General features: G+C 38.5%; 1 protein-coding gene and 2 pseudogenes across 1 annotated transcript; 1 reads left to right on the top strand and 2 right to left on the bottom strand.

The window, feature by feature from the left end:
* Positions 1 to 64,436: 64,436 nt before the first annotated feature.
* Positions 64,437 to 202,901, bottom strand: PTH2R (parathyroid hormone 2 receptor). Its single transcript, XM_062196966.1, has 14 exons — positions 202,683 to 202,901; positions 201,438 to 202,373; positions 163,975 to 164,077; positions 147,009 to 147,119; positions 146,772 to 146,893; positions 132,820 to 132,917; positions 112,875 to 113,064; positions 111,521 to 111,674; positions 106,364 to 106,424; positions 93,898 to 93,961; positions 75,689 to 75,783; positions 68,859 to 68,997; positions 67,226 to 67,267; positions 64,437 to 64,832 (listed from the first exon to the last, which is right to left on the bottom strand). The coding sequence occupies exons 1-14, from the start codon at positions 202,899 to 202,901 to the stop codon at positions 64,437 to 64,439; spliced, it is 2,730 nt and encodes a 909-aa protein (XP_062052950.1).
* Positions 95,894 to 96,499, bottom strand: LOC133767280 (nuclear transcription factor Y subunit beta-like; annotated as a pseudogene).
* A 33,914-nt stretch (positions 202,902 to 236,815) lies between the features above and the next one.
* LOC133763384 (large ribosomal subunit protein eL21-like) lies at positions 236,816 to 237,305 on the top strand (annotated as a pseudogene).
* The last annotated feature ends 6,615 nt before the right edge of the window (positions 237,306 to 243,920 follow it).

The following is a 243,920-nucleotide window of genomic DNA, read 5'->3' as shown; positions in this document are numbered from 1 at the left end:
GCTGTGGGATAACTAATGTGTGCTGTTTTAGGCCACTAATTGTATATGACTTGTTATGAAGAAGCAAAAATCTAATATACTTGTCGCTTTAAATGTTAAACTTGGTAATTGCAGCAGCTTAAAGATCAAGATGAAAGTTTAAAGGTTATGGTTCTATAAAGGAAATATAATTAATATTGTAGGCAAAACAAAATGTAATGTTTAGGTAAGCTATTGAATATCATTTTGTATATTTTATGACAATTCAATAGGCAAAATTAAAAATATTGGCATATTTCTATTTTAAAATTATACTAATTTTTTAAATGTTTAAAAATGGGTGAAATATTTAAAATTTACTAAATCATGGGGACAACATTGTGGTGCAGCAAGTTGTGCCATGCTGTGACACCTAAATCCTATATGGGAGTACCAGTCAAATCATGGCTACTCTGCTTCTGATTCAGCTCCATGTTAGTGTGTCTGGGAAGCATTGATTTGTAGACAAGTGCTTATGCCCCAGCCACCCATGTGGAAGAGCCATATGGAGGTCCTGTTTCCTGGCCTAGGATCCTGCCCAGCTCTGGCTGCTGTTTTGGGGAGTGAGTAAGGAAGTGAAAGATGCCTTTTTCCTCTCCTTCTCTTCTTCTCCCTTGTCCTTCTCTCTCTCTCTTGAACTCTCAAATAAATATTTTATTAAAAGTTAATAATTCATACTTAAGTCCTCTAATGAATCAGTATGCTAATGAACTCATTTCTAATAAATTCAAAAGCATTATATATTTGAGTTTAATATATAATAACTTTTTGTTAATTTTAATCCACTCTATATTCACAGGCTTAATTCACCAGTAATCATAATTTTCAACAAGTAAAGGTAGAAAGACATAATTCCAAAGGGATATAAACAAGAGCTAAAAATGATAATCCCAAAGTGACAATTTCATTCCCATATATTTTTATACTCTATATTAACTGCCACAGAGAAAACATATAATAGTGGTCTTACTTAGACTGGGTTATTTCACTAAGCATAACAGCTTCCAGCTGTATCCATTTTGTTGCAAAATACAGGATTTCATCCTTTTTTATTGCTGAGTAGTACTCCATAGTGTATACCACATTTTCTTTAACCAGTCATCACTTTATGGACATCTTGATTCCTTCCATAACTTAACTATTGTGAATTGAGCTGAAATAAACATGGGGATATAAAACTCTTTCAATTTTCATACTGTCTTCCAAAATGGTTTTCATAGTTTACATTCCCATCAACAGTGGATTGGTGTACCTTTCTCCATACATCCTCACCAGCATTTATTGTTTTTTGATTTTCATATGATAGCAATTCCATCTGGGGTAAGGTAAAAACTCATTGTGCTATTTATTTGCATTTCCCTGTTAGCTAGAAATCCTGATCATTTTTTTCATGTATCTGTTGGCTATTTAAATTTCATCCTTTGAAAAATTCTTGTTCATGTTCTTTTTCTCATTTCTTCAGTTATTGTTGTTTTTGTTGTTGTTGAATTTCTTCAGCTTTTTAGAGTTTCTAGATTTTAACCTTTTATCAGTTGCATAATTTGCAAATATTTCTCCCATTCTGTCAGTTGCCTCTTCACTTTGCTGAGTGTTTCTTTTGCAGTGCAGAAGCTTCTCAGCTTGATGTAATCTCATTTGTTAATTTTGACTTTGATTGCCTGTGCATATAGGGTCTTTTCCAAGAAGTCATTGCATATGCCAATGTCTTGCAGAGTTTCCCCAATGTTCTCTAGTAATTTGATAGTATTGGGTTGTGTATTTAAATCTTTGATCCATTTTGAGTAGATTTTTGTAAGGTGTAAGTAAGATAGGGATCTTGTTTATACTTTAGCACACAAAGATCTAATTTTCCCAGAACCATTTGTTGAAAAGACTGCCCTTACTCCAGGGAATTAATTCGGCTCATTTGCCAAAGGTTAATTGGTTGTACATGCATGGATTAGTTATGGGGGTTTCTATTCAGTTCTATTTGGTCTACATGTCTATTTTTGTTCCAGGCTGTCTTTATTATATCTACCCTGTAGTATGTCTTGAAATATGGTACTGTGATGCCTCAGGTTTTGTTATATTTTTTTTGACCGGCAGAGTTATACAGTGAGAGAGAGAGACAGAGAGAAAGGTCTTCCTTCCGTTGGTTCACACCCCAAATAGCTGCTACGGCTGGCGCGCTGTGCCGATCTGAAGCCAGGAGCCAGGTGCTTCCTCCTGGTCTCCCATGCAGGTGCAGGCATCCAAGCACTTGGGCCATCCTCCACTGCCTTCTCAGGCCACAGCAGAGAACTGGACTGGAAGAGGAGCAACCGGGACAGAATCTGGCCCCCCAACCAGGACTAGAACCTGGGGTGCCGGCGCCGCAGGCAAAGGATTATCCTAGTGAGCTGCAGCACCAGCCAAGGTTTTGTTATTGTTGTTTAAGACTGCTTTATCTATTCAGGGTCTATTTTGTTTCCATATGAATTTTGTCATCATTTTTCCAGATATGAAAACAATGTCATTGGGATTTTGATCAGGATCTCCTTGAATACATAAATTGTTTTGGGTAGTGTGGACATTTTGATGAAAAATAATTTTCCCAATCCACAAATATGGATGATTTCTCCATTTTGTGTGTGTGTCTTCTTCTATTTCTTTTTTAATGTTTTGTAAATGGGATTGATCCTAGAAGTTCTTTCTCAGTCATTGAATTTTCTGTGTATACAAAAGCTATTGATTTTCATGTATTGATTTTATCTCCTGCAAAGTTATCAAACTCTGTTATTATTTCCAACAATCTCTTAGTTAAGTCTTTTGGTTCCTCTACATATAGAATTATATAATTTTCAGAGATAATTTCACTTCCTCCTTTCCAATTTGTATCCCTTTGATTTCATTTTATTGCCTAATGGCTCTGACCAAAAATTTCAGGACCATATTCAATAGCAAAGTTTAGAGTGGGCAGCCTTGTCTGGTTCTGGATCTTAGTGGAAATGCTTCCAACTTTTTCCACTCAATAATGTGCTGGCTGCATGTTTGTCATAAACCAGTGTTGAGGAATGTCCCTTCAATACCCAATTTGCTTAACATTTTTATCATGAAAGGATGTTGTATTTCATCAAATGAGATAATCACATGATTTCTACTCTTCAATTTGTCAATGTGATCTATCACATTTATTGATTTGCAAATTTTGAACCATTCCTTCATAAAAGGGATAAATCCCACTTGATATGGGTGAATTATCTTTGTGATGTGTTGTTGGATTCAGTTAGTTAGTATTTTCTTGAGGATTTTTGCATCTATGTGCATCAGTGATATTGGTCCTACAGTTCTCTTTCTTTGTTGAATCTTTTTTCTGCTTTTGGAATTAAGGTGACACTGGCCTCATAGAAAAGCAGTTTGAAATCCTCCGCCTTGTGGCGCTGGCACACCGGGTTCTAGTCCCGGTTGGGGTGCCTGATTCTATCCCGGTTGCCCCTCTTCCAGGCCAGCTCTCTGCTATGGCCCGGGAGTGCAGTGGAGGATGGCCCAAGTGCTTGGGCCCTGCACCTGCATGGGAGACCAGGAGAAGCACCTGGCTCCTGCCTTCGGATCAGTGTGATGCCCAGCCGCAGCGGCCATTGGAGGGTGAACCAACGGCAAAAGGAAGACCTTTCTCTCTGTCTCTCTCTCATTATCCACTCTGCCTGTCAAAAATAAATAAATAAATAAATAAAAATTTTAAAAAAAGAAAAGCAGTTTGAGAGGATTCACTCCCTTTGAATTGTTTTGAAGAGCTTGAGAAGAATTGGAATTAGGTCTTCTTTAAAAGTCTGATAAAGGGGCCAGCACTGTAGCATACCAGGTAAAGCTTCTGCCTGCAGTGCTGGCATCCCATATGAGCCAGTTTGAGTCCTGGCTGCTTCACTTCCAATCCAGCTCTCTGCTATGGCATGGAAAAATAGTGGAAGATGGCCCAAGTCCTCGGGCTCCTTCAGCCATGCAGGAGACAAGGAAGAAGCTCCTGGCTCCAATTTAGTGCAGTTCCAGCCATTGAGCCCATCTGGGAGTGAACCAGCAGATGGAACTCTTTTTCTCTCTCACAGGCGCTCTGTCTCTTTGCCTCTACCTCTCTGTAATTCTGCCTTTCAAATAAATAAATAATCTATAAAAAAAAGTCTGGTAGAATAATTACAAGTAAAATTAGTATAATAGCTTTGTAAAAGAGGTTCTAATGGGAGATAGGTTACATAAGGGCTTTAAAAAAACAATTATTTTTGCTGGCAATAATTTTCTTTTGATGGAATTTGTATTAGAATTCTCACCAGGTAGAGAGTCAACCAAAAATGTGAGACTTGTAAAACTTGATAGATTATGTTTCTAATTCTAATTTAAAGATTATAACTGTTAACAGGACTCCCTTCCATCAGAGTCAGTTTTAGAATCATTTATGCATATAGCAATGCAATGCATGTTACAGATATCCACATAAAATCTTTTATACTCTAGAGCAATAGAGTCAATTAGGTTTACAAGGAAGTTAAATTTGACAGATTACTCAGGTTCCAGCTTTTGACCTAATCACAGGTGTTAGTAACTGTCCAGCTTTCTCATTTCCTAAAATGGTTCTAAGAAATGATGCCTGCTATATCAATTACATTTGAAACAGTTTGATTTAGTAGTGAGACAAAAATTTCAAGGAGAAATACTGGTTACAAAATATAACTGTGGGGCCAGTGCTGTGGCATAGCGGGTAAATATACCATCTGCACTGCTGGAATCCCATATGAGTGCCGGCTCAAGTCCAGTCTGCTCCACTTCTGATCCAGCTCTCTGCTATGTTCTGGGAAAGCAGTAGAAGATTGCCCAAGTCCTTGGGTCCCTACACCCATGTAGGAGACATGGAAGAAGCTCCTGGCTCCTGGTTCTGGGCTCTGGATGGGCCCAGCTCTGGCCATTGTGGCCATTTGGAGAGTGAACCAGAAGATGGAAGAAGACCTCTCTCTCTCTCTCTCTCTCTCTCTCTCTCTCTCTGCCTCTGCCTCTCTGTAACTCTGCCTTTCAAATAAATAAATAAAAATTTTAAAAAATGTGTGGCTCCGAATTTTCCATTTAAAATTTCCCTTCTTAAATTTGCCACCTTTTCGTCTTCATATTCTCTATGGATGCATTTGGATTTTCATATGAAAATAGGTCTCTATTATTTGATCTCATAGCAATTGGTTCTTGCATTTTGCAGCACTATGCTTCCCTATAATATTTAATTAATCATTTCTAAATATCTATTTATCACCCATCTTTCTGAAGGACTCAGTCAGTTTTACATCTCTAGTGTCTGCTACAATTTCCCCATGCCAAACACCCAGGAGAGAAGAGATGCTCTATAAAGACTTTTTATGGATTAAGTAGACCTTAAGGTTTACTTTTCCATGATTTGGCCCTAGGAAACTGTGTGATTTATAAACAACAGAGATTTAATTGACTCATGGTTTTTGAGGCTGAGAACCCAGGAATACAGCACCAGTAAGTGGTGAAGGCCTTTGTACTAAGTCACCTCCATGGCAAAAGATGGAGGGCAAGAGAATGCAAGAAGAAGCAAACTAGAGAGGGTTGAACTCAAATGTACTACCATACTCACTCTTACTCCTGAGAAACTCATTAATCCCACTCCTAAAATAATAACAGCTCCCTCATGACCTGTTAAATTCTCATTAGGCCCCACCTCCCAATGCTGTTGCCATGAAGATAAAGTTTCCAACAATGAATTTCAGGGGACACATTCAAATTACAGCACTTTGGAACCCATATTTTTCTAGGACAGTGGTTCTTAACTAGGAATCATTTTATTTAAAATACTAATCCCTAGGCTTCCAATAAATCAAAATGCCTAGGGAGTTGGAGTTTGGTTTTAGGATTTTTTTAAGCCCCAGATTATTCTATTAGCACTGAGAAGCATAATTATTGCTTGTAAGCCTCAAATTTTAGGTGCTTAGAATTATGTAGGGTAATCATTTAAAAGTCATTTGTCCTAGTTTCATTGTGTAGTGGCAGACTAGATAAGTATTTCAACTCTCCTCTCCCTCTTCACCTTTTTCTATAGGTATGTGATATCTTCTTACAGGTATGTGATATCTTCCCATTATGGGTGAGCCAACCTCCCCATATCCTGATTTCTGTTGAGTCACATGTCTTGTTTTGGCCAACAGGGTTTCACCTGATGTGACTGAGCAGAGGTTTGCAAAGTGATTGTGTCATCAGGCTTGTACTCTGGCATCTCTGTCATGGCCATGTGGACATGCTCAGCTTAGCCACATGGTCTCAATAAGAGGATGAGAGACATGTATATAGTCTAGGTAATCTATCAAAACCATACCTTGATCAGCTAACCCCCAGTCAACTCCCTGATGAGTGAAAAAGCCCAGCCAAGATCAGCACAGCTAGAAGAGCCAAGATCACCCAATTGTGCTTTAGGTCAGACAACTCCTGCCAACCTTCAAATATGTGAGAAAAATGCTCATTGAAATGTTGTGATTGTGGGGCCAGCACTGTGTCATAGCAGGTAAATATACTACCTACAGTGCCAGCATCCCAAATGGGCGCCGGTTCAAGTCCCAGCTGCTCTACTTCCAATCCAGCTCTCTGCTATGGCCTAGGAAAGCAGTGGATGATATATCAAGTTCTTAAGCCCCTGCACCCGCTTGGGAGACCCAGAAGAGGCTCCTGGCTCGTAGCTTCAGATTGGGGTGTTCCAAATGTTGCAGCCAATTGAGGAGTGGACCAGCGGATGGAAGACCTCTCTCTCTCTCTCTCTCTTTCTCTCTCTCTCTCTCTCTGCCTCTCCTTCTCTCTCTGTGTAACTCTGACTTTCAAATAAATCTTTAAAAAACAAAAAAGAAATGTTGTGGTTGTAATGTACCTAATATAATCTACATAAAAATTATGTTGCAACCATTTTGGCCAGAATTCATAGAACCAACAAGAAGCTTGCTCAAATAAGCAACACAGAAGTCAACACAGCTGCAAGTATGACAGAATACAAGAATGCAAATGGTACTTTCAGGAATGTGTCTTTCTGTGCCCCTCTGTAGTGCTTTCCTTCCCAAGTATAGTCTACATGTGATGGGAGAGGTGGTCACTAGCAGTTCCAGATGTGAATTCTACCAGCTGCACCATGTTAGTGAAAAGAAAACACCAGTTTTTAAAATTCTTATTAATATAAAGATAACATATTTCATGTCTTTAATAGATACAATTCTAAGAAGATAACTGTACTATCATCTCTTCCTCCCTGTCTCAGCCATGGCATTGTGTATACAAAAGCTATTGATTTTAGTGTGTTGATTTTATATCATGCAACTTTACCAAACTCTCTTGTTTTCCAATACTCTCTTAGTGGTATCTTTTGGTTCGGCTATGTATAGGATCATATCATCTATAAACAGGGATAATTTGATTTCCTCCTTTCCCATAAGTATTCCTTTTTCTTCTCTAATGACTCTGGCTAAAACTTTCAGAACTATATTAAACAGTAATGGTGAAAGTGGGCATCTTCGTTTGGTCGCAGATCTTAGTGGAAATGTTTCCAGCTTTTCCTCTTTGGTTCAGCACATGCAAATCAATAAATGGTGATACATCACATTAGCAAACTAAGAATAAAAACCAGACGATTATGTCAACAGGTGCATACAAAGCATCTGATAAAATACAACATCTTTTCATGATTAAAAAAAAAAACCTTAAGCAAATTGGGTATAGAAAGAACATACACAATCAAACAATATATGAAAATATCACTTTTAAGATAGTTTTGAGATAAATCAAAATGCAATTATTTTCATTGCTTTAATTGGATACTTGCCAATTTCAAAAATAATTATTAGAACTCTGATTTTACCAGACCAGGCAGTCTATCTATTCCTTAAGCTGGAGAAGTATTCTTCCAAACAAGTCACTTGGACTGAGACTATATGAGGGCTAATTCCACAAGGAATCACCTGGGTGCTGTCACTGAAAGGAGAAAAGAATACCGAACAGCACATATAGGGGTCCATAATAGTACATCTGTGCTGGGTGCAGACAATCAGGTGGTTCTCTTTGGTGGAGCCTCAGGACCACACTTTAAAACAATTTTATTACGTATAGAGTACCTTTATCTAAGAGAGATCCACAAATGAATAAAGCTTTCAAAATATCACAACCCGTTTTATATGTAGACTGGTGAAGAAATCCTAGTCAGTAATTATTAATTTGAAGGCAACCCCTGGGGTTTCACTTTGTTATGCAGGTTTTGGACTACTCTGTTGTCGTGTTTCTTGGTTACTCCTTGGGCTTTGGAGACAGTTTATGTTTTTGGTGTTTTTTGTTTGTTTGTTTGTTTGTTTTTGGGGGGGGGGCCTAGGCATTTGGGTAGAGAAAGGTTATTTTTCTGGTTCTGATTAGTTCTCTTGGACCATGGGAAGATGGAAGCCTTTATCATTATTTACCAATATGTATGGCCATCTTCATCAGGAATGCTTATTTTTTCTAGTTGACTTTGAAGAACCAAAAACAAATATCCACCACTGTCTTTCCTAATGGAATTTCTAGTGTGAGACCCTTCCTTACAACTCTGAAGCCCTAGGCCTAACACATTAGAAGGTCATTTTGTCAATCACCAGAGAAACTAGCTCTTCTGCTTCAATAAAAGAGCGGAAAAAACAAGAAAAAATAAACACAGCCCCTAGATTAAATTAAATCAAATAATGCATGACTCCTCAGCAGCATACTCATTTTTCCCAGCAGCACGCCTCACTTCCTTTCAGTTATTTTTGTCATTTCAGACTCAGAGTCAAACCATTCTTGAAGCTAATTTTCTTTCTACAAAACATCATCCAATCAATCCTTCTCTTGAATTCTACTTTTATATAGACAATATCTCATTTAAGCCTCAGTAAAAATCAAAAATATTTTAAAATTTTACAATGCTTTTAAAAACTAAAATAAATGGATCTATAAATATCAACAATTCACATAAAGTTACTATTCTTTAGAACAGTGGCACATAATGTTTCATCAAAAGTCCTTGCAATAGCTGAGTGGAGCTAATCAACATTGTATTCATTGACGAAACTGATAAAGAGCCAGGTAATGATACAGGTAGAAGCTCCAAGACTTCATTACTTGTCACGACTGCTGTATCTGTTTAGTCAAAAGAAAATCATGAAATCAATCAATATCTTAAGCAGGTGGTTATACCAGGACCTAATTTACAGGAGTTAGTGCATAATCATGTTTTAAAGTGGAAAGGTCACACTTATAGCAGTTATTGTTCCATTACAATTCTGAAATCCAGATAGGCATACATCACTAACTACTCCAACTGATTCCAGTTCTGCTTCCTAAGAGTGATTTCCCATGGCTCTTTGTTTGAACCTTTACTCTTGGCTCTGCACACTGAATGATTCTTCATGTGGCCACCAAAGATCTGATTGTTTTTCCTTTTCAAAAATGTCATGCATAAATAGAAGTATTTACAACCTATTTGAGATCAACTTTAACTTTCACATAGAAGTAAAAACATACTTTTCTTTCTATACCTGATTTCCTTCTTTTAAATGATGTTCTATTCATGTGGTTTCAAGTGACATTATTTCACTCTTTTATAGCTGAATATTACATTGCATAACACCACACACACACACACACACATCCCTCACACATATTACATAATTCATCAATCAATAGACACAAACTTTAATTCCATTTCTTAGATTTTTAAATAATGCTGCAATAAACACAGAAGTGCAGATGTTTCTTTATCATACTCAGTTAAATTCTTCTGGATATACGTGGCGTCTTCAAAAACTTAACTGAAAAATGTAATGGAAAGATAAGTTTATTTTTGTATAAACTTTTTGAAAACCATCACAGTGTTTTCATTATATGCACCTGCTACAAACTATTCGAAGAACCAATAGAGAGATACAGAATCCAATGATAGCTTTATGTCTAGTTTTTTGACTGTACCATTTTTCATAATGGCTGTGCTAATTTACATTCCTAACAACAGTGTATGAGAGTTCCCCTTTATCTACATCCTCACCAGCAGTTGTAACTTTTTGTAATTTTGACAACAGCCATTCTAACTGGGGTGAGATGATTTTGTGAATTCAGTCTGAATTTGCTTGATAGTGATGTTGAGCAGCTTTGCATATACTTACTGGTCCTTTGTACATCCTCTTTTGGGGAACATCTATTTAAATTATTTACTCATTTCATAATCTGTTTTTGCTGCTGTATTGGCTTGAATTTCTTATGTATTCTGAAAATTAATTCCTTATCAGATGAGCACCTTAAAATATTTTCTTTTATTCTGTAAAAAGTTGTCTTCTCACTCTGTCAATAGTTTCCTTTGCAATGCCACAGCTTTTCAATTTGATGTAATACTCTCCTTTTTGTTTTTGCTGCCTGTCCTTTTGGAGTAATATTTTTTAAAAAAAATCCATGCCCAGATTAATTGTGTGAAGTATTTACCTTATACTTTCTTCTAGTTGTTTCATAGTTTTGAGTCTTGTGCTAAATGTTTATTCATTTTGAGTTTATTTTGAATATGGTGAGAGAGGTTTGTTTTCCCAGCTCTTCTGAAAATGGTTTCTTTCTCCAGGGCACATATTTGCTATCTTTTAAAAATCAGTTGGCTCTAAATATGTTGATTAATTTCTGGGTTCTTTATTTTGTTCCAGTGAACTATGTGTCTGTTTTTATGTTGGTTCAACACTATTTTGGTCACTATCAATTTGCAGAATGTCTGGAAGTCAGGTGTAGTAATTGCTCCCAGCTTTGTTCTTGCCCAAGATTGCTTAGGCTATTCAAGATCTTTTCCGGTTCCATATAAATTTTGTGATCGCTTTTCTAGTTCTGTGAAAAAATGTCATTAGTATTTTGATAAGAACTGCTTTGGATCTGTATATGTGCAGGAGTGGGGGAGGTAGTAGAGATATTTTAACAATATTAATTAATTCATGAAAATGTGGTGTTTTTCCATTTGTTGGCATGCTCTTCAACTTCTTTTATCAGTCTTTGGAAATTTTCACTGTAGCTATCATTCATTTTCTTGGTTAAATTTACTCCTAAATATTTTATAGTACTATAGTGAATATGAGTTGAGAAAATGGACATTCTTATCTTGTTCTTTATCTAACAGTAAGTGATTTCAGCTTTTTCCCATTCAATGTGAGGTTGGGTATAATTTTGGAATATGTAATCTTTATTATGTTGAGACATATTCCTTCTATGTATAATGTAAGGTTATTATGAAAGGATATTCAATTTTATCAACTGTTTTCTGCATCTATTGAAATGATCACACACTTTTTGTCTTTTTCTGTTGATGTGGCATACTGCGTTATCAATTTTTGTATTTTTTAAATCATCCCTGCATCCATTGGATAAATCTCACTTTATCATGATTTATAAACTTTTTACTGTTCTGTAACTTATTTTGCTATTATTTTATTGAGAAATTTTTAATTTACGTTCATCCAGGTATAGGTCTCTAGCCTTCTTTTTGTTGTTGTATTTTTGTCTTGTTTTAGTGTTAAAATAATGCTGGCCTTATAGAATAAGTTTGAAAGTGTTCCCTTTCAGTATTTCAAAATAGTTTGAGAATAATGGTGATGGCTTTTGTTGTTGTTGAACAAGAAATTTTTATTCTACATTTAAATATTCACAGAACATATTCAGTAACCTATGATGAACATACTTGCCACATGATACTCTTGCCTTGATGATCAAGCAAACTTAGAGTCTTCACCTAAACTAGTGCATTTTGTCTTTAAAGTTCCATAAAATTCCAGTGACGTTATCTAGTCCTGGGGTTTCCTTTGTTAAGAAACCTCACTGATTCAATCTCCTTACTCCTTATTGATCTGTTCAGGTTTTCCATGTCTTCATGGTTCAATTTTGATACATTATATGCATTCATAAATGCATAACATTTGGTTTTCCAATTTTGGGTAGGACGATTATTCATAATAGTCTTTAATGATCCTTAGTATTTATGTGGTATCAGTTGTCTAACTAAAAGTTTATGACTATTGTATATATTCTCAACAGTGAAGTTTTCATGTCATTGATCAAGTTTTTATGAAAAGTCACTATTTCATTTATTTCTGCTCCAGTCTTTCTTATTTTTCTTCTTCTACTAATTTTTAGAGTGTTTTTATTTTATGGTTCCTTAAGTTGCTTCACTAGGCTTTTTTACTTGCAATATTCCCCCCCCCCTTTTTTGACACAACTGGAAGGCATCATGTTGAATGAAATAAATTAGACATGCAAAGACAAATTCTGTATGTTCTCCCTTACATGTAGAGCTAAACTTTTTAATAGGAAAATTTAAAAATAAGCAAAACCTGTGTGTATCCATATTGTGCAAATACATTTTTGTCAAACTAATGGTTAAGAAAGCTAAACTACTATAGTCTTAATGACCTGTGATTACTTTGAAATTTATTGTATGTGGATGAAATGGTCCTCTTTTCATTTGACTACTATTTATAGCCCTTGCTTACATTGCTATTACAAACCCTGCACATCACTGGCATAGGAAAAGACTCCAGAAGCAAAGGCAATCAAAGCCAAAATTGACAAATGAGATTACATCAAACTGGGAAGCTTTGCACTACAAAAGAAACATTTAGCAAAGTGAAGAGAGAACTGACAGAATGAGAGAAAATTTTTGCAAACTATGCAACTGATAAAGGAATAAAGTCCAGAATATATAAAGAGTTCAAGAAATTCAACAGCAATAAAACAAACAATCCACTTAAGAAATGGGCAAAGGACTTGAACAGACATTTTTCAAAAGAGGAAATCCAAATGGCCAAAATACACATGAAAAAAATGCTCAGGATCACTAGCCATTGTGAAAATGCAAATCAAAATCACACTGAGGTTTCACCTCACCCTAGAATGAAACTCATACAGAAATCAACAAACAACAAATGGCAGTGACGATGTGGGGAAAAGAGTACCCTATTCACTGTTGGTTGGGATGTAAACTGGCACAGCCACTTGGGAAGATAGTATGGAGATACCTTAGAAATCTGAATATAGACCAAATTTATGACCCACCAATTCCATTCCTGGGAATTTGCCCAAAGGAAATAAAATCAGCATATGAAAGAGTTATCTGTACTCCTATGTTCATTGCAGCTCAATTCACAATAGCTAAGATATGGAATCAACCCAAATTTCCATCAACTAATTGCTGGATAAATAAATTATGTTATATATACACTATAAAATACTACTCTACTCCATGGTAAAAAAAAAGAAAGAAAAGAAAAGAAAAATCCTATCTTTTGCAACAAAATGGATGCAACTGTAAGCCATTATATTTGGTGAAATTAGTCAGTCCCCAAAAAGACAAATTCATGTGTTTTCTGTGTTATGTGGTAACTAATCGAGTACCAAAAAGTATAATGTACTGTAGTGAAATGGACATTTTCAGATTCAATGATTATTTACAGCCTTTGTCTCTACTGTTCAGGAACAGTGTTTTCTCCTCATACTACTTTTTGAACTCTTTACTTACTGTTCATTTAACCTGAAAATAGATCTTTGTAAAAATTAAGAGTGGAATAGGAAAGAGAGGAAGAAGGATGGGGGGTGCAGATGAGAGGGATGGTATCATGGGAACAATCAATATTTTCCAAAATCTGTGTAAATGAAATGCCCAGTCACATTGACACATAAAATGAAGTATCAAAAGCTTGGATTTACCTTCATATAAAACAAAAATAGAACTACTCTGCTACTTGTCAATAATTCCTCAGTAAGTCATCTGATGCTTCCTACTGGAAAGCAATGCTTTAAGGGATATTTCTACACAGCTTGCAAACAGATGCACTAAAGCTTTTATTATGGTCTAACTTTTCAAATATTTTTGTATGTCAAAATGCTTTGAAAAAGACAATATCTGCATTTGAAGCAAAGAGCTATTATGAGTAATGCACATTTAAAAAAAAAAATTTGAGTTCCCTCAGCCCATAGTTCCTCTCCTGAAAATAAGCACACGGACTCTGCAGGAAATCACCTGAGCCTACCCACATCACCTCAGTGGGACTTAGAGGCAAGCGGTTGATGTAAATTGCTGATTCCATAGGTAATATAGTTCTTTGTCTTTGACTCAGGAGTCTCTTGTTTATAACAGCAAACATGAAGTTATGGCTGGATAACTTGTTTGCATGCAAATAGGATAAAAGCTCATATCCTTCACAGTTCTTGATACATCCTTAAAATTCATTTTCTCATTCTTTTCCATTATCTAGTTAGCCATGGAATATGACTTCCATGAAAAGACAAATTATCGATTTCTTAAGCTATATACTTCCACTGGCACCAATTTCTCCCCTCTGATATCATCAATGACCTCTGTATAAAAACATTGCTATGCAGGTCCTGAGCCAATTCCAGATTTGAATAGAAAAGTATAGAAACTTCAAAGTGTTACATAAACATCTGTTTAAATTATATTTAACTATTTAAATATTTAGAGGAAAAAGAACATTTCACTTTTTAGAAACCACTAACCCTTCCAAAAAGTAGGTAGATGCTATAAAAACGATGTATTTTATTGTACATGAAAGACAAAAAGTAGTCAAAATGTAATTATTAGTTATTTAATCGTAAAGAATAAGTACCAAAAAGGAGAAAACAGTCATGGGGACTCAGTATTTTGCAATGATGGCTACAATTCTTGAAGTCCTCTCCCCATCATATTCATTGCATTTGCCATCTAATTTTGCAGTTCTTAGTAGGTTGTCTATTCTTCAGTCTTTGAATCTGATCTGAAATTATGACTTTCTGTTACCAATAGAATGTCACAGAAGAGACATTACTAACTGTGAGCCCATTCTCGAAAAAGATATTTCATATTTCACTAATTACATCACCAATGATCCTTTTTCCAAATAAGGTTAAATTTGGAGCTACTTGGGGCTAGGACTTCATCATCTAAAACTTGGCAAGACACGATCTGATCCATAACAACCAGCATAAACAAATCAATAGCCAGCCCAATCCTAGGCATGTGAGCCAGCTCAGCTAAGGTCAGCAGAGCTAAGCTGACTGGCCACCTACAATGTCAGCAGTAGCCACTTAGTGATGGTATTTGGTGTGCAGCACCATTATAACAATAAAGTACTGATACATGGACCTGTAGATGTGATCTTAATTTACGAAGGTTTTTTTCCATTTCTTAACAAGACCAAAATGTCTCCAAACACTAAAGTTCCTCTAATAAATGTAAAACTCACTTCATGGGTTCCTGCTAAGTAGTCAGAATAAGCAGCAGGTTAATAAAGGTCTCTTTGGATCGATCCAACATGGGAAGCAGGACACACAGCAGACTCATAGGATGGCAGATGTCCTAAATAGCACTCTGGCCTCAGAATCAGCCCTTAAGGCATTCGGATCTGGCTGAAGAGCCCATGAGAGTATTGTAGTCATGGAAAGCCAAGACACTCTGGAAAAAAAAAAAAAAGACCTAAATAAAAGATCTCTGCGAGTGAGATCCAGTGGAAAGAACGGGGCCATCAAAGAAGGAGGTAGCTTTCTCTGGAGGGAGAAGAGAACTTCCACTTTGACTATGACCCTGTCAGAATAAGATCGAAGTTGGCCAACCCTAAAGGCTTCCATAGCCTTGGCAACTCATGACTAGAGCCTAGGGAGATTACTGACAACATAAACAAGAGTGTCAAATTTTTAAATCAACAACAGTAGTCACTGTGTACTTATGTCTCATGTGGGATCTGTCCTTAATGTGTTGTCCAATGTGAAGTAATGCTATAACTAGTACTGAAACAGTATTTTTACACTTTGTGTTTCTGTGTGGGTGTAAACTGATGAAATCTTTACTTAGTATATACTGAATCGATCTTCTGTATATAAAGATAATTGAAAATGAATCTTGATGTGAATGGAATGGGAGAGGGAGCGGGAGATGGGAGGGGTGCGAATGGGAGGGAAATTATGGGGGGGAGCCAATGTAATCCATAAACTGTACTTTGGAAATTTATATTTACTAAATAAAAAAAATTATAAAAAATAAAAAAGGTCTCTTTGAGAATGACAAGAATACTATAACAAATTTTTACTTACTATGCTACACTACAGTGTGTGACTGAAATCAATACCAAAGCTTCAATTTACAGTTTCAGTGTGACCCAATCAAAATACCAAGGGCATTCTTCTCAAATCTAGAAAAAACAATGCTGAAATTCATATGGAAACACAAGAGATCCCAAATAGCTAAAGCAATCTTATACAAAAAAACAAAGCCAGAGGCATCACAATGCCAGATTTCAAGACATACTACAGGGAAAAGGCTGGTACTAGCCAAAAAAAAAAAAAACCAGCAAATAAAAGAGATATCTGTACCCCATGTTCATTGCAGCTCAATTCGCAATAGCTAAGATATGGAATGAATTCAGATGTCCGTCAACTGAAATGGGAATAGGAAAGAGAGGAGGAAGGAAGGTGGTAGTGCAGGTGGAAGGGAGGATAGGATGGGAAGAATCACACTGCTCCTAATTTGTATATATGAAATGGATGAAGTTTTACTACCTCAAATAAAAAGTTTCTAGGATATATATATATATATATATATATATACATATATATATATAAAACTATAAAAAAATTGATCCAAAAAATACTAAAGCTTCTCATGAGCATCAGACAATATTCATCTAACCTATATTCAGGGAAAGAAGATTCCTTAGAAAGAAAAAAAAGACCAAGATTTGGCTAAGCAATGAATGATACCTGTGGTACCTTCTTACATAGTATGCTAAAAGGTATTTGTTCTGTTCTCTGTTTTCTTCTTTATCCATTTTTATATTGAAAGCTTTTTTAATAATTATTTTTTCCAGAAAAATGTTCTGCCTTTTTTCTGTGCTGCTGAGCATAGACCCTACCCAATAATAGATATCCTCTCTTTCCAGGGATTATGTACTAAAACTGTGGGCATGGTGCTTTTGAAGGGACTTAATCTACATCTTTGGTAGAAATTCTGTATCTACTTACAACAGAGACTGACTTCATAAACGTGAATCAGTGCTCACAATAAAACTCAAAATGCTGAGGATATAACAACAATCCAGCCAAAGCATAAATTGATACATAAGCCTTACAATGCTTTGGTTACCCTACCAGAGAAACCATACTTCCCTGCAGAAATAACCACATTCAATGAAAGCCTGGAAAGATAAATTTAGGTTCTGGCACAATCTGTTCCCAGATACAAAATTCACCTTTTAAAAATGTTTTGTTGACTGAAACACATTTCACTGCATTTGTCAGGCAAAGTAAACAATGGGCTTGTTTGTTGAAACCATATTTGCTGATGAAGGATTAGTCACACATTGCAAGACTCTGTTTGCCTCCACAATTAGTAACAGCTACTCTCTGGGGCCAGGACAAAAATCTAACCATTGCAGAACACCAAAGCCAACTGTAAATAATGTGATTCATTTTGTTTTTCAGGGAGGTGTACAAAACATGTTGTTATATTGAAAACATGCAACATATTTGTCACAGTACTGTTTCAACTTAAACTCTTATTTTTAAAATTTTTTATTAAAAGTTGGAAAAGGCTAAGAGGAACCTGGCAAGTACAATTAGGGAAATTTAAAATTGTCTCTCCACATAAAACATTATAAATTTGATTTAGAGAATCCAAAGGAAAAGACAATGTCAGCTATAATGCAAGGAATAAAGAGTTTGAGTTATGAACAGAATCGAGTCACTCAAGACCCTGGAAGTGTGGCCAGTGCTGTGGCACAGTGGGTTAAAGCCCTGGCCTGAAACACCAGCATCCCATATGGGCACCAGTTTGAGTCCTTGCTGCTCCTCTTCTGATCCAACTCTCTGCTATAGCCTTGGATAGCAGTAGAAGATGGCCCAAGTCCTTGGGCCTCTGCACCTGTGTGGGAGACCTGGAATAAGCTCCTGGCTTCAGATCAGTGGAACTCTGGCCATTGCAGCCAACTGGGGAGTGAACCAACAGATGGAAGACCTCTCTCTCTCTGCCTCTCCTCTCTCTGTGTAGCTCTGACTTTCAAATAAATAATAAAAATAAATCTAAAAAAAATACCCAGGACAGTAAAAGAACTCTTTCAAGTCTATGATGATAGAAAAGGGAAAGAAAATTTGAAATACTGGCAAACAGAAAAGTAATCTGTATCCCACTTGGCAGAGAAAATGAGACTTAGTAAAGTCATAATCACAGGAGATCAGAGCTATACAATTCAAAACTTTTTTGACAACTGGTTTTCTTCTTGGCCAGAGGAACTGTATCTCACCACCACCTCAGTTGCCTCATTTGTCAGTTTCTCCACTGTGGTCTGAGTCCTTGCCACTGTGAAAGAATGGGCTTTCTAAGGTGACCTCAGGATTTAAGTTTGCTCAGCAGAATGTCATCCTATCACCCTTAGGAGACTTCGCACTTTCCCCTTACCAGAGAAAGGGACCTAGTTCCTCTTTTAGAACTGGATATTCTGAATTCTCAGTAGCATAAATTAATAAAAAATCAAATTGAAAATATTAATTTTTGAAAATTGTTAGTAATCCCAACATACCTAACAGGACTACAATGAAAAAAATCATAATGAATTCTAAGTTGTCAATATGGATCTGACCCATATTATGTAGTTATAAAACCATTTCTTCTCTGTCTTTCATTCGCATAGGACTTTTTATTTATACATTAATTTATATATATATATGTATAGATATATGTGTATATGTATATATGCAGCCCTTTCTCTTGAGAAAAAACATTATTTTAACACATGCTTTGGGAGGAGGAGGAGAAGAGAGAAGATTCATTGATAGATTTCAGGGCCCCTCATCAACATTTCCATAGTTTAGCATATGAGGGAGAACATTCAGTATTTGTTTTTGTTTTTAACTGCTTTATTTCCTTTAACATATTTTTCAGTCCCACCTATTTTTCTGCAAATGACAGAAATCCATGCCTTTAATGGCTGAGTTGTAGCTCATTGACTAACATTTTCTTTATCCATTCATCTGGTGATGGTGCAGACTTAGGCTGATTCAACATCTTGGCAATTGCGAAGGGTGCTGAGTGAACATGGTGGGGTACCTATCCCTTTTGATAGAATGATTTCATGTCTTTTGATAAATACCTAGTATGGGATTGCCAGATCTTATGGAATTTCTATTTCTAGCCTTTTTAAGAAATCTCCATATTGTTTTCCACAATGGCTACACTAATTTACATTCCCACCTATAGAGTTCCCCTTATGCTGGCCAGCATTTATTATTTTGTGTCTCTTTTACAATGGCCATTCTAATCAGTGTGAGGTGATATCTCATGGTGGTTTTGATTTGCATTTCCCTGTAGCTAGTGATATGAAGGTTGTTTTCATATATTGGATGGCCTTGTGTATTTCTTCTTTCAGAACTGCTTATTCGGGTCCTTTTCTCATTGCTTAATTTGATCCATTGTTTTTTGTTGTTGTTGAATATTTTGAGTTTCTGATATATTCCGCATATTAATTCTTTGTCAGATAAGTAGCTAGCAAATATTTTCCCCAATTCTATCAGATGTCTCTTTACTCTTTCCTTTGCTCTGCAGAAGCTTCTGAGTTTGATATAATATCATCTTGTTTTGTTTTTGTTGCCAGCATTTTGAGGTCTTACAAAAAAAATCATTTTCCTTGAAGTACTTTCCCTATATTTTCTTCTAGGAATTTCATAGTTTCAAGTCTCACATTTAGGTTTTTGAGCCATCTTGAGTCTTTTTGTAAGTGATATAAAGGACTTAATTTCATTCTTCTGCAAGTGTATATCCATTTTTACCAGAACCACTTATTGAAAAGACTACTCTTTAACCAATGTATATTCTTGACACATTTGTCAAAAATCAGTTGTCAAGAAGCTGGAATTAGGAGTGGCTCTGAGAATCAAATCCAAGCAGTTCAATGTGGGATGCAGGCAGCTTAACAAGTGTCTTAATTGCTAAGCTAAATACCTGCCCCCTGTATGAGTGTAATTAATCCAAAACTTATTCCAATTCCTTTTACTCTTCTTTTGTTAGTCTTCCAGTTTTCATGTAGTCTTTAAAATATTCATAATGTCAACTAATAAGAAATGACAAAATAAAGCACGTGAAATCTAATCATTTTTGTTTCCTGGGATTTTCTTTTTGCTCTCATAAATTCAACTAAGTATTTAAAGAATGTCATCTATATCATTAGTATTTATGGGTTTCTTATAGATTATCTAATCCATACCACCACCATGAAAAGAAGCCATTAGATTCTATGTCTATGTGGGGCAACTTGCATTCCAAGTCTTCTATTTCTGAGTTCCTACTCCTTTTTCATTTATGTCACATATTTTTCAACCTTGTGAGACTCAAAAATGTTTTCTAAAATTGTTCATTGTTAGAAAGAAACTCTTTCTTGGCCAGTGCCGCACCTCACTAGGTTAAACCTCCACCGCAGCGCCAGCACCTCGGGTTCTAGTCCCGGTCAGGGTGCCAGTTTTGTCCTAGTTGCTCCTCTTACAATCCAGCTCTCTGCTGTGGCCCAGGAAGGCAGTGGAGGATGGCCCAAGTGCTTGGGCCCTGCACCTGCATGGGAGACCAGGAGGAAGCACCTGGCTCCTGGTTTCAGATGGGTGCAGCGCGCCGGCCGCAGTGGCCATTTTGGGGGTGAACCAACGAAAGGAAGACCTTTCTCTCTGTCTCTCTCTCTCACTGTCTAACTCTGCCTGTCCAAAAAAAAAGAAACTCTCAAAAGTCCTCTACATCGCCACAAAATGTTTCCTTTACATTTTGTTTTATGCGAAAGATTTTATTTGTCTGTTCTATCCAGAGTCTGTCTATCCAGAGTCAGTGTCTAGGAATAGAATAGCTAAGTGTGGTCTCCCACATGAGCAGCAGGGGCCATTTTCTTGTGCTTTTCCAGGCACTTTAGCAGAGTGCTGCATCAGAAACACAGCAGCCAGGACTCAAATTGGCACTCTGATATGTGATGCTGGCAATGCAGGTGGTGGCTTAACCTGCTGTGACACAGTCCTGGACCCTATACTATATAGTTCTTATATTCTTTATTTTTCATAATTTCTTAAATTAAAAAAAATCTTCTCATAACACCTGGCTTACTTTTCCCATTTATTTCTTGTTCTTTTTCTCTGCTTCCTATGTATAAGCTAGTTCAGGTCCTAATTGTAGAGTTCTTTGACATAAATGATCTTGAGGCAAATATTATTGACATTTTCCAGATGGAAAAACAAAGCCCATCAAGTTTAAGAAACTGCCCAGGGTCATGGAGTAACTGAAAGAAAGGGCAATGCCCAGTACTCATATCATGTCACCATGCTGTCACTCCAAAGGAGCAAAATAGCATTTAAACCCATGTTATTTGCAGTCTGTCAAGGAGGAAAAAATGTTGATGTTTTAGGCTCATGTTAGGTAAATTTGACACTTTGTTTTAAAGCTAGATATCTTAGACACCAATTAAATTTCCTATCCCATTACCTGGTTTTACTTAGAGCAGATACTTTCTACTTTTGTTTGGGTAAGGAGTTAGAATATAGCCTAATACATACATCAGCACCTTTTCCTGCTCTCTCTTCTTATTATCCAGTCTACTTTAATCTGTGGCCCAATTCTGTTCCAATATCCCTAAATATGATTAATCATAGAGGATTTGAAGTTGATGACATATTTCATCTATAAGTAGTTTTGAACCAAGTGTTATGTCAGCACAATAAGGTTAATGTGTCAGAGGGTATGTCTGTGAACAAGTTCAAAAGTTTCTCTTTTCTGATATCCATAATTATAATTCCATCCTCAGTTTCCTTGGAGAGATGCAAATGTATCAGATAAAGTAATTTCTAAAAATTCACTAACGGAGGAGAAGTCCAAGATGGCCAAATAGAAATGCCCATCAATCACCTCCTCCACAGAGAAGGATCAACCAATCAATCGATTCACCCAATGCTTATTGGGTGAATGTCCAAGGAAGAATACCAGAACTTAGTAAAAAATTAACAGAGATTGACAGAGATCACAAAAGGATACATAGAGAAAGAACAAAGACAACCAGCAACCACGATCCTGGCCCTGTGGCCCATGGGAATCCCAGTTGCAGGGGAAAATGTAATCAAGAGAGCAGAATCCTTGTGCATGAATGTGTTACATGGGAAATCCTAGCTGTGAGAGTAATGCACCATCGCCACAGACCAGGAGCACAGTAAGGAGAGCTACCTGGAGAAGTCAGTCACTTTGCTTCAGGGAAGGAAGTCGTGCATTGTGTTCTCCTTAACTCTCAGAGCACAGGCTGCAGTTGTGTGGCAACATCTTAATAAAGGAGTGACAGTTAAAATCCATACTGCTACTCCCAAAAGACTGGATTGCAACCTCAGGGATTCAATCAGATGCAGCAGAACAACATGGATCCTAGTGCCCTAGCCCACACAGCACTCCACACAACAAAGGCTTGGGGATTCAAAACAGCAGGGAGATCTGGTGCCTTGGATCCTTGAAATAAAGACATCTTCCCCCAGACTTGGGACTCATCCTGCCTTCCTACTCCATACTGTCCTTCCACCCAGGGAACTGCATGCTGCAGCTAGGACCAGGCACACTGGGACTCCCGGTGAGGGTTCCCATGACCACATCCAGTTTGTCCACCACTGCTCAGCACACTGAGCAGTGCTCAGTACTTTGTGTGCAGTACTGGGGTCAGGCAGTGGCTGGGCATCTGTGAACCCGGTCTGTTCCCAGTGCCTCTTCACTGCCCCAGCGTGACCGCTGCTCTCATAGCTCTGGCTCCCGATTTAGGTGGTGGCTCTAGGTTTGTAAGCCTGCCTAGTCAGATACAACCAGAGCCTGCACCCAGCATCAAGTGCAGCTTCTGTGACCCCGGATCCTTACTCAGGAGGCAGCCGGGGGAACATGTGATACAAGCAACCCCATTGAACATGAAAAGAACCCCAGAACCCCACCTCTTCTACCTCCAACTACAGCAAAACATATATAGAGACTACACTATGGCACCTAACTAAAACTTGAGCCAAATTAGCTTTCCAAACCAATTCCCAAACACCCATCTTCAGGAAAAAGCCTTCAATCCTTGACATAGTATAATCAATCTCCCAAAAGCACAACACAAAGACAGATAATTGAAAATGAATCATGACGAAGAATGGGATAGGAGAGGGAGTGGGAGATGGGATATCTTGCGAGTGGGAGGGAGGTTATGGGGGGAAAAGCCACTATAATTCAAGTGTTGTGCTTTGGAAATTTATATTTATTAAATAAAGTTGAAAAAAAAAGAATTCTAAAACTTGCAAGAGAATAGTACCAGGACTGGGAAACTTTTAAGGAACCCTCGCACCATTATATTAATAGCAGATTCCTCAGCAGAACGCTTACAGGCCAGAAGAGAAAGGAATTACATACTTCAAGTTCACGGTCAGCCCACCATACTTGACTCAGTGATGCTATTTTTCAAATACAAAGGAGTAATACTTTTCAAAACAAGCAAAAACTCAAGGATTTCATTGCCACCAGACTAGATTTACAAAAGATACTTAAGAGTGTCCTACATTCAGAACAAAGAAAGATAACCTCCATCAAGAAAATAAGTGAAATAATAAAACTCACTAGAAAAAGACAAAGGAACTGCAAAATAAACAAAGAAATTTGAAAGGTAAAAGGATAAGACTGAGCCATTTCTTATAATTAATAACTTTGAATAACTTAATTTCCAAGCTAAAAGATATAGAACAGGCCAGCATCGTGGCAAGGTTGGTCCAGTGAGCTAAGCTGCCACCTGCAATGCCAGCATCCCACATCAGAGTACCAGTTCTCGTCACAGTTGCTGTGCTTCCAATCCAGCTCCTTGATGCTGTGACAGGGAAAGCATCAGAAGATGGGTCAAGTACATGGACCCCTGCCACCCACGTGGAAGACCAGCATGGGGCTCCTAGCTCCTGGTTTCAGCCTGGTCCAGCATTCGGGGGAATGAACAAGCAGATGGAGGACTCATTCATTTATTCATTCCTATTCATTCTCTCTCCTCTCCTCTCCTCTCCCCCCCCTTCCTTTTCCTCCTCCTCCTCCTCTTCCCTCCACCTCAGCCTATTAAATGATTTTAAAAATATACATAGGCTGGATGAACAGATTTAAATGAGACCCAATGATATTCTGCTTGCAAGAAATGCACTTCAAGGGCCAGCATTGTGTCATAAAAGGTACAGCCTCCACTACAATGTCAATGTCCTATACAGGTACTGGTTTGTGTCCCAGCTGCTCCAAGGCCAATCTTGCTCCCTGTTAATGGACTGGGGAAACAACCAAGGAAAGGCCCAAGTGGTTGGGCCCTTGCCACCCACATGGGAGGCCTGGAGGAAGCTCCTAGATCCTAGATTTGGCCTGTTCCAGACCATGAACACTGTGGTCATCTTGGAATGAACCAGCAAATGGAAGATATATTCTCGCTGAAGAGCCCATGAGAGTATTGTAGGCATGGAAAGCCAAGACACCCTGGGGGGGAAAAAAAAAGAAGACCTAAACGAAAGATCTCTGCGAGTGATATCCAGTGGAAAGAACGGGGCCATCGAAAAAGGAGGTACCTTTCTCTGAAGGGAGGAGAGAACTTCCACTTTGACTATGACCCTATCGGAACAAGATCAAAGTCAGCGAACTCTAAAGGCTTCCATAGCCTTGGCAACTCATGACTAGAGCCTAGGGAGATTACTGACGCCATAAACAAGAGTGTCAAATTGTTAAATCAACAACAGGAGTCACTGTGTACTTACATCTCATGTGGGATCTGTCCTTAATGTGTTGTCCAATGTGAAGTGATGCTATAACTAGTACTAAAACAGTATTTTTACACTTTGTGTTTCTGTGTGGGTGCAAACTGATGAAATCTTTACTTAGTATATACTGAATCGATCTTCTGTATATAAAGATAATTGAAAATGAAAAAAAGAAAAAAAAAACCCTGGTGTTAAATTGGAAATTGCATAGAAAATTAATTAATTTTTTAAAAATATCATGTAGGATCTCTGTCTTTAATGTACTGTACACTGTTATTTAATGCTATAACTAGTACTCAAACAGTATTTTTTCACTTTGTGTTGCTATATGGGGGAAACTGTTGAAATCTTTACTTAATATATACTAAACTGATCTTCTGTATATAAGGAGAATTGAAAATGAATCTTGATGTGAATGGAAGGGGAGAGGGAGCGGGAAAGAGGAGGGTTGCGGGAGTGAAGTTATGGGGGGGGGGGGGGGGAGCCATTGTAATCCATAAGCTGTACTTTGGAAATTTAAACTCATTAAATAAAAGTTTAAAAAAAGATATATTCTCATTCTCTCTCTCTCTCTTCATCCCTCCATCCCTCCCTCTGTCTCTCTCTCTCTCTCTCTCTACATATATATATATATATATATATATATATATATATAAAACTTTCAAATTAATAAATCTTAAAAAAAAAGAAAGAAACTCACTTCATCAAAAAAGATGCACACAAAATGAAAGGACAGAAGAAGATATTATAGGGGCTGGTATAATGGTGGCATAATGGATAAAGCTGCAACCTGTAACACCTGCACTCCATATGGGTGCCATTTCAAATCCTGGTTGCTCCAATTTTGATCCAGTTCCCTGCTAATAACCTGAGAAAAGTAGCAGAAGATGGGTCAAATGTTTCTGCCCCTGTCACACACATGGGAGACCCAGATGAAGATCATGCTTTCAGCCTGGCACAGCCATGGCTATTGTGGCCATCTGGAAGGTTAAGCAGAAGATGGAGGAGCTTTCTCTTTGTCTCTCCCTCTCTCTCTGTAACAATAGCTTTCAATTAAATAAACAAGTCTCTTAAAAAAAAAAGATATTGTATACAAACAGAAACCAAAAGTGAGCAGGACTAGATATACTTACATCAGAGAAAATAGATTTTAAGATAAAAACAATAAAAAGAGACAAAGAAAGCTCAGATATAATGGTCAAGAGATCGATTCAACAAGAAGATATGACAATTATAAATATATATGCACCCAATGCCAGATCGCCCAATGTTATAAAACATTACTAGAGAATGATCATAGGATTACTCAGAAGCAATTAGAAGCAAATTTTTTAGTTAAAGAAATCCATACATGACATGGCGGAAAAAAATTCCATGAGATTGAGTTTTGAAAAGAAATCAAAATGAAATATTAGAAATGAAGAATTCAATATGTCAAATAAAAAATAGAGTGGAAAGCCGTAACAACAGACTTGGTGAGGCAGAAGAAAGAATATTCGAGCTAAAGAAAAATCTTTGGAAATATCAGAGTCAAACCAAAAACGAGAAGAAATTAGAAAACTAAAAACAATGCTACAGAGTCATGGGATACCATCAAATGACCCAACATATAGGTCTTAGGAGTTCCTGAAGTTGTGGGAAGAAGGAATGGACTAGAAGGCCTATTCAGTGAAATAATCTCCCTAATTTAGAGAAAGAAAGGGACATCCAATACACAAGGCACATAGAACTCCTAATAGACATGACCAGAAAAGATCTTCACCATGACACACAGTAGTCAAACTTTCCACAGTAAGACATAAGAAAGGATTCTAAAATATGCACAAAAGAAACGCCAGGTTACTTTCAGAGAATTTCCAATTAGGCTCACAGCTGACTTCTCATCAGAAATCCCACAGACTAGAAGGAAATGGCGAGACATAGTTCAAGTATTAAAATAACTCTCAACCCATAATATTGTACCCAACAAAGCTCACATTTATGAATGAAGGTGAAATAAAGACTTTCCATAACAAACAGAAATTGAAAGAATTTGTCAGCACTCATCCAGTCTTACAAAAGATGCTTAGAGAAGTACTACACACAGAAACACAGAAACATGTTCATCACTATGAAATAAGGTAAAGGCAGAAAATCTCCCAGTGAAAGTACAAAGGAAACTCAAAGTAAACAATAGGAATATTTGTGGGAAAATGCCAGGGCCAAGTCGTTACTTACTAATATTCACCTTGAATGCAAATGGCCTCAAATCTCCAGCCAACAGATACAGACTGGCCAAACAGATTAAAAAACAATACCCATATATTTGTTGCCCTCCAAAAACACATCTCACAAACAAAGATACATGCGGACTGAAAGTGAATGGATAGAAAAAGATATTCTGTGCTAATGGAAAGCACAAAAGGGCAGGTGTTACCATCCTAATATCAGACAAAACAGACTTTAACACAAAAACTGTTAAAAGAGATGAAGAAGGGCACTATGTAATGATTAAGGAATCAATTCATCAGGAAAATGTGACAATAAAAAATGTATATACACCCAATGCCAGGGCACCTGGCTATTTAAAAGAAATGTTAATGGATCTAAAGAGAGACATAGACTCCCTTTAGAGTTGTAATGGGGCACTTAAACACCCCACTTTCATCAAGAGACAAAACAAATAGAAAATCAACAACAACAAAGTTAATCTACACTATGGACCAAATGGACCTGATATCTATAGTACCTTTTATCACACAGTTGCAGAATACACATTCTTTTCATCAGTGCATAGAACTTTCTTTAGGACAGACCATATGCTAGGTCATAAAGCATGTCTCAGCAAATTCAAAAAAATCAAAATCATACCATGTATCTATGCATCTTTTCTAACCATAATAAAGCTGGAAATTAATAACTCAAGAATCTCTGGAAAATATGTAAATACATATTGACTGAATAACATGCTCCTAAAGGAACAGTGGGTCATGGAGGATATCCAAGAGGAATAAAATAATTAGGAGTTTATTAAATTTAAAGAGGGTTGGGGTCATGGTTCAGCAAGTTACTCTGCTGCCTGCATCGCTAGCTCCTGGTTCCTGGCTCTGGCCTGGCCCAGCCCAAACTATTCACTATTTGGGGAATGAACCAGTGGATAGCAGGTTTTGTGGTGCAACAACTCTGCTTTTTTTTAAGGTTATTTATTTGAAAAGCAGAGTTAGAGAAAGGAAGAGGTAGAGACAGAGACAGGGAGAGAGCTTACATTCTCCAGTTCACTCCCCAAATGGCCTCAACAACCAAGAATGGGCCAGGCTGATGCCAGGAGCCAGGAGTTTCTTCCCTGCCTCCCATATGGGTATAGGGGCCCAAGCACATGGACCAACTTCCTCTGCTTTCCCAGGTGCAAGCTGCAAAAGCTGTGGAAACTGGATAGGAAGTGTAGCAACCAGGACTTGAACTGGCACCTATATGGGATGCTGGCATCACAGCCAGCAGCTTAACTTGATATGCCAGGACACGGGCCCTAGTAACTCCACTACTGAGCCAGCTCCCTGCTAATGTGCCTGGAAAGGTAGCATATGGTGGCTCAAGTGCTTGGGTTTCTGATACTCACGTATGAAACCTGAGTGAAGCTCCTGGCTCCTGGCTTTGACTTGGCCAAGCTATTGTACCCATTTAGGAGGTGAACCAGTGGATGAAAGATTCTACCTCTCTCTCTCTCTCTGTCCCCCTCCGTCCTCTCTCCCTCCCTCCCTTCCTAAGTCACTCTGCCTTTCAAATAAATAAATAAATAAATAAATAAATAAATAAATAAATAAATCTTTTAAAAAACCTTAGTTGTGGGACCAGCACTGTGGTACAGTGGGTTAAAGCTCCAGTCTGTAGTACCGGCATCCCATATGGGCGCTGGTTTGAGACCCAGCTGCCCCTCTTCCGATCCAGCTCTCTGCTTATGGCCTGGGAAAGCAACAGAAGATGGCGCAAGTCACTGGGCCCCTGCACCCACATGGGAGACCCAGAAGAAGCTCCTGGCTCCTGGCTTCAGATCAGCTCAGCTCTGGCTGTTGCAGTCATTTGGGGAATGAAGCAGAGGAATGGAAGACCTCTCTCTCTCTCTGCCTCTCCTTCTTTCTCTGTGTAACTCTTTTTAAATAAATAAAAATAACTCCTAAAAAAAATTTTAGTTGTACCAATCACGTTTTCCAGTACCTTATTTACTTGATAAGCATTTTTTTGTGCCATTAATACATTACCTGCAATACATAACTATGCTTTGTGATTTAGGGACTACAAATCTGAACCTAACTACTTCCTCAATGTATAAACAATTTTTCAATGGAGTACAGATTGACATGTAATAAGTAAAAGAAAGATAACTTAACTCAGAAAATAATATTTATGTCTAATGCAATGAAGAAATAAGAAATGATGTTTGCAAATGTCAAAGTTTTCCTTCAATGATTTTACATACTCATGGCATCTCATAGTGTAATTTGCATAACAAAATGAAATTGTTTGGTCAGGAATCCTATGGAAGTTGCAGAAAACCAAGATGAAAAACACTTTGGTGCTAAATATTTTCACTTTTATTCTTTTAGGTACATTCTCATTCCCTCATGATAGAGAATTCCATAAAGACTACCTGAAATATATGTTTCAGACAACATATCTAGAATAACATTCCTCAGATTCTAATTTTAAGGACAAAGATACATTTCCTTCTGCTTTAGTTGGTACAAGGTATGCTCAAAGCATCAGATCTCAAATGTTTTGGTCTCAAGACCCTTTTTCACTTCAAAAATTAAGACTTCAAGAGAGATTTTGTATTTGTGTCAAATATATCCATATAAATTTCTATATTAGAAATGAATACTGTGGCATTAAGAAATATTTATAGAGGCCGGCACTGTGGCACAGTAGATTAATCCCCCACCTGCGGCGCCAGCATCCCATATGGGCGCTGGTCCAAATCCTGGCTGCTCCTCTTCCAATACAGCTCTCTGCTTTGACCCAAGAAAGCAGTGGAAGATGGCTCAAGTCCTTGGGCCCCTGCACACATGTGTGAGACCTGAAGCTCCTGTCCTGGCTTCAGATCAGCACAGCTTCAGTGGTTGCGGCCATTTGGGGAGTGAACCAGCAGACAGAAGATCTTTCTCTCTGTCTCTCCCTCTCAAATAAATTTTAAATAAAGAAATATTTATACATCATTGAAAATGTGTGATCAAATATTTAATATACATATTAATTTTATGAAAATGTTATTCAAAAATAGTGAGACCAGCATTCTTCCATTTTTGAAAGGCTATTTTATGTTTTCCTGACCAATAGACAGTTGGATTTGCACAGTTGCTTTTGTATCCAATTTGTTATGATGTGTTATATTCCACTGAAGTACTAAAGAAACTGACCTCATCCAGACACTTCATTGGAAAAAAGAAGAACACATGAGTCCTGAAAAAGGGACTTGGGGACACCCCAGCGCTTTTGAGGACACACTGAGAACAGCCAGACTAGCTAAAATGTAAAAATCATTTTAGCTCTACAAAATAAAAGAATGCACACATTGTAATTCTGAATAGCCATTTAAAATCCTTGCAAGAAGAGCAAATTGAGTTACTAACGCAAAATTGAAGGCCCTGTTTTGTTCACTTTGTGGTGTTAGTTGAGATCAATTTTGCACAATTCTTTCCCTTTTAGTAAAATGCCTACTGCAAAGTGGAATAACTGACAGCCAATGCAGTTTCAAGTTTCAACAGCTTTCACAGGAATGGGAAGCAATGCTTGTGCACCTATATAAAGAAAACCTGCAGCGGAGAAAAGTGCACAGAAACAAAATAGCTTCAGAAAATGAAACTTATAAATTGAGTTATTGCACAACTTTATATGTTACGGAAAGTGCAGTTAGGAGGATGATGAAATATTGTAGCAGGTTTATGCTGAAACATAGATATTTTAGGCCTTCATAAAATCATAATATTCTCTTTGCAATATGATTTCTGCTGAGAGTAATATAATGAATAACATCATGCCTAAAGTGTTCTTTAGCTGATTTGGAGTAAGAGAAAAATCAAAATATTGACATCTGCTGACAAAAATAAGAGCTTTCACTTTGCTCACACTTTTAAATCATTTCCCTCCTTGATTTGAAAACATTTTCAATAGTCATTTCAATTTCAAATGTGAGACTTTTAAAAGATGGAGAATGCATTCGATCTTTAGCTTTAAAATCAAATATTACTGACAAGACATACTTCTAATTTATTTTATAATTTTTCCCCTTTATATAAATAAATCTTAAAAATACTACTGAGAAAAACATCAAAATACAAGTGGATTTAGTTGTAATATAGAATATATACAGTTATGAATTCAATACATACAGTTATGACATTCTAGTCAACAAAGGAACACATATGCAATTGTGGGCCCATAGATTAAAATGATGCTGAAAAATTCCTGTCACCTAGTGACTTTATAGCCATATTTCCATCTTCTTTAATTGGTACATCTAAATGTTGTAGCATAACATGTTACTCATGTGTTTGGAGTGATGCTGGTGTAAGCCAACCTCTGGTGCCACCATTCATAAAACTATCACATGTACAATATATAACATCTGATAATGATAATAAGTGACTATGTTAATGTTTAAGTGTCTGTTATACTATTAATAAGTTCTCCTACTTATAAAAACAAAAGGTTTACTGTACAACAATATCCATGTTACATCAGTAGCAGCCTCGTATAGCCCGTGTTTATCATATCCCTTAATTGCATCAAGAGACCATGTTCGGGACTAAACCTAAACCATCTAGGTTCACCAGCTACTCTCTGTGATGTTCATACAACAAAAAAACTACCTAATGGTGACATTTTCAGTCTCTATTCTCATCGTTAAGTAATGTATGACAGCATTTATTTATACACACATACTCACCACCCCCCCCAGCATGATCTTATTCAGCTACAAAATATAAGGGCAGTCCAGAAATCATGGGAAAATGATATTAAAAAGTTTATTTTGGTACAAAATATTCTGGAATCCCTGTGGTTTTTTTCTTTCCATGAATTTTCCATGAGATTTTGAAGACCCCTCATATATATGCTTTCAGAACTTACTTGCACCAAAGTAAGGTTATATTTTAATTCAATTTTCTACAAAAATTTTTGAAATACCCTTGTGCTAAGTCCTCATTGACCAAAGGTTGGGATGTTAAATTGACAACAGTGAAAGATAAGGGAAACCAATCTTATCTTCATCCCTCTGAACCTAATATTAAATAGGACCACTTCATTTCAAAATGGAATTTTAATGGCCTCATACTCTATGAAGTGGTGTCAAAAGGTTTATCAATTTTTACAAGGAAAATTGTTTTTTCTATATATAGTGTCAAAAAATAGATTCATGGCCTCAATTAAAAATGCATATGCTATATGTGATAATATCAAATTCATACTTTAATACCTGCCTTTGATCTTTTCATTAATGAATGTTCTAATTGTTTATATTTTATAAATTCTTTTCAATGTGTGTTTGTTTACTTGAAAGTCAGAGATAGAGAGAGAGAGGTCTTCCACCTGCTGGTTCACTCTCCAAGTGGCCACAACAGCCAGGGGAGAGCCAGCCCAAAACCAGGAGCTTTTCTGGGTCTTCCATGTAGGTGCCAAGGGTCCAAGCACTTGAATTGGATCAGAAGTGGAAAAGCTAGGATTCTTAATGGTGCCCATATGAGATGCCAGCATTGCAGGCAGTGCCTATACCCACTACACCACAACACCAACACCATTTATAAATTCTTAAGAAAACCAATTATTCAACATGTTCAATTATTACACATCTATGGAGCAGTGAGAGAATCTAAAAACATAGGAGCAAACCAAATGTTTCAAACTTCAGTACTGTTGTGCAGTCTCTTAGTGCCTGGCAAAGTACCCTTGATTGCTGCCAGGGAGTACCAGACTGTGCTACATGGAGATTCTTATCTTTGCTCTTAAAAGACTCTTTTTATTCTGTCCAGCAGCTCCTCACCGGGGAGACAGTTAGTGAAGTCAGAGAAGGAAATGGGAAAAATCACCCACATGCCTAACATGATGCCAAACCTTAATTAGGAAACAAACATCAAAGTTTGGTGAGTTCTCAGATTGTTTTCCAAATGAGAAGATTTAGTATTATATAGATGAAGCATTTTTAGACATGAAGATTTTGGACAGAAAGCTTTAATGTGGGTCCATCTATTCTAGAACAGAGGACGATACAGCCTCACTCCAGAGTGGGATTAGAAAAAGTCCTCTGGCCCCTAAATCGGTATACCTTCCATTTAAATTAGGTCAATTCCCTTCCCTTCTAGTTTACTTCCAAATAAACAAGAAATTAGCAATTATAACAAATCAATTATCAATGTAAACATTATTTATCAATAACTTTAACTTTAAACCCTGCCTGTTATATTACAGGCATCAAGGGATGGCGTAGCGAGTTAATGCCCTGGCCTGAAGCACCAGCATCCCATATGGGCACCAGTTTGAGACCTGGCTGCTCCACTTCTAATCCAACTCTCTGCTATGGCCTGAGAAAGCAGTGGAAGATGACCCAAGTCCTTGGACCCCTGCACCCACGTGGGAGACCTGGAAGAAGCTCCTGGCTCCTGGCTCCTGGCTCCTGGCTTCTGATTGGTGCAGCTCCTGGGGTGCAGCCAACTGGGAAGTGAACCAGCAGATGGAAGATCTCTCTCTTTCTCTCTCTCTCTGCCTCTCCTCCCTCTGTGTAACTCTCTCAAATAAATAAATAAATCTTTAAAAAATAAATAAAAAATAAAAAACATAGGCATCAAATTTATTATTATAAATTAGGGCTATGGTGAGAATTTACATGTGTAAAGCAGCTAACACAATAAATTATCTCAACAAGTAGTACTGTTGTTTACTAAAGAGACACTCATTTGATCTATACATAGGATCCAATGCTATTCTTACTAGTAGTGATATAAAAGAAGGCAATATCTTCTGTCTCAGGAGAAATCTTTTAAGCCAGGAGTTTTTACATCTGGCATAACATTCTGAACCTAGTGAGAAACCAGTAGGACTTACTAATGCAAGATGAGGAAAACATTATTTTCCCCCTCAGTATTATAGGCTATCTGACTGAGGAACTGTCTGCAGTGCACACCCACTGGCCTTATTCCTTTCATTTAGATGGATTTCATACTTTATTCCCCATTCATCCTAGGCCTTCATTTAACCAAGGCTTGATCATTTTCTTGAATGAAGGGGCTTCATGAAAAGTGGTAACCAGCCAGTTCTCATTATATCCTCAAGACTGAAATGTCCTGATTAAATCTCATGTCTCTGATTCAAGGGAAATAACTATTTTTTGAATATTCTGAATACAATTGCATATGAACATGTACATATCTTCCAGTTTTCTGCTTTAATATCCTTTCTACATTTAATATATTTCAAAAAGAAATTAATTTTAATTTATTCACATTTATCTAATAAGGACATATCTTTTGCTGATATAATATCATTGTAACACACTTCAAGTACTACACATTTTAAGTCTACATATGAATAAATTTTTGAACTAATCTCAATTACTAGATAAATATTAAGACTAGATGTGACAGCTCTTATTTCTGTATAAGCTTTCTGATTCAATTTTCTATTATAGTATTACATATGTTTATCTCTTTAACACTGAATTTTATAAATTATGTACATCATTATCCAGATCCATAACTGCTATCAAACTCATTGACCTGCATGCAAACACATGCCCACACAGCTATATCTACACACATACGTATGCTCATATATATGAAAACACAGGAAAAATGAGGAAGAAAATGGCTTGTACTTGTTTCCTTTGTATCAGTGTTTAGTTCTTACTAATTTGGGGTAATACCTTCTTACCATTACTATAATAATTATACATTATTTTCATATTATTCACAAATAAATAAATGGACTTCACATGAGCTATTACTGTATAAAGAGTTAAGTAATGTTCCTTGACAATTCCCAAAACCTCGTAGATACCCACGTTCTTGACATCGAAATTTTCATTCTTTTAACACATTATATACCTATTCCAATGTGAATTATACCCATATATCATTGTTCATCCTCAAATTCTAAAACATAAGTACAAAGTTCAATTCTTCACTTGATAGCTTAATAAGCCATCTAAGTTACTAATCAGTGATAACATCTTTAAAAGAAAAACAAAATGTGCCTCTTCTTTCCTGTTATTCCTGAGTAAAGGCTGTGGGAGAAATTACCACCAACATGTGGAAATATATTTTCTTGAATTGCAATTCTATGCCTCAATATATATTCAATTCTTCTTTTCAACCAGTTTTCATCTTGATGTTAGAAAATATGTATTATTGTATTGTTTGTATAGCCATTTTTACTATTTCAAGAAAATTGTGATTTTAAAAATGTTACTATGGTTACACCTAAGCTAGCCAGTAGCACTTTTTTTTTTACTTACTATATACCAAATAGTGATAGGACTGAGACGTGCAAAATGGATAGATCCTTGCATCTCTGGATTTTCAGACAATGAATATTCCTCTACAAAATGGATCCAGTTGCTTGCTTTTTATTTAACATTGGCAGAAGCTTCCTATTCTACAATTCCTATCCTAAGTTCTACTTCATTCAGAAAGCCCTTCCCAATGACCAGAAACCTGACATCTCTCTTCCTGATCCCCTCCCTGGAATTTCTTCTGCTTGTATGTCTCAAGTATGAGCCATTGAACTATTTTCAAAAAAAGCATTGGAACAGTCATTCAGCATGTCAATGCCAGGGTTTCACGCCTGGCCTCAACAATCAGAATTTCTCTGTGGAAAAGAGCAACCTAAATATTTGGCAAACATCCCAGTTAGTCCACAAGTTTTAAGGAAACATACTTTCTAACCATTTTATAGTTATTTTCTGAAGCAAAATTCTACAAATGTGTTCAATCTCATCACATATTATCTTTTGCTTTGAGTAGGACTTATGCACGCAGTTTTGACAAATGTATACACCAGGATAACCTACACCTGTATTGTGAAATGAAACATCTTCCATGTCCCCAGAGAATTCTCTTATATTTAATTCCTTTCCGTCTCCCCTCACTCAGGGTTCTGGTTCTATGTTTTTCTTTTTTTTTTATTAAAAACTTTTATTTAATTAATATAAATTTCCAAAGTACAGCTTATGAATTACATTGGCTTCCCCCCTCCCACAACTTCCCTCCCACCCGCAACCCTCCCCTTTCCCGCTCCCTCTCCCCTTCCATTCACATCAAGATTCATTTCAATTCTCTTTATATAAAAAAGATCAGTTCAGTATATATTAAGTAAATATTTCAACAGTTTGCCCCCACATAGAAACACAAAGTGAAAAAATACTGTTGGAATACTAGTTATAGCATTAAATAACAGTGTACAGCACAATAAAGACAGAGATCCTACATATTTTTTAAAAAATTAATTTTAATAAGTTTTTTGTTTTTTTATTTTTTTTTATTTTTTGATAGGCAGAGTGGACAGTGAGAGAGAGAGACAAAGAGAAAGGTCTTCCTTTGCCATTGGTTCACTCTCCAATGGCCGCCGCGCTGCAGCCAGCGCACCGCGCTGATCCGATGGCAGGAGCCAAGTGCTTCTCCTGGTCTCCCATGGGGTGCAGGGCCCAAGGACTTGGGCCATCCTCCACTGCACTCCCTGGCCACAGCAGAGAGCTGGCCTGGAAGAGGGGCAACCAGGACAGAATCCGGCACCCCGACCGGGACTAGAATCCGGTGTGCCGGCACTGCAAGGCGGAGGATTAGCCTAGTGAGCTGCAGCGCATTTCCAATTTAACACCAGCTTTTTTTTTTTTCATTTCCAATTATCTTTATATACAGAAGATCGATTCTGCATATACTTAGTAAAGATTTCATCAGTTTGCACCCACACAGAAACACAAAGTGTAAAAATACTGTTTCAGTACTAGTTATAGCATCACTTCACATTGGACAAGACATTAAGGACAGATCCCACATGAGACATAAGTACACAATGACTCCTGTTGTTGACTTAACAATTTGACACTCTTGTTTATGGCATCAGTAATCTCCCTAGGCTCTAGTCATGAGTTGCCAAGGCTATGGAAGCCTTTAGAGTTCGCCGACTTTGATCTTATTCCAATAGGGTCATAGTCAAAGTGGAAGTTCCCTCCTCCCTTCAGAGAAAAGTACCTCCATCTTCGATGGCCCCATTCTTCCCACTGGGATCTTACTCGCAGAGATCTTTCATTTAGGTCTTCTTTTTTTTCTTTTCCATGGTGTCTTGGCTTTCCATGCCTACAATACTCTCATGGGCTCTTCAGCCAGATCCGAATGCCTTAAGGGCTGATTCTGAGGCCAGAGTGCTGTTTAGGACATCTGCCATTCTATGAGTCTGCTTGTAGCTGGCTTCCCATGTTGGATCGTTCTCTCCCTTTTTGATTCTATCAGTTAGTATTAGCAGACACTAGTCTTGTTTGTGTGATTCCTTTAACTCTTAGACCTATCAGAGTCATCAATTGTGAACTGAAATTGATCACTTGGACGTGTGAGATGGCATTGGTACATGCCACCAAATATTTTCCGTGTTTCTACTAGTTCATGTACCACCTGAGGACATTTCTCCCACTGATACCTAAAATGAGGGTCACTCTCACTATTTCCAAGAACATGGCTCTGGCTTTTCCATGATTGATAGGAAAAGCTGTTTTCATTCAAAATAAAACTTTAATTAAGAATTAAACCTATTTTTAGGCCAGTGCCGTGGCTTAACAGGCTAATCCTCCACCTCGCGGCGCCGGCACACCGGGTTCTAGTCCCAGTCAGGGCGCCGGATTCTGTCCCGGTTGCTCCTCTTCCAGGCCAGCTCTCTGCTGTGGCCAGGGAGTGCAGTGGAGGATGGCCCAAGTCCTTGGGCCCTGCACCCCATGGGAGACCAGGAGAAGCACCTGGCTCCTGCCTTGGGATCAGCGCAGTGTGCTGGCCGCAGCGCGCCAGCTGCAGCGGCCATTGGAGGGTGAACCAACGGCTAAGGAAGACCTTTCTCTCTCTGTCTCTCTCTCTCACTGTCCACTCTGCCTATCAAAAAAAAAAAAAAAAAGAATTAAACCTATTTTTAGCAGAGGTGGTAGATTTGGGCACAAAATGAGTGACTATACTACCCTTCAAAAACTCCTACTGCAACTGCTTCCTTGATTATTTCTAGCTGAAAATTCAAGGAACATTGAATAAAGGATGGATGTATTTTAACGTGAAAAAACCCAAAACTTTCATCAGTGGTGTTAAGAATGTGTGCTTCAATGATTGACACTACAGTGATGTATTGTTAGCCATACAAATACTGATATAACACAATATTAACTATAATTAAGTCTTTTACATTTAGTAGACATTGCCTTAACGTGAATGTGGAATATTGACCAAAATAGACCATACAGTGTTCCAGAAAACCAAGTCTCAATAAATACAAAATGACTGCAGTAGTTCAGAGCATGTTCACAGATCACAATGGAATTAAATTTGAAAAATATATCTGAAAAATTCCCATGTATCTAAATATTAAGTTGTATACGTTTTAGTAAATCATTGGTCAATGAACTCACAAGACAAATCAAAATATTTTGAAAAGAATAAACATACAAATGCATGCAGTACTAATAAGCAGTGTTTAAAAATAAATTTTAGAAAAGGAGAAAATTCTAAAATTTATAATTTACATTACTACTTCATGAAGCTATATGAGGGGGAAAATTAAGTCCAAAATAAAAGAAAATAATAAAGGGCAGAAATGAAAAACTGTCAAACAGCAGAGGAAACCAAGCAAATTAAAAGCTGTTTCTTTGAAAAGCCTGAAAATGTTGATAAAGCTCTAGCTGGAATGATTAAGAAATAAAGGAAGAAAATACAAATTAGCAATATATGGAATGAAAGATTAACCATAACTGCAGACATGAAAAGGATAATTAAGAATTATTTTCATAACCTCATGCCACTAAACTGGCCATCTTAGATAAAATTAACACAAACAGGAAAAACTGAAAGACCAAAAAACCCATACTAAAATTTTAATTATCTAGATTCATAATTTAAAACATTTCCTTAAAAAACTCCATGTACAGAGGCTTCAGTAGTGAATCTTGTCAAATATTTTAAAAGAAATAATACCAAACTACATAAATTATTAAAAAAGAAAGATGCCATATTCATTTAATTGTCCCAACATCAAAAATTTTAAAAAAATACTATAAGAAATTAAAATAACAGGAAAATAATCCTCATGATTTTAGATATAAAACCCTTAAGAGCAAGATATAAAAGTGCTAATATACTTTCCTAAAAGAATTTTTCCCAGGTTTGCAAGATTATTTTAACAAGATGAAATTAATTAATGTAATTAAGCATTTTATTGAATAATGAAATATTCTATAGAATAATGAAATATGTGTGTATGTACATATCTCATTAGATTTTTTTAAAGATTATTTATTTGAAAGTCAGAGTTACACAGAGAGAGAAGAGGCAGAGGCAGAAAGAGAGAGAGAGAGGTCTTCCATCCGATGGTTCACTCCCCAATTGGCCACAATGGCTGGAACTGTGCCAATCCGAAGCCAGGAGCCAGGAGCTTCCTCCAGGTCTCCCACGTGGGTGCAGGGGCCCAGGGACCTGGGCCATCCTCTACTGCTTTCCCAGGCCATAGCAGAGAGCTGGATTGGGAGTGGAGCAGCTGAGTCTCGAATCGGTGTCCAAATGGGATGCCGGCGCTTCAGGCCAGGGCGTTAACCTGCTGCACCATATCGCCAGCCCCATCTCATTAGATCTTTAAAAAAAATTGACAACTTGAAATACTCCTTCATGATGAAACTTTTACCAAACTAAAATGGAAGGAATTTTCCTAATTCTACTAAAAGACATCCATGAAAAACCTGCATTTTATACCATGTTCAATATGTTCAATGGTGAAAGAACGAGAATGCGTTGTAAGATTGGAGAAAAGGCAAGACATCTGCTCTCATCACAGTTAATCAGCATTGTTCCAGAAATCCTAGCTACTGCAATTAGATTATAAGAGAGAACCAAAGGAAAACATACTAGAAAGAAGGAAGTGGCAGGCACTTGGTCTAGCAAAATGTCAGAGTTTGAGTCTCAGCTCTGCTCCAGATTCCAGTTTCTTGATAATGCAGACCCTAGAAGGAGGCAGGTGATAGCCCCACTAGTGTCTGAAACCCATGTGGGAGACCTGGATTGAGTTTTTGGACCCTGATTTTGACCTGGTCCAGCCTCAACCATTGTAGTCATTGAGGGTATGAACCAGCAAATAGAAACTCTCTGACTCTCAAATACCAAAAAAAAAAAAAAGGGGGGGGGGGCTAAAAAATAAATAATGAAGTGAAACTGTTACTATTTATAGCTGATATGATTATATAGCAGCCATTTTTTATTTTTAAATAAAGCTGATGAAAATTATGAAAAATATAATTTTCAATGTATATAGTGAGATCTTAGCATACTAAATTAATGTTTCAAAATCATAATAAAATATCTCTACATTTGAACATTTGGAAACTCAATTTTGAAATGCCATTTACAATAGTATCAGAAAGTATGAGGGTCAGCATTGTGGTATAGCAGGTTAAGCCACCACCTTTCATTGGCATCCCATTTGGACACTGGTTCATGTCTCAGTTACTCCACTAGAGATTCAGTTCTCTGCTAATAGCCTGGGAAAAGTAGCAGAGGACGGCCCAAGTGCTTAGGCCCCTGCAGCCACATGGAAGACCCAGATGAGGATACTGGCTTCAGGCATTGACCTGTCCCAGTGTTAGCCATTGCAGCCATCTGGGGAGTGAACAAGCAGATGGAAAATCTCTCAGTCTCTCCCTCTCTCTGTAATTCTGACTTTCAAATAAAATAAATAAACCTTTTTTAAAAAGCATGAAACGTTTAGGGATTAATTTGAATGTATATGCCAACTCAATGCACAGAAAATGACAAAATGTTACAGAGTGAAAGCCAGTATTTAAATAGATTATCATACATTGCTGGATTAAAAAACCCAGTATCGGCCAGTGTTGTGGCATAGTGGGTAAAGCTGCCACCTGAGACACAAGCACCCCATAGGGGCCCTTGTTCGATTTCCAGCTGTTCCACTTCTGATCCAGCTCCCTGCTAATGGCCTGGAAAAGCAGTAAAAGACAGCCCAAGTGCTTTAGACCCCACCACACCTGTGGAAGACCTAAAAGAAACTCCTGACCCCTGGCTTCAGCCTGGTCCAGCCCCAGCCATTGCATCAGTTCTGGGAGTGAAGCAGCTGATGAAAGATTCTCATTTTCATTGTCTGTCTGTCTGTCGCTTTCTCTCTCTGCCTTTCAAATAAATAAAAATAAATCTCAAAAAAAAAGGCTCAGTGTTGTTAAGATGTCAGTCCTACTCAAATAATATATAGATTTAATACTGTTCCAGAAAAATCTTAGCAGACTTTTGAATTGGGAGGTAATCCTAAAATTCACATGGAAATGCAAAGGACTTAAAAGAGCCAAAACAATTTTGAAAAAGAACAAAATTGGAAGAATAATATTACTTTGTTTGTAAGACTTACTATAAAGCTCATAATAAAACCTATTGTTGCATAAAGATGGATATATAAATTCATGAAACACAACAGATAGCCCAGAAATAGACATATACTAACATGGTCAATTGATTTTAAACAACATTGTGCAGGCAATTTCAGTAGAAAAAAGGATGGTCTTTTTTGATAAACAGCATTATAACAATTGGATAGCTAAATCACAAAAAAATAAACACTGGATATTTCCTTACACTATACACAAATACAAACTCTAAATGGATCATCATGCTAAATATAAACCCTAATAGTCCTAGAAAGAATGAGAGAAAATCCTTATGACCTTAGGATAGAAAAATATTTCTTAAGCCATAAAAATAATTATTCAAAAATAGAGACTGTAGTTCTTCAAAATTTTAAACTTCTGATCTTTAAAAGACATCACTTAGTAATTTAAAAAGCAAAAATATACCAACTGAGAACAATATTCACAAAATTATAAGTCTTGCGGGTATATCTGAATATGAGCTATATCCAGAATGTATTAAGGACTATTACAGTTCAATAATAAAAGAAAATCTAATACAAATAGAAAAAAATATATAAGAAAAGGTATTTCATAAATGAAGACATACGAATGGCCAATAAGCACAAGTAAAGGCATTTAGCATTACTAGTCAATGTGAAAATTCTAAATAAAACCACACTGATGCATCACTATCCTGATAGTCAATTAGAATGGATAAAATTAAAATGAAGTATTAACTTAATAGACAATTGCTCACACAAAGATGTAGAGCAACCAAAATTTCATGTATTGTACTAGTATGAGTGTAAAATAATACAATCAACATAGTTAAGTAGGTTCTTATAAAAAACATACAGCTAACATGCCACCTAGTCATTCCACTCCAAGGTATTTACTCAAGAGAAATAAAAACACATACTTACACAAAGACTTGCTTATAACGTTTATAACAGCTTTATTCCTAATGGCCTCAAACTGTAAACCACTTGCGCCCAGAAATACGTGAGAAGTTCACAGAACAGAAGTAACAACACATGGGGTAGGAATGACAGGCCTTGGCTGAACTGTTGATGACTGTGAGGACTCGGACTTTAAGCATAGAGCCCTTTGAATCAACTCTGAACTAGAGAAGTTTCTGACATTCTAGAAGTTGTGAGTGAAAAGAATTCTCAGGGATGGTGACATCTTCCAGAATAGGACTTCTGAGTGAGTCACTCCCGTTCTGCTGTATCTATCAGAGTCTGGCACATAAAATACGCCAATGTTGGTGAAATGAAAAATGTGGGAATGAAGTGGGAATCCATCGGGGTTAAAACAGGGGGTAGGATTTGTTCACAGGAAAGATATATCAAGCTCACCTCTCCACGCACATTTCTCTTCATTTTTCTTGCTTAGTATCCTCAAAATTACTGATTTTCATTATGTTTTTAGAACGCCTGAAGCTTTTTCCTGCTGAAAATTTTTACCCTTCCTGTGCCATCCACCTTAACCATGTTTCCACAGCAGGCTATCTTCCCATCATTTGTTTCTCGACACAAAAGGACATCCTCTGAAAAAAGCCTTTCCTGAACTGCGGAATCATGGGCTCTTCCTACAGTTTTACCTGCCATTGTGTCGATCTACCAGCTTTCTTCTCAATCTGAAATTATGGCATCGCTGCAAGACTTCATCTCTACTATCTGCACTTCCTTCTCCCAAAGAATACAACCATCTTGAGAATAAATACCTTGTCTTGTCCACTTCTTTAATCCACGCTCCTTGAAAATAGCCTGACATATGATACATTTGTTGAATGAGTAAAATAAACTTCAAGTGTGACTGATTAAAATCAAGATCCTGGGGCCAGCCTCATGGTGCAGCAGGTTAAGCTGCTTCCTGTGATGCCAGCACCCAAGAGCAGGTGCAAGTCCCCGATGTTCCACTTCTGATCCAGCTCCATGCTAATGCACCTGGGACAGCAATGGAAGATGGCTCAATTACCTGGGCCCCTGCCACCCATGTATTAAACCTAGACGGAGTGTCAGGATCCGGGCTGCAGCCTGGCCCAGTCTCAGCTGTTGTGGCCATCTGAAGCATGAACCAGCAGAGGGAAGGTCTCTCTTTTCCTTCCCCCACCTCCCACTTTGTCCTCGTCCTCCCTCTCTTTCCCCTCTGTAACTCTGCCTTTCAAGTAAATAATGTTTAAAATTTTTTTTAAAAAATTTCAAGATCATTTTTCTTTAATATGATATGAAAACTTCAAATAGCAAAGAAAAGCAAGTTCATTAGTTTCATCATTAAAATATTTGCATGAGGATCCTTCAAAAAGTACATGGAAAATGGAATTAAAAGATGAGCTTATTTTGTTGCAAAAAAAGTTTTAAATCCACACCTATTTTGTTTGTACTATGTGTTTTATATGAAACTTTTGCAACACTCTTATGAGGTGGAAAAATTCATGCCTTCAACGACGTCACTAGGAGGCATGCATGAGCTTTGCCTGTTCAGAGCTGGCTCTGTTGGGGAGCTCTCTGTGATGACAGCTTCAGGCACACAGCGTAACAATCCATCCAGCAGGGGAGACAATGTCTCTTCCCCAGAAGCCCAATCTATTTCTCCTTGGTCTGCCTTCATCACCATCCCAGTAACTGGCCAGAGCGGGAGGGCCAAAGGGATACACCTGATTAAAATCTAACAAGTACTACCCGGGAGTTACCGGTGGAGCCAATCTTACCCAAATAGCATGCCTGAGAAGAGCAGTCTTTTCCCAAAGGAAATTTGGAGTATTTTTCTGAATTTTTATTCATTTTATTTATCCAATGGCAGAGAGATACAGAGACAGACACTTGTTCACTCCCCCAAATGCCTGCAATACCCAGGGCTAAGCCAGGCTGATGCCAGGAGTGTGGAATTCCACACGGGCCTTCCACATGACTGAAAAGAATCTGAGTACTTAAGCCATCATGTGCTGCCTCTCAGGGTAGGAAGCTGGAATGGAGAGCAGAGCCAGGACTCAAACCCAAATACTCTGATATGTGATGCAGGTGTCCCAAATGGTAGCATAACCTTGTACTTCACCGAATGCCCACCCCAGTATGTAGTATTATCACCAGAATAAAGAAGATCTCTGGGCAGCAAATCCAAGATGTCTTCTATATTACCTTCTAAGCCTTTCATTGCCATTAATCACAGCTTGATTCAAACCTTGCTTTATCTGAATATTATTTGGCTTAATACAGTGCTGATATTTCTGATCAGAATAAGGAAAATAAAAAGGAGCACAGAGGTTGTGATACTCAATACTCTTTTCTTGTTTGATTATTTCAACAACTCCTCACACCTGGTTGCCACTCTACCTGAAAGTCTCCACAATCAGAGCACCAGCCCCACAAAGCCTTAGCCCATCCTTTAACAGCCTTAAATTATTAAACTTTGACCCTCATCTTTGAATAAAACCTGACAGATAATATTTAAGAAAGTCTTGGTAGAGGAGCCAGGAGAGCACTAGAGAGTGGTTGCTCAGTGCTTCCATCTACTTTAATTTAAATAGTTTTTAATGCCCAGGTTTTTTTAAATTTTATCAAATACATGAAAATTGCACATTTGAACCATCTTTTGCTATTTTCCCAGGCACATTAGCAGGGAGCTGGATGACAAGTGCAGCAGCCAGGACTTGAACTGGCACTCATATGGGATACTGGCAGTGCAGGGAGTGGTTTAACCTGCTTTGTCACTTTCTGTACTTGGTAAAGAATATCAACAAACATAAAACTACAAGCTAACTTCATACTTAAAAGTGAGAAACTTGAATCTTCCCTACTAATATCAAAAAAAGGCAAGGATTTATACCTTTCACCATTGCTTTGCCACACTCTACTGGAAGTTTTAAGTAATGCAATAAAACTTAAAGGACAAAAAAGTATCTTGACAGGTAGACAGGCAGGAAGGAAGAAGGAAAGAAAAAAGAGAGGAAGGTAAAAAGGAAGAAAGGAATAAATCTCTTTGTTCACAGATGATCTGTATAGACTATTCTAAAAGACTGACCAAAAAAAATAACTCCTAGAACTAATAAGTGGTTATAATAAGGTGGCATGATGGTACAAGGCCAACTGTACAAAAGCAATAGCATTCCTATTCAACAGTAACGAACAAGTGGGATTTGAAATTAAATGTACAATAACTTTTACATTAACACCCCCAAAATGAATACTTAGACTCGAATACAACAAAATGCATACATCTGTGAGGAAAACTACACAATTTTGTTGAAAGAAATGAAAGAACTAATTAGATGAGAAAATATTCAGTTGTCATGGGTAAGAAGACACAATGTTGTTATCAATACTTCTGAACTTGATCTATAGTTTCAATGCAATCTCAATTAAATTTTAGTAAATTTTTGCAGATATCAACAAATTCATTCTAAAGTTTATAAAGAGAGAGAAAAAAACACATATCAACCAACACAATATTGACAAAGAACCAGTGAGCTCACATTACTTCAAGACTCACTATAAAGCTACAGTAATCAAGACAGTACAGCACTGCTGAAAGAACACGCAAATGGAAAAATAGGAAAAAGATAGCCCAGAAACAGATCCACATCTATACAGTCAACTAATCCTTGGTAAAAAACCAAAGGCAGGCCGGCGCCGCAGCTCACTAGGCTAATCCTCTGCCTTGCAGCACCAGCACACCGGGTTCTAGTCCCGGTCGGGGCACCGATCCTGTCCCGGTTGCCCCTCTTCCAGGCCAGCTCTCTGCTGTGGCCAGGGAGTGCAGTGGAGGATGGCCCAAGTCCTTGGGCCCTGCACCCCATGGGAGACCAGGAGAAGCACCTGGCTCCTGCCATCAGATCAGCGCGGTGCGCAGGCCGCAGCGCGCCTACCGCGGCAGCCATTAGAGGGTGAACCAACGCCAAAAGGAAGACCTTTCTCTCTGTCTCTCTCTCACTGTCCACTCTGCCTGAAAAAAAAAAAAAAAAGATGAAAACAAAAAAAAAAAAAAAACAACAAAGGCAATAAAATCAAGATAAGATAGTCTTTTCAACAAATAGTACTGGACATCCACATGCAAAAAACTGAATCAAGATACAGCTATTACAGCCTTCATAAAAATTAACTAAAACTGGATCACAGACCTAAATATAAAATGCAAAATGGTAAAATTCACAGAAGATAATGAAAATAAAGTCAATGTATGAAAGAGATACCTGAACTCCCATATTTATTGTGGCCCAATTAACAATAGCGAAGATATGGAATCAACTTAGATAACCATCAGTTGACCCCTGGATAAAGAAAATGTGGTGTATATGTACACTGGAGTATTACTCAGCATCAAAATGATGGCTACTGGAGATCATTATGCAAAATAAGTCAAATTCCACATTTTCTCTCATAATATGGAAGTCAGCATATAGAATACAAAAATGTGTAGGTGCTGGCCGGCGCTGTGGCTCACTAGGCTAATCCTCTGACTGCGGCGCTGGCACTCCGGGTTCTAGTCCCAGTTGGGGCGCTGGTTCTGTCCCGGTTGCTCCTCCTCCAGTCCAGCTCTCTGCTGTGGCCCAGAAAGGCAGTGGAGGATGGCCCAAGTGCTTGGGCCCTGCACCTGCATGGGAGACCAGAAGGAAGCACCTGGCTCCTGGCTTTGGATCTGCACAGCGTGCCAGCTGTGACAGCCATTAGGGGGTGAACCAATGGAAGGAAGACCTTTCTCTCTGTCTCTCTCTCACTGTCTAACTCTGCCTGTCAAAAAAATTTTTTTAAATGTGTAGGTGTCATATTATTTGGTATATAGATATTTATAAATGCTATCCTTCCACCTATATAATATGCCCTTTTTCTCCCACTTTATACTCCTTGTTGAATCCTACTTATAAAATATTAATATCCATGCTTTCAAGAAAAATTGATGTATGTGTATGGATATAATATTTATATGTGTAGTGAATATGGCAAACTGTTCAATGATAAATCTTTAAAAAGATTTTGGTTCAAAGCTTAAATTATAGTGAACTCAACTAAATTTTTTAAATTAGCTGAAAAATAAAGAAGATAACATATAAAAAGAATCCTAGATTATCTTGAATATGGTGATGACATTTTGGATATGACACCAAAGGCATGATCAGTGGAATGCAGGAATCGATCAGCTGAATGTCACTGAAATTGAAAAATTCATATTTTTTGAATGGCAAAGAAGCATATGAAAAGCATACAAGATATTCCATTGCACATGTCTTCTCACTTTCCTTTGTATATATTCTGCTTTACTTCCCTCAGGAAGTCTATTTTTTATTTTGGTTGTATATCAACTGCACCCTCTTTGTGCATTCATATTTATCCTCTCTCATAACAATTTTTAAATGCAACTATGAGTTTCTTGAGAGAAGTAATTGTATCTGTTATTGTTGGTATCTTGTAACTAAAGTACTAAAATTTTTAGTGGGAGCTCAATAGTTGTCATATTCAACAATAAGTAGTTAACATATCAGTATCACTTAAATGGCAAATTCAAAGATTGTAAGCATCTTGGTTAAAATGCTACAATAAAATTCTACATTATCCTTCTCTTCAACCTGGCACAATGAATGCACATATGTAAGAAAATGATGGGAACACAATGGGATTATAGTGACTATGTCATTTACAAAAAGAATTATAAAATGTAGATTATAGCATAAAGACAGATAACTTCACACAAGGGAAGTTAAGTTGTCAAATTGGATATATGCAGAGGAGTGCATATTACATGCTTATTGATGTTACAGCCAATACAGTAAAACAACAGGAGCTGAGCTTCAGATCTAACACTTCATCAACTACTCCATAATGTAAAATAAATTCAAGTAGACTAAAAATAGCATTCAAAAGATTTGGGGGTGAGTGGAAGGATGGTGATGAAGATTTACCAAAAACATAATAATAAAGTAATGACTCAAAGCTAAGGTCCCAGACATCATTTTCGGGACTTACTGCTTTCACCAAGAGTTTTTGAAATATTGAGATTAAGTAAGCATTATAAAATTGATCTAAGATACAATATTGAGTAGATCAATTATAAATAGAAAATTGTCATGTGATTCCTGAATTTGAAAGAGGCAGAAGGGTAGCCATCCTAAAATCAAACAAAATAGCCTTTAACATAAAAACTCTTAAAAGAGACAAAGAACAATATGTAATGATTAAGAAATCAATTCAACGGGAAGATGTGATTGTTACAAATGTATATGCACCTAATTAAAGGGCACCTGGCTATTTAAAAGAAATGTTAAGGGATCTTAAAAGAGATATAGACTCAAATACAATAGTAATGGAATTTCAATACCCCATTTTCAGCAATAGACAGATTAGCCAGACAGAAAATCAGCAAGGAAATGGCAGAGTTAATCAAAACTATAAACAAAATAGACATAACAGATATCTACAGAAATTTTGATCCTTCAGTTGCAGAATAAGCATTCTTCTCACCAGTGTATGGAACCTTCTCTAGGATTGACCGCATGCTAGGCCATAAGACAAGTCTCAGCAAATTCAAAAGAATTAAAATCATACCATGCAACTTCTCAGACTACAATGCAATGAAGCTAGAAGTCAGCAACTCAGGAATCTCTAGAACATATACAAACAGATGGAAAATGAACAACGTATTCCTGAATGAACAATGGGTCATAGGAGAAATTGAAAAATTTCTGGAAACAAATGAAGATGAGAATACAACATAACAAAACTTATGGGATACAGCAAAAGTAGTGTTAAGAGGAAAGTTTATAGCAATAGGTGTCTATATCAAGAAATTGGAAATGCACCAAATAAATGAGGTTTAAATGCATCTCAAACAAAACAGCAAACCAAACCCAAAATTAGTAAGAGAAAAGAAATAATTAAAAGTAGAGAAGAAATAACCAAAATTGAAACCAAAAATAAAACTATATGAGCAGTGAAACAAAAGCTAGTTTTTGGAAAATAAAAAATTGACACACCATTGTCCCAACTAATCACAAAAAAAGACAAAGACCCAAGTCAATAAAATTAGAGATGAAAATGGAAATATAACGATAGATACTACAGAAATAAAAAGAATCATCAGGAATTACTACAAGGAGCTGCACATCAACAAATCGGGAAACCTAGAATAAATGGATAGATTCCTAGACACATACAATCTACCAAAATTGAGCTATGAAGACATAGAAAACCTAGAAAGACAAACCGAGATGGAAATTGAATCAGTTAAAGACCCTCCCAACAAAGAAAAGCCCAGGACCAAACACCTTCACTGCTGATTTCTACCAGACATTTAAATAAGAACTAACTCCAGAGGCTCGGCTCTTCATACTTCTCATCACAGCTCTGGGAAGGTTGGTCTGGTCTGACTCAGCTTCTTTTTGTGGGGATCAGCCCATTGCACAGGACTGGGAAATTCAGGCCAGGGCTACTCTCTGGCATTTTGCAAGGACTCTTTGACTAGACACCAGACTCTGACAGCCCATTAAGATGCCTGGCCAAAAACTGTGTTCAGTTCTTCCTTCCTCAGAGATTAATTTGTCAGCGAGACTGGACACAGCTTGGAGTGATGCCATAGGCTCTGGGTTCTATGCCTCAGTAAGTTTTTCCTTTACCCCAGATCCCAACAAGATCTCTGTCTCTCTCTGTTCCTCTAAATGCTGTTCATACCTGGCCAGGTCTCCTCAATTCCTACAAATTCAAAAGTACTTCCTAGATGTTGGTAACTATTTTGTAATAGTCTTAAAAATCTTATTAAAAACTGCAGCATCTCCTTTTATTAGTTTTTGTTTAACTGGTGACTCTCCGTCAGTTTTCTAGCCAGCTCCAGTAAGCTATTTCTCTTCCCTCATTCTGATTCCGTTAAAATTCTAAGTTATGGGATGATTCCATGCATTCTTAAGGTTTTATTTCCAATTTCTGGGATGACCAAAGAAACAGAATTTGCTTTCTGTCAAAGTAATCTATTGTGTTCTCTTAATGTCTCTGTTAAGTCAATTGTTTAAAAGCAGCTCAGTTTTTTTTAACAGTTATAGCTTGTTTGAATATATACTCATTCTGAAGCATTTGAGTAATTGCTTTGTAACAATGATCAAATCTGGTCTATATTATGTCATGATGTTAAGGGATCCTATTTCAAATAGATATTTTAAGCCTTCTTGGCATCTTTGAAAGGTATTCAAAAAATCAAAGTTCCAACTTCTTTGGACATTGATATTTCTAGTTGGGCCCCTGGAAATGTCAAAGGATATTACAAAGGATCTTACAAAGACACCAACTAATAAGGCTGTTTGGATTATATTAAATATACTGTCAAGATGTGAAGTGCTGCTAAATTTTAAGTTATAATTATGTAAAATGCTGATACAAATGTCCAAAAGTTACAAAAGTCTAATGACCTTGTTATGTTATCAGACATGATTGTTTTCTTAATGAGAAAAGCCCAGAGGCCTAAAAGGGTTAAATGTTTTATAAAATCTTACAGGTGCTGTCCAAAATACTGTGTGGAGTATGCAAGTGCCTCTTCTTGTTGGTTAATGAGTTTATAATTTTAAACATGGCTATTTAAAGTCTTTTGTCGCCGGCACCGCGGCTCACTAGGCTAATCCTCCGCCTTGCGGCGCCGGCACACCAGGTTCTAGTCCCGGTCGGGGCACCGATCCTGTCCCGGTTGCCCCTCTTCCAGGCCAGCTCTCTGCTGTGGCCAGGGAGTGCAGTGGAGGATGGCCCAAGTCCTTGGGCCCTGCACCCCATGGGAGACCAGGAGAAGCACCTGGCTCCTGCCATCGGATCAGCGTGGTGCGCTGGCCGCATCACACCTACCGCGGCAGCCATTGGAGGGTGAACCAACGGCAAAGGAAGACCTTTCTCTCTGTCTCTCTCTCACTGTCCACTCTGCCTGTCAAAAATAAATAAATAAATAAATTTTAAAAAATAAATAAAATAAAGTCTTTCATCATCCACAGTTTTGAATTCTCCAAACACTAAAAATCAGATTTACTGCTCATGAAGTTAAAACATTGTTGGTTCTGTGTTTAAATGTGTCCTCTTTTAGGTTCCAAAGGACTTCTTTTTCTCTAGCCTCTATTGTCTTTAGTACTTTATGGACAGTTCTGTAACCACATAAAGACAATAATTGACTATAGGTTTGAACTGAAAAAAGCAAGGTAAATTCAGGTTACTAAGAGCAAGAAGTAATTCTAATCAATTGATGGTAATTTATAAAAAAAAAAGTTAAAGATTTTTTTAAATTTATTTGACAAGTAGAGTTATAGACAATGAGAGAGAGAGAGAGAGAGAGAGAGAGAGATCTTCCTTCTGTTGGTTCACTCCCCAGATGGCCTCTATGGCTGGCGCTGTGCCAATCTGAAGCCAGGAGCCAGGTGCTTCTTCCTGGTCTCCCATGCGGGTGCAGAGGCCCAAGCACTTAAGCCATCCTCCACTGCCCTCCTGGGCCACAGCAGAGAACTGGACTGGAAGAGGAGCAACCAGGGCTAGAACCTGGCACCCATATGGGATGCCGGCGCCACAGGCGGAGGATTAACCAAGTGAGCCACGAAGCCGGCCTTAAAAAAAAGTTAAAGATTTTAAGAAGCTGTTACTGAAACTGCTTTATTGTTCTACATTGTATGTTATGTTATACTTGTGCACATATTTATGTCTACATAAGACAATTTATTAAGAGCTCTGTTTTAATTGGCTTATAGATAAAAGATTGCTCATAAAAATAAACTGATGAATTAATCAAAGACACCATTTTTGGTTCATTTGACTGAAATAAATCTCTGTATCAGATGTTTTAAATTTCTTAGTAGAAAGAAACTAAAAATATTTAAGTCACTGATATATTTGTACTTGAGTTTGCTGGCCAAACAAGTTATACTTGTGTTAGATTTTTAAGTGATGATTCCAAATACATCTACTCTTGTCTTGAAATTTATGGAAAGGATTGGACATTTTGGTAGATGTTTTCATTAATTGTTATTCAAGAGTTAAAATTTTTGCGAAGTTTTTACCTGTTATTAAGTTACTAAGAATAAACAATCTGGGAAGCCTGGTTGTTCCCTCATTTCTCTATTCTCTTCAGTATGGGAACCTGATTCTATTCTGAAGGGCTCTCCATCTGGATGTACAGTTTTATGTTTAGAACTTACAAAAGGAATGGCTAACATTTTTCTGTAATAGAGGCCTGGCCACATAGAAGAACAAATAACATAGGTAGCTGTAGATGGTCATATAAGCAGAGAAATTGTTGATACAAGCTTCAACCAAATACAACAGCACGTTGATTTAATTCGAAAAGAAAGTATAAACTATAAAAAAAAAATCACACTTTTGGATTAAGTTTAAACTATTGCCTAGTTCTAAGTGCATCATATAAATCAGGGAACACAAATCAAACATGTCCAGAGCTCAGGCTGATATTGGAACTAGATGGGTACAGACAGGTGAGCCCTGAGCACTTCTGAGACCTTGTTCTTTGGCCAGCCACAGTCAGTTCTAGCTGAATGTTATCTCATGTGATCGCCTTATATTTCCATAATTTTTCAGAAGTATAATTTTAAAGTGCTATTGTTCAAATTTTAAATGTTGGCAGCCAAATAAATATTTTCCAAACCCCTTAGCTGATCAAAGAAAACAAAGGTATGGAGCAAAGTTAGCTCATGAGCCAGTAGTTTTGCATCTGCAAAACTAGATCAGCCAATCCTTGAAAATTGCCCACAATTTTCCTGGGTAAAGCAACAAACTACTATAATATATGTTCTAGCTATCTAATTGAATCCAACATTATCTAAACCTAGAAGAAAAATATGCACATACTTGAATGAAACAAAGAGCCCTAGCAACTAAGTGGTTCTTTGTTACATGCTCTTTGTTGTAGCTTCAGCCTGTAGTATGATTTCCTCACATCACAGGTTCCAAGTAAATGCTTGTTGAGTAAATGAATCAATAAACTCTTTTTAAAAAATTTGCACTTTGCATTAACTTTTTAAAGTCCCCTTCTATATCGGTGAGAGAATATTCTAACAGTTAAGAACTCGAGACTGGAAATCAATAGACCTGAGCCTGAAGTCACTCAGTCAACCACTGGGTGCACAACTTTGGTTGAGTTATTCCACCTCTGTGAGTGATCTATAAAAAGAATAGCAGTAATAGGACATTCCTAAATGTATAGTGAAGATTAAGCAGGTAAATGCTTATAAAACCTAGAGGGATGTCTGATATGTGACATGCACTCAATAAATGGTTCCTTAACTGCAACATGATTGAAAGTTTCATCTAAATACTAATAACTATAAATTTTCTTACAATATCTATATATTTTCTTTCTTTTTTAAAGAAATTATTTTTTGAAAGGTAGAGTAAAAAGAGAGAGAGACACACAGAGAGGGAGCCATCCATCTTCCATCCACTGGTTCACTCCCCAAATACCTGCAATAGCCAGGGCAAGGCCAGGAATAAGCCAGGAGCCAGGAAATCCATTGAGATAGAAGAACTCAAGCACTTAGGCGATGATCTAATGTCTTACAGGGACATGTGTAAGAAGTTGGATCAGAAGTGCAGAGCAGACCAGACTAGAACAAAGCACTCCAATGTGGGATGAGGATACCCCAAGCAGTAGTCTAACTTGCTGTACCACAACACCTATCTCTCTTCATATTTTTAAGGAAATGTATCTTATAATAAGAACTATATTTAAACATTTTTATACTTAAATACTGTTTAACTAAAAAAAAAGTTTGCTAAAAGTTTTAACCAAATTTGAAATAAAAATTTTTAACTGAAAAAATTTAAAGCTAATAGTTCCAACATTGCAGAATTGCAACAGGGAGTTCTGATTTAGGCTGGGCAAAATTAACATAAAAAAGTGGAGAAAGTACACTCTCAGGGTAAAGCTGCAGGGGAAATTGCAGTGGGAGATCCCGAGAAAGCAGTAGAAACAGTCCAGACCTGTATGGAAGGTGCAGACATACAGCAAGGTACAACAAGACAACAAAAGAACCAGCAGCTTGGATCTAGAGAAGAAGGCTCCCACCCTGGCAAACCAGGTGAGATCAGACTACACGGGCCCACGTTGATGTTAATACAGCAGGAGAGAAAGCTTAGTGAACTGCACATTTTTGTGTCTGGCCTGGATCCTCAGGACAGCAGGGCAACTTCTCACCCAAGGAGATGGGGAGGGAAACAGCACATCTCTCCCGCTCCTCACTCCTACAACAGTGACCTGTAGCCAGCAGTGGGAGGGATGGAGCCATTTTTGGACATAGGCAGGTAGCTGTGGCTCCAGTTCATGAGTGCTCAGCCAGCAATTATTGGGATTGCCCTCCACCCAGTCGGTGGGGGAGGTGCAATCGCAGCAGTTTAGGAGCAACAGACAATAGACAGGATGGTCTCCACCATGCCAGCTGCACCCTCCCAGCAACAGGAAGAGAGGGGGAGCCATCCCAAGGAAGGGGAGTGCCACCTACAGGACGCTCTACATGCCCAGCACAATTTTGAAGGGAGCAGGGCTGCAGTTGGTGGGTAATGTGGCTGCCTGTGATCCAGAGCTCTTATCCGAGAGAAAAACCTGCATGACCCACTGACATAGAATCTGGTGGGAAGGACCTGACTCAATCCAGTGGGCTGGAACACACACAGACAGCAGTGGCACATGGAGCACCTCAGTCTCCCTGCAGACAGGGCAGGCTAGCAGGGCAGAGTGACCCCACTTGCACTCCTTGACCCTGAGAGTCCTGGGGGCTGAGACTGAGAAAATACTGACTGTTTGAAAGGAGGCAGGGTGTAGCTGGGGTCTGGGCACTGCCCGGAGCTCCCTGGCCACACCTCCACCCACACACCTCTTGGTATTCACTGAAAGTGCAGACATTGCACTAAGCCACAGAGGCATGGCCACCAGAGGAGAAAAAAAAAATTCTACAAATGCCTCCAAACAAATACAGAAATTCAAGAAATAAGATTAAGGAAGACACCATGATTCCCCTCAAAGGAACACAACATTTCAATATTAAAATGTGAAGATGAAGAGATTGAGAAATGCGAAGATGAAGAGATTGAGAAATGCGAAGATGAAGAGATTGAGAAATGCTGGAAATGGATTTCAAAAAATTAAACACAGGATCACTCAAAAGCAATCAGAAGAAAATCCATAAACTAAAGAAAACCATATATGATTTGAGTGAAAATTTTTTCCATAAAATTGAGATTTTTAAAGACAAACCAAAATGAATATAAATTTCCAGTGTACAGCTTATGGATTACAATGGCTTCCCCCTCCCATAACTTCCCTCCCACCCACAACCCTCCCCTCTCCCGCACCCTCTCCCCTTCCATTTGCATCAAGATTCATTTTCAATTCTCTTTATATAAAGAAGATCAATTTAGTATAAAGATTTCAACAGTTTGCACCCACATAGAAACACAAAGTGAAACATACTGTATGTGTACTAGTTATAGCATTAAATCAAAATGTACAGCACATTAAGGACAGAGATCCCACATGAGGAGCAAGTGCACAGTGGCTCCTGTTGTTGACCCAACAAATTGACACTCTAGTTTATGGCGTCAGTAACCACCCTAGGCTGTCATCATGAGTTGCCAAGGCTATGGAAGCCTTCCAAGTTTGCTGACTCTGATCATATTTAGACAAGGTCATAAAAGACAGAGTGAGGATAGTAACCAATGATCCTAAGAGTGGCATTTACCAGGTTTGAACAATCATACAGCATTAAGTGGGGAAGAGGACCATCAGTACACACAGGTTGGGAGTAGAGCCATTGGTGGTAGAGTAGAGGTTATGATTACAAAGGAATGAGGCCCAAGTACGTTAGACAGGGTCTAGAACAAAGGACAGAGTCATTATTAGAGGAGCTAAGAAAGGTGCTGTCTAAGCTACAATTAATACTAGAAATGAAGAATTCAATAGATTAAATAAAAATGCAGTGGAAAGCCTTAACAACAGAGTTGGTGAAGTAGAAGAAAGAATATTAAAGTGAAAAGCCAAATCTCCAGAAATTTTACAGTCAGACCAAAAGCAAAAAAATGAAATAAGAAAATTAAGGACACTGTTGGAGATATATGGGATACTGTCAAACAACCCAACATATGGAGTTGCCTGAAGGTATGGAAAGAGAGAAGGGACTTTAAGGCCCAGTTAGTGAAATAATTACAGAAAACTTCCCTAATTTGGAGAAAGAAAGGAAGGTTCAAGTACAAGAAGCATATAGCTGAATGTGAAGACAGAAAATCCACCAGTAAAACTAAAAAGTAAATAATAGGAATATGCATGGAAAAATGGCAGATTCAAGTAGTTATCAATAGTTACCTTAAATGTAAATGGTCTCAACTGTCTTGTTGAAAGATACAGAATTGGGGGCCGGCACCCTGGCTCACTTGGTTAATCCTCCGCCTTGCAGCCCTGGCATCCCAAATGGGTGCCGGGTTCTAGTTCCGGTTGCTCCTCTTCCAGTCCAGCTCTCTGCTGTGGCCCAGAAGGGCGTGGAGGATGGCCCAAGTACTTGGGCCCCTACACCCGCATGGGAGACTAGGAGGAAGTACCTGGTTCCTGGCTTCGGATCGGCACAGCGCCAGCCATGGTAGCCATTTGGGGAGTGAACCAACAGAAGGAAGACCTTTCTCTCTGTCTCTTTCTCTCACTGTCTATAACTCTACCTGTAAAAGGAAGGTAGGAATGGGAGGGAAGGAGGGAAAGAGGGAAGGAGGGAGGGAAAGAAAAAATAAAGAAAGAAAGAATCAGAATTACCAAATGGATTAGAAAACAAAGCTTGGGGCCAGCATTGTGGTGTAGCAGGTAAGGCTGCTGCCTGCAGTGCTGGCATCCTATATGGGCACTGATTCAAGTCCCAGCTGCTCCACTTCCAATCCAGCTCTCTGCCATGACCTGGGAAAGTAGTAGAAGACAGCCCAAGTCCTTGAAACCCTGCACCTGCAAGGGAAATCCAGAAGAAACTCCTGGCTCCTGGCTTCAGATTGAAATAGCTCCAGCCATTGTGGCCATCTGAGGAGTGAACCAGCAGATGGAAGACTCTCTCTCTCTATTTCTCTCTCTCTCTCTCTCCCTCTCTCTCTCTCTCTCTCTTTCTGCCTCACTATAACTCTGCCTTTCAAATAAATAAATACATCTTTTTTAAAAAAAGAAAATAAAAAGGAAAAAAAGGTCAATCTTCAACTGCACCCCCACCGTTCTTCTTCCTCTTTCCTATTCCACACTTAATACAACAATAAAACAAAGATCTATTTTCAGTTTACTTTATACTCATAAGATTAAACGAACAGTAAGTAGAGTTCAAGAAGTAGTATGAGGAAAAAACACAGTTCCTGAACAGTAGAAACAAAGGCTGTAAATAATCATTGAATCTCAAAATGTCCATTTCACTACAATACATTATACTTTTTGGTACTTGATTAGTTACCACGTATTATACAAAACACATGAATTTGTCTTTTTGGGGACTGACTTATTTCACCAAATATAATGGCTTACAGTTGCATCCATTTTGTTGCAAAAGACAGGATTTTTCTTTTCTTTTTTTTTTTTTTACCAAGGAGTAGAGTAGTATTTTATAGTGTATACATAACATAATTTATTTATCCAGCAATTAGTTGATGGAAATTTGGGTTGATTCCATATCTTAGCTATTGTGAATTGAGCTGCAATGAACATAGGAGTACAGATAACTCTTTCATATGCTGATTTTATTTCCTTTGGGCAAATTCCCAGGAATGGAATTGGTGGGTTATATATTTGGTCTATATTCAGATTTCTAAGGTATCTCCATACTGTCTTCCACAGTGGCTGTACCAGTTTATATCCCCACCAACAGTGAATAGGGTACTCTTTTCCCCACATCATCACTGGCATTTTTTGTTTGTTGATTTCTGTATGAGATTCATTCTGGGGTGAGGTAAAACATCAGTGTGATTTTGATTTTCATTTCCATGATGGCTAGTGATCCTGAGCATTTTTTTCATGTGTATTTTGGCCATTTGGATTTCCTCTTTTGTAAAATGTCTGTTCAAGTCCTTTGCCCATTTCTTAAGTGGATTGTTTGTTTTATTGCTGTTGAATTTCTTGAACTCTTCATATATTCTGGACTTTATTCCTTTATCAGTTGCATAGTTGGCAAAAATTTTCTCTCATTCTGTCTTCACTTTGCTAAATGTTTATTTTGTAGTGCAAAGCTTCCCAGTTTGATGTAATCTCATTTTGGCTTTGATTACCTTTGCTTCTGGGGTCTTTTCCTATGCCAGTGATGTGCAGGGTTTGTAATGGCAATGTAAGCAAGGGCTATAAATAGTAGTCAAATGAAAAGAGGACCATTTCATCCACATACAATAAATTTCAAAGTAATCACAGATCATTAAGACTATAGTAGTTTAGCTTTCTTAACCATTAGTTTGACAAAGCTGTATTTGCACAATACGGATACACACAGGTTTTCTTTTTTAAAAAATTTTTACTTTTAAAAAGTTTAGCTCTACATGTAAGGGAGAACATACAGAATTTGCCTTTCTGTGTCCAATTTATTTCATTCAACATGATGCCTTCCAGTTGTGTCAAAAAGGGGGGGGGGAATATTGCAAGTAAAAAAGCCTAGTGAAGCAACTTAAGGAACCATAAAATAAAAACACTCTAAAAATTAGTAGAAGAAGAGAAATAAGAAAGACTGGAGCAGAAATAAATGAAATAGAGACTTTTGATAAAAACTTGATCAATGACATGAAAACGTCACTGTTGAGAATATATACAATAGTCATAAACTTTTAGTTAGACAACTGATACCACATAAATACTAAGGATCATTAAAGACTATTATGAATAATCATCCTACCCCGAATTGGAAAACCAAATGTTGTGCATTTCTGAATGCATATAATGTAACAAAATTGAACCATGAAGACATGGAAAACCTGAACAGGTCAATAATGAGTAAGGAGATTGGATCAGTGATAAGTTTTGGAAGGGGAGAGGGAGCGGGAAAGGGGAGGGTTGCGGGTGGGAGGGAAGTTGTGGGAGGGGGGAAGCCATTGTAATCCATAAGCTGTACCTTGGAAATTTATATTCATTAAATAAAAGTTTAATAAATGACTTAAAAAAAGTTTCTTAACAAAGGAAACCCCAGGACTAGATAACGTCACTGGAATTTTATGGAACTTTAAAGACAAAATGCACTAGTTTAGGTGAAGACTCTAAGTTTGCTTGATCATCAAGGCAAGAGTATCATGTGGCAAGTATGTTAATCATAGGTTACTGAATATGTTCTGTGAATATTTAAATGTAGAATAAAAATTTCTTGTTCAACAACAACAAAAGCCATCACCATTATTCTCAAACTATTTTGAAATACTGAAAGGGAACACTTTCAAACTTTTCTACAAGGCCAGCATTATTTTAATATTAAAACAAGACAAAAATACAACAACAAAAAGAAGGCTAGAGACCTATACCTGGATGAACATAAATTCAAAATTTCTCAATAAAACAATAGCAAAATAAATTCAACAGCACAGTAAAAAGTTTATAAATCATGATAAAGTGAGATTTATCCAGTGGATGCAGGGATGATTTAAAATACACAAATTGATAACGCAGTATGACACATCAACAGAAAAAGACAAAAAGTGTGTGATCATTTCAATAGATGCAGAAAACAGTTAATAAAATTGAATATCCTTTCATAATAGCATTACATTATACATAGAAGGAATATGTCTCAACATAATAAAGATTACATATTCCAAAATTATACCCAACCTCACATTGAATGGGAAAAAGCTGAAATCACTTACTGTTAGATAAAGAACAAGATAAGAATGTCCATTTTTTCCACTCATATTCACTATAGTACTATAAAATACTTAGGAGTAAATTTAACCAAGAAAATGAATGATAGCTACAGTGAAAATTTCCAAAGACTGATAAAAGAAATTGAAGAGCATGCCAACAAATGGAAAAACACCACATGTTCATGAATTAATTAATATTATTAAAATATCTCTACTACCTCCCCCACTCCTGCACATATACAGATCCAAAGCAGTTCTTATCAAAATACTAATGACATTTTTTCACAGAACTAGAAAAGCAATCACAAAATTTATATGGAACCAGAAAAGATCTTGAATAGCCTAAGCAATCTTGGGCAAGAACAAAGCTGGAAGCATTACTATACCTGACTTCCAGATATTCTGCAAATTGATAGTGACCAAAATAGTGTGGAACCAACATAAAAACAGACACATAGTTCACTGGAACAAAATAAAGAACCCAGAAATTGATCAACATGTTTAGAACCAACTGATTTTTAAAGGACAGCAAATATGTGCACTGGAGGATGAAAACATTTTCAGTAGAGCTGGGAAAACAAACCTCTCTCACCATATTCAAAATAAACTCAAAAAGGAATAAACACTTAGCACAAGACTCAAAACTATGAAACAACTAGAAGAAAGTATAAGGTAAATACTTCACCCAATTAATCTGAGCATGGATTTTTTTAAAAAAAAATATTACTCCAAAAGGACAGGCAGCAAAAACAAAAAGGAGAGTATTACATCAAATTGAAAAGCTGTGGCATTGCAAAGGAAACCATTGACAGAGTGAGAAGACAACTTTTTACAGAATAAAAGAAAATATTTTAAGATGCTCATCTGATAAGGAATTAATTTTCAGAATACATAAGAAATTCAAGCAATACAGCAGCAAAAACAGATTATGAAATGAGTAAATAATTTAAATAGATGTTCCCCAAAAGAGGATGTACAAAGGACCAGTAAGTATATGCAAAGCTGCTCAACATCACTATCAAGCAAATTCAAATTGAATTCACAAAATCATCTCACCCCAGTTAGAATGGCTGTTATCAAAATTACAAAAAGTAACAAATGCTGGTGAGGATGTAGATAAAGGGGAACTCTCATTCACTGTTGTTAGGAATGTAAATTAGCACAGCCATTACGAAAAACAGTACAAACAGTCAAAAACTAGACATAAAGCTATCATTGGATTCTGTATCTCTCTATTGGTTCTTCGAATAGTTTGTAGCAGGTGCATAAAATGAAAACACTGTGCATGGTTTTCAAAAGTTTATACAAAATAAACTTATCTTTCCATTACATTTTTCAGTTAAATTTTTGAAGACACCACGTATATCCAGAAGAATTTAACTGAGTATGATAAAGAAACATCTGCACTTCTGTGTTTATTGCAGCATTATTTAAGAATCTAAGAAATGGAATTAAAGTTTGTGTCTATTGATTGATGAATTATGTAATATGTGTGAGGGGTGTGTGTGTGTGTGTGTGGTGTTATGCAATGGAATATTCAGCTATAAAAGAGTGAAATAATGTCACTTGAAACCACATGAATAGAACATCATTTAAAAGAAGGAAATCAGGTATAGAAAGAAAAGTATGTTTTTACTTCTATGTGAAAGTTAAAGTTGATCTCAAAGAGGTAGTAAATACTTCTATTTATGTATGACATTTTTGAAAAGGAAAAACTAGAGACAATAATCAGATCTTTGGTGGCCACATGAAGAATCATTCAGTGTTCAGAGCCAGGAGCAAAGGTTCAAACAAAAAGCCATGGAAAATCACTCTTAGGAAGCAGAACTGGAATCAGTTGGAGTAGTTAGTGATGTATGCCTATCTGGATTTCAGAATTGTAATGGAACAATAACTGCTATAAGTGTGACCTTTCCACTTTAAAACATGATTATGCACTAACTCCTGTAAATTAGGTCCTGGTATAACCACCTGCTTAAGATATTGATTGATTCCATGATTTTCTTTTGACTAAACAGATACAGCAGTCGTGACAAGTGATGAAGTCTTGGAGCTTCTACCTGTATCATTACCTGGCTCTTTATCAGTTTCGACAATGAATACAATGTTGATTAGCTCCACTCAGCTATTGCAAGGACTTTTGATGAAACATTATGTGCCACTGTTCTAAAGAATATTAACTTTATGTGAATTGTTGATATTTATAGATCCATTTATTTTAGTTTTTAAAAGCATTGTAGGGTCAGCGCTGTGGCTCACTTAGCTAATCCTCTGCCTGTGGCGCCAGCACCCCAGGTTCTAGTCCCGTTTGAGGTTCCAGATTCTGTCCCAGTTGCTCCTCTTCCAGTCCAGCTCTCTGCTGTGGCTCTGGAGGGCAGTGGAGGATGGCCCAAGTGCTTGGGCCCTGCACCCACTCTAAAAATATAATTGCCAACCTATAAGTAATTCACCCCCCACTTTTCAGGCCTAGGCAATGTTGGCTCACTATATACTGAAAAGTGAAAATTTACGGTCATGAAATATATAAATTCTGAGTAGAATTTGGATACTTGGGACGTTTCTAAAGACTCATTCAGAGTTTTTGGGTTTGGGCCTGCACTGTGGCACAGTGAGTCAGGCCACTGTCTGCAGTGCCGCCATCTCATATGGGCACCGATTCAAGTCCTGACGGCTCCACTTCCTATCCAGCTCCCACATAATGCACCTGGGAAAGCAGTAGAAGATAGTCCAAGTACCTCGGCCCCACATGGGAGATCAAAATAGGTTCCTGGCCCCTTTCTTTGGCCTGGCACAGCCCTGACCACTGCAGGCACCCAGGGAGTGAACTAGTGGATGAAATTTCTTTCTTTCTGTCTCTCTCTCTTCCCTTTTATTTTAAACCTAGAAACCTTTCATTTAAGTTACACAAACTTCATGCATCTCATAAGTACAAACTTAGGAACACAGAGGGAAATTTGATTGTTCTCAAAATAATGTGGTACATTGAAAAGGAAACTTTAGAAAACTTACCCAAATTGTATTTTTTTAATTTTTTTAAATTCATTTATTTATTTGAGAGGTAGTGTTACAGACAGAGAGAGGGAGAAAGATAGAGAGGTGTCTTCCATCTGCTGGTTCACTCCCCAGATGGCCGCAGCAGTTGGAAACAAATTCAAATACAGAGCCAGGAGCTCATTCTGGGTCTCCCATATAGGTACAGGGTCTCCCATGTTGGGCCATCTTCCACTGCTTTCCCAGGCCATCATCAGGGAGCTGGATTGGAAGTGGAGCAACCGGGACTCAAACTGGTGCCCATATCAGATATTGGTGCCACAGATGGAGGCTTAAACAACTATACCATAGCACCAGCCCCCCAAATTGAACTTTTAAACAAACTTTTAATTTATTCCCCTGCCATTTGTAACAGAACAAAAAACAGAAGAGGGAAGAAAAATATAGATGCCGTGTGATTTACTATCAATTTTAACAATTACAAACAAATTCAGTTTGTGGACACAAGCTCACTGAAAGAAAACATTTTGACATTCACCATTTACCAAGAGGTAGTTCTGGATACCTAGGGATTGGCCTGTCATAAGGGAGCATTCATAAAGGATAGATAAGTGAAATGTTCTTCTTGACAATTTTCCTTGTTCCTAGAAAGAATCGACATTAATTGTCACAGATTTATTATTTTAACAATGTCCAGCCAACTAACTTTCCAGTGTGTATTTGTTCTTAGATCTTTAATCTTTCAACATACATTTTTCAGTTCCTAAATGCCTTTATGCACAAGTAAAATGAATGCAACAATAGTACATTAAAGTGGGAAAGAGAAAAACAGAGTGCTGAATTCTTAAAAGGAAAATTACACATACCAAATTCTAACATATTCAGGGTGGTAATCATGAGAGAAAGCTACAGCCAAGCAACAGAAACTTTTTCTACCCAATAGATATGTTTTCTATCCAAAAGTAACAGAAAAACTGATCACAAATCAAATATTACACCTCAATTTGGAAAATAAATTGCTGCCAAAAAACATAAGAAACCACTTCACTAACACTTCTTTCATTTTGTTAGTATCTATTAAGAGTAAATTAGTGGAACCTGAAAACTTATGTCAACGAACATCTTCACTCTGGATTTGCAGTCATCAGGCTCAAGCAGATGAGTGCCAGTCAACCTTCACACACCCGGATCCACCAGCCATCAAAGCCACAAATGATGACTCACAGAACATCCTCAGTCACTCTTTTGCATCCGTCCGCGTCTGCATTAACTTCCAGTGCCCTGGAAGATGCATCTACTGGGATATTCAATCCCTGGTTCCCATTACCTTCCTTGGTCTCTTCTTGGACTGAGTGTGGCAGGCAGTCTTGCTCAGAGTTACTCCAGACATAGCCAGGCAAAGTCACGTGGCTGTCAGGCTGTCTGGGGGCAGGCTTGGTCGTTTTGCCGGCGATGAACACCATGTGAGTGCTGGCTGCCATCTGAGACTGGCTGCTCATGCTGTGAGTCACAGTAGTGAGGACTGAGCCGTATCTGTGACTGCCACAGGGCGGCATCCTTTTCCAGTCGAGGGACACATTCCACCGACTCCACAGCTTCTTCACCTCAGCTTGAACCTAAACCACAGGAAACATGTTGTGCCTCTGACATAATGGAGACTCTGCAACCTTGTGACAAGGGCGTCTGTCTTGTGTTCAATGACAGTAATAGTCATTGAGGATGCTTTTCTAAGTGCTGGGGACTTTTCAACTACATTTTCCCTCTCACCCTCAATCAAACTTCAAGATAGTTGTTATTTTTGGAGATGAGCAAACTGAGAGGTAAAAAGACTTTTCCAAGGTTCAAGTATTTAAGCAGAAGTAGAAATTACTCAAATATACATATATATGATTTATGGGAGAAGGGGAAAAAAAACAGGATTACATATTGGAGGAGCAACAATAAATAGTGCCATTGAAAACTCAAAACTCTGCACCTGACAACCCCACCACACCCCTGCACTGCAAGACCAGCCAAATTCCAGCATGGCATCCAGCAGTGTAGGGCCACACCCCTGAGATGATCTCTGCTCCCCACAAGGTGCCTAAGAAAGTTCAATGCTGCCAAGACATTTCACCATTTGAAATGACCAACGCACACCTAGCAAGGGACCCCTGACATCCCTTTCTTAGAGCATTTATTAAAAGGGGTCACAGTTGTATACATGTGCGTGTAGTCATTGCAGCTCAGAAGCTTCTCTCTCAAGGGTCTGAAAACCACTCTTTCTAAATGTAATCATCGAGAAAGACAAGACTTCTGTCTCCCAATCTCATGGAAGGGTAGGACCTTAACTGAGATAACTGTCAACTAGCAGACACAGCTTCCTAATCACATTTACACTGAACAAGTCTGTGTACTATTTCACTGCTCTGACTCTACTAAGCCCTCAAGATCCCTCTCCATCACTCTCCCTTTAAAATGACCAAATCATGAATGGCCCAATGAAAATGGGCCTCAGCTCTTTCCCCCACTGTCAAGTATTACTGAAAACACTTTGTTATCACTATTTTAATATGTAGCATCTTTGACAACAGCTGAGGATGAAGAGGGCCTGTTAAGTACTCAACATGAAGCATGTTCTCAGTTTGTGTAGCCATAAATAAAAAGGAAAAATGAGGAAAGAAGGATCTAGATGGAAAAACAGGCATAGTGCATGAGTTGGAATTATTTTGTAGATAGAAAGTAGGCAGTCTTAAGGTGGGGCTCTTGCTTCCATTCTTGCTACTGAAGATTTAATTCTACTACTGTTGCCACTTTCTAGAAGAGCCTTACTGGAAAGTTCAATGGGAGATGAGGAAACCAGGAAAGCTGGTATCACCTGAAGCATCTAACGTCTATTTGTTCATCTTGGCAAAAAATAAGCACCTGACCTACTAACCCCTCCTACAACATAAGACAAAATAAATACAAAAGTAAATTAGGGAATTAATGAGTTACTGCTTAATTTAAGCTGTTTCTACACGGCCTGGACAATGCCAACATAGCCAAACCCTAAATGTGGTCAGAAGCATCAGCTGGTTATGACAGTAACAAGTGTCCTTGCACTTCAGGGATTTACAGAAAGTTTAAAATTTGAAAGATATAGGGCAACTCATCCAACAGTAAGACATGCTAAAGGCTGCAACATCATATGAATAATACAATGAGGTTACTTCTCTCTAGCCAACTCCTAAATGAACTGATGCTACCTCATCATCATATCATCATTCAAAAAATATGAAAATATTTCAATGGGTTTGGTGCAGGACAACTTATATTTGATTCCTTATAGAAATTGAAACAGAATAAAAGTTTCAGTAGTAACTGAAATATAAAGTTCACTGTCCATACAATTTTTTATTTATATTTCAACCAATTGGTTTTTTTTAACATCAGGTTTTACAACCAATATTTAAAAGTACTGGATGAGAAACTATACTAATTCTTGCTTTCTCAAGATAATTTATGATTAAAATATCTTCCTTCTCCCCTTCCATTCTGTCTTGTAACTTCTGGAAACCTTCTAGAGATTCAGGTCACATTGTGATGGTCATTTACAGCTGCTATGGTTTGAACATGCCCTCAATGTCCACATGTTGGAAAATTAATCCCAAAATGCAATGCAACCTTTTGAGAGGTGGGTCCTAATGGGAGATGTTTAAGTCATGAGAAATCCACTCTCATGAATGGATTAATGCCAACTAAAAGAAGCTTGAGGTTGCAAATTTAATCTCTTGATGTTTTCCTTTCTCTCGCACAAATTCTCCTTTACCCTCTTGTCTTCTACCATGGGATGATGTAACCTCACAAGATGTGGAACCCTCAACTTTGGACTCTCAAGCCTCCAAAACTGTAATAAATAAATAAATGTCTTCTCTTGTTAAATTACCCAATTTCAGTTATTCTGTTATAGTGGCACAAAACAGACTAAACCACAGCTTACTTCAAGCTAGACCTGTGGGGAGTCCAGGGTTCCTTCAGGCAGACCTACCTCTCCATTGCAGTAGCAGTAGATGATAGACACAAAGAAGCCCTGCAAAACCAAAAAGAATGTTATCCCACTTGCAATTCATGAAGTTTGCTGCACTAGAGTATCAAAACATATCACTGAAAAGCTATTTCTATTATATTAGTTTCAATTATATTAGCACTCAATGATCACATATGTTTCATCCTCTACTTCTCTACTTGTTGAAAAATACTTATAGATAAGCTGTGAATGTTGGAAAATATGGACATAGAATAGTATATGGTAAAGACACAAAGAATCAACTTTTTTAAGGCACAGATATAGAGTGATAAGGATAAAGAGATCTTCCATCCACTGGTTCAATCTCCAAATGGCCAAAACAACTGTAGCTGGGCAGGCTGAAGCCAGGAGTTTCATCTGAGTTTCCCATGTGGATGCAGGGGCCCAAGCATTTGGCCCATCTTCTGCTGCTTTCCCAGGTGCATCAATAGGGGACTGGACTGGAAATGGAGCAGCAGGGACTCAAATCAGTATCCATATTGGATACCAGCACAGCAGGCAGATGCTTTTCCTGGAATGCCACAGCGCCAGCCCCAAAGAAACAACATTCACTCAAAAATATCTATTGAATTTATAGGGTATGCTGGGAGCTGCTGGGTGTGACAATCCCTGTTCTGGAATAAGAGACATAGATGAAATACAAACAACCATATGAGAAAAAATATAAGACAATAAGACTACGAAGATAAAATAAGTGATGTTAAAGAGAACAATGGAGTGGATATGATAGAGGAAGACCTCAGTGAAGACCCCTAAGCTGCTTAGAGTGTTAGAATGACGAGGACAAGAAGTCAGATATGTAACTATTGGGGGGAAGCATTTCGAGCAATGGAGATGACAAAGGTGAGCCTCTGAGACAAGACAACAAAGGCTTGAGAAACAGCAAATATAGAAGCAATAGCGTGATGCAAACTTAGGAGGCAACTTGGAGCATGGGTGGAAGTCAGGCAGGTTTCATACTATGCAGAGCTGTGTATGCCAGAAACTGGCACTTGAATTTTATTCTGAGTGCAAGCAGGGACTTTTGGATATTTTCAGCAAGTGAATGACAGTATCAGATTTCTATTTTTAAGATTCTTTAGACTATTGTGGGTAGACAAGATTTGAGGCAGCAGGAGGAGACAACAAATGAGCACGCAGGGCAAAGAGTAAGTAATCCACAAGAGAAATGACGGCAATTGCACCTCCAGATGAGAGACATCATTGACAGCGATCTCTTCCTCTTTTGGACTACCATTCCCTTTTCATTTTCCTCAGCCCTGCCTTCACCTTCTTTTGCTCTCATTTATTTTCCATACATACAAGCAGAGGTCCCTGATGGGCAGGTGCTACATATTTTACAACAGTGAGCCTTGTTATCTCTCTGCCAAGGCGTGTGTGTGTGAGAAACAGCTTCAGATCTGCTCCTGCTGTGCTCCGGGGATTAACCTGACCGCTATAAAGTAGAAAAGTACAGGTGCCCTAGAACATCACCCTTTCATAGCTCCAGGGAGACAGGTGCATTAAAGCCAGAGAGTGCAGCACAGTAAAGGGTTGCCAGGGAGGGTGCAGAGGAAGCAACCACAAGAACCAAGCAAAAAGCAGCACTCCTTACCTGAAAGGAGTTGAAGAAGAGCTCACAGTGCATGCGGATCTCCCAGGCAAGCCCAGTGAAGGAGTGGGGCAGGCAAATGAACACGATGTAGTGCACTCCAAAGACCAGGACAAGGACCAGTGTCGATTTGGCGAGTTTCCTGGGGAGAATGGCAAGCCTTTTATTAATCAGCTAGAGTCCCTTTCAGTAGCAACAGTGTGTGGAGAAATTGGAACATAGGCGAACTAACAGAAGTGACTCCTCTCCACCTCTTCAGATCCCACCACTTCTGCTAGTTTTTCACCTTCCTTCCTCCTCCCGTCACTTTTATATTACCTCCTGTAGTTTCTTCTCACATCTCATAATTAGTACCCCCAAAATTTTTCTCATCTCACTTCCATTCCTTTTGCTTAGTGGATACCAATTTATAAATATACCATTTTTATAAAGTTACAATTTTTTTTATTTCTTGTCTCAAGTCTTTAACTTCTGTGTTTGAGACTTACAGAATCATTATTTGCACCCGTGTTAACAGCGTTTATTTCCATGGGCAGCATTTTTTATTAAACTTTTATTTAATGAATATAAATTTCCAAAGTACAGCTTATGGGTTACAGTGGCTTCCCCCTCCCAAAACTTCCCTCCCACCCACAACCCTCCCCTTTCCTGCTCCCTCTCCCCTTCCAATCACATCATGATTCATTTTCAATTCTCTTTATATACAGAAGATCACTTTAGTATATATTAGGTAACGATTTCAACAGTCTGCCCCCATATAGCAACACAAAGTGATAAAAAAATACTGTTGGAGTACTAGTTATAGCATTAAATAAGAGTGTACTGCACATTAAAGACAGAGATCCTACATAATATTTTTTAAATTAATTAATTTTCTATGCCATTTCCAATTAACGCCAGGTTTTTTTTCATTTCCAATTATCTTTATATACAGAAGATCGATTCAGTATATAATTAGTAAAGATCACATCAGTTTGTACCCACGCAGAAACACAAAGTGTAAAAATACTGTTTCAGTACTAGTTATAGCATCACTGCACATTGGACAACACATTAAGGACAGATCCCACATGGGATGTAAGTACACAGTGACTCCTGTTGCTGACTTAACAATTTGACACTCCTGTTCATGGCGTCAGTAATCTTCCTAGGCTCTAGTCATGAGTTGCCAGGGCTATGGAAGCCTTTAGGGTTCGCCGACTTTGATCTTATTCCGATAGGGTCATAGTCAAAGTGGAAGTTCTCTCCTCCCTTCAGAGAAAGGTACCTCCTTCTTTGCTGGCCCCGTTCTTTCCACTGGGATCTCACTCACAGAGATCTTTCATTTAGGTCGTCTTCTTTTTTTTTTTTCTTTTCCATGGTATCTTGGCTTTCCATGCCTACAATACTCTCATGGGCTCTTCAGCCAGATCCGAATGCCTTAAGGGCTGATTCTGAGGCCAGAGTGTTGTTTAGGACGTCTGCCATTCTATGAGTCCGCTGTGTATCCCACTTCCCATGTTGGATCTTTCTCTCCCATGGGCAGCATTTTAAAATAAGCTGCTCCCTTGTTTCTTCTTACACTTGAATCTTCATTTATCATTGATTATGCATATTCTTAGAGACACTTCACACTTTCTTATGAGCTGCATGTGGTCAATTCCCTCTCTTTTCTGGATATTCTTTGTCAAATATTCTATCTCAAAGTACCTAAGTACCTACAGTTCTATTTTGTCTAGGTAATTTTTTTGCAAACTAAATTATTTGGCATCATTTCCCTTAGCTGGATCTTCATATACATTTTCTTGTGTGTTTGGAGGAGTCCTGAGTTTTTCCATATGATGTGTGAAGGTTAACTTTAGGTTTCAATTTGACAGGAGTCAGGAACACCTAGAGAAGTGATAAAGGGGCTGCTGAACCCTGAGTAGTGAGCACACTTTTTCCATCACCACATCATATTGGTAGAACACTTTGTATAACTTCAAAGCATTTTAATTCATCTGAACATCCATGGTTGTTTGTACATCATTATCACCTGGATCTCTAAATAGGCATAGATGTCTAATGCAATGGTTCTGCTGTGTACCAACTGATAGGGCTCCTTTGAATTGTTGGAAACACAGAAATGGCTCTGTATCCAAGGGCAAAGCCATGAGAAAAATACAAAGGAGCAGATGGTTTGGGAACTCATTGTCCTACTTAGAAAACAGATGCCCAATTGTTGTGGTACCTTTCCCTATGTGAACTCTCCCCATGTGATTGAATCTGGAAAATCTCTAATTTTCATTTAACTTAAAAAAATGCTATGTCTCTTAAGCCTTTTTCTTTCTGTTCTTGAATTAATCTTTCCCTGTTTTCTATGCACATAGAATTTCAGCATGCATCTCAACTGGTACTTTATTAATTTTATTAAATATCTTTCTCCCCCTCTCCCTTTCCTTCTCCTTCTCTCTCTCCCTCAGTCTCTGTCTCTACCTCTCTGTCTCTCTGTCTCTCTCTCTCTCTCTCTCTCTCTCTCTCTATATATATATATATATATATATATATATATCTTCTTTCTCAATTGAGGTTATGGAGGACACTCAGCAAATGAAAATATTGAATATTAACCACCATGTTACTGTCACATCTTGAGTTGGTTGCCTCATTTTATTCTGACAACAACCAGGTGAAATCATCAAACTGCTAGAGAAAAACATAAGGGAAATTCTGTAAGATATTGGCCCTGGCAAAGATTTCTTGGGTAGGACCCTAGAAGCACAGACAGTAAAAGCAAAAATATATGAATGGGATTACACTAAGATAAGAAGTTTCTGCACAAAAGACTCATAGAATGGCAGATGTCCTAAATAGCACTCTGGCCTCAGAATCAGCCCTTAAGGCATTCGGATCTGGCTGAAGAGCCCATGAGAGTATTGTAGGCATGGAAAGCCAAGACACCCTGGGGGGGAAAAAAAAGAAGACCTAAATGAAAGACTCTGTGAGTGAGATCCCAGTGGAAAGAACGGGGCCATCAAAGAAGGAGGTACCTTTCTCTGAAGGGAGGAGAGAACTTCCACTTTGACTATGACCCTATCGGAATAAGATCAAAGTCGGCGAACCCTAAAGGCTTCCATAGCCCTGGCAACTCATGACTAGAGCCTAGGAAGATTACTGATGCCATAAACAAGAGTGTCAAATTGTTAAGTCAGCAACAGGAGTCACTGTGTACTTACGTCTCATGTGGGATCTGTCCTTAATGTGTTGTCTAATGTGAAGTGATGCTATAACTAGTACTAAAACAGTATTTTTACACTTTGTGCAAGTGAAATCAGCATATGAAAGTGGTATCTACACTCCTATGTTTATAGCAGCTAAATTCAGAAGCAAAAATAGGGAATTAACCTAGTCCTCCATTAACTGATGATTGGATAAAGAAAATATGGTATATGTACACCATGGAATATTACTCAGTCATAAAAAAGAATTGAATCCTTATATTTGCAACAAAATTGAAACTGGAAATCATTACATTAAATGAAATAAGCCAGACCCCCAAAAATATTACATTTTCTCTTATTTGTGGAAGTTAATATATAGAGTATGAAAATTGCATGGATATCAATCAATTGACATATCATCATAAATATTACTTCTCTGAATCATACCATGTATGTTTCATTATGTCCTACTTTCCCCATATTATGATCATTACCACAAATCCCTCACTTTGTGAAATTAATGTTTTCAAAAAATAGTCCATTAGTGTATACATATAATGTTTACATATAAAGTGAATGTGGCAAAATGTTAAAAATGTTAAATTTTAAGGCTAAAAATAGTAAAGTTATTGAAAGTTAAAAATATAAACTGATTTTATTAGGAGCTGGCATTGTAGCACAGCAGATTAAGCCATGAATTGTGATAACATCATCCCATATCAAGTGCCAGTTGAAGTCGCAGCAGCTGTTTCTGATCCAGCTCTCTGCAAATGCTCCTGGGAAAGCAGCGGAAGATGGCCCAAGTAGTTGTGTCCCTGCCACTCTCATGGGAGACACAGATAGAGTTACAGAGTCTTGGTTTGGCCTGGCCCAGCCCCAGCCATTGAGGTCATTTGTGGAATGAAACAGTAGATAGACGATCTCTTTCTCTGTCTCTCCTCTCTCTGTCATGCTAGCTTTCAAATAATAAATATTTTTTTTCAAAAATGATCACATCATTTCCTTTCCATGTTAAATAACTACGCCAACTAAAATATTTCACATTTTTTTTCATTGGTGTGTGAGCACATGTTCAACTAAAGAAACTATCTCAACTTCAAAAGATGCTTAAAGCCTGAGTATAATTTGCATAAAAGTATATTTAGCTGTTTTAGATATTATTATTTGGATATTTTATATATATATAATATATATTCATTGTTTTATTTTGGCAAGAATATTTGAATGTTTTTTAAACATAGCTAGTTAACAATGAATGAAATATAAAGGTTCTTCAAAACAGTTCATGAAAAGTGAAATTAGAAGATAAGTTTATTTTGCCACAAAAAAGTTTGAAACACATGCATAATTTTCCATATCACATTTTCCATGAGCTTTTTGAAGTACATTTCTATAAGTTTAAAGGGTCAGAAATGAGTAGATATAAATTTAAATACTCAATTAAACCTCAGGGCAGGATTATCACTGAGAAAGGGACAGATTTAATTTTCATAGATCTATCTAAAAGTGAGAAACTCTTTGAAATTTATAATGCAAGGCCTCAGAAACTAAACACTAAATTGAATTCTCAAATCACCACCAAGTAGGTTTCACATTTTTCTCAAGGTAAAAGACAGAGTCTACCCTAGCTTTTAGTATGTCGCTTAATTTATGATATCTTTGGAATATTGAGTATTCTGAAGTTATGAATAAAGATGTATGTGGTTGAAGAATACTTTCTCTGACTCCTCTTAGTCTAGACCTATTCCAATTAATTACTGCAAACTTCTAAAAACTTCTGGGCACCAGATTACATAAATTATGCTAAATTGTGAATACTAGATTATTTCAATTCCTTATATTATTTTGAATTATTCTGAAAAAAACTCTCATGAATTGACTCTAAATACTGCCTATTCTATTTATACTTTTAGATAAGTCATCATTTATTCCCGTCACAGTTTCTCAAATATCATGGGAAATTTTTTTTCAGAAAATGCAAGTTGCAATTAATTCAAAACTATAGAAATAAATTGCTTATGTTCAAAACTGGAGGAGGGACCGGCGCTGTGGTGCAGTAGGTTAACTCCTGGCCTGAAGCGCTGGCATCTCATATGGGCGCCGGATGAAGTCCCGGCTGCTCCACTTCCGATCCGACTCTCTGCTATGGCCTGGGAAAGCAGTGGAGGATGGCCCAGGTTCTTGGGCTTCTGCGTGGGAGACCTAAAGGAGGCTCCTGGCTCCTGCCTTCAGATCAGCACAGTTCCGGCTGTTGTGGCCAATTGGGGAGTGAACCATCAGATGGGGGACCTCTCTCCCTCTCCCTCTCTCCCTCTCTCTCTCTCTCTCTCTCTCTCTCTCTCTCTCTTTCTCTCTCTCTGTGTGTGTGTGCCTCTCCTCTCTGTAGCTCTGACTTTCTAGCCATTGCAGCCATCTGGGAACTGAACCAGCGGATGGAAGACCTCTCTCTCTGCCTCTCCTTCTCTCTCTGTGTAACTCTGACTTTCAAATAAATAAATAAATCTTAAAAAAAAACTGGAGCTAAAAGCTGCTAATTCGTTCATATTATGCATCATATCTAGACTCCTGGCTATATCCAGACTCTTTGCTACTCAACTCTACACTGCCTAAGTGGTGGACAGAACTAAATCATGAAAGTACTTAGAGAATATTTGTGAAACAAGGTCAAAATGTTGGCTATAATTTCCTACTTTCTGTCTCTGTGATAGCATTTCACAACTATCTGAGGCTGAAATAAGTGGTTTCTTGTATAAAGTTTATAAAAACTAAGCTGGGGTGGGCATTAGACATAGCAAATATTGTATTTCCTGGGTTCAAGTCTTGCTAATCCAAGCATCTGCTAATCAGAACCCTAGGAGGCAGCAAGTAATGGCTTGGGTTCTTGGGTCCCTGCCACCTACGTGGGAGACCTGGCTGGAACTCCCAGCTCCTAGTTTCAGCCTGGTGCAGCTATTACAGGCAACTGGGAAGTAAACCAGCAGATGCGAGATCCCTCTCTGTCTCTATCTCTGTCTCTCTATCCTTCCATTTCTACTTCCCTCTCAAGTTAACTAATCCACATCCACCTGAATACTAGATATATGTATGAGATTGGATAGAGGCCCCTATTCAGAATTTCTAAAATCATTAGAACTGTAAACAACCTTAGAGTTTGATATTGATCACAATCAATTTTTCCTTTTCTTCATGAAAGACTAAATAATGAATCTCCTTCAATCTGTACATTTGAAAATTCTATTAAAAATTATATTGAGTAGGTGTCAACTTAATGGAAACATTAGAAATAATACAGCAAATCCACTTTCTTGATTATTTTCAGTTATGATGTATTTTTACAATGCAGGTAAAACCGCTTGCCAAGATTATCAAATAATTATTTTCTGAGAGTTCATATGATTTATTGAAAATTACAAATATGCCAAGAACACATATTAAACATATATTTTGAATTTCAGCACATTGGTAAGGTTTGGAGATATCTATATTTTTCCAAAATTTATTTTTCCAATAAACCACAAAACTGAACCAAACAAAAATGCATTTTCATAAATTTCATCCCCTACAGACATTTCTGTATCTCCTGTAGATATTAAGATTTGTTCTGTAAATAGTAACCAAAATACGTCCTCTGATGGGTACTTGTTTTGGAATTACCTGTATTGCTTTCTCATGTCATGCCCAAGTGCATTGGTCTCCCATATTTTGGTAGCCAGAATTCTAACTGTATTCAGAAACAGAATAAAATTCAGCTGAAAGAGAAGGTAATATCACAAAAAAAAAAAAGTTAGGCTAGTCTTTAGAATGTTTATAAAAACTTACATATATTGAACTTCCTTGTATTCAAAGACTGATAATTACTCATTCTATAAGTTGAATAATGGGATCTGAGATATGATACTGGAAGGTTAGTGATTCTTGATTTGCTTTCTTGAAAACATGCACACACAGACACACACACAAGTTTATAAGCTCCAGCAACCCTGGAAATCAGAAATATCGTAGGGTAATATGCCAGCATCCAAGAGAATTTCCAAACCATGGTTCAGAGGAAGCTCCACAGGAAAGCATCAGGACAAAGATAATAGTTATTGTAGAAATTTAACTAACTGATTTTTTAAATAAACTGATTCCCAGGTTATGATCCTATTTTTAAGGAAAGGAATAACAGAAGTTGTCTCAGAGGTATCGTGTCTTATACGACGTATAAAAAGCACTGGAGGTAGTATATGAAGGTTTAAAGCAAAACAAAGCAAAAGACAAGAAAGAGGTTGTATGTGAAAAGGTCTCCAGGTGTAGGTAATTGGATTTAATTTGAAATTTTGTATGTGTAGAAATAATCAAGCTCTAGCTTTAAAATGAGGAGGTTGGTTATTGGCAGAATCAGGCCTTTTATGCCTGAGGGCCTCAAGGATCAGTGAAGAGAGCCAAAACAAAGCAAAGGTCTCCAGGTCTGGGGCATAGGGAGATGTGAGCCTGAACCTTGTGAGTCTGTTCTCGCAGGAGACGTCTGCTGTGCAGAGGGTGCCAGCACCCAGGGACAATGGTAACACAGTTGTTAAAAGCGGGGATTGCGTCTGTGCTGGGGTAGGAGCAAGAAGGGAGGCCCCATCCAGTTCTGCACTCCTCAGGATGCCTTGTCTTGCAGAGTCCTCAGTAATTTCTGTAGTTCAGGACTGTTGGTGAATGGTAATTCATGTTGCTCAGTCTCTGATTCAGCTGATTGCACCAGCTCTGGACCTCCTGCCACCCTCTTTACCATCCTACCAATAACTACCCTCTAGGCACCCCTCCTCAACTGCACAGCTTTCCGCAAGAACTGGGAGGGCTGGGTCTTGAAAAAAGGTCTGTTGTGAGCTGAGAGCAGGAAGGGTATGTTTCCAGGCTAGATATAGCTGTCGTTTATTAACTAATAGAGTACCTAAAATGTAATGTATTAGAGTGAAATTGACATTTTGAGATCCGATGATTGTTTACAGCCCTTGTCTCTTACATTGAGAAATAGTGGGGTTTTTTTCTTCATACTATTTGTTGAACTCTTTTACTTAGTATAAGGTTAACTTTATGACCACAAGTAAACTGAAAATGATCTTTGTAAAAATTAAGAGTGGGAATGGGAGAAGGAGGAGGAAGAAAGGTGGGATCATGGGCGGACGGAAGATCAGTTGGGAAGTATCACTAGTTCCTAAATCTGTATATATGAAATACATGAACTTGTATACCTTAAATAAAAATGTGCAAAAACACTCTCTACTAAAAAACTGAATATGAATATTGCTTCCATTGGTTACAGAAGAAAAACTCCAGTTGAAAGCGATTAGGTAATTTGATCTGTGATACTCAGCTATCTAATGGAATTTTTGAAAAAATCAACATGTCAACTTCTATTATAAATTAAAATGAAGTTCTTGAAAATCTCAATTTGACCAGATAATAATTTAAAAACCTTTAAAGGTATATTGAGAAAAACAAGGCTTATTTAAAAAAAAAAAAAGTTTGCCATTACCAAAAAGAGAATCTTTAGGTAAAAACAACAAAAACCCTGTGCTGCCTAGATAATGCAGATAGCTATAGTAATCTGGTCACAGGGCCAAAAGCAAGCACTTAAGGACTTCAGCTCCAGTCTCTGGTTCATTTCTTATTGCTGGAACTCTATATTCATTTCTTCTTGTTGGATGACTAAATCAGATGGTGGTAGAGATGTTAAGCTGGCATTTACTCAGCACCCATCGGCTGCTTTTGTCTCTTTGCCATCCTGTGCTTTAGGGTTATCTGGGGGTCTGCATGGGTAATTAAAGTAGAGTGGTACCCAGGCTGAAGTGACTGCTGACCTTGGGTCTCATCTCCTCAATTTTCTTTATCCTCATCATTGCTGTCCTCTCCAGGCTGTCTTTGGAGAGGAGGAGCTCAGCGGATGGTGGTCTATGACCCTGATACATATTGTCTCACTGGTCTACTTTGCGACCCCTGCGACATGGAGAGCATATACAATGGTTATGGTCTGCTTCATATTCACTGCCTTGTACTGGAGCTCCTGCCTCCATACCCTTTTCTACCTCAACAAATCAAGGTCCAGTCTCCCCATCTCCTACACAGCAAAGAGACTTCTTGGGGTTGTTCCTCTTTATGGCAGTCTGGTGTACAAAGAGGTCTTCCTTGGTGTCATTCCTGTTGAAACTATAGTCGGTTCTTACAGTGAATCATATTACTGGTCCCTGAGCTTTCCCTGCCACGATTTCCTTGTCCCCAACAGCAGGCACCGCTGATATAAGGCGGCCCCAGGCCCCAGGCCCCAGCTCCCTACGCTGCTGCTTATGGTGTGGAGCTTGGTTTAGGTGAAGCTGAGGTTGGGGGTAGCGGGCAGCTGTTGAGTCTCAGCCTTGCTGCTCATGATTGCATTGATGGTGACTGGGGGCAGCCACTGCAGCTGCAGCTCCTCCCCAGGTATGACAGTACCTAGGCCGGTGGTGGCAGTGGGGCTGCTCAAGATGCTCTGGAGTCTGCTCTCCACTCTTACTACAGATCAAACTTGTGGATTCTGAACCATTTTCTCATACTTCCTCCCCAGGAGAACAAGAATATATAAAACAGCAGAACTGAGCCTTCTTAACTTCACTCTCTACAACACTGCTCACAGACATAATCTTTTTCAAAAAGAAGGTAATAAGCTCTCAAATACTATCTGGGAACTACTTTTTCAATGGCAAATATATTTCTTTCCCCATTAATTTTGTGCTCTCTCTCTCTCTCCTATACTCCATGGCAACAGAGCACTGGGGCGAAGATGTTTGGAAGGGATGCTGTGTAAAAAACAGTGTGGGAACAATGCCAGCTAAGGATTGTCATTTGTCCCAACATGGGAAGCAGGATACACAGCAGAATCATAGAATGGCAAAAGCCCTAAACAGCACTCTGGCCTCAGAATCAGCCTTTAAGGCATTCAGATCTGGCTAAAAAGCCCATGAGAGTATTTCAGGCATGAAAAGCCAAGACACTCTTGCAAAAAAACAAAATGACCTAAATGAAAGATCTCTGTGAGTGAGATCCCAGCAGAAAGAACGGGCCATCAAAGAAGGAGGTACTTTCTCTAAAGGGAGGAGAGAACCTCCACTTTCACTATAGCCTTGTCTAAATAAGATCGGAGTTGGTGAACTCAAGAGGCTTCCATAGCCTTGGCAGCTCATGACAAGAGCCTTGGGTGATTACTGACATCATAAATAAGAGTGTCAATTGTTAAATCAAAAACAGGAGTCACTGTGCACTTATTCCACATCTGCATCTCTATCCTTAATATGTTGCACTACGTGAATTAACAGTATAACTAGTACTCACCCCGAGTACTTTATACTTTAACAGTTAACTTTATACTTTAACAGTTTAACTTTATACTTTAACTTTATACTTTTAACAGTATTTTATACTTTGTGTTTCTGTGTGGGTGCAAACTGTTGAAATCTTTACTTAGTATATACTAAATTGATCTTCTGTATATAAAGATAATTGAAAATGAATCTTGATATGAATAGGATGGGAGAAGGAGTGAGAGATGGGATGGTTGTGGGTGGGAGGGAGGTTATGGGGAGGAAAAGCCGCTATAATCCGAAAGTTGTACTTTAGAAATTTATATTTATTAAATAAAGGTTAAAAAAAGATTGTTATTTGTAATTTCCTATTCCTGGAATTGCATATGGCTTTCAATAGGCAAACATTAAGTTCTACCATATTAAAATGCCCAGGACCAAGCACTCTGTCCTCAGTTCAGTAGATAAATGCTGCAAGTCCCTAGAAGTTTTACCATAGGAAATGCACTTCATCCACTGCAACAGTTTAAAAAATGGCAAGATATGCTTAAGCATGATCAAAATTATTATGGAAAGAATTAAATTTAGAAAAACTAAGATTGAGCAGAATGGGCTTTCTTTAGCATAATGCACACATGGACATACATGCTGATATGTACAACAGTCGTTAGTTGAAATTCCAAATAATTATTCTAATTTAGGAAAATGGGGAATACATGTTAATTAGAAACAAAGCTGTTGACTACTTAACATTCTAAATGTTTTACATGAATTGTTTTGAAGACCAGGTATATTATTAACCCCATTTTATAAATGAGGTATCTGAGGTATGGTGGAAAGCCTTAAGAAGAGATTCAGTGAGGCAGGAGAAAAAATATCCAAGTTACAAAACAAATCTCTGGAAATTTTACAGTCAGATCAAAAATAAGAAGAAGAAATAAGAAAACTAAAAAAACAGTGTTGGAGAATTATAAGATACATTCAAATGAATCAACATATGGGTCTTAGGCATTGCTGAAGGCATGGAAAGAGAGAATAGATTTGAAGCATTTTTAATGAAATCATCACGGAAAATCTCCCTAATTTGGAGAAATAAAGGAATGTCCAAGTACAGAAAGCACATAGAACTACCAATAGATATGACCAGAAAATATCTTCACCATGACACATTGTAGTCAAACTCTCCACAGTAAAACATAAAGAAAAGATTCTAAAATGTACACAAAAGTAATGCCAGACGACTTTCAGGGGATCTCCAATTAGACTCACAGCAGAATTCTCATCAGAAACTCTATAGGCTAGAAGAGAATAGTGAGATATATTCCAAGTCTTAAGAGAAAATAACTGTCAACTGGAACATTGTCCCCTGCAAATTTCTCACTTATGAATAAAGGTGAAATAAAAACCTTCTGCACCAAACAGAAATTGAAAGAAATTGTCACCACATGTCCAGCATTACAAAAGATGCTTAAGGATGTCCTATACACAGAAACACAGAAATATGATCATCACTCTAAAGAAGGAGAAGGCAGAAAATTTCCCAGTAAAAGTACAATGGAAAACCAAAATAACCAACAGGAATATTTATGCAAATATGGAAGGGCCAAGTCATTAATCATCAGTAATGAATGTAAATGGCCACAATTCTACAATTAAAAGATACAGAATGACTGAATAGATTAAAAAACAAAACTCATATCTTCTGCCTACAAGAAACACATCTCACCAACAAAGATACATGCAGACTGAAAGGAAGTGAAAGGATGGAAAAAGATATCCCATGCTAACAGAAACTAAAAAGAGCTGGTGTAGCCATCCTAAAATCAGACAAAATAGACTTTAACACAAAACTGTTGAAGAGACAAAGAAGTGCACTATATAATCATTAAGGGATCAACTCAACAGGAAGATGTGACTATAATAAATGTAAATGCACTTAATTACAGGGTACCCAGTTATTTAAAAGAAATGTCACAGGATCTAAAGGGAGACATAGACCCCAATACAATAGCAATGTTGGACACAAATATCCCACTTTCAGCAATGGACAGACCAACCAAACAGAAAATTAGCAAGGAAACAGAGTTAACTGACACTATATACCAAATGGACCTATCAGATATCTATATAACCTCTCACCCCATAGTGGCAGAATACACATTCTCCTCATCTTTGCATGGAACTTTCTTTAGGATAGACCACATGACATGCCATAAAAGCAAGTCTCAGCAAATTCACAAAAAATCAAAATCAAACCATGCATCTTCCCTGATCACAATGGAATGAAGCTGAAAATCAACAACTCAAGAATCTCTAGAACATATGCAAACACATGGAAACTGAATATCATGCTTCTGAATGAACGATGGGTCATTTAAGAAATGATGAAAACTGTAAGCAAATTGGGTAGAGAAGGAATGTTCCTTAACACAATGAAGGCAATTTATGAGAAACCCATGGCCAAAATCCTATTGAACAGAGAAAAGTTGGAAGCATTCCAGAACCAGATAAGGATGTCCGCTCTCACCAATGCTATTCAATATAGCCTGGAAGTTTTATCCAGAGCCACTAGGCAAGAAAAAGTAATCAAAGGAATATAAATTGGGAAGGAGGAAGTCAAATTATCACTATTAGCAGATAACATGATTCTACATATAGGGGATGCAAAACACTTCACTAAGAGACTATTGGAATTCATAAAAGATTTTAGTAAAGTGGCAAGATGTAAAATCAACACAGAAAAATCAATAGCTTTTGTATACACTGACATTGCCAAGGCTAAAAAGAGCTTCTAAGATCAATCTCATTCACAATATCTACAAAAAAAAAGTACCTCAGATAAATTTACCAATGCATCAAAGATCTCTATAATGGAATTACAAAACATTAAAGAAACAGAAGAGGACACCAAAAAAATGGAAAAATCTTCCATGTTAACAGACTGGAAGAATGAATATCATCAAAATATCCATACTACTGAAAGCATTTTACAGACTTTTACAGATTCATTACAATGCCAATCAAAATGCCAAGGACATACTTCACAGATATATAAAAAATGATGCTGAAATTCATCTGGAAATACAGGAGACCCCAAATAGCTAAAGCACTCTTATACAACAAAAACAAAGCCATAGTCATCACACTACCAGATCTCAATACATATTACAGGGCAGTTATAATGAAAACAGCATAGCACTGGCCCAAAAACAGACATGTAGACCAAGTGGAGCAGAATAGAAACTCCAGAAATTAATCCACACATCTACAACCAACTTATATTTGACAAAGGAGCTAAAATCAATCTCTGGAGCAAGGACAGTCCTTTCAGCAAATGTTGCTGGAAAAACTGGATCTCCACACACAGAAGTATAAATCAAGACCTCTACCTTACATCTTACACAAAAAAATCCACTCGAAATGGATTAAAAACCTAAATCTATGACCAGATACCAGCAAATTATTAGAAAACATTGGGGATATCCTACAAGACATTGACACAGGCAAAGAGTTCCTAGAAAAGACCCCAGAGGCACAGGCAATCAAAGCCAAAATTGACAAGTGGGATTTTATCAAATTGAGAAGCTTCTGCACTGCAAAAGAAACAGTCAGGAAAGTGAAGAGGCAACCAACAGAATGGGAGTGATTATTTGCAAACAATGCAGCTGACCAAGGATTAATAATCAGAATATATAGAGATGAAGAAACTCCACAACAACAAAACAGACAACCCAGTTAAGAAATGGGCAAAGGAGTTAAACAGACAGTTTTCAAATGAGGACATCCAAATAGCCAACAGACACATGAAAAAATGCTCAGGATCACTAGCCATCACAGAAATGTAAATCAAAACCACAATGAGGTTTAAGCCCACCACAGTTAAAATGGGTCTCATACAGAAATCAACAAATAACAAATGCTGGAGAGGATGTGGGGGTAAAGGTACCCTAATCCACTGTTGGTGGGAATGTAAACTGGTCCTGCCACTATGCAAGACAGTATAGAGATAACTCAGAATCTGAACATAGACCTACCATACGACCCAGCCATCCCACTCCTGGGAATTTACCCAAGGGAAATAAAATCAGAATATAAAGTTAACCTGTACCCTTATGTTCACTGCAACTCAATTCATAATAGCTAAACTATGGAATCAACTCAGATGCCCATCAACTGAAGACTGGATAAAGAAATTAGAGGATATGTACTCCATAGAATACTACACAGTGGTAAAAAAAAATGAAATCCTGTCATTTACAACAAAGTGGATGAAACTGGAAAACATCATACGTACTGAAATAAGTCAGTCCCAAAAGGACTAATACCATATGTTCGTCCTGATGTGTGGTGAATAATAGAACACCTAAAATATAATCTACCAAAGTGACACTTCGACACTTTGAGATGCAATGACTCTGAATAACCCTTGTCTCAACTGTTGAATAACAGTTTTTTCAAACTATTTGTTAAACTTTTTAGTTACTATAGAGTTAATCATATGCTTACAACTTTAATTGAAAATAGCTATTAGTAAAAAAATGAGAATGGGACTAGGAGAGGGAGGAAGTAGAAAGGTGGGAGTTTGGATGGGAATGCAGGTATGGTGGGAACAATCATTATGTTAAAGCTATATTTATGACATGAATGAAGTTTGTACACCTTAGATAAAAGGTTTCTGGAAAAATTTTTTAAATAAATAAAAAGATGCTTACATGGAAGGCAAGGAAATAACTACCAACAAGCATATTATCTCTTCCTGAAGAAAAGATAATGACAAATAGATTAAATTGATGAAGTCATACAAGAAAAAAGCCTACACTAAAGAAAGATTGAAGTCTGTAGAGGGCAAGGTGGCAATATATAACAGGGAGCAAGACCAAGATAAAAAATTTTTTATTTGAAGGAGCGGGAAGGAGAGAGAGAGCTTCCATTGGCTGGCTCATTCCCCCAGATTCCCACCACACATTTCTGGGTCTGGGCTGGGCTGGAGGCAAAAGCCTGGAACTCAATCTAGGTCTCCTACCCAGTGGGTCCAGGAGTTCAACTACTTGAGCCATCATCTGCTGACTCTCAGAGCCCACATTGACAGGAAGCTGGAGTCAGGAGCTAAAAGCCAGAGATCAAACCCCCATAATCTGACAAGGGACACAGGCATCATAATCACCAGGTTAAATACCCAATCACTCATTGTTATTTTTTAAAGAGTTAATACATAATTCTAATAGAAATAATTTAGAGAATCATTGCATGTGTCATGCAACCTTGTGAAGACAAATTTTGCTCAAAGGTCTATTTCAAGAAAACTATAAGTAAAATAATTTTTTAAAAAGAGAGTGAGACTGGCCTCAGAATCAGCCCTTAAGGTGTTCGGATATGGCTAAAAAGCCCATGAGAGCATTTCAGGCATGGAAAGCCACGGCACTGTGGCAAAAAAAAAAATGATCTATATGAAAGACCTCTGTGAGTGAGATCCCAGTGGAAAGAAAGGGCCATCAAAGAAGGAGATACCTTTATCTGAAAGGAAGAGAGAACTTCCACTTTGATAATGTTGGAGTTTATGGATTCAAAAGGCTTCCATAGCCTTAGCAGCTCATGACAAGAGCCTCGGGTGATCACTAACGTCATAAATAAGAGTGTCAATTGTTAAATTGACAACAGGAGTCACTGTTCCCCATCTAGGATCTCTGTCCTTAATGGGTTGTACTGTGAGAGTTAACTGTAAAACTAGTCTTAAAACAGTACTTTACACTTTTTGTGTCTGTGTGGGTGCAAACTGTTGAAATCTACTTAGTATAGAGTTGATCTTCTGTATATAGATATTTAAAAATGAATCTTAATGAAGAATGGGATGGAAGTGGGAGTAGGAGGTGGGGTGGAAGTTGGGGGGGGGCAGGTTTGGGGAGAAGAACTGCTATAATCCAAAATCTGTACCTATGAAATTTATATTTATCAAATAAAAGCCTTCTAAAATAAAATAAAATAAAATAAAAAGAGTGAAAATGTGGGGAATAAAATGACCATTAGAATCATTAAAGCCAATAACACATTTTGTGTAAGTATCATTTTTACATAGTGCAAATATAGAAATTAGATTCTAATTTATGGGTCAGATGTATGGCCTAGCAGTTAGGACACAGGTTAGGATGCCCACATCTCATATCAGAGTACTGTGTTTGATCCCAGTTTTACTCCCTCTTCCAGCTTCCTGCTAATGAACTCCTTAGGAGGCATCAGGTGATAACTCAAGTAGTTGTGTCGCTGCCACCCACATGGGACACCTGGACCTGGATTGAGCTCCTGGCTCCTGGATTAACCCAGCCCAGCCAAGGCCCAGTCATCACAGGCAGGAACCAGCAGATGGGAGTTCCTTTTCTTGCTCTCACTCTCACTCACTCTTTCAAATAAATAAACAAACATTTCAAGTGATTTAAATACATTTAAAGATTTATTTGGCATGAAGCACAGATAAAACAAAGAGCTCAATTTGCATCCACGAACTCTGATTGTTAGGCTACCTGACCTCTGAGACTTTGCTCCTGAAGGTCCCTGTGCCGGGCTCCTTCTCCTCATCCCTCCACTTACTGACCCTTCATAGCTCAGCACATTTTCAAGTTAAAGGTTGAATGTCCTATCTTCTCAAAAGCTATTTCTGATACCCTGTCCCACCTGATCACTTGAATTTAAATGTGAGTTTTGCCCACTATGCTTAAGCTATGTGAGGAGAAACTGGTGTCTTTCTTTTTAGCCTCTCATCTGCATTGTCTCACACATTTCTTATGATATTCTTGGTGTTTAATCATAAATTTATTAAGTGAATGAGTGAATAAGTGACTGAATGACAAATGCACATTCTAAACCCTACTTATCCTGTGGTAAGTCAGCATATCCCCTCTCATAGAATTTTCACTTCTAGGTATGTCTCATAAAAGATACAATCAGAGAAAGGAGTCAAAACTTAGAAAGAATATCTATAAAGATATTTTCTCCTACTTGCAATTTCTATCTATGCCTTTGGATATTTTCTGGAGAGGCATGCTTTCCGGCCTTTCTGATCTTTCCTTCCACTTAGTCATTCCAAATAGATGGACAAGCCCATAACAAATATCATAAACTATCTGTTGAACAAAGAGATTAGTTTTTAGCTGGGATACACAATGATGCTATGAAGTAAACATCTAAAAAGAAGTAAGTATATACCAATAAAAACAGGACCATAAGATAAATAATTATTATTAACTCATATTTTCCTTCTACTCACCAACATCTATAACACAAACTATAAGCTCTCACAGTTAACATCAGTTCTCTGAAGGGCTACTCAAAAGTCAAAATCTCAGCAAAATGTTAGATCAAAATACACAAGCTATCATCAAAATGCTTCCCAATGTAAATATTCCTTGATTATATGGCTATGTTTTGAGATGTTACCAGAACATGAACTACTGTTAGCAGAAAAATAAGGAGATAAATTCTGCTGATTCCACTATTTTTAATTTGAGATTTTTTTTAAATTGTTTAATGCCCATTGAAGGTTGCTTGAAATACTGAGTTTTGGATTTTCTATTTATTATATCCATCTGTAAATCAATATTGATTAGATGTATATATAAGAAGAAAAGTGGCTCTGGGAGAAAGCTCTATCCTTCATTTGGTGATATTTATTTTCAAAATGAAACTTCATGTTTTCTAATGACTAACTCTTCTAAGATTTTAACACATATGAATACAGCCACCAACAATGCTTCAATTTTACCCTACGATTCTAAAATCAAGTACTTCCTTCCAAATTTGTACTGAACTCCATAGTTAACTCTAAAATTCAGTTCTTTTGAAATAACTTCTTCTGACCATATGATTCTTTTACTCTTTATAATATTTTACTCTTTAAATTTAGTTTTCCTTATATGTCAAATAGAGATTTTAACCATATTTGATCAGTTTACACAAAGATATACAATCATCCAATTACTAAACTCTATACCATCATAATAGCCAAAGCCAGAAATAAGTAAGGGACTCAATGTGGGCTTAAAATTCTGGGTAAGTAATTTAGTTATAGCACATGTGAAGTATATCCAAGACCAAGCCCCTACAATATAAGGGATTCACTGAGTTGAGGGAGTGATACAGCTGGCCCAACAAAGTTCTAATCACCCGACTCAACCACCAATGGATAAAACCATGATGGCCAATGGTGAGAGGAGGGGTTTGTTGAGGGGAATTCCAGATCCAGGCAGGGAAATTCCAGGTCTTGGGCATAAGGTAACTACCAGTTGAACGTAACCCCCACCCCCTCCTATCAGACCAACTGAAACTCACTCAGCCATCATAAATTCCTGAAACAGTATGGTATCACCAAACAATCAAAGGAATATCACAAGTACCACAGACCAACCAGGGCCTTGAACATGAGCTGAATACACACCTCTTAGTCCATCAAAATCTGTAAGAATCTCCACCTCAAATTCTCTCAGGGAGCCCAGGAATTAAGCAATAGCTATCTGGCTCCTTGCTCTATGTTTTGCAATAAATACCTACTTTCTTCCACTACCCAAAGTCAATGATTGCTTTCTGTGTGCAGGCAAGCAGACCCAGGTTTGGGTGACCTATAGCAAGCAACACCTCCAACTTGTTTGTTGGGGTATTGTTCAGCATCGAATTTATTTAAATAAGACCATGCCTGACATCCACAATACAGTAAGGTTTTTATAAAAATCTTATATCCTAAAGTTAATATAGTTTTTTTTATTTCAAATGAAGCCAAATAGATGGGAAGAACTTTTTCTATGAATTAAAGAAACAGTTTGACATGTTTTGGAATGGACATGAAAAGAACACAGTGGAAAAAAAAGGTAGATTATCGTCTTTGTTTGGTCACAATAACCATGTGACTTTTACCTGCATGAGCTACCATTTCCTTCCCTAGAAAATGAAAAGGTTGCATGAAAAGGATTCAGAAGTTCTATGATTTTACTTGTTTTCTGCTCCTAGTTCTCAGTTACCTTGAATATCTATTATGTATGCAGGTATTGCTTTCTCAACAACTATTAATTGACTAGCTACCATGTTCCAGGAAACTCACTTGATGCTAGGAATAAAAATGGTGGAAAAGTAAACATGATTGTTGTTCAATAAGTCTCACAGTTTAGTGGGCAAGATGGATATTCAACACCCTGCGAAAAATATTAAACATGGTGGTGATGTTCAGAAGAAAAATCTTATTGTGTTCTGTGGATTTTAATAGGTGACTTAATTTATATTGCAGGGCATTAAGGAAGTCAAAAAGAACTTAGAATAGAGACTTACTAGAGGCTGGAAGGATGGGGAGAGAGGACAGAGGGAAGTTGGATGTGGCTACTAAAACACAGTCAGATATAAGTGAGTTTCACTGTAACATAACACAGTGGACTGCTATAGTTCTTAACAATGTAGTATATACCGTATAATGAGCTAGTAGAGAGGGGCTTGTAGAGTTCCATAAGAAAGAGGAGATCTGAATATGGAGAGACTAGTTGCCAGGTTCAACCAGCTATGTTATGCCTATGTATTGAGATATTGCACTGTAGTTCATAAAAATACACATGTATTATATGTGAGTCAAAATATTCTTCTCAAATCTTGAAAAAAGTATCCTATAATTCATATGGAAACACAAGAGAACCCTGAATAGCTAAAGCAATCTTAAATAACAAAATTAAGCTGCAGGCATAACAATACCAGATTTCAAGAAATACTACAGGGCAGTTATAATCAAAATATCTTAGTACTGGTACAAAAAAGATATGTAGACCAATGGAATAGAATAGAAACCCCAGAAATTAATCTACTCGGGTACAACCAACTAATCTTTGACAAACAAACCAAAACCATTTCCTGGAGAAAGGACAGCCTCTTCAACAAATGCTGTTGGGGAAATAGGATCTCCACATGCAGAAGTATGAAATGAGACCCCTACCTTACACCTTTTAAAAAAACAACTCATATGAATCAATGATCTAAATCTATGACCTGATACCAAAAAATTACTAGGGGAAAACCCTTCAAGATGTTGACCTAAGTAAAGACTTCTGGGATAAGACTCCAGAAATACAGGCAGTAAAAGAAAAAATAGACAAATAGAAATGTATCAAGCTAAGAAGCTTCTGCACAGCAAAGAAAACACTCAGCAAAGTTAAAAGGCAATGAATAGAGTAGAAGAAAATATTTGCAAACTATGTACCTGATAAAGGATTAAAATCCAGGACATATAAGGAGCTCAAGCAACTCAAAAACAACAAAACAAACAATCCAGTTAAGAAATGGGCAAACTACATGAACATGCATTTTTCAATGGAAGAAATACAAATGATCAATGGACACATGAAAAAATGTTCAGGATCACTAGCCATCAGAGAAATACAAATAAAAACAAAAAGGAAGCTTCACATCACCCCAGTTAGAATGATTATCACCCAAAAATCAAAAAATAACAAACGATGGTTAGTATGTGGAGGAAAAGGTATACTAATCCACAGTTGGTGGGGATGTAAATTAGTACAACCATTATGGAAGACAGTATGAAGATTATTCAGAAATCTGAAAATAAATCTGCCATATGACCCAGCCATCCCACTCCTGGGAATTTGAAGGTGAAATCAACATATGAAATAGTTGTTTGTGCCTCCATGTTTACAGCAGCTCAATTCACAATAGCTAAGATGTGGAGTCAACCAAGATACCCATCAAGTAATGACTGGATAAAGAAATTGTATAATATATATAAACAATGAAATAATATTCAGTCATACAAAGAATGAAATCCTGTATTTTACAACAAACTGGAGACTACTATGCTTCATGAATTAAAAAAAGGCAAATATCATGTTTTCTCAGATTTGTGGTAGTTAATATAGACTGCAAAAAGGTATAAGAATGAACCTGATATCTTATTATTTGATTATTATTTATAGATTTTGTCTACATCCCTATGAAACAGTGGTCTTTCTGCTTTTTACTTGTTGAATATGATGGTTAGTGATGCATTAAAACTGTGATTATAAAGTAAATTTAAATCATGTTATTGGAAAACTTAAAGAAAGGAAGGAACGAAGGGGGTTTGGTGGAGGGATGGAGGTATCAATGAGTTATACCCATGAAATCTGTTCTTTACTAAAAAATTTTAATGAAATAATTTTTAAAGTGTTTTTAAGTACAATGAAGTAAGAAATAGAAGGAGGCACATCCCACCTTCCAGAAGTACCACAAGCATGTGGAATAGACCTGAGATGGGACAGAGGTGAACAAGTCCAAAGAACTCATAATAAAACAACATGGCTAGGATACGGTGTACATGTGTATGTGTGTGAGTGACAGTGCATTCTCTGTATTATCTGTGATTTTAGATTTCATTATGAGTGCAAGGAGCTCATAGCTCTGGATCATGGATCCTAAACTTAGAATTCCAGCTCTACCATTTACTATCTTTGTGACCTTGGGCAGTTACTTCATTCAGAGTGATAATAGGGATTAGATAAACTGATATAAATAAAATGTTTAAAATAATATCTAGCACACGATTAGAATTATGTCATGTTTGTTATTATTATCTGCATCTGCTTCATGAAACATAATCAATCAAAGGATGGAGCACCACGCTGAGTGTTGACATTAAGTTTTAGTCCTATTTCTTCCTTTACAGGCTGGCTTTCCAGTGAAATGAGAGCTGTGGGCTTCATGGTTCCAGGATCTCTCCAGAGCCTGAAATCCTTGGAAGAAAATACACAGAAGTGTTTTCCTGGAAATCAATACTACACAAGTTCACGTTCAAATTAGCCCAGAGACTTCTGCTTCTGTTTCTGCTTCTGCTTCTGCAAAGGAGATAGTGTAAGAATAATTATAAATACAAAAAGAAGCTTAATTCTCCCTATTGAAAAATGGGAGGAAAGAGTTTCCTCTCTCCTTTTTTTTAGAGTATTTAACTTAAAAATTTTCCAAGTACTTTCTTATCTCTTTAAAATGTATACAAATCATTTTGAAGATTAGAAAAGTCTTTTGTCAGCTTTATGACCCAGAAATACCTTTCTCAAGGACCTTGGAACCATCTCTTTTTTTTTTTTTTAATTTTTGACAGGCAGAGTGGACAGTGAGAGAGAGAGAGAGAGAAAGGTCTTCCTTTTGCCGTTGGTTCACCCTCCAATGGCCGCCACGGTAGGCGCGCTGCGGCCGGTGCACCGCGCCGATCCAATGGCAGGAGCCAGGTGCTTCTCCTGGTCTCCCATGGGGTGCAGGGCCCAAGCACTTGGGCCATCCTCCACTGCACTCCCTGGCCACAGCAGAGAGCTGGCCTGGAAGAGGGGCAACCGGGACAGGATCGGTGCCCCTACCGGGACTAGAACCCGGTGTGCCGGCGCCGCAAGGCGGAGGATTAGCCTAGTGAGCTGCGGCGCCGGCCGGAACCATCTCTTTAAGATGCAAAAGATAGCAACCCTGTCTCCAGGCTTTTGTAGGAGGATGGGAGCCTAACTTCTGCAGGAGCCTAAAGGCAAAACTACTTCCTGCCATAAGAGATGAAAAGTTTACTTTTCCTCTGGATAAAGCTAATTAGCTAACAGATGGTCACTGCAATTACCAGGTAATTGGGATGAATCCTGTGTGCTAAGTGTTCTTCTCAGGTCCTGTTATTTGAGAAGCAGTTATTTCAGGAAGCATGTGTATCATGCTTTGTATCCACTTGCCTATTTAGAGGATCTGTCTCTGCAATCTCTTAGCAGTTTGCTTATAATGTGCATCACATTCTGGTTTAACAATTTTGAACTAAAAGTGTTCTCTTTCTCTACTACCTTTGTGGAAAAGATTTTTGAGTCAGGAGATTGTGTGTCTTTAATAACATTTCCCCAGCAGTAGAAAGCTAAAAAGAGCGTGGCTCCCAACAAAATAACAAAGAAATGTTGGATAATCTATAAATCAAATAAATAAATGTTTAAAACTTTATTTAAGGGGCCGGCACTTTGGCACAGCAGGCTAAATCCCTGGCTTGCTGTGCTGGCATCCCATATGGGCACTGGTTCAAGTTCTTGCTGCTCCACTTCTGATCCAGCTCTCTGCTAATGTACCTGAAAAAGAGGATGGCCCAAGTCGTTGGGCCACTGCACCCGCGTGGAAGACCTGGAAGAAGTTCCCGGCTCCTGGCTTCAGATCGGCTCAGCTCTGACTGTTGCAGCCATTTGGGGAGCAAACCAGCAGATGGAAGACCTCTCTCAGACTTCACCTCTTTCTGTAACTCTTTCAAATAAATCTTTTTAAAAAACTTTATTTAACTCATCAGAGAGCACAGCTACAGGATGGCAAACAAACTCAAAATCTAAAGAAAATTGGCACCTCCAAGGAGAGGTGGAATTGCACAGTTACCTCCCTGGGGCAGATACCAAAACAACACAGAGCTATAAGAAGAATCCAGATAATATAATAAATAAATTGCTCAACAGTGAGCTACTCCAAAAGGAAACTAAGAAAACAATCCAATTTATAATAACAATTAAAAAGAAAGCAATACATGGGAGTCATCTTAACCTTCACAGTCAAAGATTTATACTTTGAAAATTATAGAATTTTGATATATACAGATAAATGAGAAGACACGTTGAGTTAGAAGAATGAATATTGTTAAAATGCCCATAATATCCAAGGCAATATGCAGATTCAGTGCAATCCCTATCAAAATCTCAATAGCATTCTTCACAATAATAGAAAAAACAATTCTGAAATTCATATTTGGGGAGCAGCATTGTGGCCTAATAGGTTATGCTGCAGCCTGCAATGCCAGCATCTCATATGGGTGCTGGTTCAAGTCCCGCCTGCTCCACTTCCAATCTAGCTCCCTGATAATGCACTTGAGAAAGTAGTGGAGGATGGCCCAAGTCCTTGGGTCCCTGCACCAATGTGGAAGACTCAGAAAAAGCTTCTGGTGACTGGCTTTGGCCTGCTGCAGCTCTGGCCATTAGGGCCATTTGGGGAATTACCATAGAATGGAAGACCTCTCTCTCTTCTCCCCCCTCTCTCTGTAACTCTGCCTTGCAAAAAATAAAATAAATCTTTATAAAAACAATGTCATATATCTTATTATCTAATCCACTTAACCCCTTGGTGAAATATTCCAAAAAGATTTAAACAGAGCTTTAGAATGAATCATACTACAGAAAGCCATTTGTTACTCCCCTGCTATTCCATCTTTCTTACCCAACACTTTGAGCTACTACCAGGCAATCAGAAAATTAAAGTGGAGATATAATATAGTAGGTGGAAAAAGGGAAGATATTTTGACTTTCCAACTCTCTAAATATAAATATTTATAGATATTTTTAAGTCTGGAAATTGACCCCATAAACTAGCAGATCAACAGAAAGGTACATGCTTTGGACATGAGTCTCAATATTCATGAAAGAGTCTGATTTGCCACCCAGACTCTCTCAACAGCTATTGCTATACATGTGTGTCTCCCAAAGCTATTGTAAAGAGAGATATACTTTCTCTTGGTTTTAGCAGGAGTTTGATTATTGTCTTTTAAACTATACAAGCTTTTAAACTTACCCCAATTGCCACTAAGATGGGGGCTTGATAAATCCACTTATCTCCAGCAGTAAGTTCCCAGCACCTGAAACATAAAAAAGAAATAGGCAACAACAAATAGGTAATAGACATTAAGTAAATTGGTAAATACCAATATCTATAGCTCCAAGCTTCCATAAGAAACAACTAGGTTAAAATATTATCTTAAAACATACAAACAAGTAAAAAAATATGTAATGGGTCCTAGGTTGGTTTCTATACTTCGAGATACTCCTTGTATAAGTAGAATATCATGAATATTACTGAATTATGTTTTTTTTTCAGTGAACTGTTGTTTATAATTGAAAAGACATCAATAGTCAAAATGTCCAGTAGAGGAGCAAGTAAATTATCATTCAGTCATACAATAGAATAATAATCCAATAAAAATTATGCAGAAGACCACACATGACCTAGCAAAGACATTAACAGTATATTGTCAAGTGAAAAAAGCAGGTTACAAAACAATATGCACAATTAGCCCATTTTTATAAAAAAATACATATTTTATAAAGTAAAAGGACAAATTATATTTACCAAAATATTAAAACTAGTTATTTCAAAATGGTAGGATGATAGCTGATTCTGCTTAACTACCCATCCCTTTTTTTCCTATTTGAATCTTCTATAATGAATATTTTTTTAAACAAGGGGGTGGGAGAAGGGAATTATTACCTAGAGTAGCCAAAATGTGCCCTCAAAAGCTCCTGGCAAAGTCAGTGGGAGACTGCTTCTGGCTTATAAATTTGAATGTCTTCAAAGATGTAATTCACTCAAACTTCCATTTAGACAAAGTATACAATAGCAATCTGTGATATTAAAGTTTTTAAAACTACCGTGAGTTAACTATCACAATAAAAAACAGATGAGGAAACACAAATCCTTATTTAAAAAAGAAACAACACAGATACATACTACTAAATTACATAAAGTTACATCATCTAAATTTAATTTATTGCAAAGATCAAGACAGCACACAAAGTCATAGCTTCTGTTTCACACTGTTCATAGAACTCGCTCTGTTCTCATTCTCATTCACTCATCATGCAAAAGGTATATACATATAATGATGTTCAGTGTTTCTTGGTTTCCACAGTATAATAGAAAAGGTAAAATGAGAACATTTGCCATCAGATTATAAAATTCCTCTTCTGGAAAAGAATAGTATAATACTTGAAGTTATGCTTTCAAATAAAATAAATAAACCAAATGAAAGGGGCACCATTTTAAGGGCTCTAGAAATACATTAAATTTAAATGAATTCTAAAACTCACAATAATGTAGCTCAAAAACAAATCTAGTCTTAACAAAGTCTCTAATAAGTAAAACCATGTTAACAGTCACAATGAACTGTATAAACACTGTTAACAGGCACCAAGTTTAATAGGGCAGACAATAGATTCCTCTGCATTCACAATTATTCAATTACATTTATAAATGGTACTGCTTTACAAAAAAATCAATTCTAATAAATATGTAAAATGCTAAAAATCTAGCTAGCTTACCATGCAAGATACTATATGCAGCCAAGACAAACTCAACTTTATAATAAAGGCAGCTATCAAAATGAACTCTACCCTTATATTTTATCAAAAGGGCAAATATCATGAATTAACCCATTTGCTTACTGGAATTACAAAAGTAACATGGTTCACTATGAAAATAAGAAACTGTGTTCAAATCTCTGACCACAATAAATTGCAATATATAGTGCATACCAGTCACACAGAGCAACAAATTCTCAAAAGGAACAAATATATATTAATACCTTTAGAATCCAAATTGTTCTTTAAAATCATTTATGAAAAAGATCCTCAATTCAGAATTAACACCTCAATTAGTCAAGCTTCAGCAAGCTATATTACAGCTATTTAACATACAAAAAGACCTTTTTTTTCACCATTTTCTTCTAACGTCTCTGTTCCAGAATCACACAGACTCTCTCTTCTCTACACTCCCACCCCATTATTTTTTCAGATCATGAAAACTGAATTTGTTGTACACCAGAAATCCATTGATATGATGTTGTATAAAGCATAACATTGTGGTGTTGACCATTGGCAGTTATTAAGCTGGCAAGTAACTGGTTAGCGAATGCCTCCTCCATAAGCTCTTCACTTAGTCCTGCTGTCTGTGGCTGCTCCATCAATTCCTTTCTCTCCTTCCATAGCATCTCTGAATTTCTAAAGGTGCAATTTTGGAGGTTCCATATAAGGGTCAAAGCCCAATGTGGACATGGCAAAGAGAATGTCTTCTCCATTGATCATCTTCTGTTTCTATTGATGACAACTTTAATTTGCTTCAGATGTTACAAAGCTAATGAACTCACTCACACATCCTTTAACACATTCTTAGGCATCTTTTGCAATCTTTCCTGTTTGTGGTATGGCATTCTTCATTATCTTAGCCCCATTGGAAGATAATCTCGTTCTTGGAAACTTTCTTTTGATCCATTTGTGTCTTCGTGATCACTCATGCAGTTCTCAGCATCATTGTGAGGTTGTATAACGTAGCTGCTACCTCCAACGTAGTCTCCTGGAATTTCCAGTTGAGAAGTATCTGTGATAGAACTGCCACCATACATTGTCACAAAATACTGTCAGAACCAAGGTGTCTAAACTTTGCCAAATTTCAACCTCTAATGCAGCCCTAGTTGGCTCCTATCTCTAATCTGCTGTTTTAGTGAATTACTTTTCTAGAGACAAGAGTCAAAATCATATTTCCAAAGCCACAGAAAATTTGTAGTTTATTAAACATGCTATAACTGATGCTTTACTTTTATTATCATCAGGATGAGCTATTTTAAAGTTTGTTGATTGGGGCTGGCGCTGTGGCATAGCAGGTAAAGCTGCCACCTGCAATGCCATCATCCCATATGGGCATGGGTTCAAGTCCCAACTGCTCCACTTCTGATCCAGCTCTCTGCTATGGACTGGGGAAGCAGTAGAAGATGGCCCAATTCCTTGGGCCCCTGCGCCTATGTGAGAGATCCAGAAGAAGCTCCTGGCTTCTGGCTTTGGATCAGCCAGGTTCCAGCTGTTGCAGCCATTTGGGGAGTAAACAAGCAGATGGAAACTTCTCCCTATCTCTGCCTCTGCCTCTCTGTAACTCTGCCTTTCAAATAAATAAATAAATCTTTTTAAAAATTTGTTTGATGAGTTCCTCTCTCTTTTCTGACATTTCAGCAGTATGACTTGATAACTCCATAAATTGTAGAACTGACAATAATGTGAATGACATCCATAGAAATGCAACAGAGTACTGTATGCAAGTGATTTTTACTATAGAAATGAACACTAGCTGTGTTCAGTGGAGGATGTAATTGATTAGTACCCTGTAAATATTGACTAGTTTTTGCTTTATTTGTAAGTTTTCAGTATTTATTTTACTAACTATAAACAAGTGATTCTTTGATTTCTCTTTTGAACCAATTATAACATCTTACTATCTCTCTTGTTAATGAGTTTTTAAAATCATTGACAGGTGTTCATTATATATTTGTATAAGATCTATGATTCTACCTTTAATTTTTTTAAGTCTTTCCTTTTAAAATTTTCTTCTACTTTTTGTTTTGAACAGATTCAATATACTTCATAGATACAATTCTACAAATATAATAATTTTTCCTTCTTCTCTGTCCCTCCCTTTCCCTCCTACCCTCCCATGCTCCTCCTCTTCCCCCTCCTCTTCCCCCTCCTCCTCCTCTTCTTCCTATTCTTCTTTCTTCCTTTTCCTTCTCCTTCTTCTTCTTCCCTTTTGAGATATTACAGTCAAGGGCTTAACTCTCCAGCAAATAAAGAAGTTCAACAGGTAAAAAGCAAAATGATCCTAGTTAGGGGGAATCTGGCAAGGACTATAAACAAGTCAAATGTAAACATGACCTTTTCACTCATATACAGTAAACTTTAAAGTAATCACAGATTATTCAAATTATAGTAGTATGAAAATCTTAATGATTAGTTTGGCAAGATATGAAACAGAATGTGGCAAAATATATTTTCAGCAGTACTGATACTCACAGGCATTTCTTTTGTTTGCTTTTTATTATTTTCTTTTTTACTTTATCTCCCACATATAAGGGAGAACATGCAGAATTTGTCCTTCTGTGTCTGGCTTATTTGACTCAACATGATGTCCTCCAGTTGCATCCATGTTGATGCAAATGGTAGAATTTAATTTCTTTTTATATCTGAACAATATCCCATTGTGTAGGTATACCACATCTTATTTAGCCACTCATCTGATGATGGACACCTTCGTTGATTCAATATTTTGGCTATTGTGGACAGTGTGCTGCTATAAATATGATAGTGCAGGTACCTCTTTGATACAATGTATTCATGTCTTTTGCATGTATGCTCAAAAATGAGATTACTGGGTCATATAACAAGTCTATTTCTAGGTTTTTAAGAAATATTCACACTGTTTTCCACAGTGGCTGCACTAATTTACATTCCCACCAACAGTGTATGTTTCCCCTTTTTCCACATCCTCACCAGCATTTGTTTCTGTCTTTGTAATTGCCATTCTAATGGGTGTTAGGTGATATTTAACTGTGGTTTTGATTTGCATTTGTATTTCCTTTATAGATCAATATGGATGTTCACCATTTTTTCATAAATCGTTAGTCATTTGTATTTCTTTTTTTTTAACTTTTATTTAATGAATATAAATTTCCAGTATACAGCTTATGGATTACAATGGCTTCCCCCCCCCCCATAACTTCCCTCCCACCCGCAACCCTCCCCTCTCCCACTCCCTCTCCCCTTCCATTTGCATCAAGATTCATTTTCAATTCTCTTTATATACAGAAGATCAATTTAGTATAAAGATTTCAACAGTTTGCACCCACATAGAAACACAAAGTGAAACATACTGTTTGAGTACTAGTTATAGCATTAAATCACAATGTACAGCACATTAAGGACAGAGATCCCACATGAGGAGCAAGTGCACAGTGGCTCCTGTTGTTGTATTTCTTCTTTTTGTTTTTGCCCCTTTCTTCACTGGATTAGTTGGGTTTTTGTTGTTGAGGTTTTTAAGTTGATGACGGATTCAGGATATTAATTCTTTGTTGGATAGGTAGCTTGCAAATATTTTTCCCATTCTGTTGGATGCCTCTTTACTCTATTAATCCTTTCCTTGGCTGTGCAGTTGCATCTGAGTTTAATATAATCCCATCTGTTTAGTCTTGATTTTGTTGCCTGGGTCCTGTTCAAGAAGTCATCATCGATATCAATGTCTTAGAATGCTTCCCCTACAATTTTTTTCAGCAACTTCATAGTCTCAGGTCTTAAATTTGGGTCTTTGATCCACCAATTTTATGATGAGAAGTATAAATCTAAATTTATACATATATATGTATAAAATATACATATCCTATTTCCAGCTACATTTGTTGACGAAATTATCCTAATTATCTTTATTCCAATATAGGTCTGAATATTTTTGTCAAAAATTAGTTGACTATGTGTACATGGAATAATTTGGGGGCTCTCTATTATGTTTCATTTATCTGTATGTCAGTTTTTATGCAATTTCCATGCTGTTTCTATTACTATAGCTTTGTAGTATGCTTTAAAGTCCAGTATTATGATGACTCCAGCTTTTTTTTTTTTTCCTCAGGATCCCTTTGGCTATTTGGGGCCTTTTGTGATTCCACATGGCTATAGCATTATTTGTTTCTAATTCTCTAAAGAATGCATTGATATTTTGATTCCATGAATCTGTAGATTGCTATAAGCAACATAGACATTTTACTGTTTACTTATTTCTTATGTTTTTTCTGCTTTCCTCCTACGACATCTAAAATTTAAGTTCTACACGAACAAAAATTATCATTGCTTCTCTGTAAACAGAATACAGTATCTAGGTCATCAACAAACATTTGTTGGATTGGAATTGACATAAATTGGATCCAAAGTAAGTTTGACTCAATCTCACTCAATCTGGGTTGAACTGATAAAGGTCTTTCACTAGCATAAGTAGCACGGAGTTGATTTTGAAAAACTATTTCCACTTGAAATTTTAATGTAGATCTTTCAATAGTTATTTTTTAATTCAAGATATAAATAAAAGCCTTAAATTTTATCCTCCTTAAACAAAATGTAGAATTGGTTGTGGCAACAATAAATGATATAAAAAATTTTGGAGAATATAATGATAATGCTTAAATTCTAGATGACAAACTTATCAAGAAATTATTTTATATAGTGAGCAAGTAATAGATAGTAAAGGGCTATTTCAACTATTCCAGAAGGTAAACTATTTTTATGTAAAAATTAGCATTGAAAACTAATTTGAATATTTTATTTTTTCATATTATTATTTTACATTATGGTCAAAGGCTTAATGATACACTAAATAAAGAGGTCAACAAATTAAAAATATGACCATCATTGAGCAAGAAGATATGAAATGGTTATAAACAATAATCAAGTGAAAAGATGTTCACCTTCGCTCATAAATTTTAAAATACAAAATCAATAAAACTATAACAACTACACATTTTTAAAGTTCAATTTTTATGAATAGGCAATTTATCCTAATTTCAAAGTCATACTGTATAAAAGCATAGACATTGAGATGTCTTAGTCCTCCCCATGTTCCTATCTACCTCTGCCCCTATCTTTACATAATACCTTTCATTATCTTATAGTATGTGCTTCCAATGTTTCTTTACACATATACGAATACAAATTTTATATTCTAATTTCCCCCATCTTACAAATAATGTAATGTAGACACTGTTATAAAAATTTGTTTTTTCCATTTTAAACTACTGTTTTATTTCCTTCTATATCTGCACCAAAAGAGCTCAGTAATTCCACAACAGCATTCCACTCCCTGTATGCAGAGAAATTCCATTCTCTATATGCAGGGAAATCAGATTTCTATGCCAAAGACTAATCTGGTCCATCCAAATTGAAATTGGCATAGTCTATGGATTTGAAGTCTGAACAACATGGAAATCTAAAACATAGACATTTTCATTCACACATTATTGAATATTCCTATATTATGTATCTACATTAGTTTTCACATTAATCAGTCACACAATAAAGATAAGACAATGCTATTGAGTTGTACAGAAAGTGTATCAACTGCCCTGATAAAGCTTTCAGCACCACATGATACCTCCGAATTATGGATAACATGTATGTGGCATAACTGATGTTCAAAAATTTATATGTCAAAAATGAAAATAAAATAATTTTAAAAGCTTCTACTGTAAGAAAGGTGACATATGTATTTGTGAATATAAGTTGCACATTGATTCACGAGTTACAAGGCCTCCATAAATTTTCTTCTCAGTTTTTGACACTTGATAATATCATCACAATCTTCTTTCCTTGCCTCAGTGACATTTCATCTTGTTGTCTCTTATACCCTGGGACTCAATTATATACTTCTAGCTCTACAAAATATTGTATTTGGAAGTAGGTCAAAATAAACTACCTCTAAAAACATGAACAATTTAATTTCTGTGGTTGTCAGTGTCAATGTTTCAAATTTGCCCTTTGATAAAAGAAAGGCAACTTTAGATTTCAGACTTTTCAAAGAATATGCTATGAACTCTTATTTCAAATTAGTTCCTCAATGCCCAGTTCACACTGTGTTTTGTAACGTGGTCCAGTAACTACCCTTTGCTCAAATTTTTTATAATGCAATTTAGTGCTCTATGAAATGCATCTGGGGTCCAGCGCTGTGGTGCAGCAGGTTAATGCCCTGGCCTGAGGCGCCAGCATCCTATATGGGAGCCGTTTCAAGACCCAGATGCTCCACATCAAATCCAGGTCTCTGCTGTGGCCTGGGAAAGCAGTAAAAGATGGCCCAAGTCCTTGGGCCCCTGCACCCACGTGGGAGACCTGGAGGAGGCTCCTGGCTCCTGTCTTCGGATCGGCGCAGCTCTGGCCATTGCAGCCAATTGGGGAGTGAATCATCGGATGGAAGACTCTCTCTGTCTCTCCTCTCTCTGTGTAACTCTGACTTTCAAATAAACAAATAAATCTTAAAAAAAAAAAGAAAAGAAATACATCTGAATGAGGCACAAAGGTCTGACTAGAAAGTAGGACTTCCTGTAGCATGTGTGGAAACAGATGTATTTTCTGCCTGAGGGATCCAGCGAATGGTACTGACTGATATCACATCAGAATGGTACTGACTGATACCACATCACCTCCACAATTCACAATCAATAGGAATGGAGAGGGCAGGAGAGCATATGCAGAAGTCTGTCACAGAACATCTTCTCTTGAGCCTTTCCATTGCAGGCCCTGCCTTTCCGGCTATTTGGTGAAACAACCCTACGTATATATGATTACAGTGGTAATAATGTAGATAGCATTACCCCTCAACTGTAAACAAATCCAAATAGCATAAAGGGATACAAGCAGTAAGAACTTAAAATCCTTCAGTTGTAGAACTGAGGGAAGCAGATGAACAGGAGGCTGTGAAGCATGCAATAGTAGAGCTGCATCTAAACGCATTAACTGTAAAGTTCAGATTTTCACAAAGAGCACATGGCAGGTTCCTTACAGAGTTTGGGAGCTCATGTTGTACAGCATTTCTTCAGTGCATTTCAGACAAAACAATTCCTGGAGGAAACATCTAATAACTCAAAATAAATATACTGACTCAAATTAAAGAAAAGCTCCCAGGAGCTAACAAAGAGGAGCTTGCTGTCATGAAATGAACACCATCTGCAGTTATTTAGTTGTACTCTGTTAACCTAAAAGAACACACAGCATCGCGACAAACGTAAGTGAATGCTGTGTGCCTTTATATCACTTCTTCATTTATCATCAGTTTATTCATCTGCTGAAGCTGCTCTAACAAAATACTTAGACTGAGCAGCTTAAACCACAGCATCTATTTTCTCACAGCCCGGAGGATGAACTCTGGGGTCAGGTCACCAGCCTGGTCTGTTTCTGGAAAGTCTCTCTTCCTGGCTCATAGGCAGCCTCCTTCTCTCTGTGTGCTCTCATGACGTACTCTTTTTGTGCACAGATGTGCGTTGAGGGCACAAACACTCTGGTGTCCCTTCTTAAAAGAACACAAATCCTAATGTGCCAGGACCCCACCCTTCTGACCTCACTTACCCTTAACTATCTCCTCATAAGCTCTATCTCCAACTGAAATCACATCTCCAAATGTATTGAGAGTTAGGGCTTCAATATCTGAATTTTGCAGAAACACAATTCAGTCCATATGAATGAGTTTGAACACGAGGGCAAAGAGCAGGCACCTGAATGTTTTCCTACTTCCTCCTGTTCTTTCATCAACTCAACATTATTAGAAATAGAAATAATATGAAAAATGAATGTTCAGTGCCCATTTATCATATAGAAATTTATGTAAAGAGAAATACAAGCAACTGGGGGACTCTACCCAAAGTGCATTGGAGCCAAACAAAAGCCTTTAAAAGGCAGCCTGCCCAGTGGTGAGCCACGGCAGTCTGTGGGACAGAAAGAAGTAAACGGTGACTTGCTATCTATTAGACATTTACAAACAATGATGGCAGACGGACTGTCAAGATTTTTTTCAATTTACAAATAATGATCACACCTAAAAATTTACTGATTCTCTACCCATACATATATAACGTTTGTTGTGTGTTGTATGAAAGAAGGTTAGCACTCCCCTTGACATATATAACATTTGTCTAGAAGCTGGAGTTTACAAAGCCCTTTCATAACAGATTCAAGAATCATCTGATTCTTGGATGCACACCTGAAGACCCACACCCTTAGCCACACCCAAGAATACTAGTATTGTTTTCATTCTACAAGTAAGAAAATGGAGGCTGAGGAAAGGAGCCACAACTAATGAATGGAAGAAAACCACAACTCCTAGTAACTCACAAATTGTAGTAATTCATAGCTCATCATTGCTGACAAGATACTTAGCAAACGGAGATAAATGGTCGAATGGATATGTAAGAAATAATCATAAGCACTGGAGAATTCTCTATTGTAAAGCAGAAAACTTTGCTCATGCCCATGTGGAACTCAGAGCTTTTTGGGAAAATAAGTTAGTTACTTCAAGAGAACTAAGATGTTATATAAATGATAATTATATAATATACAAAATAAGTGCTACAGAAATTTGATAAGGAAGCTTTTATACCAGTGAAAGAATAGATTTCAAACACACATAAGACATAACACGCAGTCATGGGTTTCCTTTCTGAACACCATGAGATTCGGATATATTTAATTTTATCATGTGAACAAGAAAAACTTGAGCTGGAAGACAACATTATGTGCATATATGCAATACAAGCACACAAGAATGAGCTCATATCTCAACAAAAAAAGTGAATTTTTGAAAAGTGATAAGCTATTTCTGATTCAAAGAACAGAAAGAACTAGTTACAAATAGGTAGCAGAAGGACAAAAAACTTGACAAAATGAGAAAATGTCCAGTACACAATGTACTTTGTCCACTGTACCTTTCTGATTATCAGATGAAACCTGCATATTACCCCCTTCTTATAAACCATCCTGTTTCCTCTTGATATGCATGTGTTACTGTCTCATGTTCCCATCAAACTATTGTAAAAGAAATGTCTCTACCATTCTTCTGTTTCACAGACATTTAAAAATACCTTTTATTTCAACAGAAACATTTCAACTTCCCACAACTATTTACTGAATACATCTGGAATCGGCTGTCTGAGATCAAATTCTTCCTCTGCCCCTTATAGATGTGCAGCCTTGGGCACAATTTCTCTGGCCTTGGTGTCACAAGGTTGCTAAGATGTTAAATTCACTTACTATTTAGGAAATCAGAAAGTACCTGGAATATGATGAATGAGCAAAAATGCTAACTTCTGTTTTTATTATTACTTTCCTCCAATATTTCCCTCATGACCTAGTAATGGTCTTCATAAAAATGCAGATTTACTGTCATTAGCATTGAACAAGAACCAAACATGCTAACATGGCCTTACAAAGGTCTAGAAGGTCTCACCCTCATCTCTTCTCCAGCTTAATTTTTATGTTCCAGCTTGACAGAACCAGGGCTCCACCAACTTGACTTGACTTAAAATTTCATAAGCTAGGATTCATGGAGGGATGAGTTCTGCTTTCTAATCAAATAACAACAAAGAAAATACTACATTTTGATTTTTAATTAGGTATTATCTGTAAGTACAAATTCATGAAACAATTAAAGGAATCATACTTGTATATGAGAGTTTAGCACATACTACTGGTATATTCCAATCTCTGTGCTAGGTGTGCTAGACACATTATCTCATTTAATCTCATTAACAACCCCGTGAAGAGTAGTACCCATTTTACCTGTATTTGATAGAAGAGAAAACTGAGAGTGAGAGATGTTCTTCTGCCACAGAATGAAGAAGTGGCAAGACAACCTGTTAGACACCTGAGCCTTAGGCCCTCCTCCTCACACTCCCTCCTCACACTCACTCTGCCTGACTCTGTACTACACATATCAATGTCATCTATACAGTATGATTTCTATTGCATAAGTGAGAAACTGACACAAAAAGAGATCACCTGTCTTTCCCATGATCCCAAAGCTAGCATTATCTGAACTGAGATTTTTGCAATCAAAGTCTTAAAAATCTAAAGAGTTCTTTGCCATCCCCCAGCATCATTGCTCTGTCTTTTTAAATGCTCCAAGATCCTAATAATTCTCAACTAGAAATGAATTCCACTTCTACTGTATATTTTCTTTGTTTTTAAAAAATATTCAATTCTGTTTTTAGAAGATAAAAAACAAGTGGAATGGATGAAATTCATAGGTTGTATTAAATATAGATAAATGATTAACAAGTACAGCACATTTATATTAAACATAAGTACTAAAGACACGAGGCGACTGAACACCTAACAGTCATGATACATAAAATATACAAGACACAAAATACCAATACTGCATAGAAAGTGTTCAACATTAATAAAACTCATGCCACATGTTCTATGCCCAAGGAATTAAAAAAAAAAAAAAAACTACCAGAACTGTTCAGTAGGCTAATTAGGAAGCTACAGCAGCAGCCAACATACTTGTTCCTGCATCTCTCTGAGAGCACAAATGTGTGTCATTGGCCTACAACACCTTCTCTGTTTGGGTCCTCCCACTGCAACCTCATAACTCAGATCCTCAGATGATGTGACACAGAGATAGAGAGACAGACAGACAGACACAGAGAGAGGAAGTATGGATATTCCTATGCCAGGAATCAGGTAGTGTCTCCTTTCACCATCTTAGCCCATATCCTAAGTTTCTTTCCTTTCCTGTGCCCTGTGAGTCTCTGTGCTCTGTGACCTCTGGGATAGCTAGCTGGCTGGTAATATACTGGTGGCTTCCCACGTGACCTCCCTAAAGGGCAATGGCATCAAGCACAACAGTGCGATTTCCAATAGAAAGTCAGAAACTCTCAGGCTCTCTCTTTATTGTACACTTCTTTTCCACTCACCTTTCATCAGCCAGAGTGGCTCGTTCCACAGCCCAGGCTGCCACAAACACTGCTGGAAACCCTGTAATCAGAAAGGGATTCACATATCGTATTTCTTTAAGATTAAGGTTTTTTTTCTCATATTCACTGCCCATGGAATATAATACTAGCAATTGGGAGAGAAAAACAGACATGAAAATGTTGATAGGAGAGCATGAAAAAAAAATTCATTTTGTCAGTTTAAGAAATGAGAAAGAAAACTCATGCTATTTTTTCCTGAAAGTCTGTACATGAAGGTTGGTCCAATTTTCACCAAGAGATTTAGGGTCAAGCCATATTTGGAGGAGACTAAAGTTCCTTGGGACAGAAATAAGCAGTGGTTGGTACACTGGAATCTTGTCATACTGATAGAAGCTGAGGGAAGTTGTTGTTTTAAAAAAAAATTTTTTTTCATCTAAAATTGAAGGCATAGTTAGGCTGCCCAGCAACATACAAAATCAGGAGTTTTAACAGTTTAACCTCTTCATTTTTAGTTTATATTGGCTTAACACAGACATGTTTGCCTGCATAGTAGCTTAACAAAGACAGACCATTTTGTCAGTTTGATGATTTCTATATGAAACATTTGTCCATCACAGGTGATAAAAACAAACACATCACACTGACTTTCCACTGATTTCTTTGCTCCATAATAAAGGTTGACTGTTCAATTCATGTTATTCTTTATTCAACTCTAACATTATAAAAATAAAATATAAGCCATAATTTTATAGAACAATGCAATAGAGGATTTCAAGATTTAATGAATGGCTTTTCATTAAATGGTCTTTATGAAGCAAGTTGAAATAAAGGAGAGATGGATATTATAATAAAAACACTATAGAACTAGGCAGCACCTTGCAAAGACAAAAAAGTTAGTCTGGCTTAAAACATTTTTCTATCAACCACAAAATTAAATTCTTTACCTTTTAAAAACACATTTATGATTTTTCAGACATTATTTCTTGGCAACAAAGTGAACAAAATAGGTTCATATGAAGAAAATGTTCAGAAAACAATGAAAATATGTTGAGACCCATAATACTTGCTTTAGTGTCCTTAGTGACCATTCAACTAATTGAATTTACCCCCAAATGGTTTATCTGATGTTGAATTTTATGATTTTATATCCTATTTTTATTTATCTTCTATAAATAATTCTTTTTAACCTGCTCAAATTCTATATTCTAGAAGATTTTGTCAAAATTAACATGTCTAATTCTAGCTATTTCTTAGATACAGTTTGCTTATTCTACAATCTGTATATCCATTAATCCATCCATCCACCCAATTATCCATCCATCAAGCATTTATTAAGTGTCCAATTCCATGTCAAAGACTGTTGTCTCAGAAATTGTAACAATCAGAAAATAGTCAATATTCCTGTTTTTCTGAAACTTATACTCAAGTGAAAGAAGCAATAAAAACAACTATGATTCTTACCAACTGCTATGAAGAAAAAGAATAATGTTATATAACAAGGTAAGTATGGCTATTTCTCAAAGGATGAGATCACTTTGCTGTCTTGGTGATCTTCAAAGAGTATTCAAAGAATACTGATCAAAATACTCACATTTTCTCATTTTTCGGATCTGTACCTTCTGCTTCTTTTATAATCTCATAATAAATCAGATAATTCCTGAATGATATTCAGTACAATCCTGACTACTGGTGCTTGAGTTAATATTATGTTTTATATGACAGTTATATCAATTATCTTGTGTAGTCACTATGTCTGAATGAAACTGCTTTTCTCATTCCCAAAGGCTTTCCATTCACAAGACTGGAATTGAGACCATCGTGAAGAAAAAAAAAACAGAAAGCCACTTTTTGTAGTTTTTTTTATTTCTGATCACCAGTCAGTATCACATAATTACATAATTTAGAACACATAAATACAAAGGAAAATATTTAAAATCTAAAGTTACTTTTACATTTAAATATAAATATACTGCAAACATAAATGTTACTCAATATCTGCCTTTCTTGGAAACTGAGTTATTTTAATATGACACACCTGTATAAATATGTCTGGTGAAAAACAGGTTTTGGGCATGGGCATTTGGCTCAGTAGATTAAGATGCCACTTAGGACACCACATCCCATAACCAAGTACCTAGATGTGGGTTCTGCCTGTGCTTCCAATTCCAGCTTCCTGCTAATTTTCAACATGGGAGGCAGCAGATGTTGGCTCAAATAGTTGGATCCTTGCCACTCATGTGGAAGACTCAGGTGGAGCTCTGGGCTCCTGGTTTTGGCCTGGCTCTTGGAGACATTTGGGGAGTGAACCAGCAACTGTAAGTTCACTCTTTTTTTTTTTTTTTTTTTTTTTTTTTTTTTTTGACAGGCAGAGTGGACAGTGAGAGAGAGAGACAGAGAGAAAGGTCTTCCTTTGCTGTTGGTTCACCCTCCAATGGCCGCTGCAGCCGGCGCGCTGCGGCTGGCGCACCATGCTGATCCCAAAGCAGGAGCCAGGTGCTTCTCCTGGTCTCCCATGGGGTGCAGGGCCCAAGCACTTGGGCCAACCTCCACTGTACTCCCGGGCCATAGCAGAGAGCTGGCCTGGAAGAGGGGCAACCGGGACAGAATCTGGTGCCCTGACCGGGACTAGAACCTGGTGTGCCGGCGCCGCTAGGTGGAGGATTAGCCTGTTGAGCCACAGCGCCGGCCTAAGTTCACTCTTTCTTTATCTCTCCCTCTCTTTCTCTTTCCCCCTCTTGCTCTCCCTCTTGCTCTTGCTCACTTTCTCTGTCTCTCTCTTTCTCTCATTCTCACTCTCACTGTCATTCTGTAGCTCTCATTCAAATAAATAAAAATTAATTAATGATAATTTTAACCTGATACATACAATTAGACTAGGGAAGCAAATTAACCTAAAGGATCTGACTACATAATTCTTGGCAAGGGACTAAGGTTTGGATGTGGTTTTTCCCCTCCAAAGGTTCATATACTGGAAGTTCAGTCCCCAGGGTGATGATGTTGAAAGGTGATGGAATCTTTGAAAAGAAGAGGCCTAATAATGGTGATTATGTCACTAGGGGCACCATCCTACAACAGCATTAAGGGCCACCTCATGGGAGTGGTTAGGTCTTGAAGGACATGGGTTGTTATAGAGCTGGCTGAGTTTTTTCAGCTCACTCTCATGCCACCACTCTTAGAATTCAATCTGTCCTGCACACACTGCCACCATGTGATGCCATTTGCCATGACACCTTCACAAAACACCCATTTCCTAGACCTCCAGAACTATGAACCAAACAAACCTTTTTACTTAAAGCTTCAAGTTTCAAGTATTTGATCATACCAATACAAAGTGAACTGACGGTGACTTTCACACACATATATTTGTGCTATCAAACAGATGATTAAAATATGTTTGCTAGATAGAGATCATGCTAAAACATGATCTGGAACTACAGATGGAGGTCTAGGCTCCTGGCTTTGGCCTGCCCCAACCCCAACTGTCACAGACATTTGGGGAATGAATCAATGGATTGAAAATCTTCTGTATCACCCTCTTCCTCTGTAACTCTGTCTTTCAAATAAATTAAATAAATCTTAAAAAAAGAAAGAAAGAAAGAAACCCAGGTACTCTGATGTGAGATGCAAGCATCTAAAGAGCTAAGTCAAACGTTCACCTCAGTTATTTATATTTTTTAAGATTTTATTTATTTGTTTATTTGAGATGTAGAGTTATAGACAGAGAAAAGGAGAGACATCAGCTGGTTCACTCCCCAAATGACTGCAATGGACAGAGCTGGACCTATACAAAGCCAGGAACAAGGATTTTCCTCGAGGTCTCCCACGTGGGTACAGGGGCCCAAGGACTTGGGCCATCTTCTACTGCTTTCCCAGGCCATAGCAGAGAGCTGGATCAGAAGTAGAGCAGCCAGGACCTGAACTGGTGCCCACTGAGATGCCACACCACAGGCAGAGGTTTAGCCCACTATGCCACAGTGATGCCCCTTTATCAATATCTTTCTAAGACATTCTACTGATTACTGAATGTGGGTTCACAGATATTATTTTGGTATGAAGATAAACTATCAAAAAACTATGAAGGAAATTTCAAAAGTGCCCTTATTAGTAATCGCTAGTCAAAGAGAAGAGAGAGCCTTAAAATGAGATGTCTTCAGAAACAACACTTTAATCGTAGCAATTAGTATTTCATAATAATTGAAGTGTTGCAGAAAATTTGCACTTGGTCTTCTTGAAGGTTGCTAATTAGCTAGCAGTAAATTAATATTTCTTCACATTGTAAGTGATAAGGTAAGACAGGCAAAGGAAAATTGTTATTTTGAAAGAGAAATAAAAGCTTCAAATTTAGTCTTGAATCATTTAATTATTTTTTCCTATGCTGAGAACCTCATAGTTTGAATATTAAAATAGCAGTTGAGATCTGTGATTGATAGCCTGAAGACACTTCTTAATTTAACCACATATGAGTCTTAATTTCCCTTAAATTTTAACAAGCAAACAGCATTATTGTCTCCCTATCATATTGAGTGTCTAATTCAATCATCATTCCTAGAATGATAAGTCATTTTTAAAATCCAAATTGGATGCATTTTTATAATTATTTATAATCCTCATAATTTGAATGATCTCCTTCTAAAAGATATACTAAATTCACATAATGAATTTCTAATTTGTATTTGTTATATGTAGTCAAGTTGATTGTGCTAATTTCTGCCTAGTTTTTTCATCATATGACCTAAAAACACAAATAAAAGACTCATCATCGTAGTTTAGAATTTCAAAAATGAAATTCTAATGAAATATGAAATTCTAATGAAATTTCAAGGATGAAGTTTTGATAAGTAAAACACTGACATAAAAAAGGACAGTAGTTGCAAATGTGCATGGCTAGCAATGCATTCTCTATTATTTCCTCCAAAGAAATCCTTCAAGAATCTAGCCCAAGAACACTAACAGTAAATTAGACTTGAAAACATTGTTGCCACTGGGAGAACTATAGACTCAATCTTAATCAATTTTATCTAAGAACAGTGAAAGAGAAAGCAGATGGGATAAAGATAAGACAGAGAGGAATGGCTTCAGGAAAACGGCCGAAGGATGCCAAGCATAGACATGACAGAAAGTCCTATGTTTCCCGGGAAAGGAGATAACAGGTCTTACCCCAGCCTATCAAGATGAAGCCCCACAGATATCTGGTGTCGGAAAAGAACGCCACGAAGATTAGACTATGCAGGTAGAGACCTTCCACCAGGATCCAATAGTAGTTTGTAGCCAAGAAGTAAATAAACATCACAACAGCAATCTTGCACCCAATCTGTTATAAATAAATCAGAATTGGATCATATTAGAACTTTACAGGCTGCCCACATTAGACCGTTAAAAAATAATTCTTCAGTTTCTTTTTTATAGTCTAGGAAGGCCAAAAGAGATCAGAACAAAGTTATTTTAACAGCTTTTTCAATACTAAAGATTCAATTTTATTTATAAAATAAAATGCTTTCCCTTAGAGCCTACAAAATATCCATTTTTATTTTTTCCTCTTTATAAAAATAATACATGAACATCAGATAAAACTAGGGAAGTATAAAAATGAAGGAAATATTACCTATTTTTCTAACATAGATTTATTTTATTGTGGTTTTTTTTAATATAACTATGGCTAAAAAAAACTGACTCAAAAGTTAACAACTAAAAACTACAAGCATTTAATAGGTCTTATAAGCCTGCAAATGGCTGAGTGGCTCTGCTGATCTGGGCTGGACTCAGCCCATCTCGTCTAGGCTTATTCATAGAGGTCTACTTTCACCTGGGACACTATCACTTCTACTTCCTTCTGTTGGGCAAAACAAATCACAAGGTCAGCCCAGAATCAGAATCAGTAGGAACTACAAAGTTATGGTAAAGAGGCATAGGTACAGACAAAGCATTAATTTATATAATCAAAACAATCTACAATAACTAGTATTCAGTTTACCATTTCAATGATCTAATGAACTATACTATTGGGTGATTCTATTTTTTAACTAATACCAGGATATTTAAGAACAGAAACAAATACTATGGAATATTACATTGGGAAAAAACTTTACATCTATAACAAAGGGACTAAATATTTTGGGCCTTTAAATCCCAAGTTAGTTTTTGGTTTTGGTTTTGGTTTTGGTTTTGGTTTTGGTTTTGACAGGTTTTTTACTTCACTTTTGAAAGCAGTAAGCCATGACAATTTTTTTGGAACAGGCATCAGATGCCATTCCAATGATGTGCTTTTTATAGTTTCCTTTTCAGAATGTTGAAGAAAGACTCAGCACTTTTAATCAACTAAAATGATAAGTGCTTAGATATGAGAGGAGAGAATTGAAGAAGAAAATGTCAATATTCAAACTGTTAATCTGATTCTTAGTTAGGAGACAAGATATCCCAAAACAAATTAACATGCATTTAGTGGAATGTAAATTTTTACTTATTCATAATATTGTATGAATCAATATTGAGAGATAGTTGTGAAAACACTTACATACTGTGACTTCTCCAAAGATGGTGCTTCGATGGAATTTTGTAAGCCATCCTGCGTTATCAGGGACTTCATGTCCTTTACACCTATGTGAGCATGGACCACTCTGTCCTTGACAAAGATGCTTGCAGCTCTCATCATGAAAGACACAAATAAGTGCATGTGGATGTAGTTTCTAGTGCAGTGCAATCGTCTGTGGAAAAAAACATCCACAATTTAGAACAAAATTAGTAATGGGGACAGAATGTAAACATAAGCTCCTCTCAAAAAAGAAGAAAATATGGGGGCCAGAGCTGTGGCATAGCGGTGAGGCCACCACCTGTGGCGCCGGCATCCCATGAGGGTACCAGTTGGAGTCCCAGCTGCTCAACTTCAGATCCAGCCCCCTGTTAACACACTTAAGAGAGCAACAAAAGATGGTCCAAGTACCTGGGCTCCTGTACCCACATGGGAGACCCAAGAGAAGTTCCTGACTCCTGACTTTGGCCTGGCCTAGCCCTGGCCATTATGGCCATTTGGTGGAGTGAGCCAACAGATGGAAGACCTCTCTCTCTCTCCCTCTCTCTCTTTCTCTCTCCTCCCTCCCTCTCTCTCTATATATATAACTCTGCCTTTCAAATAGATCAATCTTAAAAAAAAAAAAAAAAAAAACATGGTAAATCTGAAAAAAGACAGAAACTCATTATTATGTTTCCAATAGAAACTGAGATCAAAAACTAAAAATAACTCTTTAAGAATTAATTTGGCATGAATCCTGATCTTCTGTTGTGTTCACCTAGATTTTCAGTGTAAAAGACCAGTATTTGATGATATTACCTATTAAAGTTAATAAATGATTAATAGAGAACCACCTTGAAACAGAATAAACATTATTAAAACCAGAACTTCCAAATTTTCAACATATTCTCTGAGAAAAAGTAAGATATTTTTCCAGCATGATGTAAATTTTATTTCCTAGATATGTCTGAAAGTAAAAAGCTCATTTTAACTTAAGCTTTGGAATTACAAAAGGATCCTAAATACAAGTTAAGTTAGTTGTATAACTAACTCCTAGAAAGCTAGAAATAACTATATAGACAATTAAATCAAAATGACATTTTTATTTTAATGAAAAAGAATGCACTAGGAAAAACATTATATGATTTGGTTTAAAAAAAAAAAAGCCAAGATCCACCATTCCTTTACTTAAAGTAAGCCAAATGCAAATGCCCAACATTTCTTATAATAAATACATTAATATTGATTTTCTTCTAGAAAGGACAAAGCAGTCAATTTGTAAGGGAGTAAAATAATTCAATCCAATAATATACTTTTTACTTTTAAATAGTCACTATAATATATTCATATTACTCTTACTTAAATATCTCTATTATTCAAATGATACTAGATCAAGTATATCCTATGATCAATATTTTCAACTTTTTATTATGTAAAACTAGTGAGAAAATACACACATGAATTTCACAAGGTAAACACATCCATGTAATCAGAATCCAGTCCAACAAGGAGAGCATTACCTAAACGTCAGAAACCACCCTCATGGGGCTGGCACCATCTAAAGTGCCTGCATTCCATATAGGTGCTGGTTCGAGTCCCAGCTGCTCCACTTCCAATCTCGCTTCCTGCTAAAGTGCCTGGAAAAGCAGCAGAGCATCGTCCCAGTGCTTGGGCCCTGCACCCATATCGGAGACACAGAAGAAGCTTCCAGCTCCTGGCTTCAGATCGGCCCAGCTCTGGCCATTGTGGCCATTTGGGAAGTGAACCAGTAGATAGAAGACCTCTCTATCCCTCTGTCTGTAACTGTGCATCACAAATAAATAAATAAATCTTTTAAAAAAGAATCCATCTTCAGTTTTTCCAGTCACTGGTTCACCAAAGGTAACAACATAGATTAATTCCACCTTCCTTGCCATGTTTGCCTTTTATAAAATGGAATCAGATAGCATGTTTTCTTTTGAGTCTAGTTTGTATTTCATGAAATAGGAGGAAAGTCCAAATGAGACTATAATAAGCTCAGACATTTGGGAAATGACTACACTGTTACCGAGTTATGGACATGTATTTATGTCCATGGCACCTAGACTACTATTATTCATTCATTGACACTTCACTGCATCTTCACAAGTGAGCTGTTTATGCTCAGATAGCTCTCAGATATACATGAATAGTGCTATCACAGTGTGTAAGGAAACTTCAATTTTTTTCCAAATGTATTTTATTGCCTAGAAAACTTTTATTTAACGTATACAAACTTTGGGGAGCGGCAAGATGGTGGAATAGGAAGGGAGCACACTGATAGTCCGGGGAGAGATAGTTTAATAAAAGTGGAGTTACTGCAGGTTCAAGGAAGAGTAGGGGAAGAAACAGCAGAGGAAACTCTTCCGGAACTGGTGATTCACAGTGGACCTGTATGGAGAGCGTGGGAGCCCAAGTTTGGGACACCAGCAGCAGACTCAACACACCAGCGCTGGAACACGAGGTGAGCCGAACCTCAATGGCCCGAGACACCAGCGGGCAAGCGGAAAGAGGAGACTAGAGGGAACGAGGCTTGAAACCCCGTGGGGAAAAGTTCACCAGGCTAACTAGAAGAGAAAGAGAAGAAAAAAAAAGTGACCGATTCGGACACGAGTTTCTCTCCACTCACCTCTCAAAGGCGAGCAACACAAAGGGCAGGCGCCATTTTGGACATACGTCATAAGCAGGGCGACCTCAGGTCTGCACCGGCCCTGAGCCTAGCAGAAAAACCTGACTCGGGGGGGGGGGTGTGAAATAACAGGAGATTAGGATCTAATGAATGTGTGGTGCTAATGAACCGAGACTGAGAAACAAGAGACGGTGGGGGAGAGAACTCATGGAATTCACGTGAGTACTCTCCAGAGACACTACAATTCGGTAACTTTGGCAACCCAGTGGGAGACTGGAGGAGAACTGGAGCCCACACTGAGGGCAGCACAGATTCCCTGTGTGGTCCTTGGGAAAGAGCTTCCAATCTCTGGCTCCTGTGGGTATATCATTTCCCTGCTAACTACCTCCAATTACGTTCAGCTGTGTGGAATTAGGTCACTTTTGAATCAAAAAAAAAAAGAAAGAAAGAAAGAGAGAGAGAGAGAGAGAGAGAGAGATTTACCACGCCTAACCTGGGAGTGTCACCTTTGGCACACCCTCAAACCTGAGGAGCCAAACAGAGCTCTCAGGCCACACCCATCTCAAGCCTCTAAGGCTCCATCAAAAGCAGAAATCATAATGAAATGAAGAATGCAATAGATCAAATGACAAACACATTAGAGAGCCTTAAAAACAGAATGGGTGAAGCAGAAGAGAGAATATCGGACTTAGCTGACAGAGAACAGGAAAGGAAACAGGCAAACCAAAGAAAAGAAGAGGAAAGTAGAAATCTAAAAAATATTGTCGGGAATCTACAGGATACTATTAAAAAACCCAACATTCGGGTTCTAGGAGTTCCTGAAGGCATGGAGGGAGAGAAAGGATTAGTAGGCCTTTTTAGTGAGATACTTGCAGAGAACTTCCCAGGTTTGGAGGACAGAGACATCCTAATACAGGAAGCTCATAGAACCCCTAGTAAACATGACCAAAAGAGATCCTCACCACGAAACATCGTAATCAAACTCACCACAGTGAAACATAAAGAAAAGATCCTAAAATGTGCAAGAGAGAAACGTCAAATTACTCTCAGAGGATCTCCAATTAGACTCACAGCAGACTTCTCATCAGAAACCCTACAAGCTAGAAGGGAATAGCAAGACATAGCCCAGGTACTAAGAGAGAAAAACTGCCAGCCCAGAATACTATATCCTGCAAAGCTCTCATTTGTGAATGAAGGTGAAATAAAGACTTTTCATAGCAAACAGAAATTGAAAGAATTTGTCGCCACTCGTCCTGCCCTGCAAAAGATGCTTAAAGATGTGTTACAGACAGAAACACAGAAACATGGTCACCAATATGAAAGAAGGTAAAGGAAGGAAACCTCACAGCAAAAGATCACAGGAAGCTCAATTTCTCTTTGACATAGAATTAAACTCTGATGCTCTGTTAAAGCAATGTGTTAAAGTAATCTATTATGTTCTCTTGATGTCTGTTAAATTCTAATTGTTCAAAAACAGCTGAATTTTTATTAAGAGCTATGGGTTATTTAAATATGTGCTTATTTTCAAAGATTTGAATAATCACCTTGTAACAATGATCAAATTTGGTCTATGTTATGTCATGATTTTAAGGAATCTTATTTCAACCAGATATTTTGGATTTTGAGCCTTCTTGGCATTCTTGACAGGCATTCAAAAAATCAAAGTTTCAAACAGTCTGGACTCTAAAATTTCCAGTAAATCTTGGACTTTCGTTTTTCCAGTTTGGGCCCAACTAAGAAAATCGAAGGACCTATGTCTCTCATCATATAGAGATACCAACTAATCGGGCTATATGGATTATATTAGAAGTACTGTCAAGATGTGACGGACGTGGTACCAAATTTTAAGTTTCTATAGTGGAAAATGCTATTAATACAAATGTTTGAGAATTAAAAAGTCTAATGATCTTGTGTTACTAGACATGATAGTTATCTTAATGAGAAAGCCCCAGAGGCCTAAAGGGTTAAATACTTGTAAAATCCTACAGGTGCTTTCAAAAATACTGTGAAATAAGCAAGTGCCTCTTGTTGGTTGATGGGTTTATAATTTTAAACATGGCGACATAAAGTCTTTTGTCATCCACAGTTATATATGATTTGCTGCTCATAAAACTAAAGCGTTGTTGGTTCTGTGTTTAGCTGTCCTCCTATAGGTTCCTATGGACTTTTTCCAGCCACTTCTATTGTATTCAGTACTTTGGGACGGCTCTGTAAACAGATGAAGCCAATAATGTATTAACAGTACCAACTGAGAGAAAGTATGGTTAACTGAGGTTACTAAAAACAAAAAGCAATTCAAATCAATTGGCAATCTACAAAAAGAGTTAAAGATTTTAAAAGCTATTATTAAAATTGCTACATTGGTGTATTATGTTATGTTATATATGTGTACATATTGTATGTCCACATGGGAAAATATTATTAAGAATTTTATTTTAATTGGCTTATAGATAAGATTGTCCATAAATTTAAGCTGCTAAAATCAATACATTTTAATTTGTTTAACCAGTAAACTTAAGCACAACCATATAAAATGTTTTTAGTTTCTTTCTACCAACCAGAATAAAACATATGATACACAGATTCAGGTCACACGAATTAAAATGGGGTGAGCGGAGAGAGAGAAACTCGTGTCCGTATCGGTCACTTTTTTTTTTCCTCTCTCTCTTCTAGTTAGCCTGGTGAACTTTTCCCCACGGAGTTTGCCACTCACCAAGATCTATTTTTAATTAAACGTATATACATAAGATTAACCCTACATTAAGTAAAGAATTCAACAACTAGTATTAAAAAAAAGAAAAAGAAAAAGTAAACTGTTCCTCAACAGTCAAGACAAGAGTTGTTCAAAATCATCATATCTCAAAGGTCAATTTCACTCCTATAGATTACATTTTAGGTACTCTGCTAATCACCACAGATCAGGGAGAACATGGTATTTGCCTTTTGGGGAAGGGCTTATTTCACTAAGTATAATAGTTTCCAATTGCACGCATTTTGTTGAAAAAGATGAGATTTCACTTTTTATATAGCTGAGTAGTATTCCAGTGTGGACATATCCCATAATTTCTTTATCCAGTCTTCAGTGGACAGATGTATGTATTGATTCCATATCTTTACATTGTGAATTGAGCTGCAATGAACAAGGGGATAAAGATAACCCTTTAATATGCTGGTTTCATTTCATTTGGGCAAATTATCAGGAGTAGGAAGACTAGGTCATATGGTAGGTCTATATTCAGATTTCTGAGGTATCTCCATACTGTCTTCCACAGTGGCTGTACCAGTTTATATTCCCACCAACAGTGCAGAGATCCAGTTTTCCCAGCACCATTTGTTGAAGAGACTGTCCTTGCTCCAGAGATTGATTTTAGATCCTTTGTCAAAGATAAGTTCATTGTAGATGTGTGGATTGATTTCTGGATTTTCTATTCTGTTCCACTGGTCTATCCATCTGTTTTTGTGCCAGCACCATGCTGTTTTGGTTATGACTAACCTGTAGTATGTTTTAAAATCTGATAATGTCTCCAGCTGTTATGTAAGATTTCTTTAGCTATTCAGGATCTCCTGTGTTTCCATATGAATTTCAGTATTGTTTTTTCTATATGTGAATAGAAAGTCATCAGTATTTTGGTTGGTATTACATTGAATCTGTAAATTGCTTTCACTAGTATGGACATTTTGATGATATTGACTCTTCCAAACCATGAACATGGAAGATTTTTCCATTTTTTGTGTGTTTTCTTCTATTTCTTTCTTTAATGTTTTGTAATTCACATCATAGATCTTTGATTTCCTTGGTTAAATTTATTCCAACATATTTTAAGATTTTTGTAGCTATTGTGATTGGGATTGATCCTAAAAATTCTTTCTCAGCCATGGCATTGTCTGTATATAAAAAGGCTGTTGGTTTTTGTGTGTTGATTTTATATTCTGCCACTTTACCAAACTCTTTTAGAGTTCCAATAGTCTCTTAGTGGAGCCTTTTTGATCCCCTATAAACAGAATCATGCAATCTGCAAATAATGACAGTTTTACTTCCTCTTTCCCATTTTGTATCCATTTGATTTCTTTTTCTTGCCTAATGGCACTGGTTAAAATTTCCAGGAATATATAGAATACCAATGGTGATAATGGACATCCTTGTCTGGTTTCAGATCTTAGTAGGAATGCTTCCAACTTGCCCCCCATTCAATAGGACGGTGGCCATGGATTTCTCATAAATTGCCTTGATTGTGTTGAGGAACGTTCCTTCTATATTGATTTTGCTTGAAGTTTTCATCCTGAAAGGATGCTGTATCTTATCAAATGCTTTCTCTGCATCTATTGAGATAATCGTATGATTTTTGTTCTTCAGTTTGTTAATGTGATGCATCACATTGACTGATTTGAGGTTTCTGAACCATCTCTGCATCCCAGAAATTTGTTGAGGATTTTTGTATCTGTGTTCATAAGGGAAACTGGTCTATGGTTCTCTTTCTCTGTTGTATATTTTTCAGGTTTAGGAATTAAGGTGATGTTGGCTTCATAGAAGGATTCCCTCTCTTTCGGTTGTTTTGAATAGCTTGAAAAGAATTGGAATTAATTCTTCTTAAATGTCTAGTAGAATTCAGCAGTGAAGTTATCTGGTCCTGGGCTTTTCTTTGTTGGGAGGGTCTTTATTACTGATTCAATTTCCATCTTGGTTATTGATCTATTTAGGTTTTCTATGTCTTCATGGCTCAATTTAGGTAGGTTTTGTGTGTCCAGGAATCTATCCATTTCTTCTAGGTTTCCCAATTTGTTGACATTCAGCTCTTTGTAGAAATTTCTGATCACGCTTTATGTCTGTGGTATCTGTTGTTACATTTCCTTTTCTATTTCTAATTTTATTGATTTGAGTCTCCTCCTGCTTTTCAGTTAGTTGCACCAATGGTGTGTCAATTTTGTTTATTTAAAAAAAAAAAAAAAAAAAAAAAAAACAGTTCTTCGGTTGTCCCGCACCTCCCGGCATGCAGCCTTCTGGCCACCTTCTCTCTTTTCCTGTCCTCACTATGTTACCTGTGGCTGCTCCTAACTGCATGCTTGCTCCACATGGCTCCCGGTCTGCTCTCTGCCTGGTATAGACCCAACTTACTTTCTAGACTTCTTTCTGCTCTAGACTTCTTTCTCCCCTAAATAAAGCCCTCACTTTCCTGTGTATTTTTCTCACTGAATAAACGCTAAAAAAATGTAAAATTAAAAAAAACAGCTCTTCATTTTGCTAATCTTTTGTATTGTTTTTTGGTTTCAATTGTATTTATTTCTTCTCTAATTTTAATTACTCCTTTTCTCCAACTAGTTTTGGATTTGTTTTGCTGTTGTTTTTCTAGGTCCTTGAGATGCATTATAGCTCATTTATTTGGTGCCTTTCCAATTTTTTGATATAGGCACCAACTGCTACTAACTGTCCTCTTAACACTGTTTTTGCTGTATCCCATAAGTTTTGATGTGTTATATTGTCATCTTAATTCACTTCCAGAATTTTCTTTATTTCTCTTTCAATTTCTCCTATGACCCACTGTTCATTCCAGATCCTGTTGTTCAGTCTTGATTTGTTTGCATATGTTCTAGAGATTTTTTTTTTTGATAGGCAGAGTGGACAGTGAGAGAGAGAGAGACAGAGAGAAAGGTCTCCTTTTCCATTGGTTCACCCCCTCAATGGCCACCGCGGCCGGCGTACTGCGGCCGGCACACCACGCTGATCTGAAGGAGCCAGGAGCTTTTCCTGGTCTCCCACGCGGGTGCAGGCCCCGAGCACTTGGGCCATCCTCCACTGCACTTCCTGGGCCACAGCAGAGAGCTGGACTGGAAGAGGGGCAACTGGGACAAAATCCGGTGCCTCGACCAGGACTAGAACCTGGGGTGCCGGCACCACAGGCAGAGGATTAGCCTAGTGAGCCGCGGCGCCGGCCCTAGAGATTCTTAAATTGCTGATTTACAACTTCATTCCATTGTGGTCAGAGAAGATATGTGGTATGATTTTGATTTTTTTTTATTTGCTAAGACTTGCTTTATGGCCTATCCTAGAGAAAGTTCCATGCACTAGTGAGAAGAATGTGTATTCTGCATCTGTATGATGAAAAGTTCTGTACGTATCTGTTGGTCCATTTGGTATATAGTGTCAATTAACTCTGCTGTTTCCTTGCTGATTTTCTGCCTGGTTGATCTGTCCATTGCTGAAAGTAGGATATTTGTATCCCGCATTACTATTGTATTTCTTTTAAATGGCCAGGTTCCCTGTAATTAGGTACATATGTGTTTATTATACTCACATCTTCTTGTTGAATTGATCCCTTAATCATTACATAGTGTCCTTCTTTGTCTCTTTTAACAGTTTTTGTTTTAAAGTCTATTTTGTCAGATATTAGAATGGTTACACCAATTCTTTTTTTTTTTTTTTTTTTTTTTGGTTTCTATTAGCATGGAGTATCTATTCCCATCCTTTCACTTTCATTCTGCATGTATCTTTGTTGGTGAGATGTGTTTCTTCTAGGCAGCAAATAGATGCGTCTTGTTATTTAACCTTTTCAGCCAATCTGTATCTTTTAAACTGGAGAATTGAGGCTATATATATTTAAGGTGACTATTGATAAGTAATGACTTGACCCTGCCGTTTTTCCATAAATATTCCTATTGTTTACTTTGGCTTTCCTTTGAACTTTTACTGGGAGAGTTTCTGCCTTCACCTTCTTTCATAATGATAACCACGTTTCTTGTTTCTGTGTGTAGCACATCTCTAATCAACTTTTGTAAGGCTGGATGAGAGGTAACAAATTCAATTTTTTTGTTATGGAAGGTCTTTATTTCACCTTCATTCATAAATGAGAGCTTTGCAGGGTACAGTATTCTGGGTTAACAGTTATTTTCTCTTAAACCTTGAAATATATCTCACCATTCTTTCTTACCCTGTAGGGTTTTTGATGAGAAGCCAGCTGCGCATATAATTAGAAATCCTCTGAAAGTAATCTGGCATTTCTCTTGTGCACATTTTAGAATCTTTTCTTTGCATTTTAATGTGGAGAGTTTGACTATAATGTGTCATGGTGAAGATCTTTTCTGGTCATGTCTATTAGAAGTTCTATGTGCTTCCTGTAGTTGGGCATCCCTTTCTTTCTCCAATTTAGGGAATTTTTCTGTTATTATTTCACTAAAAGGGCCTTCTAATCCATTCTCTCTTTCCACACCTTCAGGAATACCTAAGACCCATAAGTTGGGTCATTTTATAGTATCCCATAAATCTCCAACACTATTCTTTAGTTTTCTGAGTTCTTCTTTTTTAAGTCTAGATATTTGTCTTCTAACTCATATATTATTTATTCTGTTTCACCAAGTCTGTTGTTATAGCTTTCCATTGCAATTTTATTTGATCTATTGAATTCTTCCTTTCTGATATTTCATTTTGATTTCTCTTTAAAATCCCAATTTCATGGGATAAATATTTATTCATGTCATGGATGGGTTACTTTAATTCATGGATTTGCTTCTGATTATTTCTAAGTAATCCTACAAGCAATTTTTTAAATTCCATTCAGGCATTGTTCAATCTCTTCATGTTCCCATTCTAGTATTGAAGTGTTATTGTGTTCCTCTGGGGGCATGATGCTGTCTTCCTTATTCTTGTTTCTTGAATATCTGTGCTTATTTTTAGGGATTTGCTGAGTTTTATTCCATGTGATGGCTTTATCTTTGAGCTTTTCCTCTGTGGCTTAGTAGAGTGTCTGCTCATCCCGCGAATACCCAGAGGCATGTGTTGGGTGTGGCCAAGGAATTCTGTTCAGTGCACCAGTGTTGGGAGAATATCCAAGATGATACCCAAGTTGGGCATGGTAGATCTCCTGTCTTTTCATCAGAGGGGAGGGTTTTATCAGCTCTGTTGGTGTAATCTTACCCTCACCTTTTCTCCTCCAAGGTTACCAATGCTCAGGCTCTAGCCCCATTGTTTACAATATTCATCTGCACTACCACAAAAACACCACAAAGGATCCATGCAGTCCTTGGTTTGAGCATGGATACTACCACAATGACTACACAGACCTTCAGGGAATCCTGAGTATGTGGAGCCCCCACACCTACTGCCAAGAGACCCAGCCACACCCTGCACCCTCCCACACAGCCACAGTGTTTCCATAGTCCCAGCACACAAGGCTCCCACAGTCATGGGGCACTGAGGATCCACGCCACTGTCAGTCCATCCTGCCACAGAGATGAGGAGACACTCCTAGAGCCAGCCACATGTGGGTACTTCACCCAGGCAGCTTCAGTCCCAGAGCCTGTGACATGCTGGGAGGCTGGGAGCACCTACACTCTTATGTGGGTACCCAGCCCCCTGTCAATCTTCCCAGCCAGACTCTAACATCTCCTCTCAGCTGTTTGCCGGGTGGGCAGACACAAGCTGGCACAGTTGTTATGTATTTCCAAAATGGCATCCGCCCTCTCATAGCCAGTTACAGGGCACCATTGTAGTGGGGGGGGGGGGTGATGGTGAGAGAGACACATTCCCCTTTTTCTCCTCTAGGTTGGCAGGTACACTGTCCCCCACAAGGCTCCAGGCTGGCTATCCCCACAGCTATATTGCCAGTGGCTTGGCCTGCGGCAGTCTGGTCTCACCTCACTCTCCAATGCTGGTGCTGAGGATCTTGGCTGCTGGTGTCCAGTGTTGTGTCCATGCTCTTGCCATGTCTCCACACCCTCCATGTACAGCTACAACATCCCTCTTCCTTCAGTGGACTTTCCATTACAGTTTTCTCCCTAACTCTTCCCTAAGATCGCACTCTCTCCACTTTTTTTAACTATCTTCCCCTAGCATAGAGCAATTTCCCTCCCTATTCCACCATCTTGGAAACCTCCTAAGTTTTGATGTTTAAGACACATTACTTACTATCCTAATAAAGGAATATTTTGTTTTCTGACACTGAAGAATTTCTGAAATTTTTGTATAACTTTATGCTATAGAGTATAGCAACTGCAAAAAAGTATATAAAAATTTTAAAGAATCCATTATTAAAACTGTGATGAATTATTAGTAAATTGAAGAATGATTATTTAGTCATTTCTATACTGCTGATTTTTCACATAGCTTTGTTCCAGAGCCAAGTGGAGTACAACGGAATAAGCTCTGGATAAGGAGTCAAATGAAAAAGGTTCTATTTTCAGCTTGACCACCTTTGTATGACCTGGTGATCTTAGACACAGAGCTTCATTGCTCCTGGCCCAAGTCAACTTCTCAAAGCTGTTTTGGGGAAATCCTCTTTAATTCCCAAAATCTAATCATGTTACTCTTCTACGTAAAAACAAAAATTCATTAGCTGTCTGCTACTTTTGTGGAACAAAATCCAAAGGCACTTGACAAGAGAATACAAAGTCTAGTACCACAAAACGCTAATTTCTTCCTGGCATTCCTATATACCACTCTTCCCTGTGCTTCAAATGCTGTGTATGTGTGGGCCTCTCCTGTGTTCCTTGTGTCATCTACTTCCATACAACTGAGTCTTTGCACATTCTGTTGTTACCATTCAGAGTGCACCGAAGCTTCACGTTATTTAATACTAGCTCACAAGTCAGTCGTGCTGGGATAGATTGCTCTTTCTCTCTAGCTCTCTCTCTCCTCTCCTCACCCCCTAAGATTGGACTACTTTCCTTATGCTCCCAAAATCTCTTATACAAACACAGTACTAACAATTTTTATAATCATTCAATGGTTAAATCTATTTCAGTGATACACATGCTGCTTTTCTGACCTGCAGCATAAATTAACACGAAATCTATCAATACTAAAAAAAGTCTATCACGGCCGGCGCCGTGGCTCAACAGGCTAATCCTCCGCCTTGCGGCGCCGGCACACCGGGTTCTAGTCCCGGTCAGGGCACCGATCCTGTCCCGGTTGCCCCTCTTCCAGGCCAGCTCTCTGCTGTGGCTAGGGAGTGCAGTGGAGGATGGCCCAAGTCCTTGGGTCCTGCACCCCATGGGAGACCAGGAGAAGCACCTGGCTCCTGCCATCGGAACAGCGCGGTGCGCCGGCCGCAGCGCGCTACCGTGGCGGCCATTGGAGGGTGAACCAACGGCAAAAGGAAGACCTTTCTCTCTGTCTCTCTCTCTCACTGTCCACTCTGCCTGTCAAAAAAAAAAAAAAAAAGTCTATCACATGGTAGAGAAAATATTTGTTAAGGAAGCAATTAATCAATTAAAGGAATCCTGAATTATCAAAGATTCCATGCTTTCCCTTAATATAGACATAGGTTTGGATCACTCTTCACTATTCTCTTTATTTTTGTTGAATCCCATTTATACCCAAATATCACTTTAGATTTCACTTCATCTAAAAGACCTCCCACCTCATCTTCTTCCTCTGCCTAAATTACTTTGAACCACCAGAATTCCATTTTTCATGAACTTTTTTGAAGTATCCTTACATATATTGCAGGACAGATCTGTTATATTTGACTTTAACCTTTTATTTTTTTAACTTTAATTTAATGAATATAAATTCCCAAAGTACAACTTTTCTATTATTATTTTTCCCCTCCATAACTTCCCTCCCACCAGAAACCCTCCCCTCTCCTGCTCCCTCTCCCATTCCATTCACATTAAGATTCATTTTCAATTCTCTTTATATACAGAAGATCAATTTAGCATATTTTAAGTAAATCTTTCAAAAGTTTGCACCCACACAGTAACACAAAGTGTAAAATACTGTTTGAGTACTAGTTATAGCATTAATTCACATTGAACAACACATTAAGCACAGAGATCCTACATGAGGAATAAGTACACAGTGACTCCTGTTGTTGACTTAACAAATTGACACTCTTGTTTATAGCATCAGTAATCTCCCTAGGCTCTAGTCATGAGTTGCCAAGGCTATGGAGGCCTTCGGAGTTCACCGACTCTGATCTTAGTTAGACAAGGTCATAGTCAAAGTGGAAGTTCTCTCCTCCCTTCAGAGAAAGGTACCTCCTTCTTTGATGACCTGTTCTTTCCACTGGGATCTCACTCCCAGAAATATTTCATTTAGGTCATTTTTTTTTTTTTGCCACAGTGTCTTGGCTTTCGATGCCTGAAATACTCTCATGGGCTCTTCAGCCAGATCTGAATGCCTTAAGGGCTGATTCTGAGGCCAGAGTGCTATTTAGGACATCTGCCATTCTATGAGTCTGCTGTGTATCCCGCTTCCCATGTTGGATCATTCTCTCCCTTTTTTACTCTATCAGTTAGTACTAGCAGACACTAGTCTTGTTTATGTGATCCCTTTGACTCTTAGACCTATCATTATGGTCAATTGTGAACAGAAATTGATCATATGGACTAGTGAGATGGCATTGGTACATGCCACCTTGATGGGATTGTATTGGAATCCCCGGGATGTTTCTAACACCACCATTTGGGGCAAGTCCAATTGAGCATGTCCCAAATTGCACATCTCCTCCCTCTCTTATTCCCACTGTTATTTTAACAGGGATCACTTTTCATTAAAATTTAAACACCTAAGAATAATTGTGTGTTAATTGCAGAGTTCAACCCATAGTATAAAATAGAACAAAAAATACTAAAAGGGATAAAGTATTAAGTTGTTCATCAGCATTCAGGACAAGGGCTGATCAAGTCACTGTTTCTCATAGTGTCCATTTCACTTCAAAAGGTTTCCTTTTCATACTCGGTTAGTTGTCACTGATCAGTCCCTTTGGGACTGGCTTATTTCACTCAGCATGATATTTTCCAGATTCCTCCATTTTGTTGCAAGTGACCGGATTTCTTTCTTTTTTTACTGCTGTATAGTATTTTGTGGAGTACACATCCCATAATTTCTTTATCCAGTCTACTGTTGATGGGCATTTAGGTTGATTCCAGGTCTTAGCTATTGTGAATGGAGCTGCAATAAACATTAAAGTACAGAGAGCTTTTTTGTTGGCCAATTTAATTTCCTTTGGGTAAATTCCAAGGAGTGGGATGGCTGGGTTGTATGATAAGATTATATTCAGGTTTCTGAGGAATCTCCAAACTGTCTTCCATAGTGGCTTTATCAGTTTGCATTCCCACCAACAGTGGGTTAGTGTCCCATTTTCTCCACATCCTTGCCAGCAACTGTTGTTGGTAGATTTCTGCATGTGAGCCATTCTAAAAGGGGTGAGGTGAAACCTCACTGTGGTTTTGTTTTGTATTTCCCTGATTGCTAGTGATCCAGAATAATTATTCATGTGTCTGTTGGCCATTTGGATTTCCTCTTTTGAAAAATGTCTATTGAGGTCCTTGGCCCATCTCTTGAGTGGGGTGTTTGTTTTGTTGTTGTGGAGTTTCTTGATCTCTTTGTAGATTCTGGTTATTAACCCTTTATCTGTTGCATAGTTTGCACTCCATTCTCAGAAATAGACAGGTCAATCAGACAGAAGATCAACAAGGAAACAGCAGATTTAATCAACACTATTGCCCAAATGGATCTAACGGATATCTGCAGAACTTTCAATCCTATATTTAAAGAATTTACATTTTTCTCAGCAGTGCATGGAACCTTCTCTAGGATTGACTATATACTAGGCCATAAAGCATAGAATGACAGATGTCCTAAACAGCACTCTGGCCTCAGAATCAGCCCTTAAGGAATTCAGATCTGGCTGAAGAGCCCATGAGAGTATTTTAGGTATGGAAAACCAAGACACTCTGTAAAAAAAAAAAAAGAAAAAAGAGGACCTAAATGAACGATCTCTGTGAGTGAGATCCCAGTAGAAAGAATAGGCCATCAAAGAAGGAGATACCTTTCGCTGAAGGGAGGAGAAAACTTCCACTTTGGCTTTGACCTTGTCGAAATAAGATCAAAGGCAGCGAACTCAAAAGGCTTCCATACTCTTGGCAACTCATGACTAGAGCCTAGGGAGATTACTGACACCTTAAACAGGAGTGTCAATTTGTGAAGTCAACAACAGGAGTCACTGTGCACATACTCCTCGTGTAGGATCTGTGTCCTTAATGTGTTGTTCAATGTGAATTAATGCTATAACTAGTACTCAAACAGTATTTTTCACTTTGTGTTACTGTGTGGGTACAAACTGTTGAAATCTTTACTTAATATATACTAAACTGAACTTCTGCATATAAAGAGAATTGAAAATTAATCTTGTTGTTAATGGAATGAGAGAGGAAGTGGGAGAGGGGAGGGTTGCAGGTGGGAGGGAAGTAATGGGGGGGAAGCCATTGTAATCCATAAACTGTACTTTAAAAATCAATATTTACTAAATAAAAGTTAAAAAAAAAAGAAAAATCATCCACCCAGACCAAGTGGGATTTATTCCTGGTATGCAGGGATGGTTCAATGTTCGCAAAACAATCAATGTGATACACCACATTAACAAACTCCAGAAGAAAAACCATATCATTATCGCAGTAGCTACAGAGAAAGAATTCAAAAAAATTCAACACCCTTTCATGATGAAAACTCTAATCAAACTGGGTATGGAAGGAACATTCCTCAATACAATCAAAGCAATTTATGAAAAACCCACGGCCAGCATCCTATTGAATGGGGAAAAGTTGGAAGCATTTCTGCTGAGATCCGGTACCAGACAGGGATGCCCACTCTCACCACTGCTATTCAATATAGTTCTGGAAGTTTTAGCCAGAGCCATCAGGCAAGAAAAAGAAATTAAAGGGATACAAATTGGGAAGGAAGAACTCAAACTATCCCTCTTTGCAGATGATATGATTCTTTTTTTAGGGGATCCAAAGAACTCTACTAAGAGACTATTGGAACTCATAGAAGACTTTGGCAAAGTAGCAGGATATAAAATCAATGCACAAAAGTCAACAGCCTTTGTATACACAGACAATGCCACAGCTGAGAAAGAACTGCTAACACCAATCCCATTCACAATAGCCACAAAAACAATCAAATATCTTGGAACCAACTTAACCAAGGACGATAAAGATCTCTACGATGAGAATTACAAAACCTTAAAGAAAGAAATAGAAGAGGATACCAAAAAATGGAGAAATCTTCCAAGCTCATGGATTGGAAGAATCAACATCATCAAAATGTCCATTCTCCCAAAAGCAATTTATAGGTTCAATGTGATACCAATCAAAATACCAAACACATTCTTCTCAGATCTAGAAAAAATGATGCTGAAATTCATATGGAGACACAGGAGACCTCGAATAGCTAAAGCAATCTTGTACAACAAAAACAAAGCCGGAGGCATCACAATACCAGATTTCAGGACATACTACAGGGCAGTTGCAATCAAAACAGCATGGTACTAGTACAGAAACAGATGGATAGACCAATGGAACAGAATAGAAACACCAGAAATCAACCCAAACATCTACAACCAACTTATACTTGATCAAGGATCTAAAACCAATTCCTGGAGTAAGGACATTCTATTCAACAGATGGTACCGGGAAAACTGGATTTCCACATGCAGAAGCGTGAAGCAAGACCCTTACCTTTCACCTTACATATAAATCCACTCAACATGGATTAAAGACCTAAATCTACAACCCAACACCATCAAATTATTAGAGAACATTGGAGAAATCTGCAACAGATAGGCACAGGCAAGGACTTCTTGGAAAAGTCCTCAGAGGCACAGGCAGTCAAAGCCAAAATTAACATTTGGGATTACATCAAATTGAGAAGTTTCTGTACAGCAAAATAAACAGGAAAGTGAAGAGGCAACCAACAGAATGAGAAAAAATATTTGCAAACTATGCAACAGATAAAGGATTAATAACCAGAATCTACAAAGAGATCAAGAAACTCTACAACAACAAAACAAACAACCCACTTAAGAGATGGGCCAAGGACCTTTATTGACTTTAAGCTTTTAAACTAACATCAGAAACCCACATGAATTCATAATAATAAAATGTCAAATAGTACAATCAAAGTCTTGTGCTTAGCAGCAGCTCCACAAAGAATTAAATGCCTTGGGAAAAAAAATTAACCAGAGATGTCAAAAATCTCTATGACGAAAATTACAAAACACTAAAAAAGATATAGAGGAAGACATTAACAATGGAAAAATCTTCCACATTCATGGATTGGAAGAATCAAGATCATTCAAATTTCCATACTACCAAAAACATTTTAAAGTCAATATGATCGAAGTCAGAATATCAATGACATTCTTCACAGATCTAGAAAAAAATATGATTCTAAAATTCATATGGGAACACACAAGAGATTCCAAATACCTAAAGTAATCTTACACAACAAAAACAAACCCAGAGGTATCACATACCTGATTCATTTAGAGACATATTACAGGGCAGTTATAATCAAACCAGCCTGGTACTAGCTCTCTGTTGTGGCCCGGGAAGGCAGTGGGGGATGGCCCAAGTGCTTGGGCCCTTGTACCTGCATGGAAGTCCAGGAAGAAGTACCTGGCTCCTGGCTCCGGATTGGCACAGTGCTGGCTGTGGCGGTCATTTGGGAAGTGAACCAATGGAAGGAAGACCTTTCTCTCTCTCTCTCTCTCTCTCTCTCTCTCTCTCTCTATCTATATATATATATATACACACACACACACACACACACACACACACATATATATATATATATATAACTCTATCTGTCAAATACATAAAAAAAATTTAAAAAGAAGAAAACAGCCTGGTACTGCCACAAAAACAGACTTGTACACCAATGGAAAAGAATAGAAATCCCAGAAATCAAGCCATGCATCTCCAATTAACTTATCTTTAATAAAGAAGCTAAAATCATTACCTGGAGCAAGGACAGTGTCTTTAACACATTGCTGGGGAAAATGGATCTCCGTGTGCAGAAGTAAAAAACTAGAACTACACCTTACACCTACAAATAAAACTCCACTCACAATGGATGAAAGACCTAAATCTACTACCTGATTACATCAAATTATTAGAGAACTTTGGGGAAACTCTGAAAGATGTTAGTATAGGCCACAACTTCTTGGAGAAGACACCAGAAGCACAAGCAATCAAAGCCAAAATTGAGTAACTAGATTATATCAAGAAGCTTCTGCAATGAAAAAGAAGCACTCAGCAAAGTGAAGAGGCAACTGATAGAACAGGAGAAAGTATCTGCAAACTGCACAACTGAAAAGGGTTAACATGCAGAATCTACAAAGTGCTCAAAAAATTCAACAACAACCCAATTAAGAAATGGGCAAAGGACTTGAACAGGCATTTTTCAAGAAAGGAAATTCAAATGGCCAACAGACACTTGAGAAAATGTTCAGGATTACTAACCATCAGGGAACTATAAATCAAAACCAAAATGAGGTTTCATATCACCCCAGTTAGAATGGCTCTCACACAGAAATCAACAAATGACAAATGCTTGCAAGGATGTATGAGAAAAAGTACCCCTACACTGTTGGTGGTAACATAAACTGATGCAGCACCTGTGGAAGACAGTATGGAGAAACCTCAGAAATATGAATATAGACAACCTACCATATGATCCAGCCATCCAACTCCTGGGAATTTACCCAAACCAGAAAGTAATCAGCATCTGAAATTGTTATCCATATACCCATGCTCACTGCAGCTTAATTCACAATAGCTACGATATGGAATGAGCCCAGACTTCCATCAACTGTTGACTAGATAAAGAAAATATGGTATATATACACTATAGAGTACTACTAAGGTGTAAAAAAAATCCTGTCTTTTGCAACAAGATGGATGCAACTAGAAACTGTTAAATTTAAAAAGACAGTTTCAAAAAGACAGATATCATGTGTTCTCCCTGACCCAAAGTAACTAATAGCATACCTAAAATATAACGTATTGGAGTGAAATAGACATTTTGAGATCTGATGATTGTTTACAGCCCTTGTCTGTTGCATTGGTAGTATGGAAATTTGAATGATCTTGATTCTTCCAATCCATGAATGTGGAAGATTTTTCCATTGTTAATGTCTTCCTCTATATCTTTCTTTAGTGTTTTGTAATTTTCGTCATAGAGATTTTTGACATCTCTGTTGGATTATTTTCTTTAATGTAGGGTTAACTACACAATCATTAAGTAAGCTGAAAATAGATCTTTGTAAAAATTAAGAGTGGGAATGTGAGAAGGAGGAGGAGAAAGGGTTGGAGCATGTGCGGGGGGTGGGGGGTGGCGGGGAAGTGTCACAATGCTCCTAAATCTGTATATATGAAACTTTAATAACTAAATGAAATTTTTAAAAATTTTTAAAAAATCTTTTGCTTGGGAAGAATAGTTGGGGGCAAGGATTATGAGATCTTCCTGTCTTTTGTGGATAGGAGTTAGACCATGCTACCTCATGCAGAAAGTAACTGGGATTCTCTCACCTGAAGTAACCGATGAGAAGAACAGCCACAACCAAGGAACCAAAAGAAATGGAATAACCAACAGTGTATATGACATAGAGGCGCTCAAAGAATTCTTCCTGCAGGAAAACAGACAGAAAAATTTGTTAAAACACTACTTATTAGGAAACTAGTAGAAACAATATGCCATTTTTGGAAAATTATTTCTCCTTCTCTTAACTCTTTAAGACTGTAATTTATATGCAATAAAATTTTTTTTTCTATTGTTCATGCACTTTATTGAACTTCAGTGTTTTAAAGATTGGCAATTCAGTTAACTTTCAATAAACTAATACATTCAACAGGCAGGACACATTTCCCCTCCCCTATTGTGCCAGGTGTCATAACTTAGTGAATTACTCATTTGATGCTACAGATTAAGACCTTGTCCTTGAGTGTTAAAACCCAGCTATTAACGTTGAGAACAAAAGTACATTTACTGTGCTCTCAAGCTCATTAAACAGTATTGTCATACATCCAAGTAAATTGAAGACATTGGTTAAATAAATCAAACCACTAGATTGAAATGTATCAGTCTTCTCCATCTACACATGATCTACACTGTTATCTCATCCTAATCTATATCTATTTTCTTCTTTTCCTAATTTAAAGATCTTTTTTGACCAGTTTAATGGGTTTGGCAAGTCAATTTCATTGGTTCCCCTTGCTAGTCACAAAATGACCAACCACCTACCTCCAGGTATTTATTGTTCCAATTTCTTCCCCTAAAAAATTATCTTTCTCTATTCATGTACTGTACATACTTCTTAACTGTTCTTAGACTTCTTAGAATTATATGGCATATGCTCTTTTGTGAACAATATTGTTACCTATATTAATGGGTCATTCCTGTTTAACTTTTTAAACTTAAAATAATTTTAGATTCACAGGAATGCGAAATATAGTAGGGAAAGTCTCATGTACTCTTAACACAGTATCCTCAATTAGTTATATCTTACATAATTATAATAAAATATCAAGAGCAGAAATTTTACATCAGTGCAATGTGTATATTCGTAGTCCTGTGTCACTGTACAGCTTTATAACCATAAATTCAACCAAGCTACAGAAATATTTCTTTTTTAGAAAACTTTTATTTAATAAATATAAATTTCAAAAGAACAATTTTTGGATTATAGTGGCTTTTCCCCCTATAACCATCCTCCCACCTGCAACCATCCCATCTCCCACTCACTCTCCCATCCCATTCTTCATCAAGATTCATTTTCAATTATCTTTATACACAGAAGATCAACTTAGTATATACTAAGTAAAGATTTCAACAAACTGCACCCACACAGACACACAAAGTATAAAGTACTGTTTGAAAACAATTTTATCATTAATTGGCATAGTACAAAACATTAAGGACAGAGATCCTACATGGGGAGTAAGTGCACAGTGACTCCTGTTGTTGATTTAATGATTGACACTCCTGTTTATAGCATCAGTAATCACCCAAGGCTCTTGTCATGAGCTGTCAAGGCTATGGAAGCCTCTTGAGTTCACAAACTCTGACCTTATTTAGACAAGGCATAATCAAATGGAAGTTCTCTCCTCCCTTCAGAGAAAGGTACCTCCTTCTTTGATGGTCCGTTCAATGCAACCAAGCTACAGAAATATTTCACCAGTACAAAGACCTCCCTGTGCTGTTGCTTTACAAACACACCGACCCTCCTCCTTCCCACCCTCTGGTCTGAGAATTCTAAATTTGTTTCACCTCTTTGCAATTCTGCATTTCATAAATATTATTTAAGTTATATAGTATGATACTTTTTGAGATTCCTTGTTTACTCAGAATAATGTACCCAAGGTCCAGTTAAGTTGTTGCATATAACAGTAGTAGTATTCCATGGTATATTTGTAAATATATATATATATATATATATATATATATATATATTTGAAGTAAATATCATTAAAAATTGATTTTTATTTGAAAGTCAGAGTTACAGAGAAGAACAGACAGAGAGATCTCCCATCCACTGGTTCACTCCCCAGATGGCTGCAGTGACTGGGACTGGGCCAAGCAGAAGCCAGGAGACAGGAGCTTCTTCTGGGTCATGTAGGTGGCAAAGGCCAGATACTTGGGCCATCTTCCACTGCTTTTCTCAGGCTGGATTTGCAGCAGGGAGCTGGATTGGAAGTGGAGCAGCCAGAACTCAAACTGGCACCCCATATTGTTTGATCCACTGTGCCACAACTCAGGCCCCTGAAGGGAGTTTCTTATAGATAGTATGCACTTGCTTCAAAGAGACAGAGTTTGTATCCAATAGTTTAATCCCCAAATGCCCACAACAGCCAGACCTGGTTTGGGCCAAAGCCAGCAGCTGCAGACTCAATCCAATTCTCCAATGTGGGTGGCAGGAACACACTAACCTGAGCCATAACCTCTGCCTCCAGGGTCTGCAATAACAAGAAGCTGGAGTAGGAACCAAAGTCAGATATTAAACCAAGGTACTCTGATATAGGACACAGGCATCTTAACTGCTAGGCTAAATGCTTGCCACTATACCATTTATTTTATTTACTTTTTTTTTTGACAGGCAGAGTAGACAGTGAGAGACAGAGAGAAAGGTCCTCCTTTTTGCTGCTGGTTCACCCTCCAATGGCCGCCACGGTAGCGCGCTGCGGCCGGCGCACCATGCTGCTCCGATGGCAGGAGCCAGCTGCTTCTCCCAGTCTCCCATGGGGTGCAGGGCCCAAGCACTTGGGCCATCCTCCACTGCACTCCCTGGCCACAGCAGAGAGCTGGCCTGGAAGAGGGGCAACCGGGACAGGATCGGTGCCCCGACTGGGACCAGAACCCGGTGTGCCGGCGCCGCAAGGCGGAGGATCAGCCTGTTGAGCCACGGCGCCGGCCTATACCATTTATTTTTAACATAATATTGATATGTTAAGGTTAAGTCCATCCTTTCATTGTTAATTTTCCTGTTATTTATTTACATGTCTATTCTTGTTTTATTTCTTTATGTTTGAAAGGTAGAAAGAAATCAGACATTCACTGGTTCACTCCCCAAATGCCTGCAATGACCCAGGTTGGGCCAGGCCAAAGTTAGCAACAAGAACTCAATTTGGGTCTCCCCCAAGGGTGGTAGGGACCCAAGTACTTGAGCCATAACCTACTGTCTTCAGGGTATATATTACCAGGAAACTGGAATCAGGAGTGAAGCCAGGACTCAAATCCAGGCATTCTAATATGGGATGTGGCTATCTTAACTGCTATGCCAAACACCCTCCACCCTCGTTCTTTTCATTTCTCTACTGATTTTCCCATTTGTTTTATACAGATTTTTTTTTCAGTAAACCACCTAAAATATTTATAATAGTTAATATTAAGTTCTCATCTGCATATTCCAATATCTAGATCATTTTTTCTGCTCTCATCTTTACTCTTTATTTGGGTGGAGCTCCTGTCTTATAATTTTTTATCATGTGATAGACATTGTAGGCAAAAGAATAGTAGACTGACGGGTTAACTGCAGGAAAAGGGTAGGCATCTTCCTCTAGCTGCTTTGTAGGGAGGATAAATTATTCCATTGTTAAAACAGAGACTGGGCTTTTTGTACTTTTGTTTTATTTTGACTTTTAGATGCTTTTCATCCTTGTTTGAGATCTTATGAATAAAACCAAGAATTTTCCTTCAGCAAGTCTTAGGATCTGGGCTTCAGCAGTCATCATCTGCGTTCTAAGGCTTTTGGCACCTTTCTAAACTATGGAAGAACTCTGTACTTTCAAAAACCCAATAGTTTTTGGAGTTTCTGAAGACTTCACTTTGCTCTTGAGCTTTGCTCCAAGGATTTCTGTAACTCAAGAGATCTTGCTTCACCCTCTGCTCTGCCATAGTTTTCAGCTAGCCACACCTTGCTTAGGGGAAGACTCCCAATGACAAGGACAGATCTTTCTCAAGCCACTTTTTCAGATTGTTGCCTTGCACTCAGTGAGACCTATGTATCTCTGAAGGATTTCTCTTCCCTGGCCTGTGGGCTACATAAGACATATACTTAGTGAGGCCTTCAATGTAGCTCAAGGAATGCTTCTTTGCTCCTTGTTCTGTCCTATGCCTTCAGCTATCTGCTGCCTTTCACTCTTAGTGTCTCATTCACAACTTAGGGAATTTTATTTTTTTTTAACTTTTATTTAATAAATATAAATTTACAAAGTATAACTTTTGGATTATAGTGGCTTTATTCCCCGATAACCACCTCACACCTGCAACCATCCCATCTCCCACTCACTCCCCCATCCCATCAAGATTCAGTTTCAATTATCTTTATATATAGAAGATCAATTTAGTATATACTAAGTAAAGATTTCAACAGTTTGCACCCACACAGAAACACAAAGTGTAAAATACTGTTTGAGTACTAGTTATAGCATTAATTCACATTGAACAACACATTAAGCACAGAGATCCTACATGGGGAGTAAGTGCACAGTGACTCCTGTTGTTGACTTAACAGTTTGACACTCCTGTTTATAGCATCAGTAATCACCCGAGGCTCTTGTCATGAGCTGCCAAGGCTATGGAAGCTTCTTGAGTTCGTCCACTCCAATCTTATTTAGACAAGGCCATAATCAAATGGAAGTTCTCTCCTCCCTTCAGAGAAAGGTACCTCCTTCTTTGATGGCCCATTCTTTCCGCTGGGATCTCACACACAAAGATCTTTCATTTAGGTCATTTTTTGTTTTTGCAAGAGTGTCTTGGCTTTCAATGCCTACAATACTCTCATGGGCTCTTTGGCCAGATCTGAATGCCTTAAGAGCTGATTCTGAGGCCAGAGTGCTATTTAGGACATCTGCCATTCTATAAGTCTGCTGTGTATCCCACTTCCCATGTTGGATCATTCTCTCCCTTTTTTACTCTATCAGTTAGTACTAGCAGACACTAGTCTTGTTTATGTGATCCCTTTGACTCTTAGACCTATCATTATGATCAATTGTGAACAGAAATTTATCATATGGACTAGTGAGATGGCATTGGTACATGCTATCTTGATGGGATTGAATTTGAATCCCCTAGCACGTTTCTAACACCACCATTTGGGGCAAGTCCGATTGAGCATGTCCCAAATTGTACATCTCCTCCCTCTCTTATTCCCACTGTTATATTTAACAGGGATCACTTTTCAGTTAAATTTAAATGCCTAAGAATAACTGTGTGTTAATTAAAGAGTTCAACCAATAGTACTAGAACAAAAAAAATACTAAAAGGGATAAAGTATTACATTGTACATCACAGTCAGGACAACGGCTGATCAAGTCACTGTTTCTCATAGTGTCCATTTCACTTCAAAAGGTTTCCTTTTTGGTTTTTGGTTAGTTGTTACTGATCAGGGAGAACATATTATATTTGTCCCTTTGGGACTGGCTTATTTCACTCAGCATGATGTTTTCCAGATTCCTCCATTTTGTTGCAAGTGACCGGATTTCTTTCTTTCTTTTTTTTTTTTTTTTACTGCTGTATAGTATTTTGTGGAGTACACATCCCATAATTTCTTTATCCAGTCTACTGTTGATGAGCATTTAGGTTGATTCCAGGTCTTAGCTATTGTGAATTGAGCTGCAATAAACATTGAGATGCAGAGAGCTTTTTTGTTTGCCAATTTAATTTCCTTTGGGTAAATTCCAAGGAGTGGAATGGCTGGGTTGTATCGTAGGGTTATATTCAGGTTTCTGAGGAATCGCCAGACTGACTTCCATAGTGGCTTTATCAGTTTGCATTCCCACCAACAGTGGTTTAGTGTCCCATTTTCTCCACATCCTTGCCAGCAACTGTTGTTGGTAGATTTCTGAATGTGAGCCATTCTAACCGGGGTGAGGTGAAGCCTCACTGTGGTTTTGTTTTGCATTTCCCTGATTGCTAGTGATCCTGAACATCTTTTCATGTGTCTGTTGGCCATTTGGATTTCCTCTTTTGAAAAATGTCTATTGAGGTCCTTGGCCCATCTCTTGAGTGGGGTGTTTGTTTTGTTGTTGTGGAGTTTCTTGATCTCTTTGTAGATTCTGGTTATTAACCCTTTATCTGTTGCATAGTTGGTAAATATTTCTTCCCATTTTGTTGGTTGCCTCTTCACTTTCCTGACTGTTTCTTTTGCAGTACAGAAACTTCTCAATTTGATGTAATCACAATTGTTAATTTTTGTTTTGATTGCCTGTTCCTCTGTGGTCTTTTCCAAGAAGTCTTTTCCTGAGCGTATATCTTACAGGGTTTCTCAGATGTTCTCTAATAATTTGATGGTGTTGGGTTGTAGATTTAGATCTTTAATCCATGTTGAGTGGATTTTTGTGTAAGTTGTAAAGTAAGGGTGTGTTGCTTCATACTTCTGCACTTGGAAATCCAGTATTCCTAGCACCATTTTCTTAGACGAATCCCCAATCTTTGGCCCACTGCCACCATTTACTCTGTGAAGGCCCCATAGGACCTCACTGTCAGTAGGATTTAATCCTTGGAACATCAAGCCTCTTCTGTTAGAAGTTGGTTTAAAAGCTTGCCTCTTTTCTTTGTATCCCCTTCTATAGTCTGGTTGCGCCTCTCCTGCTATGTATCTAGGGATAAGTGCATGGGTCTCTTCTCTCATTGGAAAGGTTTGCTCATTTATGGAATTTAGTTCACTGAAATTTCATTGTATCCTTGTTACTTGATGGATTTTTACAGATTATTGATTTTGCCTCTTTCCCAAGTTATTATTGTGAATGCCTACACTCTGACAAGGAGCAGAAGGTTTTACCTCTTATTCTTCTTCACTTGATCTTAGCCAAAAGGCCAAGGAGCTATTCTTATTCTTTTAAGTATTTTTAAGACATATTATTTTCTGTTAATTGTTTAACTTTCCATATAAAATAGTTGTGGAATGTTAAAATACAAGAGGAGGGGAAAAAATCTCCAAATGAAACATTGCTAGTATCTCATATATATCTTTTCAGTCTGTTTCTATGCATCATTTCCCATTGTTTTAAGCATATGTATTCTCAATGTATATACAAGTTTATTAATTGATTTTTTCAGTTAACTATAAGACAAAAGAATTTCCTGAGGTTGCAAGCTGTTTATTAAAAATATGTAATTGAGCTTTCTTTATCAGTTCTTCACTGGAAATTTAAAGTCTTCACAATAGTCATGGAAATAATTAATTGTTCAATGAACATTTCTTACATTCAGTTTCCCTACTCCTAATCATTATGCTCAATCTCAGATTAATACTAAAGAATATGAGTTCTTCAAACATTCTGATTATATATAAATTGCAGTACAAAAATGCCTTTAGTCATGGGATATACATGGTAATTTTTACAGTATGATACTTGCAAAATATCAAACTCCAGAAAGAAATAGAAGACACAAAAAAGAAAAATCTTTCATATTCATAGATTGCAAGAATAAATAACATCAAAATGTCCATACTACCCAAAGCAATTTACAGATTCAGTGTGATCCCAATCAAAGAAACAATGACATTTCTCTCAGATCTAGAAAAAATGCTAAGAAAATTCATATGGAAACAAAAGAGACCCTGAATAGCTAAAGCAATCCAAAACAACAAAAACAAAGCCAGAAGCATCACAATATCAAATTTTAAGACATACTAAATAACAGTTATAATCAAAACAGCCTTAAGTCTTAAGAGAAAAAAACTGTCAACCCAGAATACTATACCAGCAAACCTCTCATTCATGAATGAAGGTGAAATAAAGACCTTCCATAACAAACAGAAATTGAAAGAATGTGTCACCACTCATCTAACAAAAGATGCTTTATGATCTGCTAAACACAAAAATGCAGGGATACAATCATCACTCTGAAAGAATGTGAAGGCAGAAAATCTCCAAGTAAAAGTACAAAGGACATTCAAAGTAAACATAGGAATATTTATGGAAAAATTGCAGTGCCAAGTCATTATTTATCAATAGAAATCTCCAATGTAAATGGCCTAAACTCTCCAGTTAAAAAATACAGAATGGCTGAATGGATTTTAAAAAATCTGCAGACAAGAAACATCTGCCTACAAAAAAAAAATCTTTCTATAAGAAGCACATGTCATCAATAAAAATATATGCAGACTGAAAATGAAAGGATAGAAAAGATAGTCCATGCTAATTAAAAGCCTAAAAAAGCTTGTGTAGTCATCCTAATGTCAGACAAAATAGGATTTAACACAAAAACTGTTTAAAGAGACAAAGAAGACCACTACATAATGATTAAGGGATCACTCAACAGGAAATGTGCCTGTCTATTTAAAATAAATTGTTAATGATTCTAAGGGGAGATATAGATTCCAATACAATAGTAATAGGGGACTTCAACACCCCACTTCTTCAATGGACAGATCAACCAGACAGAAAATCAACAAACAACAAAGCTAATCAACACCATAGACCAAATGGACCTAACTGATAGAACATTTCATCCTATAGTTGCAGAATTCACATACTTTTCATCAGAAAATAGAAATTTCTCTTGAATAGATAAGATACTGGCCATAAATGAAGTCTCAGAAAATTCAAAAAGATAAAAATCATACTACACATCTTCTGTGACAATGGAATGAAGCTGGAAATCAACAAATCAAGAATCCCTAGAATATATGCAAATACACAGAGACTGAACAACATGCTTATGAATGAACAGTGGGCCATGGAAGAAATCAAAATTTTCAAGAAACAAATGAAAACAACAACACAACATATCAAAACTTATGGGATACTGCAAAAGCAAGTGTAAGAGGGAAGCTGATAGAAATTGGAAAGACATCAAATAAAGAAGACATCACATCTCAATAACCATAAAAGACAACAAACCAAACCAAAAATAGTAGGAAAAGAGAAATAGTCAAAATTAGAGAAGAAATCAACAAAATTGAAACCAAAATAACATAAAAAATCAGCAAAATGAAGAGCTATTTTTTGAAATAATAAACAAAATTGATACACCATTGGCCCAAGTAGCAAAAAGAAAGAAAGAAGATCCAAATATATAAAATCAGAAGTGAAAAAGGAAATGTAACAACAGACAACATGGATATAAAAAGAATCATGAGAAATTACTACAAAGAGAATTGGGAAATGTAGAAGGAATGATAGATTCTCAGACACACAAAACCTACGTAAATTGAGCCATGAAAATATAGAAAACCTAAACAGACCAACAACCAAGATGGAGATTTAATCAGGAATGAAGATCCTCCCAAAAAAGTTAAGCCCAAGACTGGATGGCTTCACTGCTGAATTATACCAAACTTTTAAAGAAATAATTCTAGTTCTTCTCATGCTATTCAAAACAGCTGAAACAGAGGGAATCCTTCCAAACTCCTTCTATGAAGACAGCATCACCTTAATTCCTAAACCAGAAAAAAGATACAATAGAAGAAAGAGAATTATTTGGCCAGCGCCGCGGCTCACTAGGCTAATCCTCCGCCTTGTGGCGCCGGCACACCGGGTTCTAGTCCCGGTCGGGGCACCGATCCTGTCCCGGTTGCCCCTCTTCCAGGCCAGCTCTCTGCTGTGGCCAGGGAGTGCAGTGGAGGATGGCCCAAGTGCTTGGGCCCTGCACCCCATGGGAGACCAGGAGAAGCACCTGGCTCCTGCCATCGGATCAGCGCGGTGCACCGGCCGCAGCGCGCCTACCGCGGCGGCCATTGGAGGGTGAACCAACGGCAAAAGGAAGACCTTTCTCTCTGTCTCTCTCTCACTGTCTACTCTGCCTGTCAAAAATAAAAAAAAAAAGAGAAAGAGAATTATAGACCAATATCCCTGAATAACATACAAGAAAAAAATCCTCAACAAAATACCAACTAATCAAATCCAACAACACATCAGAAAGATCATTCATCAAGATCAAACGGTATTCATACCTGATTTGCAGGGATGGTTCAACATTCACAAATTAATCAATCAATATGATACATCACATTAACAAACTGAAGAACAAAAACCATGTAATTATATCAATAGATGCAGAGAAAGCATTTGATAGAATACAATATCCTTTCATCATGAAAACCTTAAGCAAACTGGATATAGAAGGAACATTCTTAAACACAATCAAAGCAATCTATGACAAACACAGCTAGCATATTATTGAATAGAGAAAAAATAAAAGCATTCCCACTTAGATTCAGAACCAAACAAGAATGCCCACTCTAACAATTGCTATTTAATATAGTCCTGGAAGTTTTAGCCAGAGCAATTAGGCAAGAAAAACAAATCAAAGGTTACAAATTAGAAAGAATGATATCAAACTATCCTATTTTCAAGTGACATGATTCTACATAGGAGATCCAAAAGACTCCACTGAGAGACTATTGGAACTCATAAGAGTTTGGTAAAGTATTTGGATACAAAATTAATACATAAAAATCAGTAGCCTTTGTATATAAGACAATGCAATTCCATGGCCAAGAAAGAACTTCTAAGATCAATCCCATTCACAATACCTACAAAAAAATAAATACCTTGTAATATATTTAACCAAGGATGTCAAAGAGTTCTATGATGAAAATTACAAAACATTAAAAAAAGAAATAGGAGACACAAAAAATGAAAAAATCTTCCATGTTCATGGATTGGAAGAATCAATATCATCAAAATGTTTATACTACCCAAAGCAATTTACAGATTCGATGTGATCCCAATCAAAACAACAAATGCATCATTCTCAGATCTAAAAAAATTGTGCTAAAATTCATGTAGAAACACAAGAGACCCCAAATAGCTAAGGTAATCTTAAACAACAAAAACAAAGTGAGAGACATCACAGCACCAGATTTCAAGATGTACTACAGGACATTTATAACCAAAACAGCCTGCTACTGGCACAAAAACAGACTTGTAGAACAATGGAACAGAATAGAAGCAACAGAAATCAACCCATTCATATGCAAAAAAAACTTATCTTTGACAAAGGAACTGAAATTAATCCCTGGAGTAAGGACAGTCTCTTCAACAAATGGTGCTGGGGAAACTGGCTCTCCATGCGCAGAAGCATGAAACAATATCCCTACCTTATACTTACACAGAAATCCACTCAAAATGGGTCAAAGACCTAAGCCTATAACCTGATACCATCCAATTACTAGGGAACATTTGGGAAATTCTACAAGGCACTGGCATATGCAAAGACTTCTTGGAAAACCCCAGAAGCACAGGCAATCAAAGCCAACATTGACAAATGGGATTACATCAAGCTGAGAAGCTTCTGCACTGCAAAAGGAATAGCAAAGCAAAGAGGCAACGGACAGAAAGGTGGAAAATATTTGCAAACTACACAACTGATAAGGGATTAATATCCAGAATCTATATAAAGAGTTCAAGAAACTCAACAACAACAAAACAAACAATCCAGTTAAGAAATGGTTAAAGGACTTGAACAGGCATTTTTCAAGAAAGGAAATTCAAATGGCCAACAGACACTTGAGAAAATATTCAAGATCACTAGCCATCAGGGAACTGCAAATCAAAACCACAATGAGGCTTCATATCACCCCGGTTAGAATGGCTCTCATACAGAAATCAACAAGTGACAAATGCTTGCAAAGATGTGGGGAAAAAGGTTCCTTAATCTACTGTTGGTGGTAACATAAACTGATGCAGCACCTGTGGAAGACAGCATGGAGATACCTCAGAAATCTGAATATTGAACTATCATCTGACCCAGCCATTCCATTACTGGGAATTTACCCAAATGAAGTGAAATCAGTGGATGAAAGAGTTATCTGTACCTCCCATGCTAATTGCAGCTCAATTCACAATAGTTAAGATATGGAATCAACCCAGATGTCCATCAACTGTTGACTGGATAAAGAAATTATGGTATATATACTCTATGGAATATTACACAGTGGTTAAAAAATGAAATCTTGTTATTTTCAACAAAATGGGTGCAACTGGGAAACATTATACTTAATGAAATATGGTAGTCCCACAAAGACAAACATCATAAGGTCTCTTTGAACTGTGGTAACTAATAGAGTACCTAAAAGGTAATATAAAGTAGTGAAATTGACACTTTGAGTTGCAATGATTTTGAACAGACTTTGTCTCAACTATTGAGGAACAATTTTATTTCTTCATACTATTTGTTGAATTCTTTCCTTAGTGCAGGGTTAATCTTATGAGCATAAAGTTAACTGAAGGAGTCAGCGCAGTGGTGTAGTAGGTAAAGCCACTGCCTGCAGTGCTGGCATCCTACATGGGCACCGGTTCAAGTCCCAGCTGCTCCACTTCCCATCCAGCTCGCTGCTATGGTCTGGGAAGACAGTAGAGGATGGCTGAAGTCCTTGGCCCCTGCACCCACATGGAAGATCCAGAGGAAGCTCCTGGCTCCTGGCTTCAGATCTGCACAGCTCCAGCCATTGCAGCCAACTGGGGAATGAACCAGCGGATGGAAGACCACTCTCTCTCTCTGCCTCTCCTTCTCTCTGTGTGTAACTCTGACTTTCAAGTAAATAAATAAATCTTTTTAAAAAATAAAGCTAACTGAAAATAAATCTTTGTAGTAATTAAGACTGGGAATAGGAGAAGAAAGACAAAGAAGTGTGGGAGTGAGGGCAAGAGAGAGGGATGAATGGGAAGTATTCTTATGTTCCTGAATCTGTATATGGGAAATACATGAAATTTGTACACCTTAAACAAAATTAAAATATAAATAAATAAAAGATTATAATTTGTTGCTATCGCTGTGCTTTTCATGCCATGAAAGGTTAAATCTACATCTGCAGTGATGGCATCCTACTTGGGTGCTGGTTCAAGTTCCAACTGCTCCACTTCCCATCCAGCTCCCTTCTAATATGCCTGGGAAAGCAGCAGAAGATGGCCCAAGTCCTTCAGCCCCTGTACCCACATGGAGGACCCAGAAAAAGCTCCTGGCTCCTAGCTTCAGCCTGGCCCAACCCTGGCCATTGTGGCCATTTGGGGAGTGAACCAGTGAATGAAGATATCCCTCTTTCTCTCTCTCTTTCTCTCTCTCTCTCTCTCTCTTTCCTCTCTCTCTCTCTCCTTCTCTCCCACTTTCCCACTCTCCCTCTCCCTCCATAAATTTGCCTTACAAATAAATAGATCTTTAATAAAAATGGTTACAGCTCAGGGTAAATAAAAGCATGACTTAATTTAATGGTCATCTAAAAGCTGTGAAAATTTGCATTTGTCATCTTTTAAATGTTTTAATTATTTATTTGAAAGGCAGAGCGACAGACAAACAAACAGGAAGAGACAGAGCGCCATCCACTGGTTCAGGCCACAAATACCCACAACATCAGAGGGCCAAGGACAAGTGGCCAATGCCAGGAGCTGGGAAACTCTGTATTGGTCTCCCCTGCTGAGGGCAGGGACACAACTACCTAAGCCATCAACACTGCCCCCAAGGGCTCACATTAGCAGGAAACGAAGTCAGGAGCAGAGCTCGGTATCAAACTCAGGCCTTCCAATGTGAGACACAGGCTTCCTAACCACTAGGCCAAATGCCCACCTTGTATTTGCCAACATTGAAATTACAAATAAAGATCATCAGAGAGTACACTAAATATCAGTGAATGTTTACTATTGTCAATGAGATAAAAAGTATTTTTGATGCATTTTATATGTAATATGCACAATCCTTCAGGAACATAGAATGAGACAAGATGTAGCCATTCACTAAGAAGAAATCATGAATCCTGCAGACTAATGACTGAGGTTTTTATATTTGTATGTAATAAAATATAATATAAATATAACATAATACACATATTTATAAGTATAAATGACTGTATCTCAGCCACGTAACTAAACTAAGTAAAATACCAGGATGTTTCAAATGCATCTGAAAGATCCCAACAATGTTTTTATCTTTAATGACTTTTGTGACAAAGAATGCAAGCATTTCTATTTATAATGATTGGCAATCAACAATTGCATAAAATATTATTCCTTAGGGCTCATAAACACAAAAATTTCATTACCTTTCCTTTGCTGATATCGGGCTGCATAAAGCGAAGGCAGTCTGAATAATTAGACCATGTTTTATTTAAGCTATGCACAAAATCCCATGTTCCATTGGGGTTACAGTGTCGGAAGGCAACTCCTATAGGGACATGAAAGACATTGAGATTGCTTAGTACCCTTAGAGACTACAACAACATCATAAAAAGACAAGTACGTTTCTCTTTCAAATTAATCATTTCAGAAAAATGTAATACCTTTATGATTGAAGTCAAAAATATAAGAAGGGCATGGGACAGCTGATATTTTCCCCACTGTTCCTCTGGGCCAACAAATGAGTCCATCCCATTCTGGGAAGCAATTACCTTCTGACAAAAAAAATTAAAAAGCAAATAAATAAAGAAAAATGCAACTGGAAACAAAACAAATGCATTCAAAATACAAAATTTCAAGACACTGCCTATGGCAAAATGTAAAACATTATTTTTGTCTGAGAAACTCAAATAAGGTAGTTAAGATGTAAATGCTCTGAGGCCCTGTGGCATAGCAGGTGCCATTGTTCCATACGGGCAAGATGGCCAAATCCTTGGGCCCCTGCACCCGCATGAGAAATCCAAGCCCCTGGCTTCGGATCAGCTCAGCTCTGGCTGTTGCAGCCATTTGGGGAGTGAACCAGTGGAAGAAAGACCTCTCTCTCTCTCTCTCTCTCTCTCTCTCTCTGCCTCTGTATCCCTGTAACTCTGTCTTTCAAATAAATTAAGTTTTCTAAAAAATATGTAAATGCCCCAAAATTCTTCTACCTAGCCTCATCAAAGGCCATTTGTAGGAATATTTTACTTGCATAAATTTTAAAGTCCAAATTTTTCCAATATATTAGTTATGATAGTTAAAGCAAGTAGTACATCAGAAACATTAGAAGTTGGGACCTTCTATAGTTAATTTCTTCCCATGATAATATTGTAGCTCTATTTTTACCCAAGATCTTTTTAAATTGGTTAAAAAAAAACACATAAAAGGATTACACTTCACAGATAACCCACAACTCTTTTTTACTAATAATTTTAATAATTTCTTTTAGTCTTATGTTCATCTCAAACAAAATTCTTATGAGCTCTACTTTCTTCAACATATTACTGATTCCCATCACTTCTCACAAGCTCCACTGCCTTATGATGGTCCATGTCACCTCATGGCCCTCCTGAATTCCTGCAATAGTCTCCAACTGTGCTTCCTGATTCTGTTCTTGCCCTGTGCAGGACCGTTTTCTGAATGGCTGTGAACCAGCCCAATTCTCCATACCCCTTTTACTGCATTTCTCGAGAATAACTCTAGAACGTGTTGGAAATGCAACATCCACACCTAAGGAATGGAACTGTATAGGACAGCCTGGGCTCAGTTCCACCCCCTCCCAGAAACAGGTGTCTTTGACCAGTTTAGCCGCCCAGTCAGTCATGTGTTCCCTGAGACATATAAACCAAGGTGGGCTGTTTGCTGATATCCTTCACATGTGGTACAAGTGGGTCATGTGCAGTTGAGATTCCATCCACTCCTGGCAACTTTGCTGATTCCTGGAAGAAGGACTTGTAATAATTCCTAAGCTTCAGTTGTCCCTTGCTGCCTACCTGTAAATAACAAAAACATTTCATGCAATTTGTGTATACTTAAGTCTAGTCTTTCTTACTGGACTCAGACCTAAGTCAATAACTACTGCACTATGAACAGGGGTTCACATCCTCCTCTCCTTTATTTTTTTAAGAATTTATTTATTTATTTGAAAGGCAGTGTTACAAAGGCAAAGGCAGAGACAAAGAGAAAGAGAGGTTTTCCATCTGCTTGGTTCACTCCCCAAATGACCACAATGGCTGGAGCTGTGCCAATCCAAAGCCAGGAGCCTGGCACTTCTTCTAGGTCTCCCACACAGGTGCATGAGCCCAAGGTCTTAGGCCATCTTCTACTGCTTTCCCAGGCCATAGCAGAGAGCTGGATCAGAAGTGAAGCAAGCAGGACTCAAACCAGCACTCATATGGGATGTCCACACTGCAGGTGGAAGCTTTACCGACTATGCCACAGCAACAACCCCTTCTTTATTCTTAACACCATAGTCCAAATTCTTACCCATCTCACTCTGAGCAAAAGCCTAATCTTTGCCATGTCTGAAGGCCCTACACACTCTGCTCTCTTCCCCAGCTTGTCTCACTGACTATAGTTCTCACTACCACCCAAGGGTCTACCTGCAGTTCCTGGATATCAATGCCATTTCCCCAGAGAGCCCCAAGGCTTGTTCCCTCATATCCCTCAAATTTTCACGCAAATGTCAACTTCTAAATAAACTCTTCCCATTTAAAATGCATCCTGAGGGGCCAGCACTCTGGTGCAGTAGGGGTTAATCCTCCACCTGTGGCACTGGCATCCCATATGGGAGATGGTTCTAGTCCCGGCTGCTCCACTTCCAATCCAGCTCTGTACTGTGGCCTGGGAAAGCAGTAGAAGATGGCCCAGGTCCTTGGGCCCATGCATCCACGTGGGAGACAGGGAAGAAGCACCTGGCTCCTGGCTTCGGATTGACGTAGCTTCAGCCATTGCAGCCATCTGGGGAGTGAACCAACGGAAGGAAGACTTTTCTCTCTGTCTCTCCCTCTCACTGTCTGTAACTCTACCTCTCAAATAAAATAAATAAAATCTTTAAAAATAAATAAATAAATAAATAAAGTGGCATTCTGAAACACTCCCTACCCTATCCCTTTGTCTTGCTATTTTTCATCTGAGTTTTATCATCTTCTAAGATTGTTATTTCATCATTGTTTCATTAAGCCACAGGATTTAAGAATATTGAACATGGGGGTTTTTGTCCACGTTGTCTGTGTTTTAGCCATGTTCTTGGAACATAAACTAGCACTTGGTAGGGGCTTCACATAATACTCCTTGTTAAAACTGTGCTCTTCCAGACTCCTCTCCATTAGCTATGTATTGAACTTCCAGGAAGAGGGTCCACAATCCATGTCTTACCTCAACTTCCCAAAGACAGAAACTCTCAATGAATGCTGTTTTCATTTTCTGTTACTACTATAACAACTTTCCATAAGCTTAACAACTTTATTTATTTTTACTTAAGGTAAACAAATTTCATGTATTTCATATATACATATTTAAGAACATAGTGATACCTCTCACCCTACCCTCCCTGGTGCCTACACTCACACCATTCCTCCCTATTCCCTCTCTTAATTTTTAAAATGATCTACTTTTAGTTTCCTTCATACTCATAAGATTAATCCTACACTTACAAATAGTAAGAAAAAAAAAACTGTTCCTCAACAGTAGAGTCAAGGGCTATAGATAACCATCAAATCTGAAAACGTCAATTTCACTCCTATAGATTACATTTTTTGATACCCTATTGGTTACCACAGATCAGAGGAAACATATGGTATTTGTCTTTTTAGCCCTAGATTTTGGCCTTGGGAGTCTCTAAGTAGGGGTCCAGCAGAGCCCACCAGACTTCTGAATTACAAAAACTCTGAGAAGATAAATTCAAGTTGCCAAGTTTGTCTTTTTGACTGCTAAAGCCTAAAATCTAGGGACAAGCAGGGTTTCTTCCCTTTAGGGAGGCTCTGTGCAGAAGCCACTTCCTTGCTCATTCTGGTTGCTGGCAGAGTCAGCTTCTTGCAGTTGTGGAACTGGGATTCCCATTTCCTTTCCGAGTGCTGGCTGTCAGAGGAAGGCCATTTACAACTTCCAGAAGTTTCTTACACTCCTTGGTTCATGGCCCCTTCCACCATCTTCAAAAGTCAGTAAGGCAATTGGAGTCCATATCACAGTTCAAATCTCCCCTTGCTGTCCTTTGCTGCCACTGTTTCTGACTGGCTCTTTAAAAGCCTTTGTGTTCTACTCTCAAGGACCCATGTGATTGCATTGGCTCCACCCACATAACCCAGAATGACCTCCCCAGTTTAAAGTCCATAGCCTTAATCTTTTTATCTTTTTTTAATAATCTTTTAACTGACACACAAAACAACATATTTGGGGTCTCTGCACACTCCCTTTTGCCATGTGACAGCACACACAGTTACAACACCTCTAGTAGGGCATAAATATCTCTGAAGGGCCATTATTTTGCTACCACAAGCACTATCCATTATAATCCTCAATTGTTTAGTTACCAATTACACTAACTGCAATTTAGGATGTTTTTCTAGGCAATGCTCAAGATTTCAAGTTGGTTGTTAGGCTTTGAATAGTCAGCATAACAAAGCCTCACATAAACACTGATCTCTATGGAAAAGAATTTAGCATAAGCCTGACATTAACTTCTTAGTGTCCACAAAAACAACTGTTTGATTTTCTCTGTGGAATGATGTGTCAATAAGAAAATCAAATGTCTACCTTCACCCACACTGCTCTTTATAGACGAGAACATTTTCCAGGAAGTAGCCTCACATTGCTCACATAATAAAAGCCTGGGCTTTGCATAACCCAGGTAACCAAGAACTCATCACAATGGTTCCTGTTTCTGGTACCCAGGTCTACCTGTATCTCTTTTCTCCATTCTCTGCTTATTTGTCTTCCTTTTTGTTTATACGGAAAGAAACAAATCAATCTCTCCTAACAACTTGGTCCTAGACAATCTTCCACGTCTTAACAGCATTCCTTACAACTTCCTATCCATTTACTTTGTCATTAACAAGTCATATTCTTCATACATCTCGGCTGTCCAATCCAACACCAGACATGCACCCTGTATCTATTGCACAACCTGCATAAACTGGACCTGAACATGTAACTAGTTTTCCCTTTAAAGCCCATGCTGCAATGTTACGTGCTATTTCCTGGAAGAGTTAGTCACATGATGGAATAAGGTCTTCATAATATGTATAGAATCCAACAGCCAGTTTATTTTATAATTACGTAGTTTTTAAAAAGTAGGTCATGGAGGAAATGGCATTGTGGCACAGTGAGATATGCTGCAATTTGTAATATCGGCATCCCATTTTGGAGTGCCTGATCAAGTCCCAACAGTTCTACTTTTGATTCAGATCCCTGCTAATATGCATGGGAAAGCAACAGAACATGGCCAAATTCTGGGCTACAGCCAATCCATGTGGGAGATTCAGATGGAGTTCCTAGTTCCTGGCTTTGTCCTGTCCCAGACCCAGCTGTTGGGACCATTTGGATGGAAGGAAGATTCTCTCTCTTTTTTTTTATTTAATTTTTCTATTTATTTGACAGGTAGAGTTATAGACAGTGAGAGAGAGAGACAGAGAAAAAGGTCTTCCTTCCATTGGTTCACCCCCCAAATGGCTGCTACGGCCAGCGCTGCGCCGATCCAAAGCCAGGAGCCAAGTGCTTCTTCCTGGTCTCCCATGCGGGTGCAGGGGCCCAAGCACTTGGACCATCCTCCACTGCGCTCCCGGGCCACAGCAGAGAGCTGGACTGGAAGAGGAGCAACCGGGACTAGAACCCAGTGCCGATATGGGATGCTGGTGCCGCAAGTGAACCAGGGCGCTGGCGATTCTCTCTCTTTCTCTCCTTCTCTCTCTCTCTGCGTCCACTTCTACCCCCGTCTCTTTCTCTTTCTCTCTCTGTGTCTCCCCTCTTTTTCTGTAGTTCAGCTTCTCAAGTAAACAAATAAATCTTTTTTAAAAACTGTTAATTTTTTTTCTCATGTTCTAAAAGGGATAGTTTTCTAGCTGCCTACATAATACCATTCCATACACATATACACAGAGACATACTACTCAAACTTCAGAAAACCACTGCTCCTTCAAACAATATTTGTGTGGATGATATTTGTTTCTCTGGAAGCTCTTTTACAAAAAAAAATGACAGATATGCATAAAGGGTTGAAAAGACTGGAAAAGCCATGACCTCACACAGAAAGTACAGAGATCTTAATTAGCATCTTCTCTTTGGTCACTATGTCAGTAAATACTTCACTATTTGGCAAGAAACTAATTAATTGCCTAATGACACACCAATCTCTCTTTCATAAATTAACACCATTAATTATAATCTGTAATTCTTTGTGCATGATAGGACAAAGTAATTATTAGTGTGGCTTTCCAAACCATGGTGTTACACAGAATCTAAAATTTGGAGAATTTTACCCATCAGTTACTCATAAGAAAATACCACCATATTTTTAAGTGGAAGCAAAATCCACAATGTTTTCATTTTTGCTTTTAAGTACTTAAATAATTTTATACTTAGATATTTTCCTTTCCTAAACATTAGGGAAATTTTTAATGTTATTTTTATTTTAAAAAATTTCAGAAATAACACAGAATACTATACACCCAAACTAGAATTGACAGTTGTTAATATATATATATATATATATATTTTTTTTTTAAGACAGGCAGAGTGGATAGTGAGAGAGAGAGAGAGACAGAGAGAAAGGTCTTCCTTTTTGCTGTTGGTTCACCCTCCAATGGCCGCTGCGGCCGGCGCATCTCGCTGATCCGAAGCCAGGAGCCAGGTGCTTCTCCTGGTCTCCCATGCGGGTGCAGGGCCCAAGGACTAGGGCCATCCTCCACTGCCTTCCTGGGCCATAGCAGAGAGCTGGCCTGGAAGAGGGGCAACCGGGATAAAATCCGGTGCCCCGACCGGGACTAGAACCCATTGTTAATATTTTATAACCTTTATTTCCTCTAATTTATAATTTGCTATAATTTTAAAGTAAATTATAGACAATATGACAGCTCACTCCTAAATATTGCTATATTCATCTCTGAATTTTAAAGTGAAATTTTCTTGAAATAGCTAGTCAATTCCAACTGTCATTCCAGGTTTTACAGTTTTAAGGTGAGTCAATTTACATATAACTAGAGATTTTCATTGAAAGGTACATCAAAACTTAACCATATTTAACTCTATTTGTATTGAGAAGACTCTCAATGAAAGTTGTTTTCTTTATTTTAATATTTACCCATTTACATATTTCAGATGTCCTATATCTTCACAAACTTTAGAATCACATGTGTTTACACTTCTTTTTTTTTTTTTCTTTTTTTTTCTTTTTTTTTTTTTTTTACAGGCAGAGTGGACAGTGAGAGAGAGAGAGAGACAGAGAAAAAGGTCTTCCTTTTACAGTTGGGTCACCCTTCAATGGCCACTGTTCCGGCACACCGCACTGATCCGAAGCCAGGAGCCAGGTGCTTCTCCTAGTCTCCCATGCGGGTGCAGGGCCCAAACACTTGGGCCATCCTCCACTGCACTCCCAGACCACAGCAGAGAGCTGGCCTGGAAGAGGAGCAACTGGGACAGAATCTGGCGCCCCAACTGGGACTAGAACCTGGTGTGCTGGCGCTGCAGGCAGAGGATTAGCCTATTGAGCCATGGCGCCGGCCATGAGTTTACATTTCATTTACTTATTCTATTGTGCGTCAATCACATGATGGGTGACACACTCATACTTACCACTGCCCATACTAGTCCCCCTGTCTGGTTGCTTCTTCCTCTACACATTTAATATCTATGCCTTTGATTTTAAGATGGAATGATTATCCTTCCAGGTAGGAAGGTCCCTCCCTGGTTCATTAAGATGCTTTTCAAGGGTCCCATGGTTTGAATATCTCTGTTACTGAAATCACACACCATCCTAAAGCTGTCAAGCTCCCTTTCAAACAAATCAACCACATATGGCAAGGATGGAATCTCATTTGTTTTTCAGTGTTTAGTATAGAAGCAACACTTTGTGGGCACCTAAAAACATGAAGATACTGAAGATGTTAGACTGGTAATCTCCAAGAAATCTTCCAGCTCAAAATTTCTTGAGACTTCATAAAAAATATTTCATTCAGACTTCTAAGACAAAGATCCTTCCCAATTGCTTCATGATGATTCTGCTTCTTGTTAGATGCACATCTGAGACAGCAAGGTCATTGTTCTTTCTTTATAGATTTATTTATTTATTTATTTATTTATTTATTTATTTATTTCAAAGGTACAATGAGAGAGAGAGAGAGAGAGAGATTATCTTCCATTGCTGGTTTACTCCCCAAATGCCCATAACAATCAGGGCTAGGCCAGACCAAACCTATGAGCCAGGAATATCATCTAGGCCTCCCATGTAGGTGGCAGGAACTCAAGTCAGTGAGCCATCATCTGCTGCTTCTCAGGTGTATTAGCAGGGATCTGGATCAGAAGCAGAGTCGTCTGAACTCCGAGCAGCACTCCAGATAAGAGATGCAGGAATCTCAGGTGGGGGCTCACCTAATGTGTCACAGTACCCACCCTTGTTATTGTTTGTTAAGGGTAGCATGGATGATTATTTTCTAAGACACTAATATACTGAACACTCCCTCTTCTAACAAGACTCTCAGCAAGGCTGGATTAATATAAAACCTTCTCTCTTAAAACATGAATTAGCTGACTATAAAATAGAAGAATAAATGTGAGGCCAGAAATTATTCCACAGAGACAGAAAGGACTGCATTTGGGACTCACCTTAGAGGACTCTACTACTCTATTGGCACCAATTTACTAACAAATAGCAATATTTAATAAACAACATTAGTTTCTTTCTCACTTATTTGGTATTCGCCTTGTATATCTTTCCCAATCCCTTAAAATGCTTTAATTTTGGTAAAATGCATACAACATAAAATTTACCATCCTACCCGTTTTTTAGTGTGCTGTTCAATAGTGTCAAAGGTGTTTGCATTGCTGTGTGACCAATTTCCAGAAATTTTTTTATCTTGAAAAATTTACGCTGTATAGTCAATGAAAAATAACTCCTTGTATTTCCTCACCTTTTTATTAAAGTTTTCTGTATACTTCTGTTTTGGGAGTACATTTTATAGACAGAACACATGTGGACTTCTTTTGGTCCTTACTGATAATCTTTGGTGCCATCTCATCTAAAAGCATCATCTCAAGCCCCAGACATCATCTTGGTCTCACCAGGACCCAAGCTGGCTTACTAGGAGTCAGGTGACCAAATGATCCAACCAACAGTGACAACCCCACCCCAGTTCTCACAGGATTTGCTGTTTCCATTCCCTCACTGTCTCATTTTTCCTTGTAAATAGGCGTGGCCCACGTATGACCTCAACAACCAGTCCAAATGGCCGCTTAATGGCACATTTGATCCTTACATCATTCAAGATCTCTCTCACTTCTCTGAGCGTTTGGGGAAGTGGAAGGAGACCTCATTATGTTCAAGCTTTTTTCTATCTCTGATCTAAACCTTCTCTCTATACCCCATGTCCTCCAGCTCAGGTCCTTTTGGCCTCCAAGTTTCTCACCAAAGGTCTAGAGCCTAAGCCAAAACCCCTTTCTTCTACCTTTGATCTTGCCAATGAGCCTCCATCTTACCACTCCAATCTAAAGCACTGGCTCAGGCCAGCGCCGTGGCTTAACAGGCTAATCCTCCGCCTTGCAGCACCGGCACACCGGGTTCTAGTCCCAGTTGGGGTGCCGGATTCCCTCCCGGTTGCCCCTCTTCCAGGCCAGCTCTCTGCTGTTGTCCAGGAGTGCAGTGGAGGATGGCCCAAGTGCTTGGGCCCTGCACCCGCATGGGAGACCAGGAGAAGCACCTGGCTCCTGGCTTCGGATCAGCATGATGCGCCAGCTGTAGCAGCCATTGGAGGGTGAACCAACGGCAAAAAGGAAGACCTTTCTCTCTGTCTCTCTCTCTCACTATCCACTCTACCTATAAAAAAAATAATAATAATTAAAAAATAAAGCACTGGCTCAGCCACTTTCCAGGGCCTCAGCAGCTCAGGCCCCAGCACCATCATATTCCACTTGTAACCTCAGAGCCCACCATCCACTCCGGCCCTTACTATCTCATCAGGACCTCTGCCTCCTGCCCAGGAATTCCAGGAGGCAGCATTGGCTTCTACTCCAGCTGTCACTGTACCTCCCTCCACCTTATCTCTAATTCCCTGCTCATCCTTTCCTCAAAACCATTCCCTGTCCATGTCTACTCCTCCCTCCCATCCACCCCCACACCCTTTGCCTTATCACAAACCCAGTCTTCATTCTGACCTCTGCCCTCTCTCACTTTGCCAAATCAACATTTCGTCCCTGATCTGTCACCATCGCCTCAAGCCCTACCCCTCCCTTCTCCTGTGCCCAGTCCCCAAGTCACTTGCTCCCAAATGGCATCCAGGGAGCCTACCTCCATGTTACCCCTACAGGAAGTGGCAGGGGCAGCGGGCATCATCAGGGTCCACATTTCTTTCTCACTTGATGATCTTTCATAAATTGAACAAAAACTGTGCTCCTTCACCTCTAACCCAATGTTGTACATTAAAGAGTTTTGCTATTTAACCCAATCCTATGATCTGACTTTTCACTATGTCTTTATGATCCTCTCCAATACCCTCCTCCCAAAGAAGTTAAGGCAGGTTTTGGAACAAAGTCATCTCCATGCTGATAAGACCCATCAGACTGACCCTGACCATCCCATAAGAGCAGATGTGGTCCCCGAACAGGACCTCAGTTGGAATTAAAACTCTCTCAACGTCCTGATGGCCAGAAATCATTTCATTACCTGCTTTTTAGCTGGCTTCAAAAAAATCTACCAGAAAGGCTGTAAATTATCATAAACTGGGAGAAGTTATTAAAGATAAAAAGGAAAATCCTTCTGCCTTTTTACAGTGCCTAACACAAATTCTCCTCCAATATTACAACTTAGACCCCCAAGTCTCCCAATGGCTGTAGCCTTCTCGTGAACCATTTCTTTGCCCAGAGTTTTTCAGACATCAAGGCAAAGTATTAAAATGGCTTGAGAGGGGCCCATTGACTCCACAGGCAGAAATTCTAGAGGTGATCTTTAAAGTATATAATAGGAAGGATGAGAGAGCTCAAAAGGAAAAATTCCAAATGCTGGCCAAGACTTTTCAGCAACCTGCTGCCTCCAGTAACCCCACTTACCACGGGAGTCCCACTGATCTTAGGAATCCTCCAGGTCTGTGCTTTAAATGTGGCCAAGCAGGTCATCGGGCCAAATTATGCTCCAGTCTTCAAGACCTGTCCAGTCCTTGTCCTAGATGTCACCAAAGGGGCCATTGGTGAGTGGACTGTCCTGTTGTCCATTGAGTCAGTAGGCCATCCTCCCTACCTGTGCCCTAGGTTAACCTTTTAGGGCTGGTTACTGAGGACTGAAGGAGTCTGGACTCCCACTACCCAACTATATCCATCACTCCATGGGAGCCCAGGGTAATTGTGATGGTAACAAGTAGGCCATCTTCTTTTCTTATTGACACAGGGACAACCATCTCAGTCCTTACCACATATTTGCGGCCCACCTCTGCTGTCTCAACCTCCAAAGTCAGGATGGAGGGAAAACCTTACAGACCCTTACAGATTTCCAATCTGCTCTCCATAATTAATACAATGCCTTTCCCCTACTCTTCTCTCATTACACCTCAATGTCCTACCTCATTCTTGGGGAGAGACATACTCGAAGTATCAGTTTGGTGCTCAGGTGGTTTTCACTCTCCAGCCAGTGGCCTTGTCCTCCAGCCCGCCTTCACCTCCCTTTTTACTACTCCTCTCTCAAGATGACCCAGTCCCAGCCACTCTGCCTACCTCAGGGTCCCTGTCCACTGTCAACCCATGGGTACGGGACACCAGTCACCGTATGGTAGTGACCCACCATCCTCCCATCCAAATAAAGTTACAAAACTCCACATTTCCTTCCCAGCCACAATACTCCCTACCCCTTTCCAACCTTTGATATGTAAGCCTATAATTTCCAAAATCCTCCAACAGGGCCTGCTACACAAGGCTAGCTCCCCCTATTACACTCCAGTATTGGCAGTTAAAAAGCCTAGGGGGTCCTTCCATCTGATACAAAACTTCCACCTTATTAATGCAGTGATAGTACCCATACACCCAGTGGTCCCCAATCCATACACCCTCCTTTCCTCTGTCCCAGCATTTACATATCATTTCTCCATCCTGGATCTAAAAGATGCATTTTTTTATCATTCCTCTACATCCTAGCTCTTAGGATATATTTGCTTTCACCTGGACTGATCCTAACACCTGAATGTCTACTCAACTGACCTGGACCATACTCCCCCAGCGGTTCTGGAATAGCCCCACTCCTTTTGGTCACGCCTTGGCTGTACTGTTTTCTTTTTCTTCCAGCACTCCACTCTATCTGTTATACTAACAAACTGCCCTCAAGACAAACTATCTCAACAGCCCTACACTCAGAGTATCTTATTCTATCTCCCTCCTTTGTTTCATCCCAACATTTCTCCTCTATTATCATTTGTCAAACACAGTCTCTTCCTCTCTCACCAGCAGATACCAAATATCTTCAGCAACTCACTCCTTCTTATTTCATATGTCAAAAATACAAACCCTAACTCTAACCTCCATCCTCCACTCTTCCCCTCCCATCAAGCCAGAGGACACCTGCCAGCCTCTGACTGATTGACTTCACCCATATGCCCAGAGTGCAGCATTTTCAAAATCTCTTGGTACTGGTAGATGCCTTCTCTGGGTGAATTGAGGCCTTCCCAACTACTAACAAATGGGCACTAACAGTTTCCAACATCCTACTTCAGGAGATTATTCTCTGCTTCTGGATCCCCAGCTCTTTCCAGTCAGACAATGGCCCCGAATTTACATCCCAGGTAACATAGCTACTTATCAAGGCATTTAACATCCCAGTCATTTCCACATCCCTTACCTCCCTCAATCCTCAGAAAAAGTAGAAAGGGCAAATTGTACACTAGAAAATGCTCTGACTAAACTCTACCTTGAGCTCCACTTGGACTGAACTAAACTACTCATGTTGGCCCTGCTCTGTATGAGGGCCCTTCCAAAAAAAACCTCTCAATATTTTGCCTTTTAAACTGATGTACAGATGTCCCTTGGTTCTTCTGACTATAAACTCTCAATCCCGCCCCATTTACTTGCACCTCTCCTCAGATATCTCCAAACAGAGTTATGGAAATATTTGGATACCTACTGTCCAGCTCCAGGTCCAGCCACCTCAGACAGCTTACCTCCTATTACAGTGGGAGATGAGGTCTTCCTGCCTTCTTCACACCTCTCCTTGCCCTCTACTCCCACTAAACCACAGGCTAAATGGACCAGATCTTACCAGGTTATTTTCACTACTCCTACAGCAAGGTTACCCCATTGAGTCCACTTCACCCACCTTGAACATTCTCCTCCTCCTTACTATATAGTTACTTCCCCAGGGCCACTCACTGCCAAGTTTACTCAGAATCCAGTTCCATTACCAATGTACCCCGAAAACTCAGACCTTCCTGAACCTGCCTCTGAGAAATGGTGACCAGCTGGCCACTCAGCATTTCCAACCCCAGAGAAGTACTGATCCACTCTTATACCACCAACAACTTTTCTTACAACTTCTGTGGGAGAAATATCAAACACACTCTGGCTCCTTTCAGATATGGAAAACTTATACCTCCAGGGAACCCTCTCAGACTTCACTCCTTTTGAGATCTACTCTTTTCCGTACTTTCTCTTACTGTCTCACTCCCTCTTCTATACACCACAATGAATTCCCAAATAATTTCATCCCTTCTGCTCCTTTGTGTCTATCCTACATCTACACTAGCCCCAGGAACATGTTATACGTGGCAGTTTCATATTTACACCACATCCACTCCTGTTAAATTATTAAACTCAACCTTCTGCCCTATCATGGGCTGTGCAGACCCTATCGCTCTGTACTTTGATTTTACTCAGGCCTGCTCACATAATTGCATTGACTGGGCTCGATATCATTTTTCTCATTTTAGAGCTAAATCCATATTACCTCTGCCTAACTAAGGACAACACAGGATCATGTAACAATGCTTACTGGAAAAGGTACTCATCATGGTCCTGTAAGTACTTCTATACCAACCATGGATATGGCCTCCTGGGAAAACAATTCTATAAAGTCCTGCCCCCAAGAAAAACTTGCTCTAACTTAGAGGCCCCAGGTAGTCATAGACCACAATGCACAACCTCTTCTAGCCTTCACTATAACTGACCCCCACTTTCAGGCCTGGCAAGCTGGGGTTGAGAGATATAACACTTTGTATATAGGACATAACCTGCAAGATCACCATGGAACCATAAAAATTATCAGGGCCTACACTCAGCTCCCAACAGCTCCCATGGATGTGGTGGTTGATATGGTAAAGGAGTCCTCCAAACACCTGTCCCAGCTAATTAACCTGGCCAAACCTCCCTTAACATGGTTACAACTCATCAATCTGTCTCTCACCTTACTTTACCAACTACCCAATTCTACTTTACCCTCAGCCCTTTACCAACAGCAATGCTTTATACACACTCCTATTTGTGACTGTCCCATTGCAGTTACCCTACTTACTAATGTTCCTGCTTCTGCAAACTCTTGTACCCTCAGTCCTCAAAGAGTCATCAGCCATCTTCCTCCGCATTCTGGAGGACACAATGCAATGTGTTGGATTACCACCATACCAGAAAACCTAATGGGCTCTTGCCAGATAACATTCCTTGTGTTATCAATATAACTGTCATTTCCACAGCTTCCTTCTCTATCCCACCTGGAACTTCATTTCTCTGTAAATCATACCCTAAACACTTGTATCAACAGTTCTACACCTGGTCCATGGGTATTGGTGATCCCTTCCCCCCATCTAACATTTTATGACTACTCAGAGTTCCTTTTAAAGACAAATCCCTCTACCTGCAAGAAACGAGCAAGCTTTCTCCCAGTCTTGGTTGGTGTAAGCTTTGCAGCTTCCTTCTCTTCAGTGGTGGTCTCAGGAACTGCCCTAGGCCACAATGTTATGTGTATTAACCAGTTCCAAGAGCAACTCCAGCAACTTTGAGAGGTCATCAGGTCCACTGAAACTTCAGCAGACACCATCTGGGGACTCCAAAATCAGATCACCTCACTGGCAGATGTAGTGCTACAAAATAGACAAGCTCTGGACTTTATAACAGCTGAAAAAGGGGTAACTTGTGCTTTTCTGGGAGAACATTGTTTTTATTATGTTAATTAATTGGGCCAGGTAGAGCAAAATGTTAAAAAGCTCCGACAAACTGCCACATCTATTAAGCAGTCTGCCCTCGGATCCATAGAGTCTCTCCTCTCTTCTTCCCTATGGAGGCCCCTCACCACTTGGTTAATGCCACACCTAGGACCATTGGCTGCTATTCTCACCCTGGCTTTTATACTGCCTTGTCTATTTAAGTGTTTATAGGGGTGATAATGGAATGAACCAAAGCCTTCACCAACCATGCAGTCAACCAAATGCTACTACAGGGATATATTCAGCTCCCCACCCAGGAGATAAAGACTTGAGATGTCACACCACACCAGCAGAAAGTGACTCATCACCCCATGTAATCCCATGCAACACTTGCTTTATAAAAAAAAAAAAAAAAAAAAAAAAAAAAAAAAAAAGGAGAATGTTAGTGAAATGGTGCCATCTTATCTAAAAGTGCCATCTCAAGCCCTGAATGCCACCTTGGCCTCTTCAAGACCCAACCTGGCTTACTAGGAGTCAGGTGACCAATTGGCCCAACCGTAAGCAACAATCGTAAGCAACAATCCAACCCCCACTCTGGGATTCACTGTTCCCATTCCCTAACCCCCACATGTCTACAACAAGTTTTCTGACCCAGCTCCCCTTTTCTGCCTTCTCCCTCTGGCCTGTCAAGTTTCCCCCGTCAATAAATCCTTTCCCTCACTCCAGTGTGTTTTGTGGTGCCTTTCACCATTCTTAAAGAAAAAATTTAAATTACACATATTTTAATATTTAAAGCAAGAGGATCCTAGAAAAGAGAGATGCTTCATATTCATAAAAGGTTTAATTCACCAAAAATATGACATTTCAAAACTGTATATATAATGAATAATTTATTTTCAAAATAGATAAAGCAAAAAATAAATTTTCCAATGGGAAGTTGAAAAATTCACCATCATGATAGGAGAATATTTTTAAAGTTTATTTAAGGTATAAAAATTTCACATGTTCACAAATTCAGGAACATGGTGATACTTTCTACCCCACCCTCCTTTCCACCTGTAAGAGACTTTAAGATATATATCCCAGGAAAGAATATTTTAAGCACAAAAAAAATCATTATGAGTACACTGTATATGAACCACAAAACTAATAAGTCTAATCTAGTTGGCATTATAAAATACTGTCCTCATATATTCCTTGGAAGACAAAATGAATATTTATCAAAATTGACTATAATATAAGCCATTTTTGATATTTTAAAACTATGAGTATCATGTGGATCACATTCTCTGATTGTAATCAATTGATAAATCAATCACAATGTTTTTAATATTTGGAGAATACCATGAAGCAGATATCAAACTGCATATTTTATTTCAGGGATACAGAATTTAAAACAATGTCTGCTGCATTTAGCTTATTGAGAATGTAGGGAGTTCAGTAAATGCTAACGCACTTCCATTTGAATTTGGAAATAACTGAGAAATCATATAAAGAGTCAGGCTGATGGGGATAAAATTATCATTTCATTAACAAAACGGTTTTTTGGAGAACATGACTTAGTGTGTATAAATGGGCTCACTTAATTGCTCCTCTGAATTGGACTTACTAGCTAAAGCTGCAGGCAATATTCACAGAGCCCACCCTTCCAAGGACTAACCAGTATGCATGCTCTCTACAAGCAGACGGATCCCAAAGAGTGGCCTGAGGACAAGACTGATGTATACATGCCCAGTTGCTATTCCCAAACTCACTGGAGAGTCAATTCTTCCATTGCAAGGGCAAATCAAGGCGGTAAAGAGATGAAAAAGGCATTTTGTGATTTGAGTATTGTTCATAACATTTGTGTATATTCCTGTGGAATAGTGATCTTTCTACTTTTTACTTGTAGAATTCCTTATTTAGAGGAGCAGTAAGCCTGTGATTATAAAGTGAATTGAAAGTATATTATGAAAAAAGAAAAGGAAGGAAGGAAGGAAGGAAGGAAGGAAGGAAGGAAGGAAGGAAGGAAGGAAGGAAGGAGGAAAGTAAGTATCATTATATTCTTAGAATCATAACTATGAAATACATGAAATCTGTTCTCTCTATATTAGTAAATAAAAATGTGAAATTTAAAAAAGAGATGAAAAGAGTGTTATTCTGCGACACATCCTTCTTCAAGGAAACATGGACTGACAGATAAGGATGTCCCTAACAGGAAACAAGGAGGAAAGAGTGCTATCCCTGGGAGGATTGAGACAAGGGACACAAAGGAACACATGTTTCTTAGCGTCTTTACCTCCCTCCTGGGTCTGAGCAGTGATGTTGAGTTCGCATTGTACTTTGGCTTTCAGCATAAGCACAATCTGCTCCTCGATAGTAATGGTGCCAGAGGAATCCAGCTGCAGAAATGAACAAAACACACACACCCCCATCATCATGTTTTAAAGTCATGATAAAAGCATTCATTATTTCAGCTTCTAATATAATTTAAAACAAACTTTGATATGAGACTTTCTGAAACAGTTCTTTATATGAGTTAAAATTCCATTTCCATCAATGTATAAGATTTTAGAATAAACATTCTTCCACTAGATCAGTGTAAAGAAAAAAAGTTCCATGCCATAATTGTGAATAAATTTTAATATAATTATTTAAGATAATTATAAAAAATAAACTTTGAAAAGTCTCTGGAAGGTTATGAAGACCCAATATTTTATTAATTAAAAATAAATCAGTTAAATAGAGAAATGGACTAAAAGACTAAATTTGACTCTACCAAAAACTACCAGTTAAACCTAGAAAAAATTATTCAATATCTTTGAGCTTTGGTTTCTTCATCTATGAGATAGATGACTTACTTCAGAGTCTAGTTATTTCTATGCCTAAATACTGAGACTCAACAATGATAAGATATGCACCAATATATCCATTATCCATTCCATCATTAGTTAAACGCTTTATATGAAAATCAAAGTGCTGGACATTATAGTAAGGAGCTTTCATTTTCAGATATTTTGTGTAGTACATTTTCTTCAAGTTAACAAAAATCTCAGGAGGAAACTCATATCAGAAAGTATCAGAACTACTATGGATGCAGTCCAGGGATGGTAACTGAAGAAACCATACTGTCACAGTAATTTGAACTTTCCTTTATACAGGAATCTGCCCTGAAAATCAAAGGTTTCTCAAAGTATTCTCAGAAAGCCACTATTATACAAACTTGTATGATAGCATTTAATAAGACCTCAGCATATACATGCTTCTTTGTATTGGACACCTTTCACTAGTTATCTCAATACTCATTCCCACCCTGAATCATGCTCTGACATATGGCAAAGGAATAATAAATACTTGAGTGAAGACTTCTAGATTTAGTGCTTTTGGTTTCTCTTAATAATTTACTACTGGAGAAGATGGCCTAAGTCCTTGGGCCCCTGCACCCTGGTAGGAGACCTGGAAGAAGCTCCTGGCTCCTGGCTTCGAATCAGCACAGCTCCAGCCATTACAGCCAATTGGGAGTGAACCATTGGATGGAAGACCTCTCTCTCTCTCCCTCTCTCTCTTCTCTCTTTCTCTCTCTCTGCCTCTCCTTTCTGTGTAACTCTTTCAAATAAATGAATAAAAAGAAATAATAAATGTTTGAGTAGATGGAAATGCTAATCGTCCTGATACGATTATTGTACATTATGTACATGTGTCAAATTACCTACAAATATATAAAAATATTATGTGTCAAAATGTAAAAAAATCTTATTTCTGAAATTTATGGATTTCTTATTTTCTAACATATAGCATAAATAATAACCTCAGGTGTGTTAGAAATTTCTGGGCCATATTCACATTTCAATGCTCACATTTATTTTAATAATTTTTAGGAAAGGAGAATAAAAAAAATAGAATCATATAGTAGTTCACTCCCAAAATGCTCAAGAGCCAGGAATTCAATCCAGGATTCCCATGCGAGTTGCAAGGACTCAACCACTTGAGCCATCACCACTGCCTTAGCAGGAAGCTGGGATTGAGAATAGACCCAGGACTGGAATCCAGACACTGATATGGGACACGGTTGTCCCAACCAATGTCTTAGCTGCTGTACCAAACACCCACCCCAAAAACTAACTTTTGCATTGGAATACGTAACAGAATTTTAGTTATCAGGATAACACAACACAAATTCTGAGGTATAAGAAGTTATGCTGAAAGTGAGCCATGAAATTTCACATATCAAAAAGAGAATGAAATAGAAATGGACAAGTCATCCAAGTTGGTAAAGCAGGAAAAAATTACTCCCTTATATTCATTCCCTTAGAACCATGAAAGTTTCCACCCTCCTCCCTTTTTTTTTAACTTCAGTTAAATAACTGATTTCTTTTAATTCAATCCACAACACCACTGGGTGAGTTGTAACCAAGTTTCAGAACTATAAATTTGATTCCAAGAAATTTGACTTTAATCATCAAATGAACATTTCAAATCACCCCTTGTATAATTTTTACTGGCAAATACTAATTTTTGTTTCCTTTTGTGCTCATACAGGTTCTCATTGGAATAACCTTTTCAGGAATAGAAATGGTAGCTTCTAAAGATACTTTTTTCAAAAATATGACCTTTTGTTTAGAATGGGATAATTAATGGACTGTTAAATTGACCCTTAGTCATCTCCAATGACAGCAAAAATGTTTAATGTCTTCTAGATTTATTTCTCTTATCTCTTTGTTTCATATTCAAGTATTTTTACCTTAGAGTGACATTAAATGATAATGTACTTAAAAACAGAATATCAGTTTTCATATTCAATGTTTATTACTCAAAAATCAATCATTGTATCCAAAAAATGTTACATTTAGAAAAATAGATATTATCAATTTTTCCTGGGCATCATTTATTGTTTGAAATAAAATATTGAAATCCAGTCTCACATACTTGATAAGTAAAAGAAGTCAAAATATTAAAATGTGTATTTTATTAATATTCTTTAAAGTTGTCATTATAGATAACAATTGTTAACATCAGGATATGCAAATTGTTACAGCTTGCAAGCTGACAAAGAAAAAAAGGCACAAATTAAATTATAGAAATGGGAAACAGATTAGCAATTGTGAAGGGTAGAGGAGTGGTAGGGAGTGGAAAGCAAGAGGATGTGGCTATGAAAGAACAACAGTCAGCATCCTTTAGTCAAGGAGAGGTACTGGCTGGTGACTGTATCACAGTGTCAATATCCTGGTTGTGAAATCTTTCTCTAGTGCTGTAAGGTGTTACCACTAGGGGACACTGGATAAATAATACACAAGTTGTCTGTTATTTCTTCCAACTGCATGTGAATTTACAGTGATCACAAAAAATATCATTTAAAAAAAAGCAGCAGTCTGTCCTAACTTAAAAACATAATACATTTTTTTTTTGACAGGCAGAGTGGCCAGTGAGAGAGAGAGAGACAGAGAAAAAGGTCTTCCTTTTACCGTTGGTTCACCCTCCAATGGCCGCCACGGGCGGCGCACCACGCTGATCAGATGGCAGGAGCCAGGTGCTTATCCTATTCTCCCATGGGGTGCAGGGCCCAAGCACTTGGGCCATCCTTCACTGCACTCCCTGGCCACAGCAGAGAGCTGGCCTGGAAGAGGGGCAACTGGGACAGAATCCAGCACCCTGACCGGGACTAGAACCCGGCGTGCCAGCGCCGCAAGGCAGAGGATTAGCCTTTTGAGCCGTGGCGCCGGCTAAAAACATAACTCATTTTAAAATTACTTCAGTAAATGAAAATTTGCAACAAGGTGACTGTAAAAAACTAGATATATGAAAATGTTCTGCCATTAGTTTATCAATTTATAAAGATAATTCCTTCAAAAAGTGAATATTTGTACAATAAACTTCAGTTTAATTGGAAAGCAGTAAAAGAAAATTTTATTTATTTATTTATATAAAAGCAGATTACATGTTTTTCATATATACAGATTTATGATCATATGATACCTCCCACCCTCCTTTACTCCCACCTTCCCTCCTCCTTTATTTTTCTTTCAATTCTTGTGATCACATACTTTCAACTTACTTTGTAATCACAAGCTTAATCCTCTGCTAAATAAAGAATTCAACAAGTATTAACTAGAAAAAAAATTATTGTTCCTCAGAAGGAACAAGGGCTATAAACAATAATCAAATCTCAATATGTCAATTTCACCCATGCACATTTCTTTTTTAAAGGCACTCTGTGTATTATTTTATGGCTGACCAGTATTCCATCATGTATATATGCCACATTTTCTCTATCCAGTCATCTATGGATGAACATCTGTGGATTTTTTTTAATATTTATTTATTTATTTATCTGAGAGGTAGATTACAGACAGTGAGAGAGAGAGAGAGAGACAGAGAGAAAGGTCTTCCTTCCGTTGGTTCACTCCCCAAATGGCTGCAATTGTCGGAGCTATGCTGATCCGAAGCCGGGAGCCAGGTGCCTCTTCCTCATCTCCCATGAGATGCACCATGAGAGTGCAGGGGCCCAAGCACTTGGGACATCTTCCACGGCTTTTCCCAAGCCACAGCAGAGAGCTGGACTGGAAGAGGAGCAACTGGGATTAGAACTGGGTACCCACATGGGATGCTGGCACTGCAGGCAGAGGATTAACCTACTGTGCCATGGTGCCGGTCCCAACATCTGTGTTGATTCCATAACTAACCTATTATGAACTGAGCTACTATAAACAGGGGGTGGTACAGATAATTCTTTCACATGCTGATTTCATGTCCTTTGGATAAATCCCCAGGAGTGGGATGGCTGGATCATATGATAGATCTATTTTCAGATTTCTGAGGAATATCTATACTATATTTCATAACAGTTATACTAGTTTATATTCCTACCAACAATGTATCAGGATACTTTTTTGTCCACATAATTGGAGCATCTGCTATCTTTGATTTTTGGGTGATAGCCAATCTAACCAGGGTAGGTAAAAACTCACTGTGGTTTTGACTTGCATTTCCCTGATGTCTAGTGATCCTGAGCATCTTTTCATGTGAAAATTAGGCATTTGTATTTCAGCATTTGAAAAATGCCTGTTTATATCCTTATCCCATTCCTTAACAGAATTGATTGCTTTGTTGTTTGTCTATTTCTTTGCTTTCATTGCTTGTGCTTCTGAGGTCTTTTCCAGTTAGTCTTTTTTTTTTTCCAATTAGTCTTTGCCTCTATCAATGTCTTTCCCTGCGATGGCTTTTCTCTTTGGACTATGCCTTTGTGACTTGGTGGAGTGTCTGCTCTTTCAGTGAATACCCAGAGGCATGTGCTAAGTGTGGTCAGGGAGCTCTGCTCAGTGTTCCAGGGTGAGGGGAGTGTCCAAGGAGACACCCAAGTTAGGCATGGTATATCTCTTTTTTTTTTAAGCAAAGGGGAGGTTTGTTCTGCTCTGTTGGTGTATTCTCATGCTCATCTCCTCTCCTCAAAGGAGAGCAATGCCTGGGTGCTAGCCCCAATGGGTACAATAATTGTCTGTGCCACCACAAGAACCACAAAGGATCCATGCAGTCCTCAATGTAATTCCAGATCCTGCAGCAATGACCTTCACCAGGGAATCAGGGAGCCCTGGGTATGTGGAGTCACCATACTATCTTTCCAAAGTCACAGCCACACGCTGTGCCCTCCCACACAGCCACAGTGTTTTCACAGTCCCAGCACACAAGGCTCCCACAGTCATTAGCACCCAGACTCCTGTTGATTCTCTCAGCCAGACTCAAGTATCTCTTCTAGGTTAGTCACTGGGCATGTGGGTGCAAGCTGGTGCAGCTGTTATGTATGTCCAAAATGGCGCTTGCCCTCTCTCAGCTAGTCACAGGATGCCAGTGCCGGGTGATCGTGAAGAGAGAAACATATCCTCTTTTTTTCCCTCGAGGTTGGCAGGTACACTCTCATTTTTCTTGATCATTTTAAAGAATCAACTCTGGGACCGGCACTGTGGCACAGTGGGTTAATGCCCTGGCCTGAAGCACTGGCATCACATAAGGGCACTGGTTCAAGCCCCAACTGCTCCACTTCCTATCCAGCTCTCTGCTATGGCCTGGGAAAGCAGTAGAAGATGGCCTAAGTTCTTGGGCCCCTGCACTTGTATGGGAGACTTGGAAGAGGCTCCTGGCTCCTGGCTTCGGATCAGCGCAGCTCTGGCCAGTGCGGATAATTGGAGAGTGAACCATCAGATGAAAGATCTCTCCCTCCCTCTCTCTCTCTCTCTCTCCCTCCCTCCCTCCCTCCCTCTCCTCTCTCTGTGTAACTCTGACTCTCAAATAAATAAATAAATCTTAAAAAAAAAAAGAATCAACTCTTTAATGAACAAGAATTCTGTGTTCCTGTTTCAATTTCAATGATTTCTCCTCTTATGTTTAAGGTGTTCTTTCTATTTGCTGTGGTTTTATTTTAGTGTCTTTTTCTAGGTTCCTAATGTGGGAGAGTGAGGTTTTCTTTTTTTTCTAGTGGATATAATTAGCACTAGAAATTATTCTTAGTAATGGTTTAGCTATATTCCACAAAATTTAATGTGTTCTATTTTCATTCACTTCGATGCATTTTCTATTTCTTTTGAGGTTTCTTTATTGACTCATTAATTATTTATATGTACATTTACTTTCTAAATATCTGGATAGTTCATGTTATCTTTCTGTTATTGATTTCCAATTTGATTACAATATAGTTTGTGAATACATTCTTTAAAAAAAAAAGTATTTATTTATCTGACAGCCAGAGTTACATAGAGAGAGGAGAGTAGAGAGAGAGAGAGGTCTTCCATCCACTGGCTCACTCCCCAGTTGGTCACAACTGGCAGAGCTGTGCCAATCTGAAGCCAGGAGCCAGGAGCTTTTCTGGGTCTCTCACACAGGTGCAGGGGCCCAAGGACTTAGGTCATCTTCTACTGCTTTCCCAGGCCATATCAGAGAGCTGGATAGGAAGTGGAGCAGCTGGGAGGGACTCAAACCATGCCTGTATGGGATGCCAGCACTGCAGGCTGCAGCTTTACCCACTACGCCACAGCGCTGGCCCCATCTGTGAATACATTCTGTGACTGTGACTTCAGTTTTTAAAAAATCGCTGAGATTTGTTTCATGACTCAGGATATGGTCTACTTCAGTGTGTGTTCTCTGTGTTCTTTAAAGGCAGTATATTCTACAGTGTTGGGTGAAGGCTTCTGTAAATGTCTGTTAGATCGCCTATTGGTGATGGCATTGTTGAGTTCTTTGTGTTAACTGATTTTTCTTCTAATTGTGTTGACATTTCCTATAAATATGGACTTGCCAATTTTGTTTTTTAGTTCTATCAGTTTTTGCTTCACATATCTTGCAACCCTGTTTTTTGATACACGCACATTGAAGATCATTTTTGTCTTCTTGATGAAGTGAACTTTTATCATAACATAATGTTGATTTGGTCTTTGCTCTGAAGTCTACTTTATATGATATTAATATAGTCAGGGAAATGGAGGTGTCACCTTGTTCCTGTGCAGTTTAAGTGAAATTGTTACAATATTCATATATTCTACTCCAGGTAAACATGAATTTGTAAATCAAATATATTTAACAAATGTCACATTTTCACTATTGTGTGGAATACAGAGAAAATATAAAAACTGTGTGGATGTCATATTGTTTAGAATGTACTTATAAACATTATCTTCATATAACTCAACTATCGAATGATAAAATGCCCTTCTTTTCTCATTATATGATCACTGTCATGAATCTCACATTATGTGATACTAACATATCCTTGTTTTCTAGAAAAAGTAGTAGATATGTGTGTATACTTAATATCTACCTAAGAAGCAAATTTGGCAAAATGTTAAAAACCATTAAATCTTAAATTTAAAAATTACTGCTCTAATCTAGAAGATAATTTAAAAAATGGAGAGCACAGTCTCAGGGAAGAGTTAGGGAGAAAACGGCAGAGGAAACTCCATGCAAATTAGAAGGATGCTGTGGACTCATGTGGCGGGCATGGACACACACAACTCAGGGCCCCAGCAGCCAAAGCCTCAGCATCAGCTTTGGAGAGTCAAGTGAGACCAGACTGTAGCAGCCCAAGCCACTGGAGATAAAGCTGCAGGAAGAAGTTGGTATTAGTCCAACTTAGAAAACTGTGGGGAATAGTGTACCTGCCAACCTAGAGGGGAAAAGGGGGTGGGCCATGTTTCTCTCTCTGCAACCCACCAGCATCCTATAACTAGCCGAGAAACAGCAGGTGTCCAGCCTGTGTCCAGGTATCAAGCAACCAACCAAGAGCCTACATGGTCGGTGCTCCCTGAATCCCTGGTGAGGGTCATTGCTGTGGGATCCAGACTCACAGCAACAAATGCACAGATGTTTGTGTCGTTCTTGTGGCAATGTGCATGAATATTGTAACCACTGGAGCTAGCACCCAGGCATTGGTCTGCTCTGAGGAGAGGAGGTAAGAGTGAAAATACACCAACAAACCAAAACAAATCTCCCCTCTGATAAGAAAATAAATAAATATAAGTGATGATATTTAAAAAAATAAGCTATTGCCCTGGGGAAAATATTATTGAATCATCTAATGTTAATTAAACCACCAACCATGAATGTACTTACCTTTTTCATCTGTTTTTATAATTCAACATAAAATATTAAAAACAAATAAAATGCACAGCATATATGTGTGTACACATACACACACACACAAATATAAAAGTATCTCATTCTCAAGTTTATAAATCTTTCTCAAAATGACCTCTAACTCAATCTAAAAGCCAGATTACCATGATCCTGTTCACACAAGAAGCAAATTCAAAATTGTTTAAGTACAAATAAAAATATTTGTAGTGTGGCTCACAAACAGTTAAACAACAACATTAGGAATGTGATCACGTTGAGTTGTCATTCTTCAAACCAGTTTCTCAACCTTCTCTCTTTCACTTGAACTACATGTGTATTTATTATAGATTTATGTATTTTAGAAACAAATAATGGTCAGTTTCCAAGAGTCATGAATGATTGTAGGAATGCAGAATAGATTAGTGGCTGTCAGTTGTTGGGCAGGAGATGGGGAAAGAACGTGGTTGTATCTATAAAAGAGTAGTAGAAGGGATGTCTGTATTGGAACAGTTTTGTGTCTTCACTGTGTTGTTGACCACATGCAACTACATTGTAATACAATTACAGAAAACTAAACACATCACACACACAAATGAGTACAAATAAAACTGGAATCCAGAAAAGGTAGGTGGACTACATCAATGCCAATGCACTGTTTATGATACTGTACTATAGTTATGAAAGATGCTACCACTGGGAGAAACCGAGTGAAGAGTATGCAGTATCTGTGTATTATTTCTTACATTAGATGTGACTCTATTGTCATCTCAAAATGAACAATTGTTTTAAATCATTTTATAAAGTGTTTAATGAATTGTCTAGCTTAATTACTAAAATCAAGAGGAACATCAAGCAAATTTTAGATTACACATATATTAAGTGCAATATAGTTTATTATTTTGAGCTAAAATAAGGTTAAATATATTAGACCACTTGCCAGAAAAAACTGAGTGAAAAAGAAATTATGCATTCAAAAAGTTACTCATAATGTATAGGTTTCTAGAAATGTAATAAATTCCCTTAATCTTTCTTTGCTAAGTACAAGGCACCTTCAAAATTTTATGGACAATGGTCTTTATGTTTTAACTTCAATATTCCACAAAGGAAAATTTTGAATTAACTTACATTTTATTTATTTAATCATTTATTTAGTATTTCTTTCAAATCTTGATGAAGTTTTCTTTATTTTTCACATAGGTTCTATGCAATTCTTATGTTTTTTTTTTGTTTGTTTTGTTTTTTTGGATAGGCAGAGTTAGATAGTGAGAGAGAGACAGCAAGAAAGGTCTTCCTTTTTCCATTGGTTCACCCCCAAAATGGCCGCTACAGCCGGCACACTGCAGCCACCGCGCTACACCAATCCAAAGCCAGGAGCCAGGTGCTTCCTCCTGTTCTCCCATGCGGGTGCAGGGGCCCAAGCACTTGGGCCATCCACCATTGCCTTCCAGGGCCATAGCAGAGAGCTGGACTGGAAGAGGAGAAACCAGGACAGAATCCGGTGCCCCAACCGGGACTAGAACCTGGGGTGCTGGCACCACAGGCAGTGGCACCGGCCACTAGTGAGCCATGGCACCGGCCATTTCTTAGGTTCTTTTTTGGTTATTTTATTTTTAAATGCTGTTAGTAATAAATATTTTATCATGCTTTATAAATGGTAGGTTTTTATACATAAACAAATTATATTTTAATATTTTATATTTTTTATTTATTTGACAATAGAGTGATAGACAGTGAGAGAGACAGACAGAGAGAAAGGTCTTCTTTCTGTTGGTTCACTCTCCAAATGGCTGCTATGGCCGGCGCTGCACCGATTTGAAGCCAGGAGCCAAGTGCTTCTCCTGGTCTCCCATGAGGGTGCAGGGCCCAAGCACTTGGGCCATCCTCCACTGCACTCCTGGGCAACAGCAGAGAGCTGGACTGGAAGAGGAGCAACCAAGACTAGAAGCAGTGCCCATATGGGATGCTGGCAGCGCAGGTGAGGGATTAACCAAGTGAGCCACAGCACTGGCTCATATATTTTATGTTTTTAATGTCATTCTTGAACTTCTATTAGCTTTAATAATTTCTAATAAATTCTAATGGCTTTCTCATAAGGGTACTAAGAACATCAGCAAATAATAGAACAAAGTCAAAAGTGATTCTAAGGTATTCATATTTTAACAGAGTTTAAATTGCTTTTTCATGTTTCGAAGTGTCAAAATTGGTCTACTTTGTGATATTTTCACTTCCTTTCTTGTCTCAAGATACTGCTGACCGGAAGTTACTCTTGGATTCACTAGTTAACTTCTCTGATTTTATCCAGAGTATTCTAATGACTTTCACATCCTAGTGAAGCATAGATGTACTACCCTCTAAAAACAACTTATATTTATAAGTTCCTTATAAACAACTTTCTTGGAATAAATAGATCTGGAATTTGTTCAGATAAATAAATAAGCAGATGTCTTCTCATCACTGTATTTTTTTCCCTTTTTTTTTTTAACAGGCAGAGTGGACAGTGAGAGAGAGAGACAGAGAGAAAGGTCTTCCTTTACCGTTAGTTCACCCCCCAATAGCCGCTTCGGCTGGCGCGCTGCAGCCGGCGTACTGCGCCGATCCGAAGCCAGGAGCCAGGTGCTTATCCTGGTCTCCCATGCGGGTGCAGGGCCCAAGGACTTGGGCCATCCTCCACTGCACTCCCGGGCCACAGCAGAGAGCTGGCCTGGAAGAGGAGCAACCGGGACAGAATCCGGCGCCCCAACCGGGACTAGAACCTGGTGTGCTGGCGCCACAGGTGGAGGATTAGCCTATTGAGCCACGGCGCCGGCTCATCACTGTATTTTAAAAATGAACTTGGTCTGGGTGGATGATTTTTCTGATGTGTTGTTGTATTCTATTGGCGAAAATTTTATTGAGGATTTTTGCATCTATATTCATCAGGGATATTGGTCTGTAATTTTCTTTCAATGCTGCATCTTTCTCTGGCTTAGGGATTAAGGTGATGCTGGCTTCATAAAAATAATTTGGGAGGATTCCTTCTGTTTTGATTGTTCTGAATAGTTTGAGAAGAATTGGAGTTAGTTCTTCTTTAAATGTCTGGTAGAATTCAGCAGTGAATCCATCTGGTCCTGGGCTTTTCTTTGTTGGGAGGGCCTTTATTACTGTTTCAATTTCTGTCTCAGTTATGGGTCTGTTTAGGTTTTCTATGTCTTCATGGCTCAATTTAGGTAGATTGCATGTGTCCAGGAATCTATCCATTTCTGATAGATTTCCCTGTTTGTGGCGTCTGTTACATTTCCTTTTTCATCTCTGATTTTATTGATTTGGGTGTTTTCTCTTCTTTTTTTAGATAGTTGGGCCAATGGTGTGTCAATTTTATTCATTTTTTTCAAAAAACCAGCTCATTGTTTGGCTGATTTTTTGTATTTTTTTATTCAATCCTGTTGATTTCTTCTCTGATTTAATTATTTCTCTTCTCCTACTAGTTTTGGGTCTGGCTTACTGCAGTTTTTCTAGATCCTTGAGATACGTTGAAAGCTCATTTATTTGGTGCCTTTCCAATTTCTTGATGTAGGCACCTATTGCTATAAACTTTCCTCTCAACACTGCTTTTACCATATCCCATAAGTTTTGAGTGTTGTGTTGTTATCCTTATTTACTTCCAGAAAGTTTTTGATTTCTCTTTTGATTTCTTCTTCCTTTTTTTTTTTTTTTTTTTTTTTTGACAGGCAGAGCGGACAGTGAGAGAGAGAGAGACAGAGAGAAAGGTCTTCCTTTTTGCCATTGGTTCACCCTCCAATGGCCACCGTGGCCGGCGTGCCGCACTCATCCGAAGCCAGGAGCCAGGTGCTTATCCTGGTCTCCTGTGGGGTGTAGGGCCCAAGCACTTGGGCCATAGCAGAGAGCTGGACTGAAAGAGGGGCAACCGGGACAGAATCCGGCGCCCCGACCGGGACTAGAACCCGGTGTGCCGGCACCACAAAGCAGAGGATTAGCCTGTTGAGCTATGGCGCCGGCCCTTTTGAATTCTTCTATGACCCAGTGTTCATTCAGGAGCATGTTGTTTAGTCTCCATGTGTTTGCATACTCTCTAGGGATTCCTGAGTTGCTAATTTCCAACTTCATTCTGCTGTGGTCTGAGAAGCTACATCGTATGATTCTAATTCTTTTGAATTTGCTGAAACTTGCTTTATGGCATAGTATGTGATCAATCCTAGAGAAGGTTCCTTGTACTGCTGAAAAGAATGTAAATTCTTTAAATGTAGGATTGAAAGTTCTGTAGTTATCTGTTAGATCCATTTGGGCAATAGTGTTGATTAAATCTGTTGTTACCTTGTTGATCTTCTGTCAGGTTGATCATCCACCCAGACCAAGTGGGATTTATCCCTAGTATTCAGGGATGATTCAATGTTATCAAATCAATCAATGTGATACACCACATTAACAAACTGCAGAAGAAAAATTATATGATTATCTCAATAGATGCAGAGAAAGCATTTGATAAAATACAACACCCTTTCATGATGAAAACTCTAAGCAAACTGGGTATAGAAGGGACATTCCTCAATACAATCAAAGCAATTTATGAAAAACCCACAGCCAACATCCTATTGAATGGGGAAAAGTTGGAAGCATTTCCACTAAGATCTGGTACCAGACAGGGATGCCCACTCTCACCACTGCTACTCAGTATAGTTCTGGAAGTTTTAGCCAGAGCTATTAGGCAAGAAAAAGAAATTAAAGGGATACAAATTGGGAAGGAAGAACTCAAACTATCCCTCTTTGCAGACGATATGATTCTTTTTTTAGGGGATCCAAAGAACTCTACTAAGAGACTATTGGAACTCATAGAAGAGTTTGGCAAAGTAGCAGGATATAAAATCAATGCACAAAAATCAACAGCCTTTGTATACACAGGCAATGCCACGGCTGAGAAAGAACTTCTAAGATCAATTCCATTCACAATAGCCATAAAAATAATCAAATACCATGGAATCAACTTAACCAAGGATGTTAAAAGTCTCTACGATGAGAATTACCAAATCTTAAAGAAAGAAATAGAAGAGGATACCAAAAAATGCAAAAATCTTCCATGCTCAAGGATTGCAAAAATCAATATCATGAAAACGTCCATTCTCCCAAAAGCAATTTACAGATTCAATGCAATACCAAAAAAATACCAAACACATTCTTCTCAGATCCAGAAAAAATGATGCTGAAATTCATATAAAGGCACAGGAGACCTCGAATAGCTAAAGCAATCTTGTACAACAAAAACAAAGCCGGAGGCATCACAATACCAGATTTCAGGACATACTACAGGGCAGTTGTTATCAAAACAGCATGGTACTAGTACAGAAACAGATGGATAGACCAATGGAACAGAATAGAAACACCAGAAATCAACCCAAACATCTACAGCCAACTTATATTTGATCAAGGATCTAAAAACAGTTCCTGGAGCAAGAACAGTCTGTTCAATAAATGGGGCTGGGAAAACTGGATTTCAATATGCAGAAGCATGGAGCAAGACCCCCACCTTACACCTTACACAAAAATCCACTCAACATGGATTAAGACCTAAATCTATGACCCGACACCATCAAATTAATAGAGAGCATTGGAGAAACCCTGCAAGATATTGGCACAGGCAAAGACTTCTTGGTAAAGACCACAGAGGCACAGGCAGTCAAAGCTAAAATTAACATTTGGGACTGCATCAAATTGAGAAGTTTCTGTACTGCAAAAGAAATAGTCAGGAAAGTGAAGAGGCAACCAACAGAATGGGAAAAAATATCTGCAAACTATGCAACAGATAAAGGATTAATAACCAGAATCTACAAAGAGATCAAGAAACTCCACAACAACAAAACTAACAACCCACTTAAGAGATGGGCCAAGGAACTCCATAGACATTTTTCAAAAGAGGAAATCCAAATGGCCAACAGGCACATGAAAAAATGTTCAAGATCACTAGCAATCAGGGAATTGCAAATCAAAACCACAATGAGGTTTCACCTCACCCGGGTTAGAATGGCTCACATTCAGACATCTACCAACTCTGTAATTAATACACAATTATTCTTAAGTGTTGAGACTTAACTGAAAAGTGATCCCTGTTAAATATAAAATTGGGAATAAGAGAGGGAGGAGATGTAAAATTCGGGACATGCTCAATCGGACTTGCCCCAAATGGTGGAGTTGGAAACGTGCCAGGGCATTCCAATACAATCCCATCTAGGTCGCATGTACCAATGCCATCTCACTAGTCCAAGTGATCAATTTTTGTTCACAATTGATCATAATGATAGGACTAAGAGTCAAAGGGATCACACAAACAAGACAAGTGTCTGCTAATACTAAGCAATGGAACAAAAAAGGGAGAGAAGGATCCAACTTGGGAAGTGGGATACACAGCAGACTCATAGAATGGCAGATGTCCTAAACAGCACTCTGGCCTCAGAATCAGCCCTTAAGGCATTCAGATCCGTCTGAAAAGCCCATGAGAGTATTTCAGGCATCGAAAGCCAAGACATTGTGGCAAAAATTTAAAAAAAATGAAATGACCTAAATGAAAGATCTCTGTGAATGAGATCCCAGTGGAAAGAACAGGTCATCAAAGAAGGAGGTACCTTTCTCTGAAGGGAGGAGAGAACTTCCACTTTGATATGACCTTGTCTAAATATTATCAGATTCAGCAAACTCAAAAGGCCTCCATAGCCTTGGCAACTCATGACAAGAGCCTAGGGTGATTACTGATGCCATAAAAAGAGTATCAATTTGTTAAGTCAACAATAGGAGTCACTGTGCACTTACTCCTCATGTAGGATCTCTGCCCTTAACGTGCTGTACATCATGATTTAATGCTATAACTAGTACTCAAACAGTATTTTTCACTTTGTGTTTCTGTGTAGGTGCAAACTTTTGAAAGATTTACTTAAAATATGCTAAATTGATCTTCTGTATATAAAGATAACTGAAAATGGATCTTGATCTGAATGGAAGGGGAGAGGGAGCGGGAGAGGGGAGGGTTGTGGGTGGGAGGAAAGTTATGGGGGAGAAAAAGCCATTGTAATCCATAAGCTGTACTTTGGAAATTTATATTCATTAAATAAAAGTTTAAAAAAAAGAAAATGAACTAAGTAGCACTCAAGCGAGAAGACATCCAAATATATATCCCAAGTAACAAAATTTGGCATAATCAGTTTCCTCTTTCTCCTTTCTTTATGCACAACCCAAGTACTTTGTTCCCAAGACATACCAAAACAAAATTGTTTAAAAACATAATTTTACAGTGTATGTTAACAGAATCCTTAATGAATTTTTGGATATAAATATTGAGAAAGGTATTTCAGTAGCTTTAAAAATTTCCTAAAACTGATTTGAAATTCATTAATCAATACTGAATTATAAACACTTTTTAAAAAAACAAAAAGTGCCAAAGTTCAAGGCCTAACACTAAACTTTTTTCTTCATTGCTTCTTTTTTTTTAAAAGTTTGACTCTGAGAAACACATAGTGGCTGACATATTGTAAAGATGAATCATCTACTTTCAATATAATCCTGAGCTCACAAAAATCTTAGCAAAACCTTACCATAGCTAGAACATAGTAGGGCAAGTCAAGGTGCTCAGTTTTTATTTCTGACAAAAATGTAAATAATTGATGATAATTAAGTCCTTAAAAGTGAGTTAACTTAAAAAAAAAGTAAGTTAACTTGGCCATTTATATTACTGGCTAATAACACATGAAAAATTCAAATATCTCCCACAAAGTGCTTGCTGATAAGTAATACAATAAATAAACATAGGCTTTAAACATTTTACATTTTATATTGCCATAAGCTTTGAATTTGCCCAATTAAGCCATTTTCTACTCCAAAGAAATTTTTACACCATCAATTATGACACATCTCAGCAGATTCCACTTCAGGTTGTACTGAATTAGTATTGAATTGAGTATATCTCAACTTCTTTGATACTTTTCTCACTCACAGACTACATAGAGAAAACCCTTCAGGAAGATCAACTCAGCACTGACTCCTCAAATAAATATCTAATCAATATCAATAATATTTGTAACTCATCAAGAGCCAATGACAACATAAAAATCATTTTTTTTGCTTTTTAATTGATTTTTAAAGACATTTATTTGAAAGGCAGAGTTAGAGAGAGAGACAGACAGAGAGAGAGAGAGAATGTTCCATGTAGAAGACAGGAGCTTCATTCGGATCTCCCACATGGGCTCAGAGGTCCAAGTACTTGGGCCATCTTCTGCTGCTGTTTCAGGCACATTAACAGGGAGCTAGATTGGAAGTGGGTGAGCCAGGACACAAACCTTGCACCCACATAAGATTCTAGCATTGCAGGCAGCTGCTTAACCTACTACGCCACAACACCAGCTCCTTTAATTGGCTACTGATGTTGCTACAACATCTTTAACTCTAAGCAAATATTTTCTCCAAAAGAAAAATAATTTTAAACTAGTTATTTTCTCTAGACACAATTCTTTATTCCTACTATAATCAATTAGCATTCTATTAGTTAACCATTGGTAAATGGCTTTCCTTTCTTAACAAATTAGAATCTTACTTTAGTTGCAGCCTCATTCTTTAAAAGAAATTATATGATTAGATATCCCATTTAAAATTTTCTATTTTTAATTGACTTAATGCTATATTCTGAGTTGATAATACTGTAACAACTGCTTAGTCTGGTAATGTCAACATATACTGTTTTCTATTAGCATAGCTATAATGTTATGGAATAAAAAGACAACACTTTTTCCATTTTACTTGATAACAAAAGAATCCACATTATACTATGCCTGAGAAGCAAAATGCTTAGTCTGTTTTTCTCTTCTTATTTTGACACAATAGGTCTGCATTGGTAATCTTTAAAGAAGTAAAACAAAATGAGAAAAACATGTGGCATATTTGATACTTGTCAAATTACAAATGCATTACTGCCATTCATGGTGCACCAAGCATTCATGTGAAGCAATGCCCTGTCAGAACTACTCAACTCTGATATATTGCATCAAAACAGTCATGACTCAGCCATGACAAATGATGAAATCCTGTCTTCTGCAACAAAACAGGTGCAACTGGAGACCATTATGCTTAGTGAAATAAGGTAGTCCCCAAAAAATATGATATGTATTCTCTGATATGTGGTAGTAATATAGAATACAAAAAAGTATAAGAATGAAACTGGCATCTTATTTGATCATTATTTACAGCCTTTGTCTATAATCCTGTAGAACAGTAATCATTCTATTTTTTACTTGTTGAACATGATGGTTAGTGAGCCTGTGATTATAAATTGAAAGTGTGTTATTGCAAAAATTAAATGAAAAAAAAACAAGAAAAGGAAGGAGGGGGATTTGGGAAAGGAGGAAGTATGGCTATTTTCTTAGACTTGTATCTATGAGACACATGAAATCTGTTCTCTTTATATTAATAATTTATTTTAAAAAGTCACAGACAACAAGTAAACAAATAAATGTGTCCAAACTTTTATAGACACTGAAATTTTGATATTATATAATGTTACAAAATATTCTTTCTCTTGATTGCTTTACATTTTAGAACAGTTTTAGATTCACAGAAAAAGTATAAATTACAGAAGACTGTATGTGAAAGTTATCACATATCCTCATTCAGTTTACTCTGAGATAAATATTAGATATTAGTATAGTCCAATTTTAAGTAATAAACAATATTAATAACTGATATATTATTAATAACTAAAGTTCATACTGTATTCAGATTTCTTCCTTCTTTTCTAACTAATGTCTTTTTCTGTTCCAGAATCCCATCATGACATTACATTTCATTGTCATGCCCCCTAAGGTCTTCTTGGTTGTGACAGTTTCGCAGATTTTCCTTGTTTCTAATTATCTTGACAGCTTTGAAGCTCACTGATCAGTTATTTTGTATAATGTTCCTGAATTGGGATTTGACTGATAGTTTTTCATGATAGAACTGGGTTAATATATTTTGTGAAGGAAGACCACATAGACAAAGTGTCATTCAAGTAACATCACATCAAGAGTAGATACTATGAACATGGCTTTACTGTCAATGTTAATTTAAGTCCTGCTTCTAATCTTCAACTATTTAAAATGTGAAAACCACTCTTATCTCCTGGAGCATACAGAAGCAAGTACTGGGCCAGATTTGCATGCCAGAATATAGTTTGCCAATTCTGGTGGATATTAAAATTTTGAAGCAAAGAATTGAAATATATTAACTCCAAATTACCTATTCTAATAAAAATAACCATAAGAAAATGTGTACTGTTTTCATTAGCTATATAAGATGCAAAGGATAGTCAGAAAAAGGAAAAATACAATGGTTAATGCTTTAGAGGATTGGGGAACACCATGAGGAATGTAAAATGTAAGATATTTTATATCTATAGATGGCTCAATACAAGAAAATTATTAACTACTATTGTTAGCATATATATCAATAACATGGGCTACATAGTTAACATTACTTTGGTTTTAATTGTGAAATTACTCAGAGTAACTAATTAGATAGTATTGATAAATAAAACTTTCTAAGAGTTGAACATTTCAGAAATGTGAAAATAACACAGGTTCAATATTATAAATATTGTATATTCACCCATGTTAACCAGTTTCAAAACTATTATAAAAATAATGCTAAATTCAAGAAAGTAGATCTTGTTCTATCAAAATCATGACAGAACTCAAATTCCACTTTGAAGTAACTCATTTTACCTACGTGCTGAATTTCCTGGACACTTTCATTCCTTTTAAGAAATTTTTCTTGCTACACATTAATGATACTTGATAGTGTCCAAATATTAGTCACTTGATTACATTTTTGCAAAGATTCTGGGTGTGTGTGCCATGTTTGGTGGCCATTTTTAAAACAAATAAGAATGAAATAATTAAATATGTATTTATAATATTTATATTTTATGAGCATATAATCAAATAAGCTGTGAAGAAAGGAGTGGAAAGATACGCACTATTATTTGAGTGAGACTGGCAGAAGGTGCAACAGTGTTGGGAGAGAAAGAAGATTAGTATGTAAGACACAAATATAGATGTCAAAATGTACTATATAATGTCTAGTGAAAGAATACCTAGACTTTCACTTCTGATACAAATTGAAAGTATTATGAATTGAATATGAACATAGATAAATACCAAATATTAACATGAGAAGTTTTTGTCTTGGAATCATTAAGTTTACATATGTATTACCAAAAAAGTTCTTTTTAAAACCAGCATTGTCTTAATAACCTCAAGAAATCTGAAACCCGGAGAGATGCAAGATGGCGGAATAGGCAGGGAGCACACTATTAGTCCGGAGAGAGAGACAGGTTAATATAAGTGGAGATACTGCAGGGTCAAGGAAGAGTAGGGGATGAAACAGCAGAGGAAACTCTTCCGGAACTAGTGATTCACAGTGTACCTGCGTGGAGAGCGTGGGAGCCCAAGTTCGGGACACCAGCAGCAGACTCAACGCACCAGCGCTGGAACGCGAGGTGAGCCGAACCACAATAGCCCAAGACACCAGCAGGCAAGCAGAAAGAGGAGGCTAGAGGGAACGAGGCTTGAAACTTCGTGGGGAAAAGTTCACCAGGCTAACTAGAAGAGAGAGAGGAAAAAAATAAAAAAAAGCGACCGATACAGACACAAGTTTCTCTCTCTCCGCTCACCTCTCAAAGGCGAGCAAGACAGAGCAGGCGCCATTTTGGACATACGTCATAAGCAGGGCGACCTCAGGTCTGCATCAGCCCTGAGCCTAGCAGAAAAACCTGACTCTGGGGGGAGGGGTGAAATAACAAGAGATTAGCATCTAACTTGGCAACCCAGTGGGAGATTGCAGGAGAATTGGAGCCCACACTGAGGGCAGCAGACATTCCCTGTGTGGTCCGTGGGAAAGAGCTTCCAATCTCTGGCTCCTGTGGGTATACCATTTGCCTGCTAACTACCTCCAATTACGTTCAGCTGTGCGGAATTACTTCCCTTTTGAATCAAAAAAGAGAGAGATTTACCACACCTAACCTGGGAGTGTCATCCTTGACACACCCTCAGCCCTGAGGAACCAAACACAGCTCTCAGTCCACACTCATCTCAAGCCTCTAAGGCTCCACTGAAAGCAGACAGTCCACTTAATATAGAGCCATAGTGTAACAAGAAAAAACACCACAGTGAAGAAACCAAATATCTCCAACATGCCAAACAACAAACGCAAAAACCGAGGTAACAAGAACAAGGAAGACACTATGACACCCCCAAATGAAAAAGACACCCCAATGCAAGATTATGAAGATGAGGAGATTGAAGAAATGCAAGAAGCAGATCTCAAAAAATTGATAAGAACATTAAGAAGTTCTCAAAAACAAATTCTTGAACTACAGAAATCCTTAATGGACAAGATAGAAAATCTCTCTCATGAAAGTGAAATATTAAGGAGGAATCAAAATGAAATGAAACAACTAGTGGAACAAGAAATGGTGATAGTGATGAGAAATCATAATGAAATGAAGAATTCAATAGATCAAATGACAAACACATTAGAGAGTCTTAAAAACAGAATGGGCGAAGCAGAAGAGAGAATATCAGACTTAGAAGACAGAGAACAGGAAAGGAAACAATCAAATCAAAGAAAAGAAGAAGAAATCAGAAATCTAAAAAATACTGTCAGGAATCTACAGGATACTATTAAAAAACCCAACATTCGGGTTCTAGGAGTACCTGAAGGCATGGAGAGAGAGAAAGGATTAGAAGGCCTTTTTAGTGAGATACTAGCAGAAAATTTCCCAGGTTTGGAGAAAGACAGAGACATCCTAATACAGGAAGCTCATAGAACCCCTAATAAACATGACCAAAAGAGATCCTCACCACGACACGTCGTAATCAAACTCACCACAGTGAAACACAAAGAAAAGATCCTAAGATGTGCAAGAGAGAAACGTCAGATTACTCTCAGAGGATCTCCAATTAGACTCACAGCTGACTTCTCTTCAGAAACCCTACAAGCTAGGAGAGAATGGCGAGACATAGCCCAGGTGCTAAGAGAGAAAAAAAGCCAGCCCAGAATATTATATCCTGCAAAGCTCTCATTTATGAATGAAGGTGAAATAAAGACCTTTCACAGCAAACAGACATTGAAAGAATTTGTCGCCACTCGTCCAGCCCTGCAAAAGATGCTTAAAGATGTGTTACATACAGAAACACAGAAACACAGTCACCAATATGAAAGAAGGTAAAGGTAGGAAACCTCACACCAAAAGATCACAGGAATCTCAAACCATATATTAGAAAGTATCTTTGGCTAATGGCAGGGCAAAGTTACTCCTTCTCAATAGTCACATTGAATGTTAATGGCTTGAACTGTCCAGTTAAAAGACACCGATTGGCTGATTGGGTTAAGGAACAAAACCCATCCTTTTGCTGCTTACAAGAAACCCATCTATCCAACAATGATCCATACAGGCTGAGAGTGAAAGGCTGGAAAAAGATATACCACGCCAACAGAAATGAAAAAAGAGCGGGCGTAGCCATCTTAATATCGGACAACATAAACTTTACCACAAAAACTGTTAGGAGAGACAAAGAGGGGCACTATATAATGATTAAGGGATCCATTCAACAGGAAGATATAACGATTATCAATGTATATGCACCTAATTACAGGGCACCAGCTTATTTAAAAGACTTGTTAAGGGACTTAAAGGGAGACTTAGACCCCAACACAATAGTACTGGGGGACTTCAATACTCCACTCTCAGAGATAGACAGATCAACAGGACAGAAGATCAACAAGGAGACAGTAGATTTAAATGACACTATAGGCCAAATGGATCTAACAGATATCTACAGAACATTTCATCCTACATCTAAGGACTTTACATTCTTCTCAGCAGTACATGGAACCCTCTCTAGGATTGACCACATACTAGGCCATAAAGCAAGTCTCAGCAAATTCAAAAGAATTAGAATCATACCATGCAGCTTCTCAGACCACAAAGGAATGAAATTGGAAATTGGCAACTCAGGAATCCCTAGAGCACGTGCAAACACATGGAGATTGAACAACATGCTCCTGAATGAACAATGGGTCATAGAAGAAATTAAAAGAGAAATCAAAAATTTTCTGGAAGTAAATGAGGATAACAGCACAACATACCAAAACCTATGGGATACAACAAAAGCAGTGTTAAGAGGAAAGTTTATATCAATAGGTGCCTACATCAAGAAATTGGAGAGGCACCAAATAGATGAGCTTTCAAGTCATCTCAAGGATCTAGAAAATCTGCAGCAAACCAAACCCAAACCCAGTAGGAGAAGAGAAATAATTAAAATCAGAGAAGAAATCAACAGGATTGAATCCAAAAAAACATTACAAAAAATCAGCCAAACGAGGAGCTGGTTTTTTGAAAAAATAAACAAAATTGACACCCCATTGGCCCAACTAACTAAAAAAAAGAAGAGAAAAGACCCAAATCAATAGGATCAGAGATGAAATGGGAAACGTAACAACAGACGCCACAGAAATAAAAAGAATCATCAGAAATTACTACAAGGACTTGTATGCCAGCAAACAGGGAAATCTATCAGAAATGGACAGATTCTTGGACACATACAACCTCCCTAAATTGAGCCAGGAAGACAGGGAAAACCTAAACAGACCCATAACAGAGACAGAAATTGAAACAGTAATAAAGGCCCTCCCAACAAAGAAAAGCCCAGGGCCAGATGGATTCACTGCTGAGTTCTACCAGACATTTAGAGAAGAACTAACTCCAATTCTTCTCAAACTATTCAGAGCAATCGAAAAAGAGGGAATCCTCCCAAATTCTTTCTATGAAGCCACCATCACCTTAATTCCTAAGCCAGAAAGAGACGCAACATTGAAAGAGAATTACAGACCAATATCCCTGATGAACATAGATGCAAAAATACTCAATAAAATTCTGGCCAATAGAATGCAACAACACATCAGAAAGATCATCCACCAAGACCAAGTGGGATTCATCCCCGGTATGCAGGGATGGTTCAACATTCGCAAAACAATCAACGTAATACACTACATTAACAGACTGCAGAAGAAAAACCATATGATTCTCTCAATAGACGCAGAGAAAGCATTTGATAAAATACAACACCCTTTCATGATGAAAACTCTAAGCAAACTGGGTATGGAAGGAACATTCCTTAATACAATCAAAGCAATATATTAAAAACCCACGGCCAACATCCTATTGAATGGGGAAAAGTTGGAAGCATTTCCACTGAAATCTGGTACCAGACAGGGATGCCCACTCTCACCACTGCTATTCAATATAGTTCTGGAAGTTTTGGCCAGAGCTATTAGGCAAGAAAAAGAAATTAAAGGGATACAAATCGGGAAGGACGAACTCAAACTATCCCTCTTTGCAGATGATATGATTCTTTATTTAGGGGACCCAAAGAACTCTACTAAGAGACTGCTGGAACTCATCGAAGAGTTTGGCAAAGTAGCAGGATATAAAATCAATCCACAAAAATCAACAGCCTTTGTATACACAGGCAATGCCACGGCTGAGGAAGAACTTCTAAAATCAATCCCATTCACAATAGCTACAAAAACAATCAAATACCTTGGAATAAACTTAACCAAAGACGTTAAAGATCTCTACGATGAAAATTACAAAACCTTACAGAAAGAAATAGAAGAGGATACCAAAAAATGGAGAAATCTTCCATGCTCATGGATTGGAAGAATCAATATCATCAAAATGTCTATTCTCCCAAAAGCAATTTATACATTCAATGCAATACCCATCAAGATGCCGAAGACCTTCTTCTCAGATCTGGAAAAAATGATGCTGAAATTCATATGGAGACACAGGAGACCTCGAATAGCCAAAGCAATCCTGTACAACAAAAACAAAGCCGGAGGCATCACAATACCTGATTTTAGGACATTCTACAGGGCAGTTGTTATCAAAACAGCATGGTACTGGTACAGAAACAGATGGATAGACCAATGGAACAGAATAGAAACACCAGAAATCAATCCAAACATCTACAGCCAACTTATATTTGACCAAAGATCCAAATCTAATCCCTGGAAAAAGGACAGTCTATTCAATAAATGGTGCTGGGAAAATTGGATTTCCACGTGCAGAAGCTTGAAGCAAGACCCATACCTATCACCTTACACAAAAATTCACTCAACATGGATTAAAGACTTAAATCTACGACCCGAAACCATCAAATTATTAGAGAGCATTGGAGAAACCCTGCAAGATATAGGCACAGGCAAAGACTTCCCAGAAAATACTCCAACAGCACAGGCAGTCAAAACCAAAATTAACATTTGGGATTGCATCAAATTGAAAAGTTTCTGTACTTCAAAAGAAACAGTCAGGAAAGTGAAGAGGCAACCAACAGAATGGGAAAAAATATTCACAAACTATACTACAGATAAAGGATTGATAACCAGAATCTACAAAGTAATCAAGAAAATCCACAACAACAAAACAAACAACCCACTTAAGAGATGGGCCAAGGACCTCAATAGACATTTTTCGAAAGAGGAAATCCAAATGGCCAACAGACACATGAAAAAATGTTCAAGATCACTAGCAATCAGAGAAATGCAAATCAAAACCACAATGAGGTTCCATCTCACCCCGGTGAGAATGGCTCACATTCAGAAATCTACCAATAACAGATGCTGGCGAGGATGTGGGGAAAAAGGGACACTAACCCACTGTTGGTGGGAATGCAAACTGGTTAAGCCACTATGGAAGTCTGTCTGGAGATTCCTCAGAAACCTGAACATAACCCTACCATACAACCCAGCCATCCCACTCCTTGGAATTTACCCAAAGGAAATTAATTTGACAAATAAAAAAGCCATCTGCACATTAATGTTTATTGCAGCTCAATTCACAATAGCTAAGACCTGGAACCAACCCAAATGCCCATCAACAGTAGACTGGATAAAGAAATTATGGGACATGTACTCCATAGAATACTATACAGCAGTAAGAAACAACAAAACCCAGTCATTTGCAACAAGATGGAGCAATCTGGAAAACATCATGCTGAGTGAATTAAGCCAGTCCCAAAGAGAAAAATATCATTTGTTTTCCCTGATCGGTGACAACTGAGCGCCAAAGGGGAAACCTGTTAAGTGAAATGGACACTATAAGCAACAATGAACTGATCAGCTCCCGTCCTGACTTTAGATGTACAATGTAATACTTTATCCTTTTTAGTATTTGTTGTTGTTGTTGTTGTTCTAGTACTATTGGTTGAACTCAGTAATTAACACACAATTATTCTTAGGTGTTTAAATTTTAACTGAAAAGTGATCCCTGTTAAATCTAAGAGTGGAAAAAGAGAGGGAGGAGATGAACAATTTGGAACATGCTCAATCGGACTGGCCGCAAATGGTGGAGTTAGAAATGTGCCAGGGGATTCCAACACAATCCCATCAAGATGGCATGTACCAATGCCATCGCACTAGTCCAAGTGATCAATTTCAGCTCACAATTGATAGCTCTGATAGGTCTAAGAGTCAAAGAGATCACACAAACAAGACAAGTATCTGCTAATACTAACTGATAGAATCAAAAAGGCAGAGAAAGATCCAACATGGGAAGTGGGATACACAGCAGACTCATAGGATGGCAGATGTCCTAAACAACACTCTGGCCTCAGAATCAGTCCTCAAGGCATTCAGATCTGGCTGAAGAGCCCATGAGAGTATAGCAGGCATGGAAAGCCAAGATATCATGGAAAAAAAAAAGACCTAAATGAATGATCTCCGTGAGTGAGATCCCAGTGGAAAGAACGGGGCCATCAAAGAAGGAGGTACCCTTCTCCGAAGGGAGGAGAGAACTTCCACTTTGACTATGACCCTATCAGAATAAGATCAAAGTCAGCGAACTCTAAAGGCTTCCATACCCCTGGCAACTCATGACTAGAGCCTAGGGAGATTACTGACGCCATGAACAGGAGTGTCAAATTGTTAAATCAGCAACAGGAGTCACTGTGTACTTACACCCCATGTGGGATCTGTCCCTAATGTGTCGTCTAAAGCCAAGTGATGCTATAACTAGTACTGAAACAGTATTTTTATACTTTGCGTTTCTGTGTGGGCACAAACTGATGAGGTCTTTACTAATTATATACTGAAGTGATCTTCTGTATATAAAGAGAATTGGAAATGAAAAAAAAAAAAAACAACCTGGTGTTAAAATGGAAATGGCATAGAAAATTAATTAATTTGAAAAAAAAATTATGTAGGATCTCTGTCTTTAATGTGCTGTACATTGCTATTTAATGCTATAATTAGTAATCCAATGGTAGTTTTTTCACTTTATGTTGCTATATGGGCAAAATGTTAAAATCTTTACCTAGTATATATAAAAAAAAAAGAAATCTGAAACCCTAGTATTTCAGAGCTCAAAATCTTTTACTCTAAATACAAAGAAATGAGACCAGGAATACAGTCTTGTATCTGTGGCTACCAAAAAAATTTATAGTAAAACAAGAACGAAAAGCAAGGTTTCCTGTCCCTTGGTACAACATTCTCACACAGCACAGCCACTGTCATTCAAGAATATTCCATAGAAGCACTGTTCCATGATGAAGTCATTTCATGTAGAAATGAAAGCAGACAGGGATTATCACTACCCAAACAGTGTTGACTTGTTTTTGAGTGTAACAAGTCATGGAGAAAATCATTTCCTTCAGGCAACTGGCACAGAATTTGGTATCAGAGAAAATCGAGCTGCAGGACAAATTACAAACCAACACGTATAGTGGCAGTGGCCCAGTGTTGCAAATGTTGCACCTATTTCTAACTAGAGTCACTCCTGCCCTCAGGCAGTGTTGCTGTCACACAGTGCTGTCATGAGAAAGAGTAGCAACTGAGAAAAGTAACATGGTGATAAACACCAGCATTGGAAAGGCCAATTTTGAGCACAATCAGATAAAATCACCATTAATAAAATGTTCAGAAAGCATAAATTTTTACATTGTGGAAGTGCTTTGCACTGATTAGCTATAGTAATTATGTACATATGTTAAGAGTATTAAGGGAAATTACTCTGATAACTTGTAAAATAAATGACCTCCTATGGCCTCACAAAAAAGATGAATATTAGAAGTATACATAGCTTCCTAATTTCTGATATAAAGATATGGCTGTCCATCAGAAAACAGAGGAGGTCAAAGAGAAGAGGTAAGTAAAAGAAGGTTAGTTAGTTTAAAAAAAAAAAAAGTTAAGTAGTATCGAGCAATTTGGTGGAGGAAACAGGTGGAGGAAAAATAAAGGGCTTCTAAAAAAGTCAGAGTCTGTGTGGGTGCAAACTGATGAAATCTTTACTTAATAGATACTAAATCAATCTTCTGTATATAAAGATAATTGAAAATGAATCTTGATGTGAATGGAATGGGAGAGGGAGTGGGAGATGGGAGGGGTGCGAGTGGGAGGGAAATTATGGGGGGAGGGAGCCATTGTAATCCATAAACTGTACTTTGGAAATTTATATTTACTAAATAAAAAAAAAAGAAAACGATTTAATATAAACTCAAAAAAAAAAAGTCAGAATCTGTGGTGTTAGCAGGGGAGAAGTACACTTACACCAGAGAGGACAAAGGGACAACAAGCTGTATTTGACAAGATTGTGAGAGATCAGTATAATGTGGAAAACAAACATTTAGATGGATAAGAGGGAGAGACAAAGGTATCAACTGAAAAATAAGGTCCTTTGTGGAGTTGCTTTCTCCTTCTAAAGGGAGCATCATCACTACAAGATTGTTTTAAACTGAACTCATATTTAGAAACATTTCTTAAAATGCTGAACATGATTGTTTTTGAAAATGAGGGCATACCTTGTATTTTCATTCCCCCATGATTATTATATTTTCTGGTACATGAAAAGCCCTCAAGGTATTTGCTAATTTGAAATGTCATGAGTTGTATTTGGTTGGGTGGCTGCCTACTTGGGTAAGGTATCCTTTGTTTTCCTGTATTTAATCAAATCCAAACCTTCCTTTGTTTTCTATGTAAAATTGTGCCAAATATTTATTTAACTAGAGAACATGAATATGTAGTTATTCAGAATTGGAAAATGTAAATAAACTAAAATAAAGTGACACATGTTTACTGACTTGAAGAAATCATAAAATATTAAACAAATTATTAAATTTGAAAAAAAAAGAAATTTTTTGGGACATATATCTTAATTCTCAGGTAATATAGGCTCCCAGAGAATAAGAGAAGTGAGCATAATGAGGATGGGGATTTTTGGTTGTCTGCTTTTTTCATAGAATATCTTTACTCCACCACTTGTCCTTTTTGCTAAACAATTACTTAGTAAGGAATGGAAGAATGTTGGAGAAACTATCAAAATGCTCATTTGTGGCCAGCGCCTTGGCTCAATAGGCTAATCCTCTGCCTGCGGCACCGGCACACCAGGTTCTAGTCCCAGTTGGGACGCCGGATTCTGTCCCGGTGGCTCCTCTTCCAGCACAGCTCTCTGCTGTGGCCCAGGAGTGCAGTGGAGAATGGCCCAAGTCCTCCCTGCACCTGCATGGGAGACCAGGAGAAGCACCTGGCTCCTGGCTTCGGATCGGCGCAGCACGCCGGCCACAGCGCGCCAGCTGCAGTGGCCATTGGAGGGTGAACCAATGGCAAAAGGAAGACCTTTCTCTCTGTCTCTCTCTCACTGTCCACTCTGCCTGTCAAAAAAAAAAAAAATGCTCATTTGCCTTTCACATAAAGTTGTGATGAGGATTAAAGAAAATAATGCATATAAGATGTCTAATTAAGTAACTTTTACATAGTGAACACTACATAAGTGTGGCCCATTATTATTGCTATTATCATAAAGCCTGTACTGATCACTGTCTAAATACAATTCACCAAAGTAAGCATAGTGAGGGAGCAAAAGGGAAAAAAGTGTCGAACATAAGAAACTTTTGGCAGAGATCCAGCACTTTTCCATCCCCCTTTGAAACTATACCAATTGTATTATACAAATATGAAAGTGAAAGAATATGAGAAAGCTAAAATTAAGAATTACTACAAGAAGGGGAACAGAGAGGCCAACACTGTAGCACAGCAGGTTAAAGCCCCGGCCTGCAGTGCCAGCATTCCATATGAGTGCCAGTTAGAGCCCTGGCTGCTCCACTCTAATCCAGCTCTCTGCTATGGCCTGGGAAGGCAGAAGAGAATGGCCCAAGCCCTTGGGCCCCTGCACCCAGGTGGGGGACCTGGAAGAAGCTCCTGGTTCCTGGCTTCAGATCAGCTCAGCTCTGGCCGTCGCAGTTATTTATGGAGTGAACCAGTGGATGGAAGGCTCACTCCCTCTGGCTCTGTCTCTACCTCTCTCTGTAACTCAGTCTTTCAAATAAATAAAATAAATCTTTAAAAAACAAAAAGGAAAGGGAATAGAAATCAAGAGCAGAGACAAATCTTTGCATGTTGGCAACTTGCCTCCTCCTGTATAGTAGAAGGTCTTTTTAGGAGAGGTCCATGTCCTATCACTCTTCAAGTCAATACAATAAAAATAACATTCCATAGTTCACTGCAGTATGACTGAACTGAAAATGAGAAGACCTAAGGAAGAATTTTAATTGGCTTTTCCTTGTATGTACAGAAAAGTCTTTAAGTCATTTCCTAATTCTGTACTGACTGTGCTGGTCTAACCATGAGGAGCTTTGAACATATTTATTCTACAGATATTTGTTGAGATCCACCTTGGGCAAGACTATCTATAGCCACTACGGCAGAAACTAAATATAAAACAACTCCAAGCCATGGAGATAACCCTTGGATAGGTCAGAAACTACAAAATGATCCTCGGGTACTTACAATTCCCATGAGTAGAAAAAAAATTCAATATATTCATAAACAGAATGCCATTGCCAATACATTGCCAGTATTGTGGAAAATATAAGAACACTGTATCATTAATGTAACTTTTAAAAAACATTTGTGAAGCTGTAGGAAAGTCCTACAAGTCTACTCTAGTTGTATTTCATTTTTAGAAGTCTCTAAGCTCATTAATCAACATGAAAATTGTATTTAAGTTTCACTTATACAACTTTCAAAATATCGTATTATAGACCTTGTTCTCTAGGAAAAAGATCCTGAACTATTTGTTGAGAGAAGTTTCATGTTGGTGCTCATTATATGCACAAATGCTTCCCTGAAGTCATTTTCCCTAGTAGTGTAGGCAGATGGATATGCGAGCCTACACATATCTCACACCCACAATACTGCTTTAAATACATCGTCAAGCAATCTTTGCTCTGAGAAAAAAAAAACTTAAATGAAAATCACAAAAATTTTGTGTCATAGGAAAAAGAGCTAGCCCAATTATGTTAAATAAAGGAAGTGGCAAGTAGTATAAGTTATTCAAATTATAGCCCATTTGCAATTTCATATAAGTGCTTTTATAAAGGAGAGACAGAAATTTGCCTTCAGGAATTTTAATTACACATACAAATCTATTCCAATCTTGTTACCTTAATATTGGCCAGAAAGGAGTAAACAACTTTTTTGCCTGTTTCCTAAGTATGTTAATTTGTTATCAACATAATATAGAGAATCTTTCTTAGTGACAAACAAGCAGGTTAAGGGTGAAGTATGTTAATTTGTTATCAATATATGTTTTATTAATGAGAACATTTTACTTATTTGCTAAATATATAATATCTCTTCTACCTATGAGGATGCAAATACTTACCAGTATTCTAACAAGCATCTTCTGACTACTATACACTGTGAGAAAATGATTAAGAATCACTTCTGGTCCTCAAAGAGGCCGGTGTCTGTGACAGGAGTTTCATATAATATGACCTATTTTTTTTTTTGACAGGCAGAGTTAGACAGTGAGAGAGAGAGAGACAGAGAGAAAGGTCTTCCTTTTACCGTTGGTTCACCCCCCAAATGGCCACTACGGCCGGCGCTCTATGGCCAGCACGCCGCGCAAATCCAAAACCAGGAGCCAGGCACTTCCTCCTGGTTTCCCATGCGGGTGCAGGGCCCAAGCACTTAGGCCATCTGCCACTGCCTTCCCAGGCCACAGCAGAGAGCTGGCCTGGAAGAGGAGCAACCGGGACAGAATCCGGCACCCCAACCGGGACTAGAACCCGGGGTACCGGCGCCTAGTGAGCCGCGGTGCCGACCATGACCTATTCTTTTTTTGTTTTCTTTTGGTTTTTTGGGTTTTTTTGCTTTGTTTTTTTTTTTGTTTGTTTGTTTGTTTTGTTTTGTTTTGTTTTGACAGGCAGAGTGGATAGTGAGAGAGAGAGACAGAGAGAAAGGTCTTCCTTTTTGCCGTTGGTTCACCCTCCAATGGCCACTGCGGCCGGCGCATCGTGCTGATCCAAAGGCAGGAGCCAGGTGCTTCTCCTGGCATGACCTATTCTTTTAAAAATAACATCATTCATGCCTTTAAAATAAAAATCATCCATGTTGTAATTCAAAACTTCTACACTAGCATAACATTTAACCACAAAATTAACAATGATGTTACATTTATTTAAAAACTAGAGCAAAATATCATGCTTAATAAATTTCTAGGAGCAAACCCATTGACCCAAGAAATAAGATAAGGTGTTCACAATAACTACTATCATTCAGTATTACACAGGGAATCTTTGCTAATGCAGTGTAATAAGGCAAATAATAAAAAGAAGAGGTACAGATACTGGAAACTACTGTTCCTGTTCAATAATACAACAAGACATGAAATCATATTCTCTATATTAACAATAACTAATTAGAAACAATAATAGAAATTATAATGATTATGATGATGATGACATTGATTACAATAAACACATTGATGACCGATGCTCATAGTGAGCAAACTCTGGGAGAGGCATACATTAAGTGCTTCATCGGAGATTTTATGTATTCTACACACAAATGAAATGAATTTTGATATTAGATCATCCCCATTTTTCAAATGAAAAAACTAAGTTTTTGAGATGCTAAGTAATGAGAATAGAAAATATAGACTCCAAATTCAGTTTTGATATAAAAGTCCCTAATTTTAACCTATTTTGCATAGTTTCCTCTCACCCTGAGAATTATTTTCTTTCTTTGAGAGCCTATAAATTTTCATTAGCCAATGGAATAACTGCTAAACTTCTCCTTGTACCTGCTAGTCTGTCACTAAGAGAGATTATCTATATAATGGTGATGATAAAGACCTTTTCTTTAAGGCCTTTTCTTCTGACTTTTGCTTAAACTCCACAACCCCAAATACAACCATCACTAAATATTTACACTCAGCTTATCTAAAGGTATAACTCATCAAACCTTCCCTAACTTGCTCTTCCTTCAGGAAAGTGTACCTTCTAAATCTCTTTGGAATCTATCTACTTCCTTACATTTCAGCTTCCACAAAGTGCACAGTAGTGACTACCAGGACTGCTGCAAATACCTTCTAATTAGAAGGAGACAAAGATAGAGATATTAATCAAACACTCATTAACGAATATAAAATCAAAACAGCTATCAATACTATGAATAAAATGTCCAACTGTCATTAGAAAGAAGTTGTAATCTGAAGAAGCTATAAAGAATAAAAGGAATAGTGTTGCAGGCACAAGGAACAACCTCACAAAATTCTCTGCTTTTCAGAGAGAGTAAGAGAGAAACACACACACACACAAACTCACACACACACTCACACACTAAAAAGCCTTCAGTGCTCCCAGTCAAGGTTAGAAGTAATCTCCATCAGACGTTTTAAATGTTTAACAGAAGAAGATGAAAGAACTGATATTTTCATTTTCAGATCCTAAAGCCTTTGTTGGTCTATTTTCAAATTCAAGATTCTCGCATTCTATGAGCAAATGCTGTTATCGCCATGATTGTATAGTAGAGGAAATGGTGACTCGAAGATACGGCATAAGCTGCCAATAGTCACATAGCCATTTTAAAAATCTAAAGAGCAACTCAGAGAAAAGATAAAAACAAAATACAGGGTAAAGAAAATACACGAGTGAATTCTAATAGATGACAAAACCAACTGAAGTCTGAGATTACAAAATAAATGTAATGTGTGGTGTTAGCTGAAAGTGTTCTATTTTTATTCACAAAGAATTGAGAAAATTCTAGAGAAATGAATCCTGCTCAGTTTGCCTTGCCAAGAGAAAAACTGTACCTGTCCCCCTTCCATCTCACTCCTTCTGGACTACAAGAGCTGAAAGACTACCCACAAGTACTGCAGCCACGAAGAAGCCCACCCTTCAGGGATCCAAGGCTTTCTTATAACTGGAAGACAAATGGAAACAGTCCTGGTTGTCAGTTGAAACAGAAAGAAGCCAATGGTGGTTTCTTTTACAATAGTGCTTTAGCAATACACACAATGCAGAGATTATCAGTCGCTGAGATTGTTTCATTTTGCTAAGGGTGGTCCCCTAACTCCCCCAACACTGGAGAAGCTCCTCTCTCCCGTGACTGTTCTCATTAAATCTACCAGCAATGGCTTGTTGGTAGCCCAATCTATTATCACTACAATCTCCAGTTACCACAACAGATTGAGAAGCAGAGTATAAGCATCTTTGATTTATTGATTTACCTGATTTATCATCTTTTATGTCTATGCTCCCTTCCTATTTCTCTACCTCCCATATGCAAGCATTTATGTGAGACATACATGCACCATGCACACATCTCTTGTCTGAGTATGTTTATACAACATGGATTATTGTTTTTGTATGCATGTATTTTAATGCATACAAATACTATTATATCAGATCTTTTTCTGTGCCATATCTCATCCTGTTTTTACAATCCCACCCATCCTGGCTTGCATGCATTTAATCCTTTGCTTTTTATTACTGCAAAATATCCCCACTGTGAACAATCATGTTGTTTACAATTCTCAAATACCATAGAATTACTGCAATGATTACCACAAGCCTGTACGAGAAATCCCTTGTGTTATATGCCCAGGCATCGCTATTGCTGCAATGAAGAGTATGTGTATACATAATTTACATAAGTAGTGCCTAGCTGAATTCTCCAAAGAGGGAACCAGCAGAAGGAGTGGGTCCCAAAGGTAGAAGCCCCTCTGTAGATCATGGCTACTCTACTCCCTTAGCTCCACTTTCTCTTTTATAAAAGTGAGAATGATTATAGTAGAATTAAATGAGGGACTAAAGTACTTAGCTCAGTATTTGGAACATAGTAAGTAAATAAGCATCATCACCAAGCATAATCTTTCCCGCCCTGTAAGAGATTTCTGGTTTTCCAGTAGACTCAGAATCTTCATATAGGCCATTAACCCTCACCACCCCACTGCTCAGAACAAAAGAGATAAAGCACTCCTAGATGAGAAATTTGAATGTAGCTTTCCAGGTTCCCAGGCCATGCTCCTGCCCTTACACCAGAATGTCCACAGCAGTGCTGGGACTCCACCTACACCAACCAGGTGATAACCATCAAACAGAATCTGCTCTCCGGTATCTGCTCAAACCTGGTACTGCATGGAATTTAGGTGTGAGCTATTGGTGTGAGCTTCTGGGGATTGTTTCCAGGTATGGGAACAGTTCATATTCATTTCCCAACACATACACTGTCTGAGAGTCACACTCTCCTGAGGCCACTGAGTCTGGAAAAGGTAACTGAATCACATGGAGCCCAGCTCATTCTCAAGCCAAGCACCTCCAATGTCGGTTCCTGGTCATTTTGTCAGGGAGGTAGACATGGAGGTGCACACCATTGAGGCAGCCTCCCAAGAAAAAATTTTCAAGCATCTGTCTCAGTTTTGGAGCTAAACCTATGACTTCCTGAATACCTCCAGCCAGTAACTGAGCTCAGAGACTAGGACCTTGCTCTGTTTTCATACCATGGGGCTCTTGCGATGAGCAATTTTCACCTTAGAGCTCCTCACTTAGTTCTCCAAACATTTGTCAGGTGCATTTGCTGGCGTGAGGTTGCCCCAGTCCAGTCCTGTTTCCTTACCCTTTTACCTGTCACAGGCATGACCCTTACCCCATAAACTTCTTGTACCCCTATCTCCATCTCAAAGCTAGCAGGACCCACTGACAGTAACAAAAATACTGAAAACATCTATGTGGTAGTCCTCTTCACCACATGATAATCTGATTGATGAGTGCTCTAGTGACACCTAATACAGGAATGCATGGGTTTTGAGCTGTGCATTGAGGCAAAAACAGTTTTTTCAAACAAAAACCACAGAGATCTTTAAAACAATTGATGAACTCTAGTCTATGTCATCTCTTCTGGGAATTTATCTAATGTTTATTAAACAAAAACATTTATTCTACCCAAGCTCTTTCTGCTTTCATGAGTTCTTTCTGGTGCTATAGCAAATGTACTATACATTTTTAAATATATATATATATATTAGCTAGAAATATATTCATCATTAAGTGTGTACTCTTAAGAAACAGAGTCAGGCTCACTTTTCACAAATATTCTGTATCTCAAACTTAAGCTAATAAAACCATCAACTGACACTTGGAATAAAAAAAATGCCTTGAATGTTTTTAGTCTTTCATTTACTCCCAAATTAACTGATTATATTTCAGAACAGGGACTGACCATGACCTAAGTAAAAACCAAATAATTAGAGAAGTGAAACGATCTTAACCCAATATGAGTCTTCTGAAGATAAAAAGAACTTAAGGCCAGAAAATGTGTCAACATGTCATTGTAAATCGCTTTAATTTGATCTTCAGGTTTTGTTTAAAGTGCCAAGAAAGTTGACATGTGTAATACGTTATCACAAACTGTCATTTTATACAGTTCTTCATCTATAGATGTAAGTAAAAAATCAGTTTAAAGCAGTGATGCTCAACCAGGAGTGATTTTTGCCTCCAAAGAGACATTTGGCAAAATCTAGAGATACTCTTGGTTGTCACAGCAGGGTGCAGGGGGATGCCAACAGCATCTGGTAGATAAAGGACAAAGAATGGTAAATATCCCACAGTGCCCGAGACAATCCCCACCACAAAGAATTATAAGATGTCCAGAATGTCAAGGTTGAGAAACTCTGGCTTAAAGTTACCATGGGAAAAGTACTCAGTGTCCTGATTGTTCTGTTGAAAGCAAAAGGGAAAGAAAATATTCTGCATGCATTCCCATAGTGAAGTTTTCTTCCCATTTCCTTAGAAAAAGTAATCCAGAACAGCGAATAAGATAAATAGCTCATTTGTGTCTTACCAAGGAGACAGTGGTTTATGAGATGAAAATGTAAGACATTTATTAGAGATCATTAGAGTTCTAGAACCATCTTAGAAATCTATCTTCAAGTTCTTGGGAATTTTTTTGCTTATATTTATATTCTTCCCATTAATTTGGTGATTTTTTTTTCAGGTTTGAGTGCACCCTACTTTTAAGTATTCATTGCTAATATAATTAGTCAATATACAATACACAAACTCATTTCAGCACGATCAGCCTACACGACACATCCTGGTCATGTTAAGTAAAGCCCAGAATTTAGCAGCACACCTATTTCATAGAAATCCCTTTTAAGTAGTAATTTATGTCATTATGACTATGACAGATGGGTTTTTAGACATTTAGAAATTAAAATTTTAGAATTTAAATTCACACTGGTCACCTGAAATCCAAAAGCATAGTATAGCACTAAGTTTAGATCATACCAGTTCATAATTCAACAGTTCAAAAATCTGACAGTGAAAGAAGTTTTTAAATTGGGACTCCATTTGACGGTCAAAGTGCGCCCCCTACGGAATGGTAGAAAATAACTTTATTCGGTTTCAATCCACACCCATCACTACCGGCATCTCTTTCCAGCTCATCAGAAAAGCTGACTGTAAATCCTATTTTGTTCCTTCCACATTAAAGAGATTCCCCTGAGAAACTGTGCCCAGAAAATCTCTACACGATATTAGCAGTATGAAAATGACGACACTGCTTATTCTCAACCTTAACAACCGAGCTGCGTGTAACCCGGGGCTCTGATGCCACCTAATCTCGCTTTGAATACTGATGAGTGCCGCTCTATCAGGGAAGGCCGGCGAGAGACCTGTCGGAGAGTGGTCACACTCGATCCTGGAAGCTGAAGTTTTCAAAAGCGATGGTAAATTGCCACCTGGCAAAAACTATCTGGATTTAATTAAAGGAGGAACTCAGAGTCTATCAGAAAGAAGAGTTCCTTCCCTTTCAGCTTCGCACTCGCGATCCAGAACTCTGCAGCCCGTAAATACCCCCTCGGTTTGCAAGTGCCGCAGGACAGCTCTCGCCGAAGCTCCCCTGTGCAGATCCACGGATCGCCTGCCAGCCCCGCCGAGCGCTGGAGTGCGGTGTGTGATCGTGGAGGTGCGGGTGCACGAGCGCCGAGCGCCTTCGCCTCCATCCCGGCCCCGGGCGCCCGCTCCTTACCTGGGCTCCCACGAGGAGACAGCTGCAGAGTACCACCCAAGCCCAGATATGCTGCGACACCCCCGCCCCGGCCATGCTCGGACCAGAACGAGAAGCAGGAGCCTCTTCTCGAGCCCGCGAGCGGCTGTCAGAGTCGTCAACTTTGCCAGCGCCGGCCAAACTTGCGGCCAGAAGCGAGGCGCAGCCGGGCCACTGGCCGGGGCTCAGCGGCCGAAAACAACCTGCGCGTCTCGAAGCCCGTGTCCCGCCGCCCGGAGGCTGGGGGCCGGTCCGGTCTTCCAGGAAGAACCACTGGCGCCCCGGGCTCGTCTCACCGCCCCGCGCCACCTGCAGCCGGGAGGGGGCCGCGGGAAGGGGGCGGACTCTGAGCCCTGAACTCCGGGCGCGCCCCTCGCTGCTGCAGGGGCACCTGGAGGCGGTCGCGCTCCTCCTCCAAGTCACAGGTCCCGCAGCCCAGGGGCCCGAGGGCCACCGTCCGCAGACCCTGCTGTCGCCGCCGCCAACTCCACGGGCTCTGCTCCCTCCGCTCCGTCCGTGTTCCAGCGCAGACTCCAGGGGCGCCCAGGGCCTGGGGGAGTAGCCCAGAAGTCCCTTCCTGCCCACACGCGCGCAGACGGTCAGCCGGGGGAACACCGGACGGTGAGGGAAGGGCTTGATACCCGCGCTGTGAGCCGGCCCCGTCCGCAGCCGGCCCTCTCCGCAGCTGGTCCAAATTCTCCTTTTTATTTTCTTGTAATCACAGAGAGTGAGACTGAGTGTGTGTGTGTGTGTGTGTGTCCTATTTCACAGTGCATCTACCTGTCATATAGATCATGTATCTAGGATGTGATCTATATACACACATATTTATAGGTCTGGCCATCTCCAATTACAAATGAAAAACGAGATTTTGAGGATAAAGGGACCTCATCCTGGGAAAATCACATCTCAAGGAAATTGGTCGTCTCTGGCGGAATTGTTTTGTTTTGTTTTGTTTTTTTGCGGTTGTCTATTTGTTTGCCAGGTGGTTTTCACGGGGCCACTTTGTGGCATGCTGACCTGCCCCAGAGCCAGCTCGGCTACTAAACTGAGCTGTACTGAATCAATTAATGACTGTCCCAGAATATGTGTGATTTTGTGTAAATTCTTGAAAACTGTCTTAAACGTTAACTGTGGTTTTTGCTTAAACGATGTGCTCCAATTTGAGGCTTTCGTGAATATTTCTAGATTAAATCCACTGTAGCCTTGATGAAGCATTTCCCACGTTCTTGCCCTCATCGGTGTTGTTTTTCAGAATCTTGGCAAAGGGGCCACCACGTTATTGTCTGAGTTTTAATTCTTAGTGTATGAACAAGGTTGACTGTTTTATGTATTTCCTGGCCATTTGTGGCCCTTCTTTATAAAATCTCCTGCTCTTGCTGCCTGAGGAAAGAAGTAAATTGCATGTGCTTTGAAGCCAGATGACCTGGGTTCAGACTCCTGCTCTGGGAGGGTCTCCACTCTCCCTGTCTTAGCTCTGGATGCTCTAACAAGATACCATAGAATGGATGGATTATAAGCAACAGAAACTAATTTCTCAGTCTGGGAAGTCCACCACCAAGGCACCTGGTGGATTTGCTGTCTTCTGGCTGTAATCTCACCTGGCAGAAGGGGTGAGGGACTCTGAGGGATCTCTTAGAAGGTCATAAAACCCCTTCACCAGGGCTCCACCTTCACGGCCAAATCACCTCCCAAAGGCCCTCCCTGGTAATACTATCTATCACCTGAGAATTAGGACCTCAACATAGGACTGCACACGTCCAGTCCATTTTACACACTCAAAAGTTTGTTGCAAACATCAAATGAGTTAACAAAGCTTCAAGCAGGGAAAATGCCTAACACATGTTAGCTATTATGATTAATATTAGTTGACAGGATGGTTTTCTATGAAAGAGCAAAGGATGATTTAATGTTTCCTGTATAGAAAAGCACTGTATGCATTTAGAATGTTAAATTGCTTCTAACATAAATATGGAAGTGTTTTTCCTACTGCCTACTGTATTCTCAGTCTAATTTATAATGTCTTAATCAGTGAGAAGTTTGTTTTTTAAAGATTTAGTTATTTATTTGAAAGGCAGAGTTACAGAGAGGCAGAATCAGAGAGAGAGAGAGAGAGAGAGATCTTCCATCCGCTGGTTCACTCCCCAAATGGCCAAAATGGCTGGAGCTGCGCCGATCCGAAGCCAGGAGCCAGGAGTTTCTTCTGGGTCTCCCAGGTGGGTTCAGGGGCCCAAGGATTTGGGCCATCTTCTACTGCTTTCCCAGGCCATATCAGAGAGCTAGGTTGGAAGTGGAGCAGCCAGGACTCAAACTGGTGCCCATATGGGATGCCAGCACTGTAGGCAGCAGCTTTACCCACTACATCATAGTGCTGGTCCTGAGGTTTTTGTTTTCTAATACATGTATCTATATCAATCTTGCTTGAGTACAGTGGGACTGCAGATTAAGTTACTGCTTAGGATGCCCACATTCTGCTGGTTCAGATCTTGGCTCCTCCACTTCCTGTCCAGCTTCCTGCTAATACACACCCCAGGAGGCAGCAGATAATGGCCCCAAGACTTGGGTTCCTGCCAGCCATATGGGAAAATGGAATGGAGTTCTGGGCTCTTGGATTCTACGTGTCCCACGCAAAACTGTTGAAGGCATTTGGTGAGTGAATCAACAGATGATCACTCTCTCTCTCTCTCTCTCTCTCTATGTGTGTGTGTGTGTGTCTTTCCTCTCTCTGCCACTTTGCCTTTCAAATGAATAAATCTTTTTAAAAATAAAACAAATGTATCAATCTTCTCTGTTATCTTAGCTTTTATACCATACTAAAATTTAGAGTATCTTGGGGCCGGCACTGTGGCGTAATGGGTAAAGCTGCCTCCTACAGTGCCAGCATCCTACATAGGCACCAGTTCAAGTCCTGGCTGCTCCACTTCCGATCCAGCTGTCTGCTATGACCTGAGAAGGCAGTAGAAGATGGCCTAGGTCCTCAGGTTCCCTGAAGCTTCTGGCTTCAGATCAGACCAGCTCTAGCCATTGTAGCCATTTAAGGAGTGGTCATTTAGGGAGTGGACCAGCATGTAGAAGACCTCTCGCTCACTTGCACTCTCTTTCTCTCTCTCCCCCCATCTGCCTCTGCCTCTCTGTAACTCTGCCTTTCCAATAAATAAGTAAATCTTAGAAAGAAAGGAAGAAAGGGAGGGAGGGAGGGAGGGAGGGAGGGAGGAAGAAAGAAAAGAAAAGAAAAGAAAAGAAAAGAAAAGAAAAGAAAAGAAAAGAAAATGAGGTTTCACCTCACCACAGTTAGAATGGCTCTCATACAAAAACCACAGAAATCTGAACATAAACCTACCATATGACCCAGCCATCCCACTCCTGGGAATTTACCCAAAAATAAATCAGCTATCAAAGAGTTATCTGTACCCCCATGTTTATTAGAGCTCAGTTCACAATAGCTAAGATATGGAATCAACACAGATGTCCATCAATTAAAAACTGGATAAAGAAATTATGGTATATATACACTATGGAATACTACACAGTGGTTAAAAATGAAATCTTGTCGCTTGCAACATAATTGATACAACTGGAAACCATTATACTTAGTGAAATAAACAGGAGAAAGTGGTTTTTTTTTTGTTGTTCATACTATTTGTTGAACTTTTTACTTAGTGTAGGGTTAATCTTATGAGTATAAAGTTAACTGAAAATAGATCTTTGTAAAAAATAAGAATCGCAATAGGAGAGGGAGAACAAAGAGAGGTGGGAGTATGGGTGAGAGAGAGGGTTGAATGGGAAGTATCCCTATGATCCTGAACCTGTGTATAGGAAATTGGTATATCTTAAATAAAATTTAAAGAAAAAAGAAAGAAACTGGTAGCTTTCACCTCTTGCATCTAGAACTTACTTTGGTCATTTAGCCAATATACTATGAGAAGTCCAAGAAGCCATTGGGAAGCACAACAGAGACAATGGAAGATCTCAGCTCTCTAGCCCAACTATACTACAGGCAACAGCCAGTGCCAACCCATCAACCATCTAATCAAGCCAGGTTGGAAATAGATCCTCTAGCCCAGCTGATGTCAAGTGAAGCATCAGCCAAATTACAGATTTCTGAGCTAAATAAATAGCTGCATTTATTTTTAGCATTAAGTTTTAGAGTAGCATATTGCACAGTCATAATAACTGAAGACTATCTCCACCATCAAGCTGCATCATTGGGAAGTTGAGAAATAAAAATTTTGTGTAGGAAAATGTATTCAAATGTTTTTGTAGGGAAACTTGTTCTGCTTGCTCTCATAACACAAATGCATGAAGAGAAACCAGGAAGCCATGTAAGAGGATGACTTGTAACAGTATGTGCAACATACCAGGATCTCTGTTGGGCAGGCACCAGAGCTTCTGGTGTGCTCACAAGAGGGAGCCTAGGAAGTGGTGGAAATCCTCCTAACCCTGTGTGAGTAAAAGAATAATTCCAGAGGGAGTATCCAAACTGTGAAGAATGGCTGTGCGTGAGTCAATGGACACTGAAGAGCACATGTGAGACAGGGAGGAGAAGATGTACACAGGGAGGAAGACCTATGGAAGCCTGGTGGATTCTGGAATATCACCTGTGCAGAGGGGGAGAAAGGGCAACTGCAAGTGCACAAAACTATAAATGATTTCCTCATAGGATTCATACACACACATCCAATATATCCGAGCATGGCATAATTCTGTAGTACACCCCTTTCAGATGTCTGAAGTACACTTATTGAAGGAGCATAATGTTAATAAACTTGGCCCACTGATTCTCATGTCTTGTATCTAGTTGGTTTATGTTCAGATACGATGAGATCACTGCTTGCCAAATACATATTGATATACACAATGAAATTTGTTTTTATTTTGTCCACAAACAAAACTTTTATGCTTAAAAGAAAATTTCAAAACACAAAAATTCATCTGGTGAAGTTCTTGTGTACACAGCAAATATCTTTTGATTAAAAAAATCAATTAGTTGAATATAATACATATAAATCATATTTCTGATAAGATATAAATAGGCTTTAGAAATTATTCTTAGCAATTGTATATTGAATGACTACTGACCTAATGTGCAAAACTCTCGTATAAAATTGAGCTATTATCTGATTTACCATATCCAAAATACTTTTCCCTATGTTTCAGTATTTTCAAATTAATAAATGTTATAAACCACATCAATAGAATAAAGAATGAAAATCATATGATCACCTTAATAGATACAGAGAAAGCATTTGGTAAGATTCAACACCACTTCATGAGAAAAACCCTCCACAAATTAGGTACAGAAGGAACATTCCTCAAAATTATAAAAGTTATATATCACAAACCAACAAGCCAATATCATACTGAATGGAGAAAATTTAAAAATTTCTCCTCAGATCTGGAACATAACAAGGATGTCCACTTTCACCACTCTTATTCAATATGGTACTGGAAGTTTCAGCAAGAGCATTTAGGGAAAAGAAAGAAATAAAAGTCATTGAAATTGGAAAAGAGGAAGTGAAGTTATTCATGTTTGCAGATGATATGATGTTGTACATGGAAAAACCAAAACACTCCATCAAAAAGCTGTCAGCATTGATAAACCAATTCAGTAAAGTTGCAGATTACAAAATAAACATACAAAGATACATTTTTGTGTGCTAATGATGAACTCACAGAAAAAGAAATCAAGAAATAAAAAATTCCATTCAAAATAGTCACCAAAAAAATAAAATATTTAGGGATAAAGTTACCAAGAAGTGAAAGATCTCTACAATGAAATTATCAAACATTGATGAAAGAAATCATCAAGGATATACAAAAAAAGGAAAAGTATTCCTTGCTCATGGATCAAAAGAATTAATATCATTAAAATATCTATACTATCTAAAGTAATTTACAGATTTAATGTATTCTTTATCTAAATACCAATGTCATTTTTTACAGAGTTAGAGAAAACAATCCTAAAATTCATATGGAATCACAAATGACCCCAAGTAGCCAAAGTGATCCTGAGCAAGAAAACCAAACTAGAGGCATCACAATAACTGATTTTAAAGTATACTACAAAGCTATAAAACTTGGTACTGGCATAAAAACCAATGAGAAATCAATCCATGTACATATGGCCAATTGATTTTTGACAAAAGTGCTCAGACCATACAGTGGAATAAGGATAATCTCTTCAGCAAATGATGCTGGCAAAACTGGGTGTATATATGTAGAAGAATGAAATTAGATCCATAATTCTCATTATATACAAAAATAAAATCAAGATATATGAAAGACCTAAATTAAAGACTGGAGGCTATGAAATTGATGGAAAAAAATGTAGGGGAAACACTCCAAGAAATTCGTATAAGGGACAACTTCTTGGACAAGACCCCCAAAGCACAGGCAATAAAAGCAAAATTAAACAAGTGGGACTAAATCAAACTCAGAAGCTTTTGCACAGCAAAACAAATCATCAATTGAGTATAGAGACATCCAACAGAATGGGAACATATTTGCAAACCATTTATCTGACAAAGGATTAATCAGCGACTTAAACTTCAACAACAGAGGGCGGATCAAGATGGCAGATAGTGAGGGCGCACACCGATAGTCCGGGAAAAGATAATTTAATAAAAGTGGAGTTACTGTAGCCTCAGGAAAAGACTCAAGAAAAAAGCTGCAGAGGAAACGCTTCCGGATCTAGTGGATGTGACACAGAAGACCTACGGGGAGCCCACCACGTGGAAGCCCAGCTGCGGGAGCCAAGCCACAAAATCTCACCAGTGCGGGAACAGGAGGTAAGACAAAAACCTCAGAAACCCGAGACACTGGCAGGGAAAGGCAGAACAAGGCCTGAGGCCCCACTGGGCAAAGTTCACCAGGCTGACTGGAGGAGAGAAAAAAAAAAACGAATAAATAAGGGGAACCGGCATGGACACTAGCCTCTCTCTCCACTCACCTTACAAAGCTGAGCAAGACAAAGAGCAGGTGCCATTTTATATATGTAAAGCGGCAACCGCGAGTAGCCAAGCAGAAAAACTTGACTCTGGTCAGGAGAAATAACAGGAGGTTAGAATCTAGTGAAAGTAGGTGGTGCTAACGATCTGAGACTGTGAAAATCCAAGGTGGGGGGAGCGAACTCACCAAGTACACAAACTCGGTAACCTTGGGACTGTAGAGAAATTTGAGAACACATTGAGGGCTGCATAAACTCTTTGTGTGGTCCCAGGGGTAGATTAAACGAATACCCACAGAGGCCAGATTTCAACTACCCTAAATTCCACACAACTGTGCAGAATTACTTCCCAACTGAGTCAAAAAAAAAAAAAAAAAAGAAGAAGAAGAAGAAGAAGAAGAAAAAGAAAAAGAAAAAAAAAAGGAGAGAGCAAGCAAGGGAGAGAACAATCTGGGTGAGTCATCTTTGGCACACCTTAAACCTGAAGAATCAAACAGAGCTATTTGGCCACACCCATCACAGCCTCTAAGGATCCATCAGAGCAGACAGTCCACATAATCTAGAGGCATAGTATAACGAGAAAAAAACACCACAGCAAAAAAAAAAAAAACATAAATTATCTCCAATATGCCAAACAACAAACGCAAAAACCGAGGTAACAAGAACAAGGAAGACACTATGACACCCCCAAATGACCAAGACACCCCAATTCAAGATTATGAAGATGAAGAGATAGAGGAAATGCAAGAAGCAGATCTCAAAAAGTTGATAAGAACATTAAGAAGTTCTCAAAAACAAATTTTTGAACCACAGAAATCCTTAATGGACAAGATAGAAAATCTCTCGCGCAAAAATGAAATATTAAGGAGGAGTCAAAATGAAATGAAGCAACTAGTAGAACATGAAACTGTGATAATGATGACAAACCATAATGAAATGAAGAACTCAATAGATCAAATGACAAACACATTAGAGAGCCTTAAAAACAGAATGGGTGAAGCAGAGAGAGAATATTGGACTTAGAAGACAGAGAACAGGAAAGGAAACAGGCAAAAAAAGAAAAGAAGAGGAAGTCAGAAATCTAAAAAATATTGTCGGGAATCTACAGGATACTATTAAAAAACCTAACATTCGGGTTCAAGGAGTTCCTGAAGGCATGGTGAGGGAGAAAGGATTAGAAGGCCTTTTTAGTGAGATACTAGCAGAAAATTCCCCAGGTGTGGAGAAGGAGAGACATCCTAGTACAGGAAGCTCATAGAACCCCTAATAAACATGACCAAAAGAGATCCTCACCACGACATGTCGTAATTAAACTCACCACAGTGAAACATAAAGGAAAGATCCTAAAATGTGCAAGAGAGAAATGTCAGATTACTCTCAGAGGATCTCCAATTAGACACACAGCTGACTTCTCACCAGAAACCCTACAAGCTAGGAGGGAATGGCAAGATATAGCCGAGGTACTAAGAGAGAAAAACTGCCAGCCCAGAATATTATATCCTGCAAAGCTCTCATTTGTGAATGAAGGTGAAATAAAGACCTTTCACAGCAAACAGAAACTGAAAGAATTTGTCGCCACTCGTCCAGCCCTGCAAAAGATGCTTAAAGATGTGTTACACACAGAAACTAAAAAACACGGTCACCAATATGAAAGAAGATAAAGGAAGGAAACCTCACAGCAAAAGATCACAGAAATCTCAAAGCATATATTAGAAAATATCTTTGGCAAATGGCAGGGCAAAGTTACTCCTTCTCAATAGTCACATTGAATGTTAATGGCCTTAACTGTCCAGTTAAAAGACACCGATTGGCTGATTGGGTTAAGGAACAAAACCCATCTTTTTGCTGCTTACAAGAAACACATCTTTCCCACAATGATGCATACAGGCTGAAAGTGAAAGGCTGGAAAAAGATATACCATGCCAACAGAAATGAAAAAAGAGCGAGCGTAGCCATCTTAATATCGGACAACATAAACTTTACCACAAAAACTGTCAGGAGAGACAAAGAGGGGCACTATTTAATGATTAAGGGATCCATTCAACAGGAAGATATAACGATTATCAATATATATGCACCTAATTACAGGGCACCAGTTTATTTAAATACTTGTTAAGGGACTTAAAGGGAGACTTAGACCCCAACACAATAGTACTGGGGGACTACAATACTCAACTCTCAGAGATAGACAGATCAACAGGACAGAAGATCAACAAGGAGACAGTAGATTTAAACGACACTATAGGCCAAATGGATCTAACAGATATCTACAGAACATTTCATCCTACATCGGAGGACTTTACATTCTTCTCATCAGTACATGGAACCCTCTCTAGGATTGACCACATACTAGGCCATAAAGCAAGTCTCAGCAAATTCAAAAGAATTAGAATCATACCATGCAGCTTCTCAGACCACAAAGGAATGAAATTGGAAATTAGCAACTCGGGAATCCCTAGAGCATATGCAAAAACATGGAGATTGAACAACATGATCTTGAATGAACACTGGGTCATAGAAGAAATTAAAAGAGAAATCAAAAACTTTCTGGAAGTAAATGAGGATAACAGCACAACATACCAAAACCTATGGGATATAGCAAAAGCAGTGTTAAGAGGAAAGTTTATATCAATAGGTGCCTACATCAAGAAATTGGAAAGGCACCAAATAGATGAGCTTTCAAGTCATCTCAAGGATCTAGAAAATCTGCAGCAAACCAAACCCAAATCTAGTAGGAGAGGAGAAATAATTAAAATCAGAGTAGAAATCAAAAGGATTGAATCCAAAAAAAAAAAAAAACATTACAAAAAATCAGTCAAGTGAGGTGCTGGTTTTTTGAAAAAATAAACAAAATTGACACCCCATTGGACCAACTAACTAAAAAAAGAAAAGACCCAAATCAATAAAATCAGAGATGAAAAGGGAAACGTAACAACAGATGCCACAGAAATAAAAAGAATCATCAGAAATTACTACAAGGACTTGTATGCCAGCAAACAAGGAAATCTATCAGAAATGGACAGATTCCTGGACACAAACAACCTACCGAAATTGAGCCAGGAAGACAGGGAAAACCTAAACAGACCCATAACAGAGACAGAAATTGAAACAGTAATAAAGGCCCTCCCAACAAAGAAAATCCCAGGACCAGATGGATTCACCGCTGAATTCTACCAGACATTTAAAGAAGAACTAACTCCAATTCTTCTCAAACTATTCAGAACAATCGAAAAAGAGGGAATCCTCCCAAATTCTTTCTATGAAGCCACCATCACCTTAATTCCTAAGCCAGAAAAAGATGCAGCATTGAAAGAGAATTACAGACCAATATACTTGATGAACATAGACGCAAAAATACTCAATAAAATTCTGGCCAATAGAATGCAACAACACATCAGAAAGATCATCCACCCAGACCAAGTGGGATTTTTCCCTGGTATGCAGAGATGCTTCAATGTTCGCAAAACAATCAACGTGATACACCACATTAACAGACTGCAGAAGAAAAATCCTATGATTATCTCAATAGATGCAGAGAAAGCATTTGATAAAATACAACACCCTTTCATGATGAAAACTCTAAGCAAACTGGGTATGGAAGGAACATTCCTCAATACAATCAAAGCAATTTATGAAAAGCCCACGGCCAACATCCTATTGAATGGGGAAAAGTTGGAAGCATTTCTGCTGAGATCTGGTACCAGACAGGGATGCCCACTCTCACCACTGCTACTCAATATAGTTCTGGAAGTTTTAGCCAGAGCCATCAGGCAAGAAAAAGAAATTAAAGGGATACAAATTGGGAAGGAAGAACTCAAACTATCCCTCTTTGCAGATGATATGATTCTTTATTTAGGGGACCCAAAGAACTCTACTAAGAGACTGCTGGAACTCATAGAAGAGTTTGGCAAAGTAGCAGGATATAAAATCAATGCACAAAAATCAACAGCCTTTGTATACACAAACAATGCCATGGCTGAGGAAGAACTTCTAAGATCAATCCCATTCACAATAGCTACAAAAACAATCAAATACCTTGGAATAAACTTAACCAAGGACGTTAAAGATCTCTACGATGAAAGTTACAAAACCTTAAAGAAAGAAATAGAAGAGGATACCAAAAAATGGAGAAATCTTTCATGCTCATGGATTGGAAGAATCAATATCATCAAAATGTCTATTCTCCCAAAAGCAATTTATACATTCAATGCAATACCAATCAAGATACCGAGGACATTCTTCTCAGATCTGGAAAAAATGATGCTGAACTTCATATGGAGACACAAAAGACCTCGAATAGCCAAAGCAATCTTGTACTACAAAAGAAAGCTGGAGGCATCACTATACCAGATTTCAGGACATACTACAGGGCAATTGTTATCAAAACAGCATGGTACTGGTACAGAAACAGATGGATAGACCAATGGAACAGAATAGAAACACCAGAAATCAATCCAAACATCTACAGCCAACTTACATTTGATCAAGGATCCAAAACCAATTCCTGGAATAAGGATAGTCTATTCAATAAATGGTGCTGGGAAAATTGGATTTCCACATGCAGAAGCATGAAGCGAGACCCCTACCTTTCACCTTACAGAAAAATTCACTCAACATGGATTAAAGACTTAAATCAACGACCCGAAACCATCAAACTATTAGAGAGCATTGGAGAAACCCTGCAAGATATAGGTACAGTTTAAGACTTCTTGGAAAATACCCCAGAAGCACAGGCAGTCAAAGCCAAAATTAACATTTGGGATTGCATCAAATTGAGAAGTTTCTGTACTGCAAAAGAAACAGTCAGGAAAGTGAATAGGCAACCGACAGAATGGGAAAAAATGTTTGCAAACTATACTACAGATAAAGGGTTGATAACCAGAATCTACAAAGAAATCAAGAAAATCCACAACAACAAAACAAACAACCCACTTAAGAGATGGGCCAAGGACCTCAATAGACATTTTTCAAAAGAGGAAATCCAAATGGCCAACAGACACATGAATAATTGTTCAAGATCACTAGCAATCAGAGAAATGCAAATCAAAACCACAATGAGGTTTCACCTCACCCCAGTGAGAATGGCTCACATTCAGAAATCTACCAACAACAGATGCTAGAGAGGATGTGGGGAAAAAGGCACACTAACTCACTGTTGGTGAGAATGCAAACTGGTTAAACCACTATGGAAGTCAGTCTGGCGATTCCTCAGAAACCTGAATATAACCTTACCATACAACCCAGCCATCCCACTCTTTGGAATTCGCCCAAAGGAAATTAAATTGGGAAACAAAATAGCGGTCTGCACATTAATGTTTATTGCAGCTCAATTCACAATAGCTAAGACCTGGAACCAACCCAAATGTCTATCAACAGTAGACTGGATAAAGAAATTATGGGACATGTACTGTATAGAATACTATACAGCAGTCAAAAACAATGAAACACGGTCATTTGCAACAAGATGTAGGAACCTGGAAAACATCATGCTGAGTGAATTAAGCCAGTCCCAAAGAGACAAATATTATATGTTTTCCCTGATCGGCGACAACTGAGCACCAAAGGGGAAACCTGTTGAAGTGAAATGGACACTATAAGAAACAATGACCTGATCAGCTCTTGTCCTGACTGTTGATGTACAATGTAATACTTTAACCATTTTAGTATTTTGTTGTTGTTGTTGTTGTTGTTCTAGTACTAGTGGTTGAACTCTGTAATTAACACACAATTATTCTTAGGTGTTTAAATTTTAACTGAAGTGTTCCCTGTTAAATATAAGAGTAGGAAAAAGAGAGGGAGGAGATGTACAATTTGGGACATGCTCAATCGGACTTGCCCCAAATGGTGGAGTTAGAAATGTGCCAGGGCATTCCAATACAATCCCATCTAGGTCGCATGTACCAATGCCATCTCACCAAGTGATCAATTTCTGTTCACAATTGATGACTCTGATAGGTCTAAGAGTCAAAGGGATCACACAAACAAGACTAGTGTCTGCTAATACTAACTGATAGAATCAAAAAGGGAGAGAAAGATCCAACATGGGAAGCAGGATACACAGCAGACTCAGAGAATGGCAGATGTTCTAAATAGCACTCTGGCCTCAGAATCAGCTCTTAAGGCATTCAGATCTGGCTGAAGAGCCCATGATAGTGTTTTAGGCATGGAAAGCCAAGACACCATGGAAAAAAAAAAAAAAAACCTAAATGAAAGATCTCTGCAAGTGAGATCCCAGTGGAAAGAACGGGGCCATCAAAGAAAGAGGTACCTTTCTCTGAAGGGAGGAGAGAAATTCCACTTTGAATATGACCCTATCAGAATAAGATCAAAGTCGGAGAACCCTAAAAGCTTCCATAGCCTTGGCAACTCATGACTAGAGCCTAGGGAGATTACTGACGCCATAAACAAGGGTGTCAAATTGTTAAGTCAACAACAAGAGTCACTGTGTACTTACATCTCATGTGGGATCTGTCCTTAATGTGTTGTCTAATGTGAAGTGATGCTATAACTAGTACTAAAACAGTATTTTTACACTTTGTGTTTCTGTGTGGGTGCAAACTGATGAAATCTTTACTTAGTATATACTGAATCGATCTTCTGTATATAAAGATAATTGAAAATGAAAAAAAAAACAAACCTGGTGTTAAATTGGAAATGGCATAGAAAATTAATTAATTTAAAAAAAATATTATGTAGGATCTCTGTCTTTAATGTGCTGTACACTGTTATTTAATGCTATAACTAGTACTCCAACAGTATTTTTTCACTTTGTGTTGCTATGTGGGGCAAACTGTTGAAATCTTTACTTAATATATACTAAACTGATCTTCTGTATATAAAGAGAATTGAAAATGAATCTTGATGTGAATGTAAGGGGAAGAGGGAGCGGGAAAGGGGAGAGTTGCGGGTAGGAGGGAAGTTATGTGGGGGAGCCATTGTAATCCATAAGCTGTACTTTGGAAATTTATATTCATTAAATAAAAGTTTAAAAAAAAAACTCAACAACAAATCCAGTATAGAAATGGGCAAAGGATTGGCCAGTACTGTGGCTCACTTGGCTAATCCTCCACCTGCAGCACCGGCACCCCAGGTTCTAGTCCCAGTTGGGGTGCTGGGTACTAGTCCCAGTTGCTCCTCTTCCAGGCCAGCTCTCTGCTGTGGCCCAGAAGGCCAGTGGAGGATGGCCCAAGTGCTTGGGTCCCTGCACCCACATGGGAGATCGGGAGGAGGCACCCAGCTCCTGGCTTCGGATCGGCACAGCACCAGCCGTAGCAACCATTACGGGAGTGAACCAATGGAAGGAAGACCTTTCTCTCTGTCTCTCACTGTCTATAACTCTACCTGTCAAGTAAAACAAAAAAAATTAAAGTTTAAAAAAAAAGAAATGGGCAAAGGACTTCAATAGACAGTTCTCAAAAGAAGAAATACAATTGGCCAACAAATGTATGAATAAACGCTCAACATCACTAGCCATCAGGGAAATGCAAATCAAAACCACACTGAGATATTGCCTGACTCCTGTTGGAATGACTAAAATCCAAAACACAGAGAGTTGTGGACAAAGAGGAACACTCATACATAGTGGGAATGTGAATTAGTGCAGCCACTGTGGAAAAAGTGTGGAAATTTCTTTAAAAATTAGAAATAGACTTGGCATATGATCCAGCAATCCCACTACTGGGTATATACTCAAAAGACTTGAGCACGATGTATCAAAATGATACCAGCACCATCATTTTTATAACAGCACTGTTCAACATAGCCAAAATGTGGAACCAACCAAGGTGTCCACCAAGAACTGGATCGGAAGAGGAGTAGCTGGGACTCAAATCAGTACCTGTATGGGATTTCGACAGTGCAGGCAGCTTCACCTGCTATACCACAGCCCCAGCCTCCTTCACCCCCCAACCTTTTTTTTAAGAGCTGTGGTGCAGCAGGTTAAGTTGCTGCTTGAGACACCCACATTCATATCAGGGTGCAGGTTAGAGTTCCAGCTACTCCACTTCTGATCCAGCTTCTTTTTAATACACCTGGAAGAACAGCAAATGATGGTCCAAGTACTTGGGTCCTACCACCCATGTGGGAGACCTGAATGGAATTCTGCACTCCTAGCTTCATCCTGGTTGTTGCAGGCACCTGGGGAGAAGGGAAGTTTTCTCTTTTCTCTTGCTTTCACTCTGGTTTTCTCTGCTGCTCCACTTTTCAAATAAATAAATAAATCGCTTTTAAAAATCTTCAAGGATCTTGACACTTTGCTCATGAATGGTTTATGACAAAACATAACATGTTTGGCACACTTGAAGAGTCAGCTTTACCCTGATTCATTGAAGGTCAAACAGAACCAAGACGGGGGGCAGAAACCAGAAACTACACATTGACAACAACCTGTAAATGAATATGAATTGAATTCCATTTTTAGGTAGAAATTAAAAGATGCATTTAATTATCAGCCCTCCAGTGTCTCTATTGTCTTTTGACATTTATAAGAGTTAATAAATTTCCATGGTTTCTGCAAATAAAGCTGGCAGTAATCCACAATTGTTGGAGTTAATGAAGCATTAAAAATTGTCAAGAACTAAAATAGGAGGGATTTTAATTAAATGCTGCAAGATGCCAAAAAGCTGCATCAGTGAGTATAGGCAACCTGCCTAGATTGCATGCATGTATAATTGTGTTGCTGTATGTGTGTGCTGGCTTTTAATGACTCATCCTACAACTATGGCACATTCCTAATGTCCAGAGAAATGGAAAAGATATTTGAAATGTAGTATTTTCTAATATCTTGAATGAATAAACCTTAATACGTAAATCCAGATGTAATAAAAAATCTTCATGACATGAACACCTTATTGTTATTACTCAGAATCTCTTGACTCTGAGAAGGGTATACAAATGTTGCTGCTAAGGTTATTTTACTTAATTCAACATATTCATGAAAAGTTTATAATCTTCAATTGCTTTCTTCATATGTGCCACCTGGTTCAATTAGTCCAGGCTAGGGATATTGGTTCTTTCATCCATGAGTACTTACTGAATACCAGATCCTGGGTTAGCATTCTCTCCCCTGATGGAGATGCCTTTGAAGTCCTTGCACTAGAAGTATAATTAAATATTAGAAGAAGGATACGTTCAGTGATGGGCAGTGAATTAGTATATCTCATATATCCTAGTAGTTTATCCTATTAGTTTATAATTATAATAGTATATCCTAATAGTTTGGCTATGGTCTTTGGCAATTTTCTTTCTAAAGTCATATTTATTTCCCTACTTCTACTCTGCTTTATAATTATTCTTATCTCAACATTTCTATTATTTGGTATTTCAAAACACATAATTCATTAAGATGTATTTAGTGCAAAGATACAGAATTCAGGGATTACAGTATCTCTGTATCAATACAGAGTAGGTTTGATAGGGAGATAAACATGACCCAACAGACTATCACTAAGTTTTGCTAGAATGGAACTCACCAATGGGCATGACACAAGAAAAAGGTGTCATTGTAATGTTGAAGAATGACATGGAACATCAGCTGAGATGAGACCTTCCCAAATGTGTATGGAATTAAGCTTCTAGGGTGCTAGAACAAATGGAATTCAAGTGTGATGTCTTCAGATGTTGCTGGTTCATTAACAAATCCATCCATGGCTATGTAGATCGTCTTGCCCAAAGACCCGTAATGCAAAGATTATGGACTGGCTTTGAGTTGGTCAGCCTTGTACCCAAATCTAGCTTCTACCACTGCTAGGACTGTCTGCGACCCTGTAATAAGATATTTAACTCATTAGCACAAGTTTCCTGCTCTTTGCAAAACAAAAGTGAGTGGGGAAGGGATAACTGTATCAGAGAATTGTTGTGATGACATAATCAATGATTGACACAGGGCCCGGCATTGTGGCATAGCAGGTAGAGCTGCCACCTGCAATGCCGGCATCCCATATGGGCGCCGGCTGCTGCACATCCCATCCAGCTCTCTGCTATGGCCTGGGAAAGCAGTAGAAGATGGCCCAACTCCGCATGGGAGACCCAAAAAAAGCTCCTGGCTCCTGGCTTCAGATCAGCCCAGCTCCAGCTATTGCAGCCAATAGGAGAGTGAACCAGCGAATGGAAGACCTCTCTCTCTCTCTCTCTCTCTCTCTCTCTCTCTCTCTCTCTGCCTCTCCTTCTCTCTGTGTGTAACTCTGACTTTCAAATGAGTAAATAAATCTTTAAAAAAATGAATGATTCAAATATGGTCATCACCCTTCAGAGAATAACCACTTACAAGAAGATTACAATATTATGGCATATGATAAAGAAGCAAAAATCACCTGAATATAATTTAACCTCAATTATTTTCATAATGGAAAACGCTCATTTAATTGTAAAGAACAGAGCCACATTTGAAAGTAGGGATTAAATTAGAATGTAGTTAAATAACTTTTCATTCTGAAACCTCAGGAAGTTTTCCTAAAGGAATCAAAGCAAAAGTGTTACAAGCTTCAGTGACGAAACAGCTGGGCACAGAGGATACAACACAGTGGAGACATTTAGGAGTTTGTGTCATCCTAAAGGCAACATTGTAAGTCAGAAACTGCTTATTGGATATGATGCAGTTTCATTTTATGGGACACTTGAATATGTATTTGGAAAAACAGGATGGTTTACTTTGGAATTAGCACCCCAGTGTTCTAGCCATAAAATCTAAGCTATCCCAGACACTCCCTAGAGCTTAACCATAAAATAAAAATATACTTCTAATAGAATTTTTTGAAAATTCAAATTATATGGTATATAAAACATTTTTTAAAGATTTATTTATTTATTTGAAAGTCAGAGTTACACAGAGAGAGAAGGAGAGACAGAGAGAGAGATCTTCCATCCGCTGGTTCACTCCCCAAATGGCTACAACTGCCAGAACTGCGCTGACCCGAAGCCAGGAGCCAGGAGCTTCTTCCTGGCCTCCCATGTGGGAGCAGAGGCCCAAGGACTTGTTCCATCCACTACTGATTTCCGAGGATCAGAAGTGGAGCAGCAGGGACTAGAATTGGCGCCCACATGGGATGCTGGCACTTGCCAGTGGTGGCTTTACCCACTACGCTACAGCACCAGCCCCTATAAAATACTTTAGAACATAAAATGCTCCACTGCCTTCCCGGGCCACAGCAGAGAGCTGGACTGGAAGAGGTGCAACTGGAACTAGACCCTGGCACCCCAACCAGGACTAGAACCCGGGGTACCAGTGCCGCAGGCGGAGGATTAGCCAAATGAGCTGCGGCGCTAACTTTGAAAGACATGATTATAGATGATCATGTTAATAATAATGTAAATAACATCCATATTTCAAAAAGGAAATGACAGTCAAAATGTTTCCCTTTGTATACGATAGTCCAACAATTAAAAAGTAAAAAAAAAAAATTTAAATGGCATTTTTAAAGATTTATTTATTTGTGAGGCAGAGGCAGAGAGAGAGGGAGAGAAAGAGTAAGAGGGAGAGAGAGAGAAAAAACACAAAAATTCAATAGCTGGTTCACTCCCCCAATGGCCGTAACAGCCAGGAGCCAGGAGCCAAGCCGAAGCCAGGAGTCAGGAGCTTTTTCCTGGTCTCCCACATGGGTTCAGGGGCCCAAGCACTTGAGTCATCTTCTGCTGCTTTCCCAGGTGCATTAGTAGGGAGCTATATGGGAGGTGGAGCAGCCAAGACCCAAACCAGTGCCCATATGGTGTGCTGGCACTACAAGTGGTGGGCTTCACCAGCTACACCACAGTGCCAGCCCCAAAACAAATTTTTAAAGAGAGAAAATATAAACCACAAGTTGGCATTTAAACTTAAAATTCTAAAGTGGGTGTTGTGGTGATAGAGACAGGAGACTAAATATAACCCTAGGCAGATAGTCAGGGACAAAAAGGGCCCAACATAACTCAAGCCTGACATGCAGAGGGATCTTCCTGGAACAACACGGCCCCACTACTCAAAAAACAAGATAGAGAAACTGAACATAAAACAGGGTGTGGTTACAGCTGGACCCGTCCACCTCCAGACATCAACTCCCCAACAAGGTCTTCAGTGACTAACAAATATGTTTATAAAACCTTGTGTAAACGTCCTCATAGCCCAAAGAATATAGCCCCTAGACAACTTCCCCTTGATAGCATCCTTGCTCGGGGAGCACTCACATAGTGGGAGCTTTCCTTTGCTTCAATAAACTTTGTTTCTCTGATCGCCCTTCTTGACCCATGCTCCTCATTCTTCAAAGTCATGAGACTTGAACGGGAATGACTAGAACCACTGATTTCTGCCCCAGAGGTTCAGTGGAATAAGCCACTACTATGGATGCCTGCTTCCCACATCAGAGTGCCAGGGATCATGTCCCAGCTTCCCATCCAGCTTCCTGCTAAATGTACAACCTGGGAGACAGCAAGTGATGGCTCAAGCACTTGGGTCATCCCCACCCATGTGGCAGATGGACTTCTTGGCTCCTGCCTTGGTCCTGGTTCAGTCCCAGCAGCTGCAGATATTTGAGGACTGAGAAAGTAATTCTCTCTCTCTCTCTATTATTGACTGACTGCAATGTGCCAGCTGTTGTGCTAAGAACTTCACATGTATGAGGTTATTGAAGCCTTACAACTTCATAAGGTGTATGTCCATCTGTACAATCCAGATGTAGTTGAAGCACAGTTGCAATTACACAGCTGTACCGTTTCTGTTAATACCACATCGACAGCAATCTGTATCAACAGCCACGTGTATCCACATCTCAACCAATATATGACAACAGCAACACAATGTGATGTATGTATACACATAGCATCTGTGAAAACATATACGCAGAGTTTAAAATGATGTCAATAACATGAGTATGATGATGGAATAAAGTCATTGAGACATTTTCTTGAATCAGATATATGGGATGAATTCATGATTTGATGATTCAAATATTTTCTGGAACTTTCCATTCTTGAAGAGACATAGAGAAACCAAGAATGGGGAGAAATAATCTGCCTATAATAATTACTCACAAAAAATGGTGAAGATGAAAGTGCAGATTTCTTGGTTCCTGAATCAGGATGGGGTTGGGCATTCCTCATAGGGGTTTCAGGTGGACAGGGGTGCTTTGTTTACCAAAAAAAAAAAATACTTTGAAGTTTGTCCTCAAGCCAGCTCAGTTGATACAGGACTTAGTGATTTTGGCACTCTATGTTCTAGTAAACTTGGATTCTGTATCTTCTGTCTTTTATTCTGTATCTAGGTCTTCATAGGTCTTTTACCTATGAGCTCACATCAGGGCTGAGAACCTGATTCCATTTCAAATCCAGAGCCCTACAAATACAGTGGACCTGGGAGACTAGTACTATGTGGCTGAAAATTAGAGACCAGACCTCTGCAAAAAAGACTACAAACCGGGATAGGGCTGCAGCGTTACCCAAACTTTACATTTCTCTAATACCTCTCCCTGCAGCAAAGTCTAGAGAAGACACTGCTGAGTCAGAGTGTAAGAACAGTTCTGGAATTCCCTTTATGCCAGGAAAGGTGTGCTGATTTGCAATCCTACCCATAAAACTTATGTGACAGTTTTCAAAATATCAATATGAGAGACAAAATGGGTATATCATTATTTTAATTTGCATTTTTTGAGTATTAGTGAAGTAAAGCATGTGCTTTTTTACCCACTTTGTTGCTTGCTTTTTAAATGGTAGGTTCATGCCCCTTGCTGAAAAGCCATTTTAAAAATAACAGTAGCACAAATACAGTTAAATTATAGGACACATTCTCATGGAGCAGTTTCCTTGCATATTTTAAAGAAAAGTCCCACACAAAGGTATTTATCAGGTAGCAAATACAATTTAGAGAACAAGCACAAATCAGAGTCTTCCATCCAGTCTTTTAAAAAAAAAAAAAAAAACTTTTATTTTTGTTCCAAGAAAGGAGTGCTGGAATGGAGATAAAGATAAAGGTTTTTCAAGTGTTGTGCTATTCTTCCTATTCTTTTTTATTCTAGTCCTTAAGCATTAAGGAGAATCAGTTCATTTTATCCAAGAGAACTTCAAAAAGTTCACAGAAAAACTGAATTAAAAGATGTTTATTTGGTGCCAAAAAAATCTTGAAATTCATGCATAGTTTCTTCATAACAAGCATTTCCACAAATTTGTTGAAGATCTCACACATTGGCCACCCATTGTAGCCAATTGGGGAATGAACCAGTAGATGAAAGACCTCTCTTTCTCTGCCTCTCCTTCTCTCTCTGTGTAACTCTGACTTTCAAAAAAATAAATCTTTAAAAAAAATAGCCAACTTCTTCTTTGATACACACTATGGCTAGAATAAATCAAATTTTAGAAAATTGTTCAAGTTACCATTATATGTTGTATGAGCTTCACAAGGATCTTATTTAATCATTTCTATGTTTTGCAACAATCCTATCAGAAAATTTTAAGAATTCCTTACATCTTGGAGTTCTTGACAATGATCTTTCTCTGTAGCTGTGTACGTCTCTCCCCCACATCTGTGCATTGTAGCTACATATGAGAACCTAAGAATAAATACCAGATACATCTTTACTTCATAACACATTTTCAACAAATTTCTTCCAAAGGTCTAAGAATCAGTTATATAAATTATATATTTATTGCTATATAAATAATAAAAAGAAAACCATTTGTTCTTTAGATTCAAATGACAAACAAAAAAAGAAAAATATTTAGCATATTGTAAGCTTTGACTGCTTCTCATGAAATGCAGTGGTTTTCTCACTGATGAATTTCTAAATAACAACACAATTTTACTGAAAAAGAGGCTAGGTATAGTAACTGAGAGGTTGGGCCTGATCTAAAACTGTCCAGTGGGCAGAGCAGAAAGAGTTAATTGGTTAGTGCACAGCTGAGGTTCTTGGACAGAGCAGACTAATAATAATGAAATAGTCAGGACCCCAGGGGGATAGTAATGAGAAGACAGAGCAATGGAATTTGGAATGGAATCAAGGCTGATGGCTGAGCTTTATGAACCAGGACACACTAACAACAAGAAGTGAAACTTGGAGGGTAACACAGTGTTCTGGCCTGTGCTGGGCTAATAAACTTCAAATTAAGTTGGAAGCTGGAGTGACAGGTAACAGCCATTCATGAGTAAGAAATAATAGGAAAACTTTCCTGGAAAACTTTTAAGTTCTTCCTATCTCTGATAGCTCATAACTGGTGCAAAAAAAGATCCAAATGTAGAAAAATCTCTCATTCTGTTTGTGAGGAAAAATGGAGACCAGAATCTGGAATGAGGCAGGATGAGGACTAAGCTAAAGCAAAACTTTCCAACCTAAGTTTCCTATGTACCTATTCCCCCCACACTATCCAAGTATTACCTAGGCAATTCCTACACTGACAGAATAGGAGAAACTATTGTTAGAGTCTCTTTGGTTGTAGAGAATCAAAACATTCAGTTCTTTTTTTTTTTTTTTTTTTTTTTTTTTTTTTTGACAGGCAGAGTGGACAGTGAGAGAGAGACAGAGAGGAAGGTCTTCCTTTGCCATTGGTTCACCCTCCAATGGCCGCCGCGGTAGCGCGCTGCGGCCGGCGCACCGCGCTGTTCCGATGGCAGGAGCCAGGTGCTTCTCCTGGTCTCCCATGGGGTGCAGGGCCCAAGCACTTGGGCCATCCTCCACTGCACTCCCTGGCCACAGCAGAGAGCTGGCCTGGAAGAGGGGCAACCGGGACAGGATCGGTGCCCCGACCGGGACTAGAACCCGGTGTGCCGGCGCCGCAAGGCGGAGGATTAGCCTGTTGAGCCACGGCGCCGGCCAAAACATTCAGTTCTTTAAAAAAAAAATCAAGAATGGCCAAACCATTTCGGGAAAGTCTGACAGTTTCTTATCATTTTAAACACAGATTTACCAGATGACCTAGCAATTCAAGTCTTGAGTACATGCACAAAAGAAATGAAAAGCTATTTCTACCCAAAGACATGTGTATTAATGTTTACTGAAGTTTTTTAAAAGATTGATTGATTGATTGATTTGAAAGAGTTACACAGAGAGAGGAGGAGAGGCAGAGAGAGAGAGAGAGAGGTCTTCCATCCACTGGTTCACTCCCCAACTGGCCGCAATGGCCAAAGCTGTGCCAATCCAAAGCCAAGAGCTAGGAGCTTCTTCCAGGTCTCCCACGTGGGAGCAGATGCCCAAGGACTTGGGCCATCCTCTACTCCTTTCCCAGACCACAGCAGAGAGCTGCACTGGAAGTGGAGCAGCCAGAACTTGAACTGACACCCATATGGGATGCCAGCACTTGCCAGTGGTGGCTTTACCCAGTACACCACAGCACTGGCCCCAATGAAGTGTTATTCATAATAGTGAAAGCTTGGAATATTTACTTATCCACAAATATGTATGGATAAACACACTGGTTATATCCACACAATGTACTACTCAATAAGAAAAAAGACACAAACTACTGATACATGCAACATTAGGAATGAACCTCAAAAGTATTATGCTAATTAGAAGCCAGTTTCAAAAGGCTTCATATTATTTCTTCCTGGCTGTGTATGCCACTCCCTTTAATCTCCATCTTGTAGCTACATGTTGGTAGCTAGTTAGATGGTTAGACATCTTTGTTTCACATCTGCTCACATTCACACTTGTTAGCATATGCCTGCTCAAGATCTAAGAATCAAATAATACATGGTGTGCAGATATGGTTCCACTTATATGAATTTCTAACTGGAGGACTGAAGTCCCTGTTTCTTTGCTGGTCTTAGATTACTTCCACTCAGGATAATCTCCCTTTTGATTAACTCATATGATTACAGCAAATCACTCAAGGCAAGGGTATTGATTATACAAGGTGGTGAGTCATTGTGAATTATCTTGGGATTCTACCTGCTATGAATAATTATCATATGACACTTCCATTGCTGCACTGCTTTTTCAGATGTGGCAACAGTAGCTACTAGTGAATGTGATTTATTCAAAGTTGAGGTGTGGAATACTCATCCTGTTATATAATTTCTGAAATGTAATGACATTTTATATTTCATTATGATCAATTACTACAAGAGATGCCAAGTTCTAATGACTGTTAAAAATGGAAATAAACACTGTGGAGATAACTGGAAGACTGAAGTAGATTTTATAAAACTGGATAGAGGGGAGGACATTTGGCAAAACAATTAAGACAATGCTTCGTATGCCTGCATCCCATATCTGAGTGCCTCGATTTTAGTCCTGACTCCACTTCCAACTCCAGTTTCTTGCTAACACTCATCCTTAAAAGCAGAAAGTGATGGCTCAAGTACTTTGGTCCCTACCATTCACGTTGGGAGACCCAGATTGAATTCCTGAATCCTGAACTTGACCTGGCCCTCCTTCAGCTGTTGGGGCATTTGGGGAGTGAACCAGAGAATGAAGACCTCATTCTGTTGCTTGCCCTCAATTGCCTCACCTCCACTCCTTCCTCTCAAGTAAGTTTTTAAATGCTACATGTAATGTATTTAAGGGAGATAAGGAAATGAAATTCAAGTACTGAGATAATTTCATATATTTTATTGATTCTCACAATAACCCAGTGAGGTACATATTAATTGTATCTTGAAAATGAAGAGCTCAAGGCTCTGATAAAGCTGAATAACTTTCCCCAAATTAGAGCAGTGGTAAGTGGTAGCTCAAGAAATAAATATTTTGAAATAAATAGCTTGTGAAAGGTAAGTACAATAAATAGATTGTGATATATTGCACAGAGCAGAGGACTCTTGTCTGAAGATGTGGGTTTACTCAGTAAGTGAACTTGGATTAGACCCTCAATTTTTGACCTTCATTTTCCTTTAGCAAAAGGAAAAGGAGCATCCTTCTTTTTCCCACCAATGTGCAGAACCAGGAAAGACATACACATAACAACTTAGCAGATGGAGATCAGAATGTCACTTATGTATGATATTTTATGATAAGACCAACCAACCGTCTCTACCAGATAACTAGAGATTTTGAGACAGTCCACACATGTGAAAACAACTTCTACTAAATAGAAACACTCCACAGACCAGACAGAGATCTACATTTTAGGAGTCTTATTAGATAAGTTCCATCCACTTGAGAAACTTGGCCAATGGCTGCACTATGAGCAGGTAACAATCTATTTCCAAAGAGAATAGTGAGGATCAGGGCAAGAAGCAAGAAAGGGAGCTTAAGGAAAGTCTTTGTTCAAGCAGGAATGGGAGTAATTTAGGTAGCAAGATAAGACAACGCATAATAGAGAATCTACTGATCTTATTTCTCATGAAAATATTATTTTCCCTCCATTATGAAGACAAAATTCCCAATATACACAACTCATAGAATTTTTATAAAGCACAGGATTGGGAGAAGGAAAAGTATTACTAAATATCACTGTTAATGTCAAATACTACCCTAATCTACGTACAAGCATCTTATGAATTTAAAGTTTATGTCCTATCACTCTGGGCTGCTTCCCTTGCTTTGTAGTTCTCTGGGGCCTCCTCACAGATTTAATGTCAGCTGTCACAGTGAATGAGAACTTGCTAAGGAACATAACATTTACTAGGAAGCTACTCTTTGTCAGGGAACCATATACCACTCATCACTTCCTCGTGCTGTCCTGTAAGTCAGGTGAGAGGATTCTGTGGCACACAGAGGCCACATAACTTGCCCACAATCATACAGCTAGTGTGGATGAAATGTGGAAATTCTGATGGCACAGGGAAATTGGTTTAGGATGATTCTGTGTCTTTTTTTCCAATTCTGGAGATGATGGACAAGGAATGGTCTCTGCAGAAGACCCCTAACCACTTTTAATGGGGCAATTGTCTTTCCAAGAGGCAGAAAATAATAGTTTTTATGTTTTTAGGACTACAGGTTTTACCTACAAAAGAACACATGCTGAACTAATTGCTAAATATTCTCTTCAAAACTCTGACCCCTTGGTGGGGTAAATGGATATTTCCCCCTACTCTCCCTTTGTGCCCACAATAAACAACAATAGTTTAACGAAGAACATTATAAATATACATTTTCCTTCCATAAAACTCCCAGAGACCTGAATAACAAGTAGTGCCTGAATAAAATTTGTAGATACTGAGCCTGGTGTCCAACACGGTTCCTTGTTAGATTCAGTGACCATATGAACAGCAGAGTCACACTTTAGAAACTGTGATAGGCACAGAACATGCGTTTCATGGGTTGTCTTTAGTTGTCATCTTACGTTACACCACATACTGATATAAATGCACCTACTGGTCAGTGTCTATGAACTTTCTCTGATCCTCACAACCACCCTGCAAGGTAGCTCCTATTATTCCCACTTTTAAAACAAGTAAACTAAGGTTCCATGAAGTAAATGACTTGTCCAATATGCAACTCAGGTGTAGCCTCCTTCTCCCTACTGTCTTAATTCTATCAAGCTCCTGTAACAAAAGTCCACATAACTGAAATAACAAAAAAATTATTTCTCACAGTTCTGGAGGTTGAGAAGTTCAAGATCAAGTTACTAGCAGATCTGGTGAGTGGTAGGGGCTCACTTCTTGTTGACAGACAACAATTTTGCTGTGTGCTCACATGGTGAAAAGGAACAGCAGAGCTCTCTGTAATGCCTTTGTTAAGGGTGTTAATTCTTTCTTGAGGGCTCCTTCTTCATGAATTCATTCTCTGCCAAAAGCCTCACTTTCCAAAACCATCGTCTTGGAGGTGGAGATTTTCACTACGAATTTGGTGGCAACTGCTGAAGACAACCACCAATCCTATGCCTCAGTGAGGCATTTTCCATTACATGTGCGCACATAATTAGAGAAGACAAAGGACTGAAGTTCTTCAGAGAGCTCATACACAGAAACATGATCAAGGAGTGTGCACAATATTACAATCATGAAGTAAAATGTGTCACTGATCAGAAGCGACATTTAACAGACGATTTAATGAATATTTCCTTTTGTCTTACTCTTAATTCTTGTGTAGGTTGGGGAGCAAATCCAAAAGTAATAGCTAAAGCCGAGTGGGTACTTTCAAAAATCAACTTATGCATTATACATGAATTTATGCTGATCCATTCATGTGGCAACATAAAACTTTAACTTCCAAAAAGCACAAGTTTTATAAAAATACTCAATCTTCAATCAAACAAAGCCCATGTAATAAAAATCACATATTTGCCAGCCCAGATTTCATTGATATGTACAAAACACATTAAAATACAATAGGCATTTTAATTTAAGAATTATTCTAAAATAATATGTACATTAAAGTTCCTTCGCAGGTCTACCTGGTTGGCTTATTTTTAAAGTGATAGCTAACATTTAAAAAGCCTTGTATTCTAATCAATATTGTTTAACAATTATCTATACAAAAATGTGGTAACTGATAGAAAAACACAGAAAATAACATAAGAATAAATGTTAATGGTCCAGTTAATTGACATGCTGCAACAGTGGGTGACCCGGTAGTGAGGCATTCAATCATTCCTTTCTGGACTATTAGTGCCTAAATACTGTGTTAGACTCTTACAAGCCATAAGGTATAGGCCTTGCTCATGTTACCTGATGGGCATTTATTATGTGTGTGTAGAAAAGAAAGGAACGTGAAGTCTGTTTGGTAATTTTTTAAAAGATTTATTTATTTATTTGAAAGTCAGAGTTACACAGAGAGAGAAGGAGAAGTGCAGAGAGAGAGGGAGGTCTTCCATCCACTGGTTCACTCCGCAGATGACAATGGCCAGAGCTGCACCGATCCAAAGCCAGGAGCCAGGAACTTCTTCCAGGTCTCCCACGCAGGTACAGTGGCCCAAGGACTTGGGCCATCTTCCACTGCTTTCCCAGGCCATACCAGAGAGCTGGATCAGAAGTGGAGCAGCCGGGACTCGAACTAGCACCCATATGGAATGCCAACACCTCAGGCAGCAGCTTTACCCACTACACCACAGTGTCGGCCCCTATTTGGGATTTATGAAGAACTAGAAAACCCATCTCTGTTCATCAGAGAATGATAATTAATGCAACCCAAAAGAAGAGCTGAAAATATTAGCTATCCAGTCATCCCCTCATCTTCCAGTCATCCCCAGTCATCTTCCTCTTACTCCTTACTCTGCTGAACTACTGTACTGAAAGACCCAGTTTCCTTTTAAGCCCTTCCCTTTACTGGCATTGCTTGTATACCCTGTGACTACTTCTGATGGCTTTTCTAGAAATCAAAGTGGCCAAGAAAGAATCTGAGTAGATCCACAGGCATCATTCAATATGGAGCCTTCAAAGTCCTCAGACCAGATCACTTCCTTGCTGTTGGTCTCTCGTACATTTACTGTATGCAAAGAGCTGCTTTCGTGTAAAGAATGATTGCATCAATCAGTAATGATCATAATGATAGAGCCCCATGACAAAAAACACAGAGGCTGATACAGAAGAAACTAGAGTTCCATACCTTTTCTATATAAAAGAATGTTATGGAGGGCATAAAAATAAGCAAAGAAAAGGCCCCGCCTTCATAGAGCAGTTTCAACCTATTAATACTGTGCTGTAGGTGGGGTTACCTTTAAGTGTGTTCACAAGGGTTTGCAGTATCCTTCTTCCTTAGCTCATGAACCTCCCTCCTGGAGTCATACAGCATGTTCCGAGAGAGACACTTGAAATGAGATGCTCAAGTTAAATTTCCTTCTCCTTGAAGTTCCCATTGGGTGGGGCAGGGGAGAGATGCATCACTTTACAAAGCAGACTGCATTGGTTTTTTGTTGTTGTTGTTTTGTTTTTAAAGATTGATTTATTTATTTGAAAGTCAGAGTTACAGAGAGAGAAAGAGAGAGAGGTCTTCCATCCGCTGATTCACTCCCCAGTTGGCCGCAATGGCCAGAGGTGCTCTGATCTCCCACGTGGGTGCAGGGGTCCAAGGACTTGGGCCATCTTCTACTGCTTTCCCAGGCCATAGCAGAGAGCTGGATCGGAAGTGGACAGCAGGGTCTCAAACTGGTGGCCATATGAGATGCCAGCGCTTCAGGCCAGGGCATTAACCCACTGCGCCACAGCACTGGCCCCTGCATTAAATCCTGCATCTTAAAAAAATAAAGATCTTGCAACCAATATTATTATCTGAAATTAAAAATGCAAAACAAACCTCATGTTTAAATTCAAAGTGACTTTCTTCAGGTAACAAACGTAGCATGGTACTAACTAAACATTTTCTGAGAGTATTTCCATCCATCAAGAGAATAGACCTTTATCAGTCTTTACCTCAGATCTTGTGACTACTTTATATCCATTGCTACCACTAAATTATAAGATCTGTGAGGTTAGGGGCGGCATCTTTCACTCTGGCAGACAAGAATCTGCTGATGGAATGAGTGATGGTACTGCGTGAATTTAGCTAATTTTTAAAATGTCTTTTCAATTCTAAACAGTAATCAGCATAGATTTAAGCCATGAGATTTCACACGTGTTCTAAACCAAATATGGCCTTCAGAGAAGCCATTGGTAGGGGCAAAAGGTAGACTGCAGTGAGTGAGGAGCTACCGTGAGGTAGCGGTAAATGTGCCACATGTCTTCTCAAAGTTCCAAAACACTCCCGAGTGACTGAAACAGAAGTCAAAAACATAGGAAAAACAAGGGCCATTTTTGGAGACAAAAACGGCAAAAGATAGGATGGCAAAGTTCAAGAGTAAAAGAAGAGAGGAATTAACCTTGGAGAGAAAGAACTCTTCAAACTTTTAGAATATAAATACAGATGAATGTAAAAATTAATTCATCTAGTTCATGAAATGATTGCAAATATTACATAAAAGGAAATAGACTATCCTGGGGCCAGCAGAGTGGCATAGCGGGGAAAGCCACCACCTATAGTGCCTGCATCCCATATGGTTGCCAGTTCGAGTCCCAGCTGACCCACTTCCAATCCAGCTCTCTGCTATGGCCTAGGAAAGCAGTAGAAGATGGCCCAAGTCCCTGAGCCCTTGCATCTGCATGGGAGAGCCACAAGAAACTCCTGGTTCCTGATTTTGGATCGGCACAACTCTGGCCGTTGTGGCCATCTGGGGAGTGAATCAGTGAATGGAAGACCTGTCTCCTTCTCCCTCTCCCTCTTTAATTCCCCCTTCCCCTCCCTCTCCCTCTCCGCCTCTCCTCCCCCCACACACACACCCCCACATCTCCCTCTCTGCCTCTACCTGTCTGTAACTCTGCCTTTCAGATAAATAAATAAATCTTTTTTTAAAAAAAATAGACTATCATTACTCTGATAGTGAAAGATCTGAAGAGGCATAAAATTTCACCTAAATATAGCATTTTGTTGCTGCTCTGAAAACATACAAGTAGGTACATGTGTTTCTGAAACAATAGTAGGAATTGTCAAGCATGATCTGAAATTTTGAAGATGAGTGAATATTGTAGCAAGTATAACCATCAAAATTAAAATTTACAAACTTCATCTATAATTTAAGCATGCAAGTTTCAAAATCATCACTTTAGTCTTACTGCTATGTAAGTTAATATATTCTTGATCAAAAATAGCTCCCATTATATGTAATTTGGGTTTTCTCTGGCTAACTAAACCAGGTTGGAAACCAAATGAAAAGTATTTTAGAATCATCCAACTATGCTGATCATTTTCACAGTGAATTTGCATACCCATGCACACACAGAGGAAGTAGGGAAAATATTGCAAAAATATATATAAAAAGAATCGAGAACCAAAGTGACATGAAGTAAAATAACCTAGGGTTGATTTATTCTGGAAGAAGCTTCTATTTACTAAATGCTCTCTACTGCCAGTAAATATACAGCTGTAAGTAGTACGGCTGAAGTAGTATCATGAGTTGTACACAACACACTGAAGAGAAGTAGCAGACAGAATTCCCATTCCTGTGCCAAGCAAACAGAATGTGCCAGGTCTAGATTAACTCCTAAGACAGTGAGTGTTCACCTTCCATCACAACCAAACAGCTTGAATTTCTCAGAGATGTCTCTTCCAGCTTTCAGTGTTACCTGCATTTATTTGTTTTCTCTCCCAACAGATAGAAAGGAACGATCATCTGGAATTAAAGTAATACTTTTAACCAACCTATGGGCATTTTAGAGATGAGCACAGAAAAGATACACATACCAGCACCCTCCGTGCAGCGGTGTCCCCAGCTATAACAGGTGTAACTGGAGGAATCATACAGAATACCAGGACATGCTCTTCTTTTTTTTTTTTTTTTTTTTTTTTTTTTTTTTTTTTTGACAGGCAGAGTGGACAGTGAGAGAGAGAGACAGAGAGAAAGGTCTTCCTTTTGCCATTGGTTCACCCTCCAATGGCCGCCGCGGTAGCGCGCTGCGACCGGCGCACCGCGCTGATCCGATGGCAGGAGCCAGGTGTTTATCTGGTCTCCCATGGGGTGCAGGGCCCAAGGGCTTGGGCCATCCTCCACTGCACTCCCTGGCCACAGCAGAGAGCTGGCCTGGAAGAGGGGCAACCGGGACAGGATCGGTGCCCCGACCGGGACTAGAACCCGGTGTGCCGGCGCCGCTAGGCGGAGGATTAGCCTATTGAGCCGCGGCGCCGGCAGGACATGCTCTTCTTTTAGCAACTTCTCTTGGGCTCTGCTCTTGAATAGTAAATGCCATATTTAAGTGATATTGAAGGAGATGAGGATGCTCAGATTCTAAAGGACCAGAGCTGCCTGCTGCATTCCTCATGAATGAAATGCATGTTAGCTGCAGAAATGCTCATCAAATTCCATGTGGAAAAATCTAGAAGAACCTACCAAATTCCTGCACCAAGAAGTTAGAGGCCAACTAATTATACCTAAACACTCAAATAATTCTAAAGCTCTGCAGTGCATTCAGGATGAGAAGCTAAAAGGCAAAATGTTCTCTGCTCCCAGAAATGTGTTCTCAGCAATGATTTAAGGTGATAATGTGAAAGTATCACTGTGTTCCTGAATCTGTATATATGAAATACATGAAATTTGTATACCTTAAATAAAATTTTAAAAGGTGATAATGTATACCCATGTACATAGATGGTATCTCAATATACATATATTTGCATATTGAACTACTCTATTTATGTTATTGTCTTTTCTTTTAAAAAAGATTTATTTTTACTTGAAAGGCAGAGTGACAGAGAGAAATGGAGAGACAGTTATCTTCTATCTGCTGGTTCACTACCCAAATGGCCACAACAGGTTTGGCCAAGCAGAAGCCAGGATTCAGGAAATCCTTCCTGGTCTCTAACATGTATGACATTGGCCCAAGTACTTAGTCCCTCTTCCATTGCCATCCCATGTGCATTAGCATGAAGCTAGATTAGAAGCAGAGCAGCAAGAAGTGGAACCAGCAAGCCAATACAGGATGCCAGAGGCAACAACAGATCCTGTTATTGATGGGGTGGATATTGTGTGGCAGAGGGCTAGACCATATTCTTTTATTTTTTTTTTTAAGATTTATTTATTTACTTGAAAATCAGAGTTACACAGAGGGAAGAGAGGCAGAGTTACACATACAGAGAGAGAGAGAAAGAGAGAGGTCTTCCATCCACTCTTTCACTCCCTAGTTGGCCATAATGGCCGGAGCTATGCTAATCCGAAGCCAGGAGCCAGGAGCCAGGAGCTTCCTCTGGGTCTCCCGCAGAGGGAGATGGACTTGGGCCATCTTCTACTGCTTTCCTAGGCCACAGCAGAGAGCTGGATCAGAAGTGAAGCAGCCAGGATTCGAACCAGCACTGCAGGCAGTGGTTTTACCCTCTACACCACAGCACTAGCCCTGGAACAGCCATATTCAACATCAGGATTCTGATTCAAGTCATGGCAACTCTACTTCTCCTTTTTTTTAAAGATTTATTTATTTATTTGAAAGTTAGAGTTACACACAGAGAGAAGGAGAGACAGAGAGAAAGAAGGGGTCTTCCATCCACTGGTTCACTCTCCAGTTGGCCACAACGGCCAAGCTGAGCCGATCCGAAGCCAGGAGCCAGGAGCTTCTTCTGGGTCTCCCACATGGGTGCAGGGGCCAAGGACTTGGCTATCTACTGCTTTCCCAGGCCATAGCAGAGAGCTAGATCGGAAGTGGAGCAGCCTGGACTCGAACCGGCACCCATATGGGATGCCGGCACTGCAGGCGGCAGCTTTACCTGCTATGCCACAGCACCGACCCCAGCAACTCTACTTCTGATCCAACTTCCTACTAATGAATCTTGAGAGGCAGCATATGATGCCTCAAGTGCTTGGGGCTCTGTTGCCTATGTGGAATACCCAGACGGAGTTCAGGGCTCCTAACTTCAGACTGGCCCAGCACTGGCTGTTGCAGGCATTTGAGAAGTGAACCAGTAGATGGAAGATTCTCTCTCTCTCTCTCTCTCTCTCTCTCTAATTCTGCCTCTCAGGTAGATGGAAACAAGTTTGATTTAAGATTTATTTATTTGAGAGGCAGAGTTAAAGAGAGAGAGAGACAGAAAAAGACATCCTCCAAATGGCCACAACAACTAGGGCTGAGCCAGGCCAAAGCCAGAAGACAGGAACCTCCCCTGAGTCTCCCAAGTGGGTACAAGGGCCAAGGACCTGGACCATCCTCTACTATTCTCCCAGGCATACCAAGAGGGAGTTAAATTGGAAGCAGAGCATCCAGGACTTGAACCAGAGTCCATATGGGATGCCCGCACTGCAGCCCACAGCTTTAACCCATTAAGCCATAGTGCTGGCCCCCACAAATAAGTCTTTAGAAAAGAAAATAGGACTTTGATTAGGAGATGGAATTTTTTAAAAATATATTTTTAAATCAGTCAAGAATAAACAGTAAATCAGCAAAAAATAAAGAACTTTTTTCTCCCACATGGGAAACATTATCTCAAATAGTCAACACAGGATATATAGTCTTTATAAAATTCATCTGATATGGGCTTCTGTTTCTCTTCAAGATAAGGTAATAGCACCCAGATTCCAACACCCTCCCCCAAACAGCACCCTCCAGAACCAAGAAAATCAGATAAAAAAAATCAATGCAATGAATAAAACAATAGTTTTGTTTGTTTGTTTTGACAGGCAGAGTGGATAGTGAGAGAGAGAGAGAGAGAGAGAAAGGTCTTCCTTTGCCGTTGGTTCACCCTCCAATGGCCGCCACGGCCGGCGCGCTGCAGCCAGCGCACCACGCTGATCCAAAGCCAGGAGAGCCAGGTGCTTCTCCTGGTCTCCCATGGGGTGCAGGGCCCAAGCACTTGGGCCATCCTCCACTGCACTCCCGGGCCACAGCAGAGAGCTGGTCTGGAAGAGGGGCAACCAGGACAGAATCCGGTGCCCCAACCAGGACTAGAACCCGGTGTGCCAGCACTGCAAGGTGGAGGATTAGCCTGTTGAGCCATGGCGCCGGCCTAAAACAATAGTTTTAAAGACAATGGATACCATCAGTGAACAAAAGTAACCTTGAGAAATGTGAAAATAAACAAGGCAGGTCATTTGTCCAGATTACACCTGTAAAGTTTCTAGGCTGATGCAGAAAGAGGAGCAACCAAAGAGAAACCTGTTCTCCCTGAGTTGAAGAGATAAAGCTGAGCACTGGGGAGGCCAGCGCAGCTCAGGTCATAGGAGAGAGTACTGGAGAAGGAAGAACCGTACAGAGATTCCCAGAGATCTGCCAAAGATCCCACTCAGACACCCAGCATAGCATGTATCATGTAAGTCAGAAAATTACCCAAGATCTGGGAAGGAACCATCAGGAATGGCAGTACAGTAGACTCTCTGGATTTGCAGTTTCAACCAACCACTAATCACAAATATTTCCCCAAAAATATCATCTCTGTATTGAACATGTACAGACTTTTTTCTTGTCATTGTCCCTAAACAATACAGTATAACTGTATTAGGAACTGTAAGATAGGGATGATTTAGGGCATACAGGAGGATATGCATAGGTTATATTCAAATATTGGGGCAATTTGTATAAGGGACTTGAGCATTCTTGGGTTTTGGTATCCCTAGGGGTCTTGGAACCTGTACTCCCAGGGTATCATCACAGGACAATTTTATATCCCCTTTTCCCTTGCTTGTCTTCTTCTAAATTTAGAACAATTAGATTTTTGAGTCGTAGAAGAAGAAAAATACTTTATTCAATTAGTAAAAAATAACAGACAAAAAAGTCTCTCCCATTTAACCTGATTAAAGTCAGCATCTTTAGGCTAGGACTGTTCCTAAATACAATGTGATCACTCACTTTCACATCTAGTTCTCAACTTACCATTTAAATGGTTTAAGGAACCTTTTGGCCAGAGCCGCCATCTTCCAGTAATTCGCCAAGATGACGAACACAAGGGAAAGAAGCAAGGTACCTGGAACATGTTCTCCAGGCCTTTCAGAAAACATGGAGTTGTTCCTTTGGCCACATACATGCGCATTTACAAGAAAGGTGACATTGTGGACATCAAGGGAACGGGTACTGTTCAAAAAGCAATGCCCCATAAATGTTACCATGGCAAAACTGGAAGAGTCTACAATGTTACCCAGCATGTTGTTGGCATTGTTGTAAACAAACAAGTGAAGGTCAAGATTCTTGCCAAGAGAATAAATGTGTGTATTGAACATATTAAGCACTCTAAGAGCCGAGATAGCTTCTTGAAACACGTGGAGGAAAATGATCAGAAAGAGAAGGAAGCCAAAGAGAAGGGTACCTGGGTTCAACTAAAGCATCAGCCTGCTCCACTCAGAGAAGCCCACTTTGTCAGACCAATGGAAAGGGGCCTGAGCTGCTGGAGCCCATTCCTTATGAATTCATGGCATAATAAGTGAAAAAAAAAAAAAAACCTCTGGACTGCAAAGATGTTTGCTAAAAATAAGTAAATAAATGGTTTAAGGATAGAAAATATATGAAGTGGTTTCAAATAAAAAGTTTACAGTGCTTCATTTGAAAAAAACTTATATTTATGAATAGAATATATTAAAGTAACATTTCTACCCTAAACCTCCACTTGAAAACTACATTTCTGGTACATAACAAAATGTTGTCACAGAATAACTTAAAAGACATTTAGTTGGCACCAGAATCCCTAGTCCCAGGGATCTCTCTAGGACTTTGTCCACCTGAGCAAATTTGCACATCTTAGGATCAAGTACATCAGAGCCCTCTAGTGGCTACTGCTCACCACAGCAATCTCATTTTGCACCAGTTTAACTCTAGTAATCTCCCTGCAGCATATGATGCCTCAAGTAATCTCTAGTAATCTCCCTGCAATTATCGTCCTCCACCAAGGAAGCAGAGGCAGCTTTTATGGCACATTGCTAGGTGTCATATAAGAGCCAGCAGTGTCCTAAAGGTGAGAATCTATCAAGTTAAAATTTTCCTTTACCAGGTCACACAAATAAAGAGAAATTTGAAATTTTACATTTTAACAAGCAATAAAAAAAAAAAATCATGGAAAAAAATCAAGATAGCTAATTCCAAGATGCATTAAGAAATATTTAGAGTAAAATGATCATTCCATAGCTTTTATTTTCAGTTGAACAAATCAGGATTACCTATTTGCAGGTAAGAAAAATTCAATACAAGTAAGGATTATAGATTCACAAATAAGAAAGAAAAATCTTCTTCCATTAAGAAAACATGAGAAATCATCCTTAGGGCAGCAACTAGTGATTTACTACTTTATTACACTCTATGGTATATCAGTCTCCAGACACTTTACTTGACTGCTCCCTTATCTTTTGCCTTCCATTTTAGCCCAAGAAATCAGAATATGCTACAGAACCTACGTTTTGTTTAGAGTATGATTAGAAGATATTAGCACTGCTCCTAATTTCATCATTAGCAATTCTTTGTGTAATATTTTCCTCTATGTACCTAAAATCGTGCCAGTTTCCCCCTGGGTTTCTCCTGACTTTTTTAGCTGACATTTCCTAGACTATATAACAATACCTTCTTATACTAGGCATTTGTTTCTAGAGTTTTTCTATTACAAATAACACTTTTAAAAGTCTGGCTATTTTTGAGCATTTTAATTAATGACCACTGACCTAAAAAGCTGATCAAATTTAAAGTATATTACTACGGGACCATCACTGTGGTTAAAACCCCAGCCTGCAGTGCTAGCATCTCATACGGGTGCCAATTCGAGTCCCAGCTGCTCCACTTCCAATCCAGCTCTCTGCTATGGTCTGGAAAAGCAATCAAAGATGCACCGACGTGGGAGATCTGAAATAAGCTCCTGGCTCCTGGCTTCGAATTGGCTCAGCTCAGCTCCAGCCATTGTGGCCACTGGGGAGTGAACCAGCAGATGGAAGACCTCTCTCTGTCTCTAAATCTGTCTGTAAATCTTTCAAATAAATGTTTTTTCAAAAAGTATATTACTACAAAATATTATGAACAATTATCTTCACATCTTAAAATGAACTTACATGCCCTAGAATGGATAAATAAACAAAACAAATAATAAACAAAACAAAGATACCCGCCTAACCAGGCTGATGAAACTTGACTGATTATCCTTTTTACAGAATACTCCCTAATCTTTCAAATCAACCAAATGACTTCTTCCATGGAGGAAATCTTAACAGTGCCTATCATATATAAACAGGCTATCGTATATAAACAGGCTAATCCTCCGCCTTGCGGCGCCGGCACACTGGGTTCTAGTCCCGGTTGGGGCACCGGATTCTATCCCGGTTGCCCCTCTTCCAGGCCAGCTCTCTGCTATGGCCCGGGAAGGCAGTGGAGGATGGCCCAAGTCCTTGGGCCCTGCACCCGTATAGGAGACCAGGAGAAGCACCTGGCTCCTGGCTTCGGATCAGCGAGATGCGCCGGCCGCAACGGCCATTGGAGGGTGAACCAACGGCAAAAAGGAAGACCTTTCTCTCTCTCTCTCACTATCCACTCTGCCTGTCAAAAAAAAAAAAAATCACTTTATCCAGGTCCAGTCTGCCATATAAATGAAATTTGGGGCATTTCCTCCAAGTTACTACAAGCCTACCAAGCACAATATTACACCTGACTTTGCAACCTCTATAGATACAATACTTTAGCAATGTTGGGATGAAAGCTTTTCCTCTACCAACTCATGTTTGAGTGCTCTGGAGCTAGTTACTTGACAATGGACAGATTAACAGGAAAAAAATGTTATTATCCACACGTAGGGCAGATGCTACAAGAAGTGGCTCCTGGAAGGGCTGGGGAAGAACAGTTGAGGGTTTATATCCCAGCTTGAATTTCTGTGAGAACACAATGAAGGTGCTGTTAAGGCTAGTTCATACGAGTTTTGTTTTTTGTTTTGTCTTTGTAATGTCTCAGCTTTAACCATCAGTCACCTCCCTGTCTATAAATTTGCTTGCAAGGAGTTTATGACAGCAAAAATTGTGGACTGTGCTGCTTTTAGTCAGATAAAGGCTCCTTTCTACAACTATTTTTTCCCATGTTTTCAGTTTAATCTTTGTGCCTCTCTGGTGGGTTTTTGGCCTCTGTTTTCCCCTATTTGAAACTTCAGTGTAGTTTTACAAGAAACTAGAGTACTGGCTATGGAGAAGACAAGAAATCGAGGAGCTGGCATCGTGGCACAGCAGGTTAAGCCACCACCAGCGATGCTGGCATCCCATATGGGTTCCGGTTTGAGTCCTGGCTGCACCACTTCAGTTCCAGCTCTCTGTTAATGCACCTGGGAAAGCAGCAGAAGATGGTCCAAGTCCTTGGGCCCCTCCCACACAACTGGGAGACCTGGAGGAAAGGTTCCTAGCTTTGGTCTGGCCCAGCCCTGACTGTTGCAGTCATCTGGGGAGTGAACCACAGGATGGAAGATTCCCTGTCTCTCTCATCTCTCTAATTCTGCCTTTTAAATAAACAAATCATTTTTTAAATTGAGGGGTAAAATATCTACAAAATAAAAAACATAAACTAGATAAAGGACAAGAGAATTTTAAGCACACTGACCCTATATTATTCCACTGAACCAGCCTCCCAGTCCTGGAAATCAGTCCAATTACATGGGTATTTCTTACCTGATGTAAACCACTCAGGTGGAATCCTTATATATTCCTCACTGCTACATAAATATGAAACCAGCGTTGTCTACATACAAGGTCAGAGTGAAGCCTCTGACCCACCAGATTGAAATCCGGTGTCTTTCAAGATCCCTGTCATATGAGCATTTGTACATCTTCACTTCTAATGTGCCTCTGTCAGGTTCTAAAACCAAGACAGGTTGTGAAATACCTAGCAGAGAAAGCCTTCAGTTTGGCCTCAGTAATTATAGAAACGTGTTTTATTTCCTTAATGAGTCAGGCCAGAAATTTGGTCCACCCATCTGTAGTCATAAGAGTTGAGCAAGCCAACCAGGGGAATAGTTGAAGGTTCCATACCCTCAGTTTTTTCTACAAAAAAGTATCATCCTGTAATTTGACATTCACTTTCACTGAAATAGTAAGTTGCAGTGTAAGTAGCAATATCAGTGGAGAGTCCAAAGCGCCATCCATGAAACTGAACCAGAATTCAATTGCAAAAGATGCACCTGAATATGATTATGAATATGGCACCCAAAAATGTTCAGTGCCTTATTTATTTTCATCAGTAAAGGAGATTTCCTTCCAATAATCTTTTACCTGGGTGAAGGGCTGTCATTTGAGTTTCCAATGCCAGATTTATCTGCCACAGAAGAGACAGAGTAACCTTGTCCTCCTGCCAATTGTAAGACACCCTTTCCCACATCCACTGTTCAGATTAAGTCCACCAAGTATTTGCACTGATGGGAACATGAGTTTGGTGGCCTGGGTTCTTTTTCTGTGCATGCATGGTGTGTGTGTGTGTGTGTGTAAAAACACATTTTTTGAGTATTTCATGTGAAGAAACTATGGCATAGCCAGTTATTATCTTTCCCTGGAAGTTTCACCAACAAAAGCTATTACAGAGTAAGAAATCTGGGGGCAGGTGCTATGGTATAGTGGGTACAGCCACTGCCTACAATGCCAGCATTTCATGTGGGCACCAGTACCAATCCCGGCTGCTCCACTTCCAATGAATTCCCTGTTAATAGCCTGGAAAAACAGCAGAGGATGGCCCAACTACTTGGGCTCCTGCACCCACAAGGGAGACCTGGAAGAAGCTTCTGGCTCCTGGCTTTGGATCAGCCCAGCTCCAGATATTGTGGCCTTTTAGGAAGTGAACAAGTGAATGGAAGATCTCTCTCTCTCTCTCTCTAACTCTGCCTTTTAAATAAATAATCAAATCTTAAAAAAAAAAAAGTCTGGATTGCTTAAGGGATTATATAATATCCTCACATGATTGAGAACTCATTGCTATATTCATAAGACAATCATATGAAGAGAGTGGAAATCTCCATTGTCAGGGAGGGGCAACAGAGTAGCTGGGTTTAGAGTATTACAGCAGTATAAGACAATAGAAGGGTTGGTTACTAAAGCCTATCATAGATAGCCTGTCGTTTAGTAGAGAGATGTGAGGACTTCTAAGAGAGCTGACAGCAAAGGAAACTGAGATGAACGGAGGGGACAGTTTAAGGATATTGCCTTTGTCAATTAGGATGGCAGCTGAGGCTACTGCATAGAGAGATGGAGCCATGCCTGAAGTCACCCAGTCCAAATAAAGTGAGAATTACACTATGGACAGAAAGGTTATCCTAGAATACCCATGGATATCCCATTGTTTTCATAGCAATTAGAGTTAAAGGGTTACTGAAATTGAATAGTGCAAGACTAGGGATATGGACAATGTTAACTCCAATGTTTCCAAGGAAGCCACTGCCTCAGAAAGCTACGTAAAGTGGTCTATAGTTATATCTGAGAGGAGGGCACACAACAGTTAAGAAAAAGCAGCAAAATTGGGTGGCAATAGTCAACTGCCCCTGTAATGTCACAAAATTGTTTCTTTGTCTTTGGAACAAAGATGGACAACACTGATTGAAAATAGTTTAGGGTAAGTGTGTTTTGTCTTGTTTTGTGTCCTGAGGTATTTTATGGGCTAAGTAGGTAACAGTTGTTTGTATCCATTGGAGTTAGAACTAAAAGCTTTATAACCTAATTAACTAGTGCCATCAGGAAGGTAACAGGAATCCAGAAGAGCATGGTATACAAATGATCACCCAGCACATGAAACACTGCTCAACATCATCAAAGACACACAAATCCAAACCACAGTGACCTATTACCTCACACTCAGTAGGATGCCTACTATGTAGATACAGACAGACAGATACGGAGATCTATACTTAGGATATACAGATACAGAAAAGGAGATTGATTATGGGAATTGTCTCCTATGATTATGGAGGAAAAACACATGACACATTGTGTGCAAACTGCAGGAGCACAAAACCCAGTGCTGTAATTGTTTCCAATTCTGAGTCTGAAGACATGAAGACTAGAGAAGCAATTACTGTTAACTCCTGGAGTTCATAAGCCTGACAATCAGGAACTCTGATGTACAAGACCAGGAGAAACATTGATGTGTCACTCAAGAGGAGAGAAAGAGAATGCAAACTTTCTCCACTTTTTTTTCCATCCAGGATGGTGAAGGTAGATATTCTTTAGTCAGTCTATAGATTCAAATGTTTCTCTCTTCTGGAAACACTCATTGATGTATTAAAAAAATTTTTTTTTAATTTATTTTATTTGAAAGACAGAGTTACAGAGAGAGAGAGAGAGAGAGATAGGCTTTCCATCTGCTGGTTCACTCCCCTCCCCAGATGGCCACAACGGCCAGAGCCACATCGATCCGAGGCCAGGAGCCAGGAGCTTCCTCCAGGTCTCCCAGGTGGGTGCAGAGCCCAAGGACTTCGGCCATCTTCTACTGCTATCCCAGGCCATAGCAGAGAACTGGATCTGAAGAGGAGCAGCTGGGACTAGAACTGGCACTCATATGGGATGCCAGCGCCTCAGGCCAGGGTTTTAACCCACTGCACCATAATGCTGGCCCCACAAAATTTTCTTTTATCAGTCATCTGGGCAACCATTACCCCAGTCAAGTTGATACATGAAATTAACATCACTCAACCTAAATGTCTGTGGGAGGATGAATCAATAAACAGATACATAAATGGAGCATTATTCAGCCATTTAAAAGAAAATCCTATCATATACCACAACACTGATAAACTTTGAGGAATTATGCTAACTGAAATTATCCACTCAAAAAAAGACAAATACTGCATAATTCTATTTACGTAAGGTATCTTAAGTAGTCCAATTCACAGAAGTCCAAGACACAGAAATAAAATGGCATTTCCCTGGGCTTAGGAGTAGGGGAAGGAGAAGCTGTTTTGTTCTGCAAATTGATACAGCACACAACAATATGAATATCTAAGGGTACTTCATGTTTGTGGAAAAATGCAATTAAATGCTAAGTTTACATTGGTATAAAAATTTTGAAATCTGAGCATATACATTTTTATAATATGTATTTTGCA

The sequence above is a fragment of the Lepus europaeus genome, chromosome 1 (assembly GCF_033115175.1).
Source record: "Lepus europaeus isolate LE1 chromosome 1, mLepTim1.pri, whole genome shotgun sequence".
Taxonomy (NCBI): domain Eukaryota; kingdom Metazoa; phylum Chordata; class Mammalia; order Lagomorpha; family Leporidae; genus Lepus; species Lepus europaeus.
The sequence above is the reverse complement of the archived record's forward strand: the minus strand, read 5'-3'. Positions and strand labels throughout refer to the sequence as shown.

Bases quoted from the DNA above. Each gene is read 5' to 3' on its own strand.
- PTH2R (XM_062196966.1), bottom strand. From the start codon at position 202,901: ATGAGGGCAAGAACGTGGGAAATGCTTCATCAAGGCTACAGTGGATTT. The intron at 146,894-147,008 runs GTATTACATTTT...ATGTCCCTATAG, and splicing joins TTTTGACTTCAATCATAAAG to GAGTTGCCTTCCGACACTGT. The intron at 132,918-146,771 runs GTAATGAAATTT...GTTTTCCTGCAG, and splicing joins CCGATATCAGCAAAGGAAAG to GAAGAATTCTTTGAGCGCCT.